Source organism: Platalea leucorodia (genome assembly GCF_965183815.1).
Source record: "Platalea leucorodia genome assembly, chromosome: 5".
Taxonomy (NCBI): Eukaryota; Metazoa; Chordata; class Aves; order Pelecaniformes; family Threskiornithidae; genus Platalea; species Platalea leucorodia.
In genome coordinates this window covers 17,932,744-18,162,665 of record NC_138827.1, presented here as the reverse complement: position 1 = coordinate 18,162,665, position 229,922 = coordinate 17,932,744, and the positions used below count along the sequence as shown (strand labels likewise).

Below are 229,922 nucleotides of genomic sequence, written 5' to 3'. Positions count from 1 at the left end.
CCTCTGCCAACTCATTTCCCCTCACAAGAGCTTGTTTTCTACAGACAAAAGGTCTTGGCAGCAGGTTATAGAAATGACTGGCATATGGAGAATGAGTGGTGGGGTTGGCTGGTCTTCGGGGCTCCTCTTTGAACCCCCTGCATGGACCTGTGGAACAGGGAAATCCTTGACTCGATCTCATCAGCTCACAGAGCACAGTGACCTCAAGCAAGGTTTCCAACAGGTACTTCGAATCCATCTGCCACCACACCTCCCAGCACAACCAGACAAGGGTTTCATTGGGATGGATTTTAACTTGGGCAAAAGGAATCCAGATCTCATTTATTTTTTGGGGTGTTTATTACGAGAGATAAATGTAACAGGTATCCAGATTTCATTTGGTGCTTCTTACCAGCAGCTCTCAAAGTGCTGTACAAATGATGCTGGCATCGCATTGGTGAACCAGGAGGCAGCTGAGCTGCCCCAGATGGCTGGCAGCACCGGGCGGCAGCACCGGGCGGCAGCGCCGGGCAGCGTGGGCAAGCCCTGGCAGCCAGGCCCCGGCTCTGCCGCTCCTGGGCCAGGGCAGAGGCAGCAGAATGGCCCCTTCCAGACACTGCTGCCACGTACACACGGTGCAGGAACACTGCAGATGGTGATGCCATCACGCTTGGACCGCGGCCGTACAGGCTGCTGCAGATGTCTCCCAGTGGAGTGATGGCTTCGGAGCACTGGAAGGTCACAGCCCAGAACTGAAGATTAACTCCGCGTCCTTGGCTTTTAAACATTTACCATTATTGTTTGGGGAGCAGGGATGTTTGCCTGAGCCTTCTAGAGGAAATGCTCCACGTTCAGGCAACAAAGGAATTAATTATTACTAAGTACAGGACTGAAACAACAAAACAGAAGCGTGATCTTGAGGGAACTTGTTTCCCCCATCGGTAGAGCTCCAGCCAAGCAGCTCCGCACCAAGTGCCAGCCAGCACTGCCTGGGCATCCCACGTCTGCCACACGGGACTGACAGAAAAACCACTGGAGGAAATGAGCTTGGGAAATTTCAGCACTGTGCAAAACCCTGACTGATTTGTTTTGGAAGACTGGGGAAAAGGAAACATTTTTTGCAGGGCCACGGCTGATGTGCCACTGGCAGAACAGTTCGGTTGGAAGCTTCTTGCCTTTCTTCCTAGGGTCCAGGGAACACTGCTGTTCTCTAACCACTGCTTCGGCGTAAGGATGGCTACAAGGGAAAATAATGCTCCCCACGTGTAGTTCAAGTTAACGTTAAAAACAGGAACAAAACCCAAACAATAAAATAACGATGATTTTTTCAGCACCTGTCAGCTGTGGCTTCTAAAGCGCTCTCAAGCGCATAAATCCTACCTGAACCTCCTGACAGACAAATGAGGCCAAGTGATCACTTGGCTCATCCCCAAATCATCTCTGGCTCCATGTAACAGCACGCAGCAAAGAGGCAGAACCGGACCTGGCAGCGTGGGAGGGCAGGCGGGCAAAATACAAACTAGCCACGTAGGAATTATCTGAAGTTTTCAGCTGCGCTACACTGAGAATTGCCAGAAGAGTGTGCAAGACAAAGGGACGCAGTGTTGTTCAGAAAGTCACACCACTGGCAGGATGACCATGGGCAAAGCAAGGAACTCCGGACTGAGGGGTCCACCGAGGCTCGAAGGGAACAGCATCATCTCAGCACGCTCGGGTCTGCCTGGACTCTCCCATGCAGTCAAAGGGTTACAGCAGCAATACATGTGATCTATATTTATCATCACGAATTTGCAGAGGTGGTGATGGATTTCTCTTACGTTTACCCTGAACTGCGACTTTCCTGCACTTACAACTCTTGAGCGTAATACATTTCCCATAACACATAATAAGTGATTGCTACAGACCCAATTTAAGCTACATCTCAATCCAACATTCCTCCTGTGTCATTCTGAGAAGAGGCTGCTCCAGCACCTGTTTTTTGTTTAGGGATGCCCCTAAGGTGCAAAGAAAACCACCCTGCTCTTAGCACCCTTTGCCCCTCACAGATAAGATTAAATACTTGGCACTAAGATTTGCTCAGTAAGCTTCATAGAAACTATGCTCGTGGGAAAAGGCGTGGGGATAAGAACAGATAAATCTGTTCATATTAGCAGACACTTATTTTTGTCCTTGTTTGTGCTTGCACCAATTTGCTAAATAAGTGACAACAGCAACTGTGTCAATTAGTAGAGGAAATGGTGGCACAAAACAAGCAACAGCTTCAAAAGATTCCTTTTAGGAACCATAGAGAACATTTCCCATGTCCATCTACCAGGACAGAAAAATCAGAACACCTCTGCTTTATCCAGCCCCTGCCAATGTTTCATTCTGTTTCTCCCTGCTTCATCACACAGATCTGCAACCTTTTGTTTGCTTTGCTATACGAACCATAGCACCCAAACTCAACCACCCCAACTCAAAAAAGCACTTAAGCAAGCACTTAAGGACACGCTCAAGTGCCATTAACATTTAACAATGCTTAAGTGCAGGACTCGAGCATACGCGGAGTCTCTGTTGAATCAGCGCAGGTACATTTTATAGGACAGACTTCTGACTGGATGTCTATAAAAAAGTCACAACAAAGTATTTCAGTGGTGCACAACAGTGTTGCTGCAAGGAAAGACCGCAGCATAGCCAGCATCCATGGTCAGCTCTTTTAAAAACCAATAAAGAAGGCAAAGGCAACTCATTTGACACTGCCTTATCTTTACAGTATTTATCTTAGAGACTGATAGTCTTAATGATTACACAACTGTTACTGAATGAGAGCTTGCAGAATTATTTGCAGCTCGTAGCAGTAACACAGGTTAGCTGACCTCTGCCCATTTATAGATCCTATCTTGCATAATAGTTTTACTTCAAATGGCTACCATAATGCTCGAGTGCAGATGGAAATTTCCAAGGGTTCTTAATACAGACTTAACCGTTGTCTGTTGGAAAACAGGGACAGATTTGGGTCAGTTCTACACACACAGAGTGGTTTGTGAGAAGGGAAAATAACCAGTAGGATGAAGCCACACTTAGACCTTAATTCTGGTATTTAACATTAAAATCCACCAAGCTCTCAAAGAAGGGACGGGTGCTCCTAGTCCCATGCAGCATACACATGTGCACATCTTCCCTGCAATTACCTAACACTTGGCTCCCTGCAAATATCCTGTAAGGCCGACTACAACGGAGCATTTCCGTCCTCAATAATCACGTTTCCCTGTGCGCCAGCAGCACAGAGACCTGAAAAATCTTGTAAGCACAAAATGAGGAACTGGTAACTCTTCAGAGAAGCTTGAAACACTATGTGCTAAGCTAACAACTGCTTTTCATTCAGTTCCTAGAGCTGGATAATCCCTGTAAGGAACTAAATAATTTAATTTTCTAGAAAGGGACTTCTTTTATCCATCTTTTAGGAGTGTGTAGGCAATGCTCAGGCATGGGTCACTTGGCTGGAAGACAGGCACAGTATAGTGTAATCACCTAAACTGTGGTTGAAGCTTGGACAGAGTGAGAATCAACATCCAAGACTCAGCATGGAGAAGATATGAGGATTTTCTTGTACCTGTCGGGAACAATTTGTGACAGGCATCTCAAAGGCAGGCAAGGACCACGTGCTCCGACTCCCTCAGTTTGCCATGGCAACCGGATTCAGCATCCTCATTGTGCAAATGCTTCACAACCACAGACACAGGGAGAAGCAAAGAGGATTAACAGCATCTTGCTTCAAGAATGGCAAGCATGACCAAACACAATTTTTCTGGCTGCCCCTTCCTGCTACCCATGTTCCCTGGTAGAGCTCCTTCAGCAGGACCTTCACCCCCCCCACGCACCCCGCACCCCGGGGCCGCCAGGTCAGTCTCCTTTCAAAGCCCCACGTAGGGCCGCAGCCAGCCTGGCTGTCATCCGCACTGGAGGTCCCATGTCACCTACCCTCTCCAAATACACGGCACATGGGAGGGACAGCCTGACTACCCAGCCTGTAGTCGAAACAAAGCTGGAGGACAGGGGGCAGATGCAACTTTTCAGGTGCTCCACAACCCATTAGCAACAGAGCAAGGAACATCATCACAGGCTCCTCGCCGTAGGAGACTTCCAGAACTTTTCCTATTGATTTCCATCAAATCTCCTGCTGTTACTAGATTTACAGACATAGAAACTGTATTCAGTAGGAAAGAGGAAACTATTTCAAGTACTTTTAAGTGATCTTCAACAAAATGACACAGGTGTGGCTATGACATGGAGATCAGAGCTAAATTCAGGGCCAATATGAGATATCCCAGTGGCAAAGATGACAATGAAGTGCCCTTATCTAGAAGCAGGTACCAGCCAGGTGTGGCTCTCAGCCTCTTCAGCCAGCACCAAGAGCCGCAGGCAGTGACTCTACCACAGACACCGGCCGGCGAGCTCCTGCAGGCAGGGCCAGGCAAAGCCCTTCAAGCATCGGGGGAAGCTGCCAGCAGGGCAGGAGGTTGCAAAGGGAACGATCAAGCTCCTGCACCGTAGTTGGCTTGTTGGGGCAATGCAGCCAACTCTCACCTTGCAGCTCACTCAAGCTTAAATGATTTCCCCCGCCCCGCCCCCCCCCCCCCCCCCCCCTTAAACAAACCATTTGCAGGGATGAATATTGTTGTACTGTCAGTACCAATAACCCGGGCAAAAGGCTGGGCTGGGAGCAGAAGATACAGAGGCAGAGATTCACCGTGCAGCTCAAGGGAGCCACTGCTGACAAGCAGAGTCACACAAACCACAGCAAGCAGCCACAGAAGGCAAAGGCCATCTCTCCTGGCTAGAAAACGTTTCTCAGCCCTTTTCAGCTAGTGGCTTCCAGCAAGGTAGCGTTGTTTCAGCAGCACCAGGCACTCTCCAAACCCAAATATTCCCTGAAGAGAGGTGAAAGATTTATTTATTTTAGTTAGCGTAATCATGAGAGCTAGACTGCCCACACCCATCTTCCCCCCACAAGCTCCCGAGGTATCACAAACTCCTTTGATCCTCTTGTAACCCTGAAGCACAAGGGAACCTACTTTCTTCACCACTGATGGCAACCGAGCTAGAAGAGACTCTTGAAGAGTTCTTGCAGGAATGATTTCCCTTCTCCTAGCTGGATGCTGAACCATTTAGCTGAACTGCTGCAAGATGGAAAGTCAGACTCATCTAGACAAAGACTGAATGGGCACCGTCATGCCTTTCATCCCACGGCACCGGCTCTATCCCTATGCCGCATACTTCAGTGCTTCCCTCAGATGAACAAATTACACAGGGACATAAAACAGAAATTGATGAGCAGAAATTCCACCAATATCTGCCTCACGCTAGCAGAGACATCATTTCCAAACAGAGAGGATTAAACTATGACAAATAAGATGACAAAAAAGACTAACTGATAGAGCACCAGACCTTCTCCTGTAATGAGCTGCATTCAAAGCCCACTTATACAAAAAATGCAACAGCTCAGTGGTTGCACCTTAGATGTCGACCATTTCAACGGGAGCACATTCGTTTGTTCCAGAGGAGGCAAGACTTCAGCTTGGCTCCCACTCATAAAGATATGTTACAAGAGGCTCAAGGAATATGCTCTCAAAGGGGGTCTTGCCAAAATTAAACTGATAGTAGAGATGGGGCTTTTATGCTACTATGCATTTGTTCATTTTATTCAAAAGAAATCAGCAGGATAGTCTTGTTGTCACAGAGCAAGCATTAGTCACTGCACAAGAAGATTCCTGCAGTGCAGAGGGCGTTATAGGGCTTTTGGTTTGTTGGTGTTTCGGGTTTTTTTTAATCCCCGATTCTTACTAACAGAAATATTAACTGTCAGGTAACCTGTCAAACTTAGCTACGAGCAGATTTGTGACACTACACATTGTCTCGTTTCCCCCATCTTCATATTTAAGCACCTTTGACTCAGCTATTTCTGATACTTCTTGCATGTTAATTCAAATCAAGAGGTTTTTCAGGATAGACACCATCTCTCACTGGGTGCTTGGTAACACAGGTAATGCTAATGCCAGCAAGTCAGATCAGATCCGTTTGTGGACAGAGATCAAGGAGCAGAACATCAAAGGGTACTGCAGGCAGAATCAGATATCTTGTCAAAGCCATACTGAGGACTCCCCAATACCGAGAGGTTAGTCATCCATTAATAAGTTCTTACTCCATAAACCACAAGAAGGAAAACTGCATCTATATGAATACACAAGAAAGTAGGAACTAGCTTTTATATACACTAGAATGAGAATTTTGAGAGATCATCAGAGAGATTCAAGGACAGTTAGGTACGCGATGTGGCTAGAAGGGAGGCGAGATCTGACTCCGGGTGGCTGGAGAGCAATGGCAGGGCAGTCACCACCACGCTTTGTTCCAACAGGATCCCCTGCCAGCCATCCGCAGGGATGCAGATTCGATGTGGCTCATTTCCAAATGATGGAAACACCTCTACAATAAGCTTAATACACACTGTGAGGACAGAGTAGGTATAAGCCTGCTCCCAAATGACACCAATTCTGCTGATTAAATAAAAGCATCAAATTCCATTATCTCAGTTCACTTGAAGCAAAAGGAATCTCAAATACAGCACCAGCTGGTAGAACAACAGGTCCTAGCTCAACCACATTCCCCAAGTGCCACAGTCCACTCTGAAGGAGGAAGAAGTCAAACATTTACTGTTGTCCATCTCAGGAGCACCTTACTGTTTCTTAAAAACGGAAATAAACCAATCAAGTACCCAACCTCTAGTCACGCTTTCATAACATCTCTTCTTTGATCTAGCAACCGAGTTTGCAAGACAGCGCACACACCCCACAGGAGCAAAGCTCTCATGTGAGTCAGAGCATCTGTAGGTGGGAGGCCCTCGTATGCTATAAGCTCATTAAAAGCAAGAAAAGCAACTTAATGGTCCACAGCACGATCCAAGATGCAGTACTAATGAAGTCCAAACCAGTTTGAAGATGGCAGCATCCGAATAAAAGACTTACCAGGATTTAGACTTGGGAAATAGCCTTTGGGTAAAGGAAAAGGCCTGGGTGGGGGCAAAGGGGCATGAAGATGAGACAAGCACCTCAGAATCCCAACCTAAATATGCTGCTGTAATAAACCAGTTATTTTAGAAAGTTATTTCATTTCTCCTCAAATGTAGAACGACAACAAAGAAAACAAACAAACAAAAACCCAAGAACAACCCAGTCCAGACCAACTGTCAGTTAAGAGATCATGTGTTATAAAGCCATCACAATTTCAGATGGCTCAAGGCCTGGATTAGCAAAGAAGTTAAAAAGATCACAACTAAGTATATTTTCAGAGTAACCATGCTTTAGATATCAATAACCAAGCTTCTGGGCAGCATGAAACCATGTTAGCAGAACCGAGAAGTAAACTTCTACTAGCCTGTGGCTCAGTCAGTAGAATCAGACCCATCCTTCCATCAAAACTTAGGCTGGTTTCATCCATAATATAAACCTTCTGTTCCAATTGATAGTGACTAACATCGAAAGAGGAGGAAAAAAAACGTTGCAAATATAGCAGAGCTGACTGAGATTCTCGAGTTGTTTTACCTTTTCTCAAGCCGCTATCTCAGCCTAGGAAGAGACTGTTGCCATGTTTTCAGTGTCACATTAAAGTTCACAAGCCCTTTCAGCTGTCACGCTCTGCCTCCTAAACAAAACCAGGATGGTACAGAGGGAGGACAAATATATGTTTCTGTAAGGAACCTCCCTCTTCAGTTTTTATGCTCTGAATAGGGACTGCAGATATAAATCTGCACTGGCAGTGTTTCAAATGAAGTTTTATCCATATAATTTTGCCCTTGTGACCCTGATACTCCTGTCCTCCAGTGGTTATCAGAGTTGTCTTTGCTCAAACCTAAGGTTTCAGATCTCTAGAGGTGTTTCTTGAGCTGACCTTCTGAGGGGGCAGACACCAAGAAAGTAGTTGCATACTGGCATTCCTCTTTATGCCAGCTGAATATCTACTCTTTACACAGCTACACAGGTTAACTCAGGAGAAACTGTACACTGAAGATGGGCAAGGAGGCACGATGCTTTTTTCTTCTTCCGGGTCTCTTGCATAAACGCTATGTTTAGCTAGGCAGTAAGTTTGGAGGACTCAGAGGTCTAATTAAGACAGATTCATAGATCCTTGTTGAATTTAGCTCCTTGGGTTCATGTTAGGGTAAGACAGAGCAATTGCACAGTGGGAATGAAAAAATATATTCAAAAACTCTAAGTAACAACAGTGTGAAATCAGAAGGCAAAACCCAGAAGCTGCAGGCCATCAAATGCAGCAGGTTAACTGCCCCTCCTTCCCAAGAAGCAGAAAGGCTCACCAGCAAGTCTACTTCCCCATCTAGACAGTAGGCAACTGCCATGGGAAACCACCCAGTAGCAAACCCTACAGTCCCTGGTTACAGCTGCTGTGCTCAGGAAGGAAATTTGATGGTAAGGTGAAAAAATGAGACATGCCCTTCTGGTCTCCCGCGTCTGCAGAGAGAAAGGTTCAACACTAATGCAGGGACAGCTTGCACATGCTTCTTAATAGAAGAGGGGTACAGATAAGCCCAAACATCTAAAATGTGCAGGTGTAAGCATACCATTGATATTGTTATCTAGGAAGCAAAGGTTATAAGCTCCTTTCATAATTGCACAGAGTCCATCCCTTCCCTTTGGGGGCAGAGCTATGCGAACACCTTGCAAAGACCGAGCAGAGCATTAACCAAATATTGTACTTCTGTGCCTTGTCATTTAAGAAATCAGTTTGACACAAACGTAACAGGAGGTGGCCTGTAGCCAGTGACTAAAATCGGTGACTGAGAGAGAGGAGGGCAGCGAAGGGAAGGCCATTTCTTTTTATTACTTCTGTTCCTCTGAAATTGTGACTGTCACTTCTAAGAACCGTTTACTTTTTCTGGTATCTCAGTAACCTCCCTTCCCTACATCTCCAGTCCAAGCCCATGTCAACTATTTCCAAAGCCAGGTATTCTTACAGTACAGAAAGTCACATACAGTACGAAAATGGTTGCTTATGCTTGCAACTGCTTTAAAAAATACTCTTGGCGAGGTGTTTGGTGAGAGAGGAAAAATGTAGTCACTAAATCTGATATAAATAGGTAATTTCTAATGAGTAAGACACTAGTCAAATTATAAATACTAAACATTTATTATTTTTCTCATAGGAAGGTTGCAAGATTCCATTTCAAACAACAGGGCAAGGTCTTTTGTTGCTGTTGGGATTTTGCTTGTTTCTTTTAAGGGGAAAGAAAGAAGAATGAGAAACTGGTGTAAAGATACTACCAGAAGCAGTGCAAATTTAGATTAATTTCTTTCTTACCTTTACCATCCCAATGCTGAACTGCCAAGCTAAGGACTTCCCAGTTAAATAAAGTCTACTTTAACATCATCCAGTTTCTTGTACATCACTCAACAAGAATCACGGCCCTCCCTTCTTCTTTCACCTTTCCCCTACAAGAACATACCTAGTATAGTGACAGCCTTGTATCGACAATAAAGCCTGGAGAAAGCTAACATGGTGATGCTTCATAAAAACTAAACCTGAGCAGAATGAAAATTAACAAAATTTAACCTTCATGACCAGCCGTGCACAGTGCAGAGATATCCAATAATGCAGCTCACCAGCACTGATTTTCCAGCTTCCTGTCACAAATACATTTTACACATCCACAAAAAGACAAAAGAAGAAAATCATATAATCCAAGAACACTTTACTTTCAGTTTTAAACTAAGGAAGGCAAGCTTTTAAACAGGAATTACTGACATCTTATGAAAGTCCGTCATTATATATCTGGAAATGGGAGGCGAGTCTTGCCTCATTACAATTGCTCACAATGGGCAAAAAAGATTCCTTAGAACTACCAAAAGCCAACAGGACAGTCGAGATCAGCAGCGCTCGCTGCTTTCTGCACTGGCGCCGCTTACACAGATGCGCAGACTGAAGTTGGCACATGCAAAGTCCCATCATTTCCGTGATCTTGTCTCAAGTGGAAGGCAGTCACTGTGGCTTCTGGGACCGCAGCCTCCCTCGAGCAAATACATTAGAATGTGATGTTTGCAAGACCTATTTGAAAAGAAAGGGGGATGGGGGGGAGAAACAAGTGTTTATTCTTATACTATCCGTACTTCACTACTATTAGGACAGTCAGACACAGAAAGAAGGATGCTTTCTGTACTTTTTTTAACTCTTTTTTGATTGTGATACAGCAATTGATTTGAATAATCCAATCTGAAAGAGTACTGAAGTTATTCAGAAAGAACAACACAGAGGCTGCTAATGAACTAAGGGTCTGCCCATGAAATTAAAAAGAGAAAGCTAGGGAAAGTATCATTAATGAGGGCAGTAAATTCACAGTGGATAAAGAAAAACTGGTTTAGATTAGGGTATATCCATGCATTAGACATTTGATTATCTCCTTTGAGATTTGTCTTTTTTGACTTTTAAGATATGCTGCATCATTTAACCTCAGTACCCAACATTGTTCTAAGTACTTCTCTAACCACAGCAAAGAATAAAACCAGAGATCCCAGGAATACTGGCTACTATGAATAGCTGAACTTTTTGGCCTTAGCTCCTCTAGAAATAAGTTCTGTATTGCAGTCATCACTTTTAGCCGTAAGAAATCAAATGGAAAATGTGCATTTCTGCAGCTCAAAAGTGTTGAAGTTGGAGGATTCAGGTCAGCAGACACCACAAGCTAGCATCTCTGTTACAGCAGCAGCAACAGGGAATTGAAGATCTAGTTTTACCAGCTGTATCAGATGCTTTGCTACTCAGTCTGGCTGCACAACTTCAGCAGAGGTTCCATCTATTCACATTTGCTAAGGAACAGCACATAAAATTTGTTCTTGAATACTGCTTTGTCAGGAGCAAGGGAAGGGCAGAGAAGGAGAAGGGGAGGAAAAAGATATAAACTGGCAGGCAGAGAAGTTTTCTGGAAAGACTAAAGTCCCTGAAATTGCAGACAGAAGTAGAGATAAACTGTGTCTGCAACAGAGTTGTCTTTCTAATTTGGACAAATAATGGCTGTAGACATCCATCCTTCACCCAAACCATAATTCTTTTGATTTTATTATTTCTTAAGCAGCAGCAACATACATAATACTATCTAAAACATAAATCAAGTCTCTCTGTTTCAAAGAAATTCCCATCTAGGAGACACAGAATTTTAAGAACAAAAGGAACATTTAAAAGTGTTAACTTCAAAGGGAATTTTTTTCCCCCAGGAGAAAGCAGTGTGGAAAACTTAAGTCTCAGATGGATGTAAATGGAAGCAATGCAGAAGACTGGGCTAAGTAATACATTTATTTTTATGTTGTCAGGACGCTGTGATTTCATATACCGTGTGCCCATATGGCACTTTACATGCACAGGATTTGTAAACCTTTCAATTAGCACTGATAGTATAAAGCAAGCAGTTATTTAAAGTAACCCATACGGCATCTTTCTGTGTAAAAATTCTAACTCCCCTGTACTGGACAGGCTTCCTGTTGGGCAATTCAGATGCCAACACAAGCCCTCAAAAGGCTGTGGAGAAAGTCACGAGACACCACCTGGGAGGTGTTCACAGCCCCAACAACGACAGAGAAGCAGACCCCATTCCTGCTACAGGATACTTCTACCATACATCTGGTGTATGTAGTCCCAGTCTTTCCACATAAGATTTCAATGTGAAGGGTCACCTCCTAGATGTTGGAGAACATTACCCAGATTACTGCTGTCCTTTGAAGCCCAGCAGATGCAGTAGTGCTGCATTAGTTGTTCAAACAGCTCCTTTTCATCTAGGAATTCAAGTCCTTCTATTCTGTAGGAAAAAAAGAAAAATTGTGATTCAAACTGGAGTCTCAGTACAGTTTTTAATGTGCTCTTCCTCACTCCATAGGAGTGAAAACTATGGCCAATAAGGCAGTTACTGTTCTAGTAAATTAATACAGGTATTTGTCCATAATGAAGATACCACCACTACTCCTAGCCTTTGTTGTCAATAGATGAAACAAGTGACCCACAAGATGTTTTCAACTTCTCATCCCTGGAATTTCACGTTCCAGGACTAATCTGTGTAACTTCTCACGAATACCAGTATTTCTCTTCTAACCCCTTTTACTGCATGTATCTGGTCTTGTTGGATTTAAGTAAACACAATAGTACAGCCCAATGGAAGCAGATTTATCTTTACCAAAGGATTACAGTGAACAGCTGAAGACAGTATTTTCTCCAGACAATCACAACAAGTCCATATTATGTCTTAGAAGAGTGATGGGTACACCAGTGCAGCTTCTAACAACTCTCCCACATGAGCTCATGATGAAGCACAAACCAAATGGTACATATAAGATCTGAGAATTTTTTTCCTAAAATGGTTCCTACCTAGGATTCTTAAAGTAAGATCTTCGAATGTCTTCCATCAAACAAATGGGAGAACTTCTCCCTCCAAGCTGTGCTTGCTTTAAAAAGTTTAACCTGGCATATTCCTCTCTCTCACCCTAGATTACTTGTTTATTTTCCATGCTAAATATTTGGAAGGGCTGCTAGTGAGGATCAAGAGGGGCTGAGGGGCAAAAGTCCCTAAACACACTCACAGATGTGCAAGTGCTGCACAGGAATACTTTGGTAAAGATTTTTATAAATAGGAAGCATTATCTGCCTCATTAATACTGAAGGACAGAGTTTACGTAACCTATTTCTTGGCATTTGGAACAAGTGGAAGAAGCTGAACAGATCTAAGGTAGTAAAAAATCCTGCAAAAAAAAAGTACAAGCTATGTCTCTCCACAAGTGCCATATGGTACAATCACAGAGTCATCGTTCCTATTTAAACAACCTATGATTTTCAATCTCACCTGTTCAGTTCCATGGTTTGAGAAATCCCCATATGTGACTACTTATTTTGACCAAGGTAACTTGTTCAGCTAATTCAAACTATAGTTAATGAATGACTCATAGCAATTCACACTTCATATCATATACCCCAGAAGTCACTCATTAAAAACAGTTTCCCCCTTTTTAGCTTTTCTTTAGTGCAAAAAATGTAACAAAATCCATGCAGATTACTGACTGTTAAAACAGCCTTTAGTTATACCCTCTATGTACTAAGCTCTGTCTACAGGCCCAGCAGTCTAGCTCACGAACACGATGTGAATGGAAGATGCATCAATCTGTTGAGAGATAGTCAGACGGCGCTGCTGGGCACACCTCTCCTCTCTCTCCCTCTTTGCTTGCATAGTAATATAGGTCATAGCACTAAATTACTGCCCTGCCTTGGCTCAGTATCTAAATAAGCTGCCAAGGAAGAAGGGAGGGAAGAACAGGACCGGCCATTTTCCACCCACTTGTAGTAAAAAAGCAAATGGGTAAGTAATCTTACCTAGGCCTATAAGACCGGAGCAAACACCTGGATGTCATCTCCCTTGGGGAGATGAAAAGTGGCTGCCTGTTCTAAGTGTATTTTAGGACTCTGCTCCACCCATGTAATATTGCAGAGGCTGGATGTTCACAAGAAACATCTTAGGTACTGTAAAAACTCAATACAGCATTTCTGTAGCATCTTTTATCTGCAAATTTCTGTCATGAGATGCTTTATATTGCACCCAAACAAATCATCACCCCTGCCAGTCTAGTCCTGGCAGCAATAACCTTCTGGATCATTAATGTTGCTCCAGGCATTATCCTTCAGGCTCTGCAGAGCTTCAGACTCAGACACATTCTGTCTACCTAGCTAGCATCTGCACACAGCCTCCTCTCTGTTATACTAGAGGATCCCATACTACACATTGACGTGAACTACCTTGGAAATGGTATCTGAAGATGACTTTTGGCCGCAAGCAAGCTATCAGTAATACCTTTTGACATCAGCCTGTGGCAAAAAGCTGTACACTTTCATCATATCAATGGCACGTGCAGTTTCCCAGCCATTTAACAGCAATCGTTCCCTCTGTAAAATAAACAAGCAGCACAGTTTTCAGAGGACTCGAGGAAAAATACCAGAGAGCAGTTTTTCCCCCTAAGGATTTTGTAGGCCATCTGCTTGACCTGTTCTTTGAAGACCTCATACTCTTTTCTAAGCATTTGCTGCTAACCTCTGCACAGAGAGGACAGTGGGATAGATGGAGCTGTGCTCTGATCTACTGCAGGTTTTGTACAACTACCGAAACTAAGTGATATCAAACAACCATAGCATTGATAAGAGGGAACCACTGTAACATGGATAGGAAAAGGTTTCAGTAGGTAGCAGCTGCCCACCCCAAACCTGCTTTGGTCACTGCTCTGAGCCTTACAGTGCACACACTGAGGCAAAACTTGCAGACAGATTAATTAAGTTTAATAACAGAGCTCTGCTCCCCTTTACCTGAGAGTCCAAGGATCTGCAAACTTCCACTCCAGCCAGGTTACACTGTCGTCTCTGCAAGTTCTCAATCATGATCTGTCCAAACCGGTCCATCATATTCACCTCAGGTAGAGAATGAGACAAAAGTGTTCCCCCTTCCGAAAAGAATGTAATCGCAGTGAAAAGCAGTAACTTGGTTAAACTCTCGAATTGTCTACGTCATAAAACATACAGGATAACATTAAAGTAAGTTTCACATGTTCTTACACCAGGTCTCATTTCCCACTGCCACCACCTCCTCGGCTACCTCATGTTTACAAATTGAGTGCCAGTTTAATGGTGACAATGCTATTGCCTTTGAAGACACAGGGACTCTGCACTGGGCACTGAAAACTGACTCTGCTTTAAGTTGTCAGCAATTTGGTTCAGCTCTCTAGCAGTGATATACAGCTTGGAAGATCCTGTTACTAATTCCTGGAGCCACCTAGTTTCCCCGAGGCAGCATTTTACCTCCATAGAGAGAATCTAAGTTCATCCTGATGTGATTTTTTGCTCCACTTTGTCAAAGAACACAGAGAAGTAATTATGTAATGTTATACGCTCATATCCAACATTCAGCATCATTTCTTTTTCCTCTGCCTTATCTAAACCAATATTCCATGGTTTTCTCCACATATGGATTAAGCCTCAGTTCTTTTGGTTCAATACAGTCCAGCAATTCCCTTTCCAAATAGCTATGTACTCTTTACAATGAGCTAACAGATCTACAAAATAAAACACATTACTAAAGAAATTCAGCAGAAACTGCTGTCCATACATAAGGATATGACCCACTCTTATTTTACAAGCCAAACTCCCACTTTTGAGAGCAATTTTATGACAATAATGCAGGTCTAAAAATGCCGGTTTTGTTTTACCTGCTCATAATTTATAAACATCGCCACTGGAAAAGTGCTTGCTGCCCACTTTAAAAGATTTGCAGATTGCTGTGGTGTCATGTAAACCAGTACGCACTCCGCTACCAGAAGCGTTGGCAAACTTTAAAACAAAAAAACAAGAGAACTATTTCTAGCAAAAGCACAAGAAAAATCTATAAAGAATTATTAGCAAGCAAGTAATTTCATGTCCCCAAAAATTCGTAAAAGAGCTACCCTTTTTATGAACTAGGCATTTAAGACTGAATGAAATCACTTCATCAAGTTGACTAGAACTGGGTTTTCTGGCAGTCAACAGGGGACTCCCATGGTTACAAAACAGGGGAGACTGGTTCCTAATATCTCTAAGTCAGCCATACTATGAAGGCAGAAGAATGTGTATTCTGTAAGTCTTCTCTGAACTGTGATAGCATGAACTGAAGTGCATACCAAGACTCATTTTGCAGAAGAATCGTACCCTATATATGCAATCCGCACTCTTTTAGAAATCAGTAAAATTAGGAATAAAATATGGATTGAAAAAAAGTTCTCTCTTTAAAAAAAGTTCTAAGAAGAATTTTAATTAGACAGATTTGTTCAATATCTGTAAAACAAGCTTCCCGTATTATTATCTAACAAAATGCAATCTATAGCTTGCACGTTGCCTCTTCCCCCTCCATCCACAAAAACACAAAAATAGACATCTACACAAGTCATTTTCCTTAGAATTATGGAGTTTTCTTTTAATTGCTAGAATGAACAGGAAAAAGAAAAGTCACTAGAAGCAGGAGAAATTCCACAAGGAGCAGCAATGTAGGCAAGCAAGGCAAGACTTCAGAAGATGGAAGTGTAAAGATTTAAATGGCAATTTGATGCATTCTGCTTACCCATATGCTCTCTCCCACCCAGCCAGATAGCCGCTATTTATATATCTTATATTTGAAAGGTATGTCCATCATCCACTCTAAAAACTTAAATCCTGCCCCCTCCAGAAGCCTAACGCTTGAACAATAAAATCCCAGATATTAGCTTCCAGAGTTAAGTTCTCAAAGGACTCCATGGCAATCACTTTACCAAAAGGTCTAGGGAACAATAGGGGTTTTAAGTGGAGGCAATAGAAAGTAATTACAAAGATAAAACTCTGAAATAATTTAACATTGACAGAATTATTCTTCATTTTACCAGCTAAGCTCTCAGAAATCTTGACTCATACAGCCCTTACAATAGGGGTGGAAGATGTTCACTGATCTAGGTACTGCCCATCAGTCAGCATTAAAACTAAATGCAACTGAACCAACCCATAAACAAAGCAATTTATGACATTTTGATACATGTCTAGTTTAGAGATTCCCCTTGAATAACTTATAATTCTATTAACTAAATTTCAACCAAATTCAAGCAAGGGGTAAATCTTTTAGAAATCTCTAAGAGTTAAATTTATGAAGTAGAGAAAGAAAACTCATATGAGTTCCAAGGCCGAAAATGGCTGGTGCGGGAACTCATCCTACCCAGGGCAAGGGATGGGGGGGAAATGAGATAGAATTACAGCTGCCTGCCCTGCAACAAGAGCTTTAACTTGTGTGAAAGGATCATAGACCCCAAAGAGAACCAACGACCAGAGACACATTCACAGAAAGCCAGCCTTCACTTCCCTCAGCATTTTAAGAACAAGAAGCAAATAGTTCTGTAACGTTTGATCTTCTCAGGAAGGACGAAAACACAGTTTGCAGAATAGACTACACAAGGAACAGCCTTGCTTCAGACTTGGAACTAGCGAGACGTCATGGCAATGCCAGCCTGCTCGGCTCAGTGAGGCTGCATGAGGTGTCTGAACAATTCCTTCTGCTCAAAGGGCTCAGGAGAAGGTAACCATGGAAATAGCATAATGAGCACTGGATGCAGATGCTGTATGCCCAAGCCTGACTTTACTCTCACCAATACGATTCCACAAGCCCTCATAAAAAAAAAAAAAAAAAAAAAACAACACCCAACAAAACTTACTGTATATCCAGGTTATGTTTCTTTAGCTTTTCCTCCAGATCTGATGAGAAACGAAGATCTGCTCCTACTATGGAATATCGACTGGAGTCTAGGCTGTGAGAATCTGCAAGTTTAAAATTTTGAGAGACTAACAGTTACAAATAAGAGGGATGCTGAAATTATAAATTAAAAAAAAATACATAGGAACACACGAATTTGAAGTCAAAGTTTGACCTGTGATACCTAACAATTAACAGCAAACTCTTCTTTTAAAACATTAACTTCCCTTCTACGTGATTGTTGTGGTTTACAGATGGTGATATATTAGCATCAGACTCGGCAACAAGCCTACTCTTTCACTCCGCAGCCACTCTAATGCAGATAGGTTATCCCATCCGTTACCATGGTTTCAAGGAATGCAGAGAGAAGAAAAATGTGAAGATTAAAGGCAGGGTTTTTTGTTTTGTTTGTAGAGTCTTTTTAGATGACCCAACGTATGTACATAAGGAACTACATTAAAAAAATGTACATCAATCTCTGAAAAACTAAGTTAAGAGTAACAATGTTCCAAATATTAACAATAGATATAGCCATATAAATTAACAATACATATAGCTATATAATATATATGGGTACCAGAAACAGATTTGAGGGCCAAAACCCGTTATCATTTAGCCTTTTAATATGATCTAGCAATGGTATTTAAGTGTAGAGTCAAATTAGAAAAGCTATTCTGAGAAACAAATATTCACCCTCGCATACCACAGGCAGCAAGCTCCTGTAAATGCTTTCCAACATGAAGGAGGAACTAATATGTCGAAAGACACTTTGCCATACTAGCAAAACTGTAAGGAAGCCAGCAGCAACATGAGTATCTTGCTGTCAATAATTCTGATGACCAGTTGCAATCAAATCAACTAGATGAGCCCAGTCCCCATAGAAAGCATTTTACAAGTACAGTATCAAACCCACTTAAAGAAGTAAAGTTTTGTGGGAATATATCAGAGCGCTCTTTCACACTTTAGCTTTATTAGAGTGAAGTCATGAGGACAGAATAGCAGATAATTTTCCCCTCTTGCCATATGAGTGCGACAGAGCAAGATGCAAAATAAGTCAAACAGCGGAAAAAACCCAGAGTGAGAGTTTAAAGTGGTCTTGTAATGGCCAGTCAATGTCCACTTGCAGTAGCAAGCTCTGGCACAGCTCCATTTGGGATGCTTCTGCAGACAGACACAGCTCCTGAATGGTAATACAGGAGCAGATGTCAAGAGCTAGGTGAAGAGAGAAAGAGAAGCCAAGTGGCTGAAGAGACAGGACGAAAGGGTTTTTCCATTTCAGGAGAGGAAAAAAACCAGGCAATTTATTAAATTAAGCAGTGCTTCAAACGTTCTGGAAGATGTACCTCTGTTTAGTTTTCAAGTGACCAACTGTTTGAAAATGGCACTAGAAAGTGACAATTGCTGTCCTTCCAGCAACATTTCTGAACAGATACAGAAACCAGAGCAGTTCATGCAGAGAGTTACAGGGAAAAAAAAGAAAAAAAGAAAAAAAAGTTGTGTGGCAAATGATTCAACATTTTGAGTCAATGCTTTTTTCCACGTGCATGTTCTGTAATAGCTTTACTACTTCCCACACCCTTCTATTTAAGTTATTATATCAAGGCCATGATAATGGCATCAAAAAAAGCCACACAAAAAAACCCCACCACACACAGGAAAGTAGTTATACAGTGATTGGTTTGGTGTCCAGAGATAGAGCACAATAAGCGTCAGTCACCACAATTAGTATGAAATTAATGCAATCTTCTTGTCCAGCTTCATTGACTTACACATACTGGTATGTTAATTATAACCAGAAATAAACTACAAAAAAATTTAAGTGATCCGGTATTGGAAGTAGTACAAACACTTCACCAGAGGTGAGAATAAATGCTCACACCATGTTGATTCAAGCATTTCTATCACTGAAGAGCAGGAAAGAGCAAAACCTCTCAAACCTTATGTTAGAAAACTGTCCTTCACAATGGTTCCAATTTCAGCAATCCGAATTACTAACATTGTTTTTAAGAAGCTTGTATACACATGAAGAAACCCCACAATTTCTGTTATGCCTTGATGTGGCGGGAGAGGGGATGGCTAACAGAAGCAACCTGGGCAATCCTCAGTGCAGCCCAGCACAGTTGTTTTTGGAGATGTGGGTTGTGGACAAGTGAAACTAAACCGCCATATAGCCATAGCCCGGTTATTCCAAGTTACCTACTGGAAAAAAACCCCAAACACCAAACTAGAACAGGTTTTTTTAAGGGTTATTTGGCTCAGTGGAAATACTTTTTAAACCTTAAAGCCAAATATACTTAATGCCTTACTACAGGACTCCTTGCAGCAGAAACTTTTAAAAGGCCAAGAAAGCTGATGAGGAATGGATTGTGTTCCTCTCTTCAAAAGCTTTTTACTCCAAATGCCATCACTTTACTCCCATTTCCAATATCCGGGCTGCCTGGTTCTCCTTCTTTGGTCCATTCAAACAGAATGTACTTGTTCCTCCACACATTTTCCTGCCAACTTCCCTCGACTCTCCATTGATGGTTGTTGGCAAACACAACCACAGATAGTACCGAGGCAGAGAAGCATACACGTTAGACACAAGCTGATACAATTGCTAAAAATTGTACACTTTAAACATAACTGAAAGCACCTTACTAAATATCTCCATAATTCACACAGTTCAACATTTATGATCAATAATTCTATCTTGAAGGAAGTCTTAGGGAAAAATATGAAATTTACACTAGTTAATTTTAAAATGCAAAAAGAGAGGCAAAAGGAAAAAAAAGGCAAGAGGAAAGAGTTTAAGCTAAGCCTCTTCCAAACTTCCTTGTAAGATTTTCTGCTAGCTTCCACCCTTGGCCTATACATGGCAATAAAAAATCCTTTTATATATAAAGTCAAAGGGATGAAGAGATCATACTTAACTAGGCAAACAACTTCAAAATTTTGAAATCAGACTGACAACTGCCCCATCACCTCACACTTAGATAGCAGACACTCACTTATTGCAAGGCAATGGCAGCTGATGATAGCTGAAATTGCCATTATTCCCAGCCTGGAGGCTAAAAGTCGAAGTATGGCCATAAACACCATGCTGAATATATGTAAAATAACATATAAAAAAAAAAAAAAGTGCTGCTTTTTCATGGTCTGGCACCATTTTCTACTTTATTGCAGTTTGATGCTCTAAGTATGAAAATTTGCAGATATGCTGCCACCCTGACCGAGCAGCATGGGTGCAAATGTATTTTACAATACCTGCTGAAAAAGAAAAAGCAAGTTTTAGCTTGGTAGCACAGTCACGTGGTCTCCATTGATTTCTTCTTATGAACAAGAAGTTTCTCTTAACTGAATTAATTTTTTTGGTGTTAAAAACCCTACTTTTTTTTCCCACCATAATCTCACTCTTCTGAAGGTGTCTGCCACAGTGACCTCCCACAGACGAGAGCCCTGCATGCTCCATCAGATCTCTGCTGCTGCCAGGAGTGCTGCTGCCTTCCCTCCTGGCCGGGCCAGAGAACACCACCCACGCTGCACTAACACGCAAGTCAGTGGCAGTTTTCAAATAAATAGGGCCACCTTGTGACTCAGGCCAGCTGTCCTAATGCTGGCATAGCCAGCAACATTTGGTGGCTTAATCTGTTGAAAATCCCATATTTCAAGCATTAATTCCCATCCAGAGGCCAGTATTTCATGTTGGTTTTTAGCAAAGTTGTTTGGTCATGATGTTCTTTTCTAGAGCACGGAGCTACCTTACGGTTTTCTTTGTGATGCTCACACTCAGCATATTCAGTTATGTACAAAGTTTCTCTCTTGTACTTGTCTGAAACGAAGGTTTGAGAAACACCAGATTCAGGTTGCATTTGAGAAATACAAGGGAGGGGAGAGGGAAGGAGAGAAAGAAAACGACCCCCATCACTCCAGCCGACCCCATCTACCCAACACAGAATCTCTCAGCCTAGACGCACACTTCTGTTAGCCGTGCATAATGCAACAGAAAATGTTCTGCTCCGATCATACCACTTTTATGTATATTTTCCATGACTTTTGGCACAGAAGTAACAATATAAGTGGTTCGAATTTAGACATCATTACAGTAACTGAATGGTAGCAGGAGTTGCTTATAGTTGCCTTTTGACCTCACTGCAATAAATTCTTTCTGCACAGAAACATGCTACCAGCAAGTAAATGCTCTGTTTTACGGTGGCCCCCAGGCACTCACCCACTAACTTAATCCATCTGCAGAAGCAGCATTACAGAATCACAGGCGCATGAAGTGCAGTGTTTGCTCTGCTGCAAGAATTCAGTTTTCTTTTCTTACTCTCTTCTCAGATTAGTGAAACAAATTCCTGGATGTTTTCCAAGAGACAGCATGCAGGATACTATTGACTCAAACTCATTTCATTAGGATTTTCATCTTAAGGTATCTTTGGCAGCTTTACAAACAACCAGCCCATACAACCTATTCTGCAGACTCACAGGCATGACACAGTATTGGTTTCACTCAGGTTGTTTATACCTACAACATCAGAACAGGGTACACGTCAAAACACAAAGACATTTAGTTTGTCTTGCAAGCGTAGGATCCTCCCCAACGCAAGGCATGCAAGTCACCAAGACAGCAACAACCCTGACGCCTGTGTTGGGTCACAAGCAAGTTTGGAAATGTAGGGAAAAGGAAGTTAAAACAACCAACTCCCAAAGCTGGACTAGACAGTGCTAGAAAGTGTATATGAGTGGCACTGAAAGGTAATAGTTCGCTGAAGTGTAATTTGCACTTGCAAGGTAGCAAAGGTAGAGTACAAACTTCCCAACGCTAGCAACTGCATCATGAACCAGATAGCACCACTGAACTTTGAAAACAATTTAACCTGATATTGCCACAGCAATGTCAAATTACTACAGAAATTTACCACTTTCCCCTGGAGATCTAACATTCCCTATGAAACAGCAAAGCTGTTCAATGACAAGTGTCATCTTGCTGCATTCAAGGGCAGGGCCCACAAATATCTATACTTGAACTGCAAGCCATGCTGCCATTGCTTTGTCTAAAGGGCAAGGAAAAAGCAGACATTGCCCTGAAGTCTATTAGAACTAGCTTCATGAAATGAAAACATTTAACGTGAGAAGAAAAGCAGTAAGAGAACAAGAGTCACATCAATCGATATTACAACTCAAAAGTCAAATTCCAAAGCATCTAAACCAATTATTCCTGGTATACATGACAGAGCACTGTGGAGCTGATTGGGAGCGGGGGGAGGGGCAGGGAGGAATGACAACAGGATGGGACAACCTCCCTCCCCAAGATTCTAAAATCCTGGCCCATATCCCCACCCCAAAAACCACAAAAATGAGTAACATTTCCCTACCTGGAAATGCTGCTTCCTGATGCCCCATTAAAATCCCTATGACAGGTGGTATTCCCAAAATATTGCATTAGTCTAACAGCTGTATCAGGTCAGACCAAAGGTCCCCCTAGTATGATATCCTGCCTCTCACAGATGCCAACAGCAGCTACCTAGGGAAAAGACAAAGATATGTACTACTAATACTGGCATCTATGTTGTCTTCTATCTTTTTTCTAAGAATTCTTAAACTTGATTTGGATTTCTGGACCATTACTAAGCCGATGTTTTCATATATCTATTTATTATAATACTCAGATCTTGAACACAGGCAGCAATAATCAGCCAGCCGCCTACCATTTACATGCGAGGCACAAACTACTTTTTCCACCCATGTGCATCACTTAATATAAATCCACATTGAATTTATCACCAAGTCACTAATTTCACAAGATTCTTCTACAGTTCTTTACCAATCTGAAGAGTTTGGACTTGCCAACAAGCTGCCACTTACTAGTCACTCTATTTTCCCAATCATTTCTTAGTGTTAAACAACAACATATCCCCAAGTACAGCTCTCCATCTCCCTCCATAATGAAAATTAACAGCATATGCCTACTCTCCATCCCCAGCTCTTTATCCATATGAAAACCATTCCTTCCCCCAACAACAACCGTGCAATTTATTTCGCAAACTTTGGTAAGGGACACTGTCAAAACATATTTTTTGAATTCAAGCACTATATTAATTGGATGTCCTTTTCCAATATATCTGTTGGGTCCTAGAGAACTCCAATAGGTTTGTGAGGCATAACTTACCTTTACAAAAGCCATGCTGACTCTTTCTCAACACATTATATTATTCCTGTGTTCCACTAAGCCTGTCTGTTAGAGTTTCTACTAATTTGTCCAGTAGACACATCAGTCCTACTGGCTTGTAGTTCCCTGGATCTCTCCTGGAGCCCATTTGAGTCACAGCCGCCACCTTCCAGTTCTCAGGTACTAAGACAGTTTTAAAATGAGAGGGTATATACCAGTTAGTAGCTGAGCGAATTCATCGTCAAGTTCCTTTAGATCTGTAAGAAATCTCTATTCATCTGCCTGTTTGTCTACTTAGTCCACAGCCTCTTCTGGTGGCACTTCCACATGAAGCAGTGCCATTAATTTGTCCTTAAATGAGAGTCCCCGCATGGATTTCACTCAAACTGACCTGTGTTTATCAAGTGCTATCTCCAAATATCTGGACACTATGCTACATCCGAAAGATCTCAGCGTAGTAGAGCCTACATCAGCTGGGTTACAGTAAAATGGCTACTCTAAAGTATTTAAAACCCAGTACTGAGAAAGAACAAGAGAAACAAGCCACTCCAATGCATTCAGAGTGTGATACATTAATTGCCGTTGACTGCTGTGACTTGCTAATTAGTAGCTTTTGATTACAGTATGCTGCTACAACTTGTTTTGCTATACTAGATGTATCTACAGCTGTTCAGTAACATAAATACTATCAAACCCTTCTGATCGACCCTGTGTTAATGCCTTTTCAACAGTGCTTATGCAGCACATCTCATTGTATACAAGAGACATGTTATAAGAAGGTCTCCTAGCTGAAACACAGTGGTACTTAGGAGCCCTTTTTCTGAGATGAGGCACTGGACTTTCATCTTTTGAGACCTGAATGTACAACGGAGAATTCTGCCATCCAAATGACATCTAAAAGGTTGGTAAGACCCTCTAATATCCAGCAATAAAAGGTGTGTAATATGCATAAATATGTGCAGTCAAGTCAGTGTGTGGCAGTACTCTGATCCAAGTTAAAGCACTAGAAGAGCCTTAGGGAGAAGCACCTACACCTTGCCACTAGCAGCACAAGCACAACTCCTTGCCCTTTGTACTCCTCCTCGCTCTTTGGAGGGCCCTTTCAGGCCCTCCAGATCCTCGTCTAAAACTGTGCTTATTAAAAGCACCTGTAGATGTAATCACATCAGGGAACACAAAACACTGCCAGCTCTGTTTTAGGGTCACATCTGCTAACACAAATCAGTTGGTATCGTAGATGCAGATAATTACTGTTCCTCATAAAGGGTCCAAAGCAGCTACTACAGTGCAGTATCTGCTATTCAGGCACTGAAAACATTACTCAACGGAACCTGTTTTTTTTTTTCCACAAGTACAGAGGTTTTTGAATCACAATCCTGACGCAAACATAATGAGGCTATAAACCAAGAGAGTACAACCACATGACACCACCTGAATCTAATATCCTCTTAATACTAAAATGTAACAAATGGCACAGGCTCCTGAGAATGGACTTTACTTCTGTGCTAAATGTAAAGACTTGTGCTCTTAATGAGACAGAAAGAAGATAGAGGAAAACACTCCATAGATATTTTAATCCAGTATACATGACTACCAGTAGCATTTTTCCTTTTCTGTGACAGAAAAGAAAACATAACTTAAGCTACATATGACAGAAAAAGAAAGAAACCCAACAACTTTCTGGCAGAATAAAACCACTTCAAGAGAAGACGTTTCTAACATGACACAGAACAAATGGGCAGGAGTCTGTAAGAGAAGAAAAAAGCCTTTTTCCCCTCCCAATTCTCTGTCCAAACAGTGTTTCAAACATTAAAAGCCTGCCCACATAGCAGAACAAAATGATCAGAAAAGTTTTAAAAGTGCTGCAGTACATTGCTGACTGATTTTTAAGATGACTCACCTATTAGAAGAGAGTCCCCTGAATGGGATTCCATAATTGGTTTTGACAGGGGAGGTTTTGATCTGGGGGAAGAAGGAAGAAGCATCTCTGAGCAGTTAAGCTTGTTTAACAGTGTGCTTACAATTTTTTTTTTTAACATACATATGCGTGTGTGTGTGTGCGTGCGTTAAAAACAGACAAGAGAATACCTCTGCCCTCTACTGGAAATAAAGACGTTTGCAAGTTAGACTTAGTAATATGTTGCAGTCGAGTTTTATACCAAACGACACTTCAGTTTTGAGGTAATCTTTCAAGAGAAATCCAGACTTCAAGTATCCTCCATAAGCCTTAATGTATTCATTCAAACAGAACATTCAGGTATAGTACCAGCTATCCTACCTCTGTAACTGAACATACAAGTCTGAGAATTTACTACTCTCTTCAACAGTAAGAGAAGACTTAATCGCCTCTAATCATTGTGAGGCTTCCCCTGCCCATTATATTTTACATAATTAAGAATAAAGTCTGCTTGCCTCCCTAAAGCTTCCAGATACCAACTTCTCCAATTTGGAATAGTGGCTGCACAGTCACACGTACAACTTGCCTGCGTAATGAAACCTTTATTCTGAATCCTAGAGCATGAAGAGTTTCTCGGAAGAGAGATTAAATAATTGTAGCTTGCAGTTCATGACATTTTGCTGAATTACATTCAGTTTCATATAGCTAAACGTGTTATACTTACTTGATATTATGTATTTTTCTTGCAACTATCATCGGAAAATCCACTTCAAAATATTTTCTAGGGAGAAGATTTTCATCCTGAGAATTGGAGGAAGACTTTAGAATTAGGGACATTCAAGTTTCACATGCACATGATAAGAAGATATAGCCCTAAGTCCTAAACAGCTTTGTTTTAGCTTACACTGGCATTTGTAATAGTAGTATAACTTAATGTCGCACAATTTAAAAACAAAAAACAACCCAAACCAACAAAAACAGTTGAGAGACATTAGAATGTCCTCTAAGCATTAAGGAAATTATTTAACATTTTATGTAATGCAGCAATCCTAGACACTAGGTCACTGAAACATATATTCCCACAATATATTATCAGAATCTAGAAGAGCACAGCAACAGGAAACTATTACAACATTTACCATGCATCTTCAGTATATTCTTCTAAGAAAGGAATCAGGAACACTTTGCACAGGTTTACACAGAGAGTGACCACATTCCACAATTTGTCCTCAAACTGACAGCCAGATTACAAGCACATCAGTATTCCTCTACTACAAAAAAGGGGAAAACCCTCTTTGTTTCATTTGACACCGATAGATAAGCTGTACCAAGTTTCTCCCTATGCAGCAATCCTTTTGTGATGGATATGTACGGCTAGTTCTAGCTTGTCAACCTCATGCATTTCTGAACAGTAGATTAAATCAGTAATCAGAACACTGAAGCATACAGTTAATTGGGTCCAGCCTTCTGTACGTTAATTACAGCACACCTGCTCTTTACAAGGAAAAAGAATTGGAATTACAGGCCCCACTTTAGCTTTTAGAATCACTGTTACAGGAAAGTTCATCAAAATGTGTATTGACATAGTTTTCATAGGAATGCAGGTAAGAAAAAAGCTTCACATCTCGGAAAAAATTCATTATTTTAGTGGTGGACTCAGTAGTGCTAGGCTAATGGTTGGACTCAATGATCTTAAAGGTCTTTTCCAACCTAAATGATTGTATGATTCTATGAATTGTGACCAAGCAAAATGCGACTGGCCTCCTTGGGCTTTCTTCCAGAAACCAAATTTACAAATGTAAACGTTAATGAGAGAACAAGATGACTTAGAAGTGTGTTCACTCAAAATTATACTATCATGTAATATCTCAATAATCTGAATTTTTGTGAATGACATACATGCATACAGATATATATATTTACATATATAAACTCACATTTATATAAGTAATTCAGAAACATGTAAATAGAGCCTGTACAATCCTGTACTTTGGTACCCGATTCCTGTTTTAATACAGAATAAAAAAATGGAATCTTAAGGCTTAAAGAGCCTGGAGTTCAAGCTCTGTTCCTGAAAGTCCACTAGAGGTCAGACTCTGTCACACACTTTTTGGTAAAAGCCAATGAAAACCGCAGCCCCTCCTGCGCACTGAGGTTTGAAGATATCTAAACTAATTCTAAGCAAGCTGAGAACCGAGGCAAACCAGCCAGGGCAGTCAGCCTCGCTGCACACCTCCACGTTGTACTACAGACTGCAGCACCGATAAGCCCTCACAGAGGAGTACTTCAAATGTCCACACAAATCTTTGTCTTCAGCCCAGTTCATTACTCTCAGCTATCATTACCTTTAATCTCCAGAACAGGGTATCCATGCCAGCACCAAGATTAACAATTTGACAGCTGCATTCTGTCTTCTTTAGAAAAGCTTTAATCAGATAACTGACTCCATGAACGCGAGCATAATAGCCTGTTACCAAAAAAGAAGTTTGTTTTTAATTATTATTTTCACATAATACTTGATGTTTAACACTTATTAAGATTTTTAGGTAGTCTATTTAAAAAATGGTGTTTCTTAGGAAGAATAATGCACTCTTTTTGAGATACCTAAGGGTTTGGGGGTTTATTTTTATTACTAACAAAATCTGATGCACTGATAAAACAGGATTCCTTGAATAAATAAAAGTTTTAGTCAAGTTTCACCTCAAACTGAGCAGAATAATTCTACCTGGCGTGCACACTTTTGCAGAGACCAGAGCTGACATACCCTGGGTCCAATTGACATTTTTGACTGCTTTGTAGAGATTACTGCACGCTAAGACACACAGAGACATTCCATTCAGAATACAGAAAGCAAAGGATGAGAGTTTTGATTTAAAGAATAATATTTAAAAGATCAGATACCGTATGGAATTATTACTGTGAAGAAAACTTGTCTCATTCTTTATATATTTCCTACACTCCATAATAGCAAGTATATGGAGGTTTTGTCAGGTGCTCTTCCAGACCAGTTAAGAACACGTTTGCACTGTCTTCATTCAAGTTCACATGCCAACTTGCCTCTATTGATTTCAGGTGCTTTTCTCTCTTTGGCTTGTCTCACAAAATATTGGATGTAGGGGTCCTTCCAGTAGCCAACACTTACAGCAAACCTGCCCAGCAGAGGGAAAAGAAAAAAAAAAAAAAAAAAAAAAGAATTATGAAATAAAGCCACCAATATTTACTCTGTAAGATACACAAGCTGAAAAGGTCACTCTCTGACCTGGGTGTGTCCATGCATACAAAGTTTAAAAACCCTGTTGAACGTGTGGAACTATTTCAATTAAGAAATTATAGAAAGTCTAGTAAAAAAATGTTGGCTCTTCATATTAAGCAAGCATCTTTTTAATAGCCTCTGCACTATTGGATGAACTTCTGCAAGCGAAGACTCTTATCTCAAATATTTCCTCCTTGAGGACCCAGAAAACAGAGGAATTGTCTGCGTAACGCTCCTCAGGCTGCACACAAAGCATGCCTTACTTCTATACGTCATTATGCTGCGAGCTGTTTGCACTTATTCCAGAGCTTCTACATATCACTTTAGCACAGACAACAGTGCTATTCTATTCTAATAGAATAGTACTAGTTTTACAACTGATTTGAAAAGGTAAACTCTCAAAAAGAAACTCAATCACCCAACAATTTGCTGCTACACCAATAACAAAAGACAGAACAAAAAGCCAGCAATAACAGAAGTTAAATTCACACCCATGCACAACAGGGCAACAAAACTCATCACTCTCCCAGCACCCATCCTCCAGAGGAGGTGACATAAAGAATTCTGAAAAACAGCAAGAAGTTTTTTTCCTGAGATATCACCGTCACTGAAATTGCTGATCCCCACTATTAGACAGTGTAACTCTAGCTATCCCTGTATGCTGTTTTATAAACAAACTCTAAGTTGAAAATTGGACAGGCGGTTAATAACAGGACTGGGAAAGTTTATGGCAAAGCGGAGGACTGGTCCAAGTGAAAAGCACCTTCGGAGCAAACGCCCACCCTTCCGAAGGGGCGCTCTGACCGTGCTCTGAAGTTTATTCTCCCCCATGCAGCTTAGCTCACAGCTACGCAGCCCTGTCTGTGCCTCCCCGGCCAGCCGGCCCTCGCAGCCGCTCGGGCCCGGGGTTCCGCTCTCGGCCTCGGTACAGACAAAGGCCACCGGTACCACCGGGCACGGCGGCACCCGGCAAAAAAAGGGGCTCGTTCCCCTCTCCTCCAGCCCGGCTTCCCGGGGGCCGGACCGTGCTGCGCCGCCTCCCCGCCGGCTCTGCCTGCCCTCGCCCCCGCCAGCAGCGCCCGCGGCCCGCTGCGGAGGGACGCCGGAGGGCCCCGGCCCAGCCCAGCCCGCCCCACCGCTCCCCCTCCGGGCGCCGCTACCGTTTGCAGACGGACGCGTCCTCGCACGTGCCCCGGACCGCCTCGTCCGCCTCGTCGAGGCCGGCGGCAGAGAGGGGGTCGCGGGCGGCGGCCGCCATGGAGAGCGCGAGGGCCGGGCCCGGGGAGCGCGCGAGGCTCGACCGCCCGCCGCTGCCGCCACCGCCCCTGCGGCCCGCCCCCCGCCGCCCCTCATTGGGTGGCCTCCGCAGGGCGGTCCACTGGATCTCGGCAGTGATTGGTCCACGGCCTCGTCCATTCCCATAGCACCCAATGAGAGAGCGCGGGCTGCACCGCCCCGCCCAGGAAACGGCGGCAGTACCGGAAGGGAAGCCGGGAGCAGTAGTCTTGGGGGACGCTCGGCGATAACGCCTCGGGGGGTGCGGGACGGGGGTGGGTCGCGGGGCTGTCCGCTCCGGGAGGGGCGGCCCCCGCGCACCGAGCCCGGCCCAGCTGCCGCTCCTGAAGCAGCAGCGCCCCTCGCTCCCGAGAGAGCGGCGGGCGGAGCAGCCGCCCTGACGCTGCGGAGCGCCGACATCCGGGCCCGGGGCGGAACATCCGGGTTTCCATCCGCCCCGCCCCTCCCGGGGGACCCAGCTCGTGCCCGCGGGCACGTGACGGTGTGGGCGGGGCCGGAAGCGGCGGTGGGTTCCGGTGTGGGCGGGGCCGGTGGTGCCGCCGTGAGCAGGGAGAAGGAGGAGGCGGCGGCTGGAGGCCGGGCCGGGCCGGGCCGGCGGCAGCAGCGGAGCAGCGGGTGCCCGGCGGGAGGCCGGGGGGACGGCCGCCGCCATGAAGAAGCAGTTTAACCGGATGAAGCAGCTGGCCAACCAGACTGTCGGCAGGTGGGCGCTCGGCGGTGGGGCGGTGGGCGGCTCTGCCGGGCTGGGCCGGGGCTCGGGCGGCGGCTCCGCTCCGCGGCTTCGCTCCGCTTTTCCGTGCGGGGCCGCCGCGCTGAGGCGGTGCCGCTGGCGGGGAGCGGGCGGAGGCCATCCGCAATCTCGGCCGCGCGTCGGGGCGGGGAGGGAGCGGGCACGGCGGGGCCCCCCCCCCCCTCCCGAGCGGGGCCTTTTGGGGAAGAAAAACTTGTGTCAGCTCAGGGAGAAACTGGCGGGACGGGGAGGGGTGGGCACCCTTCGTTGCTCGAAAGTCAAAGCAGCGAGACCGTTTTGGACCTCGGTTTTCGAGCCGGGAGCGGGGCCCGGGCGGCAGGGTGGGTGCCGGCCCCGGCCCGCTGCGAAACGCGGTGTCGGTCCGTCGGTGTCCGCCGGCAGCGGTGTCTCCGTCTTACCTGTCCGTACGCACTGTCAGCGCCAGGGTTTGCTCGGGTAGTGGATTGAGCAGGGCCGGGGGCTGCGGGCCGGGCTGACCCGCACCGCCCCTTCCCGCGCAGCGCCGGGAGCGCGGGTTTGTGCAGTTCGCGTTTAAGGTTTGTGTCGTGTTTAAGGCTTGTGAGGGCAGAAAGTTCCCCTCGGGGCTGGGGAATGCCCCTGCTGGGGGGCGGGAGGTTCCTCGGGGGGTGTCCGTGGCTCCCGAGTCCCCGCAGAGCTGTTTGCATTGCGGGCTTCCTTCTGTGACTTTCGTTTCCTTTGTCACTGCTTCATATTGACTTACTTGATCTATTTCTCACTTTTCTTCGCATTTAAGAAGACTTAAGAGAGTGCATTCTTTGTGGTTTAATTTTAACAAAAATAACAGAAGTCTTGTAGGTATGATTGCCATTGATTTCCAGACATCAGGGTCTTGGAAGGTCTTTAGCCTGATTCTGTGGAAACAAATCTGTGCACAGACACCGGAATGTCTGTCTGCAGCTCTTCTGTGTGCTAAAAATGCAAATGTAACTTTACTGTGTTTCTAGTAGAGTTCTGTATTTTCCCCCAGAAACTGCTCTCTGCTTTAAGTGAAAACTTAATCTGAAAGTATGTATGTGTACCGAAAGTATAAACTTTCATAGTATCTGAGTTTATACTTTCATGGCCTCCACTCCAATAATTCATTTAATACAATGTTTATTTTCTTTGGGGCCTACATACATATAAAACAGGTCAAGTGTGTCAGCTAATAATGGTGAAGTAGTAGATTTTTAATAGGGCATCTGTTTTGCTATAAAAGAGAGCATGACTTCCAAACCGATCTTGTGTTCTTTCATTCTCATTTCATATGAATTCATGGATTTTTTTTTTTTTTATATTGTCAGAGTGCTTATTGGCATTCCTTTTTTGCATGTGTTGGGCCCACAGCTCCAAATCCCAAGTGGAATTTCGAGTAATCTGCATTGTACTGAGTAGGATAAACATCTTGGGCTGCTTTCTACTTCAAGGGGAAAATCAGAATTAAATCTGGAGAACTGTTTATAGTCGTGTATGGGTTGGAAGGTTCATGATGACCTTTGACTAAATGCAGCTGAAGCCTGGTGGAAGCTGTGGCTATCGGTTGTTTCACCCCGGAGGTTCTCAGGGTGTGGTTGTCTGCGTGCACAATTATTGCTCATACTTCTTCGCCAGGTAGTCTGCTGGTGCCTTAGCAGCCTGGGTCTAGAATAGTGACGTTTTCTAGTTTCATTAAAATACAAGTACCTGGAATTGTTTTTCATTAAAAACTATTTAAAATGACACCGACTCATGTGTTTTTATAAGCTTAATATTAATAGTTAGTTTAATTTAAACTTAAACTCTGTTCCTCTCTTTCCTGTTTTAGTCAGCATTAAATACAAGCATGTCCTTATTGGTTTTGTCTTTGCTTATAGAGTGCTTTTTAATAATACAGTATCTAAGTTAGTTGTATGGATTCTTTATCCAAGAACATGCAAACACTTCTTTTAATTGAATAGAGGTGAGAAGACTCTGAAGAGTGAGGGTAATCATAAAGTTTTGACCAGCGCTTGTTGCCTTTTTCATGTATAAATTATATCCTCATGTTTGTAAGTGCTTTGAATGAACCACGTTGACCCTTCTAGGGGTTTGTTTGTGTAGCCTTGTTAGCACAAGGTGGTACTTACTCTTTTGTTGCTGACCTTAATATTTGTGTCTTTCCAAGAAAGAAAGTGTTCAAAGAAAAATGCTTATGTAATTGAAATCATTTTCATCACTGTAAATCTGCATTAATTCTAATGAAACTCAAGAAACTTAGTTTATGGACACGATTTGGGGATGGGAGAGAAAGAAGCAAAACTCAGGAGGTTTGTGTTGGCTTTTGCAATGTATGATCACCTGTATGTTTAGGAGACGTAACAGTGGAAACTCAGTGAAGATATTTTTACGTTTCCCAGAGTGCAGTGTATTCTTGTGGACAACCGAGCACTGTTTTTCCCTAAGCCTGTTTTTCTTTAATTTTTTTGGTTCATCATTGCAGTGCTTTTATCTGACCTTCAAGATATCCTGTTGCCTGTAAAGAGGTTGAAATTAATCATTTGTGTCAGATGTTCACTTAGATGCAAACAGCAAACTTTAAATAGTTACTGCATTTGAGGCCTGTCGAAACCCACAGTCTAGTGAAAACTTTGATTTGACAGTCAGAGATAATTTCTGGAAATGCTTCTGCATCTGTCCTCCTCCAGTTGAGGTGGTGAGAGGGGTGTCTCAGTCCTGCAACACTGAGTCAAGAAATCAAGCATGATTAGACCAATCTGTGTACAAAGGAGGAGGAATGGTTCACTTTACAGTTTTAATAATAGTTAACTTGAAAAACACTTTCTTTCTAGAGGTATCAAATGTGCTATTAAAATTAATTGGTGAATATTTAATGTTACTAGCCTCCTTACATTTCAGGTACTAGCCAAGCATTCAGATAGTCGCTAGGGTCTTATTTCCCAAAGTAAAATCACTTAGCAGTGAAAGATTTGTGATTGGTTTCACTTGCAAATATCAGGGCTGAGGTTTTCAAACTTTGGGCAGTGCTGCATTCTGTGGTTTTAATAAGCGCTGTAGAACTCACGGAAGACGTGGGAGAGGTGACAATCATCATTCAGTAGGATCTTGCAGGCAATATTAGCAGAGGCAAGTGTGTCTGGCACTGGGTACCAGAACCAGAAGGAGCGAACCATTTCAATTTCGTAACATTGAAGAAAAAAGGAGAGAAAAACAAAAAGGAAAAAAAAAAAAAAAAGATTGCAGTGTGCTTCTTATCTGTCAGTACTGTTGCAACTTGCTGCTTTCTGAGATGGCTTTATATTGAATTGATGTGACTCATTTATTAGCCTTTTATACTTGGGCAGAATGAGGAGACAAATCCTATGTCAAAAGGACTCTTCTGGTGCTGTAAATGTCTTGAAGAGGTGCAGAGTTCAGTATTTCAAGATCCTGTACGCTGTTGGGAGATCCAGCTGGTGGATAAGCCACCCCACAAGAGAAGCAGTGTTTGGAGGAGCAGTTTGGGCATCTGTGCTGAGGGGTCACAGCCCCTGTCTCTGCTGGCTCACCTGGGGCCCTCGGGATGTCGTGTGGACTGCCTGCTCCCATTTACCTTCTTTGGGACATCTACCCTTCTACTGCTCCATAGGGCGATCTTTAACTGGCTGTTGCTTTTCATGGTGGTGTATTAGGAAGGTGTATTTTCTACTGCTTTTCTTTTCACTCATTCACAGCTTTTTTCACCGTAATTGAGAGGTGGGGAGAACAGGCATGTTATCATGAGGTCAGCAAACCTTGGCTGTGCATCAGTGATGTGTCTTTACCACGGTTTTGTTCTCTTTAACTAAGGGGTGTTGAAAATAGTTCAGAATTTATCCCGTTCAGCTTGCCATAGGTATGAATGATACTGTGTTTCTTACAGCCAGCTTCCAAAGGTTGGCATCCTTGGCCTTGTACCACAAATATGTGACTTAGGACCAGAGAAGTAACTCCTTAGCATGAAAAATAAGAAAATATGTGCAAGAGCTTTGTTAAAGCAGAGGAATGGCATTTATGGGAAGCCTATGAGTCTGCATGGATAGCATTATATAGAATTATGAAATATATGTAGGAAACTAATTAACTAAGAGGGGATTAGCTGAGTGGAACAGGATTCCATAATAATTAAGAGATGTGTTAAATATTTTGCAGCAATTGTCTTGTGGATGTTGTTGGATGCCTTAAGACAAGTATTCAATCTGCCACTGAGTACTTTATGTATTGGACAGATCGGTTGTAAGAGCTGCAGGTGTGCAAGCAAGCATTTCTACTGAGGGGAACAACTCAAGCTCTGGTTAACCCATAAAGTAAAATATCAATTACTTGTCTGTATAAACCTGGAGGAAAGGGGAAATGAAACAACATACTTTGCCTTTCATTGAAAATGGGCAGTTCAAGCACTAGTCCCTCTGGTTTTGTTGGCTGGTGTCAGCTAGCGTTGGCCGCTTCAGAGAGACTGTCCAAGTCTGGGCCAGGCGACTGAGACAACCTCCCGTTGGGAGGTGGCATCAGAACTTTTCAGGGCAGTCTTAGCTGGCGTAACGAACTGTGGATCTCGGTGGGTGTTGGTTCTCATGTCAGCGTGAGGGATCTCGCATCTTCTCAGGGATAACTCGCAAGAAGCAGGGCCAGGGCGTGCAGGGGAGTGGAGGCATGGCTTACCAGGAAATCATTAGTTCCGCATGAGCTGGATTAACGTGTCAGAATAAACTGGCGTCTTGACCATGACAGATAACACAGCTAATCACGCAAAATAAGCGGCTCAAATCAGACTTTATTTTGAGCTACATCCAGACTCCAGCATAAATAGTTGGAAACAGCTTGAAACTTTTAGTTAGGCTTGAAAAATTACGGGGGAGAGGGAGTGGAGAAGAAACAAATAACCTTCATGCTGAACTTCATGACTTTCAGGTGGCCTGTGATTCCTTAGTGACTATGTGCTGAGATTGCTTTTAATGGAATTTATGTACTAATTCCTCTAAACCTTCATCTGTTTTGAGGGTCGAGGCTCATGCCCACAGTTCTGTTCTATACACACGTTTCATGTGTGCTTTGTCTGGGTAGAATACCTTATGAAATGAAAGTCATGGAATAGGCTTTAGTACGTGCTGTCTCGCGAATCTGAAGAGGTGAGGTACTGCCTGCCTGGTGTGTTTGTACCTTCCCTTGGCATGCTTCATAAGCAGATACTCATTCCAGCAGACCAGCTGTGTGTTAGGTTCAGAAATGAAAAGGATTATATTGTGTATGACATCAACAAGGTAATTCTTCAGATATCTATGCGTGCTTGTCTTACAGTTTTTATACCCTTTTATAAATTACAAAGGGAGACAGGTTTTGATTACAAGTTCGGGAAGTACTCTATAGTTGCAGTCATCTCGAACGAAAATAAACGTTCAGAGCTATTGTCATTAAAGGCTTTCAAATGATACACTAATAAGCATTTGAACTACATAGCTAAGTAATTCATATGAGGAATGAGTCCACAGAGGTGTTTGTATTGTGCTGTTTACTTACAGAAAAACAGGTTGATAATTAATGACACTTGTTAGACTGTCTAACAATTTTATGCGAGTTAGTCTTTCCTGCCTCTGGGGACACAACTATTAATGTTGTTCCCATCAATTTCTTTTTTCATTTTTTAGGTGCAATCAACAGAGTACCATGTAGATTAAAAATTATTCTCGCCATCTGGCCTGGAAAGTTTAGATCCGGTGAAGTCATCTAAGATCAAGACTGATAGATAGGTGGATATACTTACTAGGAGAGATACTCTATCTGCCCTTAGGCCGTTACAGTAATGTAAACCAGGGATGAGCAGATCTGACTAATTAGAAATCTGGAAGAGACCACGAACCACCTTTAGAAAGATCTTTTTTTATGTAAGAAGCTAACTTACTATGGCTTATTTTCTAGTTTTCCACTGTTTAAATACAACTTCTTGTATACAAATAGGTTTTTCCAGGTCCTGTACAGATGACATTACTGTGACTCAACAAGAGTATTGGAATGTATCTTTTAATAGCTCATGCCCTGCATAAAAGTTACTATGCTAAACTATATTTAGTGTTTCTTCAAGCCACTTGGCAGTCTATGTTGTAAGTTGGAATTGGTATTATTGTAACGCAATTATTACATTAAAACAATTATGTTAAAATGACTATTATTGAATGATTGTGTACAGTAAGGAGCTACCTACATTCAACCAATATGACATTAACCCTACAATGCCATTTGATGTCAAAGAAATACTTCTTTAAGGTTTTTTCTAGATCTTGTGTGGGGAAAAAAAAAATTGAGTATGACCCCAGTATTTGAAAATTTCTGGCTCATCCAAACAGTCTTATAAAAAAGTAGATATGATAAGCCTTATTCACTTGTTGTCATTGGCAAAGATATTTGAAAAAGTGATAAACAACATTGAAATATGTTCATATTTATGGGCAGAATCTGCTTTGTGCTTGGTCTTCTAGGTTGCCATTTGTCTACATCTGACTACTCCAGAAAAAGAAAAATCTCATTTCAGTGTTTATAATAGTTATCTTAAACATTTCCTGTTTATCTCCAAATGAAGTTCAAGGTCTCTTTAATTAGAAGATTGACTTAGATCTTTCTGGATGGAAGATTAACTCAATGACAGGTTTAAAGAGTCCGAGTAGATTGAATTAGGGAAGATCCGTTTCCCTGAACATGTGCAGACCTTTGGACTTCATGTAATTAACTGTCAAGGACTGATTGGAATAAAATGTGTGTGAATGCGAAAGCACTTGTATACTAATAGCGAAGGGAATGTGTTATCTAAACATCTGCATGTTAGTATTTTGGCTGTTGAACAGGCAGAGCAGGGAGGCGGTAAGCTTTATATTGACTGAAACACTGGAGTTGGCGTATGCAGCTGCATAAGCTGTTAATTACCTCTTAGCCACTTCTCTACTACTACTGAATGCGCTACTGAATGGGCTGCACAGACATGCAGAACTTTGCGAAATGGTGTTTCCATCTGAGATGTAAGCACGAAAAGAACTAACAGTTACCCCTTTAACACTGCCTCTCAGCCTCAGCAGTATCAACAAAGTTTCTTGATATCTGCATATTTATCTATTTCCTGCACCCTTTGGGGAAAACTGACACAATGTAATGCGTTGTGCAGCTCGGGAATCTGATTTTTCCAACAGCACAAACTTCCAATTATAGAAAAACATGCAGCTATTATGTTTTCAGTTTAGGGCTGCTGCTTGTGGTAAGACTTGGCACTCGTCAGTGTATTTGCGACTGCCATTAACGCAGCAATAAATGGAATAGCTTGTGGATATAAATTGTCCAAGCTGTGGTCTAGATTCAATTTTGTAAGCATGTCTGTTAATCGCATTGATCCGTGTACTATTCAGAGTGGATCCCTAAGGCTAAAGGAAAAATTACCTGAATTTACTTAAGTTGTAGTGACTTAGTAGTTTGTAGTGACTTTCTTCAGTTGTTCTGTCTCAGCAGACAACCTGTGAGCTGGTAAGGTCTGTAAGGCCAAATGCCTGTTGCTGCTAGGGAGAAGGGGCGTTGCTGTACTGGAACCTCTGGTGAGAAGAGAGGTTTAGTCTGTGAACAGATGGTCAGAAAACAAGGAGCGTATTCTGCCCTGCTTTTAGGTGTTCCCTCTAAGTTTTGTAAAGTCACTTAGTTTATCAGTATCTCTTAATTCCTCAGGGACCGAGATGATCTCGTGTTGGTTTAAAGTCTAGGTCGTTGAGAATCCTTAGGATAGAAACTGTTAAGAAATTAAGTTGTGTTTTTAAGACACGTGTTTCTCTGCAGAAGTTGCTCACTGTGTAATGCTGTGCTCTCACACTGCATTGCAGTGTGGTGTTTTCCAGAAAACCACTGTATTAAACTTTCTAGATACAAGTGCAACATGAAGTAGTGCTCTTTTAAGGGCAGCGACAGAATTTAAATCAATGAGTAAGTATTTGCTCAGCCCGCAGTTTAAAAAGCCTCATCACTTGTGATCCGATTCCAGACCACATGAAAACCCAGGAATGCCTTGACTGGGCTGCGTCTGCCTTGCCCAACGTCCAGCGGCCAGAAGCCGATGACGCAGGAAGGGTGGGAGGCTCAGCTATCCCGTGGCATTTCCCACGCGTGTTCTCACGGCCGCCAGCTGTGTCTGTCTCAGGAGCTTCCTGAGCCAGAGGTGGCTTCTGTGTGGCTGATGTCTGATAGCACCAGGCTTGTGGTGGTCCGTGCGTTGACTGCACCATCATTGCTAGCACAGAGCTCCACCTTACCAAACAGTGAAGAATGTAGTCTGCTCCCCTGCTTCTCTGAAAGTCCAAATTTTGATATTCATCTATTTGTTTTCACAAGTGAAATTGCATAGGAGAGAAACATGTTTCTCTGTGCCTGCAGCATGTAAGAATGAGCTCCTGGGTGTGTTACCTTATTTTCCTGACCAGTGGGTGCTTCCCGAGCACGTGAAGCTTCAGTTATTTTGCTTCGCCTTAATAGATGCAGAAAATGCCTTTCAAACATACACAAATTTTTCTGGTATTCAGTGGTGAAGAATGGCTTGTTTTAGTTGTGCTAAATTTTGTTGACTTGAAGATACCTTAACAAAATGTTGTGTTTTCTAGTAGAGAACTAGCTAAAGCCTGTTGGTTAGAAGAAAAAAGGTAGTAATAACTTTGTGGCAGACTTGTGTGTCAACTGCTGAGTGGGCAGCGTGTAAAATACTTCAGATTTTTGTTGCAGAAAAAGAAATTAAAAGACACCGAACTCAGGGACTTGGGAAACATCAGTTGCCCTGTTGCATGCATGTCCTCATCTCCTTTGGCTCTGTTCATCATGCTGCTGCTTGATGAAGCAGATCAGAGGACTGATAAAATATTCACAATAGACAGACAGACACTGTAGGATCTGTTGTAGCTGGATCATCTTGGGCTTCCTGTTTTGCCGGCGGGTCAGGACTGCACGCAAGGGTGAAGGGAGCATCTGCCTCAGGAAAGCAGAGTCTTATGTTGCCTTAAAACGATAAACAAAATGTCGTTTTTCTGTGCAGAGATTTCTCAGGTGGTTTCACAGGTTCTGAAGGGTCTAGGGCAGCAATAATGATTGTGCCAAACCTGGTGCCCTGTGCTTGTGTCACAGCCTGTAACCGGAGTCTGAGTCACCATCCCCGGCCGGACCCGTGCGGCTGCCGGGGTTGAAGCACCACAGGGAAGCGGAGGAGGAAAGGATATATTGTCTAGGGGTGTTAGGTGCATCCAAAGTGGAAGTTTTGGTATCTGACCTAACAGCAGAGTGGTGAAGGTAAAAATATACTTGAATCTGCTATAGTGACAGCTGTTCAGCTAAACTGTCGACTGTGCACCTGCACACTGGAGGTGGAGTCCAACTCTTCTGATATTTATTCATATAAACAAAATCATCGTGGTATTACCCTCTTTGTAGATGAAGCTGTGATCTCTTGATTCTAGCTTGTTCTGATGGTGGTTCTTTAGAGCAAATAATTTTAATATCAGGTTATGCCCAGAGTCAAAATCCTAAAATAGTCATGATTTAATTTGCTAAAATAGCTAGAAGTGATCTAACAAGCTGTTTCAACCTGATGCTGTAATGTGATACACTTGGGATTTAGGAAAGCAAATTTATTTCTTAGGTACTTGCATGGTATTTTTAGGTTCATTTGTGACAATGTGACCAGAACTGCTCTTTAGAGGTCATTGTATTAGCAAATGATAAAATGGCAAATACATACGATCTTTTTAGGATGTGGTTAAATGAAAAGTGTCTTAGTGTGTTAGAAATGTTTTCTAATATTATGCACAGTTTCCAGAAAGAAAGGTTTCATAACTTGTTAAAAGAAGTAGCTCCATTTTTTTGGTGCTTGAGGAGAACCTCCAGCCCACTGTGTTCGGTCTTACATAAGGCAGCAATTAGCTGTCCCCTGTCTGCTGTGGCACAGCTCTGGTCTGAAACCTATGGGAGTTTAATAATGCAAATTAAACTGGGGAAGGTATGGCTGATCTCTGGTAATTCAGAACCAAGTAGCTTCACAGTAGTTGGTGACATATCAAGTGATTTTAGCAGATTACTGTGCTTGATTACCTTATTTTTTCAGGTCTGCTTGTTTGTTGTAGGTACCAGTCTTGAAAGCAAGGCTAAATTTGATCCTCACGGACACTGTCGTGCTTAAAGCAGCACTTAGTGTCTAGACAAGAAAAAAATAGGGAACTTCCAAGTACCCTTTTTATTTGCAACATTTCTTTGTTGACTGAGTTGGAACATTTTGGTTAAAATTGATTCCTTAGGAACCAAACAGCTTTAAAGGCTTTGAGTTTGTAATCACTATTCCGTTGCTGATAAAAGCGTGTCAGAATAGTCATGCATCTTATGCTTGGACAATCCTGCTGTCTCAACAGGAAACCAGCTCTCATAAATACACGCCAGCTGGGTGAGGTCACAAGTTCTTCTCCTAAGTGAGGTGGAGCCTTTTTTTTTTTCCCCTTGACACAGGTTGTCTTCTTGTGAAGTTAATTGCATTGTAAAATGACAGGAACATCCTGGAGTGACTGCAGCAGAATGAATCAAAGAGCCAGGGGATCTGCAAAAAATGAGTATGCAAAATATCCAAATCAGTTTTAGGTGAGAAGGATCAATAAGGGAGGAGTGTTTTCTTTCTGTCTTACAAGTTGTCCTGTGCCAGAAATTGCTGGAGTGAGATTTTTGTATAAATATATTTGTTGGCTATATTGCATCTTTCTCAAGATCCCAATGATGCTTCCAGAGTGAAAATTAATAAAAGGAAAACTGTTAACTTGTACAGCTGAGCATTGCACAGAAAAGGTAGGTCATTGCCGAGAGCTGTTAACGGTGCCGGAGCGTGCCACTTGCGGCATACACATGCATGTGTCCTTGGTGACAGAGGTAAGGCTATGAAAAACTACTTTAGCCAGTGACACGAAAATTAAGTGATAAGGTTGGCCCTTTTTTAGAAGATAAATTGCCTTGCTTGCAGATCGGAGGGTTATGGCTGTGATATCGCTTTGACAAGTAGAGCAGTTTATTCAAATGCCAACTTTTTTTGGCATCTGTGAACTAATTATCAAGCAATCGATAGGAAATGTTAATCCACCTTAAAAGTTCTATTTTCTATAGAAAATGAAGGGAAGATAGAAAGCTAACATTTTCATACAGAAAAATAAATGTGAGCTAAACTGTTACAGCTTCTGTTTCAGTCAAACATTTAACTGGTTTGTCTTGCTGTAAGCCAATTTAATACGCAGATTAAGTGTTCTGATCTGATTTTTTTTTTGTAGGAATGGAACAACAGGATAAAGTAATCCTGCTTTTGTAACAGCAGGTCCAAGTGTGTACTGAAGTGCAGTAGAGGTTAATAAACCTTGATTAGACTATTCGTCCGAGGCTCATATTTCTTTCTCAGAAATCTAGTGATAGAGTTAACTTTCGGTTTCATGCTAGAACAGCAAAAAGCATCATGTGCAACACATGGCAGGACAGTAATGGCATAGTTCTGCATGTTATACACATTAATATGGTCTTGCATACACTGTATCTAAGCAACATAAAAACAGAGGTCTATATCCAGTGCTGTAAAACCCAGTAATGGGATGAGTTGTCTCAATTGCAGGCTAATGATCAGACTCAGCTCAGAAACTTGCTTTCCTGTTGGTGAAACATAATAAAGGGTTCAGCCATTAATTGTTAATCATGGCTACTGATCAGAAAATCAGTGCAAAGGCTTCCTTGTGAAATAGTAGGCATAAAGAATAATCCCTGTTTTGTCACTAACCTATTAGTCAATTTTGTATAACTGCAGGTCCCTGAATTCCCTTACACATTTTTTACTGTTACTTCAAAGCTTCCAACTCCTTTTTTGCTTTCTTAGTTTCTATTCCTACTTCATTGTTCTGCCTTTTCTGTGTTTCCTTGTTTTGCTTTTTGTGTTGATTCAGTTTGGTTCCTTTTCAAAGGCTTTCTCTTGCCAATTTTGTGAATCCCCAAACTTAAAATAGACCTGTCTGGACAGTATATTAAATTAAGAACAGCATTACCTTTGGTGAAATGCTCATTTTTGGATAGGAGTTTTTTGACACTTAGGTAATATGTAGCTGAAATGTCCTGCCAAAGTGCAAAAAAGCAAACAAATATGCAAAAAACACCCAGGATTTTTTTAGCAGTTCAGTGTATTTTGCTCATTCCTGTACGTACCTATTTTTCCTATTCAAACACGTCTGCACTGTAAAAGGTTTGCCTTTGCAAAAGGTAGTACTGCTTCTTAGAGTTTTTTCCAGTGATTGAAAATGCAGGACTTCTGGTAAAAGAAATCATAACATTTAAAAATGCCTTGAGTTAGTGGGCAGTCCACCTGTTTTATGGCTAGAATGGAAAGTAGTGTCTTGTTTGAAAGTTCACGATACATTTGAGGTTTTTTGGTGGGTTTTGGATTTTTTTTTTTCCCTTCTTTCCTTAAATGTGAAGGAGTTCTCATGTCAGCAGGTGGTTTGGCAAGGGGACTGGTCCTTGCCTGAAACTAAAAGCTGCCAAACCCATGTGTAGGAAATTCATGAGGCATTCCCTTATCCAGAAACATCAGCTGCTGCCTTAACTCTCTGGTCAAGAGGTACCACTGCATCATGCTTCACAGCAGTGCCCTTTCTGCCAAGCGTTGATTCCCTAGCTGCCCTTCTGCTTATTCCCACCCCTTCTTTGCACTTGCATGTGTGATCTTGGCGGTGAAGTTAATCTGACTGAAAAACAGGTTTTCTTCCAACCGGGTAAGTTTTCAGCCGGGTCAGTCCTTTGAGCTGTTGACTAGTGGTGATGCTTGTGCCAGGCAAAGGGAGACGCGAGCAGCCGAGAATGGTAGGAGGGAGGACACAACAACTTTTTTTCAGTAGCTCTGCCAGCTGATGTCACCTCAGTGTTAATGAAATGTTGGCCCCAGGGTGCAGTTTCATGATCAGCTTAAGCTGAACTTAAGTAGCTGCTGTTGCTAAAAGGGACAGATTTCCCCTCTCCCTGCCCAGCCTGCACTGGTGCCAGCTCCCTTGCCTGGGGACAGGCCGTGGTGCAGCCATGGGGTGGCCGTGGGAGGGGGCCGAGACAACTGGAAACCAGCAATGTCTTTTATGGGATGTAATTCCAGTCTGAGCTGCCTGTCACTGCTACTGATGCGGGGGAGGGATGCAAGGACCATGGATCTGCTCCTGAAGTTTGGGGAAGGGGGACTGCTTCAGACAGGACTCTGGAAAAGAGAAGGGTTGTAGGAAAGTGCCTGAGGGAGGAATCCAATGTTTGCCCCTTGCTGTGGGTTTGATTTGATGGTGACTCCAGCTGGCACAAATTCAGGCTGCTGTGAAGGGACAAGGTGAGCAGCTCTGGAGAGCTGGCCTGGGGAAGGGAGGTGGCTACAGGGTAATTTATTGCTATGGTTTGTTAGTTAGTTTTTAACTAGACCTAGTTCTCCGGTGTGACTCTGGTTGCGAGTGCTGCTAGGGCACAAAGGCAGCAGGAGGACTTCCCATTTGGGCAGCAGCAATGTTTATGTTGGCATACAGGGATTGTAAAATTGCACCTTAGATTAAGGAATAACAAATTCAATAATTATTTAGGTTGCTTTCTGCTCTACTGTCTCTTATATCAAAATTGTACCCAGCTAATTTTAGTTAAAATTCTTCTATATAAGTAGAAGAAAAGGTTGTTGCTGGCTTGGAGGAGGGAAGGGCCTTGTGTGAAAATAAACTTTTTAATATAAATAAATACTGGGCAGTTAAATATTAAAAATAGTTCTTTACCAAGATATTGTGTAAGAGTGTATACATTTTTTTTTTATAAATTATATTAACTGACATGGTTGGAAAGTTCAAGTTCTATAGTAATGTTAAGTAGTGGGCACTTAGCATGAGAAATGTATATTGTAATACTTAAAGGGGAAAAAGCAAGGCATAGAAAATACATTACAATTTGATAAGTTTAAAAAGTTTTTTGTGTAGCTTAGCTTTGTCTCAGATTCCTTGTGTGTTTTTAAAATTTGTGACAGCTTGACATAGTTCTTTCTTACTTTTGGGAAAAAAAAAAACAAACCACATGACCGCTGCTAGATTTTGTGCTGATTGGATTTAAGCATTTACAATTTTAATCCCCTACAGCAGCACTTTGCATTTCCTTCTGAAGGTTTTAATACTTTCATAAATCAAATGCACTTTTTAAAAAGAAACCACATTTTTTTATATTGGCCTAACATACACTATGAGTGGAGGCTTGGTTTTTTTAAAGTTGAAAAGAATACAGGGAGAGCTTTACTAGCTAAAAATTTGTTCATGGCATGAAATAGTAGGTTAGCAATAAGTATTTGATTTGCTGGCACAGTAGTCAACTGGAAGCACTTAATTGTGAATTTTTATTTGTATCCAGGAGTGTAAAAGCTATCAGACTCATCAAAGACCACTCACTGACACTTTGTTTCCTCCATCAAACAAAATTGCTTTAAATCTGGTTCTGCATTTAAACCATTATTGTATTTTTGGCATCTAGAAAGTTCAGCTTACATTCATCTCTAATTTGTAGTGCATGTGGTTCAAAATTATCTACCTGGAGTTGTTACATAGACTTAACTGTTTGAACAGTATTTTTTCTCAAACTGGACCATATTTGGTTTAATTTTTAATATCTAATATTAAAAACATGTATATTTCACAAGGAGGGGTTTGGAGTTCTGAAGGGCAGTGCAGGGCCTTGCTGCAGTGACAGTACCTCCGAGAGTGGCCCTAAAATAGGATTTGGCTTGAGCCGCGGTTGTTCTAAATAGCTAAATTCACTGCCTCGCTTGGGAGAGGAGCCTTGGATCCATTTCACTTACGAAGGAATTTCAGATCCCCTAATGTGAACAGTCTGTCATGGGTTTCCCTGCAACTGCAAAGGAACAGTCTGCTTTCTTTCCAAGATGATTATCTTTCTAAAGCCTGGTCTGCCTTTAATTAGAGCAGGCAGGCTTCATTCTTCAACATTGGGTGGCTCAGATTATAGAAGAGATCAAAGTTGCAGCTTTTAGATTGAGTGACCAAGGAAAGTTTGATGGAGGAACTCAGGGGAGAAAGGAAGACAAAGGAGCAGAAATTTTCATCTGCTTATTGAGGCCTGAATTGCAGTTTTGCAGCTCCCAGGGTTCTAAAGATAAAGATCTTGATTAGTGAAATATTTTGGTGCCTCGGAGGTGATGCATCACTTTTTTTAAAGCACTTCCTGCATGGGTTAAAATTGGTGACCTGAGCATCACTTTAGTTTGAAAACTGGTTCTGCACCATAAGAAGTGAGCTGGGGGTTATCTCCTTCGAAACAGCAGCCTTTGGTCTGATTTCTGCTGCTGCCACTAAAGCATCAGTGGTCACCAGATTTATGATGAAAGCGATTTTAATACTTTTGCAGAAGTTCGTATTGTTAATTTGGGAGAAAAAACAGGGATAGTAGGCAAGCTCGAAGTCTAATTGGTGACTGGTTGTGAGTAGTGTTCACTAAATACTAAGTAAATATTGAAAATGGTGACTGTCGTCTGACAGTCATTCTGAAGTGATTTTAAAATGTTTAAAAATAACTCATAGAATATTGATACTTACCTTGGGTCATGCTAGTTTCTTTTGAAAAAATTCAACTACACTGAGGATCCCAATTCGTCACCTTACTTTCGGTATGAGTGCTGTTTCTTTTTATGGTACGGAGTCAAAGCGGGATTAATTTGGGGCTTGTATGACATAATGAACTTGGTTTCTGTGGTGAGAAGTGTACTTGGCCAAACATGTTTCTGCTCCGGCTTGTCTTCAAAATGCTGTGCAGGTGAAACTGAACTGCTACGGTATATCCACAAAGCTGAGTATTGCCACAGGCTGCCAAAGGAAGCAAAATAAATCTTTCGTAATGAAGTGGTTTTGAAAAGTAACCTTTAACATACGTGTTTATGAAGGCCACAATTGTAGGATTTTTGCTTTCCAGTCGCACAGAAAGATCCTTTAATGTGTTAAAGATCTCAGCTTCTGAAAAGCATATAGAAATGCAGAATCTGGGTAGAATATGGGAAGTGAGAAATATGTTGCAACATGCATTTTAAATTCTAGTTCAGGTAAGCGGCCCTTGCGTGAGCCTGGCTGTCCGGGAGGAGGAGGGGGCAGGGAAAACCTTGTCATGTTCTTCTGAGCTGGAAAACCAGCGGTTCCATGCATCACCTTGATTTCTTGAAGTAAAAAACCAAGTAAAAACTAAGGAAGATACTGCCATAAACAATGATCTACTTCACATTTGGATGCTGACTGCAGCAAACTCTTTCAGTGTGCAGTAAATGGCCCTCAGGAGTCACTCCTCCTGCGTGTTGGTGGTGCTTCTGCATCCTTATTGAAAAGGCATCATTGAGTTTGTCTCTGGTCTTGTACAGCTGTTTCAGCTCTTTCCCCTGATTGAAATTTTCATTTAGTTTTAAAATGATTTGTTGTGTTTAATAATTAAGTTCCATAAACTTACATTATAAAATATAGGGTTTACCCAGCACAATGTTGAATGGGTTAAAGTCAGCTGGTGTAATCCTTTACGTTATGTTTTCTATGAAGTCTGTCTTAGTGAATGTTAAAAAAGCAAACCTTTTAGAAGGGAAATTGTCCTCTAATTCTGGATTCCTTGTTTTGGAACAGAGCTGCTGATTCTTTCATTTTTCCTGGCAGCAAACCCTGCCTATTGTATGTGGAAAGCAGGCAGGATGTGCTGCCAGCCCGGCAAAGGTGCTCTGAAGTGTTAACTCGCCAGCAAAGCTAATCTGGTTACTCTTGGTAACAAACAAATGCTTTGTTTTAGGAAAATCATGCAGCAGGGAGGGCTAGCTTTATTTTTTTCTCATGTTTTGGGTGGATGTCTCCTTGCTTCTGCTGAAATCTTTCCAGAGTTCAGGAACGCGGACTTGTCATTTCGTCATGAAGCGAACTGCCCTCCCGTGGCATCACCTACCGCCAGCTCCACCTCTCATCCGCAGTGCGTGAGTCAAGGTTTCTGTTTCCACTTTGACATTTGAACTGCGTCACTTGTTCTGTTGTGAATGTCCAAGTTTTTATGGCTCTTCATGTCAGGTTTGCTCTTGTCCCTTCCTTGTTACCCTTTCAGGAGTGTAAATTTCCACCGGTTCTGTAGCTTTGACCTGCTTTGGAGATCAGCCCCAGGGTCAGGACTGATGCCCTGGTGGTGGACAGGACCCTGCTGGGAAGCCAGTGAGATCTCAAATATTGTTTAGATGAAGCTTTATTTTTTTTAACTCTCCAGTGCTGGTTTAATAGAGCCTCTTCATTTTATACAGGGAAATGTAAATTCTTTCCCTGTGGAAAATAAACACTTTTATCTCAGGAATTCTCATCTGCTGTTTCCAGATGTACAGGGAAGACTTCTGGCCTGGAAGTGTGAAGGAGCTGTAAAATGAAAAAGTGAGGGCACAAGTTTTAAACCTGTGGGGTGAGAACTGTTCTGCCCACCCTGTTCACAGCTGAGCCAGGCAGTAAGCTGCAGCAGAGCCCTGCGTGCCCTGCGGTGTTTCAGGCTGGGCGGTGCTGAAGGGCCTTTCCAGAAAGAAATAAAACAAATGATACTATAAAACACTTAGAGAGGAGCCCAACTAGGGGCACATGCAATAAATTTTTAAAATGTCGTAGCAAGTTAAGGTATTGTAATTAACGTGTCTAGAATAAAAAATAATACAGTCTTTCCACTCTCAAACCTCTTGGTTTTTTGCTTGGAGTGAGTTAAGGCAATTACTTCTGGCCATGCCATCTCCAAATAGAAAATGGCACCAGCATTTATGTGGCATGGCATATTTCATGTTAAGTACACTATTTGCTGTCTTGAAAAGAAAAATTGTTTGAAGAATCAATTTGACAAAAAAATTTTCTTGAAAATTACAGTTTCTCAGTGTTACAGTATCAGAATGTGAAAAGCTAGCTCTGCTCAGGTTTTTTGGCTGTCTTTGAAGAATCTGCCATTCACTAACTGAGCTGTACTCAGAGCCTAACCTGCTCTTTGCTACCTGTTCCAACCCCAGAGCTGTGTCAGCAAGGTTATTTGTCTGAAGGGTGAATCTGGGGAGCTGATTTGGCTGAAAAGCGACTATTTCTGTCAGTTTATTTTCAGTCAGCTTGGCTGCCGGAGCTGGCTTACACGGCAAAACCAATTGTTACCAGTGCAGGAAAGGGACAGTGAAGAGACGAAGAACTGCTTTTGTGGCTGCTGCTATTGACAGCAGCTCCCGGAGCTCTGCACGGTGCGCAGGATGTTGTGCTAACTCGGTGTGAAAAGCGGTTTGAAAGTACTGTTTTTACTGAATTCAGTAGTTTTAATCCTCTTTATTTGTTAAGGAGTGATTATAGCTGTAACAAAAGATTGTTCACTTTTGTTTTTAAAATCAGTCTTTTAAAGTGCACTGCTGAATGTTAATCAAAAAACTTTGTACCAATTGATTCGTGTAAAGGTTCTGGCATAACAGATATCCTGCCGGCTGTTGTAGCAGAAAAACTGCACCTTCAGTTCTCAGAAACCATCCTCTCCCTGGGGGACCAGCTCTGTTCCTGCTTCCAGTGGACTGCTGCCAGTCTAGCAGCTATCTTATATTTAGGCAGCTGAACAGCCTGTGCGCCGCTGCCGTGGCGGGGTGCGATGCCAAGCCCTGTGTGCAGAGTCTGGCGTCCTCCAGGCTGCTGCTCGTGCCGTGCTCTTTCCCGTCTCAGGCGAGCACCACCTCTGTCACCAGAGGTGTCGGGAGGCTCTGGGCTGGGCAGGCCCCGTTTCCCTGCCGCGTGCCAGCGGATCCTGCCGTCAGGAAGCGTGGGGATGGCTCCTGCACAAACAGCTCGGTCACAAACCCGTGTGTTTGGGGCCTCCCGGCGCGCGGGAGGAGCTCGGACAGCAGGGCGTGCTTTCCCCATGAGTAATGGCTTGGAGGGACCTCGTTTTGCAACTGAGAATTAACTGTTTGGACTGTATTGAGTTTAGCTGCTGGGAATTTAAACAGCCATAGCTGCTGTAGTCTGGGCTTCATAATCTCAGTTTGGGATGGGCTGTGTTCGTGATATCTCATGGGGCATGCATACAGTGGAGGGTCTCCAGGCTGGAGGCCAGCTACCAGCAGTGCTGGGCTTGATAAAGCCCTAGGGAACACTCTCTGCAACTAAATCTTCCAATTCTTAATCGGTTCCTGATTCCAGAAGGATTTCTTCATTGCTTCATGCTACTGACTAGATAAGATACAAGTAAGACCTAAAAAGAGATAAGGACATAACTTTAGCTATGAAAAAGAAATTCTGTTATTTTCTATAAGTTTGCTAATTGTCTAATTAGTTGGCAGAAGGAATTAGTGTCCCATGAAGCTGCAGTTAGATGTAAACTGTAAACTAGTAGTACCTGTTATTCAGAGCGAGACAGAGGTACCTTCGGTTTGTTGCTTTTTCCCTGCTCAGTAAAGAGATAGGCTGTGCTGCTATCACAAGGTTGCATTTTCTGTTTCATGGTTGTGGTCACTGAAAAACAGTATTATTTAGTGGCTCTTTCTTGGCTTCCTTATTAAAGGTGGAATGTGGGCCTGCAGGAAGGGTGAGGTCTTTCCTCTTGCATTTCCGAACCTGACATCCTCAACAGTGGCTTTTCTAAATCGGTGCTGACCTGGGGACGCTGTCCTGCTGCCACCGATGACTGGGTAAAACATCCCTGACTTCAGAGGAGGAGGTCTGGATTTTCAAGTTGTGACTTTAAATCCTTGATAAACCAGTTAGGTGTACAAAGAGTGTTTAAGATAAATATATGAAAATTGTTTTGCACTTCATATAATGATATATAGTCTGCGGGTAACCATATTTTAAATGGAAGCAAACTTCTGCTAGGACATTACTGAACTATCTTTGCTTTTCACTCAAATGAATATAATTTCCTAGGAAAAAGGAGGGAAGGAGAAAATCAAACTTTTGATAAATCTAAAATGGAAGTTCTATACTGTTTGATGGTTTTAAATTAATGCTGTGGCTAAAGCCATTCAAAAGCATCCAGTAACTTTATAGTAGTATAATGAAAGGTTCTGTTGAACACAAATATGGAGTAATATTAGAAGGAACATCGTTTCCTGTAAAAATAATTTCTATGAAATGCATTTCATGATTCCCAATGGCTAAAAGTGAATTTACAAAATGTTATAGTAATAGAAATTTGATTATTGTTGCATGGGTGGGAAAAATTCTGTGAACTCTCAGTCCATCGCTATTCTTGTGATTATCAGCAGTTCAGTGGTTTTAATGATGTGTACATATCCAGTTATAAGTACTCTAAATGTTCTTAGAAGTTGTTTTAAATTAAGCCACCTGAGGTGGCTGTTTTATTTCCTAAAACTGCCGGTTAGGTTAAGGTTGTGTTCTCTCTCCTGGTATGTCAGATCTCCGCTTCTGTGGTGTCTGTTTCATATCACATCGATATGTAAGTGTGTCTGCATCCAGGGTGAATGAACTGCTGAAACGCCTTTGTCTAATCTAATTTACACTGAGCCAGATTAAGGACTAGAGGGATATACAAGGGAGTCAGTGCAAGCTTCAGTTGTATAATGTAGATGGAGAAACGAGTTGCATTTTTTTTCTTAAACAGATTTCTAGGCAAAAGAAGGAAACTGAGACCTGGATATATGTGAAGATGAAGGCAGCTGCTCTCCCATTACTTTTGCCATTGTCTGTTATACGTAGTTAATCCCCTCACGCCATGTGTGTGGCACTGCTGCTGTCTTGCTGCCTTTCCAAGTTGCCCTGGAAAGATTGAGTCCGCTATCAGGCCGGCTGCTGGAGCACTAATAAACTGCCACGCCAATCTTTTGTTAAATGCTGGTTGCTTTAACTAGAAAATCTTAATATGGTTGGAACTGCAAGTGGTTATTCTTAAATATCAAAATTAAATCATTTCCAGTAGGCAGTTTTATTTATAAATTACTGCAGCTGTTGTTGAAAGAAGTCTGCATTTTTGCAGAAGACACCTTGAGCTGTGTTGGTTAGTGACCTTATGGCAGGTAAACACAGTCTGCTCAGCCTGTGTCCTTTCAGGGCTGCACTCCGTCATCTTCAGTCTGTCGATCCCAGTGTACAGTGTGCCGCCTCGATCAGAATGGGATTTTACCCGACAGGTACTTGAATTGGTGCCTTTTTATATGCGTGGCTTAGCCTGACTTGGTATTTAAGATGAGCCGTTTGCTAAGGTGTGTATAGGTGAGGTACAAAGCTAAAGCGATATGCTGTTTGGTAGCATTGTATAGACTCTGTGCCATACACGCTTTCTTAAAGGTGGGTAAAATTTAACTTCATGAAAGCTGTTAGTGAAAAGCCTCCATTCCATTCAGCTGTGGAAAACAGGACTGAGAAGAAAATGGCGTCTGAAACCAACCATGTCAGCCATGGTAAATACAGCACCTTCTTCATGAAAGGCATGTACACTATCAAATTCAGTTTTAGAAATAGAGGTGGCTCATCTCTTAGGCAGTCTGTTGAAGGACAGAAAACTCTGGCTGCTCAAGAATTTTGTGTAAAACCATTATCATGCACAGCACCGCGTTCCTACAGAAACATTTAGTAGCTCTGTGTTCTATCAAATCAGTTAGCTGATGTGTGTAGTAGTTGCCACTTAAGATTAGATTAAAATCTGTTTAACAGTGTGGTGCTACAACTGGAGTACTCTTACACTGTAGTTCTTCCATGTAATTTCAGGGGGGATTTTACAAGAATGAGGGGAAAAAAAAAAAAAATTGCTCTCTAACAGGATATAATTTTGATCAGACACAGTATTTTTATTTGTGTGGCAGAAAAGTTTGTCTTCTGTGCATTTTCTTAAATAAATATTACAGTGCTTGCAGTTTATGTTGCTATCAAAGTATTTAAGTGGCTTTTGTCTTGTTGAGGTTTTGAGCATTACTGTATTCTGGTATTTAATTATTAAACTCCTTATGGTTCATGAATAGTTCAAGCAGATAATGTGCCATGAAACTGAAGTCAAATGCCTGAAAACACACAAACAAAACCCCCAAACTTAAAGTGAATGAATATTGTCTTTGGAGGCATTTTGCTTGTTCAGCTGATGAAGCCTGATCAAGAAAATGAACTTTCTGTGCATGACCAGTCTTGCAGTAGGTTATTAAACGGATTGCAGGATCAGGATGAGAAGGAAGTCAGTGTAGTAGATGAGGAACTCCGACAGCAGCGGGGGAAACTCCTTTGAACAGGAAAATAAGAGTACTGGAGTACCTCCAAGTCCTCTATGGCAGCAGACCTGGAGTAACGGTGAAGTAACGGTGAACAGCCAAGTAGAAGAGATCACGGGTGAACTAAATTTATCTTTCTCTATTTTATAGATCTACAAAGGTAGGATAAAGCACTGTTATAGCAAATGAGTCAACACCAAACAAATCTGTGTCAACACTAAACAATTCAAAGTTTATGTGTAAACTGGGATTGGAAAAAGGTGTGGAACTGTACATGTAAAGATTTGAGTATGTTTGTAACAACTGTTAATATTATTGTGGAAGTATGTGTAAGTATTCAGATAGTTTTCTCTTGAGGGTAGACCTTTACTGGGAATACTATTAATTTCTGATGATCTTTTTAAGTAATAAATCCTTTCTGTTCTTTTAGTATTATGGAAGTCGGCAAAATGAGGGAGTGGGAGATTTCTGATTAAGGTTGTGGGCATGTAAGGTTAAGGGAAGGTGTGGAGGCTACAGTTTCCACCGATTGCTGATTGATAAAGTTCTGCAGTGGTAAAATATAAAAAGATTAAGTTGGCTGTCCTGCTTTTCTTGTGTCTTTATATTCCTTTACATCAGGTGCATTGATAACATTACCTGATGAACAACATGGAGTGAAATTCCAGTTGCTTCAATACATCTTTGCATTCAAGTGAAGTTACTCAGGATTCCAGTTTGCTTTGTGTTAAACCATGCGCAGTCGGAAATATCGTTAGAGCTTGGTGCGGTGGATTCGTGCTGTGGACTGGGGATTCCAGGAATATCAGGCTTTCCCAAGCACCCTGTGCTGGGCCAGCCATCCATGCTCGCTGTGCCGGGGCCAGGAGCCAGTGCTACCTACGGCATAGTGAACAGGGTGGTGTTTGCAGCAATGGCCCTAATGAGATTACAACTTGAAACTGAACGGGTTTTGTTGAAAGCATTGTAGCAATCTTTGACCCTGAACATGCTGATTAGTCTGACAATGGTCTTTTTTCCTCCCTTAGGGCTGAGAAAACAGAGGTGCTCAGTGAAGACCTGTTGCAGGTATTGTAACACAGTGAATATGTATTTTTTTTAAATGCTCTTTGTGAAGTTTGAGCCTCTGGAGTTTTGTGGACTACCGAATGTGGGGGCAAAAAAAAATACTGCAAATGACAGGGATGACAACAAGGATGTCTTTGGCTGACTTAGCACATGAAAAAACGATGATACAGTTTGAGTGGAAAAACTCAGGTGCTTCTGTTTCTGAATCTGATCATATGGCTTGATAAAGTGAAGGAGGAAGCATTTTTGCTTTTAATTAAATGAACTAGCTTGTTAAGCTTATGAACTATTAGTGCTAATGACTTGCCAGTCTGTCTGGTGGAGGACGATGAGCTGGGAAGAAACTATGATTAGGCACAGCTGGTTTCTGTCTGATTTCTGATTTTCTTGAAGAGGTCAACTTGAGCCTTAAGAGAAGTGGCAAAAAAACATGCCAACTGCTTGCTAATAGGTAATGTCAATTTTTTCTGAAAGTCTGGAATTGCTCTAAATAAATGTACAAATGCTTCTTGTTTAGCTTGTGATATTTGTTCTCAAATTTGTCACACTGACATTTGATTTGTTTGCAGACTTGTCATCTTTTTGAAAGTATGCCATCTAATCAAACATTACTTTCATGGTGGAATTTTAGTTGCAACTGTTAGATTAACAAGGTTGACTGATTACGTGGAACGCATTTGGTTACAGATTTGTTCTGCATAGTTTTCTTCCTCTGGTTACTTTGTGAAAGACAAAAAAAAAAAAGGGCAGAAGATAAATTGGCAAGGGAAGTCAGGCTAGCTGTTCCACGTAACCTGGAGTGTAATGGTTATTTCAAATTGATTGCAAAGCATCTTAGTATGCTTAAGTTCAGGACCTGTATATGAAACATGGAAGCCAAATAAATGATGCAAGTACTTTTATTTCATATGACTCCAGCTGTTCAGATTAAAGTAGATGAGAGAATGTATCAGCTTTAAAACTTGAATTCAGCACAAATACATGAAATCATCTTGAGTAATGATGAAATGAGTTGACCTGAAACATTTTACCCTGCTTTTCAGGGGACTGCTTTCTTTGAACCGTAAATATCTTAACAGTTTAACAATACTATTTTTAATTTCTAAAGAGATGTGTCCAGTTAAATGGCACAAAGGATGTTAAAACACCTTGATAGCCTTCAAGGGCCCATCTGTTTTCTTGGTTAGCTGCATAATAGTAACAAGAAGTGAAAGCCAAAAGGACTGCTGCTTGTTGCCAAAAAAATTTTGCAAGCAAGGCTTTCCCAGGCACGGAGCAGACTGGCTACACCCAAGTGGAAGAATTTACTCACTTGTTTGTTTGCTCTTGGGGGCTTGGAGGGGGGGCAGGGAGGGAGGCTCTTATCTAACTAAAGAGCTTAAAAGCATGGTACTGTTCACTTTATAAACGTTTCACAGTGTTCTTTTTTATATTTAGCTCAAGCTTTGACATAGGATTGCCACAGCTTTTTTTCTGTTTTCTGAAGTGTAATACTCCATTTCAACTATCTCTGTTAAATGTGTTCCTGTCTGAAGACAAGGGATATATTTCAGTACTGAAAAGGCTTCTACAATAGACCCGCTTTCTGGCATGCCCTTGTAGCGTATAATAAAGCAATTGTGTGATGTTTTGTACACTGAAGATGCCCTGTGGGTACAGACAGCATGGCCTGTAGGTCACATTTTCAGTTCAAAGGTAACTTAATGGAGATTAATGTCCTTCATGGTTTTCCTGACATCTTTGAACTAAAAAGCAGATGAGAGAGGGGAGTACATTATCATGAAGTTTTGGGGTCATGTTCTTTCTATCAGTCTTCTGCCCTTTGAGTTTGGCATTGAGACTGCCTGGAAAGAGGCTGTTGGGAATATATGTGCTCCAGAGTCTTTCTAAGGAGTGTAAGCCACCATGCCTGGCTGACAAGGGCTGTGTTAGTCTGCTGGGATCTGTAAGATGGTTCAGTTACAGGATGTCACCATGTTTCAGGTCACTGTGCTCAGTATTTTAAAAAGTCTTAACTACGTGACCTTGCAAAAATAAATGCTTTCACAAATAGTGGGTGGTTTAGAATGTGTTGGTGGAATTTAATTTTGAAGATAACACGACAGAATGAATCGTCTTAGCTGCAACAGTAGACGACAAACAGTACCTTCTTGTTCATGTGTCTTCATATGGACTTTTTTGAAGTGGAATTAATTTTGAGCTTGTTGATATATACTCTGTAAATAAAAGGCAACACCTTGTGCTTTCAGAGCAGTCCTTCTTGGGCAGTTTCTCTGCACCTTACTCCACTATAATAGATTTTTACTAAGCTTTTTGAGCACCTCAACTTGGATTCATCTTGTGGCTGTCAAGAGCTTTTAGTCCCTTTAGTGCCTCATGTAGCCAGTGAAACTTTGGTCTTCCTACATTGGTCCTTCAACTCACCACCCTCCTATACTGGTTCTTTTTCACCTTCCCTTTGGGCTTGCAAAGGCTGCTGATGGGTGGTACAGCCCCAGGGCCCAGCTTTGGGTGCTCCTCCAGGATACAGCTTAGCAGAACTGCTGCCTCCCTCTTCTGAAAGGAAATGGGCAGCCCAGTTCTGCACTTGCTCATACGTTCAGGACAGGGCTCCCACATCCAACAGCAGTGATTCTGTCCTGGTCCTCACCAAGTCCCTGTCGGTCTGTGCCTCCCTCTACTGCCATCTTCTTTCTTGCAACTTCTCCCAGTCCACACTCCTGAAGCCTCCTCTTCTGTTGGATCTGCTATCCTTTTTAGTAGCTGTAGTTTTTACTAGCTGCTTTTGCTGGGACCTAATTACATCCTTCCAATTGTAACCACTTTAGGGATATACACATCCTGTCATAGTAGCGCCAAATAACATCGTGGTAGTGCCAAATAAACATGTTGGGAGGAAAAAACGTGTCATTCTTACCTGGATGTATAGCATTCTAAATGAGAATTTGTAACATTTCGTGTTCATTAGAACATAGCAGTCTGTCTCCTCTGGAAAAACAAACAGTGTATCTCCTGCTTTAAATACAGTGCCCTTAACAGGAGCTAACACAGGGCATAATAACTTAGCACTAAAATTACTCCATCAGCTAATCTGTATTTATGATTGATAGGAAAGCTGGGGAGAATTATTGCCCTCCTGAAAATGTAATAGCAGTGATTTTAGAGCTGTATGAAAAACTGGAGTCTGTTAAGATTATTTCTACAGATGAAATCTACTTTTTTTCCCACTTGCTTTTTAAATAGAAGCCATTCCAAAGGGCCTCCTTTTATTCTTGGTGAGTCATCAAAATGCAGATAAACTGCATTCTTTTGGTGCTGTGCATAGAGAGCTTGGTGCCATAAGCAGTTCTGTCCCAGTGCTCATCACTTTGCTTTTGGTGTTCTTTGAAATAAAATAGTCCAAATTCCTTACTTAAAATCCCTTAAAAGAACAGTTTATTAATGTCTATCTTTGTCATATTTACAGTCTATGTATTAAGCCATGTTTCAAATATACTATGACAGAGCTCTTGTTTGTGCATTTACGCTTATTTTTTTCATTCTGCATCCCTTTTGAATCTCATTAACCTCTCCCTGAAAATATTACTTTGCTTAGCATATGGGAACTTTGTCCTTGTATTTAACAGCCAGAGAAGGAAATGCAATAGAAAGCTTGCAGTACATAGTTTGGCCCAGGGTAAAGGAGTGGTCAGATAAGTCTTTAGCCTTCTACTTTACAAGGTCACAATGAAAAAAAAAAAAGAAAGTTTTCCCATAGTTTTCTCCCTAAATTAGTGTCTTAGATATCTGCATGTGCCATTTGTCTTGGATGGCAAGTATCAACCTGATTCTCTTTTGCCGAGACAAAAAATAGGGGCAACATTTTTCTTCCTCTTCCATTCTCCAGTCTTGTGAGCATTTTGAGCTTCGACTGAATTGCTGTGCCACTGAGGCAAAAAAGCAATTTAAATGTCTTTCCAAGCATTTTTGCTGTCAGGCACTTCTGCTAAGCATCTGAACTTTTTGTAAGCTGTAGAACTTGAGAAACACACAACCCAGAACTAAGTGTCGTACAGGAGGAAGATTTTCTGCTGAGGCCAGGGAAATAACTTCTGTTTTTTGTTTTGTTTTCTCTTCCTCCTCTCTCCCCCTCCTGCCGACTAGATCGAGAGACGTCTTGACACTGTGAGATCTGTATGCCACATTGCACAGAAGCGATTAATTGCATGTTTTCAGGGCCAGCATGGTACAGATCCTGATAAGAGACATGTAAGTACAATTGCCCTTTGGCTTGCCTTCTGAGACTAGTCTGAATGTGGTCTGGCCTTCTAAATGCTGATCAGCTGCTATGCCTCAAATTATCCAAGAGAAGAACAACTCTGTAAAATCATCTCACATGTTGACATTATTTGGTAAAATGCTGGCTGTAATTCCCCATCCAGATAGAGTAATATGACCTTGGACTACCTTAGTAGTGTCAGGGCACTCACTTGTTTCTGCAGTGCACTGAGTACTTACAGCTTCCATAAGACCTGATGAGAAGATACTCTGCAACTCTGATCAAGCTCCTCATATTTAGAATTACCTTTGTGCACTGACATCTCCAGTTAACTGTAAATGTTTTTCTGTACACGTTTGATTTCTGCCCCTCTTCAGCAAAGCTGTACATAGGTTTTCTTAAAGTGTTAGAGCCAGAAATAATTAGCATTCAAGTTTTCACCTTTTATTGAATAAAAGAGACCTCCTGAAAACAGGGGGACACAGAACAAACCTCTGCAGAGAGACAGATGACAAGCTAGTTGCTTAGATTTCAAGTTAAAACTGTTTACTTGTCTTTGACTGTAGTTGAGATTCATTTGGGGCCAGTCATTCCAACTAAGACTGAGAAGAAAGTGCTTTTCAAAGTATCTGAGAACAGGAGTCTTGAGGCGTGAAACTTTTTGTGACTTGCTGTTTTCTTAAAGTCAAAGAATGAGCTGCATATGTGTGTAATAGAAACCATATGGAAGAAGAGAAAAATCTTAGGGGGGATGTACTGGGAAAGCTGGAAACGGTGGATAGCGTGAAGCTAAGCATTGTTCCTTCTGTTCCATAGAAAAAACTTCCTCTAACAGCTCTTGCTCAAAATATGCAAGAAGGATCTGTCCAGCTAAGTGATGAAACTCTGTTGGGGTAAGTATTTGGCTTTATAAGTTGCAGTCTGTCATTTTACTGCCTGCAGGGCTCTAATTAGAGACTTTGGGTACATAAAGGCTGTTTTCAATCTAACGAAACTAATATTTCTAGATCCCTTCTCTAATCCAAAGGGAGAAAAAGTGAGCAAGCGTTTCTTCTGGAATGATTCTGGGGCAAGTTTTAGGCTTGCTGTGAATTGCGTTCCAGAGGATTCTGATTCTCTGCTATCTTAAAAGCTTTTGAAAGTGGCTTTTCTCCTTGTGGATTAGTAAAATGATTATCTTCATTTAAAGTTTAAAATTTAGTGTAAATACTGCATTTTGCAGTTTTGTGTTAATGACTTAAAATAATGCCAGTTTGCATTAATGGCTTCTAGTTTAAAATAATGCCAATTTCCTTATCCTGGCAAAGTGCATATTTGCAACTTACAGGGAAGTGGCTGAAACAAATGAATGTCAATATGGTGAATTCCTAGAGCAAATGTGTTTCCTCATTGCTGATGGGAATTCTAATGAAGACAGTGTAGAATGACCTTAAAAACCTTTACATGCATTTTTGTGAGCTGTTGCAGGAGATTTAAATGTGGGTAAAAATCTTAGAGAATAGGAAAAAAATCTTAGAGAATCTTATTTCCCTCGAACAAGCTTAAAACAAAGGTCAAATTATGGTTTTGGAACCTGAGACTGCTGCATATGTGATTGCTTAGCATTATGGTGTTAAGATTTTTTCACATTAAAGGGGCTTAGGAGAAAATTAAATACTGCATTGAGCAATTTTCCTGCATCTGGTGAGATGAAAGGATGGGCATTGAAATAAATACTAACTTCTCTGCCCTTAGGGCCAGTATAATCACCTAGATGACTTAAAGCCTCCAAAAATGTTGTAATGTCTAAGGAATTTTAGGAGACAAAGGTTTAATAACACTGCTTGCCTATCCCAAATTTGCCCATGACAGCATAGAGCGTCTTGATTTTATGCCATTAAGTCATACCTTGCTTTATACAACACAAAGCTTTCCAAAAGGGTAGCAGATGACAAAGGGCCACAACTGTTTTGTTTTGAATCTTTCTTCTTTAGTCAGTAGTAATTCACATGACAACTTCCCATAATTCTTAAAGGAAACTTCTAGATACATGTGGTGATGCAGAAAATAAACTGGCAATGGAGCTCTCTCAGCATGAAGTACAGATCGAAAGAGAAGTTTTAGATCCACTGTGTCTACTAACAGAGGTAAGTCACTTCAGCCTGACTGAAGAAATAAATCTGGATTTATGCATAAACTGAGCAAAAAGGGGTTATCTCATTGCTAATAATAAAGCTGTTCTAAGGGGTCATACATTAGTGCTGGAAAGTGGATATGAAATCTACAAAATGTAGTTTATTACAATACACAATTCAAAAATAAATATAAGCCTTGAATTCTCACTTTAGACAGAGATCCCGAACATTCAGAAGCAGAGGAAACAGCTTGCAAAGCTGGTGTTGGACTGGGATTCGGCAAGAGGAAGGTAAGAAATAATTTTAATTACTGGTCCTTTTGTATTCACATTAACTTCTTGGCATCTCATGGCATCCGATCTGATGCTAGTACTTGCTTCTGAAATGCTGCTGTATGCATGTTAATACTTTGCCAAACAAAGACAAACTTACATTTAAGTTATTCAAAAAAGGATTCATAACTACTAGATTGAAACAGAATCAAGATTTTGGAGCTCTGACATGCCTATGTATAATTGGAAAAATGCTGAAAACTCATCTTCTTTCCAGTTAACTTAAGTTGCCAACTTAAATAAAGAATGGGAGTCTAATTTTGTAACTGTGCCAAGTGCTTTTACAGCATTATATTGGACCATCTCATTGGTAGGGTCCTAGGTTGTTCAACTTACCCTTAAGTCCCTTTAAACGGTCTTAAACTGTGGTGATATTTATGTAGCATTTTCTGGGATTGGTAGTTCTGACATATTATACACCCATGTTAGAGGTTGTAGAGAATGAAGGATTTCTTGTGGATTTTTATAGTTGTTTAGCTGTTTGTGGATTATGCCAGCATGTTATAAATGGTGTATTTTGAGCACCTTCCTTAGTTCTGTTGGAAAACGCCTGAAACTATGGGGTTTGTTTTCTGTCAAAAGAAAGCAATTTCAAGGGAGCCATAAATGCAGATTCTTGTTTAATATTAGTTGTCACCAAATGGCTGAAGCCTTTCTTCCACAGGTATAATCAAGCCCACAAGACTTCAGGAACAAATTTTCAAGTGCATCCTTCAAAAATAGAATCTCTTAAGGAAGAGATGGATGAAGCTGGAAATAAAGTAGAACAATGCAAGGTATGACAAGATAAGTCTCTATCCTTTATGCACCTCTCATATTAGCAGCAACAGCAATCAAAATATGGCTGCTTCTGTAAGCCTTCCACGTGGAACTGGCTGTGTCATTACTGCAGTCGCAAATTATGTGGCTGTTAATAAGCTGTATGTCTTAAAGGTATATTAATGATAGCTGATCTCTGTCTGAATTGCTTGAATTTAACGAGAAACTTCTTTGGGTTTTTGGGGGTTTTTTTTTTTGTTGTGTTCGTTTGGTTTTGGTTTTTTTTTTTTTGAGATGGGTATTTTGCATTATTTTCTGTTTCAGTCTGAGACGGGTATGAAACGGAACTGTGTCTTAGCCTTGACTGAAACGTTCAGGGTGTCAGTGTGCTTCAAGCCACTGAGTAGCCATGTAGTGTGAGCTACCTGGATGAAATTCAGGCTGCTGACATAAAAGGAGCATTCTGACTATTACAGCTCCGAGCAGTTCACATTCAGTTTCACTTCTCAATTGTCAAATACTACATTATGCTGCAGTTGAGCTGAGCACCAAAAACCTGTTAGTGCTACTTGTCTTTGTGTGCAGGGACTGGCTGTAAATAACATATTGCCATACAATCCATTTGTTGACTTATATAGCAAAGCAGTTGCCCAGTTAAAACAAAGTTAGGGATTTTAAATTAATTTTGCTTGGAAGAATACATGTAGTAGAGTACTGGATTCCTGTACTGCCTGAATCGATAGTTCAAACTTACTGCAGGCAAAATAAACAAATGTACTTCTGTCTTTCTGTACAAGCTGAAATGCCCTGTAAATTTGATGTACTATTTTGTGTTCTTTTCTTTTTCAAAGGATCAACTAGCAGCAGACATGTATAACTTTGTGTCCAAAGAAGGGGAATATGCTAGGTGTTTTGTTATGGTGAGTGTTTTTTCAATATGACTTTGATTGCAGCACGTATGTGCATAGACACTCAATTCTCAAAGATTACATTTTGTGTGCTAAACCTTCTAGTCTTGTATTATGTGCTCATCAGAAGCTAATGCTCTTTTTGTTTTTAAAATGTGGCTTCTGTTCTCAGTTATTAGAAGCACAAGCAGATTACCATAGAAAAGCATTAGCAGTCATAGAAAAGGTCCTACCCGAAATTCAAGTCCATCAAGGTAAAGTAACCTGTGCTCTGGCTGATGCTTCTCCTTGCCTGTGCCACCTATGCACAATATTCTTCTCCTTTATCTTGATTCTCTTGCATGCAGACTTATTTAATAAGGCCATTTTGATCTACTTAACAATTTTACATTCCCAAGCATAATTCCATCTTTGTGTTCTCTGGAGTTCTCCAGCCATATTTTAACACACTAATAAAATATTAAGGATCTGGCTGATACCTGAGAGGGTAAAGGAAGGATTTTTCTATTTGCTTGCACTTCTTCCTTGATATCGTGACCTTTTGCTAATTCATATCTGGCTTTTTAGGCCAATGAAAGTTTCGTTGTGATTTAGGAACTCTTTAGGGTCCTTGCTTCTTGAATTATTACTAGGTGATTATCAGAAAAACTGCCCTTAGTCTAAGGAGTTTGATTTATTTTTTTTTCCTTCTTTTATGCAATCCTTTTTCCCAGTGTGCACACTGCACTACAGCTGGCTCATGGAGTGTTCACGTTATTGTGTTGAATATCAGCAGTTAAGAAAAGCGAGTAATACAGCTTCATTTCTTCCCCACGCTACTAAGCTTTCCATTGTCAGTCGGAGTTAAGGTGTATCATTAATGGTTTGGTATGAAGATGCACTGTGTTGTTGAAATTGCTGTCCTTAATACTGGCTATACCGTCTCTTAATCTGCTAATTGCTTTGAACAAGAAGTAGACTGAACAAAGTCTGAGAAAAATATAATCTGAGCTGAGCAAGACTCAAGTATCTTCAGTTGTGGACTACGTGCAAGTTGTAAAAGATGAACCATTAAACTAAATATATCAAGAAATATGAGCACCTTGCTGAAAGATGATATAGAATATCTGTAGTCTGTAGATTTGATGGGAGGAGAGGTAATGCAAACAAATGATGCTTACAGAGAATCAGGGCTGCATTATGGCTGTATGGAAGGTGCTCTGTTTACGAATATGACTGCTTGAAATTTGTTGTTGTTGTTGCTTAGCTGCTTTGTACAAACTTTTCATATGACAAATGCTTCAGAACATATTAGCCATCCTAGAAGGTGGGCTAGGAGGCATGTTTTCTAAGTGGTCCAGTATCTAACATCTAAGTGGAGGGCATGACTTAAGTTGTGTTTCTAGCTGTTGCGTATATTACTGTGACTTTGAACAATTACTAAGATTTCTGTTCCTAATGTTTGCTGTAACTTGCAAAGCTGGGGAAAATGACATGTGCCTCTTATGGTGTGTTAATGCGTGAGAGGAACTAAAGCATTATGAGAGATGTAGTTGATGTGGTTTCATAAACAAAAAGGGTAAATTAAATCCTTTGCAGAAGCACATTGAAGAGGACTCTTTCAAAGTCTTCATCTTTCTTGACCTTTTTTCCCACATAAAAGAAATAATGCATCTGTACTAACAATAACCTTTTACATCTGCATTTTTTCAATTAAGGCAGCAGAAATGGGTGAAAAAATAAATTGTAGGAAACAAGAAATTCACATTCAATTTGGAGAGGCTTGTTCCAATTTTGACTTTCAGAGTTAAACAACAATCGAGAAATTGAATTGAAAATTTGTGCAAGCGTTAGTGATGGGCTGTTAATGTGGTAATTCTAATGTGAGACATTGGGGCTGTTTAACATCAGTTTTAAGTCGCAGATTCCTTAAATCAGCAATAAACTTCATGTTAACAGCTCAGTTTTTATCCACCTTAAATACAGTTAGAACTAAGATCAGCCCAGGTCATGCAATCTGGACAAAACTTTCCTCAAAGATTCTTGCGAACCTAAGCCTTTTGGTGTCTTGGCAAATCAGAATTAATGTCGCTTACAGCCATGTGGTGGCACTTGTGTAGAGCCCTAGTGGGACATGCACTTCCAATTACATGTGTGCGATATTCCATCCAGAAAGATGCAGAAGTATTTTTTTTTCTTGAATACCAGCAGTCTCATTTTCTCTTTACTCATGATATAAGGGACTTTACCAATCAAGGGCTGTAAAACTCCTACTATATTCTGAAAATTTCTTTGCTGTACTGGAGGCTTTCTTCTTTTCTTGTCTGGGACATAATTCAAGTGTTCGTTAGATATTTTGCTCAGTGTTTTGATACTCTCCAACTAGACAAATGGACTGAAAAACCAGCTTTTGGAACTCCATTAGAAGAGCATCTCAAGCGCAGTGGTCGTGAAATTGCAGTCCCTATTGAAGCCTGTGTAATGATGCTTTTGGAAACGGGAATGAGAGAGGAGGTAGGTAATACCATATCCCATGCTGTGAAGGACAGGAAAAAAGACCTCACTCAAACTCATAGACTGGTGTCTGTACTTTTTAACAAGTTGCTTAAGTAATTTTGTTCATTAGTGTAGATGATAAATCTTTTGCAACAGAATAACCTTCAGTACTATTTGAAGTATCTTTTCTGATTAATGCACCTAGAATGAAAAACTAGGGATGGGCCAAGGGTGAGAGGGAACTAAAATATTGTCAGATGGCAGTGACACGTTAGGAGCCAGCTAGGTCATAACAGTGTAAGGTGACGATACCAAACTTGAAACTGTTCTGAAAGAGGCTGTCATAAAACTTCTACTGCTTCATGCTTGTACTAACGTGTTGTTACCAGTCAAATACATTCTATTTTTATTATGCAGGGCTTATTCAGAATTGCTGCTGGAGCCTCCAAGTTAAAAAAGCTGAAAGCTGCCTTGGACTGTTCCACTTCCCAGCTTGACGAATTTTATTCTGATCCCCATGCTGTTGCAGGTATTGTGAATGTTCTGAATCAAAACCAGGTATAAATTAATACAAGGCAAGTTTATGCTGTTCATTTAACTGTTGACTTGCTGCAGTGTAAGGTGTTGATCTCTGCAGATAAACTATAAATGAAAATAAATTGGAAGTTCACTTCTTTGCACAACTTAGCACAGATAAGTATAGGGTGCGCATGCTTATCACACTTGATGTATTCATGTCTGCATGACAGAGCGGTGTTTAAAATTCAGGTGATGGTAGTAATCCAAATACCATATTTCCTCTCATGACAAGAGTGTTAACATGATCAAGGGAGATTAGAGCCATGTGTAGACCTTTAATAAGGTCTTTGTTCTGAAGAGATGATTCATAGTTTTATAGTACATGTTTCTGTCAAATTACAGTAATTACTGGAAGACCTTTTGTGTTAAGTGTTGAGCAGATATACGGTGGAGGTGTCAGGTCTTCCCACTGTTTCAGTGGAACTTGGGTCCTATTGCATAGATAAAATTGCAAATCTGAGGACAGAATTTTAAAGGAAGACTGAAAGCACTGGCTAAGAAGCTAGCCTGTTTCTTGTCTGCATTGCAGGTGCCTTGAAATCCTATTTGCGAGAGTTGCCAGAACCTTTAATGACTTATGGTTTATATGAAGAATGGACACAAGCTGCAAAGTAAGCATACTAAAACCAGTTATATAGGAAAACACTCTACATATTTTTATCAAATTTGGTTCTTCATATATGAATTCAAAAGAAAAGACCAAGCTCACACAGTTTACTTTCTCATTTCTGCTTTAACAGGTAAATATTTTCTTACACAAATTATTTTAAATTTTGTGGTTTAGCTTAATACTAATTGCACAAAAATGTGGTGAAATATCTATCTTACGTTTAAACATAAGGGCTGCTTCAGACTATTGGCTGCATAGTATTGATGCTTAAGCAGTTTTCCTTCGTTGCAGGTAGAGATAATTCAGGGATTTGACTAGCAGGTTTCTGAATTACTGAATACAAAACAGTGCATTTATTTGGCATAAATGGAAGGTTATACAGTCATCGCTGCAGAAACAACAATTTTTTGACCTGAACGTAATATGTAATGGAATTTTTTTTTTTTTCCCTTTTCAGTATTCAGGACCAGGATAAGAAGCTACAAGAGCTGTGGAGAATTTGTAACAGATTACCTAAGCATTATCATGCTAATTTCAGGTATGTATGAACATCTGTTGACTTGCAGCACAGCTGCTTTGATGCTAGAGTACTACATTTCAAAGCTCATTAACCAAAACGCTAATCCAGGGTATGTTTTCTTGGCCAAATTCAGTTAGGTTTATAAAAGGACATCCTGTTTTATCAAGTAGTTCGTGTCCATTGGTGGTGGTGACTGAAAAAGTCTAAGTTAATTCACTGTTGACTGTAATGAAATAGTGATGCATAGAACCCTTCTACTTAAGTGTCATGCTGTTGGCAATAGTACCTGACTTTTCACCAGCTGTGCTCTTCGTTGTATTTTCCAGTCTTAGAAATCAACTGGATGTATCTTACACATGTTATTTTTTCTTTTGGTTTTGCCTTTTGGGAATAAATCAGAACAAAACCAACTCTCGTGACTCCTGGAGTTGTGGAAGTTCCATTACAGGATATGAAAATAGCTGTTGAGTAGGCATTCTCAATCTAAACGTTTGTTGTTTTTTTTTTTTTCTGAAAATATAATAGTTCTGTAGTTCCATTTTGCTAAGTTGGGAGATGCTTTCTTTTCTACCCCGTTCAACTTTTATCATTCATGAGTAGAGGGTTAGCAGCCAGCTACCAAGCCAGAAGGCTGTTCATCTTATTTCTGTTTTGTCGGGAGCTGTCTTTACGAGTTTCTGAATTTTTACTTAGTTGCTTTCAGCAAGAAATGCTCTTAGTTCCTGCTGTTTAATTATTTCTTTCCTTTTTGTAGGTATTTAATAAAATTTTTAGCAAAGCTTGCACAGAACAGCGATGTGAACAAAATGACACCCAGCAATGTCGCAATAGTCTTGGGCCCCAACTTGTTATGGGCAAAGAATGAAGGGTAAGTTGTTTTAGGAAAGCTACAAAATAGAACTTCCATGAAGCTGTAGAATTTCTTGTCAGATTGTTTTAAATCATGTAGACTACTCACAGCAACAGACTATTTGCCTAAAAAACATTTCAAATGTTCTTTCAACCTGTGCATGCATCTTTTTAGGAATGTCTTCAGATGCTATGAATGTTACTGAATAGTCTAGATTTCATCAAAGTGTGAAGTTGCTCTTTATGTGGTATTCAGGAGTCTTGATACATCATGCTTAGCTTAACTTCTCATTTAGGTAATATGACTTTTTTTTAATTTTCTTACTTTGATAGAATTCTGTATAAAGTGTTCTACAAATTTCTTCTGCAGATCCCTTGCTGAAATGGCAGCAGCAACTTCAGTCCATGTGGTAGCAGTTATTGAGCCAATTATTCAGCATGCAGACTGGTTCTTCCCTGGAGGTAAATTCTTGCCATAGTTAAAAGAATTTTGTATTTGTGGTAACCCTACGCCGGGAAACCTCCAAATAGCTTTTTGCAGTGAGGCACCATTTTGTACATGTATGTCTTAGGATGCATTCTGTCTGTCTCTCTTTCAGATCAAGATTTCAATGTGTCTGGGGCATTTGTTGCAATTCCTGCTGTTAATTCAAATCACTTGTCACACACTGGGAATGAATATGAATCTGGGACACTGGAACGGAAGAGGCCTGTTAGTATGACTGTAATGGAAGGGGATTTATTGAAGAAGGAAAGGTATGTTTCATTCTCGGGTTAGGTTTCAATTATTAGCCCACTCCTGAGCACTGGACTACTGAGGAGGCTGTAATTGGACACATTTTATTTGGTCTCAGGAGCAGAATTTCATGCAAATACTATAGGTAACAATAGTGATTTATTTCCCCCCCCCATGTTGTTGCAGCCTGAGGAAGGTTCAAAGGTAATGTACTGGTATTTGCTTTCGGTTATACTCTATGCATGATAAAAAACAAGCAGATAATTACTACTTCCAATTACCATTTTCCTATTACAGATTTGGGGGGTCTAAAATCCACTGAAACAGAAGCGTATATAGTAGCATCTATCAGTATCTAACTTCTGATATTCCATGGCTTCTTTTTCAAAGCCCATAAGCTGAGGTGGTGTTACCTGGTGCCTTCATGATAAGACTTCTGAGTTGATGATGGTACAGTATACCACAGCAAACAGTAGAGCGCTAAAAAATAAAAATAAAACGTGCTGTTTTCCCATATAACATGTAGTGTAACGTTCATTTATTATCACTCATATCATGAATATTCAAGTGATGTGCTGTTTTGTTTTTAGCTGTTTATGCAAATGTTAAATTGTTACCTGAATGTTAACTATGGCTAGCCACATGCAAATTTATCAGCACTGACAGAGGAAGAAGAAAATCAGTTCAAGATTTGCTGTCTTTAGCACAACAAAGTAAAACTAAATTATAGAATGAATGTGCTGTATGCATTCTAAAATCTGTTAGAATTTTAGTCCGTTTATCCATAGTTCTCCTTTAAGCACTAATCATAGCATATATCCAGTAGCTTTTTTTGTCTGTCCTGAAATCTGTACTGCAACTTAGTGTGTAATAGAAATAAAATTCATGTGGCAAAATATATTCAGTGAGGAGATACTCTGGTATGTAAGGAAATGTATGTATTTACATGTAAAATTACTGAGTGGTTTGACCTCATTGTCATCAATGTCTGTCTTCAAATGTAATTGAGTAGTTTGTTCCACTTATGTTTAGCTTACCCCTCTGTGTGGATAAGCCAAAGTGTTGCATGTCTTAACATTAATGGTGTTATATGCAGAAAGTTGAAGCTTTCCTTGTTGCTGCTTTGCATGCTGAGCAACAGGGGTTGCAATTGTCTTTGTGGGTTATAACATCCAGTTGTCCTGTTGCTTTAGTTACCTGGTGTTGGCTGGCGTGGTGTGTTTACTCTCTCTTCTTTCTGTAGCTTTGGTGTCAAGGTTATGGACTTCCAAGCGAATCCTCGGAGATGTGGCACTATAAATAGAAAGCACACATCCCCAGCTTTCCAGCCACCACTTCCACCCACGGAGGCTGGCATGCTAGCTCAGTCTGGAGCGGAGCAGCACTCACAAGCTTCTGGGGCTGAAACAAGCCCAGTGGGTGCTGGTTTTGCTCTCTCTGCTGGCACAGCAGAACAGTTACAAAGTCAAGGAAATGAGGATGTCAGGTAAGAGGCATGGCTTCTGCTGGCAGTGGCTTAGCAGGCTGCTTCAGCAGCAAACTGATGCGTCAACTGTATCTGCTTCACAAGGCACCTCTTCTAACTGGAATGCATGTTGTCATGTGTGAAGCCTTTTCAGATGTGGGCAAAAACATTATGCAAGAGCTCTCCTGCCATGCGTATTGTTCCAGAATCGATGTTCTAAAATACCATACATTGTTCTGTATGCTCCAGAATTGACCTTCTAAAATAAGAGAATTCTTGGGGGGGGGGATGATGAAAAATACTAAAAAAGACTGTACTTCTACCCACATTGACCTTTCCAAGTTATACCCTAGAGGTGTCCACACAGTATGACTATCAGTTTGCTGGTTTTTGTTCTTTACAAAACCTACCAGTGGCAATACTAGAAACCTGTTGGTCTTGTTTGTTGTTACTTGTACATGTTATCTGGATTTGTCTTTTTTTTTTGTCTGTAGCAAGTACTAGTGATGACCAGACTTGCTTGCTAGAAAACCGGAAATCGATTTATCATACTTCAATATTAGTTTCTTTAGGACAAGCATATATGCAGGCTTTTTTGCTGCTTAATTAATGTTGAAACTCTGCAATCATGTCCCCAGCATTAGTATACATGGACTCCAAAAGTAATTGCAGTAGCCTTGACTCTTCCTTTCATGTATGGTGAAAGCAGCATTTTGCTTTCAGTATTTCTGTGGTCTGAGAGATATAACAAACCGCATGTAAAGGCCTGTATCGCTCTCCAGGCATCAACCTCTTGCACCACATCTTACAGTAAAGCACCACCATGGAGTTCAATGCAGCACTGACTCCTTTGCATATAGCTTTTGTTCTCAGGTGACATTTTCACAAAAACAACTCATTCGGAAATCCCCCATAGACTAATATTTCCTCCACAGATGTCTTTTGTGGCATAAGCAGCTAAAACAAAACCTTGAATATATATAGTGTACAAAAGCTGCATTTAAAATCAACACATGCTCTGCGTTCAAGTACTTGCAATTTATTGACAGCATCTGGAGAAATTAGGGTTGTAATGTGCCAGTAAAAGTGACTGAAAGGCATTAGTTCTTTTGAGATGACTAAGATGCTGCAAGAGACTATAGAGAAGTGAGTGAAGACTGCAAGTGCATAGCAAGAGGAGGAGGCACTGCCCAGTACCACCTCAGTTGGTTCATACTCCAGTGCTGTGCTTCCCCCCCCCCCAGTTTTATTGTCTTCCTATCCAAAGATCAGGAAGAGCTGAGTTGTCCTGATCTCAATCTCAAAGATTTTACAGGGGTTGCTCCCTCAAAACAAGTTCTGGTCTCCCAGCAAGGTAAAAGCTTACTTCCAGGTAGGGTGGAGAGAAGACTTCAGCCAGTCAATGAAGGGAAAAGAGCCTCTGCTCCCTCCACATCTGGCTCTTGCAGTCCCTGGGTGCTCCCGAGGGCTTCCCAAGGCTCCAGGGGCTTCAGTGGTGAGGACTACATCTGCCTCGCCTGTATACTATACGTGGCAAGTTGGTTCATGTCCTTTGGGTTTGTTGGTTGTGGTTTTTTTTTTTTTTTTCTGGCAGAGCTTCACAGATTGCCATCCCTTGGTCCTTAGTAGCTAGGTCTATCAGATAACTGCCAGCAAATTGGATGTGACGCTGTGACAGAATATTTTGAAAAGGCCAACAGTTGTAGGGGTAATAGGTATATTTCAATGGGGAAATTGGAGAAGTAATTTTATATGAACTTTCATGTTGGGAGTCTGTTTTAAAGGATCTGCAAATGCACTGAGGGTGCGTTAGCATGGAGACTGTACTCCTAGGTATCAGTACTGCATTCAAACAGGTATTGTGACACTGCAGAACTACTTGGATTCCTGATTTAGTTTTGGTAATTAATCTTTTGTACAGGCTTGCCTAAAGCCTACTTGCCACTTGTTTGAAGAGTTGTAGCACCGTTCAGTCTGTCAGTAAATACCAGCCAGCGCAGAAGTTTTTCTGAAGCGTTTGAGGGCCAGAACCGTAGCATAGTTCATAATGTAAACCTGAGCGGGTGCAGCTGATCTGGGCAAGGCATTTTACAATCATCTTCTAATTTAGGATTTTTAATTTTCAGTACCTCAAAACCTAAGGACAACACATCTTCAGCTACTCCTCCACCCGTGAGAAATGGTGGGCATGCGGGCACTGTCCAGAACCAGTCAACAAGCAGCACTAATCAGCTTTCTGTTAATCAGCCACAGAATGCAGCAGGTCCCAGTCCCCACTCAATGAGGAGAGGTGTGTTTTTCATTTGTTTTTCAAGCTACTAAGTTCCGATTCTTTATGTTCTGCAAAAAAAATGCTTACTAAAATAACTTTGTCAGCATCTCTTCCTTTATTGCAGACAACAGTTGAATTTGCTTGCATTTCACTAAGGCCTAGCTAAATGCATCTTTGACTTTTGGACTCTTTCACAAATGCTTGTAGTAATGCTACCAATGCTGTTTAACAAAATCACTCAAAGGTTATTGATTAGTAAACCTGTGACACATTTCTGTTGCTTCCTATTGATATTGCTTTTATTTGATAATTTACCATTTTATTTTGATAATGTACTCCAGTATTCTTTTTTGCTACTAATTTCTTTCTTTCAGGAGTTCGGTTTCACAATATACAACCATGAAATCTCACCTCTTCTCTTAACAGCTGTTAAAAAGCCTGCACCAGCCCCTCCCAAGCCAGCCAACCCACCGCCAGGGCAGCCAGGAAGCCAAAGTTCTGCCCCAGCTGCTCAGCCACCTTCTGTCTCTCCAAAACCACCTGCTAGAAGTTCTTCTCCTCCTGCTCAACATGCAAACCAAGGAGCAGCCCAAACCTCCACTTCCCAGGTTTCTGCACCTCGGAGATATTCCAGCAGCCTTTCCCCAATACAAGCTCCCAGCCATCCACCACCACAGCCCCCAACACAGGCTGCTACTCCTCCACTGCAGCCCAAATCAAACAGTCAAGCATCTCCTCCTGCTGCACCCAGCAGTGAGCATGGACCAGAGCAGCCCTGTTACACTCCTCCACAGACTCCAACACCACCCGATACACCCCCTCTAGGAAAACATAATGCTAGTTCCCCATCATCACAGCCACAGCCATCTACTCAAGAAACCTCCCAGTCTCACTCTCCACCTCAGAGTGGTACACTGCCAAGGCCACGGCCGGTACCAAAACCCAGAAATAGACCTAGTGTTCCCCCTCCGCCTCATCCTCCTTCTCAGCTGGCTGGAGATGGTATTATTGCAAATTCCACGCAAACAGCTTCCAAAATAGTAACTGGTGAGTGGATTCTTTCATATTCGGTGTCTCCTCAGGGAGTGGAAATGAAGAAAATAATGTCTGTAACTGTAAGGGCGGGGGGGGGGGGGGGACGGGGACACACGGACGGGACTGAAAACCACAAAACCCAGTTAAAATACTAAATTGCTCGTTTCCAGTTAAAATGCCCACCCATCTGTTCTGTGCACAAGGATTTGGAGCACTTCCATAGCGAAGGTCGTCATTCCTGAGGCAGAGGGGTTTGGGGGGAAGTGTAGATTACTTACTTTTTTTTTTTTTTTTTTTTTTCCCCCCTGCTTTGGAAGCAAAACACTATTATAGCAACCAACTCCCTAGGGCTTTCTCCAAGCTCAACATCATGGCAGTTTCAATTATGCTTATACATCTGTTGCCAAAAGCCCAAATATTTGGAGGAGGGAGAAGGCGTAGCCGAGGATAGTATATTTCAGCACATACAGAAGATAATAAAATGCCAAAAGTGGTCACTGATACATGTTCTAATAGGCCAGATACTAACACAGTGAATGTTTCACCTTGTGAGAATGACGTCTTCTGATGTGCTTTTAAGTTGGACATCCTGAAGCTGAAGAATCCATACACTTAACTGTATATCTTAGGTCAATTTCTAGATAGATCTTCATATTTTAAATGCAGCCTTCTTTTTCTCTTTTGAGACATTTGTGAAGTAAAGAGAAACTTTCTGTCTTCTCACAGGAACTTCGTGAAGCTTGTAGTTACTACTTTGATAGGGATAACGTGAACTCTTGCAGGGGGGGAAAGGTAACTGCTGAGGACAGTCAATACTAGCAGATCCTGAAATGTTCTCCTGCTGAGTCTCTGCTTATTTTAGGAAATTCTGAAGGGAGAGATAATGAATGTAGGAGACTAATGCTTTTAAATCTACTTATATTTAATGGTGGTTAAAACTTTCCAATGACACTGCAGCTTCTCTAGAATAAGACTAATGTATTGGAATGCAAATTATAAATTCTGTTGCCTAACAGCTTTACCCCATGATGCCTTCACAGGTGGGGATGGTTACTGCGAATAAGGTTTGTACTTACCAGAAACATGCAATATAAGCTAAAATGCTCCCGCACAGCAATATTTTATTTGTAGCTTTATTTTGTATATGCGCTTTGGAATATGTGCTCTCTGTGTTCTCTCATTACTACATATCATTCTGTTTGTAAGAGATTTTTAAGACCTGTGCTGCTTAATGTTAATAGTCCTGCGAACATTAAGTTATACCTTAAAATAAATTGAAAAAATAACTATAATGAAGTGAGTAACACTTCACACAAAGTCACCAGAACTACTAGTCCACAAGTCAAGTGTGAAGTAGTGACCCATTTAAAACGGGTTGGTTCTCATCAATGCAGGCAAATATTGAAGCCCATGTTTTTTTCCTACAATTCAGTGGTTTATGGTTGCATTTTAATGTAGCTTTCACTTTAGGTTTTCAGTTATTTTTAACTACTTGGAATTTATTTGGCAAAATACACGTTCATGTGACTAAAACCCTTTGCAGAAAAGCACCCAGCAGCATCTGCATCCTGGCGTGTTTGCATTTGCATTCTGTCAGCTCCAGCCTCACTAATAGTACTAGTCTGTTCAATCGCAGCTGCCAAACGACACATTAATAATCTTACTATTTATATGTAATGGGCTAGAGATGCTACCTTTTTAAGGTAACAACTGCATGACAGGCTGAAAAAGTTGAGGCTGCATTCCCGAATTATATCAAGATTTGACTGCTTACAGGAAAGACCGAAATTAGTATTGGATTGAGAAGTCAAGTTGGAAGTACAGTTTTCTTAAATTCGAGAAACTAGCAGTAAATGAGCTGCTTAAGCAACTAAAAAGTAGCTTTGCTTTTTAAAATAACAGACTTTTCCTTATTGTACTTCTGTTCTTTTTGCCAGTATCTTTAAAATACAAGAGCAATTTATTTCAAAACTGAATTCATAAATAAGGCTGGGGTCTGAAGGGTCTGAATCTTTACAGCACTTACAAATAAGTTAAGAATGGGAACAGTGCTGATGAATCAAACTTAACAGAAAGACTTAACCTTAATTTCTAAGTCATGTTTCATAGGTTGACCATGTTTGTTTCCATTTGGGAATTTTTCTGGTTCTGAGGAAATTGCTTTAATGATAGCAGACAAACAGGATTTGTTTTTCCCCAAAGTAACTGGACAAATACTTGCCTTCTAAACAATATCTAGCTGGTGTGCAGGGGGCTGCTTTGTTAGTGGGGGAGTTTAAGTTACACAAGGGAGGCATCTGCCATAGGGGAGCAATTGGCACAACTGAGGTTATATATGGACTGTGAATACAACATAGTGTGACTCCTTTTCAGCTAAGTTACAGGCATAACAGGTACACAACTGTCCTGAAGTCTGTAGGTAAAAATAAAAAAAAAATTCAACAGTGTTGAAATGAAACAGTGTTAAAACTGGAGAGACTTAATATTCCTTTCAAGTGCAAACCGTAGCAAATTGGCTGTGTAAGTTGTGTACGGTAAACAATAGTATGAAAGCTGCCATGCAGGAAAGCCAATATAAGAAAGCTGATGAAGGATTTTCTAGCAAAACTGATAAAGGAACCTAGAAAATCTAGTATGTTTTGCAAAAAAACCCACCTAGGGAACAGTAGAAGTGATACTCAGGCTTACCTACAGCAGTACACTTGGTACAGGATTATCCACCTTTTCCAGGATTAATATTTGTTCTGAATTAACACCACTGCGTATTACATAAGAGTATCTGCTCTAACATTTACACGTGCACATATAAGCACTTATTATAGACTGACTTATCTAATTCACAATGTGAAACAGCTGGTTTTAATTTTAACTTTAAATAGTGGAGCAAGGGAAGACAGATGGGAATAATGGAAGCCAAAATAAAGTTGCCAGCATACTTCATAATATCAGAACAGGAATTCTGAATTGTTTTCAGGATACTGTTGAATTCCTTTTGTCCATGTACTGGACTTTAGTAATGCCTCAAATTCTCTTTATGGTATGAAAGTAATAAGCCCTAGAAAAGAATATTCTAATCAAAAATTTTATTAAATAATCTAGATGTTTGACCTGCATTCAGTAGGAACTGTATTGGAAAGTTCAATGGTAAGGAAAAGGCATATGATTGGCCAAAAACATTGCTAATTCATAATCATGTGTGTGCTAATGCCCACTACTAACCTGTCACAAATAACACTGCTTGCTTGCATTATCATTAGCGTGGCATGCAAAAAGAATGGCTGTTTGATGCTCGCTCTTACATTAACGTACTAAAAGTATTGGAGACTAGAATGTGTAAAGTCATTCATGTTTTAACTGGCCAGTTTCACGTTGTACTTTTTCCACGTACAGAAAGTCCTGTCTAGAAATCCATGTGTTTATAGAGTTTCATTTTGTATTTGAAGTAGCTGTACCGTTGTTCATCACAAATACTCCCTCCTTGTGTCACCTCACACTTCCAGTTACCTCCTTTTCCGATTCATCCTTCAACATGCACTCGTGGTAGGGAGAATTTCTGTGCCTGCATCTGAAGTCGAAGTACACCTTTTTGAACCATACTTTAAATGAAAGTTCAAAGGTAACAGTAGGTATGGTTAGATATTAGGGAGAGTGCAGTGCCTCTGCTTCTTGGTTCTGTGTTCATCTCTTCTGTGGTCAAGCTCAGCATGGAACATTTTGAGTAAGGGAAAAATGCACGAAGAATTTGGGAACTCACATGATTGCAGTTTATTCTTCTATGTAATGTTGCTCCTGTTAACAACAGTAAAAATGACGATGAAAATCTAAAGTCTAAATCAACTGACTTTAAAAGTACTTAAATTGTCATCTGTTGTAGAAACAACAGTTATACAGTAGGGATAAAAGAGGCCTGCTGATATTATGAAACTTGGTTTCATGGACCAGGGACTTAGTTTAAACACATGAATATGAGGCTAAGTGAAAAGGTTTGGTTTTAAAATAGCCCCACTAATTATTTCTTCATTGCTATCAAAGGTCTGTTGAACAGTGACCGTCTTGTAGGTGCCACAAGGCACTGTTCACTGGATATAGCCCACTAACCTGGATGCTGATTTTCAAAATGAGAATGAGGGTTGGGGAGAGAAATCTATTTAAAAGATTCCCCCCAAGTAACAAGTCATAACAGTACTGATGGTTTGTTCTGTGCCTTCTGGATGATTTCATTTACCACTGAAACGCTACCTTAGCAGAATATGCTATTCCCCAAGACTGTGATACAAGACTTGGGAGAAAATTTATAGTTCGCACCTCACAAGAAAATATAAATCCTGGAATCACGTTTTTGAGAAAGTTGCAGCAGTAGGGGCGAGAACACTTAACTGTCCTGCACAAGATAAGCCCTTTGGTGCCAGGCCACCAGGTGATGGAGTTCCAGCTCCTACATTAACAGCAGCACTGAATGCAGAATTAGCACACGTTGCGTGAGGCTGGCTGGCACTAGTGGTGGGCTGAGAGAGAAGCAGAGAAGGCTGCGCTCAGACTTCAGTTCTGTATCTGCTTTCACCTCTTCCATGTCGTTTAGCCCAGAAACTTTCAACTTGAACATTTATAAAGTAGCTTCTGGGCTAAATTTAAGACTTAATGCTTGAGATACGAGTCAAAGTCTTTATAGGATGCCCGTCTATGCCACCTATGTTTAAAAGAAAGGTATTTATTTGGATTCTTTATTGATTCAAGTGACCTAAATGAGTTTCTATTTGGATCAGCTGCTGTGTTGCAGTAAGTGATGTCGTGGCATATTATAAATCAGCTTTCCAAAATACTGACTTAATATTTTCAGTTATGTTTTTTCAACTGTTACAGATTTTTCTGGTCTTCTAACTACCAGTACAGTCAGTCACCAAAAATGCAACATTTAGAGGTCCTTCTTCGACAGCTTGGCTTGAATAAAATTCTCCTCCCCTCAGAAGAGGCAAAGAACATGATGTTCCCTTTTATACACAGGAAAGGTGTTTAATCTGCGTTTGGTTTAAATAATTTTTTCCTCTTCTTGTGACAGTGCCTCCTTTTGACACCATACATGTTCCTATGACTTCCTATGAAAGTCCTAGGTGGTGGTTACCTGGCTGATGATTTAGGTGCCAAATTTTTTTGCTGAGTGACCATTGTGTTTTGATGTGAAAGTCTGGAGTAACGTATTACTCTTAAGGGGCATTGAGGAATCCGATACTAAATCGTACTTGCTGTCTTCCATTCTTCAGAAAGAAATGTTTTTCTTTTATTATGTACAAGACTAAAAAAAGGTATGTAGGAGAAGCCACTCGGACGTAAGCTTTTTAGTTTGGCTTAGCCTTTTTGTGTCCATGTGTGTATGTGCACATATGTGCCAGCCCTCTGTTTGAAAAGCCTTTGTTGATCTTTCCTTTCCCTTCTCTTTCTAAGGAAATGTACCAGAAATACACTAGTGAATGAGATGTCACTGTCCAGAGTGCTAAACTTGCTATTCCATTTTTTGTGCAGACTCTAATTCCAGTATTCAAGAACCACTTCAAAATCCTTCTCCAGAGCTTCTTACAGAGACAGCAAACAAAGAACTGCACAACCATCTCATGCTCGATATTGACAATGATACGGAAAGCACTGCTCTGTAATGGAAACTCTCAAACTTTTTAAATGTTCCTCTCCTGGTGGGAAAACTAACAGACCTAACAGTGAGAAGCTTCTTTTGACGATATGGCAAAACTGTGTAGAGTTTGACTTGTGCATCACAGAGAAAGTGATTTAGCCATTCAGAAGAAGTTTAATGATCTGTGTCTCAACAATGGTTTTCAAAATCTTGGATGGAAGGAATTAATTACTGCAGAAACTTGCATAGGAAGCATAATTGCTGCTAATACAAATGGTATTAGCAGAAATCCCAAAAGAGTAAGAAGCAGAACATTAGTTATTTAAAGTGCATGTATTATGGAAGTAATCTTTTTAATGTCACGGTTAGACTTTTATTTCTAGTTCTTAGACGTTACAAGGAGATGCCTTGCAAGAGACATTCCCTCACTGATTTGCTGCAGATTCTTTTTAAAACCTGAACCAAAAAATGCCAGAGTGCTGGTGGTGACTGCTGGTTATCAGTCGCCTTGTCAAAAACTGTGGATGTACTCTAGTGCCTTGAAGGACTGTCATACTGTAGAAGGAAACTTACTGTATCTTTAATCATTTCATTGCTACTTAATGATCAGTACTTAATACTTATTTCATAGTTATTTGTATTAACCAAGCCCTGCTTTTGTTTATGTGAAACTTGCAACTGTTTCAAGATGAAACTGTGGAAGTGTTTTTTGTGCTTTCATTGAAAATGGTTGAATTTTGAAAGAACTTTGAAACAGATGTTTGGCTTTGTCAGTTGGGTGAACATTTATAAAATTAAAGATTGTCTTTTGTCAACTTAAGGCATCTTTATTCAAGTTTGTGAGTAACATTGCTTCCAGTAAACATTGAAGATTACACAATCATTGCCTGGGCTTTTGTAGCTCATGAGTCTCTGGCTGCTCAGTCTGTTCTTCTTCTAAGGACTGTAGTGGAAGCATACTGGGAATTAATATGTATCTATTCTTTAATGTGTAGATTCATGTTAAACACAAATGAGTCCAGCTGCCCAGAGAAACTCTGGATACAGCCTGTATCATGGAGAGAGATGAGATGGAACAGGCCATACAGTTTCTGTGAATAAGAGGGAGGGAAACGAGTCAATTGAGGTAACATTCATATAAAGACTTAAACTAATTTACTTAAACTATAAATTCCTTAATACTCCATAATACATTTTATTGAAGTTATTAAACTAGACATCAAGATTAACTACAAAATAAAAGTGCATTTCATAAAGGTCTTGACAAGACACATTGCACTTGGTGACGTGATAAATATATTTTAGTTGCTATCTCGCTGATGCCCCAGTTTGAAATCCCGGTGGCTGCCCAGTTGTTTCCTGTTCAGACATCTCTTGCAGGGAAGATGACCCCTGTTAGTGGGTGTAGACCTGCTTTCCTCTGTCACTATGCTAGCACTGTAACAAACTCTTGTAACTCAAAATTCAGTGTTATGAGCCACAAATTCTAGTTCTGTTACTAAATTTGATATTTATCTCTCAAACTGGATGCAGTGTACCTGAATCCAGGGCAGGCTGTGAAGGACTTAAATAAATTCTCAGAAAATCTTCCGGACTTGCACATTCTTCAGCATTATACAAATAGTTAATTGTCTCTGCCGGGATTAGCAGCTCGGGTGCAAGAGTGTGTACACTCTCATTCGTATCTTCATTGTCATCCTTGATAATAAACAACATATTTCAGTGCAGTCACAGTAAGAGCACAGGGCTATGACACAGTTAAAGTTGAGGAAATTTGCCTTTCTCTACCAAACACAACTGTATCCTGTGTTCCCAAGAGTGCACAGCAATGGGCAGGGGTAGGAGACAATGTAAGGTATCAGCTTCACGAGTGACTCTCACCTGGCTTTAAGCTTAGTTCAATCAAATGGCTGCACAAAATAACCCTACAGAGGTCTAGAAAGAAACTTGGAATAAAATAATGAGGTTTTGTAATGCATTAACACTGCTTTTAGAGTCCTCTTGGGTGCATATGCTTGTAAACTCTGCTTGAAAGACAAGTGCGGCTGCTTGCTGGTGTGGGTTGGGGGGATTTATGGGGGTAAACTAGGTAAATTTCTTACAGCCCCAGTTATTTGAAGTTTACCTCAAAACTCTGAATATAGGCTGCCAGTTTGAGTAGGAGGGTAAGGCACTCTGCGACCACCTCTGCTGTAGACTGTGATTGCGTGGAGCCTTGCGGACATGTCACGGGAGACGTTGCTGTTGCCACGTACCAGTCTGGGAACAGTCTGGTGGGGATGTTATGTGCCACCACTAAAACTTTAATTTCCTGGAGTAAAGCACTGAGTAGAAAGAGAGTGAATTCCATCCTCAAGTACAGCAAGGAGGTTTTTATCAGACGGGCGAGTTTTATAAACCATGCTGTGAGTTGTTGTTTGCATTCCTATAGCTATGCTAGAGCATTGTATGCATACAGCTTGGTGCACCCCTCCCACCCCAGCCAGCGGAAACATTTTCTAATTGTACTCTGACGTACTGTGCAAGGGTCTTGAGCAGACTGGTCAGATGCAAGGAGCAAAAGAGCAGTAGGGATTTAATAAGCAAATGCAGGAGTGTGATGTAGCTTGCTTTGATAGGAATTCCATTCACAGCAAAGAAAATGATGCAGCTTTCATGAACCAGGATTTCAGTAAATTAATATGGGGCCCTAGACCAACACCCAGGTTAAGCTAAAGACAGTAATTGGCTGAATGCTGTGGGACTGGTTGGGTAGTGTTGAAAGGACAAATAGCAGGCTGGAAGGCAGTGACTAGTACTCTAAAGATAATTTTTGGAATTCCGGTATGTACATCTACAAATGTTTATGAAGCAGGGTACAGAAATAATAACAGCTGATTCCTAAGGAAGGAATTTTCCTACTTTCTGAAACCTATGAAGGCTGTTGACAGTTGAAGTCTTGGTGTCTGGAAGATGGACTCCAATGCAAGGCTGGGCAAGAGAAGAGCCTGCCATCAGCTGGTCAGCTGCTGACTGCGTCCAGAAAAGATGTGTCATGTTAGCTGGAAAATGTCAGCTCCTCTGTGATCAACAGGTATTCAATGGGCTTGATATAATCGTAGCTTATGTTCAGTTTAACCTTAAGGAAGCATTCTGCCACTTTGGCTGAAATTTTGTTTCATCCAAGTGATATGAAACACTTACCTATGACCTTGATTTTGGAGAGAAGCTAAATCTTGGATGATGAGATGGATTGTGCTACTGCAAGACTGCAGAGGAAAGGGTAGAGTTTTTACAGAATTGCATTTTACAAACTAATTTCTGAATATAAAAATAATTCATCAGCTGCCCTACATGGACTTTCCCTTTGAGTCACAGGTGCTGAGGACAACACATGTCGTTCCTATTACATCTGACAGAACACGTCATCTAATTCTGTCAGAGTAATGTTCTGGGGCAGTTATCTGAAGCATTGGGGGAGGAAATCCCAGAGGTAAGCTACTGAACCCACCACAGCATTATTCAGGTCTTTAAGCCTAGGTATGGAGTAAGAGATGGTTACACATTTGTAGTTAGCTGGATCTTAGAAGCCAAATTTGTACAACGATGAATCAAGGTTACTTGATCCCACTAGGAATTTATGTAACTTACCTCTACTACATGAAAAATACAGCCGGAATAGAGAAGTAGCAGACCTGAGACCTGTTCTCTTGAGTGGTCTTCTAATGCATTTTCAAACAGTCCTCTGTGATAACCTTGTTTCAAAAGAAAAACTGGCCATTTGTCAAACTGTTCATAGCGGTAGTTCCAGCAAGTTAAGTGTTGTGAGATCTGTTCAGTGTTCCCTCTGCTGCCACAGACAACAGATTCACAGATTATGCTTTTATTATTCAGAAGAAACAGGAAAGCATTGCTACCATGGGAATCTCTTCTTGACATATGCACCAATGCAATTCACACTAGCGCCTAAAACTGCACCAAGCCCTGCGATATTTCAGTAGCTAAAGTCTAAAATTCCCATTAGCATTTGTTTACTCTGAAGATGCAGTTACATTTTGTAGATCCAAATGTAGAGCACTTCAGAAGTCTTGCATGTGCAGTTGAACCCTTGCCTCTGCTGGACATTGGCACTAGCCGATGGGCTACTACAGGGCTTTTATGCATCCCTGCTCCACACTGCCCGTTACGTTACTCCGTGCACGTGCAGTGCCGTAAGCTTTAGTGGGTGCTACAACCATGCAATATTTCATGTATTCTTAGAAACTGCATGGCAGATGAGCATGAAATGCCAGCACAGGAGGCGGCACTCCCTGAGCCCCAGGGCCCAGCAGGTCCCCGGCCGCCGCGGCCCTTGCCGGCCCGCCCGCCCTGCCAGGGCCGGGGGATTCGCGGGGGGCTGCGTGTCCCCTCCCGGCCGGGGCACCCACCTGCCACCTCCGCCGCCGCCGCCGCCCCCTCGCCCAGCCGGGCCACCACCAGCAGCCTGTGGAGCGGGAACCGGCACTGCGGGGAGGAGCGGAGAGGCCCGCTCGCACCGCCCGGCCCTGGGCGGGGAGCCCCGGCCCCGCCGCCGCCTCCCCACCTGCGCGGCGCGGTCCAGCCGCTCCCGCCGCACGGCCAGCAGGCTCTGCCGCTCCAGCGCCGGCGGCTCCGGCGAGTCCGCCCGCCCCAGCGCCGGGGCCTCCTCCGACATGGCCGCGGGGCCTGGAGCCCGGGAGCGGCCGGTGGAGCCCGGGAGCGGCCGGTGGAGCCCGCGAGCGGCCGCGCTGGGCCCGAGGCCTGGGGCAGCCCCCCCAGCCGCCCCCGCGGCCCCCACACACTGCAGGCAGGCAGGCAGGCAGCAGCTCTCGCTCTTTAATAGTTTATCTGCAGCTACACAAAGCCCCGGAGGAGAGGGACAGGCTGAATCACGCGGCCAGCACAGCCCGGCCCGCCTGTCCTCCCCCGGGGATGGACGTGAGGCGGAAGGTGGTCGGTGGTCCCGGCCGAGGGTTTTCGCGGCGTTGCAGTGCTCGCAGGGTGGCTGCGGGGTGCCCGGCCCCCCCCGGGAGGCGAAGGGGTGCGCCAGGCCCTGCGCTGCCCTCGTCCCTGGCAGCACCGGCTGGGCTCGGGCTGGCTTAGTTCCTTCAGGTGTCCCTGATGACATTGTTGGAGCGGTTTCCACGCTGGGTGCTGGCGTTGGTCGGTGTGGGCTCGCTGGCCAGCCCCGCCATCGCGGCGCTGCCAGCGGTGCTCGTGCTGCGCGGGGAGGCTTTTGAGGCAGGCAGGCCGCACGGCCGGCCGGCTGCGAGGGCTCCCGTCGCTCAGCACAAACTGACAGAAACGTCAGCGGGCCCGCCAGCGCTAATTGCACACGCGCTTCTGCCCGCTGCGCGGACGGAGGAAGCTAAAGCGGCGGGGCTGAGGCAGCGAGGCACGGCTCGCTGCGCCACGGCCCAGGCAGCAGGCGCTGGCCCTCCTCCGGGCACTCGGCCCTCCAGGGCAGAGGGGCTGAACCACAGGGGAAACAAGTGCTTGTAGCTGGTTATAGAGGCATAAATAGGAACAGAATCCAGACTTCCTGAATTCCGAGCAGTGCTCTAATCCCAAAGAGCATAATTAAATATTTAAAATAACCAAACAAACCTCTTCTGCCTAGCTGCCTTCCTTAGCTCTTTACACCCATCGTGTTGTTCCCAGTTCAGGTCCAACAGTGATGGTGCCGAGCGCTCAGCACCTTTCACAGCCAGGCCCCATTAGAACTAAGGAGAGGATTAGGGAGGAGGGTCTGTCTTCTTAAATAAAGAAATAAAATTTAGAAAGCATTAAGAATTACATTAACCCTCTGCTAATTATTATTATTTACACCAATTAAAATTAGTTGATGTCATCTGGAGTGGAATAGCCAACTGCTATGCGAAGTAGGCCCAGAGAAAGACCCCAGCACATACACATAATAGCAAGTTGATGTTCAGGACGTGTTTCACCAGCGGTTTCTCCTCCAGGGAAGCCACGGGAAGCGGCTCGGGTTTAGTCGGCGCCGCGTTCTCGGCGTTTTCCTGTTTGCGCTCCATCCCGCAGAGCCACAGAAAGGCGGTCATCAGCTTCGAGTTCCCTTTGGCGTTAGTCGTACCTAAAAAGACAGTCAATAGTGAGGTACAAATCTCACCAGCAAAACACATCCCAGGAATGTATCAGTGTGGTCCTGTACAAAGGGTCTTGATGCAAAAACGCACCAGCGTTCTTTAAATGAATACACTAGCTACGCTGAGGTGTAGGAAGCCCTTCAATTAGCATCTTTTGGGGCTGTAGTACCAATTTCATTCTTCCCTGGAGCTCTGAGCTCAAGTTCTGCTGTTCCCAACATTTAATAAACAGTAACAGTAGACCAAACCTAAAAGCTCAGCTGTAGCTGCTTGGTGCCCATCAGCTTCCTCTCGCAAGTGCATGCTCTAGTCCATTTAGGGTTACTCCACGCCACACGCGTGTAAATTGAATTCTCCCAGCTCCGGTGCGGGTTAGGGCATACATGACTAAATGCTGGGAAGACAGCACTCATGCACAACAAACGTGAGGCTTCCCAGCAGTTGGGAGAGCTGCACAGCAATTCATTAACTTACTGATCCTTTCAACAGCTTTTTATAGATCAAAGGAATACACAGCAAAAGCTGCAAAGTTATATAAACAGTGTCCCAAGCCTGGCAAAAACAAGTGATGATAATCATCGCTGGAAAATGCAGAGTGAGTTGCTATGCATGTTTGTACCTAATACCGACAAGTACAAGTTTTAAAAAATGTAAATCCTCCTTCACTGATCTGTCAAGAACTCCGCCCAGGGCTCTGGGTTCTCCCTGCTGCTAGAGTCGATCAGAAAACATCACTGAAAAACAGAAATGGAATTTCATGAAAATAATTGTGTTTTTCCTCCACCCTCCCCTTTTTCAACCAGTTCTCCTTGCAGCAGGTGCAAGCAGCACCAGTCTCTAGTGCAGGGTAAGGGGCATGGCTTTCTGTATCCCATCCAGCTCCTTCTTGATTTCAAGCATATCTAATGCCATCAAGAGATGGAAAAGAAACTAAACTTCTGCTTAGGTAACACTGTCAGGTAAAAACCTTTTAGCATGCCCTGAAGTTACAGAAATCCAGAGGAAGTAGCTTTAACGTTTCTTGTCTTCAAAGCCTTTACATAATGCCTAGGGTTGTTAAGTGTAGGTATTACTGAATACGACGTTGGAGCACTTACATTTATTATCATCTGAACTATTTTCAGAAGCAATGCTTATATCAATCTGGAGAGCTGGACGCTCAGCTTCACACACTCCTTTTGCAGCATCTGGGGAAGGGCTGACTGCTAGGTCTTTCTTGACTGGTAGATCCCCACGTGTGAACCAGGTAAGCCGACTTATCTGATGGCATGAAGAGTGGTGTTAAAGAAAACTGCTTTCAAGGTTGTTTAAAGGACTACCTGAGCAGTAGAGCAGCCTGCAGAGAGAATACTTAGAGGGACTGAAATCTGTTCTCCCACTCTGTTGGAGCAGGTGAACAGCAAAGTGCTCAGCTGGTAACTACAGAAGCGACAGCTACCACCGGCATGTTGGGTTTAGTTCTGTCTGAAACACGACAGCTGTTTGTACAGCTACACTCTCTGAAGGATGGCATTCTTCACTCTCTGTTACCGAGGAGGAGACATTTCTGCACGGGACCATCACTGGATGCAGACTGCGAGCGGGTCAGTGAAGGGAGCAAAAGAATGGAAATTGTGGCCAGGGAGGAATGATTCAAAGAACTGGGGTTGTTGAGAGAAGAGAAGACAGGTGGGAGATATGATAATTTTCTTCAAATATGTGAGAGACTCATTAAAGAGGAGTGTTCTCAATATCAACGATAGGGCGGACAGGAAGGGATGAGCACAACATGAAGCTGGAAAGATTCAGGTTGGAGATGAGGAAAAACTGCTACTGGAGGGGCAGGTGAGGTCTCGATTTGATCACACACCTCCCTGGGCATTCCCCCTCTCTGGGGACTTCTAAGAATAAGTTCACCAGGTCTTTCAGAAATGTGTTGGGTTAGTCCTGTCTTGAAGCAAGAGGATGCGTTGGCTGTATGGTTTCTGAAGGTCCCTCTGGCCCTCCTTTCTGCTGTTAATTTTTTTCTGCAGCCTCAGTGTATCTATTGAAAATAGTCAAACTGGCACAAACCTGTTCCAGAGGAAGTGTGCTCTCTGCCCTTGATTTCTTTTTTCTGCGAGTAAAAATGGTTCCTCACTAAATTAGTAAGAGAGTTGATAAAGATGACCCAGAAGCTGGAATTTCTTGGAAAATAGAGGGAAAAAGCTAATATGTCATGGATTAAACACACGTTTGAAACTTAAGAACAGCTCTTTGTAGCATCTACTGTTGACCAGTGTCCAGGGTGGGACTCTGGATTTATGGGACCAAAATCTTAAATGGCAGCAGGGTGCTGGAGCAGAGGAGGGATTGCTGTTACAAGTGATTGCAAGTGTGATCATAAATAAAGAACGAATGGAAACTTCCATTTCCAGATTATTTATCCCCACATTATTCCCATGGATGTAATGTAGGGCATCCTGGAAACCATTTACAAATAACAAAAGAAATCTGAAGGGGTGACGCACCATTTCTTCCGAGGGGGCTTCTGTGAGCATGCTCACGACCAGCACAGTGAGCGTGGAGATTGCGGCCAGGACCATGGAGAAGTAGAGATAGTGCATGTACTTCACCACGCCTGGTCGGAGGTCGATCTCGCCGCACTGGGGCTCTGGGTAGATGAAGTCCAGCACCAGCCGAATGACGCCCAGCAGCAGCCCAATCACCAGGCCCCAGAACGCGCCCTAGGAAAGGAAGGGTGTTCTTTATTGGAGCAAGCAGCATGCATCCACCCAGGATCCAGGGCTATACCCACATTCTCAGGCTACAAGCTGGCCAGGCTTTCTCCTTGCTGTTTTTTTGGCAGGCTTCCCTCTGCTCCCTTTTCCACTCTTGCTATCCAGGTCTGCCAGTGCTGTAACAGCAGCCTGGTACCTCTCCTCCGTGCAGTCAAGTGGGTCATTAATTTTGGTATGGAGGGGAAGGATAACATCTTATGCCACAATATTTTGAAGAGTGATATCTGTATCCTAATGGTTGCCTTAACCCTGGGGGGCTGACAACTACTCTCCACCTAACCAAAGCCTGGTTTGGGAAGATTTTACCCTTTACCCAGCAACAGTCTTTGTGGAGAAACTGGAGGTTTAGGACTCCTGAGGCCAGTTGGTCTGGCTCCTTCACTCTCTGGGCTCACTGTGCCTTCTGTAGCCCCCCTGATGCAGATAATACAAGTCCATATAATAAACAAGCTGATGGCTAGTAAGCCCCTAGCAGGCTTCAAGATTTCTGAAGGACACCCTGCAACGGAGCAATGCAATCAGGAATTGCTCCATCCTGTATTGGTGATGGTTGCTTGCGTTGTGTAGAGGTCTGGGTGCATTTGTTCTCCCAAACACTACAAGTGGCGGCAGAACTGCAGCCTGGGGTGGTGGCTGGAACTGCAGGGCTCTTGTGAGGACAGCGAGGCCACAGAGGCCACTGTGCTGAGCACAGCGGCGCTGTTACCTTTTCATTCGCTCTTTTCCAGAAGCAACCCAGTATAAACACCATTGCCACGGGGGGCTGCAGGTAGGAGCTGATCGACTGGATGTAAATAAAGAGCTGCCCTCCCTGGCCAGCCTGTACCAGTGGGATCCACAGGATGGAGACCACAGTGAGCAGCAGCACAAAGACCCTGTGCAAGAAAAAGATGCCATTACTGCTAGTTCAGACTGTTCTTTTCCAATTGCTCAGCTAGCAAGTCTCCAACTGAGATCTCCCGTAACTGTAAGGCCTCCACTTAGTCCTCCACCAAACCTGTGCAATATGAAGATACTACATCTGTACAGGGACAGCAGGCTGCGAGGTGTGCCAAGATGTGCCTCTGATGCTCAGGCCCTGATATAACATGCGTGTCCTAGTTCTTCCTACCTGCCAACGATCATGAGTTCCCACTCGGAGCAACGAGGACGGAAGTGTTTCCAGAGGTCCATGGTGAAAATGGTGCTGGCACTATTAAAGATGGAAGTCAGGGAGGACATGAGAGCTGCTATCATCACTGACATCATCAGGCCCCTGAGTCCTGGAAACAGAAGAAGTACAGCTGCCCTGAGGAATCCCCAATAACCCCACTGTAGGATGTCCTCGAATTCTTCTTTGAACTAGAACAGACTTTTAAAAATGTTTTTAGCCTCGATTTTAAAATGGCAGTGTTAGGGAGGTGTTAACAGTTGATTCTCATTGTTAAACATCTGCGCTTTATCTTATCCAAATTTGACTGAATTAGACCTCTAGATACTTGATCATCACCCATCTCGCCTGTTGCATGCTGTCCCTTGCCACTGTCTCACCAAGCCCAACATAAACCCCACTGAAATTATAGTTGCAGGGTATTTCCCTCTCTGAACTTCTCTCACAGATGCCTTTTGGCTGGTGCATACCCATCAGTGCCAGCACCATTACCAAGCTCCTTACCCACAGGCAGAAGTTCTATGACCAGCTTAGGATAAGCAATATCGGAACAGCCAGACGGGTTGCCACAGATTTTTCGGCAAATTTCCGCATCTGCACAAGCCACCAGATCTAAAATAAGGAAGGGAGAGTGAGAGGCAGTATTCCATAGCCACAATAAACCACTGTATCTAAACAAGTTAGTCTACTGAATGTTTTAATCTGCTTTCTAAGTGAAATACTGGGTATTGGAAAGCTTGGAAAGCTTCCAGAAAGTAATGCAGGACTATTCCAACACAGTGAGGTAAGAGCAGCACTGGGCTTCCCTGTTTTCCCTGTTTTCCCTTCCATGCAAAAGATACTACCCGTATAGGTAGCTGAGCTGCTTTGAATGTCTAATTTTTCTCTAGGAATGTTGCTCCCATGAGGACTAAGGCTATCCACCCACCTCTGGCACAGCCCCTCACGGACAGGCACATCCATATGTTCCCACCCGGTGAGCAGTTTACAGCCTTCAAGGTGGTATGTTAGGATTTCTCCAAGTGCGTCAAACTTAAATTGCAAGAGGGGTAACATGTTTGGTGCAGGAGGGACCTAAGTGCATGATCAAAACGCAGAGCAGCTGCAGGTAGCAAGCTCAGAATAGGTCAGCACAACTGTTGTGAGAACGGATGACAGCCAACTGCTCTCGCACACGGAGCAGCGCGTTGTGCAATATGTGTCTGGGGTCTGCTGTAGGAGGGTGTGCATTCTCCAGCTTATAACTGGAAGAAAATTTCTTCATACTTTGGGCATTTGATGCATTGCAACCTTTTAACTTATTCAGTAAAGGCTGTTCCAGCTCCACAGAGTAAGCACAACCAGTAGTGATAAATAGAGGGAACAGATCTCTCCTTCAGCACTTACCTGGGAAGAGAATCCGGCTGATCATGCCTGGCATTACCATCATAAAGAGGGGCAAAATTTTCAAGTAGGAGGTCATCAAGGAGCCTCCTTTGGCATGAGAGAGGTTTTTAGCAGCAAGGGACCTCTGAACGATGACCTAGAAATTAAGAAATGTGTTTGGTCTGCTGTCAGCAGAGAGGAGCTAGCCGTAGATGATGGGATACGGATTGCATTCATGTGTATACTTCGTCCTTCTCTAAACTATTGAAATCTTAGAAGGATGAACACAGTGCCTGGCTGTAGCTTTATAATTCTTGCTTCAGATTCTGAATACCTTACAGAAATGTAGACCTGAAAGGCACTGCTTGTGTCATCAAATCTGAGCCTTGCTTCTGCAGTATGCTGTGTTGCATAATCTGTTCCTTAAACTAATCATACTCAGGCTTAGAATTTTATTTTCTTCTTCTTTTCTTGGGGACTTCCCTGACCCAATGGCTAAATCTGGCCAGTTCAGCAGCCCTCCTGCCAAAGCAGGACAGAGTCTGAAACAAGCAAAATGAGTTAAATAAAAGAATACTACAGAAACATCAGGAGGTTGCTTAGGACTTCGGTCCTGCTGCCTCTGATGTTGTCACTAGGAGGGATGGTAATCAGAGCCCTGGAAAGTTGAAGGTGTGAGTTCACAGGTGGTTCAAAAGAAGTGAAAGGCTTGAGTTAGAAAAAAAAAATTAAATCATCTTTGTAGACTGGGATTAACTCATACGTACATTCTCACCCCTTTTTATGTTGAAATGATTCCCAAAACTTAGTTGTGCATATCAAGTTTTGCAGCTTTACTATTGGAAGCGACAGATTTTACTGAATTCCCATCAGAAATAGTAAACCAGTCCAGGCTACATTGCAAACCTTAGGTTTGTAATCAGATTCATACAACCAATAACATGTTTTTGAAACCGAACAAAGAAATAAGCAGTATCCCACCTGATCTGTACACCAGTACCACAGGGATGGGATGGTCATTCCCACCAAAACTCCTGGCCAGGGAAGGTCAGAGTTAACAGGGTCTCGGAAAATGTGAAAAGCATCTTCTCTTGGCAAGCCGCAGCTACTGTTTTCCTTGCGGGTGCTGGGAATGGCATCAAAGTATTTTGTCTGCAAACCTTCAAGACCGCCAACTTCAACAAAGCCTAAAATAGGTCATGAGAAGCAGTTATCACATCTCCCGGGTCGGTACTCTGATTTTCAGTCTCTGTAGTTTGCTATGGGTGATCCTCCACAAGTATTCTCTAAAATCGGAAGCTATTGCCTCTAACATTGGGCCGGGGGATAGCATAATGCTAAAACTGCTGGCTAGAGAAGGTGCTTGTTTATCTATAGTATTGCTTCAGAAAGTATTTCTTTAGAGATTTTTCAGGGACTACTCATGCATTTTTGCCACATAAAGAACTACTATAAGATTATTTGTATAAGCATATATTCCAACAGGAAAATACATAGAAAGCAGTTCCCAGAACATCAACTGAGTAATCAGTTGTAATGATCCAGCTTGTCTGTAGTACTTGGTAAAGCATCTATCATAGTTTTAGTAATAAAATCCTAGGGAAATACTCACTGAAGACCATGAGAGTCACAGCCCCGATCAACATGATGAAAGTTTGCAGAGCATCTGTGTATATCACAGCTGCCAGGCCACCTAAGAGAGCAGAGAAGCAGCAAACGGTGGGAAACTGGGTTTGTTCTGTTGTAGCATCTCACGCTTTGCAAAAGGTTTTGACAAGCAGCATAAGCCGAGCCCCAAGCCTGGCAGGCTGGCGTGTTCTGACCATGTTGGGTGGCAGCTCGGCCAGTTCCTGTGCATGATACTTTGGCTGAAATTTCTCATGTTTTGAATCATAATGAGTCACCATTTTGTCACTAAAAAGCCAAAGTCCAGTATAAGTACTTCTACGGGAAATACATGGAAAAGCTCCAAAACAAGGCCCAAGCTGAATAAGGAGGAGAAGAAAAAAAAGGGGGGGGGGGGGGTATCTTTATGAGCAACATCACTAGGGGTGAGCACTGGGAAAGGAGCAACCTTTATTTGTTTGGGATTTGCTGCTTACTCCGTGCATGGCTTTTTTCCATTTGGCCACCCGTAAGCCCTGAAAGGGCACCCAAGATTGATAATGCTTTCCGCATTACACGGCTCATTGTTATGTAAATCACTCATACCTCCAAATGCCCAGAGCAAAAACGTATTGTGCAAATGCCTCGAGCAAAGCTTCTCCTTAAAGCAGAACTGACATGCATCCATGTCTGGTATGGCCTTATAAGGGGTATTCATTTACGCTTACCTGGTAATTTTTTTCTTAACAGGCAAGTTATCAATTACTTTCTGCTCCCCCATTATCCATACTCATGGCAAAACCAGATGGTATGGGAAACGCAGGACTCCTATCACAAGCACGAGGATGCACGGTGCATTGCGTGAACGCGCTCAGCTCACTAAGCGGGATCTGTGGTATGATCTGAAACTCAGCCACGTACCCGCAACAGTGTAAACGGCTGTGATTGCCAGCAAGCCTGCCACAGCGATATAGAGGTCCCAGTGTAAGGCTTGCTGAATGAAGAGGGCCCCGGCATACATATCAACCTAGAGAAAAAGATAGTTATCACAGTTGCAGTGATATTACTAAGCCCCTCAAAGCTAGTAGTGCCAGGGAGCGTGAGCATTTAGCTGACCAAGCTGTCTCCCTTAGTGAGACCAGTCTGGTTTGTAACTGTTAGTGACTCCCTGGCTCCCTGCAGCGTCTTCTCCACATGGCACATCCCTCTGCAGCCCCAGCTCCTGTCTCCTGTGCATTAGGAGCAGGCTTCGTGCAGTGTTTAGACAGTTTATTATTACTAGTCATGCGGGGACAGGGAGGGCAATGATGGAGCTCTCCTGAGAGAGGGGGAACATGCACAGCACTGTGGAAAAGATATTTGAGCGGGTTGAGCTTATCTCTTCCCCAGAGCACCAGCGAGCTGAGTGGGGAGAGCTGTGCTGGGGGCGGGGGGAAGCGGAGCACCTGCGGTGCAAACCCCCTCGGGTGCCTCGGCCAGCACCGGTTTGCCATAATGTGAATTCCTCCCTGCTGACACGGTGACAGTGAGATAATAAGAAAGAGTGTCCTCGGGGCTGGGAGCCAGCCCTGACCAACTAGCTCTGCAGCTACGTGAAAATGCTGCATTTTAGGAGAGCTTTAGGATAGGGAAACTGCAGACCACAGAATGACAGACAGATACAAAGGCATCCTGAATACAGGAATCGTATTATCAGAGATTTCCATCAAATGGTTAGTTTTTTCTAGAGGAGAACCTGACCCTAGCTCCTCGGTGCCACCTGAACCCCGTGACTAGCATCCATTTCAGGGGGCACACAGGCAGGCGTGTGTCAGACAGCGCGTCCCACTTTGGCCCTGTACGTACAGGAAAAACACCAGCAGGGACTTGTCTGATTTCACAGATTTATGCACTGCTGCATGGTTAATAAACAGCTAGTGAGGTGTTGCACAAGGGTTGATTCAGTTATTTATTCAAAGCACTACATCAAACAGGTGCAATAAATCACTAAACTCTCTTCACCTAAACACACACCAACTCCTACGTTCTTATTCATCCTGCACATAACAGTGTTTGGTGTCTGCACAGGCAATAAATATGCAAAGGGATGAAACTGGGTAAGCTGCCAGACATACAAAATCTAACAACAAATGCTTCCACACTCACAACTCAACTTTTCAGTGAACTATTGCTCAGGACATTGACACCTAGCTTTCCTCCTACTGTAGCAAGCTTTCAGATCCTTAATGGAAAAAAAAGAAGTTATTCTTTTTGTGTAGTTTCTCAAAACAACTATAGTCTAGCTTCCTCAAGTATTTTGATAATATGCCTTTTTCTGCTAATATAGAGAAGGGCCGGTAGCTGCATTTCTCAGCCTCGCTGATCAGCACGTGTTTCCAAAGTGAATTTAATTCAGTCTGTTTCCATGGGTTTTTGCACTTACTGATATTTTGGTGAAGATATAGATGAACAAGTAGAGAATCGCCAGGAACATCTGAATTCTTTTGCCTCCAAAACGTTTCCGCAAGTACTCAGGCATGGTAGTAACCTACGCAAGAGACATGCTGTCAGAGAAGGTGGTACACAGTGGCTCCTGCGAATTGCAGAGGGCTCACCCACGGAGCCGGCGTGGGCGGTTTGCACTGGTAGAAGACCAGAACGGCCCTGCCAGTTGCATTGTGCTGGTATTTGGTTCTCAGCTGCCTACTTAGGCCAGCACAACAGCTTAGCAAGCACTGACTTTGCTATAATGTCTGACATAAGGCTCACTATGAACTATGATATGAGAGCCTCCGTCCGTCTCCTTGGGAGATGGAGCAACTCTGCTCCATTGCCAGTGGAGCAGTCTGACCCCCACACCCGAACCCGCAGTGCTGTTCCCAGGCAGCAGCTCTCGTCCCCTTTAGCCCAGGCCACCGGAGCAGCCGGGTGCACCATGGCTCACGCCCTGCCTTCCAGAAGAAGCACACATACAGCAGGAGATGGTTAAGCCCATGAGCCAAACAGGCGGTTTAAATACCAGCAAATCATTGATGGCCACAATATCCCATCTACTTACTCCTGCTGCTATGTAAATTGGAAGGAATAGCCAGGCCAACACCAAAACACAAAACATCCCCTGCAAAACAAATGGAAAGGAAGGTCAGCGATGCTGGTCAAGGCTGCGATCAGGTGGATCAATGGGGACATGGGGACTGGGTTATCCCTCAGAGGCCTCAAACCCCCAGCAGCTGGTGGTGACTTCTAGCTCATGCAGCAGGAGTCTGAGACTTTTGAGCTGCCAGACCTCTACCCTTGTGTGGCAATTCGTTGGTGTTGGAGTTGCCCTGTACAGGACAACAGAGATGGCTACAGAGCCGCTGTGCCACACTCACGTTCCACTCATAGGCTGTTGCGGCAATTCCTGAGGCGGCTCCTGACCCAGCCAGGCCGATGAAGTGGCCACTTCCAACATTGCTGGCAAACAGGGATGCGCCCACCTGGAGAAAGACAGGAAATCGGATCTGGCCTTGGCACAAGGCGTTGTTCTCAGCCTGGTGATGGACAAAGGGGTCACCAGAGTAGTTTGGTGCTCCAGTGCACCCACACACCCAGTGGATTCCCACCATGAAGGTTACACAGTGATGCTGTTCCCCCACTCATGACTATGGGGGACATGAAATCCTTGTCATCCCCTGCCACCTTCTTCTTTTGCGTACATGTTCAGTGGCTCTGGCACCTCTCTCCAGCTTCTTTCATCATTCGCTGCCTATCGCTGATTTGTGGGCATGTTTAGGACCATCCTGCTTCCAAAACAGTGTCTAGTCTTTCACGGAGAAGCAGGGCAGAAGGTGGAGGTAACAAGTAAAAATGCCAGGTCATCAGGTTCTTATATTAGTACAAACTGACTCATCAGACCAGCCCAAATGAAATACCCCGCCTAGCAGACTGGACCAACATAAAGCTGTGTCCGCCATGGGGACCACCCAGTTAATTCTGGAAATCTCCAGGTCAAAGCATGCAGAACCAGACAGACTTTGCAAGACAGCAGGCTGGCTGGCACGGGGGCGCAGGGCTGTGGCAAGGGCCCTGCAGCAGCTCCACTTCCCCAGTCTCAAATATGGGAAAAAAATGCCAGTATTGTAACTGGGTCTTTGCAAAACATGGAAGGCTTTTTTATTTTTTTCCATTTGGAGAAAGAAGTTCTGCTTGGACAAAAGTGCTTTTCAGTCTTGCTGTAGCCTAAGGGCACAAGCAGTGTAATGATGAAGATACTTACAGGCCACCAAACCATCTGTCCTCCAGCTAGAAAGTAGCCTTTTACAGTGCTGCGCTGCGTCTTCCACATGGACTGGGAAAGCAGAAAAGCAGAACACAGGTTTCAGCAATCATTTCAATTGCTGCTCAGACCATCACCAAGCCATTTCCCCAGCAGGAGACTCTGTACTGTCATCAGATGAAAGCGAAGGGTTCCTTGAAGGACCTGCAGTTGCTGCTGGGAAATCCTAGGGGACAAGAGAGCAGCAGACGAGGGAGGGGACTGGCCAATGCTGTAAGCCACATGCAAAGTTTTCTATCATCTCAGCATCCTGATTAAATGTTTTCTGTGATAAGCAAACTAAATCACTCCAGATCCACAAGGAAGACAAGCAATTTTGGACAAGAACTGCAGACATCCCTAGTTATTAGGCGCAGCCAGGAAAAATGCTCGGCGTTGCACATATTACTCGTTGACTCCTGTTCTTCAGAGATTTCAGACAGTTTCATGCAACACCATGAGAGTTATGCACCACATTTGAAGGGAGCAACTATTCATCTCTGCCTCATGCCAGCCAAATTGTGCTTTTGCTGTTACAAAAGCCATGCCAAAAGGACGTCCTTCTGCCTGATATATATGAACAGTATTTTCAATTTACGGAATCTGCTGTCGAGACCACTGTGGACAAGCACAGGTGATTTATAGGACAGCAATTCCTTCCTGGATGAACAAAACATCATTAGCAATACTTTGTACTTAGATGACCTCTTCCTTACAAGTGTTCTCAAAACCTTGGCAAACACTAGAGCTGAAGAGCTCTCCTCTGGAGCAGTGAGGACACTTCCCCCAGCTGAAGTGAGGAAAAGGACCTGTAAACTCTATCTTTCCACTTGTTCAGTTGAATCCAGTGAAGTGCAGCCTGATTCAAGACAAAGTAAAATAATTTGAGGCCCAAACAGCCGTATTTTTCAGTACAACAGGACACATGCAAAAGCTTTTAATGGTATCTGCTTACCCATAGCCCAACCGCGAGGACAAATAGGAAGTACAGCACAAGAACAGCAATGTCTATGGAGTCCAGCGTCTTCTGGGGAAACACATCCCACGGGGGCATCACAGAGGATGGCGTGCTGCTGGTGGTCTCCATGGTTTCTTATGCAGGCCGAGGGCTTCTTTGTCTTGATGCATATATCTGTTAAAAAATGGGTTACGTGGTTAGGAGAGGATGTGCAAGCACTGTGAAGGTGTTGACTGTTTCTTGAATAATTCAGGGGTTATCGGCTCTGTGGCTCTGGCTGCGGTGCTGCTCGTGCCAGAGCTGTGGCGAGGGCTCTTGTCTCTGGCATTTGCCTTCATTCATGACCCCCTTTCTGTGATGTGAAGATGCTGCCAGCAGGCAGGCCAGCTGTGGGTTGGTCAGATTTCCTTTGCAGTGGATAATTGTCTAACAGGTGGAGAAATGGGTGTATTAAGTGCAAATAGAGGAGGTGTAAATAGCTGAAAGAGCTGGAGGAAAGGACTGGGACGTAGTGATGACAGCCTGCGGGTCCCAGTGCTGCCATGAGACTGGCCTTGGTGAGAAGCTGCTGCCAGAAATGTGCCCATGGCAAGCCACCGGGATGTGAAGACACATGAACTGCTCCAGCGGCGGTGGCATTTTCCTCCTTGGACACAGCGAGAGCTCGAACCCGGGGACGGAGAGTGCTTGGGTCTCCTCCTGAGTACGGCTGACTTCCCTCATCAGGAGTGGAGGCTGGCAGCGTGTTGCCAAGCAGAGGGATGGACGTACCCTCTGCCACACCGGTGCAGGCCGGGGCAGCAGGGATGAGCAGCAAGTACCGCCGGTAGACGGTGCAGTGGTGTGGGACCGGCACCAAGCGGTGGAAGAGCCGGGGCTCCCTCCTGCACACCAGCCCGCAGAGGCATTTCCTGCGGGTGAGATGAACTCATGTGCTTCCCGCAGGAATAAAAACTCGTTTTCTTGTCTAGAAATGCCTGATGAGGAGACGTGGCACCACTGAGGGACCCCTGCAAGGGCTCTCTGGAGCCCTCTGGAGCGCCCCGTGGTGCCAGGCTGCTGCCCTTCGGCAGAAGGGACAGGATAAAGTCCACGCAAGGCGGTTGGTCGGATATTTGAATTAATGCTGTTCCTCCTCGTTTCCTCCTCCTCCCCTCACCCAGGCTTGGCCCCACTTTGGAAGCAAGACAGGAGGCAAGTGGCAGCCCTGGTGCGGCCGCGGCAGGGGCAAGGCCCGCCTCGGACGGCCCCTGGCTCGGCAGTCGCCGTTATCGGTCACCCGGGATCCCCGGGCCCAGCACCTCACTGCCGCGCTCCCGCCGCGGAGCAGGTTCGGGGTTATTCTCTCACCCTGCTGAGCCGAGGAGACGGTTCCTCCGAAGAGGGGCAGAGCCGGCACTCCCTGGCCTTGGCGTGGCCTCGCAGACGGCTCAGCTCTGGGTCCAGCCCCGGTGTCACCAGGATGGCTGGGCCAGGTGTCTACTGGTCCTCGTCCTCCTCCTGCCTACGCGGCTGGCCAAGTCCTTTGGCCCCTTTGCACTTGTAAGGCGATACTTTTAAGCTCCCTCCTGCCAAAAAGCTGAAGAAGGTGGGGCAAAGGGTGGCCTGCACCAGCCCCGGGCTCCTGGCATGGACGGTCGGACAACAAGTGGTCAAACGAGTTCTTCCTCTGAATGCCCCGCACACAGCAAAGCACAGACTGAAACAGCTGCCCTGTCCCTCGGTCACGTCTTTCACAACGCCCGCCGGCTTCACCCCTTCGTCAATGTGTTGAACTGCAGCTGGAACCTTCCCTTAACTCACCTGTGGCCTGAAGACTTGCCTGAAGTGCAACTGGCTGCTGTCATGCACCGGTGGCACCGCCGGGCGCCTAATGCCCAGGTGTGTGAAAGAGCAGAGAGGGAATGGAGTCACAAGTGCCGTGGTGATGGAGATGCAGCGATTTCTCCTGCTGGGCAGCATTCAGGAGGACAAGCCCTGCCCTGTGTCCCAGCTACACCCAGTCCTGCAGCACGACTCTGCCTGGAGCAGGGCTGCTGGGCTCATGCATTTACAAAAAGGTCGGGCAATAAATAAGGAGTTTTCTGGTGGCAGATACCATCCCATCACCCACTTTCCACAGCTGGGGAGTTGTATCCCGAGACATCAGCAGCCTCCAGCACAAGAGCCAAAGATGGTACAGAGCCATGTTCTGGTTGAGTGGCAGTGGTGGCAGCACTGGGCTGGGACTGGGGACTTGCAGCACTTTGGCAAAGCCTTTTCTGTGCCTTATAAAGCCCCTGGATCCCACTGAATTCCTTGGGAGCTTCTGCTGTGCAAGGATGCAGGGCACTGATGATCAGAAGATCAGTGGTATCTTACCTCTTTAAGAGGCAATGTGTCTTGGCTCTTGCCGAGTTTTTACTGGCATGCTTAACCTCTAACTAGGAAAAGAAAAATAGAGTTTGGTATGCCAGCCTTGGGAAGTTGCTAACTCCGCTCTAACACCTCCTACTTTCTCTTTTGCAGCTCTGATATTGCTGTTTCTTTTCATCCCGAGACAGTTCCTGTATCAGGGCCCGCAGGCGGGTGGTTAGCACCGGCAGCACAGCCAGCACTATAAGCTACCTACGCTCAGTCTCACACGGGATTCAGCCACACATGCAGGAGAGTGTTGTGTCTTTCCCTCTGAAATGCGTGTGGATCCGGGGCAGAGCTCTGCAGGCATTTGCTGTGCCCGTCAGTAAAGAAACGAAATGCGGGATACACTCCAGGGGAAATTCCCAGAGCTGAATGCAGGTGCCGGGTTAAAGCTCCTCTTGCGGCTCCCCAAGCCAGCAGGGAGGCTGGGCATTAGGAAAAATGCAGTAGACTCGGTTGCTCTGATTTCAGATCCTAACTCTGCCACGGCTCAGTGGAAATTTTGCCCGTTTTGTAAATTCAGCTCACAACTCAGTCTCCCTCGGTTCCTGGCACAGGCGGCAGCACTTTCCTCGCCAGAGATTGTGAGGAAGGAACATCCGTGGCATTGAAATGAAGCTGCTGAAGCCAGCCCTTTATCAATGGTCCCGGGAGAGACGCAGCCCACGTGGGTCTCGAGTAACCCGTGGGGACTGTATCGCTCTAAATGCCTCCTCAACGGGATTTTTTAAAGCATTCCCAGGTCCATCCACCTTCTAAAGACACCACCACTCGCTGGGGCTGGAACACAGCCCGGCGGCAGCCCCGAACCCACGCATCAACCAGAGCTCCCCGACTCGAGGTAGAAGCTGAAAGGGAACTTACTGCGCTCAGCTGGGTCTCATTCTGTTCCCTGCGCCGGGCACCACCAAGCCTCTGCCAACTGACAGGCAGCTTAAATATTGCCAGAGAATCGGGATTTGCCAGCGGAGCTGTTAACGGTGTCACAAGGAATGAGAAGGAATATTTATAGTCAAAGTTAAACTAATTGCCCGAAGTTACTCTTTCGGTCTCCTGTGGCTCTGGTGAGAAGTGTATTATTTTCACTATCAGGGCTCATGGGTCAAACTCCAGAGAGTGCCATTCTCTTAAGCAATCTGCACAGCTAAAGAAGGGACAAGTAACAATTAAAAAAGTCCGTGCTGATGTCCTCTCAAGCTGAAAACCCACAACACAGGGGGGAGCTGACAGCTAGTCCTGTCTATAAGTTTATGCCTAAGCCTTACAAACAGCAGAATTCATCCGTGGGGTGGGGTTCATCATAACTCATTTCTGAGTCTGTAGGTTAATCCCAGAATCGGGCCCCCTTCTTGGACCAGCCTGGGGGTTTTGACTTCAGCATCATCTGCCTGAAAAACCTGGTAAACACTCACGGCCAAATCACACGCAGAGAATGATGCTGAAGAGGGACCTTCCAGCACAGCGAGAGACCGTGGCAGGAGGCAGCTCATACATCTCTGAAATCGGGGTGCACAGAGCCCCAGGCCAGCACTCCCGAGAAGCCCCATGTCTCAGCACCAGGCAGGTAACCCACTAGCCGGGAGGGCAGATCAAACATGGGCACTGTCTTTACACAAACCTAATCCATGTCCCGACAGTGGAGTTATCAACCTGAATTTTACTGTGTGTGATCCCCTAAGGGCATGTTTTACTGGCGAGTCCTCAGCTCTTCTGCGACGCCTGGGTGAAAGTCTCAGCCAAAGCAGGGCAGCCCCCAGGGAACGCCCGTCCCGCATCGCTGGCCGGCCGTGAGCAGCATCTCTCAGTGCAGGTGCTGCTTTTGTCTCTCTCCCTCACTAGTCATTTAATGTTGCAACTAACTGCACTGCTTTTACCAAAGGTTTTGTGAAACTTATCCCTTCTCTGACAATCTCAGCTACTAGAATCAGAAATTCAGCTCTCTCCTTCGCTTTTGAGTTTTCTAGATTGACAATGGAGGCAAGTTAAAAAAAAAAAAAAGGCACCCCAAAGTCTAAGAAACCAGAAAGCAACGTAGGAAAAAACTAGTATCTGTATTTTATCTCATTGTTTCACACTCAGCTCACAATTCTTATGGGCATAACTAAAGGTCTTTGAATCTTGTGATTGAAGATGCTTTAATTTGGTCTGACAATTTGGAAAACCCAGATTTCCGTAAATTGTGTTAGAACAATGCAGATCCTTGAGGGCTTCAAATTCAATATGCAGGTGCCTTGTGCTACCTCCCAGTCTATGCCACTTTTTTCTGACTTACAGCCCTTCCAGTCTGCAGCTGAGACTTCTGTTTGTCTCTTCGGCATCTTTCATGGCACCTGGAAAATAATTATGGATTGTGGCCCTTCAAACCATTATCAAGTTACTTAGAGGGAGGGTTCATAAGTGGTTCTAGTTTGGCTTCGAGATGCCAGCCTGGTACTATTTTAGCCCAGCCAGTCTACCAACGGGAGCTGTGATCTTGTCCTCACCGTGACTTTACTAAAGCTGCTCATTTTCTTTTTGATTTTTTCCCCCCCATTTCTTGCAGGAAAGAGCAAAAATCCTTAAATAATCCGAAGTTTGGAATGTAACCTGGGATTTTCATGGTGACAGTTTCCCTGTCTCTGTCGGAGGATGGAAGTGGCACCCCGTGGAGCAGGAGCCACGCCACGGCTGCATTCCCCACACTGACCCCGGGCTGCTGCCTGAGTTATTGTTTCCTTTCAAAGGACAAGCTTTCCTGTGAAAATGATCCCATGATTGAGGCTGACGCAGGCATTCTGTTAAGGCTGGGCTGTACAAAACTAAAAGGAGAGCGCCCAGCCAGCGCGCTGATTCTGGGGAAAAATTACCTAATGTTTGCAGTTATCAAGCAAACCAAGTGCGTGCGGTGAATGATGCCAACTGTCGTATGTACCCTGCTGCAAAGGAGGCTGTGGGACATCATTTCTGTGGCGGTTTATGGACTGCAGCTCGGGCTGCGCTGGACGTGCAGTGCGAGGTTTGACAGCCGCACTGGGCAGCTCGAGATCCCCAGGGCTGCAGAAGAGCCAGGCTTGATCGGCCAGGAGGGCTAAAGAAACATCAGGAGGGGTTCAAGCACCTTAAATACATGTGCTCGGCAAGGGACTTCTACCCGTAACATTTTTATTAACTCTGTTCAGAGCCATTTTACAGTTGCCAGTGCAGTGGCCTCCAGGGAGGACCCAGTGATTGAGCAGGCTGCTGTAAACAAGCTAAACTACAACCAGGAAATCTGATATGAAACCGGTCCCTATCTATCTGCTGTTAGTGTAAAGGGAGATAAATTGCTCCGGGGACATAAACTGAATCTCAGCCAAGAATTCCTTTTCAGAGGGAAACAATTCACTGGCTCATACGCTCACTAAATGTTTTCTTCTGAAGGCTGCAGAAAAAATCCATACTATTTTAAGAATTTGTTGCTCATATTCATCACACTGTCCTGAATGCTGGCACACAAGCAACTCTCTTCACAATTATGCAGTTATTTTCCCCATACCAGCCCAAATCCAGCAAGATCGGGTCCTGCATCTCTCTCCTGTAGGTGTAAGGGGCCAATATGAAGATGTGCAGTCACAGAAGTGCCAGATGCAGAATTCTTCACACCTTCACCTGGGGCTGTCATACGATGCAATTTTTGACAGAACACAGAGGTACATGCAGTCAGGAGGCAGAAGGCAGTAGCTTTATTTTAGGAATAGCACATAGGCATTGGGTAGAGACTGAATTGTGAATATACATAGTCCCATTATCAAATAATATAACCATATGTCAGAAGTTCTGGTTCTTTGAAAATATTCACATAAAAATACCAAAGGGATTGGAGTTCTAACTATTTTGGAAAGTTACAACATGTAGCAAAATCTATGTACAGCATTTTCACATTTGTAATGACAGTTTCAAAAGAACCTCCAGTGGTTTAAATATTGAATATGTTTTTAGAAAAAAAAAAAATCAAGTGAATGCAGCGTGCAACATCCAAAACGGAAAGAGGAGCTGAGTGAGCCCTGTCACCGCTGTCGGGGCAGAGGAGAGGCAGAGACAGATGGGGCTGGACCTCTGGGAACACAACGCTGGAAACTACCTGGCACTTAAAGCTGTATAAACTGAGAACACTTGTGAAAATATACTTCACTTTCTGCAGCAGGGTTTACAAAAATACTGAAAACCAAAGATTTGACGGTGATAAGGTCTCCCATAAATAATGCACCAGTTGGTGATTCTGTACTTGAGCAGAGGCTGCAGTAAGAGCTCTTGCTCTGGCAATAGACGGGAGGAAGGTTACCTACGCTACGGCTTGCTGGAGCGCTTCCACGAGCAGGATGTTGGAGCGTGTCGGGTTTGAAAGGCAACGGATGCATTTTGCACAGAGTAATGCCTCACAATATTAACGCACTGTAGGTTTGCTGCTGTAAAGCTCTCCGGGCACTGTGTCACCCAGAGGCACATGCACTGACCACGGGATGCTGCTAGCCCTTTCCTCCCAGGGAGGTCTCAGAGGGAATTAAGTCATCTAAATAACAATCAGCCGTTGCTGAAGGATGGACCTGCATGCTTCTAGAGTTCCCTGGGTCTATTCAGCAGGAACCACCGGTCATACAGTAAAGGACTCTCAGTACTCCAGCCCTCGGGAGTGAATAAAGGAGGGCAGGGGATGTATTTCTCGCTGCTCTCTGCCCTGCCTCGGGGGCCGTACTTGGGGCTGCAGAGGACTCCCTCTCATTTTTAGGCTACCAAGGGTTCTGTACTTTCCAAGGAGGCACCAAAATGCTCAGGGATTTATGTCTCCTGGCAAGTTCAAATAAGTCTACTGCTGTTGCTGTTAGACTCTTGGGAAGATTTCAAGACCTGCCAGTCTCTGCCACACCTTTAAGCAAAGCTGATGGCCAGGAAGGACTCTGGGCTTTCCTTCCTCTCTAACGCAGCTGTGTAGAACTAGACTGGATCTGGTTTTGGAACCACAAGGCTGTGCCAGAGGGGTTCTGCAAGGTCATAGTGCTTTCCATTGCCACTGGCCAGCAATGGCAGGGGATTAAAGCCTCTGGGCCACCTCCAGCGGTCTCCAGTCTGTTGTGCAGCTCAAGGGCAGAAAGGCTTGGAGAGGGACTTGAGAGGAGCTCAGCAGCATTGCTCCTTAGGGTCCTGGCGGAGCAGGCGCTGGTGGCAGCCCTCATCCCTCCCGCACTCCCTTCCTCGCCTGACCCGCTCTGGCTCCCCAGGGAGTCTGTGGCTGGGCTCTAACCCCAGCCCCGAGGATGATGGGGGCGAGCGGTGCCTGCATGGGGAAAGCTGTATCCTGTGAGGGCTGACTCCTTGCACAGCCATGCTCAGGCAAGTGGCTGTGGGGACGTGGGGAAGGTCTCCAGCAACTGGTGGTGCCAGTTATGCGTGTTCTGGAAACACGGGAGAGTGGGCTTTTACCCAGATGTGTGTGAAAGGCTTGACTCAGTAATACACTGGAAATGGAGGGTGCTAAGAAAGCTGTTGTCAAGACCATCACGGTGTTTACCTTCTTTTCCCTGTGCCTCACCCTCGCATCCATCCACTATCACCTATGGTGGCTTTTCAGTGTTCAGACTGCCCTGACCCCTCGGTCCATGGTTCTGCTCGGTGGTAGCAGGTGACAGCAGCGTATTTACAACCAAACTCAATGGGAGCAAATTGCACTTTGTTGGCAATAAATTGTTGCACCTCACATTGCTGCAGGCCCGTCACCAGGCAAGGGGGGAGGTCATCCTGGGGCTGCGCTGGCTCTCGCCGACCTGCACATCACTGAGTGCTCGCTGCAGGGAGAGAGCAAAGAGCAGGAGCTGAGAATCAGGCAAGGGCATCTGGTGTGGACAGGGAGGACATTTCAACAGTACTGGCCGCTACAGACTTAATTCTCCCCCAGCTTCCCGCTGGACAAGCCCTGACAGTCAGTGCATCTGCTTTGTGGTGCTCCAACCCAGCCTTTGTTAACCAAGAACGTCAGACCATGACAACATCTGCTTTACTCTCCGTGGGGCCGGTGCTTGGACCATCAGCCCTCACCTCAGCCTCTTGCACCAGACAGCCAACTTGTACATTAGAAAAATTGCACTTCACAGACACTCAGGTACACGTGCTCACAAAAAGCTCATCTTGTTCCCACAGGTCACATGCAAGTAAAACGCTTCACTGACACTTAACAGGAAACCCCTTGCTGGCTGGCTTTGAAAAGTGTAACTCACCTCAAACTTGCTCATGAATTCTGCAAAAATGCCAAAGAAAGCTTCAGAAGTTGTCATTTTCGAGTCTTCCCCAAAGAAGGACAACACCTTGCTGAATTCTTCCATGGCCTTGTGCTGCAGGTCATCCAGGGATCGGATGGCAGGCTGGGCGCTCTCCAGGAAGGACTGAGAAAAATGGCTTAAGGAAGAACAGCCACACTGTGAGTCTGGTGCGGATCAGAATCACTTCTGCTTATCAAATGGCTGGGTTTCATCTCAGGCTGGGTTTCATCTCAAGGCTAAGAAAGGACCTGCTGCAAATGCAGGCTGCGGCTGCATGCGAAGGGAGCCCGCTGGCATGCTCAGCTGTCCCTAACAGCACTTCTCTGGAAGGAAGGACGACTCGGCAAGTTTCTGGCCTTGTGGTACTGGGATTCTGCCACACAGAGGCATGTGAACCGGTGGTCACCACAAAAGCTGGTTCCCATGCTGGCTAAGAGTGAGTGGAAGGTGGAGATTTCCACTATGCTCTCACCAAGTGCTGAGATGGTCCTTTCTTACCAGCTGGACACAGCCCTGCTGTTTACTAAGGAGGCATAAAGACAACTGAATGGTTTTACTTGAGGGCAGTAAGTCACATTGGTGTTTTGCCCCTTTTACAGAAGGATACAGTCATCACAATTGCAAATCTGTCCTCTGCAGTAGCTGGCATGTTGTGACAGGCCATCTGTATGTCGCTGATGGTGGTGTGCAGGTCCTTTAGGTCAGCCGTTAGAGTTCTCTGATTCACTACATGAGAAGAGAGGAGTCAACAGTGTTAGGAGACTTAGGTCTGGCTTGCTTCCTGCAGCAAAGCGAGGGCAACGAGCGTGGGCCATCAGTCAGGGTGGTTCAGGCTGTCTGTCTACATGGCTTTGCACAACCTGTCTGCATTGTCCAGGGTGTGGTGGACAACCAGACCTTCCTGCTGGCCTCCAGCAGGTTGCCAGCAGCTGCCGTTGGGCGCTTGGGCCCAGAGATGCCAAGAACCTCAAAAGGAGCTTGGAACGTGCCAAGTGCAAGGAGCATGCAGGAGTCAGGAGCAGAAGGGCAGCGGTGGTTACACAGGTACTTGACTTGGGAGGGGGACAGAGGGAGTGTACAGGCTCGTAGGACAAGGGGTAACATCCAGGCTGCCCTCCATGGCATCTCATCATAGCACCAGCATTCAGGAGAGTGATGAGCAGTTCAGACTCATTGCTGTCTTAGGCAGCCAAGCGTTGGCTCTTCTACAGGCAAGGGAGAAGGTGAACTGCAGCATGTCAGGAGGGTTTGGGTTATGTGCTGCAGCTGTGTCACTCTGTGGCCTGTATGAGAGCGAAGCTGGGGAGCCCTGGATGGCACATGGTCAGAAATTGGGAATAAAGTGGCAGGAGTCCGGGCAGCAGGGAGCTTTCAGTGGCAGAAGTATTATTTAACAGGCCAGATACAAAATCCAGCTAGGAAAGCTACAGGTACAGACCTTCATCAAGTGGAAATTTACATCTCCAGACCTGAATTTTCTCCTTTATTTATCCACGGTAGCACTAATTCCCAAGGGAATTACTCACAAACAACAGAGGATGAGGTGCAGCCCATGCTTTGCATGCAGCCAGCCTGTTGTGACACCACCAACACAAGTGGATGGATGATAACCCCAGCATCTGTGTGACTTTTTTTATTGCAACTGTAGGATCCTCAGTCAGCGTGACATACCTGCGACTGGACTGTGAACTCATAACATGAGGGGTGCTGTACACTCTGTACACACGCGATTGCAAGCAGTAATAATGCTGGCACCCACGCCAGGGAGGCTACACACCAGAGATGGAAGGAAGCAGAGGCTGGGTGGAGCAGACTGGCTCCTGGCACTTCCCTCTTCTGTTCCTCGTTTGCACTTACAAGATACCTCTGAACTTGGGAACCACTTTTTGAAGTCAGAAGGAAGGTTCAGGTCAGGGACAGAGCCTTGTCTAGACACTCCCATGTGCAGCAGTGTGGGACGGACGAGACCTCCCCTGTCACTAAGCTCGTCCCTTCCTAGCCCTGTCCTCTCACTCAGGACCATTCCTCACTTGTTTGGGCTGCCATCCTTCTCGTGCCAACGCTGTGCAGCTCATGACCAATTCTAGACCCATACAAAACCAAGAGACAGTGCAAGGAGACAAGGAGCTTGCAAATGCTTTTGTTCATTTACCTTTGGCAGCGAGCGGCACTGTAGGAAGATCCTTGGCAAAGCCCAGGAGCTCTGGGAAATGTTGGCTAAGTGATTTGGCAAGAATGTGCAGGAAAGTGGATTTCCCATCAACAGTCTTGGTTGTGTTCAGCTACGGCAAAGCAAAACAAGTAAGGAGATTCCTATGCAGAGGAGAGCGGGTTTTGCCAAGCACCCAAATACACAGGGGCTCTTCTGTTCTGCTCAGCTCACCCTGCATTCACGTGTGTGGCAACTTCCAGCCATGCTATGTGGATTAATGTTTAAATAGGACATTTAATGTTTACACAGCATGTTACGCCCAGATTAGTAGCGTCGAGATGCTAAGCAATGCCTCCCTCCCACAGGCCAGGGCTGTCACCCCGTCCCCCACCCCTCAGAAGTCCCACAGCAACCCACGTGGGATAAGAGACCTTCATTTTCTCCTACCCCACAGCCAGAAGGCCTGGGTCTCAGGTCCCAGCACACTGAAGCACCAGACCACCATTAGAGCCTCTCTGAAGTCAACCCTGCACATTGATCCCAGCTTTCCCACCAGTCCCACCTCTGGGAGCCGCTGCACCCAGGAGCCTTGTACAAGGACAAGCACGATAAATTGGCACTTGGAGCTCACAATATTAGTGCCTCCTGCATGGGAACAAGCATGCTTCATCTTACCTCGGTGAGAAAGTTGATTTTAAAGCCTGTTGTTTTGCTGGTCTTGGGCTGCCCATTGTTCAGATAATTTCCCATCGCCAGCACAAACTGCAAAGAGATACGTCAGTGAATCACTGGCCGGTGACCTCCAGCACTTATATCGTCCCATCTCCCATCTCCTTTTGTACCCACTTTTGGGTTACAGAGACCTACTAACAATGTGGTAGGAGCAGAGGTAAAAAGCCTCCCTCTGTCTACAGGACAGTGGGAAAATACCCTTTTTTGTGCCAGGTCACTTCTGCTAAGGGGCCCTGTATGTGTGCTCATAGAGCATTTTTAATAAAACCTTATCAGTTCATTCAGTGGGTTAGATTAAGTGGATGAATGCATGTTAAAGGCAGACTTTCCGCTGTTTCTGTACACACTGTTCATCCTATCACCCATACAGCACGCTGGGAGAAGGAGGGCTGCTAATGCGCCCATCAGCACGGCAGCCCCAAGGGACAGGGCCGCGGGTCTGGAGGCACAGGCTGTTCTCTTCTCCATGCTGCTCCCGTACGAAGCCTGCACTGAACCCTCAACAGCAAAGCCCACGCTTCAGCTACAAGAACTGGTCCTCATCCACCACCTCTCCTGTGTCTTCAGTGGGAGCTAGAAAACACACCCCGTTTGTCATCTGCAGACTCAAACTTCCAAAGCCCTTATAAGAGAACTCATTTGATGCTTCCCCATGTGGTTTATGTGGATGCTGCCCAGGAGTCCCCTTCCTTCTCCTGCAGCTGTCCAGAAGGTCTGTGCTGCCAGAGAGCTGCAGGGAGCCTATGGCACCACTAACACCAGCTTGGCTCCTTTGCCACTTCCAGACTGATGATGCAGGTGCCCAAGATTTGTTAATGTTTAAGGGGGGATTTTGTCTTGTGTTATAGCCTCAGGCTTTGGGCGTGCACAATTTGGTTTTGCCTTTTTATTTCTCAGTTGTTTTAACTTGCAGGACCAGGGCTAAGTCTGGAGGTCCACTCTGAGATCTCCTGCCTGCAGGACAAGGACTCTCCTGCTGACTGGCAAGTGCCTAAGCTCTCCTCTTCCCAAAGCCTTTTGCAGCTGTTATCTGCAGATCTTTAAGGGGATATTTTAAAGGGAAAGTAGTGATCCAGCAGAGCAGGCTTTCCCCTCCAGAATGCTCTGATTCCTTCTGCTGTGGCTTTGCAGCCTTGCAGGCACAGCAGGACCCCAGACTGGGCTCACTCGAGTCCTGATGTCCCTCCTGGGGCCTGGAGAGTTGCAGGGACCTCAGGACTGCCTGGATTTCAGCCTGGGACTCTCTGAATTTCTGTTCAGCACCCGTTAATGTCCAACGAGCCATGGCCCCCCAAGGATTTAATAACGTGTTGGGGGGTTACTGGCCAGGAGCCACTAAGGAGCTTCATCTCTCATCTGGAAATGCTTTTTGTCACATCGTGTTCTCATTTATCCTACCTGCTTTACTTAAAAGCAAACCCGAATGAATTAACATTAATTTGGGGCAGCTCATCTCAGTAGGGTCAAAGAGCAGCTGCAGCAGGATTCGTTCTCTCCTGCGAGTGTAGTGCCCCTCTGCCAGGCACAGCCCGTCCCCGGGACCCCGAAGGCACCTCCTTGGAGGGACGGGCAGCGTGCGGGACCCCTGCCTGCACCGCGGCAGGGCTGGCACAAGCCCACGGCCGTGCACAGGGACCAGCTTGCGGTGCTACCTGCATGTAAACACGCACGCAGCGACTGCTCAGCCAAACCCCACATCCTCCAGCTCCATCGCAGCCAAAGGGCAACCTCGGTGGGCTCTGCTGTGTTACTGCTGGGTTTCTGGTTCCTGCAGCCCTGTTGCGTGCTGTGGGTGGGTGCGTGGCCGCCTGCAATCTGCCCTCCCGCATCCTCCCAAGGCCACGATCCCCGCAAGCCAATGCCAGCGGGAGCTGCCAGGGGATGGAGCCTGGCCAAGCCGGACCCGGAGGGGCCCAGGGCACAGCCGTGGGGCTGGAGCTGCCCTCCGCCTGCCCGCGAGCTGCCCGCCAGCTGCCCGGCTGCCTGCGGGTGCTCCCGTGGACGCTGGGGACCCCCGGTGGCTGTAACCAGAAGGAAGGACTGTTCTGACCTCCAAGATCTTAGCCAGCTTCTTGCTGCTTTTCAGCTCTAGAGAGGCCTTGCAGATGCACTCGTAGCTAGCTTTGATCTCCTCTGTCTTCTCCTGCAGAGTGGTCTTAAAATGTAGGCTGCGCAGACGGATCTTGTATTCTGGTACTGACAACATCTGAGAGCAAAAGAAGGAGAAAATTACTACTATCACCATTAGCCATAATCCCTCCTATATGGTGTTTTTCCTGACATATTTCCCTGTTCTTGAAAGCAGTATGCACTTGCTTAGCACAGGCAACACCGCGGAGCAGCTGGGACGGCTGCTGTAGCTCGCAGAGCACGGCCACTTTGCTGCCACAGGACAGGGAGGTTTCATGCCAATATCCACAAGTGACTTTTTGTCAACAGAAAGTAAGTCAGAGTTGGGCAAAGTCACTCTTACTGTGGAGTAAACATCGTGGTATGCTTTGGCTGTAAAACAGCCGCCGTAGGAGCTGCCAGACACCTCAGGCACCAGCCCGAGCATCGCTCACCGGCAGTCCCTGTGTGCACTGCCACCAGCTTTTCCCATCCCACAGCATGCCTGGGCAGACCAGCGTCCCGCAGACTGCTTCCTCCCTGCTGTGTGTTTTCCTCCCCTCCAGCTCGCAGCAGAACATCCCGGGGACATTGCACATGCAGACCTCCTCGCTCCCGGAGCACATCCCTGCCCACAGGTACCTGCAGCACAAACTGGTCAGGCTCGCTCAGCTTGCCGGGGTTCTCCTTGTAGCTCTGGAAACGCTGGACTTCCTCCCCGTCCGGGGCGTACAGCAAGAGCTGCTTGATGTGGGAAGGCTCCAGGCGGTCCGTCTCCATCGTCATGAGGATCTGGCGCAGCTCGATGTGCGAGAGTTTGAGGTGGGCTATCAGGATGGCTGGGGGGAAGGGAGGTCCGTCACTTGGGAGGGGAGGAGGACCGGACCCCGGGGGCTGGCTGCACTGGGACAGGGGTCTGGCAGGACGGGACCAGGAGGGGAAGCTCAGTCTCTCCACAGTGTGAGAGTGGTGTGGACTTCTCCACATGCCCATGCTGGCACAGGGTCAGCCCTGGGGAGAGGAAGGGCTTTCTGCTCCCCAAGGCCCTGCAGAGGCTGCACGGGGCCCCAAGGAGCCACTCTGGTCCTGCAGATCCCCCAGGATATTGCATCATCGTGCGTGTACATCACCAACACATCAGGCTGGGCTGCACTGGAAACCACCCCCATCGCATCCTCCTCTCCCATGTCCCCCACAGCCAGGAGACCAGGGGCTCGCAGGGTCCCACCAAGCCCTCCCACCCTCCTTCTGCCAGAAGCACGTCCTGGAGAAGGGGCACTGACTCTTCCTCGGCAGGCAGCAGGGTGGCCCCACACACCCTCGCTGCCCCACAGGCCATGCAAGCTCTTCCCCTCTCCCTCCCCAGGCCAATGAGTCACATCCCATCTCTGTCCTTTCTTGTAAAGCTACCTTCTTCCCCCTGCCCGGTGCTGAGCCCAGCCCGGAGCAGGTCTGGGCTGCAGGAACAGTCTGGACCAGCAGACCTGTGCTGGGATTGCCCTCATGGGATTGTGCTCATGAAGCCTCCCTCCTTTTACCTTTCCAGTTCTCTACATCCCCGGTCCCATCTCTGGGCCCGTTTTGGGGGGTACGTTCACCGTAATGTTTACTTACATGTGTTGTAGGCCTTTTTGTGGGACAAAATTTCAACCACGTCTTTCTTTTTAAAGTTTTCAGGCATGAGAGTTGGCTCTGGAAGAGAAACTGAAAGATTTAATCATGGGTAAGGACAGGCTCAGCCGGCTCCAGCAGGAAGAAAATTGTCCTGAAAACAGTGAAACCATGAATGAAAGAGGAGAACTGATGCTTTGCACACAGCAATGGCTCCAGGAATCCTTGAATTCTGCGATTCAAAGATCTCCTCAATGGAGGACTCAGTTGGAGCTGAAAAAGGTAAAACAATAGGTGAAACACACAGAAAATCCCAGACTGCCCAGAAACATCCCAAAAAAGATACCCCCTGAGAAGAATCCTATTCCACTTCCACTGCCAGTCCCATCTGTATCTGGCTGCTCTGGCTTAGATCTGCCCACACTGCCATTGTGCATCATGTCCCTTGCAGGAGAGCTCAGACATCCCACTGGCATTTTACTTTTCCCAGTGTAAATGAGGCAACCACGCTGCCCCACACCTCCCTTCGGGCAGGCTGCGAGGGGGCAGGAGCACACCACTGTCACCCCAAGCCCCAAATGCCTCCCGCTGCACAGAGCAGCCACCCCGGCCACTGCCGCTCAGCACCCCCAGCCTGGACCTGCTCTCTGGGTTTGCAGTGCCCAGAAACCCCGGGGGGTGGGAGATCCCAGTCGGTGGGTCTGCAGGAGACCCCAATTCAAGAGCAATGGGAAGGCTGCACTGGTGGGTAGCTACGGACCTCATACATAGGTTTTGGGGAGAACTAACTTATTATATATGTAGAAAGAAGTGTTGCTTGTAGTGCTCTCTATGGACAGAGAAATGTTTTCACGGCTTTTTCAGGGCTGAGTTCTCAAAGCAATAGAGCTGCAATTCTAATTTGCAGCCGTTACTGCTACTGCAGCACAACTCAGTGTCCGTGCGTGCCAATGGCCCAGCTGACTGTCCATACTGCGCAGACCGTAACAAGCAGAGGCCATGCACAAATCGTTATAATATGTGGTGCAAGTTTGAACTTCTGCTGTGTTGCAAACCAGGCCCCTTGTGGCACTGGAGAGCAGTGCTGGCACACCGGCATTCCCCATGGTATGGGGATGCCCAGGCAGGCGCTGTGAGAGCTGGGAAGCAGCACTGGGCACAACAGGGAGCAAAGCCCTCCAGCTGAGTTTCACTGCCCCGATCGACTGAAATGCAGAGAGAAACCAGATAATGGCAGCGAAGAAAATTAAGGGAGATATAGTGAAACAATCTCCACCTTAATGATCTGCTGTGCCACCAGCATCCTGAGTATGAACGAATTCTGTGCCATGGGTGATGCTAGGACCAGGCACTGCCTTGGTGCCCACCGAGCCCCAGTTCCTCCCAATGCCCCGGTCTCTGGCCGGTACCAGGACCTATTCTGGGGCTCAGGTACTTACTTGTAGGCTTCTGCGTCCCAAAGTGCAGCTCCAGGTCGAGGTATTTGACCATATCACTCAGCTTGTCGTAATCCGAGTCTTCCCCGAGCTGCAGGAGGAGGAAGAGTCAGGAGCCTTGCTGGAGCAGGGGACAGCCCAACACTGCCCGCCTGCGCTGGGCCACCTTCCCTCTGCCCCACACTAAGCTCTGCATCCCTAGAAGAAACCAGGACAGGTTGATGGCACTGTCCTGTAACTGGAGACTCAGCCATCATAAACCCTGCACAGAAACCAGAGCCTGGTGAACCGTTCACCTCTGTGGAGGCAGTTTCTACACAAGTTGCTAAGCCCATCTGGTGGGACCCATTCTCATTTCAGAAGAAAGGAAGAAACCCAGAGATTCACCTCATCAGCATTTCCTCACACCCCACAGCTTGTGGCACTGCCCCACAGATTCATTTCACTTCTGTCACAGCTGGAATCCTACAGAGCACTACTGCTCTTCACTTGCTACTTGGGCACGTTGCTTTACTGAAGGACAAAGTGGGAATTCCAGAAACTTTGGGAATTTTTTGCATACAAAAAAATCATTGAGAAGAAGCATCTTGTTCTCTGGAGTGCTGGGGCGAGAGACCCGCATGATTTCAAGTGCTTGCTACGAGGTGGGTGCCTGTGGGACTGTAAGATGATTCCACGGCTCCCCTCTAGATGCTCAGGGCACGAAGAATATGGCACATCTGAACACATTCATCACCATTCATCATTCCACAGAGGCTGGAAGTTAAACTCCAGGGAGACCAGCTTCTCCCTACAGGGACTCGAATCCACCTCCAGAGTTCTGCATCACTTCAAGTCCATGATGGCAAAGATTATCACATCTAGTCCCACTCTTCGCCTCTGCTTTCCCCCTCCAGTGTCCTCCCCTGCCTCGGTGCTCTCCCCATCACTCTGCTTTCAGCCATCCTCATGGTTTCCCACTGCTAAAACCTCCTACGCCTGCAAAACATGGCTGAAGGCAGCTCCTGCCTATGTCAACCCACAGAGAGCAGGAAAGCAAGCGCTCCCCAGGACGCTGCAGTCAAAACCAGAATTTCAGATGCTTTCCAGAGCCTCTTCTCAACCTGGCAGCTTTGGTCCAAACAATTAGAAGGATGAAAAGAAATATGAGACTTTCTGTAACATGGCATCTTCAGAGTTCATTCCCTTGGCTAAGGTATTGAATGTGTGGCCCAACAAGAGGTTAGGATGTGATGCTCCAGGGAGGGGACAGCCCCCTCCGTGCGCTAGGCAGGGAGGAGAGCAGTGCCCGTGGATGCTCCCACCAACCTGCACAGCCTTGGCACAGGCAACCGCTCCCCAGGCCGCAGTTCGGACCCTCGCCCCCTGCCCCGCTCCCCGCTCCCTGTGCCTGGGCCGTACCTGCCCCCAGATGGTCCCTTCCGAGTTCTCCACCTGCTCCCATCGCAGCCTCTTGACACTCATGTGGTTGGACTCGCTCCTGCGGTGCAGCAGCCCCCGGTGCAGGGGGGGCGCGCAGGGCACCGGGGGGGGTGGCGGCGGGGGCGGCGGGGGTGGGATGGGGTGCAAGTGGCTGATGAGGGATTTGGGGGCAGGCGACGTGCTGGTCTTCATGGCCTCTGCCTTGGTGGGGATTGTCTGGGGGTCGTGGAACTGCAGGGGGGGCGGTGGCGGTGGGGGGCTGAGCGGTGGAGGGGGGATGTGGTCCGAGAGCGTGGAGTAGGTCAGGGAGCTGCCCTCGTCGCTGCTGCTGATGTACTCGCTGCTGCTGGCATCATTGGTGACGTAGCTGCCCTGGTCATCGTGGAAACTCATCTGGGTGAGAGGAGAGGCTGAAGGTGGCACCTCATCGTCCACCTACCCAGCCCTCAGGGGTGTCCTGCCCCCCAGCCGTGCAGCCCTCGCCCCCCTCCACCACCCACAGAGCCCCAGGATGTGTCTCCAGAGGTTCTGCACCCATCCCAGTGCAGTGCAGGCTGCACGGTGGGTGCTCCGCGACCAGGACAGACAAAGACCGTGCACCCAGCCACCCCTGCGCCACGCTCACCTCCTCGTAGTCATTCTCAGGAGTGAGGAAATCATCTACGATGGTGACCCGGTGTCCCAGCTGCTCACTGAGGGCATCCAGGAATCGGTCAGTGTCGCGGCTGCGTGGGGGCCTGGAGAAGGTGAAGAGCTTCTTCCGTCGCGACAGAGGGCTGAGCGAGTAGTGCCGGTGCTTGGGGGATGGGGCTGGGCTGCTGTCGAGGCTGACGTAGGGGTTGGACTCGGTGCTTGTCGGGGAAGCCACACTGCTGTGCAGGCGGTAGTAACACTGCTGGGAGGCCAGGGGGTCGCTTGGCCATGAGATTGCCATCCCCGGCTTGCGAGCACCTGCAGGACAGAGCGCTGTTGAGGAGGGCCCTGCAGGGGGCACTCCCTGGACCCCCCCATCCACGGGCTGCGATGAGCCCCAGCACCGCGCTGAATGTGACCCAAGATAATGGTGCAGCCTGGGGGAGGAGAGATCCCCCAGGCCATGCCATCCCATGTACTCCATTGCCCTCCTGCAGATGCAGCTTTGCAGAAGCCATCACTGGGCTCACACATGGCACTGTCACTGCTTTGTTATAAAATGGCACCAAGAAAAAGATGTCTTCTCCTCTGCCTGCCTGGCCAGCACCATCCACCATTGCCTGAGACCGCCCCAAAACTGCCTCTCTCACGCCATGGGAAGCCGGACGCTACCTGCAGTATGTGCCAGCTCTGGGGCAGGAGGCGATGCTTTGTGCAGGGCAGCGTTGCCCATCTTGCCAGCAAAACTGCCGATCAGGCGGTTTTCTAGTTCTGCATAGACAGCCGACATCTGAAAAAAAAGGGCAAAGAGCCGCTGTCAATGCCTGCATCGAGATGTGGCTTGTGGAGCCCTCAGAGACCTGTGATGTCCTGGGGACGGGACAGCCACCACTGACCCTCCAGTCCCCAGTCTCTTACTCTTTAAAGGAGTGCTTCACCCCAACCCAAGGGTACTCTGCCTTTTCTGAAGCTTCCCAAGAGCCTCTCAGTCACACGGCTGCAGGAAGATGCTGACAGTCACCAGCCTTATTAAAGCTGACTAATTGCCCAGGGAAGCGATCTCAGAGGCAAGCTCTGAGGCAGGGATGTTGTCAGCCACCAGCAGGTATTTACATGCAGACACATCCTTCCCCCGTTCCCTTTTTTCCGCTCTCCTGCGTTAACATGAAAGGAGTCAAACTGTCGACCCTCCCCGTGAACGCAACGGTCCCGCGCATGTCGGCAAAGCACTTCCCAGAGGCGTCCCCCCCAGCCCCACGAGGTCACACCATTTTGGGGTTGGGCGTCTCCGGGAGGGATGTGCCGTCGCCAGCCTGTCTCTCTCCAGGGATCAGGCGAACCGGGACCTCCACGGTGTCGCTCTGGCCTGCCGGGGAAGGAAGAGACAAACCAGTCAGGAGCTGCTCCTTCTGCCTCTGCCCCCCGGGGCTCCTGATGGTCCTGACCCATCAAGGGGCCCCCCATCTCCTGCTGGGACCCAGAGCCATCCTCCTGCCCAGGCGTGCAGCAAAGCACTGGGAGCTCCCGGGTCTGGGGGTCCCAAGGGACCCATGCAGGGCAGCCGGCAGCCCCGTGTGTGGACTGCCTGTGAAACAGGGAGCGTCTTACTTCGGGCTTCCCTGGGCGGCAGCAGAAGTCACCCGGCAGTGAAGCATGATGTGTGCTAGAAAACAAGCACAACTGAGACAAAATCCTCCTGTGCCTTGCCCTTTACCTCTCCATTTTCAGTTTCTTTCTCTATGAAATGAGGATATTATTTATCTCTGTCTACCCAACTGGTAGATTTGGAAGCTGCCTATAAATCTTCAGCACCCGAGCAGTGCTGCGGCTGCAGCGCGGTTAGTGCGTTCCTCACTAGTGCTGCACACAGTGGGACAGTGCCGAGTCAGGGCTTTCCATCACAGCATTTCAGGGGAAGAGACATTATCCAGGGCACATGCGGGTGTTTGCACTACATCCAGAACTCTCCAGGTATCAAGGTGCCACAGTGCCATGGGTGTTTCTTTTTTCTTGGTTTCTTTCCCTTCAGCCTCCCCCAGGACAGTCAGGATCACCACACGTGGCAGTTGAGGTCACAGTTTCCAAAATCTGGTCCTTTCGGTTGCAGATGCGCGGGCAGTGCTGGCTGCCCCAGCAGTGTCCCCTGGGGTGGGGCTCTGCAGGGGACATGAGGAGGGAGGGAGGGAGGTCTGGATCCCCGTGAAGGCACAAGGGACCTCACTTGAAGTGACATTGATTTGACCAGCTCCAAGTGAAACTCTGTTTTTCCAGTTACATCCATGGAGAGCTTCTGTTCAGAGGTTAACGGCTGCAGCAGTATAAGCTCTCAGAGGCATGTCCAGACCCCCGATTTATCTCCAAGGGTGTGTGAAGGGCTCCTGGGAGGAAGCAGGCTGCAATCCCTGCCTTCCCCGACCTGCTGGAGGCCAGGTCGAACGGGTTCACGTTCCCTTCAGCCACAATATTTCCACCCAGCAGTCAGGGCCAGGCTGAGTACTGGGGCAGGCAGGCAGAACTTGGGAGAGCCCAGCGGAGCAGCTCTGTTCACACCAGCACCAAACTGGACCCATGTGCTCAGAGCCCAGCATTTAATGGCAACAAAGAAAGGAGAGTCCAGGATGGACATAGCTGGCTGTAATGAGAAAGGGCTCTGGAGTGGGGTCTTCATCGGGAACAGGAGGTGCAGCCCCGCCACCGCATCACCTCCCTCTCCAGGACTGAGGAACGGTGTCTGCTTTTTATAAATAAAAGGGTTGTGCAGGGAGGTGAGCTAGGAGCACCCGGGGCGGGATGCACCCCAGAGCCTGCTCAGGGTTGGGTAAGGTGAGCACGACAGGTCACAGGCTGCTCGGCTCTTTCCGCAGGGCAGCTGAGGACAAAGCTGCTCCCCCGCAGCTGGCGAGCATCTGCCGGCCGAGCGGCTTCCCTCCGGCGTATGCAGCTGTCAGCCACTTTCCGTGCTGTAATCACAACCAGAAATGCTCCTCGGAGGCAGGTTAGAGGATCTTCCTTGGGGAAATGTCTCGGAGTTGACTTCTCCGGCAGCAGCCCTCCCCAACAGCTGAGGAGCACCACGCTCCTGGTGAGGGCTGCCGGGAGGAAGGCGTGCAGCCCAAGTGCCGGCAGAGCGCGGCTGGTTGCGGTGGGGAGGTTGTGGTAGGGAAGTCGTGGTCGGAAGCCGTAAACACAGGTGAAGTGCCCTTCGCAATCAGCTAAGGGTGATGGAGGAATAGGCAGGATGCCTTGTCCTGCCATCTGGGAGAGGAGGGCAAAGACCCGAAGGACTGAAAACACAACGAGCAACCTGGGGTGCATCTGGGGGAGAGGGTTAGAGGTCTGGGGGCTGTGGAAGGCCCTGCAGCAATACCAGGAGGATGGGATTTTCAGAGGAATGGGGAGATAGGGGGCTTCTCTCTGAAAAGAGGGAGGGTTTGTGCCATGAGTGTAGTTCATCAAGAGTCTCAAAGAGGCTCTGAACCATGATCTTATTTCTCATGTGGATTCCACAAATGCTGTTTTCCCTGTGAATTTGATGGTGTCCAAGAAAGTTCTCAGGAAAGCTAGAAACTGCGCACCCCAGAATGGAGGGCTCAGACCAGCAGCATCAGTTCACATCTGAGCAATGGAAGGGATTGGAAACAATGGCCAGCCTCAGCCCAAGTGGCCTCTTACTGGAATTGCTTATTTGAACTGATTCTGAAAATATGGACTTCCAGTCAAAGCCTCTGCACTGGCTCTATGCTGACCTCCGTCTTTTCCCACTGTTCATGCTCAGGCACAGCCACCGGGACCCAGGTTCCTCTTCCCTGCAGAGGGAACCCCTGCACAGCCCCCAGTCACTCACCTGCTGCCCCCCCTTCCTCGGGGCGGGGGGTTCGGAGGCTTCCCCGGCACAAGGAGGCCCCTCGAACGGAGCTGCGGTAGCGATCCTCTGCTTCTGGCTCAGCTGCAGCAGAAAACACCCTTCGTAAGGCATGGCCGGTATGTGCCGGACCCCGCAGCTCCCCCATTCCTCCTCGCCATGACATGGGGGTCCCCCAAGCCCATCGGACTCACAGCTGCTCTCTGAGCCCTGCACTTGACCATGACCCCATGCAGAGCCTTGCTGGCACTGCAGCTGCCCGTCCCCCAGGTAGCCACTCACCCCATCCTCACACTGGCCCCGGGGAGTGGAACAGGTTACGAACGCTCCTGCCAGCACAGGGCAGGGGGATGGATGCCCAAAAATGGGACATGCAATTGCTTTTTCCGGCAGGATTGGCATCCACCAGCTTATGGTGCACATGAAACTCCAGCCTTGAGCTAGGCTGGTCCAGAGGGGCCCGGCTAACTCCTTCCTGCCCTCGAGGGACAAGATGGGAGTGGGGGCCAGCACTGAAATGCTGCCTGGAAGAACCACATTGTCTAATGGATCGGTTCATGTGCAGTTCAGTGCGACAGCTCAGAGAGGCTCAGACTTACAGCAGGATGAAGATACCAGAGCATCAATCCCCATGGTATCCAACAGACCAATGCTCGGACAGCCCGATACACACACACATCAGAGATCACCACCGAGTTGGAAGAAGCCCAGATGAAGGACTAACCCAAATTCAGAGATCTCTGACCATCGTGGTTCCACACATGGACACACATGTAATGCATGAGAACAACCAGAACTTGACATGGTCAGAGATCGCCCCTTTCACCTGAGAAGCTGAAAAGGAGCCAGCGACCAGCCTGCAAACTGGAGACAACAGTCTGAAACAGCCTGGTCCTGGGAGATTTACTCCCGTGCTTTCCTCCTCTGCCAGTAGCTGGGGATACCTGCTTTGTATTCCTGAAATATAGCTGCAAACTGCAAATACATTGGCTTCCCCTTGACATCTTCCAAAGTTCTTTGGAATATACAACACTTTAGGTAGGTTGGGCCATGATTCTGCACACACAAAAGAAGTGGTAATTGAGAGTACAAATTAGGTGAGCAAATACCCAACAGGTTTCCATGCACAGCAAAGAATATTTGCACCAGGACGTCGAGCTGTTTCTCCCTGCAAGGGGGAAAGGCTGTGCTAAAATAACTGTGTTCCTCCAAAAGTCTCCCTTCAAGCAACACCTCTTTTTACCTAGTCTAAAATAAACACATCAACACAATGTAAATAGCTTAGAATAGAAGAATTTGAAAGCAATTAAGAAGTCCAAATCCAAAGATTAAAACATTTCACTCCAAATTTGTCCTCGCTTTTCTGCTGTCTGACTGCAAAGCCCACAATCCTCAGCAAACCACAGCTGGTTTTTGTGTTGCCACAGCCCCAGGTGATGGCAAGGGGAGCGGGGGACCAGGGAGGAGGAGAATCGCCGACTGCCTTCCAAGTCTCTTTGGGAGAGCCACGCTCCCGGGCAGGCACGGCACTGCTGGAGGAGCCATGCTCCCTACCTCCTCTAACCACGGATACCTGCGTACGTCAGACCGCTGGAGACATCCCGAGGGACACCACCGTCATGGCTTATTTTGCCTCTCTGATCCGAACACTGCCCCTAAACCAGCTATTTCCTTTTGGATCTTCCTAACCTCTAACGACCCGAGCAGCTTCCAAAAGCCTTTGCTCCCAGAGACAACCTCTCAGGTGCCATTTATCCTCTCAGTGCAGAGGTTCCTTCCAAAACTACACAGCTCCATGGTGCAGAAAAGGTAACCTCCTGCCTGACATTTTTAGATCAACCTCATCCGTAACAGGAGCTGGAAACTCCTCTGCACTGCTCTACATCCCGTGCAGCCGCTGCTTCTGTGCAGGCAGCGTGTGGGCAGGAGCCAGGCAGGGCAGAGCCACAGCTGCCACCCCTGGGGAGAGCTGGCTGCTCCCTCATCGCCCCAGCCTGCTCCCAGCACAACGGACCGAGGTCCCTGGGGACCCGGTGGGACATGGCGTGTCCGTTGCAGAGCGCAGGGGCTTTCCTCTCACCTGCCAAGGACTTGTAACCAAGAAACCTGGCAATCTTTTGCTGGCAGTGCTCCTGCTCTTCATACGTCAGCAGCTGGTAGATAAACTGCCAAATGACTTGCTTGGCCGGTGTGTCCAGCACCGGGTACACATCCACAATGAGAGTGTCAATATTCCTGCAAAATTGGAAAGAGAGGGCTGGGCAGCGAGCACATCCCTGCGGCACAGCCCCACCACACCGCTTCCCTGGGCTCCGGCGCCTCCCAGCCTGCCTCCACGTGGATCTCAGCTACCGCACTTGCCTCTGAGTCTTTGGCACAAACAGATTATTTCAAAGCAGAGGTGCCAGGCTGCGAGCAAGAGACCAAGCCCTTTGGGAAGTGGAGTTGTGCAGCTGGTGCTAATGGGGAAAGCAAACTCCCAGGGACCAGCAGCACCTGACAGCCAGGTATAAAACTTGTTTTGTGAGTCAGCCAGGGTGTCTGGGGTGGAGGAGTACTAGGAAGCAGAGAGATGCTCTGGAAAGACCTGAATTTTGTCCAGCAGCAGGTAAGCAGGCTCAGGTAGAGATGCATTGGAGGGGGCAGCTGGGCTGGCAGCCTTGCTGGACTGAAGGCTTGGTCTCAGGTTGGCTCTGTGGTGTGTAGAGATGGTGAAAGGGCTGTTGAGAATAGCAGGGCTGTGCACCTGATTCAGTGAGGAGGCTAAAGCAGCCTGGGGGAGGAGGGCTGTCCTGGGTCAGAGAGCTAAAGTCAGGCTGCTTTTCTATTAAGAAACTGAGGCAGATATGATGGGTTAAAGCTCATTGCAACTATTGCAGCCTTAATGCAGAAGTAATAGTAAGAACCTCTTATAAAGAGCTGGAAGGAGATTGCATATGTAGGAACAAATCTGTTGTCTTGATGTTAATTGAATGGACCATCACTGCCTTCCAAGGGGCAGGGACCAGGCACACAGGGGACAACCGAAGGGTGAAGAGGCTCAGGTACTGCAAGGACTTCATAAATGAAGTGTCTTGGGGTTCCTCAGAGGCCAGCAGGGATGAGAAGCGGTGGGAGCCATCTAGAGCCTGCCAGAAGTCACCTGCTAAGTTTCTCCCTAGTTTTGGGTTAACTTGCCTTTTCTGTGGAGCTAGACACAGCTCTTGGCTGTCAGAAGCCTATTTCCCATTCAGAAAAGTTAAAGTTTTGTGGGGGAGCTGCTGAAGCAGGTGGCTGCTCTGCCCTGTGCAGGCACTGCTTCTTCCAGCTGGTGGCCAGGGCCAGCTGGCTTGTCATGTGCAAACTGGCTGGGGGACCAAAGCCCGGAACAGGCGCGTCCTGACTCCATCTTCTGTGTTTGCTGCTGGGAAATGCTGGTATCTGCATGCTGTGGTGGCGAGCAACGTAAACTTAATGTTTGGGGATTTCCCTCCTTGTTGGGGCAGTTAGAGGTCACAGCTGGCTTGTCTGGGACAGGCACGCAATTAGGTCATGATGAATTATTGTTAAATGGAGCAGTGGCCTCTGCATCGAGCCATCCAGGGCAGCTACAGGCAAAATGAGATAGCTGGAGGAGAGGATGGGCATGCTGGTGCCCCTACTGAGCCTTGCTGCCCGCAGTGGGCAGCAGCAACAGCCCCCAGTAAAATGCTGCTGGAATACCAAGCAATGTGGACAGCCCTGCATGGGGAGGGGAACCCGGGGACTTGATTCATGGTACTTGGGGTTCCCACCCTTGTGCCACTGAGCAAGAGCAAGTATCCCACTAGGATCAGGTCTACATTTCCCAGCTGCAGACCCCAAGGACTGGATCTGCTCCCACAGCTGCCACTCCTTGGGTTGAAATTCCCAACTGGGGAATCCCGTAGAAGCAGTGCAGTCTCAGGAGAGCACAAAACAATGATTTCTGCTTTCCTGGGGCAGTGTTAGTGATCACGGGGCCTCAAGAAAGTTCACTCAGCTGGTGCTGGGCGGGGCGGGGGGGGTTTATGCAGCTGTACCTCCCCCAGCACCTGCAGGTACAGAGGCAGCCCAGCCTCCCTGTGGGCAGGGGGATGCTGCAGGGTGGTGCAGCCCTCAGCCTGAGCTGTGGTGCACAGGGGCAGTGTCATGGCATTACACTTGCTAGTTTCTATTCTCTCTTACCATCAGTAACCTAAATACCGAGTGCTTTACTGCATTTCCTTGTCAAACTGAGGATTCCAGTCCTCTGATCCTTTGATCTTTACACCAGCAGATTACTGCACTGTGCAGCGGGAGCCTGCCTGGTCCTGGCCAGTGCATGTGCAGCTTGTGTGGGACCTGGGCTCCTGAGGAGCAGCTGGGCAGCCTGGCTCAGTTGGCTCAGCAGCTGTGGGAAGAGGCAGCAAGCATCTCCCAGCACCTAGAGGGATGGCTTATTCACCGTGGTGCGGAAAGGTTAAAGATCAAGGGCATAAAACAAGGTCACTACTGAAAGCCTCGAGTCTGCTGAGGGATTGGTTTCGACCCTTGCAGCAGGGTGGGGAGGATGTGCTCCACTGCAGGACAAGGGCTCTGCCAGCCACAGCTGTTCCCGTGCTGCCACCAATGGAGTACTGCAGCCAAGATGCCGAGAAGAGTGAGAAGATAAGGATGAAACGCAGTGAGATTTACTGAAAGAGGTGAAACAGGATCTGAGGCCATTGGGGATGGCCAGACAGCAAGAGAGCCTGCACTGCCAGGGACTGAGGTCATTTTATGAGGGATTAAGGGGTGACTGAATTAACCCCAAAAGCTAATGGGTCTGCCCTGTCCTCAGGCAGGACACCTGGTGAGAGATGGGCTTGTGCCCTGTGGACATGTACAGGGAAATACACAGCTGGGGAAATCGGAGAACACCAGAGCTCAGTGCTGACAGCCTTGCAGCCGAGGTCTGCCTTCTGCTTGGAGACCGACTCTGACATGGGCATTGCTACCAGGCCAGGTACCAGCATTAGAGGAATGGAGCTGCTAACAAGTTACCGATGTTGGAAGAAGCCTTCCAGTGCTTTGCAGATGGTATAGCGCTCAGGTGGAGTCAGCAGGTGCTCCAGCTGCTGGTTGAAGGTCCTTCCTTGAATCTTGATGCTAGAGGGGAGTATCTCTGCAACCCACTGCAGGGAGGTGAGGGCGGAGGAGGTGCTCGGGGAGTCAGCAGAGTCAGAGTCTGCAAGGCGCAGGTAGAAAGAAAAAAGAAAGTTCAACGGACAAAGGGTCTTAACCATGGGTTAAAAGGCTTGTCCTGAAACCAGGCGTCAGTCCTGGGGACAGCTGGGGCAGCTGCACCCATGTAAAATGCGTGCTCCACAGAAATACAAACCCTGATGTGCTGATACAGATGTTTTTACTGCAGTAAAAACAGATTTCAGTCACTGGAAGGCAGCATGGTGACAAGGTGAAATGGCTCATCTTGGATCTGTCTCTTCAACCATGCTGCTTCTGCACTGCCTGCAAATGCATGCAGATGATATTCCTTCTCTGGCTCTTTAAAGCCTCTGCTCAAGTTTCAGAACACTTTATGATAATCATTGACTTCAAAAGAAGCATCAGTCAAGGGTTACCTGTGAGTGAACCGAGGCACGGAAGGTAATTTGCTTTGCCACGCTCATCTACACTGGTCCCTGTGCCACAGCCTGGCTGCCTCTGCAGTGAGTGCAGGGCAATAAGCATGGCTGGGAGAGGGACCTGACCACGTCTGTGGGATGCACTTATCCACACAAGAATATGGCCAAGGCAGTGGGAGCAAAAAATTCCACCTTTTCTTGGTTTCTTTTGGGTGGCAGTGAAGGAGTTTGAGTGCTACTGGCTCTGGACTGTGAACTAGCAAGGTACTCAGTTTTGTTTCTAAGGCACATGCAAACAAGTTGGTAACACCAGGCTCCTAACTTGAAGCTCAGGAGACTCCACTGCCACTCCGGAGGGAAGAGCCAGTCCCTAATTCCTGGGCCTATGCGTTGCAGAGCAGCACCCCAATAACGCACCAACCCTCCTGCCTTCACACAGCTTCAGAAATGCAGCAGCGACTGTGCTCTTCCCTGAGCTGCGGTCCTGCCTCTCCATTGAAATCATGCTGACAACCACCCGCATTGCCCCAGATACCCTCATCTCCCGCTGACTTTCTCACCAGTAGCAAGCTAAATTATTCATAATAGCAGCAGTTATTCTGAATAGCACAGTCCGTACACAACTGTGGGATTTGCACAGAGACCATGGATGCACAGGGTTGGATTACTTCAGTCAAGTACACAGCACAGACTGCATGTAAAGGACATTGGCAAGGGCTGTCAAGGACGATCATACAGTAGGATGAACCCTTCTGGAGAGCAGCCAAGCCTGAGATCAAGCCTGATCCCAGAAAGTGGGCAGCCACGTGCCCCAGCGAGAGGAGCAGCCCTCCAGGCAGCACGTTAAATCTGCTGAGCCTACAGGAGGTATTAGGCAATTCCCTCCTGTGCGGGGAATTTGGGAGCTGGCATGGGGCTTCTGCTGCTCCGGGCCCTCTCCTCCCCGCACTCTTACCGTTGGAGAAGTTGACGATCCCCTCTTCCACCACCAAGGTGGGCATCGCCCCGCTGCCCTGCAACATCGACACCACCTTGTCATGGGAGCAGTTCCTGCGGGGCACAGGAGAGCCCGGGTCAGAGCTGCCAGGCTGCCCGCACAGGCAGCACTGAGGGCAGCAGCTCGAGGGAGAGCAGCGGTGAAACGGAGCTTGCAGCTGGCTTTGTTTATCTTGCAGAAAGCCTCATCTTGCTGCTCAGAACCAGGCAGTGTTGGGCCCCGCTGCAATTCCCCTGGACTCTTGATCTGTGCTTGGCTTTATCTGTGCTGCTCAGAAAAGAGCCTCCCCAAGCGAAGCGTGAATCACCCCCTGTGACCGGGCTCTCTGCTGTACCTGCAGCACGGAATAACCACAGGGCATGCCTGCGAGCACCCTGCGGAGCTGTTGCAGCAAATGGAGCCAGCGTTACTTTAAGCTAAGCTCAGACTCAGAAGATGAACTTTCCATTTAAATGATACAGTGCTGTGGGTCTCTCCTTGCCTGTCCTAATTCTGCATGAAAAGAAAATGCAAGATGGATGTAAAGTGCATTTTTGTAGGCAAAAAAAAAAAAATCTTGGAATGTCCTTTGAGAAGGGTACGGGCTGACCTGGGACAATGCCTGCCAAAACATGGGCTCAGGACAATCTCCAACTCTGTCTCCTCTATTTTCTGGCAATGCCGCATCAGCCAACAGTTTGCTGTATCAGCTGAAATGTGAGAACCTGAGCACTGACAGAAGCAGCATCAGATGTTTAACCTTTAAATATTCATCACTTTCTCTTATTGTGTAGCCTCTTCTAACCCTTTGTTCTTGCTTTCTGTGCAGAAAGACCAACCCAAGGAAACACGGGCTGCTGCCACTGTGCCAGCAAGGTGCACACTCAGCTCTGGTTTGATTGCTTTTGTTGTGTGCAAATAATATATAGAAGAATTAACTTCTGGGTGGAAAAGCGATTGCCCATGTGGTTTTAAACTTATGATCCCATTCTGGGAGTGATTCGTGGGCTGACTGGTGCTCTGTTCCTTTCAAAAGCAGAACCCCAGGTGTTTAACTTGTACAACTTAACTCACAGTGGCTCGAATCAGGGTCTGCCAGTGGGTTGCAGTTAGGACACCAATTATATATAGTGTCATGCATTATACATGGTTATTTGCACAGAGAAGTCACAGGAGGAGCAGGGATGGAAACAAAATACTACTCCTAGAGCCAGTTTTTGTAAAAGAATAGTAAAGGAGATGCCCGTATGGGGCAAAACCCCTCGTGCACCTCTGTAGACAGCTCTCAAGCACGACCAGCTCTCGTTTCTTTTGCATAAGAGGGAATAAGTGAACAAGCATGTGCTTGGCCACCTACCACTCGCCGGGACCCCCTGGCACAGGTCTTCTAAAGAGCCTCTTACCTCATGTCCAGACCATTGAGGAACAGGATCCGGTCTCCAGCTTTGAGAGCAGCCTTCTCAGCCGGGCTCCCTAAATGCACAGGGAATGAGAGGGGCTTTAGCTGGTGGGCCCCTGCTTACAGGGATGGGGTCCCAGCTCTCTGGCTGCTCTGTGCCCAGGGACACCCCCCAGGGCAGGGCATCCACTGCAGCTGGATTATCTGGGTGGGCTGGGGCTGTTCACTGGGCGCAGCGATGCCAGTGCCCAGCTTGCACTGGAAGTGCAGGTGTGATTTTGGGCTATTCACCGAACACAGACGTTTTCCACCTTGCAAAAGAGGGAATGCATGAAGCCAAACTAAATCGTACCAAAGACACTAATTATTCAACTCGGGGGACTCCATCACTGAGCTTTGTAAAAGTCCCTTTTGCTATTTTCTAGCAAACAGCAGGCCCTTAAAATTTCAAGTTCAGACCAGAGATAAATAAGTATCTTTGAATCTTGTGGCTAAAGGTTTTCTTACCTGGCAGAACAGACTCAATCCATACTGGGGCATGGCCGCGTAGCGTGAAGCCAAAGCTTCTGTTGCCTTTATAAACTCGCACAGTTCTGCAGGTGAAAAAAAGCAAATGTGAAATCAGAGCCCAACAAATATTTGGTTCTTGTTTCCTTTCCCAGCCCCACCAAAGCCCCGTTAGCCCAGGTATCCCCCGAGTGCCCAAGCCCTCAATGCTCGCTGTGTCCCTGCAAGGTGCCCTTTGATACCAAAGTGTCTTTCAAAGGGGACTGCCCAGACATGCCCTGCCTGTAGGGAGAGGGGATGGAGGGAAGGTATGTGCAGGTTTGGTGGCCCCAGATGGCCACAGTGCAGCTGCCTGTCCTGCCAGCATTGCTAGCTTCTCCTGCCTGTGCTGGGGAGCAGAGGCAGTGAGCCAGCTTAGGGTGGTGGGCTGGGGAGTGATCCGGGGGTGCTACAAATGGCCCAGACAAAACCTTAGGGAGGGCTGGGGGGATCCGGATGCTCTGGAGGCAGGCAGAGATGCCACTGTTTTAGGGGCAGAGCCCCTGAGCATGGCCTCTTGCTCTGCATTAATTACCAAATTCATAGAACCACTGTCCAGTCCTTCAAATCCAATGTGTTTTTAAAGTGGAACATGGGATATGGTTTGTATATTACACAGAATAAGAGAGACAATGTGTTCTAGGGGACAAAGGCTGATGAGAGAGAAATTAAATTCAGCTAGGAAATTTTGGAAGGAGCATTAGGAAATCTCTCTGCTGGGAGGCTGATTAGAGCTGGGAGTTGTTCCCCGCAGGGAGCTGGGGGAAGGCAACATCACCGAGATCATTTACAACCAGAAAACCTGTTGTAGGGACCGATCCTACACTGGCAGGGAGGGAGACTGTGCTGGAACTGGATTTTGGATAAGTCACATGAAAAATTATCCTGGCAGGAGGGTGTGCTGCAGCCAAACACCCTGGAGATACCAGCTGGAGGCAGGGAAATAGCTCGGGATGTCCCTGTGGCAGCGCAGCCCCTCCCGGGAGGATTCCCCAGCCATGCTGGCAGACCAAATCCTGCTCTCCTGTTCATGGGACGGGGCTGGAAATGGAGCAGGAGCCACCACCAGCATGGCAGGGCTGCTGAGGTCTGGCCATATGGGCAACGGGAAATGGGTTAATCCTCTGTGCACCAGGGATTGTCCTTCTTGCCTCCCGCGGCTGAGGCCTCGCACCCAGACACCCACCGGGGCACGGCAGGACGATACAGCCTGCTCTGCGCCTGGGTGCCCTGCATCCCACTGGCACAGCCGGGTGCTCGGCATCCCACCAGCACGTCCAGGTACCCGCATCCTGCTGGCACGGCCATGCACCCTGCAGCCCATCCAGCACAGGAGCCGCCATCCCTTGCAGCCTGCAAGTGGCATCTCAGCTCCTCATGTGGCTTGTCCCAGCCAGCCCTGCAAGAGCAAGGGGGCAGAAAGGGTGGCCCGGAGCTGGGACAAGGGGTGCAAATGTGCCCAGCCTTCAAGAGGGAGAGGTCTTTGCTCATCCTCATCCCAGGAGGATTTCACCCACTCTGCACACCAAAGACATCTCCTTTCCTAGTGCCTTCCCCCTGTTTCCCTGGCATCCCTGCCATTCACGCCAAATCAAACACTGCCACCGTGAACTCCAGGGTGTCCAGGAGAGGTGTTACCTGCGGGCAGCCCCCGAGGCCACATTGCTGCTGATGAGCGAAGTGGTTTTCCGCAGGCTTTTGCTGGCCTCCTCGTGGCTGCGGGGCACAGAGCTGGCACGGGTGGAGACGAGGAGCCGCTCCTGGTGGTCCTCGCTCCGGCTGCGCCGCAGCCGATTGCTGTGCTGCTCGCTCTTGGAGCGGCAGAGCTTGCTGATCAGGCTCTGCGACACCACCTCGTCAAACCGCTGCCGGTGCTTCTTGGGGATGAAAATCCTGGAAAAATGAGACAAGGGAGGGGAGTGAGAAGCGGGGCTGGAGTGGCCACGGCCCAGAGCTCTGGATCTAGCCATACCTGGAAAGGAAAGATCAGAGCAGCCCCAGCCCCTCCTGCGCTCTTGGCCTCAGTCCTCCCCAGAGTTGCAAATGCCAGGTTGAGGGATGCTGGGGACACCAGGGACACTGGCTGCATCCCTTGCCCTGTCCTGTGCATGGTTTCATTGGGGCGAGGAGGTCAGGCCCCTCCACAGTGCAGTGCTCGCAGAGACTGATTCAAACAGCTCAGTTCCTCCTCACGCATCCCATCCCGGACCCCTTCAGCTGCCGGTCCTGGTACGCCGATGACGAGGTTCAACTCGAGTCCCAGATTAATTGCTTCCCTCCATGCCAACAGCCAGGGAGCCAGATGGGCAGGGAAGAACCCTTGTCCCCACGGTGCCCATCCTGTTATGACCCCACTCCTTGCTGCGTGGTACCCACGGCCAGGGGTCCCAATGCACAAGTGCCCCCCATGTTGCCCATGCCAAACCGCCTCCTCCAGACCTGCTTCTTCCCGAGCACATTGTGGGACCCCCAAAATATTGGTCCCCATCTCCTGCCCCAGCCCCTCTGCTGGGAGCCCTGGACTCCACTCTCCTGGGCTCCAGCCTTGGCTTCTGCCACCCCCCAGCTCCCACCACAGCCAGGTAGGAGCCTTGCACCCCTTGGGAGATGCTGGTCCTGCGGGGGTGGGGATGGGCACAGTGATGCTGGAGGCAAGGGGACACCGCTGGGAACTTGCTCCATTTCAGGTCACCTCCCCTCTGCCCGGTAGGAGCTGCTCTGCCAGCACCCAAGTGACCTTTGTGCCCCCCACAAGGACTCCCCAGGACCCTCAGGGGATGCACAGCGAGCACAAAGCGGGATCCCAGGAGGGAGCAGGGAGAGTGCCTCTGCACCGCTCCCACCCCAGCCAGGGCTTCACCCTTGTAACACGGGGAAATGCTTTTTCATTTCCTTTTCCTTCTGCCATCGCAACAGTGAGACGCTGACACCCCGCTCACCTATTCTGCCCTCCCATTTGCACATCTGAGGGCTTCTGGACGAGCTGTTATCTCTGTGTGTTTCTATAGCAACTCTTCCCTGGACCCGTGCAGGGCTGCCTGTCGCAGCTGCATTTGCTCGTTAGACAATACCATCTTGTGAGGTTCATTAGTGCTCTTCACCTCGTGGTGGATGAGAACGCGCTCCCTACATTAACACAAACTCCGACACTTGCGGCAGAGGAGGGATGTGAGCATCACTTCCAAGCCACCCGGGGAGCACATCTCCCACGGGGGCACTAACTGGGCCAAACTCGCAGCTGGCGTCAGAGGATCCAGAGAAACTTGTTCCGAGGGGCTGCACCTTCCTGCCACCAGCACGACATGGCTGTGATGATGGCTGGCTGCTAACGAAGCACAGCTGGAAAGGCTAGGGCTGGCAGGAGGCTCCCGCGGGTGTCCCCTGTCCATCAGGCAACTTTGCCAAAGGAACCCGAAAGCCTGGGTGAAGCTAGAGGAGAAGGAGGAGGAGGCTTCAAATCCCAAATCTACCGGGACCAGGATATCTCTATTTCCCCCCGACAAAAGGCAGAACTCCTCAAAATAAGAGCTGATGCTCACGCTGAGTAGGAGCAGACAGATCGCAAGCCATCCCGAGGCTGACATATGCTCATGCAAAGCATTTGGTGATAATTTAAAATAAGTAACACATTGGTACAATTCACAGTCAATTTGTGATTAAGCAGCAACTAGAAAAGAGTGAAATCACGCTAATAAATAGTTCACCCAGCTGTAAGCAGGTTCCTGCGGGAATGCAGGCTGCCGCAGCCCCATGGCAGGGGAGGACACGGCACAACGGCAGCAAGTCCCAGCAGGACCCCACGCCTCTGCCCTGGGAAAAGTCCGGGTTCCATGCAGGCAAAACGAGCACGCTCCCATTTAAGTTGGCCAAATTAAATTGGCCCTGCTCATTCCAGCAGGGCTGTCCCACTTTGCACTGCTGCTACTTTGCCTGCGGGCTGACAAACATCAGGGTTGAGGAGCAAAGTACAGCTAGCTCAATAACCAGGCACAAGGACATGCTTTAAGGGTTTCACCATGAATTGACTCAGTCCTAGAAGTAAACGGTGTCTTAGCAAGGAGAGGAGCTAAGTGACTGGTAAAAATAATCCTGTTAAAGCATGCAAAATAGTTTCCTTCTGCAAAACCCTTTGAGAGACTTTGCAGTGTGGCCTTGGGGAGCCTGGGATGGCCCTGTGCTGCTGGGGGCTGGATCTCCTGAGCTCCCCGATGCCCTGTGGTTCAGCGGGTGCTGGCCTCCGAACTGTGTGTGCTCAGGTCTGATCCTTAATGAGGGACCCACCAAAGGCAGCACTTGGGGTGTCATTAGACAGCATCGATACCTCAGCCTGTCCTCTGCTCCAGTGCAGTGCTGCCTGTGCAGCATGCACCAGCAGTGGCACCAGCACCAGCACAGGGCAGATGGTGCCCAGTGCTTAGCAGGAAACCACGGCTATTTCTGCAGCACCCTGCCATCCCGTGGGACAAGCCCAGCTTTGCCTGTCTGCAGGGAGCACGATGCGCCCACCCTGTTTGCAGAGGTCAGCCTGGGACCAGGGGCAGACCCGCTGTCCCAGCAGCCCCACAGGCTGCACATGGCTGTGGGAGGGCTTGGGAGCCGTGCAGCTCTCGGCTGCCTTCAGACCTCATGCCTTCAGCTTCCTCTTCCTCCTCTTTGCATGCTCCAGGTCAGCCCTGGCTCTGTTTCCTGTTGGAGAGGGTATGGGAAAGGTGTTCCCAGCCCTGGGCGCTGCAGCCCTGTGCCCGCTCCCTGGCCCCAGTGCACTAACCCTCCTCTGCAGTGGTGTCAGCACACGCTCTTCAGAAGGATTCAGCCTGCTCAAACACATGAATGCTAATTCAGGGCATTTTCCAGGCCAGGAGAGGCCCCAGAGGCTGCAAGCTGCTTCACCTTCACTCCCTCTCCGAAGCAGCCCAGCCAGGAGTCCCTGCTCTGGGGCTCACTTCGGCAGAGGCTGTTTAGCACATCTCGGTCTTTGTCACACTCGCTGATTTTAAAACTCCCAGGCGGGTCACTTGCAGCTCACCTCTGAGCAGACAGTCCCATTTCTGCAGCCTGCACTCACTGAGAGCTGCCTCCCCCACCAGCCCAGCACCGTGGAGAACCACCTTTCACAAGGGCGCATATGTCCTGTGATGGGCACTGAGCTTGCCCGAACGGTTCCACCCTGTGCTGGGTGCTGAGACTCGCCGGTGCAGGATGCCTCCCCTCGAGTCGGGCAGCAGCAGTGGCTCCAGCCCCGTCGGGAGCAGGTGAAAGCAGCCCCAAGTTTCTCAGAGCTTGAGCTCAGCCGGGGCCAGGAGTGAGGGGTCCCCAGCCCTTGCTCCATCACAGCCCCTGCAGCACTCCCAAGCTCCTGTCCTCACTGCCCATCCCTTTGCTGGACTATAGTCATGGAGACAAAGCAAGCCAGATGTGCTTTGGTGGACAAAGCAGACCCAGATGTGCTCTTCCCGCCTCATCCCAGCCACCCACCTCCAATTTTTCATCTGAGCTTTGCTCGGCTCCCCCCGACCCTTGTGCCGCTGCTGCGGTGGGCGCAGGTTGGCAGCAGGGCCACACCAGCACTGGGAGGCAGGGTCCCCGCAGCTCAGAGGCAGGAGAGACGTCGCGGGGACGTCTGCCAGGGTGTGAGGCATTCCCAGGACATCCAACGCCATGCATGCCGCGCGGAGGAGCAGAGCAGAGAGACATACCGAAAATGCCGAGAGAAACTCCGGTCCTTTCCCATTTGTCAGGATGCAGTGGGAACAAAAGGGAGATGCTTCAGATCCTCATGCAGCTGAGTCTCAGCCTCGGCTCACGCCCACGACGCGGCCGGATCCAACAACCAAACCGTGCGCCAGCCGGTGCCCCCCTGCCACTTGGCACCCCCGCGGTGCACAGGGACCGCGGCCAGATGGGCCAGCTCGCCAGAAAACTTCACCTGGGCAGAGTCCCTGCCTCCCTTCGCCCTCGCCTCCCCACCACGCTCTCAGTCCCGGGCAGAGGTTTACCATCTACCGAGTGCCTCCTTTTTTTATCAATTTGGCTTTAGAGCCTGCTCTGCCCTCCCTGCTCCAGCTCTGCCCCAGCTCGCAGCGATGAAGCCTCTCGCTTTCCCTAAAAACTGCAGTCGCTGTAATTTCCAGCTGGAACGATCTCGTAACAGAAAGGAGGCCACGGCTCCGCCGAACTCCAGGGGGATGCCTCCCTAGTGCTAATTAGTTGACTTCTAAAGTGCTTCTGTTTAAATTACATGCCTCTGTAATGGGTGAGAAACCTTAAAGGCAGACGGCATCGGGGGCGGGTGCATGGCTGCTGGGCGCACAGGCAGAGCTGCCCAGGGTGGACCAGGACCAGGACCAGGACCAGGACCAGGACCACAGTCATGGGCCCAAACCTTTCCCCAAGCCGCAGAGCATCATTTACCCCCAGGGTAACACAGCAGTGACTTGCATTAGGGATAGAAGATTTAAAAAAAATCTTTAATTTAAATAACGCCATCTTTAAACATAGCACTCGTGTGATGAAGAGGATGTGAAGCCTTCCAGAGCTGCCAACATCAGATACAATCTCCAGGTAGTTAAGGAAGGAAAAATGAAAAATGTATAGTTTAGCTCCAAAACAACTAGCAAAGACCTGACCTTGAGTCTGTCGGTTGTGCAGAAAAACACATCCCAGGGTGGATTAAAATACTGAGCTACACTTGGATTATGTCTGAACTGTGCTGTGCAAACAGCTACCAGTCTGGAAAAGCACTTCTGCCCCAACAGCGTGCTGCAATGCTAAAATTCACACGCTTTCGGGAGAGAAAACTCATGTACTGCTTCACCCACGTAACAGGACTTCTGCTTATGAACCTGCACAGATTTTCTCAAACCTAATCTCCCTGTTACCCCGGTATGCATAGGTAGGGGTGCCGGCAGCCCTGCACTGGCCTCCAGCCCCAGCAGCACCAACAGCCACGGGCGGATGCGGCGTCTCCAAACCCCTGTGCACAAGCAGGACTCGCTCCAGCCCAGCAGCAAGCACAGATCTGCGATTTTCACAGGGGCTGTTATCCTGTTATCCCCGGTAATGGGAGGCTCAGTAATCACTCATCAGGCTGCAGATGTTTTGCAGATGTGACCGTTGTTATCATTAAATAGGGAATGAAGGTGCTTTTCCACCTGGGAGCGCAGATGAGGTGGGATGCAATGGCCATGCACTGGGGCCGGGAGCCCCTCGCAGCCCTTCCCCGGCCATCCCACTTTTGGCTGCGGACAGCCCAAAACCCCCAGCCCCACACGGCAGCTTTTGGGGAGGGTGACCCTCTCCTGACACATCCCTGCACCAGCTCCAGTAACGACTGATGCGTTATCTGCTGGTAAGAGCCTCCCTGGAGCAGCGTTGCAGCCCGTGCCCGGCTGGGGGTCACCTTCCCCATCCGCAGCTGAGCGCCGGTGCCCTGGGGTGCTCATGCCTCTCCCGAAAACAGTGTCAGCTGCTGGGGACACAGAGACCTTCAAAGAAACCCCCAGAAATGCTTTCTCTGCAGCTTCCATCCTGCCCAGCATCGCCCGGCGTATATTGGGGATGGTGGCCAGGTCGGTGGGTGCAAACGGCTGCTCGATGCAACCCCGGCCTCACGGGACCCTGCCAGCCACTGCACCGGGGAGATGCAGGGCCACCAGCAGCTCCCACACACCCTGTGCCCCGTGCCAGCACCCCACGCTGCCCCATGGCACAGGGAGTTTTGTCACCCCCCTGGCTTTTCGGAGCCGCAGAGAGCAGTCACCTCCACCAAGGCACTGCTCACAACCTGCTTTCTGCTGGGAACACCAGGACAAATGCAGCTTTCCTTGTTTTCTTTAAGATACTGGAAAACACTCGGACCAAGTAACCACTTCCCAAAATAAAAGTTACAAATCGGTGGTGGTGTGCAAGCGGGACAGACTAATATAATCTGCATTACAGCTGTAGTTCGATTTGTCAAAAGAAATTAATATCTCCTAACAGGAGATTTTACACCGAGGCATTTTGGTCATGACCTATTTGAACTCAGCAGGTAGAAAAGGAACTCCGCTCCCAATTGTTTTCACCACTGGCACATTTTTTTCCTGCTGCCCTAATTCCCGTTCCTGGGCAGTTGACCATATGTCCGGCTATCAGATTAGGGATTTTTTAAAATGGAGGCAAACAAGAGCTGCTTTTCCTCCATTATCGTCCTGCCATCCGTGCGGTTTCACAGCGTGTCTGCCCGGACCGCAGGCAGGAGGACAGTGTCCCCTTGCAGCTTGAAGTGCTGCATCAGGCAGCAGCCAGAGCGACGCAGGTTCAGGGGGGTGACCCGGGCTGCAAGCCGCATCGGCACTCGAGAGAGCCAGGAAGCTCCCCCCAACCTTGGAGGAGCGGGTACATGGAGGGGGGGACAAGCCGGGAAGCAGCACAATCCATAATATATAAATCCTGATGGCTAAAATGAAATTTCTTATCCAGAGACAGTCACAGATGGCTGGAGTATTTTAATACGGGAACATGCCAAGCGATTTTATTGCCATGAAAAACAAGCTGAGACAAATAGATTGTGTTTGGAGCATTATTAAAATGAACTCGGTAGAATTTCTCCCATAATAAGGGAACCCCCGATGGGCAGCGATTTTATCTTTGTCAGAGATCAAAAGTGACTGCAATCAAAGCAGCGCTCGCCTCGGCCCAGCCACCGTGGGCCAGCAGCTTCAGCTGCACGCCTTGGTTTTCCCCCAGGAGCAGAGGCTGGTCGGGAAGCAAGCGGACTGTAACCAACGCAGCGAAGTAACAAACTACCCCTAACTATTCTCCCTGCAGCAGAGTGAAGCACAACGTGACTTAAAGGGGATCCATGACAACATATAGCAGTCTGAACAGCCCGAGAGTTATCGTCTAATGAATTAATACGGCTGGATGTGCTCCGGAGCACACACGCATCCTGCTATTTAAATCCAGGTTAATGGGACGATGTCCGTGTAAGCATCAATGCCGGTGTTTTATGCACCAGCTTTTGTAACACCACAGGTCAGTGGGGAGGAGAGGATCTGCATTTCCATCGCTCCCCAATTCTACTGCAAACAGATGTTTCAAAGCTAAACACCGCTGCCGGGAGCTGGTGCAATGCTGGCACAGGCACCGCCAGTGCTGCTGCCAGCACAGGGGAAACGCACGGTGCAAAGGGAGACAGCCACCAGTACACGGTGGTGTGCAAATGCTAAACCCCTGTACAACGCAGGTGAGGATCCCACCTGTACCGCTTGGCTCAGAGGGTGACTTTGGCCCCCAGAGTCCGAGGAAAAGCCGACGGCCGCTGCGACGGCACTGCAGACCACTTGGGTGCAGAGCCGGCGCCGTTCCTCTGCTGGAATCGCAGCTCTGCCCTGGTTTGAAAACAGCTCAGAAATAAGAGCAGTGCCAAGAGGCGCACGCCCCTGGGACCCCGACCTGCCCGAAATAACCCGTTCCCCTCCCCACACCGGTGCGAGATGCACACAGCCCCTGCACACACGCTTGGCACAGCCACGGGGAGCAGAGGAGATAAACCCTGCGGCTCCACTGGGACTAGACCCAGGCTTTGGCATTTGCAGGTGATGGAATAACACAAAATAAGAGATTTCCCTCTCCCCCAGCAGAGCTGTGATGCCCGCAGAGTCCCTGATGAGAGCAGCTCTGATGCAATACGGATGCTAAGAGTTAATTAACTTTTAGCACATCTCATTTTTGCTGTGCCAGGGGTTGCTAGATTCGAGAATTAAGCTGCTTTAAACCCATTCCCCTCCCAGCCCCCTCAGCTCCCAGGAAAAGTCCGTTCTTACTCACCCGAGACAGCTCATCTTTGCCCCTCGCTGCCGTATTTCATCATTCTTGAGCAGAACTACAATTGTGCACTTTACTACACACCAGCCATATGGGCAGGGGATGGGAGCAGGGAGGAACCGGCGCAGCACGTGCGTTATCCCTGCTATCCACAACCAAACGGATGAAGAAAATGTCAGCAAATTAAAATCTGCAGGAGCTTAATTCTGGGCAAATGGGATGAAATCCATTTGAGCTAAAAAGAAAAAAAAAAAAAACACCAACACTGGAAAAAGCCCAGCCTGAGGACAGATGGGAGGAGAAGAGGTGCCTGCAGCCCCCGGTCGATCTATGTGCTGAGCCGGGGGATCTTGGGTTACGCTGCACCGCAGCACCTTGCAGGGAGCACGTTAAACCCCGGGGGGAGCCTGGGGAGGGGACAGGCAGGGGAGGGAGGACAGCTGGCAGCAGCAGCGCCCGAAAATAAATACAGCTGGTGCAGAGAGAAGATCCAATCAGGCCAGCGCTAGGGTCAGCGACGGGGACATACTGGCCGCCTGGCTCTGCATGGCGGGGGCCACGCAGTCACCGACAGTGGGCCACCGCCACGCACCCGACAGCAGGGCTCAGCCAGCCTGCTGGGGCCTGGGGCTACCAGTGAGGTGAGTGTTGGGGACCTTTGCTGGCATCACCCCCAGCATTGTATCCAGCATCCCTCCCCAGTCCCTGGCCCATGGGCACCACCATCACCAGAGGGAAGGGGCTCGTCCCAGCCCCTCTGAGGGCTCCTCTCAGCAAGCTTTGCAGGGCAGGAGGCACGGGCGAGCTCATGGTGTGTTGGTGTGCGGGACTGCGCCCCGCGTCTCGGGTGGAAGCAGTCTCTGAGGACAGGGGAGCCAGGCATGGCCTCGCAGGGACACCTGGGCTGGCCAATGGGTACCCGCATGGTCCCAAGCCTGTCCTCGCACAGCTCCACATACCCACAGGGTGTTCCCGCAGGACGAGCCCCAGGATGCTCACTCGGTCAGCTCAGAATGGCTCTGCTTGCCCGAATTGCACCAACACACGCCGCTGCCTAGGGGTGGCTGCCCTGCGCCCCAAGGACGGTGAGACAGCCACACCAGCACCCCACCCTTGGAGCCAGCGCCGGAGCCAGGACCCCTCCTTGCATGAATCCCCTGCACAGCTCTTCCCCAGTCCCAGGGTGCCAGACGAGGCACAGACCCCTCCTCAGCCAGTGACGGACCAAACCAGCTCGAGCTGTGCAGAAATCACCCACATGCATTCACAGCACTCCCTAAATCCAGAGCACCTGGGAGCTGCTCACCACCTTTCAGTGAGTTGTTAAAAGCATTAAAAGCTCTTGCTCGGCAGCAAACCCATTGGATGGGAGACCCCAGGATAAGTGGCTCATATCATGCACGGCAGCGCGCACAGAGCTGCCCCCACCTCCCCAGCACCCCTGCAGCTGGGAAACCTGCTCTCCAAAGCACCTTTTTTTTATTTTCTTGACTTCATTTCATTAAGATTAGACAGTAAATCTTTTCCCTAAGCTAAATATTTCATTTCCATTGAACCAAGATTAGCTGCCTGATTTACGGCGCCTCCTGCCCCGGCGTTAACCTTTCGCATGGGGGCACAGGGCGGCTGCGGGTTTGACGGCATTACTGGGGGGCTGTAACAAGGCGCTGCCCCACGGCATCGCAGGGCTGGGCATGGGGCGAGTTCTGCACCGTGCGGCGCGGACGGCAGCACCGGGTCCAGCCACGCTGTCCTCCGCTGGGACAGGGACACCCTGAGGGGAGCCTGCTGTGCCCCCTGCAGAGGGGCTTGGGTCCAGAGGAAAATTTAGACACTTATTCAAATACTCTCTGTAGGGAAAAAAAAAAATCTCGTCTAATTCCCCAGGGATGAAGACAAAAGGGCTCACCGAGGTGTTCAAGGCATTTCCATGGATCTTTTTGGAGAAAAGATTTTTTTCTGAATTGTGGGTGGTGGGGTTTTTTTGATTGGGACTAGTTTGGGGTGATGACTCAGGCAGGGCTCGGTGCCATCCGTCCCTGTCCCCAGCCCCAGCCATTTGCAGGTCGGGTCCCCCCAGGACGTTCAGGGGGACCAGGACAGCCTGGACATGGGCACCTGGACAAGGCATCTGCCAGGGAGGTGACGGCCCCCTCCGCACCCCAGCTCTGCAGGGGTCTATGCCAGTCCCCGCTCAGGTGGGGGGGTCCAGAGGGGCTCCAGGTGGCCCACACACAGCCAGGGCAGAGCAGGGGGATGCTGTGTGGCAAGGGCCACTGACCCATCCTCCCCGCCGCTGGATTGCAGCAGGCACAGTGGAGACCCCGGCACGGGGACGTTGTTATGGTAACTGTAATAACTTGCAATTCCACTGATTAAAGCAGGAATTGGAAAGCTGGGCCCGGAGCGGGGCCAGATGGAGACCTGATTCCCTAATGGCCATCGTCTCAGCCTGGCCGTAATCCCCACCACGTGTCCATGCACCGGCACCGGCACCATCCCACAGTGCTGGCCCACGCTGCAAGAAGAACAGCAGACCCGCGGCACGGCCGCTCTGCTGGGGGCTCAAGAGGTGCGGGGAACCCTGAGCCCAGCAGAGCATTGCCAGAGCATCCTGGGATGAGTGACTGCAGCCCCAGCCACCCCAGGGTGCTGTGGGCAGTGCTGACCTGGAGGCAGCCCATGGCCCCAACAGAGACCTCCCCCCCCCAAGACACCACTGCTGCTGGAGCTGCTGGCAGCGCTGGCTGACCCCTGACCCGCCACCAGCTCTTGCCTTGCTGAGCTTGGTTTATTTTCTGGCCAGGCTCTTGGAGAATCACCAGCCAGTCTGCAGCTAACCCCATCTCCCTTCAAAGCAATGGCCAGAAACAGGAGCCACGTCCCATGCTGCAGGTGGAGGCAGTGGCTCTGAGGGGCTGGTGACCACCGCTCCTTGCATGTGGATGGCCAGCTTTTGGTGCAGTGGTGGCTAGTGGGCAGGTGCAGGTCCCCCTGTGCCACCCTGGGCAGGACGGCCACGCAGGCTGGTGGGCATAGGAATGCCGGGCTGAGACCCCACCAAGCTCAGCTCAGCTGCCCCTTGGAAAGGGGGTTGGCATCTTCCCCACAGGAACCTCCTGACCCGTGCCTGCACCGCTCAGCCCTGCACGCTCGTCACCGACAGGCAGATGGATGCTCGTGGTTTAAATGACCAGCATGGAGGTTGCTGACACTCTGTACCTGATGTTGTCAATCAGATGCTGGTGAGACTCCTGGGTGAGAACCATGCAGAGGGCGTATGCCAAGTACTCCACCTTCCGCTCTGCGGCGTACTGCTTCAGGACGGTGAACACCTTCTCCTTGACCTCCGGCTGGTCACCAAGGATGTCATCCACCTGCAGCATGGGCACCAGAAAAGAAGAGGGAAGGGGCATTGAGCAGCAGAGCAGTTAACCGTGCATACGGAGGCACTGACGGTGCACAAAACATGTCCGTCTAGTTGCAGCATCTGGTCAGCCAACGAGGAGGGAACCCATGCAGGGAAGAAAGAGAAACTTCAGACATCGGCCCATCACACAGCACCCCGGGGCCTCGCACACGTCCTTGGTATCGCTAGTCTGTGTGTTATAAACATTGCACCGGAACAGCGGTGTGACCCCAAACCCCGAAACTCTGCTTGGGCTGCGACCTGGCAGATCAGTCTGGAGTCTACCTGGCAGAGGACACCACAATGGGCTTTTGGAGGTATTCAAGCCTCTAATCATGCCCTGATCCTGCCAGGTGGCACTGTCCTGCCATTAACTCCGGGAGGCTGCAGGGAAGTGCGGACAAGGAGCGCGACCACGAGCACCAGCCCTGGAAAGCATCAGCAGCTCCCAGCCACTGTCCTGTCCTGTCCTGTCCACCTGTGACAGCCATGACAGGCAGAGTAATTAGCTAATTACCATCCAGCCAATTATCCTGCATGGGATCCTCCTTATTAGCCTCTTCCCAGGCTAGGAGGCTGTCCCTTCCCCTGGGGTTGTGCTGGACAGTGGGTGCTGCTGCCGCCGCCTTGTGTGCAGCCTGGCTGGGTGCAGCAAATATGTGCAGGATGCAGAAGGCTCCTTGTGACCACCCTGCAGTCCCTCCATGCATTGAGTTTTCTTATGAGGTGATGGTTTTGTGCTGACAGCAGGTTTAACTGCTTCCCTCCAGCTCTGCGAGCGCAGGGGGAAGCAGCAGCAGTGAGGGGAGGGGAACCCCTTGCCCTTCCCCAGTGCATGTGTGTGCACCCCTGTGGCAGCACTGCGAGGGAGCTGGCAGGCATCGCCTGGCAAAGCCGGCTGGGAGATGCCCTTGCCCAGGGAAGGGGCAGAGCTTTTCCTCCAGGCACTTGTCCCACTTGGCAGCTCCCTGGGGAGGGCCATTGCAGGCACTGCGACCCCCAGCACAACCCTCCAGGTGCTGCTGGGTTTGCGCAGCCGCCATGCAAGCTCTGTGGGGGCTCCTGGCAGCAGCAGCTCTTCAAGGTTACCGAATCTGGGGCAGCCAAGGCAGCTGCATCCCCTGGGCAGACTTGCATGCTTTTCAGTCCCAAGGTCCAGCACAGAAATGACAAAGACCATGGTGTTTGGGGTGGGCTGAATCCAAGGGTGCTGCTGTTAAATTTGTGCCTGAGCTGAGGCTGAAGGGCTTGGTGAGTGAGAACGGGGGGCTGCTGCGACCCCTCATGTTGGTGCAGTCCCCAGTGTATCCCCAAGCGCGCAGGGGACAAGAGGAGATGTTGACCTGGAACGGAGATCGTGAGCACCTCCAGCACTTTCTGGTGATGCCCCCAGGCTGCCGGGACGCTCGGCTGGCACATCCCGGCTCCAGCCCTGGCCCTGCTGCCACTAATGCTGCCACCGATCTGTCTGCCAGGTGAGCGCAATTCAAACAGGGGCTCTGCCGAACAAATGAGGGTGGGAAAAGCCTCCCTACCTCAGGCTTGCGAGTGACCTGTGTGCAGTGCAGGCATGAAATGCAAGCCACCGGCACCCTCCGACCTTCCAGCCTTGTGGCGGGTGGGCAGGAGTACCCGAGTGCTCACGGCACCAGCAGCACCTACCAGAGCCAAGCTCCCAGGTAACCGAGGGGGTAAAGCACCCCACTGGGTTTTATTATTTTCTGTATCATGTTAAAAAATGGAGCCACTTAAAACATCTGTGCCATTAACTCCCTGTAGAGAGGTGTTTGCCAGCCAAGCTGTGCTCCTGCGCCCAGAAGCCAGCGACACACATGCTCCGCAAACCTGCTTCTGCCCAGGCTCGCTGGGGCCGTCATGGGTGGCTTTGCTGGGCAGGGAAGGGAGGTGGCAGAGGTGCTGCTGTGGGCGCTCATGGCATTGCAACCAGCTTGCTCTCTTCAAAAGTACTCTGCTGTGATCATCCAAGAAACATTTACACGGTTTAATGGAGGCAGCATGGAACAACCTTTCATCCTCTTGTTAATCTCCTGTAATCAGCAGGTATCTGTTTCACATGCAATGCTCTACCTTATGAATCCAAACCTCAGTGCATATTTGTGAATCTTTAATGTAAAAGCTGACTGAGGGGATTCGGCTGATACCCACGAATCTCTTTATGAATGTCTTGTTCCTTTATTAGCACGGGATCAAAAAACCACAAGCCTGGTTATTTTCATAACAGTATTTTAAAAGGTTACTTTGAAATGGAAATTAGAAAGATTAAAAAAACAACCATGATCAAATTTATAATTAGCACAAGGCGATGTGTTTGGTAAACTACCCACTAGGCAGCCTTCAGGAACACAATGAAGATGTAATCACATCCATGTTTTCCCTTTGCAGTGAAATAGGAGCTAAAATGTCTGCAGAATGACATGCTCAAACTTTGAAGGGACGTCCAGACGCCCAGGAGGGAGCGATCTGCCCCCATGCATTTCCACACACTCTTGTAGTGCAAAGGAATAAGTACTTGGGGTCATCCCCCAGAGAATCTCCAAGCTCTTTGCAGCATCTGTCTGTTCTCCCAGTGATTATCAGACCCTTTTCTTGGGCACTGAAGCCCCCAGTCTGCACCCCAGCTCAGTGACCAAACCAGAAGCATCCCCTCTTCCGAGAGCACTACAAAGGCTGAATGTGGGGGTCTCCAAACCGCTCAGTGCAGGGGGTGCCCACAGCCCCAGCTGCTCGCCCCATGCCCTCGCCTTACCTTTCTGCTGAATTCCTGCGCTTTCTGCTTCCTCTCTTGGCGCACGGTGTCGGCGCTGGGAACGGGGTCCCGCGTGCCAGCCCCTCGCTGTGGCCGCAGCAGCCCCAGCCGCAGGGACCGCCCGTGGCAGGACCCCACCAGGGCGGCTGCCGCCTCCTGCAGCATCACCGGCATCCCGTTGACTTCCAGCACGTAATCCCCTGGCTCGATCCCACAGGCAGCAGCAGGCGAATCTGGGCTGATGCTGGCCACTTGCGGGGGGCTGCTGCTCGCCAGCTCGAAGCCGAAGCATCCCTGGGGACCAGGGGGAATGTCAGCGTGCTGCAGGCGGGAGACCACCCCGATGCTGGGGGGCACGTTGCTGCAGCGCCTGGCCAGCCCGAGCAGTGCCTCACAGCCCAGGGAGGAGACGGGCTGCCCCTCGATCTCCAGCACCTCATCGCCCGGCCGCAGCCCTGCCGCTGCTGCGCTGCTGCCCTCCTGCACCCAGAGGATGTAGCATGGACCAGTCCCGCTTATCTTGAACCCGAAGGCCTCAGGCCAGCCCTGGTTGGTTGCTGGCATGGCTGCAACTGGAAAAGAAGGAGGGGAAAAAAAAGGAGTTGTGGTGTGTTTTCCATCCTTAATGTTAGCTCCTGTTGATGCCACGTGGATCCCATCAGGTGTGCAGGCTCTAATCTGTGCTGTGTCCCCCCCAACATGGGGAAGAAATGCCCCAACAGGGACAGTTTTCCTCTATATATTCCCTAAAAATGGCTTTTATTTTTCTATTGTCAGGCTGCTGGCAATGACACTGCCATCAGCAGTGAGGAAGCTGAGTTGGCTGGAAAGGTCAGGGCTACACCTTGCACCCGGACCGTGGCCTCGCGCAGCCCTTGTCTCACCCATCGGTGGCACCTAACCTCCCTCTCCCAGGGAAGTGTGTTTAGGCACCTGCTGATATTTATTTGTCTAGCAAAATGATTATTTCATTTCCCTGGCATGTCATGTTAATGAACAGATCATCCAATGACTTAAGACAGCCTTATTTTAACTAACTCTTCTCAATACTCAATATTTTAGCAGTTTGCAACTGCAAAATTACTGCAAATTCATTAGAATTTGCCAGATCCTCTCAGCTCTCCTGGGAGTATTTCTTTGTGCCCTCCATGTCCCATGTATAGCATTAACTTGATCACAGCATCTTGAAATAAAAAGATGAGGATTTTCAAAAGGACTTGTCTGTGGCTCATTTGAAGGGTTAGGACCGGCTCCATGGATGCTCAAGGAGAAATCGGGCACATCAGCCCTAAACATCTGCAGAAGCCATCTTTGCCCAAGGTAAATCAGACCAGCTGATCTAGGCAGCTCACTTGGATGCCCTTTCGACACCACTGATGTGTAGCTGCCTGCATTGTCCACTGACGCTTGCTAAAATAATTTGCATGCAGATTTTCTCTTCATTTGATCTTAGCTGTCTAAGACGCTTTACACTCCCATGTTTATTCCATCTGTGCTACTTAACACACATTAAGCACTTACAAAAATGAATCACAGACTATTTTACCTGGGCAAATTATCTTACAGAGACTACAAGGACTCAGAATCGCTCAAGAAAACATCCTCACGAACGCACCTTGAGTTTTGTGCTCTTTGGATCAAAAAGTCTCAAACACAGGCACAGAGGCACCCAGCCCAGCAGCAGCCTAAAGCCGGCTCTTGGCGTGTGTCCCCCGAGCGGCTGCTCTCCTCCCAGTTCACTCCGGTCCATGCTCCTGCCAGCACGGCAAAGGCATCCCTTCACACCTCCACCTCACCACTTTTGGGGCGGCTTGGCTGTGATATGAATGACTGAAAGACATTTCTTCTCCTTTGAGACCTGGGAAATCTTGGTCAAAATTCAGTAGCACCGAAAACATTGTATAATACCCTATTATAGGCTAGGGAGATGAAAGGAGCTCTTCTCATGTCTGTTTTCAGCACAGATACTATGGACCAGCTTGGTCTGAGAGCAGAATCGTGGGGATGGGCAGGGAAAACAGCATTACCGCAGAAATCTGTATTAATAACCTGAGCCTGCTCTGCTGTTGCAAACAGCTACTCAAGGCTGTATTACAGAGGGCACTAGAAGTGCCGCCTTCATAAGGAAATATTAAAAAGGACCAAGCCATATGCTGTCACTGACATTATAAGCGTAATAATCTTGTCCTCCTTTGTACAGCAGTGCTGATTAAAATACTACATAAAAATCAGGGATTATCATTGTTGTTATTATTTTAAAGAGGAAACAAAGCTGTTGCCCATGTTAACAGGTACAGAGATGCCAAGGACCGGAGGGGCAGTGTTGAGGGTGAAGCATGGGGAAAGTCTGGCAACAGCGGGATGAAATCCATCGGCAAACAAATGCCAGGGCATCCCTGGGGCTGTGGAGCACAAGCTTTGAAGGCTCCAGCAAGAGCCCAGTAAGCACCGGGACAGCCCCACCACTGCCGCTGTGGGCTGAGCTCTGTGGCAAAGCCCAGCAGAGCAGCGGCCATCACCTTGCTGCAGGGAGCTGCATCACCCCCTTCCACCTCTACACCCTACGGCTCGAGCACTTACAGAAGTCTGCAGCCATCCACGCAAGCCTGGCGGGCTCTCACCGGTGGCAGGTTTGTCCCGCTACGGGGTCAAAGCTTTCTCAGTTTTCCTCCATCGCCCCTGGAAGCGTGTCCCACCTACCCGCCGGGCTCCCAGGGGCATCTCCCCTGCTCCTGTGTCCTCGCTGCAGCCCCCGGGGCGCTGGGGGCACAGCCCTCGCATGTAACGCCGGTCCAGGGGTGGGTGAAACGGCCACTGTGCCGTGGTGCTGGGGCAGAGCCGCGGCTGCCCCTTCCCGGGCTTCTTACTCGAGCCCTGCGCCCTTCCAGCCGCTCTGAGTCAGTGCCAAGCACGCAGAAAGGTCTTTCTTGCCTCTTCCTTTCCTAATTAACTATTTCCATCGCAAAGAAAAGCACGGACAGACTAATTGCTGTGCTGGTCCTGGCTGACCTGAGCCCACAGATCTGAGGGGAATTAGGAGCTGGAAGGAGGTAAAACAGATTAGTGCCTGTGGAGGGAAATCCCTTACCCAAAGGGCAAATCCGAAGTGACGGCACTTTGCAAAGCAGCAGAGACGCAGCAGGCCGTCACTGCTCCCAAACGGCAGCTGGGCATGCTGAGACCTCGCTGGCCCCGCTGCCGGCAATTTGGGTGGGAAATGAGAGATTTTGGGAGTATGTCTGCCAAACAACGCGCGGTTTGCTGCAGGGATTTGGGGGTCTGAACCAACTTTTGCAGGGCTTGCCAGGAGAGCTCTCCCCAGCCAGGCTGCTCCGCACAGGGGAGCAGGGGTCCTCGTAGCGTGGAGCGGCTGAGAGTGTTTCGCAGAAGAGACCACCGCGCTGGCACCCCCTCCCCGTTAAGCTGCTATTTCTGGTTTTCTCCTTTGCTTCCTCGGCACTTAGGGATCCCAGGGCTTAGCACACTAAGAGGTTTTAGGGTATTACACGTCCTGCTGTGGCACCAGCGGGAGGGGCTGTCTGCATCCCACCATGGACCACACAACAATCTGGTCTTCCCTTGGCACCGGCACAGGCTGAGCTGTCGGCAGCATTGGGCTGGGTGGGAAACAACCTCCCCAGGAAAGCTGGGAGACTTGACACGGGATCGGGTAAAGCCTTACAAAGGAGAGCTGCAGGGACCTGCTCTGCCCAACCTGAAGGTGAGCACAATGTGGTGGAGGGTCTTCCTCTCGCTCGTGCCCTTCATGTTCATACATGTCACTGCTGCAAGGGACTTGGAGACCCCCTCCTCCTCCTCCTGTCCTCTCCAGTTCTGCTGTCGGTGATGCTCTGCTAGAGACAGGACGCGGCTCCTTTCTCGCAGGTTCTGCACAAACACAAATCTCCTCCTCAGCAGCTGAGATCCACGGGCGCGCGTTGCGGGGAGCGTGCACTGCCCTCCCGTGTTGACACAGAAATGCACACACCTTCCTACAAAACGTCAGGGCATCTTCGCTATTCACTGCCCAAACTGGCAGACAAAAAAACTGCAGTGGATATTCTTTTTTTTTTTTTTTCCCAGCAAGTGAGTTAATTTCTTCTTTTCCCACCATTTTTAAGTTACTTGAGTACTTTAAAACACTGACAGTGAATTTTAATCCCTGTAAGAAATAAGTTATAGGATTCCATGCTAATGAAAATATTGTTTCCTTGAAGACCTTCTGCTAGACTTTGATCAGACAAGACTTTTCACTCATTTTCACAGCATCGGATTGAATCAGCTTCATTTCTTTCAGACTCAACCTGCTATTAAAGTATTTGCTGGCTGTTTTGTCCTTGAGAAGAGCCTACAAGGCCACCAAGAGTGGATGGAGCTCCTCGGCAGTGCCGGTGCCCTGCTTGGTGACACTCACTGCAGCTCCGGCTGGTAGCGCAGGCAGCTCTGCACCGTGCACAGGGACCGCGGCGCACAAACCCTGCCTGTCTGCCCGCAGAGAAATAAACCATCTTGAGCCCATGCTGCCGCCAGCCCCCCATCTCAGGCCCCCTTCCATGCTGCCAGACAGGCCAGGTTACATCCAATGTCCCAAACAAACCTACAGCTCTACCTGGAGCAGTACAGAAATTTTGCTGTATCAATAAGAAGGAAAAACTGGCTTTTTCACAACATCCTCTATCAGGAGCAAGGTGCATCAGGCTGCACTCTGGGATGGCTGCACCCTGGAAATATTTTGGCTGCATTTCTCTCTGTCAGGTTCCAGTTTGGTGCATTGAGGGCCAAGAACTCAGCAGGGAAAACAAGATCCCCTTCCTGAAACCCAATCTCATCTCCTGCCGCCACATCTCAACCAAGCCAATTAATTTCCTCTCGGTGCCAAAGCAGCCCGAGCACCCCTCGGAGGGCTTACCTGTCGTGCCCGAGACCCAGCCAGCGGCAGAGCTGGCAAAACCATCACAGCAGCTTCGAAGCTTTTGGATCAGTTACCCGGCGGCAGCAACCGCCTGAGTTTCTATGGCAAAGTCTACCCTGGCACCGTAACCCAATCGGCCGCTCATTAGCGGCGCTCCGGCGAGCAGGGACCGCGCCGGCGGCGGGGACGGTTTCAGTTGACAGCCAGCGCGTAAGGAACCGGCACAGGACTTTCATCTCCGGCAGCTTTAGTCCACCTCAGCTCGGTTCTAGCCGAGATCCCGCCGGTACTCGAGCAAACTCACCCCTGCTTCTAAAAGCACGTGGGGTGCGACGGTGGGAGAGGAGGCTCCCTATTGAAAGGGAAGATAACGCTCAGAGCTTCTGTAGAAGACAAAAGGATTTTGCTTAGAGGAGATTTCACCAAAGGCGACAGATCTGAAGACATTTTCGCAGGTTCCTAAGAGATGACACAAGGTGCACGGCGCCAGTCGGCAGCGTTACACACCCCCCGCCAACAGCCGAAACCAGCGCATCCGCCGCGCTCAGCTCATACGGTAACGACCTGCCCGGGACCGTAAGAACTCCACACACAACGCTGGGATTTAGAACAATGAATTCACTTTTATTTCTACTGCTTTAATCTTCGTTTTCTGCCGCAGAGGAAGGAAGAACGACAAAACGAGCGGCAACCCCCAACAGCCTCGGCGCCTCCAGGAGGCGACGGCTGCTTTCTCGCTCGATCTGGGGACGCTTCCCGGGGTGCGGCCCCGTGACGCCGCCAACCGGCTCCCCTCCGCCTGGGGAAGGGCCCGGTCCCCGGGGCCGCTCGGCCCGGGCGGGTGCCGGCCGCCGGCTGGAGAGCCGCCGTCCTTGGAAACGGCCCTTCTGAAGGGCCTGGGCAGAGCGGATCGGCCGGGCTGCTCTCCCGGTGCCGGGGGCCGCCAGCCCCGCGGCTCTGCCGGGCGAGGGGCACCTCCCGCCGCCGCGCCCGCTTCCGGGTGCGACAGGCCCCGCCGCCGCCGCGGATCCCCGAGCGGCCAGGGCGGGGGGCGGGGCTCGGCGATCGATTAGCCGGCCTCGGGCGGGGCGGCGGTGCGCGCGCCCCCTGCCGCGGGGAGGGGGGGCCGCCGGTGCCGGCTGAGGCGGCGCCCTGCCCCGGGGGCGGCGCCCTCCCGCCCGGCGGCCCTCGGGGCTGGGGACCGTCGCCCTCGACGCCCCGCAGGCCCCGACTGTGTCCCCAGGGTGCCCTCGGGCTCCTGCTGCCCGGAGGCCGCGGGCCCCAGGCCCCGGCGCCGTCAGCGGCCTCCCCGGGCCGGCCCTCGGTGCCGCTGTCGGTGCCCGGCGTCGGGCAGGGCGTCGGGACTCGGGTGTCCCCGCTGCAGGCAGGCCGCGGGCAGCGCGCGGGCAGCCCCGAGGCCTGGCGGAGGCCCGGCTGCTCCGTCCCCTGTCATAAGTTGCCCCGTCGCTGGCCTCGGCCGCGCCTAAGTACATCGCGCCTTGCAATAAAGCCTGGGCTGTCGCGGAGGGGCTCGGCCGCGCTGGCCGGGCCCCGGGCCGCTTCGTTCCTGTGTTTCAGTGATGCACGAAAGGGCGTGAAGCATGGCTAGGCCGAGGGGCGCTAATCAGCTGCTTCTGTTGCATTGCAGGGCTCAGGATGGACTTTCTGACACTCTTCTTGATTTACTTGTGTTTTGTTCTCACTGCTATTGCTCTACTCTGCATCTGCTCGGGGAGGAAGGAGAGTTTCCTCGCAAGAAGTGCCAACGGTGCAAGCCAGGTAAAGAACTGAGTGCTCAGAGCAATGGCCAGCTCTCATTCTGGTGGTCTGCCCTAGTTCGTTGTGCTAAAATTAGTGCAACTGCTGTGTTTCTCCTCCATAAGAAATGCTAGTATACGTGGTTAGAGTGATGATATGGTGTATTTCATACCTCATCCTGTTCTGACAACTGCTCTCAGGTAAGTGCTAATTGGGATTGGAAACAGAAATACGTTTCCTTTTGGCTGATGAGATCCTGCCCAAGCAGGGAGTGAAAAACCGTTTGTGTCTTACAGCTCTTGTTCCTGCGTGTGCCAGTCTGGCCGCCTGCAGTCACCGCAGGGTAGTAGTAGGGGTAGAACTTCTCACGATGCTAAAAGTACATTGTTCAGTGACACCGTAATATGTCAGCTTTGAGAAATTAAATAATAATGAGGCCCCAACTGTTTGCAATTTTATGGTATTTGCTGCTGTCATTAGGAGGAAGAAGATGGAGGGAGGTTTGAGAATTAAAATAGGGAGAGAATTTTAACTGGTAGCAGATATTTTAAGGAAGGCTCTTTAATGTGAATCCGTAATAATGCTGCAAGCTGTTGTTTCCTAAGAAAGAAGGAGGAATGAAGAGCTTTAAAAGAGGATTAAGAATTGGCATTTTATTGTAAAAACAGGGAATGAATTGAAAAGGCACTAGCTTATTTTTCTGTCTGTTGGGCTGTGTCTGAATGAAGAAGGAAAAAAAAAAAGGTGTAGTGTTCTTGGAAGGGAAAGGATAAGGGAATCATCATTTAAGTTGTAAATAATATTTAATGCTGTTCACATGAGTCTAAACAGACTTTGATTTTTGCTACTAGTGTTATACTTCCTTTTAATTTTGCTTTATTGACACACAGGTCATTGTGCAGAGACATTTATTATTTTCCCACATTTCTTAATGGCTGCTTCTATGAAACGTATGTTACAATCAGCAGTTAAAATACTGCTGTGATGTAAAGTCACTGTCTGGAGAAATGTAATCGATACTTGTACGCATGAAATAAATATAGGTAATCTAAATAGTTTCTCTAGATGCTGTATTTTAAATTTATTTCTGACTGTAATTAATGAAGTGTATAAGCCTGGAAGTTTGTTGAAATTTTTTGACTGCACTCCCATAATATCCTTTAAAGTATTCATTGTGAGCAATATGAAATAATTAACTGGCACACAGCACAGCTGTTTCTAGCTCTGTGACAAGTCAGCTTCCACCCCCCAGCCTGTTTTCCTTGCTGCCAGCAGTTCAGTTGTGCGAGATGGTTATATGCACTGTACAGGTCTTCTACTTTTGTCATCACTGCAAGCACAAATTGTATTTGTAAGAGCCTTTTGCTGTGGTGTAGGGAATGGCTGAAATACAGGGCATTGCTGTACTGTATGTGGGGGAATAATGGACGTTGAATGTAATGTCAGATGGTACTAACACACATAGAGTTAATTTAAATTTGAATTTTGCAATTGCATGCAGGCTGCTTTTCTGTCTAGTTGTGTGTTTCCTATTGCAGTACACAGCCTCTTTTAAAAAAGACTTGTCACTTGAACTGCTGATATGAGGCATACCAGTTAAAAGAAAAATATTTAACATCATCTCAACTCTACATATGCTTTTTGCCTTCTGGTCTTTCACATCTGAGACAAGAAGCTCTCACTGCATGTTTTCTTTCCATGTCAGCTAGAAATAGGCTCAGCTGCTCTAATTCCTCCACCACTGATGGAGAAGCGTGTTGCTAAAGAGATCTGTCATCTTCTGAACAGCAGAGTCAAACAATTCCGCAGTTGCAGACTATAGCTGAGGACTTTGCTGAATGAAGACAGGCAGTTTTCTTCTTCATTGTGTCTAGCTGTTTTTGAAATTGCAATTAGATAGACGTGGAGTTAATCAGACTGGATCATAGCTGTAGCTGAAGAAACTGTGGATTTTTTTTTTGTTTTGGTGGGGTTTGTTTGGTTTTGGTTTTTGGTTGTGATTTTTTTTTTTCCTTTTTCTGGAGGATAGCAGGCTTTATCCCTTTGCTTATCTCTGCTTGCATCTGTCAGATGTCCTGATGAAGCATATTGTAGTTCAGAAATTGCTCAGTTCTGTCCCCTGCTTAGCCAGTTGCCCAGTCTATAACCTGATATAAGCTCCTTATAACTTTCACACATTAACCCAGATAGATTTGTTTGTGCCTTCTGGGCTTCCAAGAATACGGAACCTCACTCCCATTTTGAAAACCCCAGCAACGTGCCTGCCTATATTCTTAGGAGCTCAGATGCCCCTGAAAAGGAGCTTCTTCCCTGGTGATATGGCTACAGTGATATATAACTGAGGGATTAGGTGACATGTTTTTGTTTGAACGTTCCACAAGGCAGAAGTGATGTGCAATTCGGATAACACAGTGTTTTCATTTGCTTCAGGTATTGTCATTTGTAATCCCCACACAGCTCCAGAGTGTGACACAGAGGGTGCTTCACAGGCTTTTCCACACCAGGTATTGCACCTTTTTTTTTTTTTTTTTTTTTTTTTTTAATGCTTTGACCTTATTTTGTACTAGTATTTCTGGCCACTATAGGTGACCTCCTGCCACCATCAGAGCGATACTCTTGCTTCATTAGGGATGCTTGTCAGGGATTACAGATTCCCTGAAAGGTTTGCCACACTGTTGTCTTTCTGTTCCTTGCTTATTGTTGGGAAGATGGTACCCTGAAATATTTGAACATATTGACAAATAAAGATAATGTGGCTCAGTAGCTTCCAGTGTGACAGATGTTGGTCACACTGATAGGAGACTGCATCCACGAGAAAATTACAGCAGACTCTCTGGCAGCTGCAGAATGAGTTTAGATGAGCTAGCAATCCCCATCCTCTCCCTCAAATCCCATTAGTCTTAGTCCAGCAGCTTGGATGTCCAGGTGGCTTAAGGGGAAGCTGCACAGCTGCCAATGTGCAGCCTGCCGTATTAAGGTGAATTTTGTAGCATCCTGTAAACTTTGGTGCTTTAGGATCTGCTTCAGGAACGATTTAAGTACCTTTCCTCTGGGAGCAGCGACGCCGGTATGACAGACACTTCAGGGGCGTAATATCTACAGCTGTTGAGCGTGTGCTGCAGTTGTTTTGTTGCCTCCTGTGCAGATTCTCTGCTGTTAACACAGCCCAAGAGAGAGTGGTTACACTGTCAAACGTGCAGTCAGCAGCAGAGCAATTCTCTGATGAGCCTGGTGTAGTTGTCATTGCCAGATTATGCCGTGCGCTGGAGGCCCTTTGATCCTCCACGCACACCCTTCGACCACATCACCTCATTCAAGTGAGAGATTTTTCAGTTCATGCAGAAGTCCAGTGAGGTGCAGCGCTTGAGGGTGTCTTCTTGTAGCCCTGCAGCTGAGAGGAGACTCCGCAGGATCCTGCTGGATTGCACACAGAAATGGTGTAGGAGAGAGCAGTAGAGGAGAGCTTATCTGCAACGGGCTTCCCGCTGTAGTAAAATACACATCACTAGTTATTTCGCACTCATAATAAAAGTCCAGCAAACCGACGTATAATGCAGAGAACTGTAATAAGTGAACAGTCCTCTCCTAATGGCTTATCTGAGCATCTATTTGCCAGCCTGCTGAAAGCTGTTGCTCAGTATGATGCATCCCAAACAAACCTGCATGCCAAACTGTTGTGCAACTTGCCTTGCAGAAGCTGTAGTCTGCTGACAGGTTGGAACTAGCGTTCACCATTGCTCACCTCCTGCCATGCTTATGTCGTAACGACTGCTTATATTATTACCGTTTTTTTAAGATTACCTTTTACTCGGGTTTTCTTTGCTTTCAGAGCAGCACACAGCAAATGTCTTCTGGCAGAACATTTTGTGGCCTATTGCTGTGGACTGTGGCATATTTTGTAAGCACCAAGGGTGCTTTGTATTTGACTCTACCGTTGGAAAAAAAATCCAAGGGCCATGACAATAATGGAAGTGAATTTAGCTGGCATATTTAAAGGAGTGTATGTGGGAAGAAGAAAAGAAGCCATTGGATGGAGAAAACACTATTAATATGCAATCCATGCTGGCCTGAAAACCTAAAAGAGGTGTCTGCTTGCATTTGGAAAGTCTTTGCTGATCACCTCTGAGTGTACTTGACCTGTTAATCAGGATGCTGAGTATTAAATAGACTGTCCCCTTTCTGTTACAGAAGCTGTTTGTTTGTTGTCCTGCACATAGCCTTGCAAGCTGCAGTGTATGGGGAATACACGTGGGAAGTGTTTGTTTACTGCTGGGAGCTGCAGTTCCACCTCCTCCTCCTCCTGCTGCCCTACCTGCTGCTGGCCGGGAACGTGGGCTGCTTCATTCTCTGCTCCCGGGCCAATCCTGGTAAGCTCATGCCGATTGACGGTGAGCTGTAGCTGTTTGAAAATGGAACCTAAAAAATGTTACAAACACCATTACTTTTACTATCTTTCTTGTTTCTTTCGCAGGTATAATAACAAAATCAAATCACGCATCATTGGTTAAGATTTATGCATATGATGGTATATTATTTCAGAAAGGCATCGTGTGTCCTACGTGCAACGTGGAGAAGCCAGCCAGATCAAAACACTGCAGTAAGAATCTTAACTTCTTTGATAAGCATAACAGTAATAAGTTTCCCAAATTAATTCTCCATCAATAACTGCAGTTCACACTACATCTGTTCTGTTATCCAGCTCGATGCACACAAGATTGTGTTCGTTTTACTGGGGTCCCAGATCACAGCTGCCCTTTGCCCATCCATAGAACTGTTTTGCTGGTATTTCTTCTCACAGAAATTACCAGTGGCAAGGGTATCATTTTGGGTCAGGAGTAGGCAAGCTTTTGAGGATCTAGAAGTTAAATGAAAAATGATCACCTGTCAAGACCTGGGTTCAGGGTTTTGTGTTTCTCTTGCAGAATTTGCTGTTATCATCTAAAATAAAGCTGGGAGCTACAAGCTCTACCTTTCGTATGCTTTGCTAGGCAGTACTGTCAGAGTCTCAAAGTCTTTGAGTCTTGGTGAATAAAAGAGGAAATGAGATACAGGTCTTTGTTTTTAGTATTGGGGTTTTTTATGAAATTAATGTATTTTCATAAAAAGCTATCAGCTAAATCATGACCATAATTCATAGATTTTTTTCAGATGAAAAACTATCCTAAACTGTGTCAAAAATCAAATTGATGATTGATTACTTAAAAACTGAACTGTCTTGTCACTCACTCCTCATCAGGTTTCTGCAGTATGTGTGTACATCGTTTTGATCACCACTGTGTGTGGGTCAACAACTGCATCGGAGCCTTCAATGCAAAGTATTTCTTCCTTTACCTCTTCACACTGACTGCCATGGCTGCAACCATTGCAATCATCACAGCAGCATTTCTCATCCAAGTTGTGCTGCTGTCAAATATGATGCATGGGAGTTACATTGATGACCAAGGACAAGAGCGTGCTGTTGAGATTCTCTTCCTCATTCAGGTAAGTTTATGCCATCTGGGTTATTAGCTTATAAAAAGGTTTATCTCAGTCTTTGCTTTCAGGAATCTTCTAAGTCCACCTGTTCTTGCAGGCGGGATGTGGACAGACTGCAGTTTTTTTACCAGCTTTACACAGCCAATTAAGTTTAGAAAATTGCCATTGCAAAATACTTTAAAAGTACGGGATTTTTCTCACAGTGCTTCATTACGCTCTGCCATTCTTCGTATTTCTGTCTCCAGGCTGCTTTCACTCAGCAGATCTGGTTCATAAAAGAATGACTTTACATTCCAACGACCATCTACTGTAGTAACGCTTAGGAAACAGTTGACAATCCTTGAGATACCTTCATGGAGGTGTTAAAGCAAGACCCTACTACCCTGGAATTTAGATACTTGAGTATTTTCTCTCACAGACAAGCAAAGGGTGACTTTGAGTCTCTCTAGCACTTGAGTCATTTGCATTTCAATCCCCTCATCCCTTTCTGTAGTATGGCAGGGAGGTGATAAGTAGCAAATACTTTATCTTCTCCTCATCCTAGACAACAGGTGTTTCAGCCTTATACTCTTATAAAGGGATCTTGGTCAGGGAATGTTTGTTCATGTTGGAGCAGTACCATTACCAGTATTGGAATTTAACTCAGAAAAGAGCTGCTTAAACCGTATCATGTCAGCAAAACCTGAAGTTGTACCAGATTGTAGCCTTTTCATTTGGCAGTTTGTTTTCAGGTGATCTGCATTAATGATTTTTTTTCATTTAAAGAAACAACAAAAAAACCCAAACAAGCAAAATTCCAATATGAAATACAAACATTCAGAGATAGATGAGCGTAGAAAATACTCCCGCATATTAGCAAGGCTTGCGAGGAAATACATTTCTGGAAATCTTTGTGCTTTACTCAAAGGTTCAGTCAGGATCGAACCATCACCGAGCTGGATGGGGGACAGGACTGTGACCTCGTTTCTGGGGCTGCACAGTTACGTGTGCGTACGGATGCGCATTTCAGCTGGCGCATTGCAGTGGTCGCATGCCTCCACGTGACTTAATGCTCCAACTTCTTAACTAAGTTATTATTTTCTTCCTTTGCAGCACCTTTTCTTGACATTTCCTAGGATTGTCTTCATGCTTGGTTTTGTTATTCTTCTCACACTCGTACTGGGTGCATACTGCTGCTTCAATCTATACTTGGCCTTAACCAACCGAACTTCCAACGAATGGTGTAAATCCAGAAGATATGGGTGTTCCCACCATCTAACGTTGCAGCCTCATGACAGACGAGTTGTCTACAAAAACATTTATTCTAAAGGAGTCTGGATGAATTTAAAGGAAATCTTTAAGCCTCCTACAGTGTTGGAAAGAAAGAAGAAAACATGAAGCTATTATTCTTTATATGTGCATTTTTTAACTTTTTGTAAAAATTCATTTCAGCAGTGTGCTTTGATGCCCCAAACAACTTTTGTAAAAAGATTACTGTATTTCAATTAAATAATTGGAAACTATGTTTTCATAAAGACAACCAGTCTTCAAAAAAACTAGAGTTCTTCCGAGTTTATCTGTAACGCTACTCATACAGTTGTGACAGCAGCCTGTTAATCTTTTCAGACACGGTCACAGTATTGAAGCAAGCTGTACTAGAGAGAGGTTCAGCTAAGGCACACGTACACAAGGAGCTTTTTTTTTTATGATTACTGTTTGTATGCTGCATTATAGCACTGTATAATAGGCAAACTGAGTTCCTGAATTACTTTGGTACATCTTAAATAGGTCTTCCTGCAGGAGACTTTACAGGAATATAGCGATGTCACACATGTGGAAGTGGTAAACATCTGAATGCACCTATTGGTGAACTATTCACATTTTTTTTCCCCCTGCAGGAAAACAGTAACTCCCAGCTGCCTGTATTCAGCTGGGAGTTGCTATTTTCAGCCGTATTCTGATGAACAATGCCTCAGCAGAGCACTGTTTAAGATGCTTCACGTGGTGAGATCTCCGAGGTTAAGCTTAGTCCTCTTGTTTCCTTGTTAGAGGGAGCAATATTAAATTTGCTGGTATGGAGAGGCAAGTTTGGTCCATCCTAACTGAAGTGAATCTTTTCCTCTGTGTGTGCGCTTGCAAGGGAAGAGCTAACAAAGAGCAGCTGTGAACTTGGAGGAAGCTTCATCTTTTTGTAAGTACCTTTGTTTGGCAAATGATTAACCCGTCACTGTTAACAATATGTAGAATAGGTTGCATGTATTTAGCTGGAAAAAAGCATAATTACTGGCAGAATCTTAACCTGCAGAAACCATGTTCTACTGCAAATTTGTACTAGTACGGAGGACCTTAATTTCAGAAAGGAAACTACCGCAAGTGCTACTTCTCCTTACCTGCTAAGTCTCTTTCTTGATGCCTATTTTCAGCTCATTCAAAGTAAGATGCCATTTCAGCCTTAGAGTCACGAAAATGGTGGCCTTCTGGACAAAACTTCAGCATCCTGAAAAGGGTATCAGAAATCTGATATTGAGCTCTGGACATCCAGGTCTTACAAACTTAACCCTTCTGGCATTTCTCATCTTTGTCGCATTGTTTGATATACCTGTTCACAGCAAGAGGCTCAACCATGTCTTAGGCATTTCTTTATATTTTGGGCATTTTGCAGTTGGGGAAGTTGCAGTTGCTGAGGCTGTTTCTAGGGCTGCCCACCTGCAATCACTGAACAGGCCACTTCAGAAGCACAGCAGCGATGTCATCTTCCACTTCTGTAGAGGGATTCCCTAGGTGAACGCTGAAAGGCACTTCATCCCTGTCCCTCAAGAAAACCCTCTGCCTTCACAGTCAAAGACAAAAATAAACTTGCAGCTACGCAGGTGACCTTCTGAAATCCCTTTAACCAGGGATCACTTGAAAGATCTCTAAGGCATAGATGTGCTGGCTGCTTTTAGAGGCTTACATTTGTTTTGGGAAAAACAGCGTATTTGACTCGCCCAGTGACAAAGGTTTCTTAAGCACAACGTTAAATGGCCCTTTCCTCCTTCCAGAAATTCTTCTGTTTGCGTGATAACAGAGCAGAAATTGGAAAAATATAGTAAGAACTTTAAATAACTTTATTTTTAAAAATGTATTTATTTACATGCCGAATCTGTACAATATGCAATTAAAAATCCGTATATGGTTTAAAAAAAAGAAAATCATATACAATATGGCTTTACACACCAACAGACTAGCTCTCGGAGTAGCCTGTCTGGCATTGCAAGGGTACAATGGTGCATTCTTTCATAGATCAGTACGTAAGGCTACTTGTCCAGGATATAAAATAAAATACTGCAGTACCATGCCTTAGGAGGACTAAAGTAGTGAGGTTAAAGGCATGAAAGTTTCTGAGTGGTGGTGAATGCACACCAGAACTCCTTAGGTTTGGTTTTCTTGGTTGGTTTTAAATGCATATGATTAAGTAGTCTCTTAAGAGACCGTACATACTTGCTTCGCTTTCTGAATCCTTTTAAATCTAAACACCAGAACACTACTGTCCTGTGGTCAGAGGTAAATGCTTCGCAAAGGATATTCCTTTATTTGAGGCAGCTGTACAAAATACTGAGACTGTCAAATATGGCGTATCAGTCACTTCCACAGTATAACCATGCAGAGGCTTTTAACTACTGTTATTTCCATTTCAAACAGAAAACATCTGTACCATCCTGTTAAGCCACTTACCTATAGAAGCATTCTCTCCCTTGCTCTCTGAACAATTACAATGGCAAACTGATCAAATTCCCCAAACTGGAGAAAAAATAGTAAGCTTTACATTAACATCTGTCACTAGCTGCATGCTGTTCGTTACACAATCACAGTCTGGACTTCCACCTCCCCCTCCTGGGAGGCGATCACAAACTCTCCTGCATGTTCCATTATTTCAATGTCCTCGGATGCCACCATCGTCACCGTTGCTTCTTCCGTCTCGATGCTACCCTCCGTAGTCAGCACTGCTCCTTCTCCGATGGCGGAAGCCAGCGTCATAGCGACCTGCTCCGTGAGGCTTTCGGGGGTCGCGATGGTGATGGTGTCCGCAGCATCGGTGGTTACTTCAGAGTTTTCTGCCACGGTGACGTTCTGTACAATGATCTGGTGACCGGAGTTTGCTTGATTTACTATTTGTTGCACAACCTTCATAATGTGGCTGTCAACCTACACGAAGAGAAAAGAGGCCACGTTATTTCTCGGTGTATTGTACTCTGTTAGAAGGCAATTATCATCACCATAAACAGTGCTTGATGACCAGCAGGGCAGTACAACAAGCAGCATTTAACTCCAGTTTCCTCCAGCTGTTCACGGAAGTTCTCATCACCCCGAGAACAGCAGACTCCGAGGACGTGTCACACCTTATGTCGCTGAAGATGTTTTGTCAGCAGGGTACTTCTCACAGAAAGTCAAACTACTGTTTATAGAAAAATCCTAACGATGCATGCCCAGACATTGAAACTGGCTGCAAGTCAAGAGCCTAGCCAGCCTCCGACTTTGCAGCAACTGTTATTTTTAGCATTCAGGAATGCCTTGAGAGGATCATTTCCCCAAGGCTGAAGTGTTACCGTACAATTTGACTTAGCCAGCAGCTGCGCTCTCGTGTGTGAAGCCATGCAAGTCACTAGCCACCACCACTGAGAGGATCTGGGCTTAAGAGAGCTCAGTCAAACCCAGTGTGACCAGTATTACGTATTTATACAGACAGGTCGGCAAAATTACAGAGGTAGGTAAATTAATTATTTGAAGTTGGGTTTATTTATCATGACTTTTAGACACTAAAAATGATTCATTTCATCTACAGCAAGTCCCCAAAATAACAGTTTATGTGGCTGCTTTACCTCATGTCTTGTTCCCTCTATTATTTCAGTAGCTTCGCTGGTCTCCATGTCTTCAGTAGCAGTCTTGAAAGACAAAATATGATGATTCTCTTTTTAGATTATTATAAAAATATTTTATTACCAAGATATAAGACACTAAGGTCTTTTACAAAAGTCTTTCTGTTCCCTCCATGATGCAATAGCTACTCTAAAGACAGCTCTTCCATGAAATTCCGTCCGAATGCCATTATTGAGAGCTACTTAAAAGTAATGCAGAGCGCTCACAAGTAACTGAAAGAGAACATCCTCTCTCAGCAGGACGTGGCCAACTGGCAGATTTTTCTCCTATTGGAGAAAAACTGTGGCAGCACTAAAGGGGCTCAATAAATGAACTGCGTTATTCTGCATGGATGAGTACTGGCTCTTTGTCACAAAGGGGGAGAAAGCAAAATGTGTAATTCATTGCTTTTGGCAGACGCAGCCAGTTAAAAACAACAGAGATTATTTCAGACAAAATAAGCTAAATAGAAATGGGAGAAAAGAGTAGGTAAAAGTTGAGGGAAAGCTGAAGCAAGTTTGTGAGGACATAAAATCTGGTATGGTCAGAAGTTCTCAGCCTCGGCCTTCCGATGAACTACTGTCAGTCTTCCCTGCATTCTCATTTTCCTGCCTACGTTACCCGCAGGAGTTCAGAAGGGCAGTGAAGTAGGCTCCCGGTGCTCTCCTTCTGAACAAGATTAATCCTACTTATTCCTAGGGTCATGCAGGCAAGGGTAGCACCAGATTGATCCTATTTTACCTTCTCCCAAAAGCCTCGATGAGGAGCGCACACAACTGCAGTTTTTACCGACAAAATACCCTGCTAAGTTCAGAATGAGAAGGCTGTTTGCCCCACTTCTTACCTCAATGATGTATTCCTGAGTGTCCGCCACCACTGAAGAGAACTCCACCAAAACAGTGTGAGGATCTTCAGAAATGACTGTTGCAGCTAAGTTGTCAGCTGACTGGCTCTCCTCAGACACCATCACTTCTTCCACCTCTTTCAAAGCAAGGAGGCAGCCACCTGAACCGTATTCCAAAAATGCCAGAAAAACATTATTTTTCATAACCGTCTCAAATACAGGAGTACCTGGAAAATACTACACAGCACAAATGAGACCCCTTTAACAGGATGCCGCTGACAAGCGAGCAGCAGTCAGACGACAGGCTCTCATCCCACCAAGACAGGCCAAATAACGGCCTAGAAGAGGCGTACGTGACACCCGACAACTGAACTGAGCCTCAAGCAGAGCAACTGTCCAGTGTAATTTCAAAAAATACACAACTAAATTCAGATGCGTAAAACCACATAGGATTTCAAAAGCCATATGTGAAGAACATACAGTAAGACTTCTGGTATATTTTAAGTCGTGTATCTTTTCTGCTTATACATTACATTTCAGTATCTACCTAGGAAACTTTTTTTTTTCCCTCCAGTAAACTTGTATTGTCCTTTACAATCTCAATACATCATCATCGCTACCTGAAGAAGTTTGAAAAAACCGTGCTTAGGAGCTAAAGGAGCAGCAGGTCCACTGCAGCTAATCTGATCAAACAAGATTTGTCTGTGAGAACTTAACTCTAGTTAAAGACATTTTCCTCACAGAACATCCACACTTTGTGTTTTTACAGCGTTTCATAAAACCCCAAAATTAGTATGAACTTAATGCGAAAAAAAACCAATTGGTAAGTTTAACCATAACACTGTGTGCCACATCACAAGTTTTACGGTCCTCTCACCTCTTCCCCAACACAGAAATCAAGATCTCTCTGGCATTGCTTTACAAAAATGTTAATTTTCTCCCTCTTTGTGTATACCCTTGGAACAGAACCACGTCACAATTCGGGGTAGACTCTTGTATGGTATAGGATCTGTCTTCCCCACTTAGGACAGTGGCAACATCACAGAGACCATTTAAGCCAGAGTTTGGAGCAGAGAGACCATAACACCCCTGTAGTTAGATTCTTAATGCAAATTCTGTTTCGGTTATCTTTCTCTTTATTTAGATGATCTAGATTATATATTAGAACTGGTTTATAGCTGTTTGCTCAGCATCATTTTTGGTCAGAAAGATCACAATAGAAATATTCATTAACGTAGATGAAAAAAAAAAAAAAAATGCATCTCCTCCTGATGCAACTGTGATGCAGATAAACAAATGGCCTTGGACAAAGGTCATTAGATCCACTCTGAAAAGTCATTACCATTCCGCCAAAAAGCAGCCTGCCCAAACCCAATCCTAGAACAACACACACACCCCCCACAGACAAGCTCTGCCATCTCACCTTTGGTTTTTAAGTGCCTGTTGAGAGTGCCATGCTCTGCAAACCCTCGCCCACACTTGTAACACTTAAAAGGCTTTTCCCCCGTGTGATGGCGGATGTGGCGGACCAGCGAGCCCTTTTCCCGAAAGCCCCGACTGCAGTACTGACAGACGTAAGGCTTATCCTCTAAATGCGTACGGAAATGAACTTGCTGGGCATTCTGTACAAAGAGAGAAGTAAGAGAAGGGCAGCTAAAGGGAAGGACAAACTCAAGGAAGCAATATTTTAGTTTCCAGGGTAAAAGTCAACATCTTTGAGGACTTCTCATGTAAGACACGATAAATACTGGGTTTTATTATTATTACGCAATTTTTTCACACACAAAGGAACAGTTTCTTCACAAACATGAAGGTTTTACTAAGACTGTCCCTCTTTTCCCACTAAAACAAAAGCTCCTTCTGAAGCTTCTGCTCTTACAAGAGGCAAGTGAGCTGGCAATTTGTTCTTTCAGGAGCAAAGCCTCCAAACTTCTCCCAAACCCTGGCTCTGGAAAGGAAAATCTGAAGGCAAGCCTGTTGTGAGGGAGGCACACCTTTGTCTTGTACCGCTTGCCACACTTTGTACAGGAATACGGCCGCTCATCAGAATGTACTCTTCGATGCCCCTTCACATGTGCAATGGTCTTGTAGAGCTTGCCACACTCTCCACAGCGGAAACGCCGTTCGTTCACGTGCACTTCTTGATGCTTTTTTAGCAGATAGCCCTTCGTGAACTCTTTGCCACACTCCTCACACTTAAAAGGCTTGTAATCTAGAGAGAGAACGCATGGTTGATACAGGACAACCAGCAGTAGCAAGTATCTAGTACATGCTGTAACAAGATTCTTACACAAAAATTAACCCGGAGAAGGAGGGAAATTATATGTTCAACTGCGTGTATGGGTTTTGTCGCATTCATAAGTGAATTCTGCTCAAATGCTGCTCTTACGGCCTTCGGTGCCTTTCAAGCAGCAGTTCCAGCCTATCAACCTGTTCTGCCTCGCTAACCTTTTTATTGGCCTCATCACAAAATTCTGCTTTCAAGGATGCAGTGCAGGCCCTGAAACATGGAAACTTTTTGTTTTTAAAAAAGTATTTCTTTTACCCTCCATTCTAGAGCTCAACCAAAGTCAACCTTTTCGTATTTGTGTGTTAAGCATCAATTGATTTTGCATGGCTAACAGCCATGTAAAGGCAAGGAATTTGAAACAGAGAAAGCTGTACTATGCTTAAGATCATAGTAAGACACAGTGCATTTTAGACAACAGCTTAAACAGGAGAACTTTACCTAAATGACCTTTGATGTGTGTTTCAAGGGAAGTAGCTTCACTGAAGACTTCATTACAGTGAGGGCAAACATAACTTTTGTACCCATTTGTTCTTTCTGCATCTGTCTATTGGAAAGAAAATGGTACAACATAAATATTTTTGTACTAGTGTGTACAGTAAATGTTGCTAACCAAATTCCCAATTAAATACTCCAGCTTTCGCAAGAAAGATATCTATATTGTTAAAAGGAGAGAGAGAGCATGCGTGTGTACTAACACTACACTTAAAGCATACATGAAAAACGTAACTAAAAAAACTGACACAAAGGCCCAGGCACAGGGAGAGATGCGGCGAGAATAACATGCGGGGCGGTGAGGCTAACAGTGCTGCCCACAACCAAGCGCAGGCAAGGAAGATTAAGAAATTAATCTAGTTATAGAATACAAACATACAGGCTCCGCTTGTTCTACTTCAACACGCTGTTCCCCACATGGCTCCTCTTCCGCTTCCACCACTTCATTTTCTAGTTCTTCCGTAGCAGCTACAGCAGGCTCATCTGGCTTTTGCATTTCCTCCATAGCGACTCTCTCTATCACAATACCCGAATTCCTCATGGCCTGCCTCAGCAGATTCTCGCTGTTTGCTTCCCCCTCACATGGCAGCTCCTCAGGATGTGACTGCTGAAGGAATAAACAGTCCAGTAATTGGTACAGCAAATACACAGCTAGCCCTTTTTTTACAGCAACACTGCTACGACAGTCATTCTTTCTAGGGTGTCTAATGCTGTGATACAGGGTTGAAAGATCAACAAGGGAATGATCTTGGACTGGGGAGGAAGATGAGATGAATCTGTACTCTGAAAAGACATAGTCCAAGGGATGATAAGCCTTTGCTCCTACCACAGAATCTCGTAGCAGGGAGTGGTCAACAAAAACATCCTCTCACCTTCTGTATCGTCCAGTATGTGGTGGTGAACCCTACACATCCCCCTGTATGCTATCCACATGCTGCTAAGCTCAGCAGCAGCAGATGGCCAGACAAGGTCAGAACAGAGTGCTTTCTATGTTCTCAGATGAAAAAGCAGCTAATTAACCATTTACTTCCACCACACAGATTTATTCTCAGCACCTAAGAAAATTTTTTTCATGAGGTGAAATACTTCAAAACACTTCTTTGCATAAAACACATGAAGGGTATGTAAGAGAAATGACACTCACATCGTGGTCCAGGGATTTCGCATCGACAACAGGAAGTTCCTGCATTTGGACGTGGACTTCATGAAGAACGTTGCCTTTTGCATCTGTCACGAGATGAATCACGGGCGAGGTCTCGATGGATTCACTCGCTATTGATGAAACGGTGTCTGCGTTTGAACTACAGGATCCTTCAAGAAAAGCGGCACAATGAATCACTTGGTGTACTGCCACCCCTCATCAATCAATTTGCTGTGCCCTACACAAAATGTGTCTTAGAATATGAGGTGCCTGTTAAAGCCAGCTTTGTACCAGATTCTCAAACGTTCTTCACAGTCACTGCCTGGCTACATGCACTTCAGGTTAATAGTTTAGCTCTATAAACTGTTTTTTCCTGTATAAAAGACACAAACTGAATACCACAGCGATATTTTTTTCATAAATGAGAAAGAATTTGTAGTTCAAGTGCTGGGAGCATGCTCGGTTTTATCAGACGCAGGGCAGCTATTGACAGCATCACTGACCTGTTGGCAAATCATCTTTATTGACCACTATTTCTTTGTTCATGTTGAAGCGAATTTTTTCGGTGCAAGGTGTCAGAGATTTCAGGTGCCGAGTCAAAGCTCCTGACTCCCGGAAGCTTTTCCCACATTTCTTGCATTTGTAAGGCCTTTCATCTGGAAATGACGAGAATCGAAACAACAGTATTAAACTAACCACGGCCAGCGACAGACTGCTAGAAGAACGCTTTCAGCTTCCTACAGTGAGCAGACACCGTGTTTATCCCAGAACCTCGCGTTGCCTCCCAGCACCCCAAACATCAGGGAGCTCCACAGTCTCAGCTCAGCAGAAGATGGAAAGCAGCAATAAATCCCACTGGAAGGTAAGGCGGATAACCACACACAGTGCACTCCAGCAACGAGGAACTCTTATTTTGGAGAGCTGTCTTACCAGTGTGACGCCGATGGTGTCGAATCAGAGACCCTTTTGTCCTAAAGGAAGTTCCACAGAGTTTACATTCATAGTCCTTTCTGCTGCTGTGAGTGATCATGTGAGCTTTGAGGATGCTGGCCTACAGAAAGAATTTCATTTTAAAAGATGTTCCAAGTGGTTAAGGATTTTACATTTCAACTGTGAAGAACAACAATGCTCCTTCTGAAAACAGAACTTTGCTTTTGAAAGTGTAGCATGCAGTAGAGAAGCACATTGTTGTTGAGTCTTGAGACATCTTAGTTAACATCTAGCCTAAATAACTCACTGACCCGAACGCAGCAGAAGTGATACTTACTGTTTTAAATGTCTTCTGACATAATTCGCATACGTATCGCCCTTCTTTGTTAACCAGCAGCTTAACCTTTATCAGCTCTGTGGAAATATCCTGCTCCTGATCATCAGGGTTGCCTTGCTCTTCAGTCACTTCCCCATCAACATCACCATTTGGGTTTTCAAAAACGTGGTCTCCTGCAACAATGACTTCTTTGATGTGCCCACTACCTGGGAAAAGGACAGGAAGACAGTTATGTTCTTGACAAAAGAGAGCTTTACACGACCAGAGCAATGTTTCAGCGTTTCATGCAGTAAGCAGGGGAAACAGATGCTTTAAACCTGGAACACAGGTCTTTGCAAAGATCTCATTATCACAGCGTAAATACTAAAATGGACGTTTCTGGAATGGAGTTTTTAATCGAACTCGTGTTAATAGGGAGAGAATTGCAAAGCTGGCCTAGGGATGCCTGTCTCAAGTCCCCGTGCTCAGTCACACAGAGGTGTCATGTACCCAGCCACAACACAAATCAAACAGAAGAGGACACTGGGCAAGTAAACTCTTCCTAACTCCGCAGGGGTATAAAGGCAAGCGTCTGGAGGCTCACCTACTATAGCTGATGCGTTGCTGATTTCCTCTGCTATTGAAGATGCTTCAACAACTATATGAGCAACAGTTATCGACTCCTCGACAGAAGGAACAACCTGCTGCAACAGATAACATTTTAGCAGAAAGGTTTTATTACCTTTAAAAACATTGTATTCTGTTCTTTCCCCTCCAACCCAACAGACCGTTGCATCCTAATTATTTTCAGGCACGGCTTGGGGAGAAGCCTGCTGTCACCTTTTGTACTTCTTGGTTGAGAAGCCCTGCTGATGCGGCAGCGAGAGCTTCTGGAGCTCGCTGGCAGACCTTTTGTAATTTGTGTTGCACGAATTCTTCCAAGGAGGTGAACTCCGACTGGCAGCGCCCACACTTATGCACGTCATCTTCATCTACGATTTAAAATTCGGTCATCGGTTTAGGAAAATATGGCACCTATTAACGAGCAGCGTTTACACCAAAAACTTGTGTTCTGCTTGTCCCGGTGAGCTCCCCCGCCAGGAGAGACGGGAGCCGGGGGGGATGTGCTGCCGGAGGGTACTTTGGCTCCTGCGACGAGGCGATTTCTGGAGCGGGGCGGGGCGATCCCCCCGGCCGGGCTCCGCGATCCGCTCCCGCGGCCCGGGTAGGAACGGGGTGCAGAGGGGCACGGAGACCCCGGCCCCCGCCGCCTCCCCGACCCCCGCTGAGAGACCCGGCGCAGCCGGGACCCCCCTCACCCCGCGCCGAGCGCCGCAGGGGCCGGTTCCGCCGCGCCGGGCCCCCTCAGGGGCCTCCGCGGGCCCCGCCGCCGCCCCCCAGGCCCCGCTTTCCCCTCGGCTCGGGCCGGGGCCCTGTCGCGGCGGCACCGCCCGCCCCGCGCCTGGTACCTTCCTCGCTGAAGGGCGCCGGGAGGCTGAGGAAGCCGGCGGGGCCGGCGGGCGGTGCGGCGGGGCCGGAGCCCGCGGCCGCCGCCCCCTCCCGCTCCTCGGCCGCGGCTGCCGTAAGCCCCGCCGGCCCCGCGCTCGTTGCCATCGTGGCCTCCATGTCGCAACGAGCCGCACCGCCAAGATGGCGGCTTTACGGCCGTGTCGTCATAACAACGGGCCGCGTGCCGGGGGACGGGCCGCCGCGGGGGCTCGGCGGGGAACGCGGTCGCCGCGCGGCGGTTCCGGGGCCGCGCGCGACCCGGGAACCGTTGCGCGGTGTTGGCGGCCGGCCCCCGCGCCCCCCAGTGACCTCTGACACCCGTGCCCAGGCGGACCGGAGCCTAACGAGTTACCTAAGGAGCCCCCGGGGCGGCCGGATGGCCCAATGGGCCGCGGAGCGCCTGGGGTGACCGCTCGCTCCCGGCCAATGGCAGCGCGCGGAGGGCGGGCCGGCGAGGCGGCCGACCAATGAGAGCGGAGCGGCCGTCAGCGGCGCTGTGCGGAAGGGCGGGAGAGGGCGCCGGGCGCCGGCTCCCGGCGGGGTGGGCGGGGCCGCCGCCGCCACCGCCCAATGGGGGCGCGGGCCGGGCGAGGCACGGCCAATGGGAGCGCGGGCCGGGCGCGGCGCGGCCAACGGCGGCGGCCGGGGGGCGGGCGCCCGGCTGAGGCGCGGCGATGGCGGCCATGGCGGGCGGCGGGCCGCGGCGGTGCCGGCGGCTGGAGGCCGAGGCGGCCCGCGCCGTGCTGGGCGCCGCCGACACGCTGCTCTTCGACTGCGACGGCGTGCTGTGGCGGGGCGAGGCGGCGGTGGGCGGCGCGGCGGCGGCACTGGGCCGGATGGCGGCGGCGGGCAAACGCCTCTGCTACGTGACCAACAACAGCAGCCGGACGCGCGCGGCCTACACCGAGAAGCTGCGGCGGCTGGGCTTCCCGCCCGCCGAGCCCCGCCACGTCTTCGGCTCGGCCTACTGCGCCGCCCGCTACCTCCGCCAGGCCCTGCCGCCCGGCGCCGCCGCCTACGTGCTGGGCAGCCCGGCGCTCGCCGCCGAGCTGGAGGCCGTCGGCGTCCCGCACCTGGGGCCCGGCCCCGCTGCCCTGCCCGGGCCCGCGCCCGCCGACTGGGCGCAGGCGCCGCTCGACCCCGCCGTGCGCGCCGTCCTCGTCGGTTTCGACGAGCACTTCAGCTACGCCAAGCTGTGCCAGGCCCTGCGCTACCTCCTGCGCGGCGGCCCCGACTGCCTCCTCGTCGGCACCAACCGCGACCACCGCCTCCCGCTCGAGGGCGGCACCGCCATCCCCGGTGCGCAGGGCCGGGGGGGGCTGGGGGGCGGCCGGGCGCCTCGCCTGCCGCCCGGCGGGTGCAGGGAGGCAGCCCAGTCCCCGTCAGAGCCGCCCGAGGCGAGTCCCCGGGCTCCGGGAGCTCCCCGGCCTCGGCCCTGTGTCTCAGGACAAGGGCAGCGTTAGGCTGGTACCTCAGTGTGGCAGCTCAGGTGTCCCAGTGCCTGGGCTTCCCCTCCTCCTCCTCACTGCACCCCCTAAAAGAGGGAGAATCTGTGTTGATCCTTTATTCAGGGAATAGTGGTTCCTTTTTGATCTGGATGTGGGACGGGATTCCAGCCTCCTGGCAGAATATGCGCTGTCTCTCCTGGGACTAACCTGTTCCTCTGCCTGTCCTGCTGTGAGGCTGAAGTGTTGCGTTTCCAAAGCACTGCGTGGTTTTGTATTGGCTCGTGTGGCTGCTGAGAGCCTCCTGCAGTCTCTAATCAATGTTTTCTGTTCTCTCCCTAGGGACCGGCTGCCTGGTAAAAGCGGTGGAGACGGCAGCCCAACGCGAGGCATTCATCGTTGGAAAGCCCAACCGATACATGTTCGATTGTGTGGCGAGCGAGTTTGACATCGATCCCGCTCGTACCATCATGGTGGGAGATCGGCTGGACACAGACATCCTCATGGGCAACAGCTGCGGCCTCACCACGCTGCTGACGCTGACCGGGGTCACCACGCTGGACGAAGTGAAGAGCCACCAGGAGAGCAACTGTCCTGCCAGGCAGAGCCTGGTTCCCGATTACTATGTCGACAGCATAGCCGACCTTCTCCCAGCACTGGGGGATTAATATAGCAAAATGCTCGCAGCCTCCGCAGCGGTACCCCGCGGAGGGCCCCTGTTAATCACCTTGTGACAGTAACGTAGTCACTAGGATACCACCTGGAGTTAGCAACCCTTAGCTTTTTAACCTTTGTGTCCTCTTGATATGATGTTGTTTACATCTCAGTCTTTAAATGCACTTTGAAACAAAGAGGGCATTACGGTGTCACCTCTGTCCTGTGGGCTTGGGGCTTTTTTTTAAATTATAAGCAACACATCTCTCCAAATGTTTGTGATACTCGATGTCACGTTGTCCTCTAGACTGAGTTGAGTAAAGTAGAGCTGGTTGATCTGAGGAAAAGAACCCAACAACTTGCAGCGCGTCCTCGCCTGGACGGGCCATGGCTCAGTCTGGTTTATTCAGGGAAATGACTCTTGGAATATGTAGTAACTTAGCAGCTGTGTTTGGAAACGCTTGCAGTGGCTGGCAGAATTAGCGTTTGGCCTTAGACTGATTTTTTTTTTTTTTTTTTTTTTTTTTCCCTTGGACGGGGTCCTGTTTAGCAGTACGGCCCGCTGCAAGCGCAACGTCAGGTCACAGAAACGGAAATCCGTCTCCTTTATTTGATTGTTGCAAATTGCACTTGTGATGCAGATGAGGATGATTCTACTTGCAGAACACAAACGGTGTCTTCTGTATACTGTTTTTGTCCAAGTGTTGGATGTATGTGTAAAGTACATGTACACACAAGAACTACCCTGATCCTAAATATATATCAGAATATATTTAAAATATGAATTTAAGTATAGTATATGATAATATATCTTGTTTCCCAGAAGGGAGGATAAGAGGAATATACTTTGATCACAGTAGGTTTAATTCTCCTTTTGCATTTGGTAATGCAGAAAGTCTGTAACCACATAGGACTGTCCTTCACTGCTGCTGCTTCCCAGAAATAACTGAATTGGTACCGAGTTAGTTCTTACGCTTCCCTCAGCATCAAAATAGCCGCTTGCTTTGGCTTTAGCTGGAGAATCCAAATTAACACTCAGTCCGCAGGGGATGGATATCATACAGGGTACAGCTTTCCACCGAAATAAGCCTGTAAGCGTACTGGCTGTGTGTGATGATGGCACGTGCTTCCTTTAAATACCTGAGGTTAATATCTTCCACGTGTGTCTGGCGTGGGGGCCCGGCACAAGTTGCTTGCCTGAAGAGGAGTGCTTGCTTGCTTGCTCAGGTGATGATTTCATTTTGATCTTTAGGTGGGTTTGGGTGATGCACGGCTCAGGCCACGGGGTAGAGTTTTATGCTGGCTGAATCGAAGGCCACAGTTGAAAGCGTTTGCATTACAGAATTAAATTAAAAATTATATATGCAAATAACATGCTTTTATTCCATAGATTCCACTATCAGCAGTTAAATTGAAACACTAGCCTTCCTTCATCTCCCACTGTGCAGCTGAATAGCTCTAGCAGCGTGTCAATGCCGTTTCCTTCCGCTCGGACACTCGGAACAAGTAGACTTGCCACCTCGTTTGTACAGCAATAACTGTGCAGTTCGTATTGTCTTTCAGTGTTACCAGAATATGAGCTGGATCTTCTAAAAGGGTGTTCGTTTGTAACTCGGAGTTGTGTAAGGAAGGATGGATAATCTGCCCCCCGTTCCTGTCTCCAGCTAGAAGGCTGTGACTGGGTAAAGTCGCAGAGCAATGCTTACAGATAGAACTTTCACTTTGGGTAACGTGGAAATGGACATTACGCGTTTACTGCAGGTGGGGTCCGACTTAACGATGTGTTCTTTGATTCCGTTCCAGTATCTGGTGCTTTTAATTTCAGAAAATGTCAAGTAAATTAGTAAATGCCGGGAGAGGCGTTCAGCCTCGTTCCTGCCGAGTACTGGTCACTGTACAAGGGAACCATTACCTCGATTCACGTATGCTGAAATGTACTGGTGAAGGTGTCAATCATGCTTCAAAACTCTGTATCAACTTCCAAACGGTTTTTAAGCCTCTACTTGAATTCACATTAAACTTACAAACCTGCTTTCCCCTGGCATTGTCTTATTTTGTAGTCTCTTCTCTGTGAGCTTTGGTGCAGCTGTACGGTGTGGAAATTCTGGCAGTTAGGGATGCAGCTTGTGTTTATCATCTTTACTCCTTACGTACGGTATCGGCGGAAGAAATCCAAGCCCTGGAGTATATTTCTTCGGTTCAGACACCCAGAGCTGTGCGGGGCTCTCAGCATGGGCTGGGATTTGCTTCGAGTAAGAGTACAGCACAGAGCAGAAGGCAATAATCCTTTCACAAGCAATGTTTTACAGAGGGTTTTGTTCCGTTCCTGTGCCTTGGATTAGGCAGGGCATAAATTTCTTAAAGTAGGAAAGCGTCTGCTGCGTGGCCATTAAAACCTCTGCAGGGAGAACACCCTGTCTGCGTGTTGCAGCTTGTTTTTCAGATTTCTTGTGCTCAGCTCAGCTGCAGCAGAAGCCAGCTAGCAGGCTGCGCGGCACGGCGCGCTGCCCGAGCTCTGCCACGCCTGGGTTGGCAGAAGCAGAACTGGTGGTTTGACTGCTCCAACGCCGTTCCCGTTTCCATCCGAGCCGCAGCACGGGACGCTGCGGTCTGGCATTCTCAGTTTTGCCATTTTAAAGGAGTGACCGTGATGGTTGACTCTCACTGGCCGCAGCGTTCAGGTGTGTGAGTTCACATCCCACAGAAGCAGCGTGCTAGAATGGGGTGGTGGTCCTCTACTGAAATAGCTCATTTTTGCCTTACAGAAGGAAAGAGGCTGAGCGAGGAGGAGGGTTGCTAATGCTCTGATGATGAAAAACTCGAGGATGAGCTGCCCTCTTGGCTGAGTTTGATCCGTCCTGGGCTGTGCTTGATAGGAAAATGTCTAAAAGCTGTATTTTCCCTTGATAGATACCACGTGAAGGAATTCTGTTGAGCTTTTCCTTGCCTCCGTTCAGTTGGTTACGTCTGGCTGGCAGGTCTCAAAAACACAAAGCCCTCACGGGGGACTCCTGGACTGCTCAGGAAAACCACGCTCTGGCAACCTGGGAACGTTGTTCCCTGCGGGGTGTTTCTCGTTGCAGGGCAGGGGTGTTAGCATGAGTGCAGCCCAGGTTGTGGCGATGACTTTGTAGCCAAGATGGATCCTTTTCCCCGGGGTCTGAAGGAGGCGAGGTCCGTAGGTGGAACACGAGCGCGTCTGTGCAGCCAAGGCTTGCAGGGCAGCAGTCTGCAGGATAAACAGTTGGCTTCAGCCCGTGGAGCTCCGGCAGCACAAAGTTCATGTTGAAATGTAGAAATAACTGATGACAAGGGCAGGCTGCCACTTTTCTCTATTCATTGTACCTCTTAATGAGACTCACCCAGTCCCGCTATTAGGGCCTGCCAGCAGGGAGGGCGGACACAAAGCCCCCGATTGTTGTCCACCTGCCCCCCGCCCGCCGGCCCACAAGGTGAGCAGGAAGAGCAGTTTTATGCACCGACAGCATCACTCGGCAGCCCTGGGTTTTACCCCCCCTTCCCTTCTCCTCTCCCCAGGTGGCAGCTCTAAGGTTTCACCCTCCCCGTAGGTCTGAGTTGAGGAGCTCCTGGCTGGGAAGCCCTTTGGCCGCAAGGGACACATATTTATGTTTCGCGGGTGCACGCTTAGGTTTCCCGGGCGCGCCTGGAGTTGGGGATCATGCACAGTCTGTGGGCTGGCAGGAGGCAGAGCTGCAGGAGCGAGGTCCTCGTCTGAAGTGGAGGATGGAGGGCAGGAACGGCACCGGCAGTGCTGTCTCTGCAGTGAGTATCCCTGGTCCCCCAGCTATCGCAGAGTCCCCACTCCGTGCTTGCTTGATTCCTCTTTTGAAGGGGCTGAGCTCCTGCCACTCCCATGGATCCTGGTAAGATTTTGTTCGTCCCCAAACTCAGCACCCCACAGTTCAGCTCCTTGTAAGGCAGCTGACTCCATCAGCTGGATTTTCTTCTAAGTGCCTGGGCTTACCCGGCATAAACCGGTGGTATAACAAGGCAGGGCAGGGCCGTCAGGTTAGAGATGCCAAAGCAACCCGGCTTGCAGCTGCCGAGCCGCTCGGGATGCGTGAGCACATGTGAACTGCAGCCTGCCGAGGGACAGGAGTCACTGGATTTCTTTATTTGCTCCTTTCCCACCCGAGGGAATTTCGTTAGCTCTTGAAAACCTGCCTGTTATTGTAGGGCTTGGGCTCTATTGCATTTGAATTGCTGAGCTTTCAGCTTTGCGCAGTTTTAACTTTGTTAAGACTCACTGCTTTTCTAGTGGAATGTATCTGCAAGTTACAGATTACTGAAAAAGATCAGTAACTAACCCAGAGGCGTGAAGAGCCAGTTCCTTGTGCGGCTGTAGCAAATCCAACCATGGGCATTTATTGAATTTCCCTATGTGCTTCAGAAGATTGAGAAAGGGATTATTTTTTTAAGTGGGGTTGAAACTATTATTGAAAGCACATTCTTTCTGCTTTGTAAAAATTTTTTTATGTGCCATTAAGTTAAATTTAATTGTTTCTATATAAGAATCAAAGTGAATTTTAATCGAGCCACTAGAAATGCCACATGACTGCCAAGCTCTTTTGGTTCAAGTAACAGCTTTGTCTGCATGAAGAGCAACTTATCAAGAAAATAAAATACAACCAAATATACGGGGGGGGTGGAAGCAGGATCACGCCACACAGGGCCTGTTTCAAATGCTGAAGGTTCTCCTGGGGATTTCTGCTATAAACCAAAATAATTTAATTTGCTGCTAAAGCGCAGCAGCAGCCCCTGTTTGTGGAAAGCTTCCTGCTCCAGCCCTTCCTCAGCAGGTTTGCAGCGTTTGCGTGCTCCCCTGACCACAGGAGGAAAGTGCTCGGCTGTGGGAGTGCTGGTTACTGGGATGTCAGATCTGAAACTCCATTGCCGGGGGATAAAAGTGACATTATTCCAGGGCTGCTGTGATGTTCTGGCAGTTCTGCATTCAAATCCCAGCAGTTTGCACAGTGATTTGTGTCGTGAGCGGGAAGTGCGTTTTATGGTGAAGAATAACCAGCAGAAGGGTTAACTTTAACTCCTGCTCTTTCCTTCTTTCGCCTTGGCTCCCAGGACAGGAGGGCCGCAGCATGCTTCACAGCTCCATCCAGGACGTGCTGGATCATCTTGTCTGTTGCCTTGTTTTTTGCAGTTGTCGGCATCAGCGTCGTGGGGGTTCTCAGCTTCTCCCCCAGCTCTGCCCAGGTAAGGGATCCCGATCCAGGCAGAAAACCTCCTCCTGCCTGCAGTCCTGATTTGTGTCGGAAGCACTTGCCAGGAGGGAGGAACGGGCTGAGATCAGGGCTGGGTTTGGCCAGCTACCCCATCGCAGGCAGCCTGCAGGCAGAAGGGCAGGAAGGCGCCGGCAGCGCTGCAGGCAGCGAGCTGAGCAGCGGCTCTCGCACCCCTGCAACGCACCTGCCAGAAACTGTTGCTTAAATTAGAGGAACTTCAGTGCATCGTTTGTAATTATAGCTGCAAGCTGGTATTTTGCTAAGCAGGCACGTTCCAATGTGTGGCTGTGGCCGCTGAGGCGCAGGGGGAGCGTGCCTGCTGCCAGTGAGCTGCGCTGGCCGGGGAGGCAGATCCCAGCCTCCCCCTGTGCGCGGCTGCGGCAGAGGCTGGCGAGTCCCCTGGCCCTTTCCTCCGGCACCCTGCTGCCTGGCAGGGTGGGTGCCTTCAGCGTGAGGGGCACCGGCACCTCTCCCCCAGCCCCGCGTGTCGGAGAGCGGTCTGCTTCACAGATCTGCTCCTCTTCCTTGGGTCAGAGCTTGCTGCTGTCGCTAAATAATTCAGAAAAGCAACAGGGACCAGCGAGCGGGGACGTCGGCGGGGAGATGCTGTGCACAGACACTGAACGGCTGATGGCTGGTGCTGCCCTCCCTCTCTTCGTGCCCAGGCTGGCTCTCAGCTCGTCCGGCTAACGCTCCACGGCCAGCAAGACCCACTGAGGAACCAGACAGCCTTGGTGGACGAGTCCAGGAGCACCGTGACCTACTACATAACCTCACAGAGTAACCACACCGCCGTGGTGCTGTATGACAGCAGGAACGTAAGTGTGGTGGGATAATTACCTGCCTCGCTAGCCTGGAAGCAAGCAGAGGAGCCCAGGCTGCTGAGAGAAGAGCTACTGGGGTGGGAGCAGGAGGTGTAGACCAGGAAAAACATCAACCAGCTACTGTTTGGTGCCTTTCTCTGCACCTTTAGTTAGGAAAGATAAGGCAGGGCAGAAGAAGGAATGTCCATTTTTTGGGCTCTTAAGACAGCTGCGGCTGCGTGCCGCTGCCTGCTCTCACAGGGCACAATCTGTCTCGCAGGGCTATGTGTGCTACAAACCCATGGAGCAGCGTGCGTGCTACCTGAAGAGGATGGACACCTGGGACCTCCAGACCCTACAGACATCTCTCAACACGTCTGAGCAGAGAGTGAGCAGCTGCTGCGGCCGTTCCCTGGGGCGGCTGAGTGGACGGGGTGATGAATTAGGCTTTGCATGGAGTCCTGTCTCGCTGAAGGCCCTTTGCTGCATGGATTTGTGTTCGCAGTGGCGACTCTTTAACATCAGCATCCCAAGCGTGGCTAAATGAGGGCACAGGCTCTCCCAGCCAGGGGTAGCAGCAGCAGCCCCCTGTTCTGGGCGATCCACTGCTCAGGGCGGGCTGGGTTGGTGTCTTGCATAGGAGGAGAGCTCTGCCTTGCAGCACTGGGCTCAGCGTGCGAGCTCAGAGCAACAACTCCTGGTTTTATCGATATCCTATCTTCTGAGAGAAACAGCAGAGTTGCGGGTCAGGGAAGGGGGCTATGTCCCACAGAGATGAATAGCAGGGCTCTCGCAGGACCCGCTCCCACTGGATTCTGTTACCTGCTCAAAAATCTGGTGAACAAAAAACAAAGGGGGTTTGATAGCAATTCACAGGGAAGAAAGTTGGAATAAATCATGTGTACAGACCCTCTGAACAAAATGTTAATGGATGCACGGGCGAGGGGCAGATTCTGTTTCAAGAAGGCAGAAGGCCCTGCATTTTTGTGCCCCTGCCATCTGCTCTCCATTTCCTCAGGGGCCCTGGGGGCTCCTTGTCCCTCGCCTGCTGCTCCCCCCCAGCCGGGAAGCGTTTAACCCAGAGGAGTGTAGGAACACAGCACCCATGAGAGCAGACTACCAAAGGGGATGCAAGGAGGAGAAAGCATCTGCCAGGCTCTGAGGTTCCTTAATGGAAATAAAAGAGTTGGTGGTGCTGGGGCTGCCAGCAGCCCAGTCCACGCGGCCATCAAATGGGAACCTGACACTGAGGAGCCTCAGCTCAGCCTTGTCTGGTCCCAGCCACCACGGGGCTGAAGGGTGCTGATTTGCATCACACCCGGCGCGGGGGCTCCGCCACTGTGTGTGGCGAGGGGACATGGCTGCCGTGGGTCACCGCGGCTGTGGGGCAGCTGAACCCCGGGGGTGGTGGCGGTGCTGGGCAGGCAGGCACGGCTCAGACCGATGCTCCTCTGCCAGCGGGCTGTGGTGGTTGTGACACCTGGCACAACACGGTGTTTTAGCTCCAGGCCTGGGAACAAAGCAGCCCAGTGGGGGGCCCAGGAGGAACCGTCCCCCCGGCTTCCCAAGCTGCAGGGCTAGCGAGGGGCTGTGGGCTGTCCCCGCTCCAGCCTCGCCCCTGGCAGCCAGGCTTCTCCTGGGAGGCTGCTCCGGGCAGTGCGGGCATCCCGGTGGGATGGGGCAGCTGTTGGGAGAAACCCACCCTTACTGCTGGGGTAGAGACTGCTCTTTGGGTGCCTCGAAAGCGAGAGCAGGTCTGTGAGGCTGGAGGGCAGTGCTGGGAGGAGCAAAGTGCCTTGGGAGAAATTAACAGGGACATTTCTTTCAGGTTGATCAGATGCTACGTCAGAATAACCAGACCAAGTACTACCGGGAGTTCCTGGGCATTCTGGTGGGGGAACAAGTGGACCCCAAAAGCCTGGGGGAGGCTGTCCAGACCCTGTGTGAGCAGACATCCATCTTCTGGGTCAGGAGAGGGGAGGGTAAGTTGTATGCGTCCCTTTCCAGAAGAGGGAAGCGCAATTGTTTCTAGTACATCTGAGAGGAGCAAGCTCTGCTGCGCAGAAGCTGATGCACAGCCCAGGACTGGCTGCCAAGGCCCGGGACAGGGACAGGTGACCTCTAGTTCAAAATCAAGCCATTGTTCAGCGATCACCGGGTGCTGGCTCGGACCCACAACCTGCAGTGAACTGCGGTGCTGGCTGGGAAAGGCTCCGAGCCCCCTTCCCCAGGCAGTGCAGCCTGCTCACACGGCCTGACCACAACACAGAGCAGTCCCCTGCAAGGCTGTTGGCTTAATACTTGTCACCTTAATCTTCACCAAAAGCAGCCTGCCGAGCTCTCATTCTGTTCTGTCTGACTTCAGCTTTAATGAGAAAGCTCGTTCCCTGAGGCTTTCCACTTGTTTGGGTCCCCAGGGACTCATATCTGCAGGACTGCAAAAGCATTCCTCTCACCCCGCTTCTGTCCTTGCTCATTTGGCAGGTCCAGGGAAGCAGCGGCTGATCTACCTTTGCATTGACATCTGTTTTCCAAGCAACATTTGTGTGTCTATCTGCTTCTATTACCTCCCTGAGTAAGTCCTGCAGCCGAGGATGCCCTCTCGCTGCTCTACATACTTGAACTGGATTCCTGAAAAGCCTCTGATTTCAACAAGGAAGGTAACATCTACAATATTCCCCAAAAGCTTCCTGCCGATTTCATGCTGCAGTTCAGGAGAGTTTAGAAAAATAACAGGACTCTGCTCAGCACTGTCAGTACAGACACTTTATTTGCAGCTGTGCTCCAGGGCTGCATCTTGTACGTAGGTAGTAGGAGATCCAGGCCTAGAGGAATCACGTGGAGTAGCTAGTGTTTTATGGCTACATGCCCTGTTCAACACAAGGTTATTAAATTTGTCGGGGGTGGTTGGCTTTGTAAGAGTGCAGCTCTCCAAGTAAGTCTATGAAGTACACTTCAAATAAAGGGATTGCAAAACAAGAAAACAGCTGCCTTTCCTCTCTTTGCTCAGCCTATTCCATCATTTTAAAAAGCTGATTATTTTTTTTTCCGCTTTGGGGTACAAGAACATCACAAAGCCGTCAGCAGCTGATGCCACAGGGATTCCTCCAGCTGAACCGTACCCAGCTCCCCTCAGTGGGATTGTGCCTCCCTCTCCCATTCCCTTTTGTCCAAGCGGCCTCCCTTAGAGGCCACGCACATTTTGGTAATGATCTGCTCAGAGCTGAAGCCTGGTCTCACTCCAGGCAAATGCAGCTGCTTCTGCCAGAGACCGAGCCCTCTCCATCAGTACAGGGGATGGTTACAAGTGCATGTCTCGGGCTCCAGAGAGGGCGCTTGCCGCTGTACGACAAGGGAAAACAAGCAACGTCCTTTCCTTCCCACACGTGACCATTATCCCAACACGCTGTCATTGAAAGCAAGGCAGACGACTGCTTTCTGGTGACCGCTGTATTCCCTCTTGATCTCTCCTGTCTCCACGCACCAAAGTCTGGCCAGGTTATCAGAGGAGGCTGGAAGAGAAAGTGAAAAGAGGAGTGGGATATATTGCATTACCCTTTAAAGTTCTTTTTTTATAAGAAAAGACATTCCTCTTGCTTCATTCAACACCTTTATTAGGGCTGCTGATGACAGGTAAGGGAGCCATGCAGGGCAAGAAGCTTAGTGCACATTTCTGTATTACATGAGGTTTTAATTATTTCAGAGAGAAGTTACTGTGGAAATTACATCATGTATGTTTTGAAGGGACTTATCATGCTGTGTACTGCAAGCAGCATTACTACCAGGTGAAATAAACCGCACACGTGAAGATCATCTCTCCAGTTTAAACAGATGCCCTATTGCAGCACAGGCAAAATGCTTAAAAGAATGAGTAGACTGCGCTGCAGGCGCAAGGCTGGGTGCTCTCTCCTTACATACTGGTGGATGAGGGTTTGGCAACGTCCCAGTTAGAAAACTGCTAAGTCCTGTGCTAGTGCAGGGCTCTGCTGCTAGGGGCCTGGCGTAGCCCAAATCAAGCAGTGGGCCAAGGGCAGGAGTGCAGCAGTGCCTCACCTGTGACGATGTACTGGGAGTCCCCGGAGAACGCACAGTCCCACATCCAGCCCCGAGACGTTTCACCTGGGTTATTGCTCTTAATGCTCAGCTCTGTCATCAAAGAGAAGTTTGAAGTCCTCCAGATCTTACACGTCTGATCTGCAGAACATGTGGCCAAGAGCCTGCAAGGAAGAGACAGGCGAGGGTAACCTTATTAGCCACGCTATACACCTAAGGGCCTCTCGTTAATGTTGGCCTGGAACAGTAATGAACTGGAGACCTGCGTTCATTGTAATCAGATTTCTTTACACCTATATCATCTGCCTTATGAGATTCAAGCCAAACAGACTCGGTGAAGGAGTACACCCAGCTCGCCACTTTGCTCCCAGAGATCAGCAATTCAATCCCAGCTCTAAGAAGAGCTCGTGGCTGCAAAGCTTGCTGAGATCACAGGGCACAAGGCTGGGATGCCACTGACAGCAACCCAGTCCCAGTGTGTCCCGTGCCTCCTGTCCCACTCCTCCCTGGGCCACCTGCAGGGCAATGTGCAGCCAGCATCAGCCAACAGCTGGAGGCACAGCTGGTCTCTGCCTGCCCGGAAAGGACCATCCATTCCCATCACAGGTGGGTGAGAGGCTGGCACGCACTCACGTGGAGTCGGGGCTGAACTTGCACTGAAGGGCGTAGCGGTTGTGCGCTGGGATCTTGGTCTTGGGGATCAGCTGGGTCACCTCCTCTCCGATGCCGCCTGTCAGGTTCCACACGTAGCAATTTCCCTGTGGCGAGACAGGGGGATCTGTGGCCGGGCTGGTGGTCACCCACGCAAGAGCCGTCCAGACTTTCCACACCCCACCACAGCAAAGCAAAGATGCAGGCAAAGCCGGTACGTGCAGACCGGCTGCCTCTGCCCACGGGAGGCACAGCCCATCCCACATTCGAGGCCATCGGAGCTCACCGAGCTGTTGACAGCCGCCATGTAACTGGCATCGGGGTCAATGTGAACCGAATTCACGGAAACTTCGGGCTCTGGAATCAGCTGCTCGTTGTGGTCTGTCTTCAGGTCCCAGATGTGAATGGCACCACTCTGATCACCCACAATTAGCTCTGCCTGCAAGAAAACAGCAGCCTCATCTCTCTGAAGAGAGCCCCGCAAGCAGCAGCCCCAAGCCAATGCCCAGATCGTGCCTGTGCAGCACCATGTGGAGCCTTGCTCCGGTTTTGAGCGTCAGGGTCCTGTTCTGCCTAATTATTACCCAGCACAGGGCTGTTTCAGAGCTCCAGCAACCTGCTAACCTCCCCCGTGCGCTGAGAGTAAGCAGGGCACCAATCTCATGTTACACTCTGCAAAAAGGCTGTTTACCTTTGCAGAATTGTTTGCTAATTTTATAAACCCCAGAGCAGACAGGAGCTGCCTGATTTCCAGAATCGTTGCACAGCTACAGCTCCAAACAATATCCACAGAAGCCAAATGATTTTCAGCACGTCTGAGAAGAGGGCATTAAGATGCAAGTTGGCCAGTGAACAACTGAAGCACTCAAGAGTGTACAGATACCTGAAAAACACAAGCCTAAATGGGTTTTTCTCTCTCTCCCCTTCTCAGGGGAAGGACAAGAGCCAGCTGAAGGGCATGAGTTCTGGCTCCGATCCCGTGCTCAGACCAGAAGACAATGCTGGCGGCTCTCCACTAAAACCAGGGCTTTTATCGACAGTCTTGCGCTGCCCATAATTTTAGCAGAATCCCTAGAGGAGATCAGGTCATCGGGCACAGCTAATCCTGTACCTGTGAGCAACGGCTTGTTTCTCAGGAAGACAATCATCGCTCGATATATTTAGCTGACTGCACAGTGCAGAAGCATCTTCTGGATGCCTCAATCCTCAGCCCCTTCTTAGCAGGCGTAAATGCAATTGCTAAAGCCATCACTGCTTTACCCAGGCCATGAGAAATCTCTCTCAGATAACTGGATCAGCATCACTGCAGCAGGGAATTGCAGAGTGATGAAGCTATCTGAATAAATACTGCCACCTTTGGACTAATTAACTGCATTCTGCTCACAAACCAACACTTCTCCAACTCAGCAGCACCTTTGTTAGTGATTATTTCACATGTAAGACGTATTTACAACAATAATTGTTTTAACATAATACATTCTCACAGCACCAGCACTGTAGGAGCATCGGCAGCATTTGGGTAAAGTCTGGTCCAAATAATTGATCCCAAATGTGGTCCAAAATTCAGGACTCATAAAATCAAACTTTCAAAAAATCAAATGCAAAGAAACATTTCTATTACTCAGCTTTTTAAAAAGGTTTGCACCACAATGTCTACAAACAAACCCTGCAGCACTGTGAATACAAAATGGACAGATGGGTTATTAACACTGCAATGATATGTATTGATTTTCACCGCTGTCCCCGCTAATGCACCTCACTCCCTTTTAGCCTCGTTTCCCAAGCCCCAGCCATTCCTCTGTATATCAACGGCCTCTGCACAGACTGGTGAATCTTAAGCAAATCTTACCAAAGTCTCGAAAGTAATGGGGGCCACAGGCCCTGAGATGCTTTTTCTTGACAGCGGTGCCACCCTCAAGCTTCCCAGCCCGCCCTGCACCACCAGTTCCACTCCCATCACATCCCCTTGGTTATGTTCTTGGGACAGAGATGGCCCCAAAAGACTGTCCCCTCCTACGGGACAAGAGGCCCAGCGCGGCCGCTATGCTGTCTCTTTGCAACAGCTAGCAGGCAATTAGCACAAACATGCCGACTGGCAAATGAGCTCAGCGGACAAAGCCCCCGGGCTGCGGCATAGACACCTGCTGCAGGCACAACGTGAGCCTGCGGTACCTGCTCACTCCCAGCACCACTGCTTGGGGAGGTTTGCTCCACCGCACAAAGCAGCGTTGGCTTTCCTGGGGCAGATGGAGGGACTGCGTGTCTGTTGTGCTGGCTCCTGTGCCACATGGGCTGTGTTCCCACACCAACTGAAAGCTCCCAGCAGCATCAGCTCGGGGAAGGAGCAGGCAGATGGGCGGCCTGGGTGCAGGACACTTGTCCAGCAATGCCACCGAGAGCTCGTGGGTCTGTGCCACCAGGAAGGCTGCCCTCCCCAGCCAGCCCCTGGATCTTTTGCTGCGTCTGCCAGTATAAAACCCTGCAGCCCCTCAGGTTTACCCAGAGGAGCCACAGCAAAGCATGAGCTGCGAAATGGCAGAGGAGCCGGTGCTCACCTGGTTGGGGTGCAGGCAGACACAGTTAATAGGCGCGTTCACCTGGAAAATCCGCTGACACTGGAGGTTACGAGACCTGCAACGGAAGGGTGAGGAATGAGCATGTTTAAGAGCGTGCAATCAGCTCCACCGCCTCCGGGGCGCTGCTGGAGGGGGACACTGTCGCCTCTGCCCACCTCAGGTCCCAGATCCTGGCCATGCAGTCCTCCCCGCCCGTGTACATCCACCGCCCGTCCTCGTGGAAGCCCACGGAGGTGATGTTCTTGCTCACGCCGTCGTAGTTAATGACGGGGTTGGGGTTGTTGGAGTTGAGGTCATACATGCGGATGTGCTGGTAGCCTGCAGCAACGACCGGGCGGGGGGTGACCAAGGTCCCCCCGCCCGTGCCCGGTGCCGCCCGTGCCCGGGGCAGCGGGGGGGCTCACCTGCGGCAGCGATCATGCTGCGGTCCGGCGTGATCTCCAGGGCGTTCACCTGCTGCAGGCGCCTGTTAAGGTCGGTAAGAAGAAGCAGCAGTCGGGACCCGACCGGTGAGACCGTGTGCTCCCAAACGTGGGGTGTGACACCGAGCTAACGGTGTCCGTGGGGCGGCGGGGGCGGCCCCCCCCGGCCCCGCCAGGCCCCGGCCCGGGGCGGCGGTGAAGGATACGGAGTCCTGGTGCTGGACGGTGCGGGTGCAGATGCCGCTGTGCGCCTGCCAGAACCGTACCGTGTGGTCGTAGCCGGCCGTGGCCAGGATAACGGGGTCGCTGCCCACCGTGCCCTGCGCGGCGTTCATGGTCCCGCCGCCGCCGGGGCCCGCTCAGGCCCCGCCGCGACCCGGCTCCGGCCCCAGCCCCGGCCCGCGCTCGGCCCCGCGCTCACGCGTGGGCCCACGCCTGCGCCCCCGTGCCCGCCCTGTGCGCTCGTGCCGCGGCGCGGGGGAGCCCGGAGCCCCCCCCCCCCCGCTGTGCCCCGGTACCGGCAGCGGCGGCCGGCGCAGGGGGCACGGCTCGCTCTGCGCATGCGCCAGGTCGGCGGCGCCGCTCACTGCGCATGCGCCCGGAGCCCCGCCTCAGCGCGCAGCCGCTCGGAGGGCGCCGTCCCTCGGAGGGCGCATGCGCAAGAGCGCGGCGGCGGGCGATACTACGTGCAGGGCGCGGGGGGGGGGTGAGGCGAGACCACGGGGCACGGGTGGGGGTCGGAGACCGTTCCCAGCAGCGCCGCCAGGGGGCGCAGCGCTGAGGGCGGCTGTGCAGCGCCGAGCACCGCGGGGCGGGCACCGGCGGGCACCGGCGGGCACCAGGGGGCACCGGGCACACGGGGCACCGCGGAGCCGTCCCGGGGCCACCCTTTGGGCCGGTGCCGCCCCGGGGCAGGGCGGACGGTGGCCCCGCGCTGTGGCGGTGTCCCCCGCCGTGTGGGTGTCGCACCGGGGCGCCGGGGCACGGTTCCCGCCCTGCCGGTGCCGCCCCGCTGTGCACGGCGGGTGGCGGGAGCCAGAGCATCCCTCCTCTCTCGGCCCCGGCCCCGCACCGCCCCGCGCCGCCGCAGCGCTCGCGGCACCGGCACCGCCCGGGCCCTTTAAGAGCGGCGGCGGCGGCGGCGGCTGCGGTCCGTGCTCGCGCTCTCTCCCGGCGGTGCCCGCGGCGGCCCCGCACCTGCCGGTAAGGGCCGGGGGAGCCGGGGATGCTCGGGGCCGCAGGGGGGATGCAGCGATGCCCGGGAGGACCGGCGCCGCAGGGATGCCCGGGGGGATGCAGGGATGCCCGGTGCCGCAGGGATGCCCGGGGCCGCAGCGGGGACCGGGGCCGCAGGGATGCCCAGCGGAGCCTGGAGGGTGCCCTGGGATGCGGGGATGCCCGAGGGGTACCTGGGGGCGTAGGGGGACGTGGGGTGCCCCAGGCTTGCGGGGAGCGGGTGGTGCCCCGGCAGCGCCGTGGGCTGGGCAGGGCGGCCCCGTGTGCGCCCCAGGGTCCCGGGGGGGACAGGGGCCGTCTCTGCCGGGAGAGCAGCCCCCTCTTGCTGCCACGGGGGCTGTAGCCCCGCGGGGGGGGGGGGGTCCTGCAGCCTCCCCACGCAGGAGCCGGCGGCCGTGGGGCTGCAGCACCGTGGCCCCTGGCAAGGGGCAGCTCATCCCGTGGGGGAGACGCAGGCTGGGGACGGGGACGGGGACGGGGACGGCCTCAGCTGGACTGGCCGAGGAAGGCTCTGGAAGCGTGTGAGCGTGTGCACGTGCGTGTGAGCGTGCACATGAGTGTGCATGGTGCAGCGTCACTCTTCCCACGGCCGCGCCGTCGTCGTGGGCACCGACGGGAGCGAGGGTTTGGCATGGCAACGGCTGGGGGAACACCAGAGCGGGGCGGTGGGCAGCCGGGCAGCATCCAAACCCTGCGGTGGCACCCGAAACCCTTGCTGCCAGCCCGTGGGCTGCAGTGGACACCCGCCACGCCGGGGGCAGCCGGGGGCGCTTGGCTCTGTCCTCCCCATGGCCCCGCTCTCTTCAGGCTCAGGTTTGGGTTTGCTTCCATTCTCCTCTCCTCTGGGCTCAGGAAGGTAAGCGGGGAGCTGGGCTGGTTTCGGGGAGCTTGGAGCAAAACCCACGTGGTCTGTGTGGAGGCAGGGGAGGGGGGGCGAGGGCCTGGCCCCCTCCTCACACAGTGGCTGCTGAGAGCGTTGAGCCAGGCTGGTCAGTTGCGAGGAGCTGCAGGCTCTTTCCAGCCTCCTGGGGACCATGCCAGTGACATCCCCAAAGGGTTGGCAGAGGAAGACGTCACGTTAATAAATATAGCGGGTGCTAGTGGCGAGATGCCGGTTTAGAGCAGCGGCATCAATCAGCCGAGCCCTCACTGCGAAGGCATCTCCTGCCAGCACAGGGGTGCAGAGCCGCAGCTGCCCCCAGTCACCCCTTGTGCTGCGCCCCACTGCTGGTGTGCGCCCATCCCTCCTGCCCTCGCCTGGGAGGCCAGGGAGGCTCAAATCCTGGAAACCTGTTCTCTATTTAAATAAGATAACGTATATTAAAACCACCAAATCTTGGCGAGCTGACAGCGTCTGTCTAAATATTTATCCCTGTTCGGATCAGGAGCTGTGTTCCCATGACAGCGCGATTAGCACTTTGCATATTTATGGCCTTCCTGGGTGCTGGGCTCCCCATGCCCGCCTCCCCTGTGCCCAGGGCCGCTGAGCCCCCCTGCACCTTCCCGTGCATCCCAGCGGAGGTGAGCCCCAGGCTGGCAGCCGTCCCTGCCAGGCTGTGCTGGCTCTGCCAGGAGCATCCAGGACCAGGCAGGGTGGAAACACAGCAGGGACGGGCAGGGCAAGGAGTGGGTGCTGCGTTTGTCCCCTGCAGCACAGGAGGTGCAGCGCCGAGCACAAGGCATGTTCTTCATGCATGGACATGAGCGCAGAGGACAGCATGGGCACAACCTGCCCCAAAAACAGGATCGTGCCCTGCCCCCTGTGCATGAGCAGTGGGGGACTGGGTACCCACAGGTACTGGGTGATGGGGATGGAGCAGGGATGCTGCAGCTCCCTCCCGCACGGTGCTGCCCTGCCCCACGCTGTGGCCTTGCCGGGACCTCATGCTCTGGGGACAGCACGTCCTGCGCTGGCTCTGCAGGACGTGCCAGGGATCCTGGCCGCTGCGCCCGCCCTGTGCCCGTGGCAGGGTGCAGGAGGAGCACGTCGGGAGGGATTAGGGCTGTGTCTAGAAAAAGAGCTAATTCAGAGCCGGAGGCACGGGGCGGCTCAGTGCAGCTCTCCCCTGGTGCCACTGCTCTGGCAACGCAAACAAAATGCTCGCGATCAGCTGAGCCGCTTGTGTGCCTGCCCCAGCCAAAATCTGCTTTTCAGTTCCCAAATCTGGCAACGCTGAATTTAACCCTAAACTTCAGCATGTTTGGGTGGCAACTCACCAAACGGGCTGGTGGAGCTGCCTGGGCACTCACAGTGGCTGCCGGGCTGGGGGGGCAGGGGTGTTGATGCGCTGCCCCATGCCTGCCCCACTGCACATGCCAGAGTTGGCAAAAAAGGAGAAAAAAGGGTAGAAATGATGCTAGTGCTTCTCGTGTGCAGCTTCCAGGAGAATTCATGCTGCGTCCTGCCTGTTGTGCTGTGGGGAACACAGGAGAGGTGCTGCCCACGGCAGGGTAGCTCTGGGCTCCTGGGGTGGGAGCAGGCACGTCCCTTGTCACCTGGGAGCAGTGCTGCGGGCAAGGAGGAGCCCTGAGGGGGCTGCAGGATTGGAGGACAAGGGGTGCACTTGGTGTTCCCCCCCCAGCGCTTTCCCAGGGAGGCATGCTGGGGCTGCAGAGGTCTGGGGCTCCCTGGGGCTCGCGGGAGCGGTGCCCCCGGTCACGGCAGTGCCCCCGGTGCTGTGCTTGCCAGGGTCTGGCCTGGCTGAGCACCTCAAGCTGCAGCCGCGGTGCCGGCTGCATGGGACACTGCTGTGGGTCTTGGTGTTGGGGCTGGTCACGTGCCAGCGGGTACAAATCTCTGCACAATTCCTTGAGCTGTGACTGGGGGGGGGCAGGGGAAGGGGCGCCTGCTGCCTCCTGCCCTGTGGAGACTGCCTTTGGTTTGGGCTCACTTTCATCTCAATTGGTAGATCCCCATCTCAGGAGTTCTCAAAATTGGTTTAGGGAAAAATACTTCAAATGAATTTTATTAATCTTAATGGTGACAACTCTTTGACACAAGCTTGTCCCTACGCCCTGCGTGGCCTGTCCTACATGTCCCACGAGGGATCAAACATCTGTTTAACCAGACCAGCCTCCCCCTGCACTGCATGGTGCGGCGTCTTGCAGCCCCCGGCAGTGGCAGCACAGACCATCCCGCCCTCATCCCTATCCTGCTCCGTGGGGGAAGCAGCAGCTCCTCTCACCAGGCTCAGATCCTCGGTGGCCAGACCCCGCCGGGATCCTGCCCTGCTCCAGTGTTGTTTTCCAGCAGGCAAAGCAGCTCGTGCCCCTTCCCCTCAGTGGTGCTGGATGGGACTCGCCTCCCGGGGCAGATGCTGTGGGCTGCACGTGGCGAGTGTGTGCCCGTCCCTGCGGGTGCCGGCGAGGGTCCAGGCTGCCACCTTCGCCCCGGTGGTGCCTGTGGCTGTGCCGATGCCCATCCCCGGAGCAGCCCGGTGCCAGCATGTGCCCAGGCAGTCCCCAATCGCCTCTCTTCCGTCCACAGGGGCGTTGCCTCCTGTGCCTGGCCAGCCCCGGCTGCACCGTACCTGCCCCATGATGCCACCCCACCCAGCCACCCCGTGATACAGCACTCGTCTCGGAGGTGACGCAGCGGCTCGAGGGGATCCCCCAGCAGAGACCTGCCTTGCAGCCATTGCCTTGTTTGCTCCTGCGCTGGCAGAGCCCAAGGAGGCTGTGCCCTTGCAGGCAGAGGCAAAAGCAGGTCTGGCCACCACCCCTGGTGCTGGGGCACATGAGGTAGGAGGGACACAGGGTACCTCTGTGCATGTCCCCTCCTGGGACCAGGGTGGAGGGAGGGGTCTCCCCCATGTCCCCTTTCTCTGGGTCTTGTGCTGCCCTGGTCAGGGGAGCAGGGCACGGTTTGTGGGGCTGCGTGGGGTTACCTGTGTTTGGGGTCCCTTGGGGTGCTGCCGTGTGGCTGGACCCCCGTGTGTGCCCTGCAGAGATGGCCTTCCAGCGGAGCCACAGGCTGAACCTGCTGCGCCTCGTCGTGCTGCTCCTTGTGGCCTTGGCCGGCATCAAGTTCCTCTTCCGCGACAGGTGAGGTGACAGCAGGACCCCAGGCATGGGTGGGGGCCCCAGCGGGGTCGGGGCCTGTGGGGAGCCCCCGGGTTGTGCCCATGCAGCAGGCTGTTGCTGGGGGGCAGCTGGTGCCCCCGTGCCCTGCGACACCCCCAGCCCTGCTCTGCTCCCTGCAGCTTCACCCTGGAGCTGCACAAGCACGTCAGCAAGGACAGCAGGTTCTGGGGGGACGCGGGGGACGCTGCCCAGGATGCTGGCCCCCAGAGCCAGGCTCTCGAGCTCCCCGTGGCAAAGATAACAGCCCCGAGGCAAGAACCTGGGCAGCAGGTCCCAAGGGATGTCAGCACCACTGAGATGAGGCTGGTCCACCTGGACCTCAAGGGAGCTGCGCCCAGGGTCTCCTACCTGGAGCAGGTGAGGATGCCCGGGGACCGACGGGAGGTGCCGGGGAGGGACGTGCCGACGGGGCAGAGGGAGAGCAAGGCTCGACCTGCCGGCTGTCCTGCCCTGCCCGCCCTGCAGGTTTTCCCCCTCCTGTCCCAGCTGGGAGCCAATGGCATCCTCATCGAGTACGAGGACATGTTCCCCTTCAAGGGGGAGCTGGAAATCCTCAAGTCCCCGTACGCTTACAGGTGAGCCGGGGTTGTGTGCTGAGCTGGCCGGGGGGCTGCTGGCTCAGTGTGGCCCCGGCAGGTGCCGGTGTGCCGGGGCTTGGGTGTGACCCGCCTGGACCCGTGCCTGTGATAACTGTGGCCGGAGTGCTGGGCTGTGCTGCTGGTAGACCAGCGTCCTGCCCCGCCGGGTCAATATTTGTGTCCCTGTAGTAAAGTCCACACAGGTGTGGGGAGGCCAGGGCTACACAGGCAGGGTGCCGGAGGAGGAGGAGGAGGAGAAGGGAGTGCCCTCATGCTCTGCCCCCTGCCCCGGCATCCCCTGGTGAGCCTGTCCCTGCCCTCCCAGCGAGGAGGACATTGAGCAGATCCAGCAGCTGGCAGAGCTCCACAAGCTGGAGGTGGTTCCCCTGGTGCAGACTTTTGGGCATGTGGAGGTAGGAGGTCCCAGTCCTACTCCTCATCCCACATCCCTTTGGCCCATAGCCTGGAAATCCCCCCTGACAACTCCTCCTGCACAGTTCATCCTCAAGCACGAGAAGTACCAGCACCTGCGGGAGGTCGAGCGTTTCCCCAACAGCTTCAACCCCCATGTCCCTGATACCCTGGCTCTGCTCAAGAGCATCTTGTCGCAGGTGATCGAGAAGCACAGGCGCTCCACCTGGATCCACATCGGCGCGGATGAGGTGCGCAATGGGCCATGGACTCCAGCCCTCGCCCCGGGCACCAGGCACGCTCCCAGGGGTGCTGAGCATCCCCCTTACCTGCTCAAATCCAGGTCTTCCATCTCGGGGAGGGGATGGACTCCAAGAACTGGATGAGCCGCAACAAGGGTGACACGGGGACCATGTACCTGAAGCACATCAAGGAGGTGCTGGGCTTCATCACCACGCAGTACTGGGGGCTGCGGGCACTCATGTGGGATGACATGCTGAGGAAGATCAGCGTGGGAGCCCTGCGGGGTGAGAGGATGGGGACAGCAGTGGTGGCACCCGAGCTGGGGGTCTCGGCAGCACCTGTCCGTGTGGCCGCCCTGGCAGGCATCGTGCCCAGTGCCGGGCAGGAGCCCATGCCTGGCCCTGCGGGGATGTGGATCTTGGGGAAGCATGAGGAGCCCCAGGCATCCTCCTGCCTCTGGCACCAGCGCCCACGTCCCCATCCCTGCTTCCCCTACAGAGTCTGGGATAGCGAAGCACGTCTCGCCCGTGGTGTGGTTCTACGCACCTGACTTCGAGGCTGAGCAGATCAGTAAGGCTGCGTGCCGGGCTCCTGGGGCTGGCGGGGGGGACACCCCACACCGAGCCCCCCCAACCTCCAGGGACAGTGGCACTGGTCGTTTGTGCCTGTCCCACTGCAGCGCCGTTCCTCGACAAGTACGCGGAGAGCGGCTTTGAGGCAGTGTGGTTCGCCAGCGCCTTCAAGGGCACCACAGGACCGGCGCAGACCTGGCCCCCCCTGAGCTACCACCTGAAAAACCACCTGAGCTGGCTGAAGGTGATGCAGGCCCTGCCACGGTTGGCCCCGCTGCGCTTCCAGGGCATCGTCCTCACCGGCTGGCAGAGGTGAGGGGCGGCGGGACCCCCGCCCTCCCCGGCACCCATGCAGCCCTGCCGGCGGTCGCGCAGGAGGTGATGGCGCGGCTGGCCCCGCTCCGCAGGTATGATCACTACTCAGTGCTCTGCGAGCTGCTGCCCGTCGGCATCCCCTCCCTGGCCGTCTGCCTGCAGACCCTGGTGAACGGTGAGCCACCCCCCTGCTGCTGGCACTGGACCAGCCGTTGCGGACGGGCTTGTCCCTCGTCTCCCCATCCCACAGGCAGCCACTGCCTGCGAGACCCTGTCCTGCAGGCAGGGAAGAATACCGGGAGGGGGGTGAGAGGCAGGGGAAGGAGAGCTTCAGCTCCCCCAGTTTCGGGGGTGCGGTGAAGCCGGGGGTGAGTGCCTGACAGTGGGGTGGCCCAGGCCCCTCTGCCCCTCTCCTCACCCTCCCCAGGGGGCTTCACGGAGGAGACAAAGAGGAAGGTCCTGGACACGCTGGGCTTCCAGAGCATGCAGCTGGAGCAGAGCACCTGGTACATGGCACAGCCTGACCGTGGCAGGGGGTGGCCGTGGCACTGCCATTGTGGTCGTGTCAGAAGGGATGTGCTGGAGGGGAGCGGGGGGTTGGTTACCCAAATGCCCCAGTCCCAGACCCACCTGGGGTGAGAGCACGTGCCCTCCACCTGCCCCAGTGTGGCCGGTGCACCCCACGTGTTGGGCTCTCACCTCCTCCTCCCTTTCCCCAGCGAAGGCAGGGGAACGTTCCCTGGCGTGGAGATCTACCACATGGTCGAGCAGGTTAATGGCCACCTGAAGGAGAGCATCCTTAAAGCCCTGGAGGAGGAGAGGTAACGGGTGGCAGGAGGCAGCGAGGTTGGCTGGCTCTCGCCACAGGGCTGGAGCACAAGAGATTTTGCAGGGGAGGGGACCTTCCTGGGGTGCAGCTCCTCTGTCCCCGGGTGGCTCCCACATCCCCCACTCCCCTCCTGCCTCCCCAGCGCCATCAAGGGCTGGTTCAGCCCCTATCACCGGAAGCGCCAGTTTGGCAACCCCCGCAACATGGAGACCTTCGGCAGCAAGGTGCTGAAGTACGTGGTGCTGGGGGCCGGGAGCCCCCCTGGGTACCTGCATGGGGCTGGGAGGGGTCCCGGGCTTGGCTCTGGGGTTCTTCGCAGGGGGGAACTGGACCCTCTGCTCCCCCCCTGCCAGGCTCCACGAGGACTGGGAGAACTTCATCCGCGACCTGCATGCCCGCCTGGAGAGGGTCTACTTCCCCGACACGGTGGAGGAGTGGATGGAGGAGAATGTCAACCCCTACCTGGACCAGCTGCGGGACCTGGTGCGGGACTACCGGGCCATCATCCGCCTCAATGCCAGGCCCAAGGCGACATAGGGGCTGCGGACCCCCTGGCTCCTGCTGCCCCACTACGGTGGGTTTCGGGTGCTGCCGTCACATGTCTGTGTGCTGGTGACTGCATTGCTGCTGTTGGTTTGTACTGTACAGAGAGCTCCCGCGCATCCCACTTCCACAATAAAGTATTTTTGTAGATGCTGCTGGGTGATGGAGGGGGCCATAGCTCTGCCCCCCTGTGCAGGTGAGGGGGAGGTGGGGCTGGCGCGGAGGGCCAGGGTCTGTCCTGCAGATGGCTCCTGGGCCCATTGCTCCCGCTCTGCTGGAGCTGGAGGGTCTGGCAGCTGCAGGACAGAGCCGTGATGGAGGGCAGGGAGAGGGCAGCCCATGCCCCGTGGTGCTGCCAGGCCCACAGGGATGCCCGTGTGCCTTGTGCTGGCCTCAAGGGCAGCTGTGCCCTCCCTGCAGGATGGGATCCAGCCTGTGCACGGGTGCTGGGTGCTGCAGGCCACGGGGTGAGGGCTGGCACCCAGGATGGGACAGTGCCCGAGGGGGCTCCGTGGGGGCCCTACCAGGCTCCCACCAGCACCCTTCCCCAACCCCATGGCCGCTTTCAGCAGTAGCTGCCACCGCGAGCCCCTGATTGCTGGGAGGGGGGCGAGCGCGGTGCTCGCTTCCTGCGCCGAGCTGAGCCGAGCCATCCTCCAGAGGCTGCTTTCATCTCTTCCTTCTTCTCCTTTAATCCAGTGCCCGGGGCCCCGTGCGCTCCCAGGCCCATCCTGCCTCCCGCGCCTGGGCAGGGGCCTCTGCCGTGCTCCTCGCCCGCGGCTGTCGGAAAGGCAGCCGTGGCGGGGGAATGCGGGGGGACCCCTGTGCAGGGCGAGCCCTCCTGCTGCCAGTGGTGCCTCCAGCTCCTGCAAGTGAGAGTTTCCACGTGCCTGCTCCTCCATGGTGCCCATCCCTGCAGCGGGGGGAGGCAAAGCCAACCCCCCCGCCCCGTGCCCACAGCTCTCCCCATTCAGGGCACCGGTTTCGGCTTGGCGTGCACAGGGCAGTGACACGGACATTTCACTGCACATTTTTCTGCTCCGCAAAGACCAACCAGACTTGCCAAGAGCCCGGAGGGAGCCACAGAAATGCGAGGCGGTCTGGAGCTCCTTCTGCAAGAGCCGGGCTCAGCCAGGGGAGGAGGAATGGCAGCTGTGCACCACACTCAGCCCCACACCACCCTGCTACGCTATGTCCTGGCTCGGTCACACAGGTCCCAGTGCCTGGCAAGGGCATTGGGACAGGGGCTGCCCCATCCCATGTCTGTGCTGCGTCCCCGGGTGCTGGCGCTGGGTGCGGGAGCCCGGCAGGAGAGAGCTGCGGGGCACAAAGGGACCTTTGTTGAGGAGTTTCGTTTGTTATCAAGTGATGGCAGATGCAAGGGAAGCCCCCAGACCTGCCTGGGCCCCCGGGCATGTGCAGAGCCCCAGCCCCCAGCCCAGGGAGCCCCACAGCAGCTCAGGCCCCCCATGCAGCCGCATACCGCCAGGCTGCGGGATTAGAGGGCAGATTAGACAGCGTTTTGCTCTGGCAACCCAAATATCCTGGATTGGAAAGTGGGGGTGGGGAGAGGAGATGGACCCCGCTGTCCCTGAGGGGGGGTCAGCCTGAAGCTGGGGACTGTGGAGGGAGTCGGGGGCTGCAAAGGGCATCCTTGGGCTCCAGCTCAGGGGGCATGGGCCAGCACGGCGTGGGCAGGGGGCATCAAGGAGGAGGTTGGTTCATGTTTGTCTAGAGTTCACTTGGTTCTCTCCATCTTTCCCTCTACCACAGGCACTTACCCAGGTCTGCAGCCGCCTGTCCCCGTGCACTGCACCCACCAATGCACTGCAGCTGCCTGTCCCTGTGCAGCTGCCTGCCTCGCTGCTCCACAGTGACCAGCGCTGTAGGGGCCAGCTGGGTACCAGCCTTTCGGACCAACAAGCCCCAGTATTATTTTGCTGGAGCTGGGACCTCCACAAAGCTTTCAGACAGTAACTCGTCTGGGAGAGCAGAAATTTGGGCGTGATTTTGTGCAGGTGACGGCCGTGTTCTGCACTGACTGGGCACCATGAGCACATTAACGCCTTGTCCATCGCTGGCCCCATTTCCCGTCTGGTTTGTCAGCACCCTCATCCCTCAGCACTGCCTGGCACCCTCCACACCTTTAATGTCTCAGTCATTTAAGCCATAAAAAGGTGGAAGGGGATGAATGTCACTGGCCATTGCGTCTACAAAAGTGGAAAATTAGGCAGTAATAAGGGCTTTATTTAAAGACATTGAAAAGCTGCTCCAGCCTGGGTCCCATTATCAGCCATCACAGGCTGACGGTCGGTGACTGCAACGGCCAGGCAGCGCGGCGGGTCGGGCACCGGGGAAGGGCACCCCGGAGCGGGGCTGGGGAGCACGGGGTGCCCCGGGGGGGTCTATTCGGCCTCGCCAGCCCCCGGCTGCGGCGCCCAGCCAGCCCCCAGCCCCGGCTCCTCTCGACCGGGGGGCACTGCCGGCCCCGGGGTCAACCCCGAGGAAGGCGAGGCCCCGGGTAGCCTTGCTCCCCGCTCTCCCCTCCGGCTGCCGGGGTCGCTGAGACCCGCCAAGCTCGTTACACGCCACGGCTGCGTGGCAGCGGCGGCTCCCGCCGGGGCGTCCCCTGGGCCCCGGCACCTTCCCCCGCGCCGGGGAGGGGGATCCCCGTGCCCCGCCCGCAGGCACCGGGGCGGCCCTGTCCCCTCCTCCTCCTCCTCCTCCTCCGCCTCCTTCCCCTCCTCCCCCCGCGCTGCCGGTGCGCCCCCTCCTCCCGGAACTCCCCCCGCGCTGCCCCCCGCGCTCCCGGTGCGGCCCCCCCGCCCCGCCGCGCCCCGCCCCGCCCCGGGCGCCCGCCGCCGCCGCCGCCGCCGCCCCCGCCTCCGGAGCGGGCTGGGCGGGGGGGCCCGCGCCGCGCCGAGCCGAGCCGAGCCGAGCCGTGCCGCCCGCCCGCCCCTCGCCGCGCCGCGCCGCGGAGGATGCTCGGGCCGTGAGCCCGCAGCCGGCAGCCCCGGCGCCGCGGAGCCATGGGCAAGGACCAGGAGCTGGTGCAGGCGGTGAAGGCGGAGGACGTCGCGGCCGTGCAGAAGCTGCTGCAGAGGCCCAAGCCCGGCAAAGCCAGTGAGTGCCGCGGCGGCGGGGCCGGGCCGGGGGCGCCGCGGCGGGGGGGGGAGGGGGGAACGGGACACCGGCATCGCAGCAGCGGGCGCGGCGGCAAGGGGCCCGCATCCCGCCCGCTGCTACCGGGGCCCGGCCGGGATGCCGCCCTGCCCGGCCCCGGAGCATCCCCGGCCCTTCCCCAGTGCGGCGCGGCGCGGGCGGGGGCCGTAGACGTGCCGGGGACCCCCGGCGGCGCCCCGGGGAGGCGGGGGGGGGGCTCCAGCCCGGCGGGGGGTCTGGCGGCGGCGGAGCATCCCCGGGCGCTGCGCGGGTGCTCGGCGCTGCACAGGGTCGCCCCGCCGGTCCCGGTTCAACCCCCGGCACGGCCGGACACCGGCCGGGCTGCCCTTGCCCTGCGGCCGGGAGCAGCTCCCGAGCCCCCGGGGGGCCGAGCCGGGCCGGGCCGGTGCACCCGGGAGGCTTGGCCCGGGCATGGGCAGGGGGCTGCGGCCGGGCAGGCAGGGCAGAGCTGGGGGCATCTGCGTGGGCGTGGAGCGTGTGTGGACGGACCCTGCGTGTGTGCATCGGAGCTACCGGTGCCTGCACGTATTTGCATGTGTCTGTGCGCGTGTACGTGCGTGCTGGGTGTGCATGTGTGTCTGTGTTTGGGTGCGTGTCTGTGTTTGTGTATCGGTGTGTACCCTGGCATATGTGTGTTTGGATGTGGCTGTGTTGGTGTTTCTCCGTGTGGGGGTGTTTGGATGTAGCTCCATGGGTATCTCCCTGTGTGCATCTCTGTGGCTGGCTTTGCACATCTCCGGGTGTGCACCCAAGTGTGTCCAGGCAAGAGGCTGCGGGGGTGTACGTGTGTCTGTACGTGTGCCTCTGTGTGTGTACGTATGTGTAGCTCCATGAGTATCTGCTCTCTGTACGATATAACTGCTCTGTTGAGGCGTTCCACCCGGGACTGAATTATTCATGGTGCTGATGCAGCCGCAGGTTTCAGGCCTGGCGCACGGGGCTGACCCAGGGGGGCCGGGGACTGTCCCTGGGCACTGGCAGGGACTATGAGGAGCACTCGTGTGGCATCGGGTCACTGGGCACACTGCCCCTTCGCCACGGCACCCTGCGTCCCTTCCTCCTGGGGCCCAGCACTCCCCGAACGTGGGCATCCCCGTGTCCCTGGAGCCGTGCAGGACTGGTGCGGTGTCCCCCATCCTTGGTTGTGCAGGGATGTTCCTGGACGAGCAGCGCAAGCATGGTGTCCCCCGTGTCCTGGTGCCAAGCAGGGCTGGCATGGCTTCCCCCATGACCCCACTGTAATGCAGGGCTGGCATGGTGTACGCCATGTCCCCAGTGCCGCGCAGGGCTGGCATGTGGTCCCTTGTGGCATGCAGGGCTGGTGTCGTGTCCCCCGTGTCCTGGTGCCATGCAGGACTGGCATAGTGTTCCCCATGTCCCCAGTGCCGTCGTTGCTGTCACTGCCGAGGGCCTGTGCAGGGAGAGAAGAGGCTCCAGCTCAGAGCCCCCTTCATATCCCAACCTGCTCCAGGTGCTGCCACTTCCATGGCCTCTCAGAGCGGCGTGCGGGGACCAGGACGACACCTGGCCTGTGCCCAGCGCTGTCCCCCCGCACACCCCTCTCCAATCCCTGCTGGCCCGGGCGCACAGCTGGTGTTGCTGTGGCAACGGCCAGCGGTGCCGAAGTGCCACCACCTCCTCCCGCATCCCTCTCCTTCCCAGCCCTGCTCTGCTGCATCTCCCGCTCCAGCCACTCTCCCTCTGCAGAGCCCTCCGGCTGCCGGGCACTGCCAGGTGGGATGGCTGCGGGGGCCAGTGGTGCTCCCCATGCTGGGCTTGTGGGCAAGGGACACCCAGCAAGGCTGAGCCCGGCCAGCCTGGCCTTGGGGAGATTCCCACTGTGGGCCTGGATGCTTGCTCTGTGCCCCAACTGGGCTGCACGTCTGCAGCTCTGCCAGACCCCCCGGTGCCAGGCTGCTCTTGTGCAGTTTCCCCACAGGACCCGACTCTCCTGTCCGGCAGCAAGGCCGTGTGCGTGGCAGCGGGCGCCACGCTCCCGGCCTGGGGTGCACAAGCACCTCTGGCTGCAGCAGCGGGGCTGGGGGAGCAGTGTGTAGCATGGGGTGGGAGAACATTGAGCAGGGGCTGTCTCCGTGCTGCGGCATCCCCACATCCCCCGTCCCCTCCACGTGCCGGTCCCACGCGTGCCTCCGGTGCTCCCTGCACGGCACAGCACCAGGAAGATTTGTAACTTAGCTCTGTTATCTGGATAATATCCTATTCATGTGGGGTTTAATAAATGAGATTTTAAAAATCCCTGCGTGAATTAACACGGGTTGCCATGGTGATGTGGGGCCCGATTTAGCGTGTGGAGTACGAGTTTGTGGGGCCCGGGCTGGCCGCAGCGCGCACCGCGCTCACTTCCCGGGCATCCATAATTGATGAGGTTGTCTGAAAGTTACGCAAATCAGATGCAGGGATTTGGCAGTAAACTGTTTCCCTCCCTGTCCCCTCCTCCTTGGTGCTACCTCGAAGAATTGTAGTGACTTGGCGTTTTCCCCTCGGCTCCCCGGCTCCGGCGCTGTGGGACGGGATGGGGCCCTGGGGTGTCCCCAGCAGTGTCCTTGCCTGCCACACTATCCCCATCCAGGGCACCCAGGGCTTCAGGCAGTGGGAGGCAGGGCTGTGCTTTTGCTGCACAGGGGAACCGCGGCTCCTCAGCCGTGGTGTGTTGGAACGAGCAGGCTCCTTCCCTCTGAGGCCAGTGCCGCCGGCGGCTTGTCCACTTTGGAAACAGCTTCTGCGTGGCATCTGCCAGTGCCACGGGAGGGACCTCGAGCTGAGGGCTGGGCCCTTCTGCCCCGGCTTCTCCTCCCGCCGGGCCGGGGGGCTTTGCAAAGCACTTCCAAGCACAGCAGCTTCGTGCAGCAAAGGAGATGTTGTGGCACGTGGCCCCATGGTGCTGGGCGAGCACCCAGCGTGCTGGGGCTGGCTGCAGCCTGGCTGTGCAGGTGGGAGCTGGGGCTGTGCCCCATGGGGCTGCACTGCCCACCCTGTACCTGGCCCTCGGTGACATCCTGGTCCCCCAGGCTGCTGTCGGGGCTCGCATCCTCGCGTGCCGCTAAAGCTCTGGGTACCTCACTCTGGGATGCCTGGGGTTGGATGAGCCACGCTGCCTGGCTGGGCTTGGGAGCTGGGCATGGGGCCCCACACCCCCTACAGCCTGCTATGCCGGGGTAACCCAGCCCTGCCTGGCGCCACTGCCTGGGGGTGTGGGTGCCCAGGTGTGGGCAGCTCTCGGGGTGCCCCTGCCCTGGGTGGGAGACCCCCGCTCCCACGTTGCTGCCTGCACAGAGCTCTGCGTCCTGCCCTGCCTGTCGCTGGCAGCAGCCCTGGGGTCCTGCCCTGCCCAGGGAGCGACCCCAGCCCTGTTGGCACCACTGGTGCTGCGCTGGCCCCATGGCTGCCTCCGGCCATGCTGCTCCCAGCTCTGGGCCATGTGGGGCAGGCAGAGCCCGCTATGGGTGAAAAAACTGGGACAGGAGCCAGGCAGCTCCTTGGAGGGGCACGCATGGTGCAGGCAGCGTGGGCAGCCTGCCTGGGAGTGGGCAGCAGGAGAGGGACCCCAAAGCTCAGCGAGCACCCCCAGGCTTGTCACCCTCTGGGGTGCTGCCATTCTGTGGGGACCCATCCCAGGATGCGAGTGGAGCTGCTTTGCTGGTGCTCCGGGATGTGGGCGCAGCGGGAGGCAGGAGCCAGACCCCCTGGGGACACGGGCTCCCCGGGCAGGGCCTTGCTGGCTGCCTCCTGCCCTCCAGCGTGTCCTCCTGTGCAGCGGCCAGTTAATTCTGTTTTCTTTTTCCTTGCATTTGATTGCATTAATAATCTCCTCTGATAACAGTATTTAATAAAACCAGGCTAATATGGCGCAGTTAGGAAATGTCTTTGACATTTTACAATTCAATTTCCATGCAGTAAAAGGCAGGGCAGCTGCAAATCCAATTGTGGTGCAGTGCCCAGGGCGCGCGTGGCCGGCAGCCGTTGGAGCTGCCTGGTTCCCCCCAGTAACGCAGGAAACTTCCCAGGGCAGCAGCGGTCCCTAATGGCTCCCGCTGCTGCTCCTGGGCCACAGGCGCTGGGGCAGCCCCCTCCTCACTGCAGGGGAAGCCCAGGCAGGGGGGGAGCAGATGGTGCTTGCCGGGATGCCGGAACCCCCAGGTGCTACTGGCCTCTGGAGCCATCGGTACTGGGCAGGACGTCTGCAGCGGGAGGAAGGGGCTCTGGGGCTGGATCCTGTGGCAGCTTGGCCAAGCTGAGGAGGCTTCAAAGGGGTGCTGGGCCCCTGTGCATCCCCCCTCTTGTGGCCAGGTGCTGCTCCCACGGGCCCCCCGATCCCCCCGGCGTGGATTAAGGGGCGAAATGCCAAGGGGGTGGGCTGGGGCGCACGGGGCAATGCTGGCACCGGGTGATGTCAGTGCATCCCAGCCATGTTCCAGGTACAGGGCCTGAGGACTGTCTGGGATGGTGGTTGGTGCCGAGCAGCTCCTGCTGCTGCCGCTGCCATGCCTTAACGGTGTGTCAGCGGGTCCCTTATGAGCTGCTTCTTGGGGTTTCTAGCCCGTGTGTGAAACCTTGCTCACAGCAGGACTTGGCAGGCAGGTGCAGGCTGGCGTGTGCCAAGTTTCCTTCCAGAGGGGGATTATTACTCAGACTGGGGTGACATCTAGTTATTTTACATTTTCTTGCCTCTCTCTCCAGCTGGGCCGGAGTTGTGGGTATGCACCCTCCTGTGCCACCCTGCCACCCCAGCACAGCTCCCCTGTTGGGGCTGGCCACGGGGTCCCTGCCCGCTGGGCGATGCTGCAGAGGATCCGGGGCTGTTGGCCACCAACACCGAGGAGCAGCGGGGCCGTGGGCCGGCAGCTCTGCTCCCAGCTCGAGGCTCCCTCGCTGGCCTGGATTTTCTCACAACAGTTCCAAATTCACCTGGCTTGACATCAATTAGCTCTTTGCCGGTGGCAGGTGGCCCCTCGTGCCCGGGGCTCTCCTAGGGCTGCTGGCTCCGTCTGTTTCCCGCACAAGCACCTTGCTGCCGGGTGCTGTGGTGCTTGTCGCTGCCCATGCACTGTGGTGGGATGATGCTCTGAGGGAGCAGCCAGATGACATGGCAGGGCCAGGCTGCACCCAAGGGTGATGGTGCTGCAGATGCTTGGGGTGCCAGCGGTGCAGCAGGGCTGGGTGCTGTGGGCAGCTGAAGCCCCCCCTCCACAGCCACCCCCTTCCCGGCCAGCCCAGCTCCATCTTCAGTAGCCAGGCTGGCATCTGGCTACTCTCCCCTGCTCCACTGCGCTCCCTTTAACCCTTCCCTCCCCTTCCCAGCCACAGCCCAGCCGCTGGGTAAGGCTGCGATCGGCCCCCTCCCTGGCTTGGCGTGCCTGGGTGCCCCTGGCCCCTTCCCACTTCCCCTGTGCCCGCAGGGCCCCACTGGCAGCTGCATGGGCTGCGGCGTGCTCGGCCCCGCCGTGGCAATGCCCGTGGATGGCGGCTGCGCAGCATTGTGCCAGGGCCCGGGCAGGTGCCGAAGCGGTGGTGGGTCCTTGGTGAATGTCGACCCCGGGCACATGGTGGGTGGGAGCTGCGGTGTCGCTGGTGGAAGGGACCGCCTGGCTCTGGGGCGATGCTCGGGGCTGTGCTTGCATGTGTTTGCACACAAGCAGTGTGTGCTGGGAGTGGTGTGTGCTGCTGCACCGGGACTGGGCATTGCTGGGGCTGGGCACTGCTGGCTGCCCTGAAGAGCCAGGGCTGGTGAGCCTCTGGCTGAATGCTGGCCATGAACCCACTACACGCTGCCCTTGCCAGCCAGCACTAAAGGTGCCTTTCGCAAGTGTTCAGACACTGTCAGGAGAGCATTGGAGAACTAATTTGCTGGTATTTAATGGCTGATGCTGTTACTGCCGGGCCAGGCTCCCGTGGGTGAGGGAAAGGCGTTGGGAAGCAAAACCCGCTCAGGAGCACCCAGGCTCGTGCTGGCCTGCACAGATGCTGCTGCTCCATCAGCGCTTTGTCCCCCGGCTGTGGCTGAGCGTGCCGTGAGGATGGGCTGTGCCGGGCTGGTTGCCGAGCTGGCGTGCAGTGCCAATGTCCACCTTTGCCCCACGTTTCCATCCCATTCTGCAGCTGGGGCATGTGGGACTCACCCTCCCAGTCCCCTCTTCCCAGAGGGATGGGGCCAATGCAGCCTGACCAGCGCAGGAGCAATCCCGCCGGTGGGATGGCTCTTCGTGCCAGGCTGAGAGGGATCTTTAAGCTGTAATGAAATGTTAATAGTATTTTCCAACTCAATACGGGAGTAGAAAATGAGGTATTTAACACTGGGCTCTGCAGCGACAGGAGCAATCAGCCTGAGAAATGGGAAGTCAGGGACGCAGTGCTGGCCTCGGCATGGCCTGACAGCCCCGTGCTGCTGGGCCTGCCCTGGTGATGGATGCGTGCCGGTGCCCAGCACGAGCCATCCAGCCAGGGAAGCACGGTGGTGGGATGGTGTGGGAGAGTGGCTGGTGGGGTAATGCTGAATCTGCCTGGGTCTCCTTTGGTCTCGCCGGCAAGGTCAGTGCTGGCCTCCTGGTGAGAGCCAAGCAGATTGAGGTAGTTGTGGGGCTGGGGTGCCCCGGGGCGCAGCAGGCCAGTGGGACCCCGGCTCTGTGCCCTGCCATGGCTCGTATCAGCTGGAGATGGAGTAGGAGCTGCTGTCCAAGTAGCTGCCACAGGCACAGCCCGGGCACTGCTTTGCCAAGCACCATGCCTGCCGGTGGCTGACTGCTCTGTACCAGCGCTGCTCTGCCAGCATGCATCCACGTGCACCTCTGTGCATCCACGTGCACCTGTGTGCATCTGTGTGCACGCATGTGCCTGTGTGCATGCATGCATCTGTGTGCATGCATCTGCCCCTGTGCATCCGTGTGTGTGTGTGCCTGTATGCATCTGCCCCTGTGCATCCGTGCGTGTGTGTGTGCCTGTATGCATCTGCCCCTGTGCATCTGTGTGCATTATGTGCCCCTGTGCATCCATGTGCATGCGTGTGCCCGTGTGCATCTGCCCTGTGCATCTGTGTACCAGGGGCCATCTCCACTGGCTGCTTCGGCAGTGCCTCCTCCCAGGCCTGGCGTGGGGCTCGGCGCTGGGGCCGGCTCTCAGCAGCAGTGGTGGCAGCTGCCGGCTGATCCCTTCCAGATGTGGCTGCTGGGAGCCCAGCTCTGCACTGCCTCCTCGCTGAGGCCCCCATAGGTTTTTGGTCTGTGGCTGCCGGAGCCGTTGGAGCAGACAAAGCAGCCGCCTGCCTGGCTCCTGCATTGCAGCTGGGCTGTTTACGGCGCTCTCCTCGCGGCTGTGCAGCTCCGCAGCAGCTATTCTCCTGGCTGTCTCCACTCTGGCGTGTGCGGATCCTAGGGCTGTCTCTGACTAAGCCCTGGCTCCCAGCAGGGATGGGGCAGGTGGTTCTGCACTGCCCCTACCAGCTCCCCCCCAGTGCCCACTGTGCTGGGGACACTGGGACAGGTCCTGTGAGCCCTGCCCTTCCCCTGCAGCGCTACCAGGCCCAGGGTGACACCTCCGGCTGAGCTCCCGGTGCTCAGGGCAGTTGCATGGCCTTGCCTGGCTGCACATCCACGTGCTGCCCATCTGCCCCGGCAGTGACCGTGGCATCACTGAGCTGCCAGCCCATGCACCCAGAGAGCTGCCCATGGCCATGCCCATCCTGCCCACAGGCACCACTGGGAAAGCCCAGCACTGCAGCATTGCTTATTGCCCTGTTAATCTGGGCTGCCCACATGCGCACACATGTGCACATGAGCACACGCCCTGTGTAGATCGGGGAGCTCCCCACCACTTCCCAGTGATGTCTGGACTGCGGCTGGGTTTGTGGCAGTCCAGGTGATAGTGACCGTCCATTAGTTAATGATGCTTTAAGATATACAAAGCTACTGGTCCCTCCCTGAAGGGCAGCGTGGCTGGGGTCAGTCCTCCCAGGGCTCCCTGGTCCTATGGAGGAGATGGGGAGGATGGAGACAGGGCCGGGCAGGATCGTCTCTGCCCCAGGGTGGAGGTGAGTGGTGCCAGCATCTGCCCCTCTCTGCTCAAGCACCGAGGATGCCCAGTGCTGGCCATGCTGGGATGCAGACGCAGGGACGGATGGGCAGATGCAGGCTGGTGGTGGCCCCAAGCAGCCCTGCCCTGTCCCCCGCCATGGCAGCCTCGCTGTGCTGGCCGTGACTCCTTCCAGCCAGGGTGATTACTGAAAATTACCTGTTTGTAGCCACCCCGGTGCAGGGAGGACAGGCTGTCAGTTAAGGCTCCATGGAAGCAGCACCAACACGCATTTCCGCAGAGACGAGGGTGGGCGTATGGCTGGCACCGGGCTGGTGGCGACGGGCGCAACAGGGCTGCTGTGATGCTTCGTGCTGGTCCCATGAGGCCGATCACGGCACCCAGTGTCCCACCTGCGGGGCCAGAGCCAATGCATCACTGTGCTGCCTGCACCCCTGCCCATTCCTGCTGCCGGCTTTCCTGCATGCCCGGTTGCATGGGGCTGAGTCACCAGCAGCCTCTGCATGGCACAGCGGTGCAGCCCTGTATGCTATTCAGGGGTCAGTGGGTTTGCAGGCAGCCTGGAGTGGGCAGGAGGCTTCCAGGACTTCACAGGCAGCGACCCCGCACTGGGAGGGAGAGTCTGCAGAGCCGGGGGGCTACACGGCTGAGCCCCGAGCTGGGGGGGCTGCACGGCTGAGCCCCAAACTGGGGCTGGAGGAGGCCCTGCGGTGCTGGGGGCTGGGGCTGCCCCAGGGGAATCCGGCTGATGCAGCGCCAGTGGGGAACAGCTCAGCCAGGCTCCACGGCACCACACGGCAAAGGTCAGGTGAGGATACGGCTTGGCGATGCAGGGAGAGCGGGGATGCTCATGGTAGCTGCTGGTTGCCCTGGTACAGTGCTGGCAGGCACCGGCAGGTGCTGGGTCCCCTGGCTGGCTCCAGCTCCAGATTCTCAGCGGGTTGTCTCTACTGTGGGTACACCTGCATCCCGCATCCCTGCCTGCCCTGGCAGCCTGCAGGGTCAGCCCCTTGTCCTGCCTTGGGATCAAAGTTTCCTTTTTTTTTTTTTTTTTTTTTTTTTTAAAAAATCAGAGGAGTCTCCACTGCCTCTTGAAAGCTGCATTTAAGTTGCTTCATCCTGGCCCCAGGGGACAGCCCTGTGCTGCTGCTGCAGCACCGTGACTCAGGCTGCCACGGCCTATTGATTTTGAAGTGCAGATTTCTCCGCTCCCTGGGGAAGGCTCCGCGCAAGGACCGGCCGGCCGAGCGCCAGCAGGTGTGCTGGGCACAGGGCCAGCATCCTCCAAAAGTGCCTTGGGATTTGGAGAATGGCACCGGGGCACCCAGCTGTGATGGGGTGTCCAGCTGTGATGGGGTGTCCAGCTGTGATGGGAATGGCTAGGCAGCTGTGGCGGGCAGTCATTATCCAGCTGTGATGGGCACTGGAGTATCCAGCTGTGGTGGGCAGCGGGTGTCCAGCTAGTGGGTGTCCAGCTGTGGTGGGCAGTGGACATCCAGCTGTGACAGGCATTGGACTATGCAGCTGTGGTGGGCAGCATGTGTCTAGCTGTGACGGGCAGTTGTTTTCCAGCTGTGACAGACACTGGGTGTCCAGCTGATGGGTGTCCAGCTGTGATGGGCACTGGGGTGTCCAGCTGTGGTGGGCAGTAGTTATCCAGCTGTGCTGGGCACTGGGCTGCAATGGGTCCATCCCATCCTTGCCATCTCTTTGCCCCAGGCAATCCCTTCCCATGCAGCCAGCAGCTTGCGAGCTTCCCGGTGTATTATTTATACAGTCAAAATCGATCAGAAGATGATAACGGCTTCATTAGCATCCAAACATCACGTTGGCCTCGGTGCTTGACACGACCTTGGCTGCAGGAGCATAAGCCTTTCACTGTCTGACAGCAGCGAGGACTGGCTCCCCAGTGTCCCCATTGTCACCAGACCCAGACGGGGCTGCTCTGGCCACCTCTGTGGGGTCCCCACAGCGTGGACCCCATCCCTGCTGCAAGGAATAAGACCACTCATGCCAGGGCTCCTCGTGCAGCGAGTGCTTGCAGCGCCTGTTGTTTGCGTGGCGCTCGTCAGCAAGGATATAATTAAGAGCAGCTATTTTGGATGCTTCCTTTATCCGGCAGCTCACGGCGATGCCGCTGCAGGGTCCTCCCCTCCTGCTCTGAAATAGGCGCTTGGCTTTGCTGTGACTGTCTTCCCCGTGGGTACTTGGTGTCATCCTGCTTGTGGGGTCGTGGGGATCCCTGTTGGGCAGGTTGAGGGGGGACATGCAGGGGTCCTGCTGCAGAGCAGGGGGAAGCGGCGGGGACGGTGGGACTGGAGGGTAGGGGGACCGCTGCAGTGGGGTGATGGAAGGGATGGGGAGGAGAATTTGGGGGGGTTGCCCCGGCTTATTCACTGCTGCCGCCAAGCTGGGGGGGAGCAGCAATGGCTTTCCCCTCATTAAGTAGATGTTGATTTAGCGGAGGCTGGAGCCATCTGCTCGGAGCAGCAGCCTGCTCCCTGTGAGTTGGCGCGGCGCTGCTGGGGGGAGCTGGGTGAGGATGTGCTTCGTCAGCGGGGACTTGGCCAGGAGCCCCCACACCCCGGCCGGGCATTGATTGCTGCTGGCACTGCACTGGCTGCAGATGCAGGGGGCTGGCGCATGAGCACGCTAATGGGTGCTGCGTGGCCCCGTTGCTGGGAAGGGAGGGGAGCCCCCGGCCAGGGGCCACGGAGGCACTGAGGAGTCCCACCATCTGGGGCTGTGGCCTCAGACATGGGTGCAAGGGAAGGGCTGGAGCAGCCAGGCATGGGGGGTCTCCCTGCAGCGTGCACTGGGGTGCCCAGAGCTGTGGTTGAGCATGGGGGTCTCCCCATGGCGTGCACCAGGATGCCTGGAGCGGCGGCCAGGCATGGTGCAGGTGGTCAGGGTGACATACAGCTGGACCCTGGGGATGGGCAGAGCGGCTCCCCTGTGCGTGCCTGGGCCTGCACATGCAGCTGGCTCGTGCATTGCCTGCCGTCGTGGTGCCCACCCAGGGCCATCGCTGCTGCGGGGCGGCTGGCACAGGCCAGCACATGGCAGGGGAGGACGGGGCCAGCGAGGAGCTCACCGCCCCCGCTGCACGCAGAGCGCTGGGCTGAATTCAAGCGTGCATTTAGCTACTGTGATCCTTGTGTTTAAGTAAAGGCATTTCTGGGAGTAGTGGTTGGGCTGAGCTCCCCGCGGCGGTGTTTACTCGTGGCAGACGCTGTTTATAGTCGGTGTCTATGGCAGACGGCTGCGGCTCCTGGTGCGCACAGGAGTTGCGGGCTGGGGCTGGACTCGGCAGTGCCGGGGCTCGCTGCATCTGGCAGGGCTGGCGATGTGGTCCTGCCTGACCCTGCTCTGTATCGTCAGGCCCCTCAGGATGCTTGCAGGGTGCAAGCTGCTCTGAGAGCTGAGGGGGACTGTGCCGTGGGGCTGAGGTGCAAGGGGAGCCCTGTGCTCCCACATGGCATGACCATCACCTGAGCAGCCCATGGGGAGCAAAGAGGGGACTTTGGGGTGTCCCAAGGACAGTGGTGGGGCTCAGGCGGTCTGAGCAAGTGCCCCAGCGCCGGGGCTGCCACCGTCCCTCTGTGCTGCAATGTCTGCCCGATGGCCCCAGCATCTGCCTCTGCATGGACAGGGCAGGATGGTGCTTGTGGGTGCTCACGGGTGCTCGGTGCTGTCCATCACCCCCCCGGCGATCCCGGGAGGGAGGACAGCCAGGGACACACTTGGTGCCTGCTGACAGCGTGGCTGTGTAGCAGCCCTGCTCTTCTCCCTGCTGTGCCTGTCTCCTTTTGTGGCCGGTATTTTTAATTGGCAGCACTCTCAGCTCCCTTCCCTCTCCCTTGTTAGTGGAAAAGTTTTCCTTGTGCTTCCCAGCCATTAACAAGCTCTGCTGTGTCTCGCTGCCCCCAGACAGGCTGCAAATCGCACATGGCAGCAGTGGGGCCAAGACAGCCCCGAGCTGCAGATCTGGTGACGTGTCGGGGCGCCTGTCCGGCTCCCCCTGCCCCGGGAACCACGAGCACCCAGCAGCGGCAGGGCTGTGCCGAGGGCCTGGTTGGACTGCAGGCTCTGGCTGCGACGCTGCGCCCTCGGCATGGCTTCATCGTCCTCCATGCTAGGCTGCCAATGCTGTGCCAGGCAAGCATGCTGCTTCGTTACAGGAGGGGCTTAATTGCTGGGGTGTGGAACCACAGCATGAAAGTTTTGCTCACAGCCCTTTGGGAGATTTGGTGGTGCCGGCTGGCACGGCAGCCGCTGCCTTCCGTGCCCTGCCCGCTGCCGGTGCAAAGCCGCTGTCCCTCAGGGCCCCGGTGCTGGTGCAGACATGGGGTTGATTCTCCGCTGGTGCCATGCTGGCTCCCACCATCTGGGGCCTTGGCCTGGCCCCGTGGGGGTGCCAGCCACCACACCGCCATCCATGCTACCATCTACACCTTGCCATGCTGCTGGGCAGCCAGCGGCACCCTGAGGTGCTGCACCCCAGGAGGACGTGGGACCACCCAGCTACTCCCCAGCGCACCCCATCAGACTGATGCCGCACCTAAAGACCTAAAGACCTGGTAGCGCTTGAAGCCATGCTGGGGCCTGAGCTCGCCGCAGCCTGACATGGGCATCAGCAGGCTCGCGGCTGCTGCCAGAGCTTTAATGAAAGTCAAACCGCTGCACGGCTGGAAGTCACTGACTAAGCACTTGGCACAGGCGTTGATGGAAGTGCTAAACAGATTTTGGCAGCCACAGCCTCTCCTGCAGGTGCAGGGAGGAAAGATTTGCCGCTACGGTGTGTTCAGCTGATGCTGGTTTGGCCAGTGTCAGAGGCTGCCGGCACGCACCTGGGGATTTGTGTCACGGGGTGCAGCGGTGATGCTGTTGGCATCACCGCTGCACCCCGTGATGCCAATCCCTGGGCATTGCCCCATCCCAGCTCCTCACTGGGAGCAACCCGTGGGAAAGGCCAGGCACCGCAGACCTGCTGACATCCGTCCGTCCGTCTGCAAGGACCGGTTAGCCGGAGCGGGGCCCGTCTCGGGGCCGGAGATTGGAGCCAGTGCTGGGCATGGTGCCGCTCCTGCGCCCGCCGGCTGCTTTTGTCCGCCGGCCATTTGCATCCCTGGGGGGCGGCTCGGCCCCCTTCTCCTGGGAGCTGCTTCTTGGCGCGGGGCAGCAGCGGAAGCGGCCCTGGGCTCCTCTCCACCGGCACTGAATGGCACCTTTGTTGGGGAGCCTGGCGGCAGCTCGGGGCTGGCGAGGACCCACTCGGCCCCGTCCGCTGTGGTCGGTCCCAGTGCCGGGGGGCTCTGCCCGCCAGCCATGTCCAGTCCTTCCCGGGGGAGCACGGGGATGCTGCAGCGGGGATGAGATGTGGGGGCTGTTCCCCAGGTCTGGCCACCCCAATGGGGATTCGTTGCTGGGGTGGTTTGTTAATGTGTTAAACGAACAGCACAGGCTGCCAGGGCAAGGGAGCTTGGGCTGGTGGTGTTTTGTTTGCTGGAAGGAGGGCAAGTGGGGCTGGCTGCGGGGACCTTGTGGTGCCCCATCCCTCCCCATGCCCTGGGGACCCCGCGGTGCCCCTTCTCATCCCACTGCTGTTCAGAAGCCATCCTCCATAGCTCTCACCCATCAGCACTGGGCTGTGTCATTGTTAGCAAATGTCCTGCAGCTCGGACTGTCAGGTGGCCGACGGAGTGCAGGAGGGAGCTGGCGCTGGGTGCCAGAGCCCAGGAGCCTCCACGTGGGCAGGGAGAAACCTCTGCCACTGCCCCGGCTGCTCCTGGGACCGTCCGCTATGCGTGGGCCAGGCAGGGGTGGTTCAGCCCAGCACCGCTCCCTAGGCTTGTGGGTCAGGGTAAGGCCACCGGTGCCCCCTGAGCCCTGTTTGCTGACACAGCTCTTTGTGCCGAATAATTTAATATCGCACTGGGATGCTGAGAAGGAGACACAGTACAGAGGGAGTGAGCAAGGCCATGGCTGTGGTGTGCAGGGAGCATCCCTCTGGCCCCGTGTCTCCCTTCCCTGCCTGAAATTGCCCCTTCCAGCCAGCTTCTCCCAGTGTGCACTTATCCCTGGCATGCTTGTCCCTGGCATGCTTCCTGCTGAGCTGCCGGGGTAAGGATGGCTGCCCGTTCTCCCTGCCAGGCCGTGCAGCCTTTGAGTTATTACCCATAGGCACGGGGCTGTGCCGGTGCTGGTTCGCTGCGGCGGGCATGGGGGCTGCTGCATGGGTCCCCAGCCCAGGGCTCTGCCATGCTGCAGCCACCCTCCTCTTCCTCCTCCTCCTGCTCCAGCTCCCCACGGGGTGCTGCGAGGAAGAGCAGGCTCACTGGAAAGCCTGAGTGGCATTTTTCTGTTAAATCTTATGTAAATCTGGCTCCATCCTTCCTCGTGGTGCTAATTGGATTTCCCCGAGGTGGTTTCTTTTTCCCACACCGACAGGCGTGGAGCGTGAGTGGGGCAGTGCCAGGCAGGGGGCTGCAGGGGCAGGGGACGTGCTGGGGCACGGGGGAACGTGCCGAGCTCCCTGCTCTGCCAAAGCAGCCCAGCCTGGAGGCTCGGTGCAGCACTGGGCTCCATGGGGCCATGCCGGAGCCCCAGCAAGGTGAGGGAGCCGGGGAGGGAACCCCTGGCAAACCCACAGCAGCATGGGTGGACGGACACCCTGGTGCCAGGAGAGGTCCTCGGGCTCTGCCGCCATCAGCGGGGACTCCTCCACCCTGTTGCCTGCAGGCTCAGGCAGCCCTGCACAGCACCATGCTGCATCCCGGCCCAGGCTGCAGAGCTGCAGGGAGCTGAAACCTTGGTGGGGAGGGAAACCTGGAGCTGCAGCCACATCACCTCCCCAGTGTGCCCCAGGTCCCTGCCCCAGCCGCCTCCTGTGCCACTCTAATGTGCTGTCCCCTTCCCTCCCTCCCAGAGCTCCTTGGATCAGCAAAGAAAGTCAACGTCAACTTCCAAGACACCGACGGGTGAGTGGGAGCCCCACGCCTGGGCACACATGCAGTGGGGTGCATGGGCAAGGGTGTGCATGCTGTGGGGTGCACAAAAAAGGGTGCGTGTGCCATAGGGTGCTGTGAGCAGGGCATGTGTGCCCAGTGATGTGTGCAGCAGGAGTCTTGTGTGTGTGCGTGGGCATGCCGGGCTCTCTGGAGCAATGCTGTTGAGCTGCTGGGGTCCAGACGGGCCTGGGCTCTTGCTTCTGTTAGCCAGCATGGCTGAGCCCTGCCTGCACCCCTGAGCTGGTGGGCTTGCACCTAGCAGCCGCGGGCATCAGAGGAGGCAGGAGGTGAGGGCTGAAAGGCAGAGGAAGAGCTGTGCCCCACGTCTCGCCGGCCTTTTCCCAGCTCTCACCTCAGGCTTGGGGCTCTGTGGGTGCTGTGCAGGGGGCAGCCCTGTGGGGCACTGGGTGGGTGAGCTGTGACCCCGCTGGGCTGTGCTGCAGGTGCGCTGCCTCGCAGCCGGCATCCAACAGGCCGGGAGGAGCAGGGAAAGGGGCCGCAGGCTCACCTCCTGCTAATCACACTAATGAGGCCGCTGGTGTGGGAAGGCAGCCGGAGCCCTGAGGAGGAGGGGGGCTGTGGTGAGAGCAGGGAGTGATGCTTGCAGGGCTCTGCAGTAGCTGCCGCCTGTGCCCCCTGGCTCCCCCTGCCCTGTGCCCCCCACGCTGAGAGGGGCAGCAGGACACAGGGCTGGGCGATGCCACTTGGTCCCCGGGGACAGCTGTGCTGTGGCCACAGAAATGGCGCGTGAGCGCTGGGGCCGGATGGGGTCAGGAACGGGAGGGCACGCCCTGGGGATGCGCAGTCGCAGCAGCCTCGGTCCCTCCTCATCCTCGCCCCCAAGCAGGGCCCCAGCACCAGGGCGGTGGCAGCAGGCATCCCCTGGTACCCACCAGTGCATCGGTTCTGCTAGCCCGCGTGCGTGCACGTATGTGCATGCACAGGTGCATGCAAGCATGCCGATGTGCAGCTGAGCGAGCATGTGCATGCAAGCGTGTCTGTGAGCATGAGCATGCATGCACAGCAGTGGGAGCGTGTGGGCACGCCAGCCAGCAGTGGGGCGGGTGCATGGTGCTGCCTGCGCAGGGCAGGGCTGAAGAGCACGATGTGGGTAGGGTGAGGGGGTGCATCACCCCACGGACCACCTCGTGCAGCTGCTATTGGAGCCGGCAGGTCACTGGAGGGCTGTGTATTATAGCAGGGCTGAGACGGCAGTTGACAGCTACAGTCAGGGTCTCTGCTCGTGCCCTGCCTGCAACTGCCTGTGGCTACCGGCCGGCTTGGCACGTGCAGGAGCAGCCCTGCAGCAGGGGAGCAACCTCCAGCCTCCAGCCCTGCTCCTGGAAAGGGTCATCCTCCGGCAATGTGCAGGGCAAACCCAGGCTGCAGCCCGTGTGTGCTCTGCACTGCCACCAGCGTGCTGTGCCAGCTCAGCCAGCTTTGGTGCCGTGCCTCAGTTTCCCCATTTCTGCTGTACTTGCTGATTCTCAGGCTGGTGGGCACCAGGGGTGAGCACTGTGCTGGTGTCCCTGTGCTTGCCCAGGGGATGGTGCCATGCATTGTGTGTGGCCTTTGAGGCTGGCTGGGCCGTGCCGGCAGAAGCCCCCAAGGCAGCCCAGGGGAGGGCTGCGATTTGCACCATCTTGAGCGGATTTGAGCAGGGCGCTGGAGCGGAAAATGTTGACATTTCCCAGGCAGACGTTGGGGATCGACCTCCTGCGCAAGCTGTCTGCTCGCATCGCCGCTCCCTGCCGGGGGATCGCAGGCGGCAGCTCTGTGGGGAAGGTGGTGGCCGAAGTGTGCTCCCCAGTGGGGACGTGTTCCCCCTCAGCTGGGGGTCCCAATGATGGGGGGCAGATGGGATCGCTGCCCCACCGCCCGCCTCTCGGGCACCAGGCAGCCGCGGGGGTTGGCAGGTCTCACTGGTGTCCGCAGTCTGTTCCCATGCTCTGGTGACACCCGGGGTGGCCCCGGGGATGGGACAGGGACGCCGTTTGTGACTGGGGCCTGGAGCAGCGGGGTAGCGGGCGCAAGCGCAGCCACGCGGAGGATGCCGCTGCTGGGAGCAGCAAGTAGGTCAGCTCCTGGCCTGCTTCCCAGCAATGAGCCTCCTGGTTTCGCCAGTCCCAGGGAAAGCAGAGCGAGGTGTGGCATGGCAGGGCCGGGGGCTTTCCCGGGCTCTCCCTGCTCCCTGGCACTCCCCACCCTCAGTGGGACCCCCCCTGTGCCTACCCTGCCCATTGCTTCCAGCCCCATGGGTTCTGAACATCCCCAGGGAGCATTTCATCTGCATCTATCTTGCTTCAGCATACCCAGATCAGACCCGCCAGCCCCTGCTCCCAGCTCGGCGGCATCACCAGCCGTGCGTCCCACCGTGTGGGTTGGGTGGGGTCTGTCCTGTGGCTGCAGCACCCCAGAGGAAGCTAAATAAAGTGATGGGCTGGAGAGCAAACCCATATCTACCCTGGCACATCCACCCTTCTGGCCCTTGTTGCACGCTGGGACGTGGCTGGCTCCTGGCTCAGCTTGTGGCTTGGCCATGGCTGGTCCCTGCAGCAGGTCTTTCTCCGCGTGCCCACGGAGGGATGTAGAGGTGGGGTTGCCTGGGGACCGTGGGGACATGTGCATGTGGGGGGGCTGCGGGAGGCAGAGCGGGTACCCTGGGGTGCTGTGGTGGGTGCAGGCTCGAGGCCATGCTGCCGGGCAGGGGCTGGCAGGGCTGCGGAAGGGACAGGGTCGTGGGACCCCTGACACCATGGCCGGTCCCCAGGTTCTCGGCTCTTCACCATGCGGCGCTCAACGGCAACACGGAGCTCATCTCGCTGCTGCTGGAGGCGCAGGCTGCGGTGGACATTAAGGACAACAAAGGTGAGTCCCTGGGTCCTGGCCGTGGCCCCCTGCCCCATGCCCCTCTGCAGGCTCTGAGGGGCTCATGGCGTGCCTGTCCTGCCCACCTGCAGGCATGCGGCCCCTGCACTACGCAGCTTGGCAAGGCAAGAAGGAGCCCATGAAAATGGTGCTGAAAGCGGGTTCCTCTGTCAACATCCCGTCGGATGAGGGCCAAATCCCCCTGCACCTGGCAGCACAGCATGGGCACTACGACGTGGTATGGTGGGACTGGCGGCGGGGGGCGGCGGTAGCAGGGGGGACTGTGCTGCCCTCCCTGCCCCTGCCCTTGCCGAGCTGGGGTCTCACTTGTCCGCAGTCAGAGATGCTCCTGCAGCACCAGTCCAACCCCTGCATCATGGACAATTCGGGGAAGACGCCCCTGGACCTGGCGTGCGAGTTTGGCCGGGTCGGGGTAAGTCCTTGCATGGCCGGGACCCCTGAGAAGAAGACTGGGAGGGCACGGGGCCATGGCCGGGTCCCTGCGGGTGCTGGAGCAGCCTGGGGGGGCATGGAGCAGCCCCCTGAAGAGATGGCAGTGGGGGCCTGTGGTGTCACCACTGTGGGGGATCTCCGGCTGCTGGAGGAGGGGCAGAGCATGGAGGGGAGGCAGGGGCTGGGGGGGCCACAGCCCCGGTCGGCGGCTGAGCTGCCCTTGCAGCCCTGCTCCATCTGTGTTTGCTGAGCCAGGTGGTCCAACTGCTCCTGAACAGCAACATGTGCGCGGCGCTGCTGGAGCCCAAGCCGGGGGACACCACCGACCCCAATGGCACCAGCCCCCTGCACCTCGCCGCCAAGAACGGCCACATCGACATCATCCGGTGGGTGCCGTGGGCCGGGAGGGCAGCGCTGGTCCCCCCGCCCCATCCTCACTGACCCCGCCGTCTGCCCGCAGGCTCCTGCTGCAGGCTGGCATCGACATCAACCGGCAAACCAAGGCAGGCACAGCGCTGCACGAGGCGGCCCTGTGTGGCAAGACGGACGTGGTGCGGCTGCTGCTGGATGTAAGGGCCCCCCCCAACAACCCCTGACACCCCCAGCCCAGGGAGGGGCTGCGGGAAGGGAGCGACCCTGCAGCTGGGGGCTGCGGAGCTGTATGTGCACCTCTCCTGCGGGATGGGGGTGAAGGTCCCAGGGGACACACACACCAGGGCAGTGAGCTGTGCCCTCTGGCTGCTGGTCTCAGGGTGGCCCAGGGAGTCCCAGGGGGGCAGGGAGGGGGGCAGCCTCCTCCCAAGCCTCCTCCCAAGCCCTCTCCGTGCTGTTGCAGAGCGGGATCAACGCCCACGTCAGGAACACCTACAACCAGACAGCTCTGGACATCGTCAACCAGTTCACCACCAGCCAGGCCAGCAAGGAGATCAAGCAGATGCTGCGGGGTAGGGGGGCCGGGGGGGCACGGGGCAGCTGCACTGGTGCTGGGGGGATGCCGGGCTGCGGGTGACAGCCCCTGCGGTGGGGGCTGGGTGGCCGGCGACCCTCCCGCTCTGTCCTCGCAGACGCCTCCGCCGCTCTGCAGGTCCGGGCCGTCAAGGACTATTGCAACAACTATGACCTGACCAGCCTCAACGTGAAAGCCGGGGACGTCATCACCGTGAGTGCGGCCGGGGGGGCCGAGGGGGCCGGGGGGACCCTGCTGGCAGCAGCGGCCCCTGACCCGGCCCCTGCCCGCAGGTGCTGGAGCAGCACGCGGATGGGCGCTGGAAGGGCTGCATTCACGACAACCGGACCGGCAACGACCGTGTGGGCTACTTCCCCTCCAGCCTCGTCGAGGCCATAAGCAAACGAACAGGCAAATAATCCCCCCCTGCCTCCCCCCGCAGGGCTGCTCCCCAACCTGCAGCCCCAGGGAGCCCTGTTTTGGTCAAGCGGTGCCTGGGGTGTCGAGGGGTGCAGCCGGTGAAGCCAAGCCGGGGCGATGCCCCCGTCATGCATGTGGGGGTCGGTGTCCCTGCCGTGTGCATGAGGACGGTGCCTTTGAGTGTGTGGGGTTGGCATCCCCATTGTGCATGTAAGATCGGTGTCCTTGTCATGCATGTGGGGTCAGTGCCCCTCTTATGCCTCTGGGGTCGGTGCCCACCTGGTGCACATAGGGGTCGGTGCCGGCAGCCCCGGAGTGCTCATGGGACAGCCCCGGAGCCAGGCTGGTGTTGGGCTGGGAGAGGCGTCTGTGGTGCCAGGAGGTCAGTGCATGGGGAGAGCTGTGGGTGTCACTGGGGTTTTGGGTGGGATGGCACAGCAATGGGACCGGGGGACCCAGTGCTCAGGGTCTGAGCAGGGGTGGCTGCAGCAGCCTCATGCAGGGCTGGGTACTGGTGCCATGGACCCGGCGCTGCCTCTCGGGGACCCTCTCCCTGGCCAGGGGCCGTCTCAGGGATCAGACTCTGCTGCCCTGCCCTGTGGCTGCCCATCCCTATCCCTGTTCCCGTTCCCTCAGGCTCCCAATGGGGTGCACGGTTCCCTGGGATGGCCTGTAACCATGCTCGCTGCCAGGAGCACTGTGATGGGGCTGGTGCCTCTGCGGGCAGCGTTGAAAGGACCCCCATCGACCAGCTCGCTCCCCGCACTGGCAGCCACGTGCTGCCTAGCTCTGTGCGATCTCGGGGGCGGCCACATCTCTGGGGTGCAGGCAGGGAATGGCAGCGCTCGAACAAGATCCCAAGGGAGTAGTGGCACGAGTGCCTGCCGGCTGCCAGGCACTGCCACACTGGCTGTGGATGCTGCCAAGGTGCCACATAGCACAGGCAGGGGCAGAGCCACTCTCTGTGTGTGGGTCGTGTCCCGGTATGATGGGGATGAGGTCCGTGGCTCCTGGGATGTGGCCAGCTCTGTGGTGGTGTTTGCCAGGGTGTGGGGTTTTGTAGCCATCCCATCGGCTGCAGCTCTGGCTCACGTGCAGCGGGGCGGCAGCATGGGGTGCAGGCGGTGGCTGCATTAGGGCTTGGCCAGCTGGGCACGGGGGAGCTGGCACTGCAGCCCCCAGCCCAGCCGTGCCTGCAGCCTGCCTCCTCCTGGGATGCCTTCGTGGGGAGCAGGACCCCCGGCAGTCCAGCTGTGGGAGGCTCACAGCACCGGGAGCCCCATGGTGATGTTGCTGCCTTAAGGATGGGGCTGCCCCGGCATCCGTGCCCTGCCAGGGAGCCGTGGCGGGTCTGCGGGATGTGCCCGCAGGCTGTACCCTTCCGCCGGGCCAGGCCGTGCGCTGAGCTCCTGCTGCTGCTCCTTGGCTCGGCTCCGCATCGGTTGGGTCTCGGTTCTGGCTTCTCCACGTTCCTTTGGTTGCTTTTTTTGTTTGCTGCTTTTTTTCCTTTCTTTTTTTTCTTTTTTTTTTCTTTTTTATTTTTTGGTGGTGCTGAGCGTGTCTCTATTATTTTGATTCTTTTCATTTTGTCTCTTGTTATGTTTTATTATCAGGTTCATGGGAGACTGTAACAATCCCCCAACAGTACCAAAAGATCCCGCTCCCGGCTTACGGGGCTGCTGTGCTAAACGGTGACGCCTCGTCCCATCCGTTCCATTCCCTGCCTCCACCTCCACCTCCACCACCACATTCCCATCAGACTCTTTTCAGTTCCTTTGGCTATCACAGGCTCTCCCCTAGCAGTGCCGACGAGCCGCGTTACAGACAAGGTAGTTCACCGCTCGCTTCGTGCTCTCGATGGATTTCTTTCTTTCCCTTTAAAGTGTGTATCGAGTCTTTTCTTTCTGCTCGGCCTCTCTCCCTCTTGCCGTGGTGTGTTTGCACGCAGGTGCGTGCAGGCACATGCAAATGTGTGTACGTGGGTGCGTGTGTGTGCATGCAGGTGTGTGCGTGCAGATGTGTGCATGTGCGTGTGTGCATGCAGGTGTGCGTGTGTGCATGCAGGCAGGTGTGCGCGTGCAGTGCGTGTGAGTGTGTGTGCACACATGCATGCCATCGGCCCCCTCCCCTGCACGCCCTCTCCAGCGCTGCTGTAGCACTGTGTGGCCCACGGCTCTGCTGCCGGCACATCCCACCCTCACCACCCCGGTGTCCCTGGCTGCAGGGCAGGGCTGGAGGCAGAGCTGTGCTGCTGGCTCTCTGCACTCTGCCCACGGCCCCTGCTCTCCTGCCCTTCCTCTCTGGGTGCGTGTGGACCCCAAAAAACACTCTCCAGGCTCTGTGCTGGGGGCATGGCTGGGCAGTGCAGTGCCCGGCTGGGAGCCATGGGCACAGGGATCCTCTGCCTGCTGCAGCCTCCCTCGCAGGGTGCTCGACACCCAGCAAGCCGCTCTAGCTGGGTTGGGGCTGTGCGCTCAGCGCAGGAAGGGGCTGTGGCGCGGGGTGTGCTTTCCTGGGGGATGCTCTTGGGGCTGGCTCAGCACAGGCAGTGCCCAGCTAAACCCTGGGGTCTGTCGCTGTGGCACGGGCAGGTCACAGATGCTGCAGGTCTATGTGTCGGGAGTGCCCAGAGAGCAAATATTTGGCGGGGGGTTTGCAGGGGTGCAGCATGTGCCATGCCCACGGGGGCTGCCACTGGCTGGCTGGAGCCTGGGGGTCTTTGCATGTGCCCCAGCGGTGGTGGCGCAGCAGGTTGTGTTGGGAGAGCGCCAGGCTGGTCGTGCCGGTGATGGGGACAAGGGAGCAAAACTTTTCCCTGGGTCTTTTTCTCCCTGCTGGGTTGCACCGGGCCTTACGCCTGCCCGGGCAGCGCGGGCTCCTCTCGGTGTCACTGTGGCGTGCGCAGCTTAGGGACGTCCCAGCCCGATTGAGACGTGGCCATTTGTTCCCCCTTGCGCTCCTTTGGTGACTTTATCACCTTGTACCATCCGCCCCCTGCTATGGCCTGGCCACTAATGGGGCGAGTGGCTTAATGAATGAAAATGGCCTGGGCAGCAGTGGGGTGGCAATGCCTCATACCTGGTGGTTGGCGGCAGGGCTGGGCTGAGCCGGGCTCCTCAGTGGCTGGCGGCGGGGCTGCGGCAGCGCCGGGCCTCACGGGGCTGTTGTCCATCTCATCTGATGCTGTTTTAAACCCTGGGCTCAGCGCTGGGTGTCCCCAGCTGGCCTGGGTGTGAGGAGGACCTGGCAGAGGCAGGCAGGCAGTGAAGGAGCAATGCTTTGAGGGTGACCCTCGAGCCGTGCCCCGCCGGGAGGGCCGGGTCCTCTCACCCACTGCTGTGTCACCCATGTGTCGCCGGCTGCCATGGGGCACCCTGGGGAGCACGGGGGGTTCAGCACCCGGTGCCTGGCCCCACATGGCCCCTCATGCTCTTCCAGACAGGTGCAGGCAGCCGCAGGGGCATGGCCAGCACTGTCTTGGCTGGGGGACAGTGGGGTGGGGACCCTGGTCCCCACTGCTCAAGTTTGTCTGGCTCCCTTTGCTCTCCTGCACCAGGTCGTGTCACCATCCTGCTCTGCACAGGGATGACACAGTCCCCATCCCCTGCCCGGGCTGAGCTGGGTCACTGGGGCATCCTGCCACAGGTCTGTCCCTGGCTGGCGGCAGGGAGGGGACGCCCTGCAGGATGGGGTCCCAGGGCTGGTCACTGTCACCCTGTGCCAGCTGCTTGCTGGGAGGGACAGGCCCCTGGGACAGCGCTGGCATCCCTGGGCACGGCCGCAGCCGGGGACCCCACACCTTTGCTGCAGGGTTTTCACTAGGCGTGCGGCAGGGACTGGCCCCGGGGCCACGAGTCACCTCGCCCTGTGCCACACTGATGCAAACCCAAGTGCATGGAGCCACGCATGCCTGATGGCTGCTCTCTCTGCTCTGCCACCAAGGGTCCCGCGGGGCCGACATGAGTCCGTCCCACCTCTCGCCGTCGCAGGGGGGATCGACCGCGCCGGCTCCCGCAGAGGAGATCTGGGTGCTGCGGAAACCCTTCGCAGGTATGGCAGGCGCGTGCTGCTGAGACCCTCCCTGCCCCGGGGTTGGGGGCACATACCAGGATGTGGCAGTGGCTCCGGTGGGGCATGGATGCACTGCGGCATCCCCCAACCCAGCCATGGGGCTCGGTGCCCTGACGGCATCTCCTCTCTCTGTGCAGGTGGTGACCGCAGCAGCCTGGGCAGCACAGGCAGCGTGGCCTCTGCCCGCAGCTCGGGGAGTGGGCAGAGCACGGGCAGTGGGGCACATGCCCTGCACGCTGGCTCTGAAGGCGTCAAGGTAAGGCGAGCCCCAAGGCAGCTGTGCCAGCCTGCGGTGGCACTCGGATCCAGTCCCAGCACTGGCGCTTGCCCTGGGGCAGGCATTTGCTGCCTTGGCAGCTGCCCCTCATCCCTGCTGGGATTGATGCTCGGCCAGGTGCTGTGAGCACCCAGCATGCCGCCAGCCGCGGCCGTCACCGACAGTGGCCACCAGTGTGTCCCCTCCTGGCTGGCCCCCAGCTGCTGGCTGGGCCCAGGCTCAGCCCCCCCCAGGACAACATCCCGCGGGGCTGCGGGTGCTGCTCACGTGTGCAGGGTCCGGCGAGGCTGCATGCTGTGCCTCTGCTGCCGCTCGCAGGGTGCCTCCGCACTGCATACTGCACGCTGCGCTGCATGCTGCGTGCTGCCACCAGCATGCTGCCTGCTGCAGCTCCGCACTGCACAGAGCCATCTGCCTGCTGCTGCCAGCACGCAGCCCACTGCACGCTCCTGCCTGCACACTGCACACTGCGCACTGCTGCCGGCACATTGCCCACTGCACTCTGCACACTGCTGGCTGCACGTTGCTCCCTGCACTTTGTGCCCTGCCCATGGCAGCCTGGGGTGTCCCGTCCCCGGGCCAAGGCACCCGCGAGCCCACCTCCCCTGGCATCCTGCCCATGTTATGCCAGAGCCGGCTGGGCACTGGGGTCCGTGTGCCCCTGAGCCGAGCACCATGCTGACAGCCGTGGGGGCTCTGCTTTTCAGGCAAGGGGGCCCTGCAGCCCACGCTGGCAGCCTGAGCCGGGCGGCGTCAGGCTGGATTCGGGGTGCCGCGGTGCTGCGGGCTCCCGACGCCTGCGAAGCACCATCTGTGCTGCTCCCGCTCTCCCCGCCGCAGCCCGAATCTGCTGTGCCCCTCCCTGCCCACCCTCGCCCGGGCTGGCAGCGGGGCGGCCGCCGCAGCACCCGCAGCACCCGCAGCACCCGCAACATGCACCCCCCGCGCCCACCGGCCCACGCCGCCTGCCCGCCTCACTCCTGCCTGCTCTCCCCCCTTCCCGGGGTGTTTTTCAGCTGCTGGCAACGGTCCTTTCCCAGAAGGCTTCTGCGCAAGAGACTGCCGTGGGCGATGGGCCGGCCAAGGCGCAGGACATCCCCGCAGGTGCGTGCCGCCGGCCGCCCGGCTGCCGGGAGCAGGAGGAGCCCTGGCCCTGCCGCGGGCGTGCCGTGGATCCAGGGATTTGTCTTTTTTTTTATTGCCACGGCACCCATCGCCAGAAGAAAAACGTGTGGGTAAAAAATGACTCTCTCGCCTTTCGGCTGCTGCCAGGCCTTCTCCTGCCTCGGTTAGTGGGGGCCCCGTGGGGGACGGGGGGGCGGCGTGGGCGGGCGGGGGGGCGGCAGCGCTCCTCCCCAGCCCCTTCCCTTCCCTGGCCCCCCGCCAGCCCTGCCGGAGCCTGAGCCGGGGTCCATCACCGCCAGCATCGTCCGGGGGGCTGCGGGCAGGGGCTGCCCTGGCAGCGGGGGCACGGCCATGCCGCAGGGGAGGCACATGCTGGGGGGGCGCAGACGGGAGATGCACACGCGGGGAGGATGCACACGTGGGGGATGAACGTGCCGGGGGATGCCCGGGCTGCGGAGATGCACACGCAGGGGGGATGGAAAGCTGGGGAGGGGGGGATGCGCACACAGAGGGGGGGATGCACGCATTGCTTGGGGGGGGAAGCACATGCTGGAGAGATGTACGTGCAAGTGGGATGCAGACGCGAGGGAGGTGCACGTGGCAGAGGGATGCACATGTGAGGAGGATGCCCACGCAAGTGGGATGCAGATGCCAGAAGGATGCACACGCAAGAAGGATGCACACACACGGTGGGGGGGGTGCACACACACACATTGGATGCACACACACACACGGGGGGAAGGGAGGGAATGTGTATGCATGGAGGATGCAGTTGCCAGCGGGGGGGAAGGAGCTGCTCTTGCTGGTCCTGATCAGAAATTTCTGGGCAGCCCTCGTCACCCCCAGGGCTGGCGAAGGCACCAGCTGGAGGGTGGGTGCTGCAGGGCTGCCTGCATGCCTGTGCGGGGGTCCCGGGGGATGAGGCAGCTCGTGCCAGCCCGCCCTCCCCAGCCAGGCCCCTTGTTGTGGGGCACAGTGGGTGGATGAGCCCCATCCCGGGTTGGTGGCATGGCTGGAGGAGCGGGGACAGAGGGCTTTGAGCAGCGGGACACCTCTGGCTGCTGCCTGGGGGAGGTGGGCAGCCAGGAAAACCCACTCTGGAGGAGGGGTCTGGCTGGGTCCCTCTGCTCAGGGCTGCACTGGGTGGAGGGCATTGCAGCACCCCAGCCCCCACTGGGCTGGGGGCTTGCCTGGCTCTGGGTGGGTGGACAAGGGCAACAGCATGGGCAGCCCAGGTGAGCCAGCGTGGCACCCAGGAGCCCCATGTGCCATGGTGTAGGGGGCTGGGTGCCCTGCAGAGCCCCATGCTGATGCAAACCTTGCCGTGAGCCCTGTGCCAGCATGGCCAGCCTCACCAGGATTCAACACTAGGAGCTGTGACCCATCCAGCAGCGCCTGGGCAGTGTCCTGCACCACCCCTGCCCATCCCGGGGGAGCAGACCCCGGGGCACCCCAGGGTGCTCCAGGCTGCTGTGCTGGGGCGGGTGTTGTTCTCCCATGCCTGCCCTGGCCCTGCCAACCCGGGGGTCTTGGCTGTGCCATCCCATGTGAGGCAGGGGCTCGGCTCCCCTCCTCACTTGGCCAGAGCCCGGGGGGTGTGTGGCCCTGGACCCGCTGACCACTGCCTCTCTGGCAGGTTCGTCGCGGTCGCAGAGCGTGGCCAGCTCCCCGTATGCCCCCCAGCCCCCTGCCGAGCCCCAGCTGAAGAAGATGGAGCCACCGTCGGAGGGGAAGGTGAGTGGGGAGCACTGGGGTGGCATGGGGTGCCCTGCAGTGGAGTGTGGTGCTGGGGGAGGCACAGCCACAGCCACATGGGAGGGCCACCCGCCTACACCCACAGCTGCGGGTGCCTTGGCAGCCCTGTGTCACGGCCGCCAAGGCTGGCAGGGCTCTGGTGCTTGCAGCGATGGCAGTGCCTGTGGGGAGCTGTGCCATGAGCCAGGGGCGTGAGTCATCCCTGTGGCTGCCAGCCCCCCCAGCTCCACAGCACCAGCCCCCTGCACATCCCGGGGGACAGACACGTGCCTGGGGTACCCCAAGCCACGGGGCCATGCAGCCCCACTGTGGTGCCGGCTCCCAGCTGGGGCCTCCTGCCAGCACACAGACAGGTGTGGGGACAGCCCCAGGGGACACGGGCAGGGTCCCCGTCCCCAGGGCTGCCCTGAGCTGCGCTGTCTCTCTCACTCCAGAGCTCAGAGGCTGTGTACCAGTGGCTCTGCAAGTTCCAGCTGCAGCTCTACGCACCCAACTTCATCAACGCCGGCTACGACATCACCACCATTAGCCGGATGACACCAGAGGTGAGGCCACGGGGACGCTGGGGCTGGCCGGTGCTGCGGGTGGGGGTACAGCCGATGCAGGGCGGTGCTGACCCCTCTCTCTGCCCCAGGACCTCACGGCCATCGGCGTCACCAAGCCAGGGCACAGGAAGAAGATTGCCTCTGAGATCAACAACCTCAATATCCCTGAATGGCTGCCAGAGTACAAGCCGGTAAGGGCTGCGTGGGGCCAGGGACGCCGAAGCCACATCCAGGGTAGCAACTAGTCCCCTCCGCCCTGTCCCCTCCAGGGAGGGGGTGGCACAGGGGGACGAGGGTGGGAGCTGGCTCACCACTGCCAGATGATGCCCGCATCCCGCAGTCCTGAAGCTGCACATGTCCCCTCCCGACAGCTCGGGGACTGTCAGACTGGTGCCAGCTGTCACCGCATGGACGTGACACCAGGTGTACCCCCGACACCTCTCCTGCTCCATTGGCTGGGCATGGCAAAGGGGCTTCCCATGGGAATGCGCCCTGGGAGCTTGTGGAGCACAGGGACAGTGTAGGGATGGGGAAGTCCCCTGGGGCCATCCCCCAGCAGGATGGGGAGACCCCATGCATGCTGCAGTGCCAGGAGGTGCCAGGGCCAGACCCTGCTGCCAGCCAGCACTGAGCCATGCTCTGCGCCCCCCCCCAGGCCAACCTGGCGCTGTGGCTCTCCATGATCGGCCTGTCCCAGTACTACAAGGTGCTGGTGGAGAACGGCTATGAGAACATCGACTTCATCACTGACATCACCTGGGAGGATCTGCAGGAGATCGGCATCACCAAGCTGGGTAAGGTGCTGTGCCGCAGCGCTGGCTGTGGTGGCCCCAGCCCCTGGCAGTGGCGCTGATGCCCCATGCCGTCCCCAGGCCACCAGAAGAAGCTGATGCTGGCAGTGAAGAAGCTGGCAGAGCTGCAGCGTGCCGAGCTGGGCAAGTATGAGCCGGGTACGCTGAAGAGGAAGGCAGCGGCGTGCCCGGAGGTGCTGGCCATTGAGTCCCCCCCACCGGAGCCGCCTGAGTGCCAGTCACCCAAGATGACCACCTTCCAGGACAGCGAGCTCAGCAGCGAGCTGCAGGTGGCCATGACAGGCGAAGGCCCCGAGGAGCCCCCTGAGAAGGTGGCGAACCCCGCGGCCCCTGGCTACCGCTCGCCCCCGGGGCTGGGCGGCCGTGCCAGGGTGATGAGCAGCTCGCAGGAGCTGCTGGGGGATGGCCCGCGGGCCTCCCCCACCACCGCCATCTCCAAAAGCCAGGAGTACCTGGCAGAAGGGGCTGGTGAGGGCCCCCCCGCACCACCCAAGGAGGGGCGTCCGCCCCGGCACGGCCACCCCGTCAAGCGTGCCAGTGTGCCGCCAGTGCCTGGCAAGCCCCGGCAGCCCTTCCCGCCCTCCGCCGGCCACCTGACGCCGCCACAGACCCCCGGCAAGCCACGGCCCCCCTCCCCTCAGGGCCTGCCGGCACCCCACGCCACCGCCAAGGTGAAGCCCACACCGCAGCTGCTGCCGCCAGGCGAGCGCCCCGCGTCGCCCCGCTCCCTGCCCCAGTCACCCACCCACCGCGGCTTCGCCTACGTCCTGCCGCAGCCTGCCGAGGGCGAGGGGGGACCCCCAGGGGTGCCTGTCCTGCCCGTCTCAGTGCCAGTGCTGTGCCTGCCGCCGGCGGGTGAGGGCGAGGAGGAGCCCGGGCGGCCGAAGAAGCGGGCACACAGCCTGAACCGATATGCTGCCTCCGACAGCGAGCAGGAGCGGGACGAGCTGCTGGTGCCAGACGCAGGGCCCTATGCCACTGTCCAGCGGCGCGTGGGTCGCAGCCACTCGGTGCGGGCGCCCGCCGGCGGTGACAAGAACGTCAACCGTAGCCAGTCCTTCGCTGTCCGCCCCAAGAAGAAGGGGCCCCCGCCGCCTCCCCCCAAGCGCTCCAGCTCTGCCATCTCCAGCGCTGGCATGGCTGAGGACTTCCCCAAGGAAGGTGAGGGTGAGGTGGCCACCGGGCCCCCCGTCACCGAGGGCGAGAGCCGCCGGGAGCAGCGGCGGGCCAGTGACCTGGGTGGCAGCGTGGACACGGGCAGTGCTGGCAGCGTGCGCAGCATCGCGGCCATGCTGGAGATGTCCTCCATTGGTGGCGGGGCCCGGGCACTGGCGCTGCAGAAGCCACATGGGGCCAGTGGGCCAGGGCCGGCCAAGGCACCTGAGGGCTACTACCTGCAGCCAGGGGCCCCCCCAGGCAGCCCCGAGCGTGCCCGCGTGGCCACTGTCCTGGCCACTGTCAAGCACAAGGAGGCCATCGGGCTGGATGGGGAGGTGGTGAACCGGCGCCGGACCATCAGTGGCCCTGTCACCGGGCTGGTGGCAGCCGCCCGCCGTGAGCGTGCTGACAGCGTGCGATCAGAGGCGGGTGCCGACGGCCCCGGTGAGCGGCTGCGGGTCGAGCGCGGCGGCTCCCCAGACGGCATCCCCTTCGCTGAGGAGGGCAACCTCACCATCAAGCAGCGGCCACGGCCCCTGGGGCCTGCCCGGGGGGAGGTGGGCGAGGGGCTGTCCCCGGCCCACCGCCACGGCGACCTGGCCAAAGTGGAGGCCAGTGCCACGCTCAAGCGGCGGATCCGGGCCAGGCAGAGCCAGCAAGACGGCGTCCGCTTCGTCCTCACCGAGTCTGACACCGTCAAGCGCCGGCCCAAGGCCAAGGACAAGGAGCCAGCACTGGAGCCGGCTCCGCTCGCTGTCTACCAGAACGGCACCAGCACTGTCAAGCGGCGGCCGGCCTCTGAGCTGAGCGGGGCTGAGCCACCCCCCACCCCACCACCCACCGCCCGCCCCGACGGCCCCGACTACACCCCACCGCCCGCCGAACCCAAGAAGCCCTTCAAGCCGCCGGTGTCCCCCAAGCCTGTGCTGACGCAGCCACCCCAGAAGGTGCCCGGGCCGCCAGTGCCTGTCCCCAAAAAGGTGCCCATCCCGAGCCCCGGCAGCCCAGGTAGGTGCCCTGCCAGCCCCCCGGGACGGGAGCTCCCCAGGGCAGACGCCGGGGGCCCTGGCCAGCCCTGCCGCCCTTCTGCCCCTTTCCCTTCTCTCCGCAGAGGTGAAGCGGGTCCATGGCACGCCACCCCCGGTGTCCCCAAAGCCCACACCACCCCCCACGGCGCCCAAGCCCCCCAAGCCCCATGCCGCCATCCAGTCGGTGAGCGCCGGCTCCACGCCGGCCCCGTCCCCAGCCCGGCAGCTGGGCGCCGCCACCGCCAAGCCGTCCAGCACGCCGCCCTCGCTCTGCTCCAGCCCCGCCAAGCCCCTCTCGCCCGGTGCGCAGCCCCAGCAGGTGCCGGTGAAGCCGCCGCGCTCCGCCATCACTGGCCCCTCCGTCGACAGCGCTGGCTCCGAGCTGGCACAGCAGAAGCTGGAGGAGACGAGCGCGTCCCTGGCCGCCGCGCTGCAGGCCGTGGAGGAGAAGATCAAGCAGGAGGACAGTCAGGCGTCAGAGTAAGGGGGCGTGGGGCGGCTGGTGGTCCCAGGGGAGGGCACAGGGCTGCGCTGTGACACCGAGCTGCATGAGGATGGGGGGGTCGGGAGGCCATGAGCATCACAGGCAGGGGGTCAGGCTGTGCTGCCATGGTGGGAGCAGGGCCGTGCCGGGGGTGACGTGGGGATACTGTGCAGGATCATTATGAGGCACTGGCTGGAGCTGTGTTGGGGAGGTGACACTGGGGGACACCATGCTGGAGCAGCAGGGGCAGGGGCACCTGGGCATGCGGGTGCACTGGTGGTTGCATTGGAGAGGTGACAGTGGGGGACACTGAGCTGCAGCATCATGGGGCTAGGCTGGCCCCAGCCGTGCAGTGGCACTGGGGTCTGCATGGGGAGGTGACACTGGGGACACGGTGCCGAGCACTGCAGGGCACAGCGGGGCAGAAGGGCCGTGCTCGGGGCAGAGGGGACTGTGCGGTGCTGCCATCCTGTGCGTGGCACTGACCCGTCCCCGCCACTTGCCCAGCTCGGCTGTGGAGTCGAAGAGCACCGTGAGCATCCTGGACGACATCGGCAGCATGTTCGATGACCTGGCGGACCAGCTGGACGCCATGCTGGAGTGAGGGGCGCCAGGGCCCCGCGAACCTCAGGGCTTACGTGGGCACAAGGGCACAACGATCCACGACTCCCCCCGGCCCCGCCGCCCTCCCCTGTCCCCTTTGTACAGCCGTCCCCTCCTGGACATCCCGTCCCTCGGGGTTTGCACAAAGAAGAAGATACCTCAGGATTGTGCTCACAGACTCGGCGCCATCTCCGGCAGGACTCCCTTTTGCAGAAGCAAAAAACAAACAAACAAACAAACAAACAAAAAAACAACAGAAGAAACAAAGCAACACGCCCCGGACTGGAAGGCCCCCCCACTGGCTTCCAGGGCTCCAGGGGGATCTCTACCTACCTGTCCGGTGGCCGCTGCCGTCGCGCCCGTGCCCTGCTGGCCCCAGCGCCACGGGTCGCTGCAGCCCGAATGTAGCACAAGCCCTGCCCGGTGTGGTGGTCCCGGCGACGGCTCCGTCAGCGGCGTGCCACGTGTCACCAATGGCATTTGCTGGTGGCCGTGCTGGTGGCGGGTCTGGGTGGGCAAATGCACTTGGGTTTCTTTTCTCCTTTTTTAATTTTCCTTTTTTTAATTTCCTTTCTTTTTCCGTCGTCGTTCGCTGGGGGCAGGCAGGGCGCGGGGTCCCGCCGTGGCGTTGCAGCGGGCTGGGGGCTGCCCCGTGGAGCGATGCTGCCCGAGGGGCGCGTGGGGGCCCAGCCGCGGGGCTCCCCTTCGCGGGGGCTTCACCTCGGGTGTGGGAAGGGGGTTTTGTTTGCGTTGGTTGCAAATTGGGGAGCGAACGCCCCGACTCGGGGCCCTTGGCGGTGTGGGCAGGCAGGCAGGGGGCAGCAGGACGTGCCCCTGCCCGGCCCCTCCCCACGGGGGGAGAGGACAGTGATAAGCTATAAAGAAGTATTAATTTATTGGAGGGGAAAAAAAAAAGATATAAACCAGATTTCCCCCATCCCCAAAATAATAAAAAGAATAAACTTTAACAAATATATATTTAAAAGATTTAAAAATATTAGCAATTATATATAAAGCAGTTTAAAAGAAATCAAGAGAAAACTGGATTTTAGCTTGAGAAAAAACTATTAGATTATACTAAGCTGTGTGTCTTGTGGCAAACTCATTCTAAGAGTAGCACAATATTTACCTTTTCTCTGGGTGGAAGGTACGTGCAAGCAGTTCTGTTCGGGTCTTTCCGTTGGGATTCAGTGTCACGTCTTTATTTTTACACCATTAAGAACTCAAAGGATGTGCCTTGTTTTATGGAGGTTTTTGTTAATTCTTATACTGGAGGTGTTTCATTTCTTTTGGAGTGTCTTCAGGTTTTGGTTTTGTTTATTTTTTTTTTTTTTTGGCATTTGTTTGGTGTGCGCGTGTGTGGCTGTGTGTGTGTGTGTGCACGCGGGGGTGCGTGTGCTCGCGTGCGTTCTCCGGGACGCACCGCTGTATATTCATGTATAAACTGGAGTTGGAGTCTGGTTCAGTCGCTTGAGTCCTGATGAATGCATTTTTTGCTTGTGGTTTCAAAACAAAGTGTTGCTGTTCCTTTCTTTTCTTGAGACGTACAGAGTGGTCTCTCCCTCCGCCTTCCTCTCCCTCCCTCTCTCTCCCCCCCTTTCTCTCTCTCTCCCCCGTCTCTCCCGTTGTGGTCGCTGATCCAGATGTGTTTGGCACAACTTTGAAATTTCTTTAAAAAAAAAAAAACAAAAAAGACTTTAAAAATAACAAAAAAAAAAATATCACCCGCCTGAAAATATCTGTTGAAAAGGAAAAAATTATGTATCTAAAAAAAAAAATCCATAAAGTTCTACATGATGGATATATACATATATATATTTTTTATGATTAAGTTATGGACTCTGTATCGTATCCCATCTGTCAAGCTATGCATCTTGGTGCTTCTCCCTGCTCTTCTGTGCTTAGATTTCACCTCTACTCGTCTTATTCTTCCTATTCTGAATAGTAGATGGCTCGTGGTGCTGTGAAGAAGTTTGCTCCTATACGAAGTCTGGCAACAAATATTTAAAGAAAAAATAAAAAAATAAAACCCTTGCCAGGCTGCCACCACTGTTTGTCTCCAAGAAACATCAGCCATCGTGTGCGATGGCTCCCGCCGCACA

At 50.9% G+C, this 229,922-nt stretch overlaps 12 protein-coding genes across 27 annotated transcripts; 6 read left to right on the top strand and 6 right to left on the bottom strand.

Annotated features, from left to right (window-relative positions):
• Nucleotides 1-9,185: 9,185 nt before the first annotated feature.
• Nucleotides 9,186-29,899, bottom strand: LCMT1 (leucine carboxyl methyltransferase 1). 2 transcript variants are annotated; one of them, XM_082314711.1, is made up of 11 exons: nt 29,746-29,899; nt 28,390-28,481; nt 27,678-27,799; nt 26,057-26,133; nt 25,336-25,397; nt 17,247-17,349; nt 15,249-15,369; nt 14,353-14,454; nt 13,847-13,938; nt 11,715-11,812; nt 9,186-10,071 (listed from the first exon to the last, which is right to left on the bottom strand). In XM_082314711.1, exons 1-11 carry the CDS (start codon nt 29,841-29,843, stop codon nt 10,049-10,051), a joined length of 990 nt encoding a protein of 329 aa, XP_082170837.1. In that variant the 5' UTR covers nt 29,844-29,899; the 3' UTR covers nt 9,186-10,048. The 2 variants fall into 2 exon arrangements, with proteins under 2 accessions (XP_082170837.1, XP_082170838.1); XM_082314712.1 differs by lacking the exon at nt 29,746-29,899 and having other exon boundaries at nt 28,234-28,398.
• A 409-nt stretch (nt 29,900-30,308) lies between these two features.
• Nucleotides 30,309-79,250, top strand: ARHGAP17 (Rho GTPase activating protein 17). 12 transcript variants are annotated; one of them, XR_014228137.1, is made up of 22 exons: nt 30,310-30,584; nt 53,901-53,940; nt 58,084-58,188; nt 59,015-59,091; nt 60,213-60,324; nt 60,526-60,602; nt 61,309-61,420; nt 62,255-62,323; nt 62,484-62,565; nt 64,677-64,804; nt 65,204-65,315; nt 65,895-65,976; nt 66,433-66,513; nt 67,250-67,363; nt 67,715-67,806; nt 67,944-68,100; nt 69,324-69,566; nt 71,672-71,835; nt 72,244-72,864; nt 73,893-73,916; nt 75,952-78,152; nt 78,370-78,444. XR_014228137.1 is itself a non-coding variant. In XM_082311410.1 (22 exons), the coding sequence occupies exons 1-20, from the start codon at nt 30,532-30,534 to the stop codon at nt 73,913-73,915; spliced, it is 2,544 nt and encodes an 847-aa protein (XP_082167536.1). In that variant the 5' UTR covers nt 30,310-30,531; the 3' UTR covers nt 73,916; nt 75,952-75,996; nt 78,370-78,437. The 12 variants fall into 12 exon arrangements, 7 of the variants coding, with proteins under 7 accessions (XP_082167536.1, XP_082167535.1, XP_082167534.1 ...); XM_082311410.1 differs by having other exon boundaries at nt 75,952-75,996; nt 78,370-78,437; XR_014228134.1 differs by having other exon boundaries at nt 30,309-30,584; nt 73,869-75,996; nt 78,370-78,449.
• A 743-nt stretch (nt 79,251-79,993) lies between these two features.
• TEX47 (testis expressed 47) lies at nt 79,994-83,147 on the bottom strand (the record flags this gene model as incomplete). Its single annotated transcript, XM_082314174.1, has 6 exons — nt 79,994-80,173; nt 80,601-80,799; nt 81,659-81,723; nt 82,106-82,209; nt 82,882-82,957; nt 83,037-83,147. The coding sequence occupies 6 exons, from the start codon at nt 83,145-83,147 to the stop codon at nt 79,994-79,996; spliced, it is 735 nt and encodes a 244-aa protein (XP_082170300.1).
• A 1,198-nt stretch (nt 83,148-84,345) lies between these two features.
• SLC5A11 (solute carrier family 5 member 11) lies at nt 84,346-96,821 on the bottom strand (the record flags this gene model as incomplete). Its single annotated transcript, XM_082314467.1, has 15 exons — nt 84,346-84,566; nt 85,677-85,839; nt 87,069-87,284; nt 88,045-88,213; nt 88,450-88,600; nt 88,993-89,100; nt 89,875-90,010; nt 90,835-91,040; nt 91,466-91,546; nt 92,380-92,485; nt 93,881-93,985; nt 94,496-94,555; nt 94,812-94,916; nt 95,696-95,767; nt 96,690-96,821. 15 exons carry the CDS (start codon nt 96,819-96,821, stop codon nt 84,346-84,348), a joined length of 2,031 nt encoding a protein of 676 aa, XP_082170593.1.
• Nucleotides 96,822-104,818: 7,997 nt separating this feature from the next.
• GRID2IP (Grid2 interacting protein) lies at nt 104,819-144,395 on the bottom strand (the record flags this gene model as incomplete). The annotated part of the gene is made up of 22 exons (XM_082314493.1): nt 143,826-144,395; nt 140,872-141,026; nt 129,481-129,735; nt 127,804-127,889; nt 127,301-127,370; nt 125,877-125,971; nt 124,341-124,524; nt 121,399-121,553; nt 119,301-119,402; nt 116,725-116,822; nt 116,129-116,246; nt 115,449-115,774; nt 114,803-115,216; nt 113,405-113,492; nt 111,969-112,058; nt 110,997-111,193; nt 110,296-110,451; nt 108,189-108,275; nt 107,514-107,643; nt 105,969-106,087; nt 105,320-105,484; nt 104,819-104,890 (listed from the first exon to the last, which is right to left on the bottom strand). Exons 1-22 carry the CDS (start codon nt 144,387-144,389, stop codon nt 104,819-104,821), a joined length of 3,726 nt encoding a protein of 1,241 aa, XP_082170619.1. The 5' UTR covers nt 144,390-144,395.
• Nucleotides 144,396-149,878: 5,483 nt separating this feature from the next.
• ZDHHC4 (zDHHC palmitoyltransferase 4) lies at nt 149,879-157,542 on the top strand. Its single transcript, XM_082312784.1, has 6 exons — nt 149,879-150,516; nt 152,926-152,999; nt 154,684-154,862; nt 154,967-155,092; nt 155,732-155,976; nt 157,063-157,542. The coding sequence occupies exons 1-6, from the start codon at nt 150,394-150,396 to the stop codon at nt 157,345-157,347; spliced, it is 1,032 nt and encodes a 343-aa protein (XP_082168910.1). The 5' UTR covers nt 149,879-150,393; the 3' UTR covers nt 157,348-157,542.
• A 1,496-nt stretch (nt 157,543-159,038) lies between these two features.
• On the bottom strand, nt 159,039-168,517 carry E4F1 (E4F transcription factor 1). Of its 3 annotated transcripts, none has more exons than XM_082312783.1 (14): nt 168,328-168,517; nt 167,699-167,850; nt 167,463-167,562; nt 166,880-167,085; nt 166,543-166,663; nt 166,116-166,268; nt 165,616-165,782; nt 164,851-165,078; nt 164,418-164,523; nt 163,684-163,901; nt 163,113-163,311; nt 161,690-161,850; nt 160,809-160,871; nt 159,039-160,134 (listed from the first exon to the last, which is right to left on the bottom strand). In XM_082312783.1, exons 1-14 carry the CDS (start codon nt 168,482-168,484, stop codon nt 159,787-159,789), a joined length of 2,379 nt encoding a protein of 792 aa, XP_082168909.1. In that variant the 5' UTR covers nt 168,485-168,517; the 3' UTR covers nt 159,039-159,786. The 3 variants fall into 3 exon arrangements, with proteins under 3 accessions (XP_082168909.1, XP_082168908.1, XP_082168907.1); XM_082312782.1 differs by having other exon boundaries at nt 164,851-165,075; nt 168,328-168,499; XM_082312781.1 differs by having other exon boundaries at nt 167,463-167,559; nt 168,328-168,499.
• Nucleotides 168,518-168,937: 420 nt separating this feature from the next.
• On the top strand, nt 168,938-172,586 carry PGP (phosphoglycolate phosphatase; the record flags this gene model as incomplete). Its single annotated transcript, XM_082312433.1, is given in 4 exon segments — nt 168,938-168,972; nt 168,974-169,031; nt 169,033-169,666; nt 170,155-172,586. Coding segments are annotated over 4 exon segments (1,053 nt in total). The 3' UTR covers nt 170,481-172,586.
• Nucleotides 172,587-174,210: 1,624 nt separating this feature from the next.
• Nucleotides 174,211-179,177, top strand: BRICD5 (BRICHOS domain containing 5; the record flags this gene model as incomplete). Its single annotated transcript, XM_082314672.1, has 6 exons — nt 174,211-174,249; nt 175,564-175,695; nt 176,390-176,542; nt 176,808-176,915; nt 178,356-178,509; nt 179,012-179,177. The coding sequence occupies 6 exons, from the start codon at nt 174,211-174,213 to the stop codon at nt 179,104-179,106; spliced, it is 681 nt and encodes a 226-aa protein (XP_082170798.1). The 3' UTR covers nt 179,107-179,177.
• Nucleotides 179,178-179,278: 101 nt separating this feature from the next.
• MLST8 (MTOR associated protein, LST8 homolog) lies at nt 179,279-184,742 on the bottom strand. Of its 2 annotated transcripts, none has more exons than XM_082314670.1 (8): nt 184,436-184,742; nt 184,212-184,263; nt 183,963-184,125; nt 183,787-183,862; nt 181,518-181,670; nt 181,214-181,338; nt 180,581-180,744; nt 179,279-180,039 (listed from the first exon to the last, which is right to left on the bottom strand). In XM_082314670.1, exons 1-8 carry the CDS (start codon nt 184,562-184,564, stop codon nt 179,921-179,923), a joined length of 981 nt encoding a protein of 326 aa, XP_082170796.1. In that variant the 5' UTR covers nt 184,565-184,742; the 3' UTR covers nt 179,279-179,920. The 2 variants fall into 2 exon arrangements, with proteins under 2 accessions (XP_082170796.1, XP_082170797.1); XM_082314671.1 differs by having other exon boundaries at nt 184,212-184,273; nt 184,436-184,550.
• Nucleotides 184,743-189,414: 4,672 nt separating this feature from the next.
• Nucleotides 189,415-193,033, top strand: LOC309590600 (hexosaminidase D-like; the record flags this gene model as incomplete). Its single annotated transcript, XM_082311905.1, has 13 exons — nt 189,415-189,509; nt 189,668-189,905; nt 190,014-190,123; nt 190,452-190,539; nt 190,624-190,788; nt 190,881-191,064; nt 191,279-191,350; nt 191,460-191,664; nt 191,760-191,842; nt 192,095-192,173; nt 192,387-192,488; nt 192,639-192,728; nt 192,850-193,033. The coding sequence occupies 13 exons, from the start codon at nt 189,415-189,417 to the stop codon at nt 193,031-193,033; spliced, it is 1,695 nt and encodes a 564-aa protein (XP_082168031.1).
• Nucleotides 193,034-196,068: 3,035 nt separating this feature from the next.
• Nucleotides 196,069-227,821, top strand: CASKIN1 (CASK interacting protein 1; the record flags this gene model as incomplete). Its single annotated transcript, XM_082311817.1, has 21 exons — nt 196,069-196,162; nt 211,194-211,245; nt 214,046-214,143; nt 214,236-214,381; nt 214,481-214,576; nt 214,852-214,982; nt 215,057-215,165; nt 215,432-215,540; nt 215,661-215,755; nt 215,836-215,953; nt 217,576-217,791; nt 219,905-220,012; nt 220,171-220,289; nt 221,327-221,414; nt 223,072-223,169; nt 223,625-223,735; nt 223,825-223,926; nt 224,391-224,529; nt 224,608-226,713; nt 226,817-227,213; nt 227,725-227,821. 21 exons carry the CDS (start codon nt 196,069-196,071, stop codon nt 227,819-227,821), a joined length of 4,629 nt encoding a protein of 1,542 aa, XP_082167943.1.
• Between the last annotated feature and the right edge of the window lie 2,101 nt (nt 227,822-229,922).

Coding starts and splice junctions, on each gene's coding strand:
- LCMT1 (XM_082314711.1), bottom strand. CDS start 29,843: ATGGCGGCCGCCGCCCGCGACCCCCTCTCTGCCGCCGGCCTCGACGAG. Junction 17,350..25,335: donor AGGGGACTCTCTTCTAATAG/GTGAGTCATCTT, acceptor TTAAACTTGCAG/ATTCTCACAGCCTAGACTCC. Junction 14,455..15,248: donor TGTTTATAAATTATGAGCAG/GTAAAACAAAAC, acceptor TCTCTACCTGAG/GTGAATATGATGGACCGGTT.
- ARHGAP17 (XM_082311404.1), top strand. CDS start 30,532: ATGAAGAAGCAGTTTAACCGGATGAAGCAGCTGGCCAACCAGACTGTC. Junction 30,585..53,900: donor GCCAACCAGACTGTCGGCAG/GTGGGCGCTCGG, acceptor TTCCTCCCTTAG/GGCTGAGAAAACAGAGGTGC. Junction 68,101..69,323: donor GATTTATTGAAGAAGGAAAG/GTATGTTTCATT, acceptor TTCTTTCTGTAG/CTTTGGTGTCAAGGTTATGG.
- ZDHHC4 (XM_082312784.1), top strand. CDS start 150,394: ATGGACTTTCTGACACTCTTCTTGATTTACTTGTGTTTTGTTCTCACT. Junction 154,863..154,966: donor CTGCTCCCGGGCCAATCCTG/GTAAGCTCATGC, acceptor TTTCTTTCGCAG/GTATAATAACAAAATCAAAT. Junction 155,093..155,731: donor AGCCAGATCAAAACACTGCA/GTAAGAATCTTA, acceptor ACTCCTCATCAG/GTTTCTGCAGTATGTGTGTA.
- E4F1 (XM_082312783.1), bottom strand. CDS start 168,484: ATGGAGGCCACGATGGCAACGAGCGCGGGGCCGGCGGGGCTTACGGCA. Junction 166,664..166,879: donor GTCAGAAGACATTTAAAACA/GTAAGTATCACT, acceptor TTCTTTCTGTAG/GCCAGCATCCTCAAAGCTCA. Junction 160,135..160,808: donor TAGAGGGAACAAGACATGAG/GTAAAGCAGCCA, acceptor CTCTTCGTGTAG/GTTGACAGCCACATTATGAA.
- MLST8 (XM_082314670.1), bottom strand. CDS start 184,564: ATGAACGCCGCGCAGGGCACGGTGGGCAGCGACCCCGTTATCCTGGCC. Junction 184,126..184,211: donor CAGCATGATCGCTGCCGCAG/GTGAGCCCCCCC, acceptor TCGTTGCTGCAG/GCTACCAGCACATCCGCATG. Junction 181,671..183,786: donor TCTGCCTGCACCCCAACCAG/GTGAGCACCGGC, acceptor GTTTTCTTGCAG/GCAGAGCTAATTGTGGGTGA.